Below are 288358 nucleotides of genomic sequence, written 5' to 3' on the forward strand. Positions count from 1 at the left end.
GAAACTGACCATTCAGCTCAGAAAAGTAACTGAAATGTTATCAGAATAGTCACTTCTGTTGTTCTTTCCATCTTTTAACTTAAAAAAAAACTCCAACAAGAATTAAAATCTGATGGAATGAGGCTCCACATTTCATTTTCAAGGTCAGAGAGGTTGTTTAAATTCATGTACACTTAATAGACAAATCCTATCTTTTCCTGGATGTTTGATGGGTTATCTCTGTGATGACTGTCACTTTAAGGTCTGTTCAGCTGATTAGCGATCACGTGATTTGTTCAAACAATGTGCGGCGAGTACGGGGGCATGAATTCTAGGGAAGGGATTCCTCGGAAAGGATGGCTGTATGAGGGGCTGGCTAGATTCATGCAGCCACTGAAGCTCTTGTGTAAATAAAGTTCATTTTGTTTGATGAAGAAGCCTCCCAGGGCGTGTTTCCCCATGAGCCAGTACAGCAACTTCACGCTCTTCCATGTGTATGAATGTTGCATCGCTTGCCATTGTGGCTCAGCTTCTAGAGCAGGGGTGGCCAAACTGGGACCCCTAAGCTATGCGTAGCTCTTTCACAGATAAAGTGCAGCTTTATGGACAAAGTGAGCTGGTTGTTAAGGTGGGAAGATTAATCTGAATCATTCTGAAGAATTGGGTGGCACCCTGGCTGGGTGTGCAGAGCCGCCACACCCACCGGCCCAACTCTAAACCCGACTGGCCGACTCCAAGCTCTGTGATTCGGTGATGCAGAGGCCACGCCCCCCGTTGGCTGCGGCCCTAAGGTGCAGCCTGCAGAGCACCTTCCTGCACTGGATTGTCTGCCTGATGCTGCCTCCGCAGCGGGAGTCGATGCCACTGGACTTGGGTGAGAGTGGAGCAAGGGGAGGAGGGGTGGGGGTGCAGTTGTGTGCGGAGACTGAGAATCAGGCCTGGGGTCTGGACCCTGACAGCTGCTTATCTCCATTCCAGCGCTCCTACATTCAGGCAAGGTAGAGAAATCCAGGTAGCGGGGAGGGTGATGTTGGTGGGGTGGGGGGGATGTGGGGTGGGGGGCAATGGTTGAGTGAGTGTGGCTGAATGGAGAGAGAGGGCATGAGTGAGTGAGTGGGGATAGGAGGGAGAGCATGAGTTAGTGACTGGAGACTGAGTGGGAAGTGGGAGGGGGTGCACATATGTGCGTGCAATAGTAATAAAAATGTGCCTGTAAAGGTTGTCTGTGTCTTACGGCTCTCGAATGTCTGGAGATTATCGTATGCATTTCTAAGGTTCAGAAAGTTTGGCCACCCCTGTTACAGAGGAAAGGGGCAACCTCCTGACTTCTGTGCTTAATGGTGCGCGTGTGAAGGCCATAATTTGCCATTTGATTTATTGCATTATGGCGAGTACTGAAAGCCTCAGTTATTCTTAACGCAATAATTTAAAATTCTCATCTTCAACTCACTCCATGGGTCACCTTCCCTACCTCTGCGACCTTCTCCAGCCTTATATCCACCCTCCTGTCTGTCAACAGTAAGATTCATACTTACTTTCTGTCTCTCTAGAAAGAAATTGTATTTGCATAGCGCCTTTCAAAATTCAGGATGTCCCTAAAGGGTTCACCCAATGAAGTTCTGTTGGGGTAATGTAGGGAATTTGGCAGACGTAGGTACATAGAAAACATAGAAACTAGGAGCAGGATAGGCCATTTAGCTCTTCGAGCCTGCTCCGTCATTCAATATGATCATGGCTGATCCTCTATCTGAACACCTCCATTCCCGTTTTCTCTCCATGCCCCTTGATGCCCCTAATGTCCAAAAATGTATCAATTTTTTTCTTGAATATACTCAGTGACCCGGCTTCCACAGCCTTCCATGGTAGAGAATTCCACAGGTTGGCCACGTTCTGAGTGAAGAAATTTTTCCTAATCTCAGTCCTAAATGGCGTGCCCCATATCCTGAGGTTGTGGCCCCTGGTTCTAGACTCCCCAACGGGGGAAACATCCTCCCTGCATTCAGTCTATCTAGCCCTGTTAGAATTTTATACATTTCAATCAGATCCCCTCTCATTCTACTAAACTCTAGTGATTACAGGCCCAGTCGAACCAATCTCTCCTCATATGACAGTTCTGCCATCCCTGGTATCAGCCTAGTGAACCTTCGCTCCTCTCCCCCTATGGCAAGAATATCCTTTCTTAAGTAGGGAGACCAAAACTGCATGCAATACTCCAGGTGTGGTCTTACCAAGGCCTTGTATAACTGCAGTAAGACATCCCTTACATCTGAACTCAAATCCTCTTGCAGTGAAGGCCAACATACCATTTGCCTTCCTAATTCACAGAATCACAGAATCACAGTGTAGAAGAGGCCCTTCAGCCCATCGAGTCTGCACCGACACGTGAGAAACACCTGACCTACCTACCTAATCCCATTTACCAGCACTTGGCCCATACTTGAATGTTATGTTATGATGTGCCAAGTGCTCATCCAGGTACTTTTTAAAAATTCTAAAATGATCGCATACAATGAGAACAAAGCGAGTCCATTTGGCCCATCATGCCTGTGCTGGCCCTTTGAAAGAGCTATCAAATATGTCCCAGCCTCTGTTTTTCTCCCATAGCCCAGGAAATGATCCCATTTCCTTTTGAATGTTATTCTTGAATCAGCTTACACCACTCCTTCAAGATGCACAATCCAGGATAGATCTGCTAGAGCTCATGCAGATGATCTGGAGTTAGGTAGGGTCCCTGTTACAATGGGTTCAGGCCTTTCAACAATTTCCCTGGGCAGAGAAGGCCAGAACCCACCTCAGGCTTGGCATTGAGTTGGTGGGCCACAGACTTCTGTCCCTGCCTCAAGTTTCTTGCCCTTGCCACCAATTCCAAGACCATCTGTGGCCATTGTCTCAAGCTAAATCAGACTATTTGCAACATCGGCATCCTATTTAGCCGCCTCTTTCCACTTCCGTAACCCCGCCCGCCTTAGAGGCTACATCAGCCCATTTCCTTCTGAAACCCTCATCCGCATCTTTGTTACTTTCAGATTTCCATTATCACATCCTTTAACCTTTATAATTTTCAGGTCATCCAAAGTGCTGCCTCTCTACCCCGACATCCCACATCCCAACCCCCACTGCCATCAGCTAATGGCAGGATCATCCCAGATTTGCACTAAGTGCGGTAATGGGTGGGAGAAAGGACCTTTTACCCGCCAGCTGCAATGGCAGCTTTTCTTGCCATATCGTTCCAATCCCGCTTTATTAATCATCACTGGCAGAGTGTACTCTCATTCACCCGCCCCGCCATCAAATCAGGCCTTCACTAAACCGGGCACCATATTTAAAGGGCGCCCCTGCACAGAACTAGCACTCTTCAAGGGATCGGAAGCTGCTGCAAAGTCATGGCTGGCAAAGGAAGGAAACACGCTGCCCCCAGGTTTACTGACACCTCACATGAGCGCCAAATGGACGCAGCTGTGGCCCGCCGCAATGTCCTCTACCCTTGCTCTGGGCGAAGGTCAGCAAGCAAGGTGACAAACCCAGCATGGGAGGCAGTGGCAGTGGTGGGCAACACAAAAGAGGGCAGCCACCCACTGCCGAAATAAGATGAATGATCTCCTCCGTTGCACCAGGGTAAGTCACACTTTTCATCACTCTCAACTCACGCACTCACAAACCCATCACACACCCACAAGGGATCTCACTCACTGCCAGTTCAAGGGACATCACCATTCACTCTCTCACACACACCTTCATTGTCCTCATCCCATCCATAGGACAATTTACCACCCACACATGCCAGGCATACTTATCATCTGACCTGGCAGGCATCCTGCTTACACTCTCTCTAGCTCTATTCATGCAGGACAAGCTAGCACACAACAAGAGGGAGAGGTCACAGACTCGGGGAGGAATGCCTGAAATCAAGGTCCTCACCGACTTCAAAAATAGAGCCATTCAGCTGGCTGGCGAAGATCTTGACCATTCCTGTGCTGACGGTGAGGTCGGCGGTGCTCTACCAAGTGAGGATCCAGCTGTGCAACATCCATCAGACAGCCATGCCGTGCGTGATGTGTCCTCTTTCACAGCCCACTGCCATGCACTAATTATATCTCCTTGCTTTCGCAGGAACATCTGGGAAGGAGCTGAGGGAGTCCATGGCCCAGGTCCTCGACTCAAGCCCCAAAAACACCTCAGAAGAGGAAACTGCTGTAGCCGTCATTGAAGGCTGGTCACACCCTCCCCCAATGCAGAGACACACGCCTCGGTGGGACCTAGCTTTAGAGTAGCCTCGGGGACACAATCTGGTGAGCACTGTCTGATCCACAGCAGGCAGTGACAGGGACTTCCCAGATCCCCAGCACTCGGAGGATTGCTGGAGACCAGAAATCTGCTGAGCCTGAGTCAGATGACAAGCCTCTGGACTAGGTCATACCTCGGTTGCTGGAGCAGCAAAGTAAAGCGCAGGAACATCAGGAAGGGATGTCCTCTGCACTCCTCAGATTGCATGGCACAATGGAGGAGTCTGTCAGCCTTTAGTCTGAGCTGATAGTGCTGGCTTGCCAACGCACTGAGATCAACAATGGTAGGATGGTGGCCGTCATGGAGACCTTGGACCAAGACGTCAGTCTTGTACTGCTCGCAGCCTGAATTCCAACACTAACATCATAGTTGGCCTCCAGCAGTGTCAGCGCAAGAGGGGTGCCAGGCAGCTCAATCTCACTCCAGCTTCCCTTCTCCTCAAGGAGTCAGCCAGGGGCTCTCGGGTACCAATAGGGAGGAGGATTAGCAGATGCACACCCTGGGGCCATCCACCCAGGTGACTCCGGGAGTGTCTGGCCCATCTGAATCACCTCTTCCTGTGACCCCAGTAAATCCAGATCCACAGACCAAGGAGGGTGCCACTGCCACATAACAGGACACCAAAAGCAAGCCATAGACCTCCAGGTCTCGGCCCTCCAGAGGACGCCTGTCAAGGTCATCACAGACAGGGCATAGCAGTCAGCAGGCTGCCTCCACCTCCGCTGTGAATGTCGAGGGAGCACCAAAACGTAGCGGTAAGGTTAGGAAGATTAAGAAGATGTAATTGCACGGCCTGGGCATGGGTGTTAATCACTTGTACATAATGTTCACTTTGTTAATACACTCCCAACTGGAGTGCAGCTGAGCTAATTGAGTGGAGTCTTGGAGTTTGGCAAGAGGGGGATTTCAGTGAAGGAGGTGCTCATTTCCTTCTTCTATCTTTTTCACCTTGCTCTGTTACAGGGAAAGTTTAGTGAGTATCTGGTAAGTGAGAAGTTCTATTCTAGCCCTAAGATTTAAAATAGCACATAAACTGGTGGTAAAGTTAATAAAATATATAAGAAAGCAACATAAATAAGTGATTAATAGAATTGAGTAATTATTTAAAATGCATTAAGGATGGCAGGATAGGTGATGTGTCAAGGCTACAGCATGTGGGAGCTCCTGGATAACATTGTGATCCAGGGCAAACACGTCTGCAGTAAGTGTCTGCGGCGCGAGGAACTTCAGCTCAGAGTCATTGAGCTGGAGGCTGAGCTGCAGACACTGCGATATATTGGGGGGGGCGGGGGAACAGTTACCCAGATGCTTTATACCAGGAGGCAGTCACACCGCTTAGGATAGGGTCTTTGGATTTGCTCAGTGCTCGGGGGCAAGAGCCTGAGGCTCCGAGTGAGACAGATAAGGGGACCCAGATGGTATGAGTGCAAGAGTCTGAGCCTCTGCAATTGTCCAGCTGGTTTGAGGTTCTCTCAGCTTGTTTGGATGAGAGTGGGGATGCAAAGTGGATGAGCAAAATGACCATGGCACCATGGTACAGGAAGCCATTCAAGTGGGGGGAGCAAAAAGGAACGTAGTAGTAGGGGACAGTATAGTGAGGGGGATTGACGCTATTCTCTGTAGCAAAGAGCGAGAATCCAGGCGGATGTGTTGCCTGCCCGGTGCCAGGGTTTGGGACATCTGCTCATGGCTGGAGAGGAACCTGCAGTGGGAGGGGGAGGATCCAGTTGTCGTGGTCCATGTAGGTACCAACGGCATAGGTAGAACGAGGAAAGAGGTTCTGTATAGGTAGTATGAGGAGCTGGGCACTAACCTGAAAAGCAGACTCTCAAATTGGCGTAGGTGACATAAAGTTAGAGAGATGAACATGTGACTCAAAGACTGGTGTGGGAGAAATGGGTTCCGGTTTGTGGGGCACTGGCACCAGTACTGGGGAAAGTGGGACCTGTACCATTGGGACGGTCTACACCTGAACTGTGCTGGGGCTGGTGACCTGGTGAGCCACATAACTAGGGAGGTAGAGAGGGTATTAATCTGAATAGTGGGGGCAAGGGAGCAAATATTGGAAGATGTGGTAAACCAAAGAGTAGACACAAGGCAAGAGAGAAAGGTATTAATATGGGAAATGATAAACAGACTGGGACAGGAAGGGACAAAGTATACAAATCTAAGAGTAAAGCAGCAGATAAGGCTAGACACTACAAAAATAATAAAAGGACAAAACTAAAGGCTGTGTACCTAAACACACGTATCATTCAGCAAAAAACAGATGAACTGATAGCACAAATAGAAATAATAAGTACGATCTGATAGCCATTATAGTGACATGGCTACAAGATAACATAGGTCTGGAATTTTCCTATGGCTGGGCGGGAGTGGGCGGGGGCTGGCGCGGAGCCAATCACCGCCTGCGATCAGCTCCACGCCGCCATTTTACACGGCGGGCCAATTAACGCACGGCCAGTAGCGCTCAGCGCTACCTGTGCAGGCGAGGGGAGGAGGGAGAGTCGGGGCCAGCGCTCTTTCGTGCATGCGCGGGAAAGAGCGCTTCAATCTCCCTGAGGCACGGAGCTGCCTCGGGGAGATTGAATGGATAATAAAACAGGTTAATAAGTGAGGTAAAAATTTATTTAAACATGTCCCCTATCTGACAGAGTCACACGAGCTGGGACATCTTTTATTGAGGTGGGAAATTTTTAAAATTTGTTTTATAAAAGCTTCAGGAAACCTCATCCCGCCCGTGAATGAGGTTTCCTGAAAAACGTGAAGGCCGCTTGGGCTTTTCGACTGCCCGACAACCTTAAGGTTGGACGGGCAACGTTCTTAACTTGTTTAATTACTTTCTTAATGGCCTTAATAGGCCGTTGACATTTCTGATTCTGGCGCACGCCCGCCTAATGAAATATCGCGATGGCGTGTGATGATGCAGGATGCACACCTGAAGTCATTGCATGTCACTTTGGGCGTCGGCGTGTTGGGCCCGCCCCTGAACGCCGACCAGAAGATTCAGCCCATAGATCAGAAGCTGAATATTGAAGGGCATGTTACATTTAGGAAGGACAGGAAGTTAGGAAAAGGTGGAGGATGCAGCTGTTAATTAATGATGGTATTAGCACATTGGAGAGGGATGGCCTAAGTTCAGGAAACCAGGATATAGAAGCGGTTTGGTTTGAGATGAGGAATGATAAAGGCAAGAAATTATTTGTGTGACTGGTGCACAGGCGCGTAATTACACGGTAGGACAGAGTGTAAAAGAAAAGATAATGAGAGCTTGTCAGAAAGTAGCAGCTATAATCATGGAGGATTTTAATCTATGTATAGACTGGAAAAATCAGATGGGCAAAGGTAGTGTAGGCGAGCAGTTCATAGAATGTTTTCGGGATAGTTTCTTTGAACAGCATGTTCTGGTGCCGACCAGAGAGCAGGTTATACTGACCTGGTATTGAGCAACGAGATAGGAGTAATTGATAACCTCCAGGTGAAGGCACCCCTAGGTCGCAGCGATCATAGCATGATAGAATTTTAGATTCATTTTTAGGGAGAAACAGGTGTGGCCAAGACTCGTATTTTGAACTTAAATAAGGACAATTATGAGGGCATGAAAGCGGAGCTAGCTAAAGTAAACTGGCAAATGAAGTTAAGGGATAGGTCAATAGAGGTTCAGTGGCAGACGTTTAAAGGGATATTTCAGGATACACAAAATATATACGTTCCAATGAGAAAGAAAAATTCCAAGGGGAGGGCCCACCATCTGTGATTAACTAAAAATGTTAAAGACAGTATCAAACTTAAAGAAAAAGCACATAATTACACAAAGATGGGTGGCAGGTCAGAAGATTGGAAAGAATATAAAGAACAGCAAAGAATGACAAAAAGATTAATAAGGAGGGAAAATTAAGATAATGGGAGAAAGCTAGCTAGTAACATAAAGATGGATACTAAGAGTTTCTACAGATATTTAAATAAGAAAAGAGTTAACAAAGTGAGCATTGGTCCTATAGAAAGCGTGTCTGGGGAATTGATGCTGGAAAATAGGGAGATGGCGGATGAATTAAACAGGTATTTTGCTTCAGTCTTCACTGTAGAGGACATCAGTAACATCCTGAATATATCTGTAAATCAGGAAATGGAAGGGAGTGAGGAACTCGGGAAAATTACAATCACCAGGAAAGTAGTATAGAGCAAATTGTTGGGGCTATGGGCTGAGAAGTCCCCAGATCCGGGTAGACTTTACCCTAAGGACTTGAAAGAAATGGCTATTGAGATAGTTGATGCATTGGTTTTAATTTTCCAAAATTCCCTAGATTTGGAGAAAGTTCCATTAGATTGGAAAATAGCAAATGTAACTCTTTTATTCAATAAGGGAGGGAGACAGAAAGCAGGAAACTACAGACCTGTTAGCTTAACATCTGTCTTAAGGAAAATGTTGGAAGCTATTATTAAAGATGTTATGGCAGGGCACTTAGAAAAATTCAAGGCAATTGGGCAGAATCAACATGGTCTTGTGAAAGGGAAATCATGTTTAACCAATTGATTTTGGAGTCACATATGATGTGGATAAAGGGGAACCGGTGGATGTACTGTCCTTAGATTTCCAGAAGGCATTTGACAAAGTGTCACATCAAAGGTTATTGTGGAAAATAAAAGCTCATGGTCTCAGAGGTGGAATATTGGCATGGATAGAAGATTGGCTAGCTAACAGGAAGCAAAGAGTTGGCATAGATGGGTCTTTTTCTAGTTGGCATAATGTGGTGAGTGGTGTGCCACAGAAATCAATGCTGGGGTCTCAACTTTTTACAATTTATATAAATGGCGTGGATGAAGGGACCGAAGGAATGGTTGCTAAATTTACTGATGACGCAAAGACAGGTAGGAAAGTCAGTTGTGAAGAGGACGTAAAGAGACTACAAAGTAACATAGATAGGTTAAGTGCGTGAGAAAAGACCTGGCAAATGGAGTATAGTGTGGGCAAATGTGTAATTGTCCATGTTGTCAGGGAGATTTAAAAAGAAGCTTATTATCTAAATGGTGAGAAATTATAGAGCTCTGAGATGCAGAGAGATCTGGGTGTCCCAGTGCATGAATCACTAAAGATTAGTATGCGTGTACAGCAAGTAATTAGGAAAGATAATAGAATCATTTACCATTTATTGTGAAGTGACTTGATTATAAAAGTAGGGAGGTTATACTTCAGTTGCACAGGGCACTGATGAGACCACATCTGGAGTATTGTGTACAGTGTTGGTTTCTTTATTTAAGGAAAGATGTAAATGCGTTAGAAACAGTTCAGAGAAGGTTTACTAGACTAATACCAGGAATGGGTGGGTTGCCTTTTGAGGGAAGGTTAGACAGGTTAGGCTTGAATCCTCTGGAATTTAGAAGAGTAAGAGGTGATTTGATTGAAACCTTTGAGATCCTGAGGGGCCTTGACAGGATGGATGTGGAGAGGATATTTCCTCTTGTGGGAGAAGCTAGAACTCGGGGTCACTGTTTATAAATCAGGGGCTGCTTATTTAAGTCAGAGATGAGGATAATTTTTTCCCTCAGAGGGTAGTGAGTCTTTGGAACTCTCTTCCTCCAAAAAGCGGTGATTAACAAGGGGGTGAAAGGTTATCAGGGGTAGGCAGGAATGTGGGGTTGGGGTTACAATCTGATCAACCATGATCTTATTAAATGGCGGGCAGGCTCAAGGGGCTGAGTGGCCTACTTCTGCTCCTAATTCATATGTTTGTATGTATGTCTCTTTGCCTTTGGCTTATTGTTATGATGAGCAGTGTTCGTGTCACTTATATGTGAAACCTTGTTCCCTGCACAAGATAAAGGCAGGTGTCTGAGTCCAGGGCCTCCTCCCTGTGTTTAGTGTAACCTTCCCAGCACACTGATCGTGCGCCTTCACTACCACTGGTTACATCAGTCATGCCTGCACCTTGATAGGGCTTGTCATTGCTGCCAGAATGTCCTGGGCCGGCGGCACAGAGTTCCATCATTCTCTCTGTGTGCTCTCAGCACCTTTGAGGTGTGGCTGGCCACCCCATCTCATCAGCATCTGTATCTGGTGACAGTGTGGTTCAGCTCACGAAGGATGCCATAGGATCAGGAGGAGTTAAAGTTTCCCCGCTGCATCACCATGGTATGACCCTGTTCACAGAGCACAAGTGAGTTGCCATCAGCCAGACAGGAGTCAGACATTCATGGAAGCTTTGTGAGGATCTATGGAGTGTCCCCGCTACGTGTCATCATCATCCTCCTGGGATGTAGGGACTATGGGCATCTGCTGCATCTCCATGACAGGAGTGTTATCACAGAGGGTATGTGCACTGCCATCAGCCAGACAGGTGTCAAATATTTACAGATGCAATGTGAGGATCTATGGAGTCTCCTCACTTCATGTCATCATCATCCTCCACAAATCTAGCAGCTATGAGGGCCTCCCGAGTGAGCCTGCCTCACATGCCCAAAGCGATGGCCTCATCGCCGTCATCCTTGCCTTTGAGGACTTCCTCACCCTTATCCCTGTTGATGTTATCCTCATCGGAGGAGACGTGCAGCTCCTCCATCTGCTCCTCAGCCAGCTCCTCTCCCCGTTGCAGCACCAGGTTGTGAAGGCCACAGCAGGTGACGATGATGCGTGACACTCTCTGTGGACTATATTGCAGAGCTCCACCAGACCAGTCCAGGCACCGGAACCTCATTTTCAACATTCCGATGGTTTACTCCACCAAGGTACGAATTTCAGCATGAGCTTCATTTTAGCTTCAGCTGAGATAGCTCTGAGAAATGCTGCATGGTTTGCAGAGAGCAGAGATGAAGGAGAAGAGAGTGACGGAGGTGCCTGGCCGGGCAGAGGGAGGAGCAGCACCATCAGGAAGAAGGGGTGGCTGAGGCTCCTGTACACACCACTGAGTGGCCACAGCAAACTGTTGCTGGTCGGCATCTACAGACAGCATTTGTTATTCCTGTAGATGAATGAGAATCATTGTCACCGAACACTGCGCTTGCCCGGTGAACCGGTCAGTCAAATCTGCGAAATTATTCAGGGTTTGGTGCCAGGGGGACATAGAGGGAACCCACTGCCTGTGGCCACGAAAGTGACCATGGCGCTCAATTTTTATGTCAGTGGCTCCACAGGTGACCTCTGTGAGATATCACAAGCCTTCACACACAAATACATCCATGTGGTCACGGACGCTGCCTTCGCTAAGACACACAACTTTGTGCAATTCACCCAGGATCAGGAAAACCAGGAAGCAAGAGCGCTGGGGTTTGCCCAGATCCCAGGTTTTCCAAAGTGCAGTGTGCAATCGACTGCATACACGTGGCACTCAGATCAAACAGCCAACTATGTCAACTGCAAGGGCTTCCACTTGCTGAATGTTCAGCTGGTGTGCAACCACCAGAAATGCATCCTGCAGGTCTGCGCATGGTTCCCATAGGGTGTCTATGATCCCTACATTCTCAGCAGATTTCAAATCCCTGATGTCTTCCTAAATCCACAAGAGGCTGCAGGGTTGGCTCCTCGGGGACAAGGGCTACCTACGGAGGACTTGGCTGATGATACCCGTGCTGCCTTTCTCAAATGTCTATATAAGATCTGGACCATATAAGTTAGGACTTGAGTGCTTATAAAATTTAGTACCCATTGCCTTGAAGGTCCATCATGAGAGTAAAAATGTTAATCACCTTGTTCTAAAATTAATTTACATGAATGGAGGTGTTAATGCCTTTCAAGTAAATACCATAACACTTCTGCAAAAGATAGTGCAAAGTGGAATTTCAGAAAAATGCATTGTTTTCACTGCATTGGATTTAAAAGCTACAAGCCTTTTGCTGAGTCTAGCAGACAAAAACATCAACTTATATTTATATAGTGCCTTTAGTGTAATAAAACATCCCAAAAAACTCCACAGGAACATTATAAAATTAAATATGATACTGAGTCACCTAAGGAGATATTAGGACAGATGACCAAAAGCTTTGTCAAAGGAGTGTCTTAAAGGTAGAAAGTGATGTAGAGAGGCAGAAAGCTGTAGGGAGGGTATTCCAGAGCTTGGGCTGAGGCAACTGAATGTGCAGTCATCAATGGTGGAGTGATTACAATTGGGGGTGCACAAGAGGCCAGAATTAGAGGAGTGCAGATATCTCAGAAGATTGTAGAGGTGGAGGAGATTACAGAGATAGGGAGGATTGTAGGGGCTGGAGGAAGTTACAGAGATAGGGAGCGGCAAGGCCATGGAAGGACTTGAAAACCAGGATGAGAATTTTAAAATCAAGATGCTACTTGACCAGGAGACAATGTAGGTCAGCGAGCACAGGGGTGATAAAGATACAGGACTTGGTATGAGTTAAGACAGAGCCAGCAGAGTTTTGAATAACCATTAGTTTACTAATTAGGTAGAAAGTGGGAGCCCAGCCAGGTGTTTGTTGGAATAGTTAAGTCTAGAGGTAACAAAGGCATGAATGAAGGCAAAATGAGCTGAGACAGGGCAAAGTTGTACAATCATGCAGAACTGGAAATAGGCAGTCCTTTTGATTACATGAATATGAGGTTAGAAGCTCATCTTTAGGTCAAATGTGACATCAAGGTTACAAACAAGACTGGCTTAGTTTCAGACTATTGCTAGGGAAAGAGATGGAGTGAATGACAAGGGAACACATAATACCTTATAATGGTATTCCCCCTATTTTATCACAGGTATAAACCCATCTATCTTTGGTGGAATAAAATCTCTGTTAAAACACCATGTTACACAAATATATTAAGCACAGGTTTTGAATACTTCCATGCTGAGTATACATATTGGTGAGTCAGTGTTTTATTTAAGACAAAACAATTGCTTATTTACATTTTTTTTTGCAAAACCCTGAGAGAACAATTCCCCTCTGGGTGTAATGTGTGATGAAGCTGGAAACAGTTTAATAGTGTTTACTGTTTTGCTGGGGCGAAGACGGTTAGTGCACAGAGGTTCTCTCGCCATCTCACTGTGTAGCCATGTAATTGCTCTAAGTATTCAACACATCTTGGAATACGGCTTTATCGAAATGACTCCCTTTGTCTGCAGTTTTTTGTCACAAAACATTATCTCCGCAGTGCTTTTCATGTGAATTATATTGCTTACAAACAATCCATTCAACGCTTTCAACTGTAGTCACCAGAACAGACCTGCCTTGCTTTGTACTCAGCTAGGGAATTGTTTCCTGAACAGCACCCCTTCCATTAGTAAGTTTGAAGCTCTGAATCGTTGAGGCTTTTAAGCAATGTGCATCTGAATTGTTGGTGAAAAATGTCCTCTTGTGATAACCTTAAATGTTACACCTTAACTACAGAAGCCTTCTTAAAGATCTCATTGAAGGTCAGTAACACATAAGGAGGTTTTTGTTTAGAAAGAAGTTTGCACTTTTATTGGAAATAAATGGAGTAGCATCTCTGCAAAGGGGACTTTCAGACAAACTCTTTAGGCTTCTGTATTATGTCCGAATGTTTTTTTCATGTAGTGTAGCTTTAAGGCAGAAATAGAACAGAATCGAAAATAAATGACTATGAGGTACTGGCTTCGGAGAATTTTTTTTATATAGCAATTTTCATGACACACCAAGACACTTCATAACAGACAAATTACTTTTGAAATGCAACCACTGTCGTAGTGTATGCAAATGCAATAGACAAATTGAGCATATAAGGTCTCACAAATAGCAATGATCAGTTGATCTATTTTGACGAAGTTGGTTCAGGGACAAATGTTAGTCAGGATCAACGTTCCCTCTAAGCTGTGTGCAAATGCACCAACTCAGAAGTTACCATGCAGCCCATGCTCAAGTCGTTCCCTTTAAGATACTGAGCGTGTTTGGCTGCGCAAAAGTTTTAAGATACCATGCACTTAAATGAATAACATGCACAACAAAAAAATTAGAGGGAATGTTGGTTATGATGCCCCTTCCTCTCCTTGAATAGTGTCACGGGATCTGTCATAGCCAATAGAATAGGTAGACTAGGTCTTAGTGTAACACTTTATCAAAGATTGAACATCTGTAACAATGCAGTAGCCCCTCAGCACTCAACCGAAATGTCAGCCAAATAATGTGCTCAAGAGCTGGAGTGGGTCTTGAACCCATGACTTTCAGATTCAAGAGATGAGTGTCGCTGTCGACTCTGTCTAAAGGTTAGACTATAGAATTTACATTTGTATAATTTTTTAATCCTATCCTTTGAAAAGTGAGGCATTTTGGCAGAAGTGATAGAGGCAATATAGACTTCCTGGCACAGTTCTAAAGAGTGTGCAGGAACAAAGCAACCTAGGGGTGCTTGTGCATAGATCTTTGAAGGTGTAGAACACACTGAGAAAGTAGTTAGCAATGCTTCTGGGATCTTGGGCTTCATAAATAGAGGTGTTGATAACAAAGGCCCAGATTTTCACCACGACAGAGAGGCTCTCTCTCTCTTGTGGCAAAAATCCCAGAAATGGCCGAAAATTCTAAGTCCCACCTCCGAATACGGCATATTCCATTTTTGTTGGGGCAGGAGTGGAGTCAGGCAGGGTGCACGTATGTTCAGTTTGTGGAGGCAGCTGGCCATTTAAATCACCAGCTGCCTTCACTTAAGTGGGATTTTGGTAGGCCAGGAGTGTGAAATCCAGAGTGTGTATATTAGATGAGGTAAGAGGAGGTCTGAACTTGGCGGGTTCATTTGGATAGCCAGGGCATCCCTTTGGAGAGATAGGGTACCCCTTTGGCTATGGTTCCCAAACAGCTTTGGAGAGGCAAGGCATCCTTTGGGATTGTTAAAAGTGAACATCCACTGTTTATGCACAAATTCATTGGACCTATTCAGCTTCAAAGAACTGTCCAGCTGTCAAAGAACTGTCAAAGCTGTCAAATGATACTAGGTGATTTGGCATAGAGGGGTAAGAGCACATGGGTTGGCATGAGTTGGCACTAAGTTGGCATAGGGGCTATTAGTGGCACATATGAATATACGTACATATGAACATATGAATTAGGAGCAGGAGTAGGCCACACGGCTCAGCCCTTCGAGGCTGCTCTGTCATTCAATAAGATCATGGCTGATCTGATTGTAACCTCAGCTCCACATTCCTGCCTGCCCCCGATAACCTTTCGGCCCCTTATCAAGAATCTATCTACCTTTGCCTTAAAAATGATCAAAGACTCTGCTTCCACCGCCTTTTGAGGAAGAGAGTTCCAAAGACGCCTGACCCTCTGAAAGAGAAAAGTTCTCCTCATCTCTGTCTTAAATGGGCTTCACCTTATTTTTAAACAGTGACCCTGAGTTCTAGATTCTCCCACAAGAGGAAACATCCTTTCCACATCCACCCTGTCAATGTTTCAATCAAGTCATCTCTTACTTCACCTCTTAGTATTCTAAACTCCAGTGGATACAAGCTAGTCTGTCCAGCCTTTCCTCATAAGACAACCCACCCCTCCCAGGTATTAATCTACTAATTACTAAACTTTTCTGAACTGCTTCCAACGCATTTACATCCTTCTTTACATAAGCAGACCCATACTGTACACAGCATTCCAGATGTGGCCCTGTATAACTGAAGCATAACCTCCCTACTTTTGTATTCAATTCCCCTCACAATAAACAATAAGATTCTATTAGCTATCCTAATTATTTGCTGTACCTGCTTGCCACCTTTTGAAATTCATGCACTAGACACCCAGATCCCGCTGAATCTCGGAGCTCTGCAATCTCTCACCATTGAGATAAGATGCTTCTTTTTTATTTTTCCTGCCAAAATGGGCAATATCGTATTTTCCCAAATTATGCTCCACGGGGGCCATGGAAGTGTGGGTAGAGAGCATTGGTTGGCATAGAGGGTATGAGGGGCCATGGAAAGTGGCAAAAGCAAATACTGCAGGTGCTGCGAATCTGAAACAAAAACAAAAAATGCTGGAAAATCTCAGCAGGACTGACAGCATCTGTGAAGAGAGAGAGAAAGAGCTCTGAAGAAGAGTCATACGGACTCGAAACATTAACTCTGTCTTTCTCTCCACAGATGCCGTCAGACCTGCTGAGATTTTCCAGCATTTTTTGTTTTTGTGTCATGGGGGGTGGGTGGAGTTCATGAGGCTGCATAGACTGGCATGGATGGGGCATAGGGAGTATGTGGGCATGCGGGGTGGGGTGAGGACTAGAGGGATAATTTATTTTTGTTAATTTATATCAACAGGGTGTCAAAGTGCAGGGACAAGCCTTCTGCCCTGCGCACCTCCCCACCCTGCAGCTTCCGCACTTGTTCGAGGGTGGTGGGCCCGATCCCCAATCCAGCCTGGCCCCTCCCCAGAATAAAAATCCAGCCTGCAGGCAGACTTTTGTAAAGGTTGGGTATCAAGGAGCTATCATATTTTGCCTAATATTATTGTGGGAAATTTTAAAGCAGGCTTATGCGTGTTTGTGTGCGTGTGTGTGTGCGTGTGTATGGTTCTCTGTGTGTGGCTAATTTAATTTAACTAGAGATGATTAGACTGCAAGGCTTAAATTATCAAAGAAGTGAAGTGTAAAACAGGCGTTTGAAATGGAAATGATTAAAGCTAGGGTGAAGTCTCAGCAGAGACGATGTGAATGAAATTTGCATTTTTAGATAAGTGGGAGAGGTGTTTGATTTTCAAAGGGACATGGGAAATGTTTACAACTGGGAAGATTAATAAGGCAAGGTCATTAGGTTGATTTTTCCCAAAGGTTGTGGCCATAATAATAACATGCAAGATTGTTATATTCTGGAAAAAGCAACTTCTAAAGACAAATTGAAACAATGGGATTTACCGATCAGAAATGGAGAAATATATTTAAAGAAGGCTGTGTGAGGGGTGGCCGTGTGAGATATTGAAAGGTGACTGTGTGAAACAGACCGGTGGGGGGAAGCCTCTAGCCGCCCTGCAGGGGTTTGCTGTTCCAGTGACCAAAGTTATGTCAAAAGCCTTTGGAACTCCATTGTCCAGTGGGTGCTTGTGGTAAAACTGCTGGATGACTTTATAAATTTGGAATCTATTTGCACTGTTATCTTAAAGGGGATGTGGTTCGGTAGCAATTTTAGGAACTGCTATAACTGTGTAACTGTAACCTTGGCCAGGATTTTCCCGTCGGCGATTTGGGGGCAGGGCCCACTCGCCAATGGGAAAATCATGCAGGATGACGTCGGGAGGAACCTCCGATGCCATCCCGGTCCCTTTAAATTTTCAGGAAGGCGGGCGGACAGCGAAATCAGGCCATTGACGGGCTAATTGAGATTGTTAAAGACCCTGCCCGTCCAACCTTAAGGCTGGCGGGCAGGCCAGGAGCCCCAGCGGGCTTCTGATAATACTGGCGGGATGAGGTTTCATGTCCATTTTTTAAAAGTTTCATAAAGTTAATGTGTTTCTTATTCACATATCCCATCTCGTGTGACATTGTCACATGAGGGGGACATGTTAATAATTTTAATATTTTTCTATTTTTGGTGTTTTTTTACCTGTCAGTAATCTCCCTGAGACGGCACTTCGTCTCAGAGCACTTTGACAGCTGGGGATTCCTTCCCCCGCGCACAGGAAGTGCATAGCGTTTCCTGTCGGGCAGGCCACTGGGTGGGCCTTAATTGGCCCCCCCACTCAAAATGGTGGCTGGCCCTGTTTCGGTGGCGGGGGTCTGCTGTCTGCCCGCCGCCGAGCCGCTGGGGCCCACCCGCCCACCAAGGGCAAGATTCTGCCCCTTGTGTGTGTTTAAGTCTGGTCTTCTTTTGTTAATAAATGTTTTAATTTAATCTTTAAAACCTGTAAAGGTGATAGTGGACTCATTACATCTGAACGGTTGCAGGGATGGGCGATTTTAGCAACAACATTAGTTTGGAGAAGCTGGGATTGTTCTCCTTGGAACAAAAGGAGATTGAGGAGAGATTGATAAAGGTGTGCAGGATTATGACAGGTCTGGAAAGATGGACAAGGAAAACCTGTTCCCATTAGCTGATGGTACAAGGACTAGGAGACGCAGATTTAAGGTTTTGGGGAAGAGATGTGCAGGGGCTGAGGGGTGGAAGTGAATGTGAAGAATAACTCTTTTACGCAGTGAATAGTAATGACCCAGAATTCACTGCCAATGAGGACAGTGGAAGTGCAGACGATCAATGATTTTGAAAGGAAAGGATTTTGAAAGTGGAAGGGAATGAACTTGCAGGGCTATGGGGATAGAGTGGGGGAATAGGACTGACTGGTTTGCTCTAGAGAGCCAGCATAAACTTGATGGGCCAAATGACCTTCTGCATCGTAAATGGTTCTACGATTATTCTCCTACAGTATTTTAGCGTTTGTACATTTGAAGTAAATGGCATTACAGCTCCACCAAAACAGCGTAGAGCGGACCAAGTGGTGAAAAAAGTCAAACGCTCCCATTTGTAGGCAGCGGGTAATCACAAACCGCAAGTCCGTGCTTTGTTCTGTTGAGGCAGGCAGATGGAAACTTTGCCTTGCCTCCTCATTTCATTGATTGCGGCGTGCAACCCAGCGCTGACTGTGCTGCTGACTGGACGCACGCTGAAAAAGCAGCATGCGTGACGAGCACGGGTTTTAGCTAACCTATAAGTCTTAAAGGTAGCCTGCCCCTTTTAAAGGTCATCCTCGTCATACAGAAGCTGCTGCTGTCTGTGGAGGAAGCGGCTACAAGGAGCATTCCACCAAATGGAGTAGGAGAACAGGGGAGGGGGCTCCCAGGTTTTCCAATGTGGTGCCTGAAGCATTAGTACAGGAGCTGCGAAGGAAGAGAGAAGTAATATTTCTGCAGGTGGCCAGGAGGACCTCAAGGCAAACTATGAGAAGTGAACGGGAGCACTTAGACAGGGAGGTCAATTCCTGAAGTCTGGCCTCGAGGTCCTGGCAGCAATGCCACAAAATTTCAGCGGCCTCACATGGGTAGCCAATGCCATTGAACTTATCTTCATAAGGTATCTTCTATCCACTGCTCCACCAACCTCTTGCCCTGGTTAATGCACCCACACCCCCATCACTCACCCACCAGCAAACAGGACTCAGGCCTAACATTCACTGGCCCCGGCTCACCATCACACACATGCCAATGCTGCCAGGCTCTCACTGTGTTCACATTCCTCCAGCTGTTCATCCATGGCAGGCACATCACCCAAACACATTGCAACATAATCACCGACACTTCCCTCACTCTTGCAGGTCAAGGTGGCCCATCGCAGGAGGAGCAGAACCGGAGAGGAACAGACACACCTGGGTCACCTTAGTGCTGCGGAGGACATTGTGCTTCCCATCATAGGGCCGGCTGTGCCGCAGCCTGTTGCATCCAGTGTCACTGGGAACATTCAGGATGATTGTTCCTGCCTTTTGCCCCTTCTGAAGTCTCACCTCGCTCTCATTCTGCTCCATGCCATAAAGTGAAAGCTACAAATGGCGTGATGTTGCCGGTAGTAAGGGCTGTTCACTACTGATGGCGAAGATGGCAGCATGCAACAGACCATGACACATCTTGACACCCACTCTGCTGGGTACCATAGGCATCTTCCAGAATGGTCCAGGTAGAAAAAGCATTGTTTCAGCATGCCAAATACCTGCTCTATCACATTTCATGTGGCAGCTTTCATTGTAAGCGCGAGTTTGTGTGGGTTGCATACCAGAGTCCTAAGCCATGTGGACAGCAATCAGCCCTTGTTAACTCGTCGCCATCCTTATCCTTTGGTAAGTGGTGGTGGCTCAAATGCAGCTGGCACAATGGACTATCGCAGGATGAAGGCATTCTGATGGCTGGCAGGGTAATGGGCTTTGACTTGCATGAATCTCTACATTCAGTCACACACTAACTGGACATTGAGTTATTTTCAATTGCAGAATAAAGCAGAGTTGATGTGCGGCACTCTGGAAGTTATATACCCCTGTGTAACCAAATTATGTTTAAACTTTTAATTACTCTAATATTTTGTCATGGATAAAATTATATTTGTGTTTGTTCTTTATATATTCACATAGGTAGTTAGTCTTTTGTATAGGCCCTCAGGTTCCAATGGATATTTTGTTGTGTGGAACCTGTCACGAAGAGGTATTAATGCCTATAATCATATTAGAAATTATTTTAAAATAGAGTTCTAGTGGGGTCTGTGTCTATGTGTGTGTCTGTGTGTGTCTTAATTGGATTAAATCCAGCTAGTCTGGGTGTTTGGATGTATAGTAGTTTTGAAATGTTAATTAGATAAACATGGAGAAATAGAAGGTAAAGTGTAAATTTGCATTTGTTAAAAGAAACCATTCAAGACTGCCGGTGAAATCTTACACCTAGCTAGAAGACGCCAAGCAGTGTGTTTATTTTTTTTCAATTTACTAATAAAATTGGTGGTATGAAAGGATGTTATTGTTAGAAGAGGTAAAATTAAAAGCCTAGTGATACAATGGAAAATTTACATTCAAAGAGAAAGATATGTAGAAAAGAGAAAGGAAATTGTGGGTAAGGCATTTTAAGATCCAACAAGTGTAGTAACCTCCAGCCTGTAAGCCTCAAGTCTGTCCGAAAGGACCCAGAGCTGAAAGAAACTCATTTTGAATGCAACTGTCCAGCGTGTGCTTTGCCTCAGGTCTGTTAAAACTATGGGTTTTACTGTTGCCTTAACAGGAGTTTAACTGAGAGTCAGATTGATTAGGGAATTTTTGTAGTTATTAGAGTAGTAATTTTGTAGGCATCTGTGTGTGTTTACACTCTTTTCTGTATCAATAAATGTTTAATTTAGTTTTATGAAAAGCTCTTGAGACTCGGTGGTCTTATTGCTACAAAATTCAAAGCCTGCATCTCGAAACACATAAATTGCAAAAATAGGTTATGAAAGTTGTTTCGAGTTTCCCCCTGGGGTTTGAACAACTCAGCGTTTACCACCGGCTGCATCATAACAGAACTTTAGACTGTAAGGAAGCTTGTGGTTTCTTACTATACATGTTTAAAACTGCTCCTGCCAACCAAGCAGATCAGAATGGAATAGAAGAATGTTCCTCCAAGTGATGAGACATTGAATAGGAAGTTGAACAAGGATGGATATAAGAAGAATTGCCAGAAGCAACGAGAAGGCAAGGACGGATGTGTGCTCCGTTTCCGAGATTGAAACAGGAAGTAAAGTCGGTCTAAGTTTGACAATTACTGCCTAGTTTGTTAAGTCTTATACTTTTAGTCATTTGGTCGTACAGAACTTGAGTATTGCTGAAAAAAGACACATGCCCTTGAAACTTTTCATCTTGCACTCATCAGGACAATTTGCAAGAATACCAAATGTAAAGGGAACAACAATTTATGCTTCATGAGATGAGAGTACTGATTGATTGGCAAGTGGACTCTAATTGGTAAAGGCATTGCCATGGGCAATGCACCAGTTAACTGATGACTGGCAGTTAACTGTCAGGCTTTGTTTAAATTCAAATAAGGCAGGTTGACTCTGATTGGTCAAGGCATTGCCCTGAGGAATGAACCAGAGAATGGCTGCCGGCTATTTTGTTTAATTGAAATAGGTGCATAAAGCTTTGACAACGTGTCTTTTTTCATCAATACTCTTACACTTTTATATTTAATAAATCTTTCTAACTCCTTTCAATTCAATGGCCTCACAGTTGATTCTTTTGTCAAGTCTGAACCAAATTAAAATCTTGTACCTGTGCAATGGGGATACCTGCAATTGCAACAAGGCGGAATACTTGCTGACAAGAGAGGCATAGTTGGTACTGTTTGAATGGAGAGCCTCAGTGAATTCCATTAGGCAACAATGGACTGCAGGCTGTGAGATGTTGCAGATATTGTGAGGCTCGTCTGGATGGGACCAATCACGTAAGTGTTCATTATCATGGTCAGCTTCACAGCGACTATCAATCCGATCCTTGGCCTGCTCTGAGGTTGGTGCTATGGCTGTAGCAGTTGGTTGTTTACCTCCTTAAGAGGAGAGAACTCCTGTAATGAAACACAGTCATCTCAAACCTGAATCATCACTGAGGTGTAGATAATTGCTACCCTGCACATCCCGGGTAGATAATGCTTTCTGCTGGAAGCCCTTCTCCCCATTCTCCTCCTCCCTCTTCCAGCGGTTTGTCCGGCTCCTTTGTGACCTCTGCTCATTCTCCCTGTCATGCAGTGTTCCAAGTGGAATGCCTTCTAGTGCACCATGTCTGGGAGCAACCAACTTGTGCAGAAGCCTTGAAGTCAGCAAAAACTCATTCAGCACCTGCCACAACAATCTCTGTTGATTTTTGCAACTTGAACATTTACATAAAGTGCCAAATTAGGGAGAGACAGTGACGTGGTGGTAATGTCAGTAGACTAGTAATCCAGAGGCCCAGACTAATGCTCTGGTGTCATGGGTTCAAATCCCACCATGGCAGCTGGTGGAATTTAAATTCAATTAATGAAAAAAATCTGGAATTGAAAGCTAGTCTCAGTGGCGGTGGCCATGAAACTATCATTGATTGCCATAAAAACCCATTTGATTCACTAATGCCCTTTAGGGATGCGAAATTTGCCATCCTTACCCGGTCTGGCCTATATGTGACTCCAGATCCACAGCAATGCGGTTGACTCTTAACTGCCCTCTGAGATGGCCTAGTTCAGGGGCAATTAGGGGCACCTTCCCAATGACACCCACATCCCAAAGAATAAAAAAAGTACTCGTAGAGTTGTAGCAACAGCCAGAAGAAATCATCCAGCAACTAACATGTAAGCGGTTGATGGTCCCTTTAAATAGCGTTGATGGGGGAGCCTTCCAGTTGTCCAATGTATGTTCAGCCATGCATAATTCGGAGAAGGCATCAGCTGGAACACTGAGCTTCAACATGACAGCATTAGTGTCAAATCACAGATCACAGACACGCTGATTGATGTCATGATCCGCCTATTTTGCATACTTCCAGTGAATGTTCACAGCAGGCACCCTCGCGTCTTCACCAATACCACATCCAGTGTGACTCACTCCAGAAATGTGCGTATGTGCTTCTGGCTCCATTTTGGGCCTCAACCAACAACTGTGGCGCCCAAACAACAGGCGCTACTGATCCAATTTAGCACCGACAAGAGTTCGACAGCAAGCTACGGTAAGTCTTTATAAATCACTGGTTAGGCCTCAGCATCCAATTCTGAGCACTACATCTTATCCAAGGCCTTGGAAAAGGTGCAGAGTAGATTTACCAGGGATAAAGGGCTTCAGTTATGTGAAGAGAGTGGAGAAGCTGGGATTGTTCTCCTTAGAGCATGGAAGGTTGAGTAAAAATTTGATAAAACTGTACAAAATCATAAAGGGTTTTGATGAAGCCAATTATGACAAATTGTTTCCAGTGGCAGATGAGTCAATAATCAGAACACAAGAGAACCTGGAAGGAGAGGATGAGATTTTTTTTATGCGGCAGATGTTATGATCTGGAATGTACCGCCTGAAAGGTTGATAGAAGCAGATTTAATAGTAACTTTCAAAGTGTGCACATGAAGAGAGAGAAGAGTCATGTTGGGCTGAATGGCCTCCTTCTGTGCTGTATGATTTTCTGTTTCTAACTCACAACAGAGCGCTGCTGTAAAATCACGCTTGGCTGAGTTTAATTTTTACTTTGAGGCTAGATACATTGTGCGAGTATCCCATAATAAACATATACTTCATCATAGTTGGTCTGATAGACAGCCATAACTCAATATCTTAATTGTGCCTTTTGTCGTAGTTAATGGATGGAATACTGAATTTTCTGTAGTCTCTGATGTGCTCTTTACCTAGTTTTCTAAACTTGTCACGCTAATTGGAGGCTGTCATTACCCTTTAGGGAAAAATAAGAAGAAGGCACATTTTGCAAGGCTTTTAATGCTGGCACATTTGCAGACATGTGTGTCTTTTAAATATACAAGTTATGAAAAATTAATATAATTAACTGGTGACAAAAAAGCAATGGCTATTCATAGTGTACCTCCAGTAATCATTATCTTATGCTTCTGACACATCTAATGAACCCTTTATCTTCTGTAAACTTAAACGAGCTATAGTGTGCAACAGTTTATGACAATGGCAATCAAAGATTAGTAACATTTGAGTCTTATGTGCTCTGATTAAAGTTCTAATGGATAAATGCGATGGTATATTCCCTGAGGGCAAGAGCTTCACTGGCAGAATAAACATAATATCCAGGATGCATTAGGCACAAGCGATGAGGTAGAGAAAGACTTGCATTTATATAGCACCTTTCATGATGCACGGCTGCCTTGCAGTGGGCAGCTGATTCTCATCAATGCCTGACCTGGGGAAACTTCCCCAGTACTGGGAATGCATGGGGAGACAGCCCATCGTGGCTCCTTGCATCAGTGAGGCATAAAAGCCCAAAAATGGAGGAGGGTATAGAGAGGTTGGGGGCTTGTGGGGCTAGTTGCAGTTACAGAGATAGGGAAGGGTGAGACAATGGAAGGATTTGAAAATAAGGATGAGAAGTTTAAAATCACAGTGTTGCCAGATCAGGAGCCGGGAGGTCAGCAAGGGCAAGGGTGACGTTACAATCTGTACTCATCCTATAACACGACCACAACAAAAACAGAAAATGCTGGAAAAACTCAGCAGGTCTGGCAGCATCTGTGGAGAGAGAAACAGAGTTAACATTTCGAGTCTGTGTGACCCTTCTTCAGAGCTGAAGAGAAGTGGAAATGTGGTGAAATTTATATTCTTTAAGGAGGGTGGAGGGTGGGGCAGGTGGAGCTGATCTTCCGATCAGGCACCTTACAGCCTTCTGGACTTAACATTGAGTTCAACAACTTCAGACCATGAACTCCCTCCTCCATCCTCACCCCCTTTTCGAATCCCCTTTTTCTACATTCATTTGTATTTTGTATCCGCTTATTTTTATTTTTATTAATTTATCCATGGTTTTATCACCCTTTTGATCCCCCCTTCAACCCCATTGCCTATCCTTTTTTTCCACACACCACCGCCCCCTTTCCTCACCTCATTCCCTACAGGGCCATCTGGTTACTTGTTCCATGTTGTTCTTTCATACAATGCTACCCTTGTCCTGCTATAATCACATTTTGTTTTCTTATCTTATGCCACTATCAGCACCTTTTTCAGCATGAACCACTACTATCATCAAAAACAAAAATAGCTGGAAAAACTCAGCAGGTCTGACAGCAACTGCGGAGAGGAATACAGTTAATGTTTTGAGACTGTATGATTCTTCATCAGAACTGAGGAAAAATATAAATGAGGTGAAATATAAGCTGGTTGAGGGGGGGTGGGACAGGTAGAGCTGGATAGAGGGCCAGTGATAGGTGGAGGCAAAGAAGAGATTGCCAAAGATGTCATAGACAAAAGGACAAAGGGGTGTTGATGGTGGTCACCCCCCTCAACCAGCTTATATTGCACCTCATTTCTATTTTTCCTCAGTTCTGATGAAGAGTCAAACGGACTCGAAATGTTAACTGTGTTCCTCTCCACAGTTGCTGTCAGACCTGCTGAGTTTTTCCAGCTATTTTTATTTTTGTTTCAGATTTCCAGCATCCGCAGTATTTTGCTTTTATACTACTATTAACAATCCATTTGTCCTTCAGTTCACGATATCTTTGTCAATCTCTCCTTTGTCCCCACTTATCGCTGGCCTTCTAACCAGCTCCACCTGCGCCACTCCCTTTGAACAGTATTAATTTCATCACATTTCCACTTCACTTTAGCTCTGAAGAGGGGTCATATGGATTCGAAACGTTAACTCTGTTTCTCTCTCCGCAGTTGCTGTCAGACCTGCTGAGTTTTTCCAACATTTTCTGTTTTATTTCAAGTTTCCAGCATCTGCAGTATTTTGGTTTTACCTTAGTCTCTAACATGGCCACCCTGTTCTCACCTACTTCCACTGTAATATACATATCAATAACCGCTCCTCCCACATTCTCAGGTAGAAATCTTCCTTTTCAGTTCACTTCTGGCATAACTTCAAAATGTACTCCTTGATTAAGTTGTCTGACTCCAGGCCCAATGTTATTTTAAAATGGTAAAAACACAGAGAGAGGAATTTGAGTATATTTTGAGCCCAAACAACAATATCTATTACAATAAAGCCCAGACTTCAGTGGGATGTTACATCTTCAATCATCACATTCAAAGGGCAAAAATTTGCTGTTACATTGAGCAGCCCATGTGACATCTATTTATTGTCACGCCTAGCACACGTTTCTTTCCTGTTGCAATTCTGACATACCTTAAGTGTCACTCTCATGTATTTGTATCGGAATGTATTAAATTAACAAAGGAACTGGAACTCAAAATATCAGAGCCAAACTGAAGCTTATACAGAGATGTCTTGTGCACAATACCCCTTGCGGAGCTGAACTCGGGCTCTTGCCTCACGAGTATTCTGTGCTTGGCTAGCAAAGAAACATTATGGAACCCTGGCTTTTAACCCCTGAGTGACGATCACCATGTCAGAGTCAGGCTTTTTTCTAATTTAATAATTGGCTCTAGCTGTTGCTAGGTTAATTTGATTAGTTATTTGTTACAATGGCCACCTGGCCTCAGTATCCTAGATGTGAATACAATTGTTTTGCACTCTGATCTTAAACAATTTCTGTATTCATTAGGCGAAACTCTACGACGTTATGATGTGCCTTTCCCAGGGATCAAAACGTTTCATTGTTAGAACAGTTTATCTGAAACTGCACTTTCTCAAACAAGCACAGTGACTTATAATAATTGAGATTAACAAACTTTAATTGAAAACTGAGTCTTTCCAACATGATTATTGATTAATTAATTATAACTCAATGAAGGCTCATTACTTGTACAATCATATATTTTGCCTTAAAACAGCAATTTGATACACGTGGTTAATGCAGAATTGCAAAATGGCTTCTTTAGCCATATGGCATCAAAATGGCTTCCTTGGTCTTCTTAGTCGTCACAGTGATACAATATAAAAATTGCCAAATTTAATTAAAATCAAACCACCCAGGCTGACTTACAGAACCATGAACTTGCCTGCTTCCTACCAGTACATTTAATTAAAATTAGCCCTATAGTATCTATAACCTGTCAGCTGGCCTAATGTTTACAGCAGCAACCTCTTAGCACAGGAAACCAAGAAACATAGGGACAGGAGGAAGCCATTTAGCCCCTCAAGCCTGTTTCGCCATTCAATGAAATCATGGCTAATCTGTGACCTAACAACTACACCTGCCTGATATCTCTATTATCTCTTAGGTTAATAAAAATCTATCAATCTCAGTTTTAGAATTAACAACTGATTCAAGATTAACTGCCATTTATGGAAGTGAGTTCCAATCTCTCCCATCCTTTGACTTAAATGTTTCCCAATTTCACTCCTGAAGGTGTGGCTCTAATATTTTGACTTTTTTTTATTCGTCCGTGGGATGTGGGCATCGCTGGCTAAGCGAGCAGAGGGCATTGTTAAGAGTCAACCACATTTCTGAGGGTCTGGAGTCACATGTAGGCCAGACCAGGTGAGGACAGCAGATTTCTTTCCTTAAAGGACATAAGTGAACCAGATGGGTTTTTATGACAATCGGCAATGGTTTCATGGTCATTAGACTTTTAATTCCAGATATTTATTGAATTCAAATTCCACTGCTGTGGTGGAAGTCAAACCTGGGCCCTCAGAGCATTACTGTGGGCCTCTGGATTACCAGTTCAGTGACAATACCACTACACCACCATCTCCCCTTTGACTCCTAGATCTAGACAGCCTACCTATCTGTTCCCCTTGATATCTTGGTCCAGTGATAATGCCACTACACCATCGCCTCCCTAATTGCACATTTTATGAATACAGGAAGATTTCATAGGCCCAGGTCTTCCTTTCCCAGGAGGGTCACACCCAGGAGGTTCTCCAGATGATGGGGACCCAAACCAGCCCCCCCCACCAACCCCCATGCCCCCAATTACTCTCCATCCACCCCACTAACCCCCATGCATCACGATCTCCTCAACCACCGAACTTCTCCTTGACCACCGACTCGCCCCACTCTCCCTGAACGCCCCCATCCCCATCTACTCTGCGGGACAACCGGCCAAGCCCCCCCTGACCACCTCAACGTCCCATCCACCGACCCATCCTGCCCACTTATCGTACACACTCACCTTCGCTCCTAGCTTGTCAAAGTGGCTGGGAGATTTAAACTTACTCAGAATATGGCAGCTAGTGCTGCGAAAAGGGGCTGTGGCTTCACTTGCCCTGACGACCCTACACTACACAGGACTCCAGGAGAAGCTACACTCCATGATTCTCAGCAGGCTCTGATCCGACGTCCAGGGGAGAAATGTGCAGCTTCAGACTAAGGTAGGAAAATAGGAGCGGAGTGGCAATCTGAAGGTGATCGTCACTCCATGGATTGGGCCCATAGTGTTTATTAAAAAAGGACAGGTACAAATATTTACTTGTATTATATGTATAAATATTCCATTTTGTTTTATAATTGCTGCCTTATAATGTCAATTGTTTAGTAGTCAGCAACCATCTACTGAAAATAGTGCAATTTGGGATAAGTGCCATTTAAAATAAACCTGTTTCATTGGAATTGAAACTGCATATTTGGGGCTTAAAGATATTTGATGCAAATGATGCCGGTTATAATTATAAGCTAAATATTTCTCTGTGCAGTCATGAGACTGTGAGGAAGTGTAATTAACTATTCCGCTGTGGAAGTTCTCAGTGGTACGAATCATAATCCAATCAGTAAATCCTGAGGATTTTGCAGAAACATTCTTCCTGTTGCCCCAAGTTAAGCAATTTCCCTCTAAATGATGACAGTCAAGAAAACAACTTGTTTTGAAGAAGCATTTAATTTCTGCAGGGCTCCAGGTCTCAGTCATGCATCATCCCTTAGTGTGTGAAGTTTAGAAGCAGTATGTTGAGCCATGTGGCTGTGAAAGATATGGAAAAATGACATAAATTCAAGGTTTAGGGAACAAAAATGTTCTGCACATTCTGTTTTATTGCTTTTTTGTGCAAATTAATTGTACAAGCAAATATCAGAATGGCCCCATGGGACAGTAACAGACAGGCTGCAGTATATTTGGCTGAATGAGATGATGAAAACAGCATTTTCACACCTATAACATTTAAATTCAAATATAATAATGGATGAACTGTAACACCTTATGTCTCAAAGTTCTATACATTATATATGAACTTGCATTTATATGGTATCTTCCGCGATGGCTTAATGCATTTTATGAGCACTTTTAAAGTATAGCCTCTGTTGCAAAGTAGGAACTAAAGTAGCCAAATTACGCACAATAGGCTCCAATTAACAGCAATGTGATAATGACCAGAGAACCTGTGATGTTGGTTGAGGGATAAATATTGGCCAGGAAATTGGCAGAGCTCTCCTGCTCTTCTTCGAAAAGGCACTTTGGGATCTTTTACATCCACCTGGGAGGGAATATGAAGAAGTGGAGAGATGCTGGGGTGTTGTAGGGCTAAAAGGAGGAGCCAGGTGCCTCATCTGACAGAGGAGTCAGTTTGGATGTCAGTACTAAATCTTTCACTTCTTTCCCAAGATTGTGAGCATGGTAGGGTATGCATGCTGTTGGAACTTCAAACACTATTTTTGGAATGTAAGGGATACCTTCGGCTGAGATTCAATATGGGCAATGGGAGTCTTGCCCACTGGTTGGAGGCCCCATGTCATTTTACTCCGGGAGATCCAACACTATTTAATTCCAATCAGGCACTCACCTGGGCAGTTTTGAGACTCCATTGGCTTAAGTCCCCAGTAGAGTGGAAATCGTGCCTGGAGAGATATCTAGTTCTCTAGTATCAGTAGTGCCACTTGGAGTGGTAGCCACTGCCAGTACAACAGTGGAGCCTGCAGAAGGGATTGGCAATGCAGCCCTAGACAGAGGTGAGTGTGGGCAGAATTGGGGCAGGGAGGGAGGCATTGGGAGGGGCTCACTGGTGAGAGGGGGTAGGGGACTTGAAGAATGGGCCCGGGTTGGCTTCCTGTGGGGCTCTCTTCTTGATGCCGTGTTTCTCAATTGGTCATAAAGTGCCCATGAACAAGGGACCCACCCCCCCGGGGTTTGCTGCACAGCCTCCCTGGTTGGCGAGTCCCCTGCCCGCCGCTACGTGTAAAGGAAATATCATTTTCCAATATTACTGTGGGACACTGTGAAGCAGGTTTGTGGAGGCTGTGTGCATGTGCGTGTGACAAATTTAATTTGACTGAAGACAATCAGACTGCAAGGTTTCAATCATCAAAGCTGAAAGGTGTTAAGTAGTGGGATACAAGTAAATAGGTTAGAGATAACGTTTGCATTTTTAGATCAGTTGAGACTGTTTGAATTTCAAAAGAAAATGTTTGCATCTTGCGGGAGTTCATAGGGAGACAAGTAGTGGGGATATCATTTTTTTTAATTGGCCCAAAAGCAAAGACAAGATGGAAACATGAAATATTTTATATTTGGAAAGGTTTAAGTTTCAAAGGAGTATGAGAACAATGGGTTTAAAGGTGAAAGAGGAAAAACCTATTTAAGGAAAGATTGAAAGATGTATGGGGGTAACCATGTGAGATCTTGAAGAGCGCACTATGAAGTAGCAGCTTCTAGCCACCCCAGAGAAGTGTCTGTTGGTTCCAGAAAACAAGGCTTTGTTGCAAGCCTTGGATTTCCATCGTCGAGAGAGAAGTTTGTGACATACCTTCCCTATAGCAACAGTGGATGCCTTGTGGTAATATTACTGGATGTCTTATAGTTTAAGAATCTACAGGGATGGTTGCCTTTAGAAGGGTCTTTAATTGCGGGTCTAGCTAAGTAGAAATCTTTTGGGAAATGTTATAAGACTAAAGTTCACTATGTGCCTGTAATCTTGTGTCTTTAAGTTTTCTTTTCTTTTGTTAATAAATATTTTAATTTAATATTTAAAATCTCCAAAAATGGAAGTGGAATCTTTACTTCTGAATTCAGTACACATACCTTCTCGTAATAAATGCAAATTGCAAAAGCATTGAAATTGGGATTTGGTCAGCTGGGAAAATACCACCTGCCATGTCATATGGGGGAGGTGATAATGTAGTGGTATTGTCACTGGACTAGTAATCCAGAGGCCCAGGGTAATGTTCTGGGGACCTGGGATTGAATCCCACCATGGCAGATGGTGGACCTTTAATTCAGTAAGAACCTGGAATTGAAAGTCTAATGATGACCATGAAACCATTGTCAATTGTTGTAAAAACCCATCCGGTTCACTAATGTTCCTTAGGGAAGGAAATCTGCCGTCCTCACCTGGGCTGGCCTACACGTGACTCCAGACCCACAGAAATGTGGCTGACTCTTAAATGCCCTCTGAACTAGGGGGCAACTAGGGATGGGTAATAAATGCTGGCCTGGCCACTGACGCCCACATCCCAAGAGCGAATTTTTAAAAAAATAACAAAACTGGGGGCTCTTTCGGGATTTAAAAAAGAGTGCACGTCTCCCTGAGGCTAGGTGCTGCTTCAGGGAGATCGCTGACACTTGTAAAAATATTAAAAATAGAAATAAAAATTCCTGAACATGTCCCCCTCATGTGACAATGTCACATGAGATGGGACATGTTCATAATGTACATAATAAGTTTATTAAACTTTTTTAAACCCTGTATGAAACCTCATCCTGCTGCTGGATGAGGTTTCATGTTTTATCTATTTGCCACCGGGGCTCCTGGCCGACCCGCCAACCTTAAGCTTGGACGGGCAGGTCCTTTAATTGTATAATTGATCCTGTCAATGGCCTCAATTGGCCATTGACAGGTCGGCGGACACACAGCTGATTTTGCTGCATCCCCACCTTCCTGAAAATTTAACTGGGCCGGGATGATGTCGAGGTTCCCCCCAACGTCATCCTGCATCATTTTATGCGTCGGTGAGTGGGCCACGCCCCCTGTTCGCCAACGGCAAAATTCTGCCCTATAACACAGGACTACTTGCGTGCCAAACAGCATAAGCAGCAAGTGATAGACAGGGCTAACAATCCCCATCCAGCGGATCAGATCTAAGCTCTGCAGTCCTGCCACATCCAGTCGTGAATGCTGGTGGACAATTAGACAACTCACTGAAGGAGGAGGCTCCACAAATATCCCCATCCTCAATGATGCCAACTTTCAGCCAATTCAATTCACTCCATGGGATATCAAGAAACAGCTGAAGGCACTGGATAGTGCAAATGCCATGGGCCCTGACAATATTCCGGCAATTGTACTGAAGACTTGTGATCCAGAACTTGCTGTGCCCCTAGACAAGCTGTTCCAGTATAGCTACAACACTGGCATCTACCTGGCTATTTGGAAAATTGCCCAGGTATGTCCTGTACACAAAAAGCAGGACAAATCCAACCCGGCCAATTATCACTCCATCAGTCTACTCTCCATCATCAGTAAAGTAATGGGAGGGGTCACCAACAGTGCTAACAAGTGGCACTTGCTTAGCAATAACCTGCTCACCGACGCCCAGTTTATGTTCCGCCAGGGCCTCTCAGCTCCTGACCTCATTACAGCTTTGGTTCAAACATGGACAAAAGAGCTCAACTCCTGAGGTGAGGTGAGAGTGACTGCTCTTGACATCAAGGCAGCATTTGACAGAATGTGGCATCAAGGAGCCCTAGCAAAACTGGAGTCAATAGGAATCAGGGGAAAAACTCTCCACTGGTTGGAGTCATACCTAGCACAAAGGAAGATGGTTGTGGTTGTTGGAGGTCAGTCATCTCGGCTCCTGGACAACACCGCAGGAGTTCCTCAGGGTAGTGTCCTCGGCCCAACCATCTTCAGCTGCTTCATCAATGACCTTCCTTCCATTATAAGGTCAGAAGTGGGGATGTTTGCTGATGATTGCATGATGTTCAGGACCATTCGCAACTCCTCAGATACTGAAGCAGTCCATGTCCAAATGCAGCAAGACCTGGACAATATCCAGGTTTGAACTGTCAAGTGGCAAGTAACATTCGTGGCACACAAGTGTCAGGCAATGACCATCTCCAACAAGAGAGAATCCAACCAACACCCCTTGATGTTCAATGGCATTACCATCACTGAATCCCTCACTATCAATGTTCTGGGGATTGCCATTGACCAGAAATTGAACTGGACTGGCCATATAAATACTGTGGCTACAAGAGCAGGTCAGAGGCTAGGAATCATGCAATGTGTAACCCACCTCCTGACTCCCCTAAGCCTGTCCACGATCTAAAGGCACAAGTCAGGAGTGTGATGGAATACTCCCCACTTGCCTGGAGTCCCACAACACTCAAGAAGTTTGACACCGTCCAGGACAAAGCAGTCCACTTGATTGGCACCCCCATCCACAAACATCCACTCCCTCCTCCACCGACGCACAGTGGCAGCAATGTGTAACATCTATAAGATGCACTGCAGGAACTCACCAAGGCTCCTTAGACAGCACCTTCCAAACCCATGACCACTACCGTCTAGAAGGACAAGGGAAGCAGGTAGATGGGAACACCACCAGCTGGAAGTTCCGCTCCAAGGCACTCAACATCCTAACTTGGAAATATATCGCCATTCCTTCACTGTCGCTGGGTCAAGATACTGGAACTCCCTTCTTAACAGCACTGTGGGTGTACCTACACCACATGGACTGTTGTGGTTTAAGAAGGCAGCTCACCACCACCTCCTCAAGATCAACTAGAGATGGGCAATAAATGCTGGCCCAGCCAGTGAAGCCCACATCCCATAAATGAATTAAAAAAAAACGTCCACCTTCAATCCAAAACCCAGTGGGGAGATGTTTAAATTTATGCAGGATCTTCCAAAGTTTGAGGAAAGGGACGTACAGGCTTTGTTTAGTTCATTTGCGATGATAGCTAAGCAAATGAAATGGCCACAAGAAACCTGGATATTGCTTTTACAAAGTATCTTGGTAGGTAGAACTCATGAAGTATATGCATTTCTGTCAGAAGAAGTATCTGGGGGATATGATAAAGTAAAAAAGCCCATTCTGAGGGCACATCAGGCATACAGGCAGAGATTTTGGAATGTAAGGAAACAGCCTGGACAGACTTGTATTGTGTTTGAGAGGGGAAAACAAAGTAATTTTGACCGTTAGATACTGGCATTAAAGCTAGAGACAACATATGCAGCACAGAGGGAAGTAATTCTTTAGAAATAAATTAAAGATTCATTTCCTTTGATAGTTAGAACCCATGTGGGAGAACAGAGTGTTAAAACAGCTCGACAAGCAGCAGAGATAGCTAATAATTAAGTGCTGGTCCATAGATCAAAACCTTTTTTCTGTCACCCTTTTAAATCTGAGAAGGAAAGGAAGTAGGAAGGTGAAAGGAAGGTGGGTTGTCAGGGAAGAGAAGGGACAGCTGGGAATGCTCAGGAAATTTCTCCTCAGACCAGAAAGGAAGATGCTGAGGGTAGAAGTGACACTGAAAGACTTAAATGTTTCCATTGTGATAAGGTGGGGCACACAAAGTCAGCGTGTCGAAGGTTACAGGGAAAACCTATTGCAGTCATTGGAACTCAGGAACGCTCTGGAAATAAGAGTACCATGGGTTCGGAGATCCCGAGGCAAGAAAATCCAGTGGTTTGCATACAGGTGGAGGAGGAAGAACCAGTGGTAGGTAAAGAAGTAGGAATATGTTCACAACTTACTCAAGGGAGTTCTGAAGGGCAGGTTACAGAAACGTTTAAAGATTTTATATGCAAAGGGAAAGTCTATCCATGAGTACAGTGTGGAGCAGGCAAAGGTGTCAAACCTTTAAGGGGAACAGGGGCGAGTCAGTCTTTAATGTTGTGGGATAGTGTTATTTGTTGTCCAGAGGGAGGAAAGTGTAGCAATAAGTGCAATTCATGGTGCAGAATTTTGTCCTTGGTGGGCGTGCTCAGCAGAGGGGTGGGCAAGGGCAGTCGGGAAACCAACTGCTGCCTGCGATCAGGAACGGACCGCGATTTCATGCTGGTGGGAAAATTAGGGCCCGCCCAGCGTGAAATGCGAGCGGCAGCACCGAGCGCTGCCTGTGCGGGGGTGGGGGGGAGGAGGGCGAGCGGGCCGAGCTCAAACTTCGCTCGAATGGGCACTTCATTATCTCCCTGAGGCACAAAGCTGCCTCAGGGAGGTGACGTGATGTTGAAAAAAGAAAATGAAGGAAATAAAAATGTAATAAAACATGTCCCCTCATGTGACTCTGTCACACGAGCAGGGACATGTTATTAATTCAATTTTAAAACTTTAGTTTTATCGTTATTTGCTTTTGGAAACCTCATCTTGCCCGTGGATGAGGTTTCCAAAAAAAAATGCAAAGGCCGCTTGGCCTTTTTGCCTGCCTAGGTTGGACAGGCAGTGAAATATTTACTTAATTGATTACCTACTGGCCTTAACAGCCTTTTAATTGTCAGCGGGTGCACTGTCGGTTCCGGCATGCGCCTGCCAACTGAACTATCGCACAACTGCGCGTTAACGTCAGCAGGCACATCATTTTGCGCTTGAGCGAGTCAGGCACATGCCCGCCCGACGAGCGAAAATTTCTTCCCATGGAGGCACTAAACCTATTCCATTGTGTCAGATAAATTCCAATGGTGGATTGAAAACAGGCGAAGTAATTGTTGGAGTAGTGGAAAAATTGCCCACTGCAGGGGTTCGATTTAGGAAATGATATAGCTGGGTCATACAAGGCGGTGATGCCTACTGTAGTCGAGCTGCCTGTGGTGGCGCAATCCACAGAAATGTTGCAGAAAGAGCATCCTGGATTTTATCCAGATTGTGTAGCAACAAGGCCAAGTTTTCCTTTGGGGTGTGGTCAGCCCGACACAAATACCACCTGCCATATCATAATGTGCATGAATACCAGTGGCAACTTAAGGGCCTCAACTGGCCTCCGGGTGGGAAGACTGTCTGCAAGACTTCCCGATTCAAGTTTAATCGGAGGGAAATGGAAAGGTGGCGGAATCTCCACTGCATCCTCCCGCCCGATCACATGCACCCCCCACCATCTCATTTCTGAACTTGCCTGGGTGGAGGGGCATTAAATTCCACCCATTATTTTTCAGATTTAACATGCAGAAGTGTAATATACAATTTTTCCCTTCTTCTTAAAATGCTTACTTTGTGGTGTGGCTCTTTTTACCTAAGTGGAAATAAAACCTAGATCCATCCTATAAGCGAAGGGGAGCCAGTTACACTCTCCAATATAAATTGTCGTGCACTATCCCCAAAGAAACAGAAGAGTCAATGCAATAAAAATGGCCTTCTTCTGTGTGGTAACCTTCAATGGTCCTGGGCCCGCTTAATAGTCCTCCTCTTTCTCTTGTAGATGCCTCTAAACCTGGCCTTATCCAAAACTCTGCTGCCCGTATTGCACCAAATCCTGCTCAGCCATTGTGACGTGGGAAAAAACTTTTACATAAAACGAGTGGTTGGGGTCTGGAATGCACTGCCCGGAAGTGTGGTGGAGGCAGGTATAATCGAGGCATTCAAGAAGGCATTAGATAAGTATTTTAATAGAACCAATGTGCAGGAGTAAGGGGGAAAGGCAGGGCAATGACACTAGGCCATAATGCTCATTTGGAGACCTAGTGCAGACACTGTGGGCCGAATGGCCTCCTTTCATTCCGTTAAAATTCTGTGATTCTGTGAATCTGTGGTTCATTATCCCATTGTCCCCTGGCATACATTGGCTCTGGATCCAGCAATGCTTCATCTCATTCTCATCCATTTTTTCAAACCCCTCCATGGGCTTCCTCCTCCATATCTCTGTAAGCTCCTCCAGCTCGAGGTCTCTCTCCTCATCTGCATTCCCTCTCACATGGATGTTAAAGATTCCCTGGTGCTGTTTCAAAGAAGAGAAAGTGGGTTCTCCTGGGTATCCTGTCCAATATTTATCCCTCAATCAACATTACTGAAACATCATTATCACATTGCTTGCTATCTAAGTAACCGCCCACAGCTCTACAACCCTCTAAGATCTCAGTTCCTCCAATTCTAATTTTGGATTTCAAACTAATATTGAATCAAGGAAAAGGATGCACCAAAATTAACATAAACAAAGTAACAGCAATAAAGAGAATAATATGACAAATACGCAGGACCTGTTGGTTTCTATCCCAGAGTTTTAAAAGTGAGAACGTTGCAGATGCTTTCACTATAATCTTGGACATCCCTGATTTTAATCGCTCCACCAAGCCATGTTTTCAGCTGCCAAGTCTCTAACCTTAGGAATTCCTTCTTTAACTCCCCTCACCTCCTGGCTCCCCAAAACCTGTCCACCAACTACAAGGCACAAGTCAGGAGCGTGATAGAATAGTTCCCACTTGCCTGGATGAGTGCAGCTACCACAACACTCAAGAAGATTGACACTATCCAGGAAAAGCCAGCCCACTTGATTGGCACCCCATCCACACCTTCAACATCCACTCCCTCCATTACCAATGCGCAGTGGTAGTAGTGTGTACCAGCTACAAAATGTATTGCAGAAACTCACCAAGGCTCCTTTGACAGCGCCTTCCAAACCCGCGACCTCCACTATCTAGAAGGGCAAGGGCAACGCATGCAAGGGAATACCACCACCTGCAAGTTCTGCTCCATGCCACACACCATCCTGACTTGGAACTATATCGCTGTTCCTTCACTGTCGCTGGATCAAAATCCTGGAACCCCCTTCCTAACAGCACTGTGGGTGCACCTACACCATGTGGACTGCAGGTGGTTCAAGAAGAAAGCTCACCACCACCTTCTCAAGAGCAATTAGGAATGGGCAATAAATGCTGGCCTAGCCAGCAACGTCCACATCCCATGGACAAAAATATTTTAAAAATCTCTCTTCTTCTCACTTTTTCTTGACGATGCTTCTTAAAACTACCTCTTTGATCAAATTTTTGATTAACTGTCGCAGTTCTCCTTATGTGGCTCAGTGTCATATATGTCTTTATAACATTTGTGTGAAGTGCCTTAGGAAGGTTTATTATGTTAAAGGTGTATATATATGCAAGCTGTTGTTATTATTTTTGTTGGAAATTTGTCAAGGACTTTTGTTAAAAAATCTACAATGCTCAAATAATTATCCCTGTCTGTGCTGGAGTGTCCTCCCAAGCTCGATCAGTTATTTTCACGACTATGTAAATTCCCTCAAAAGAGACCGTTGGCTGAAGTTCACCGTCGCCGTGAAAGAGTCTGGGAAGAGTGTCCTCTGCAGTCACTGTCATCGAGTGAAAAAAAAACAAGGAGTGGCATCACAAGAAAACCATAAGTTCATTGGTTGCTAAGTAACTGCTAGCTTGAACCACCTATTTTAAGTTGATTTTGGATTAAAGGTGACTACTGGGGCCCAGGATCGGAGGCCTAACGCTTCAGCTTCAACTCAGCAGAGAGAGCGAGTTCCATTTGATTTTAAAAGGTGTATTTTGAATCTCTATTCTAACTTGCTTTCTGATGCAAGGTAAATAGGAGAAATATTTTACAGACTGATAAACTAAAGACCAGTAGGAAATTTAAAACAAATTGAAAAACGAATTAAATAAAATAGAGATGCAGGGCTAGGCGATGTGTTGTAGCTGCATGATGTGGGAGCTGGTGGACCCCATTGTGGTTCCTAGTGACCACATCTGTAGCAAATGTTGGTTGCTCGAGGAACTCTGGCTCAGAGTTGATGAGCTGGAGTCTGAGCTTCGGACACTGACACAGCAGGGAGGGGGAGAGTTACCTGGACGCTGTGTTTCAGGAGACAGTCACATCCCTTAGATTAACTACCTTAAAGTCGGCCAGTGGTCAGGAACAGGAGGGTGTGACTATGACTGAGGCAGGTAGAGGAATCCAGGAAGTAGCACTGCAGGAGCCTCAGCCCTTGCCCTTGTCCAACAGGATCGAGATTCTTGCTCCCTGTGTGGACGAGAGCGGGGGCTGTAGGGAGGATGAGCAAACTGACCATGGCACCGTGGTACAGGGAGCCATTCAAGTGGGGAGAGAAAAGAGGAATGTAGTTGTAATCGGGGTTAGTATAGTTAGGGGAATAGATACTGTTCTCTGTAGCCAGCATCGAGAGTCCCGAAGGCTGTGTTGCCTACCTGGAGCCAGGGTTAAGGATATCTCACCTGGGCTGCAGAGGAACTTGGAGTGGGAGGGGAAAGATCCAGTTGTCCTGGTCCACGTAGGTACCAACAATATAGGAAGAACGAGGAAAAAGGTTCTGCTGAGGGAATACGAGCAGCTAGGGGCTAAATTAAAGAGCAGAACCAAAAAGGTAATAATCTCCGGATTACTATCTGAGCCACGAGCTAATTGGCACAGGGTCAATAAGGTTAAAGAGGTAAATGTGTGGCTCAAAGATTGGCGTGGGAGAAATGGGTTCGAATTCATGGGGCATTGGCACCAGTACTGGGGAAAGAGGGAGGTATTCCATTCAGACGGGCTCCACTTGAATCATGCTGGGACCAGTGTCCTGGTGAATCACATAACTAGGGTTGTAGATAGGGCATTAAACTAAATAGTGGAGGGGAGGGTTCAGTTGCATGGAAATATAAAAAATCAAAGTTTAAGGAGAGGGTAAGAGTGCAAGTAAGTGATGAGGCTGATTGTTACCAAAAAGTGAAAGGGAGGGACAGAGTGTGTGAACGCCATATTGCACCAAAGAATCATATAAGAGTAGGGAAAATTGACAATAGGGCAAACCTAAAGGCTTTGTATCTGAATGCGTGTAGCATTCAGAATAAAACTAATGAGTTAACAGCGCAAATAGAGATAAATAGGTATGATTTGGTGGTGATTACTGGGATGTGGTTACAGGGAGAACAAGTTTGGGAGTTGAATATCCAAGGGTACTCAGTGTTTCGGAAGGATAGGCAAGAAGGAAAAGGAGGTGGTGTAGCTTTGCTAGTAAAGGAAGAGATCAGTGCTATAGTGAGGAATGATATAGGCACTGGAGAGCAAGACGTAGAGTCAGTCTGGGTAGAAATAAGAAATAGCAAGGGAAAGAAGTCCCTGATGGGAGTAATCTATAGGTCCCCAAACAGCAGTTCAGCAGTAGGGCACAGTATAAACCAGGAAATACTGGGAGCATGTAAGAAAGGCACGGCAATAATCATGGGTGATTTTAATATGCATATAGACCGGACTAATCAAATTGTCAAGGGTAGCCTCGAGGGAGAGTTCATAGAGTCTATTAGAAATTGTTTCTTGAAGCAATCTGTTGTGGAATGAACCAGAGAGCAGGCTATTCTGGATTCGGTTTTGTATAATGGGATGGGATTAATTAATGATCTCGTAGTAAAGGACCCTCTAGGGAAGAGTGATTATAGCACGCTAGAATTTCAAGTTCAGTTTGAGAGCGAGGAACCTGAGTCCCACACTAGTGTTCTGGAGTTAAACAAAGGCATGAGGGCAGATTTTGCCCTAATGGACTGGGAAGGAAGACTACAAGGTAGGACAGTTGATGAACAGTGGCAGATGTTTAAGGAGATATTCAATTCCTCCCAAGTAAAATATATTCCAAAGGGGAAGAAAGATGATAAGAGGGGGGAAAAAGCATCCATAGCTAAGCAAGGAAGTGAAAGATAACCATAAAGGCAAAAACTAAGGCATACCAAATTGCAAAGGTCAGTGGCAGGCTGGAAGATTGGGAAACTTTTAAAAATCAACAAAGGGTTACTAAAAAAAAATAAAAGGAGCAAAGGTAAATTATGAAAGAAAACTAGTGCAAAATGTAATAACTGATAGCAAAAGTTTCTACAAGTATATAGAAGGAAAGAGAGTAGCTAAAGTGGATGTTGGTCCCTTGGAGGATGAGATTGGGGAGTTAATAGTGGGAATGCAGAAATGGCAGAGATGCTTAATCAATATTTTGCCTCAGTTTTCACAGTAATGGGTTGAAAGGTTTATGGAGAGAGGGCGGGAAATTGGAGTTGAGGCCAAAATGAGATCAGCCATGATCTTATTGAATGGCGGGGCAGGCTCGAGGGGCTGAATTGCCTATTCCTGCTCCTAGTTCTTATGTTCTTATGTTCTAAATTTGAAACCCATGGAATGGAAGTGAATTATTGACCAGATTAGGAGCCAGAGGGTATGGATAACAGACAGGTACTCTAGTTGGCGGGACATGATGAATGTGTCCCAAAAAGAGCTTTGTTGGGGCCTCAACTATTCACCACATTTATTAACGACTTAGATGGTGGGATAGGGAGCCACCTATCAAAGTTTGCCAATGGCACAAATTAGGTGACATTGTACGTAATGTAAATGGAAGCGTAAAGCCACAAAAAGGTATCGATAAATTCAGTGAACACAAAATCAACAAATGTTGCAGATGTTGGAAATCTGAAATAAAAACAGAAAATGCTGGAAACACTCAACAGGTCTGGCAGCATCTGTGGAGAGATAAACAGAGTTAACCTTTCAGGCTCAACCCTCCCTGTCTACCTAGCTTCAACAACAGCCCCCTATCTCACAGTGGTAGCCGGCTGCTGGGGCCACCCTTTATTTTAAATTTTAAAATGTTGGAGAGAGGGCACCTCCAGCTAGCAGCACTCTCTCTCACAGGCTTTTTTTCTCTATTCTTTCATGGGATGTGGGTGTCGCTGGCAAGTCCAGCATTTGTTATCCATCCCTAATTGCCCTGAACACTGAGTGACTTGCTAGACCATTTCAGACAGCAGTTAAGAGTCAACCATCTTGCTGTGGATCTGGAGTCACATGTAGGCCAGACCAGGTAAGGATGGCAGATTTCCTTCCCTAAAGGGAATTTGTGAACCAGATGGGTTTTTATGACAATCAATAATAGCTTCATGATCACCATTACTGAGGCTAGCTTTCAATTCCAGATTTATCAACAGAATTCAAATTACACCAGCTGCTGTGGTGGGATTTGAAGCCATGTCCAAAGAGCATTTGCCTGGGTGTTATGACACAGCCAATGGTAAAGGCTGAGTTGTTCAAATCCCAGAGGGAAACTTGAAACAATTGTCATAACCCATTTTTTCAATTTGTATGTTTCGAGATGCAGGCTTTGAATTCAGTAGTAATAAGACCACCAAGTCTCAAGAGGTTTTTTTTATAAAACTAAATTAAATGTGTATTAATACAAGAAAGATTGTAAGCACATACATATGTCTAAAAAAGTACGACTATAATAACTACAAAAATCCCCTAATTAATCTGACTCTTAGTTAGACCCCGGTAAGGCAACAGTAAAACACATAGGCCTGTCAGTGAGCAGGCTCGGTGGGAGCGAGCAAGGACAGTCGCGGAGCTGACCGCCGCCTGCAATTGGCTCCACGCCACTATTTTACACAGGTGGGCCAATTGAGACCCACCCAGCGTAAGATGTGAACAGTAGAGGTCAGCGCTACCTGTGCGGGCGGGAGAGAGGTGGGAGAGCACGGAGCTGCCTCAGGGAGATTGAAGCACTTTTGAAATAAATAAATGGATTAAAAATTTAATCAAACATGTCCCCTCATGTGACTGTGTCACATGAGATGGGACATGTTTTTATAAATTTAATTAATAACAGCTTTAGGAAACCTCATTCCACTCGTGGATGAGGTTTCCTAAAAAACGTAAAGGCTGCTTGACCTTTTTGCCTGCCCGCCAACCGTTAGGTTGGATGGGCAGTGTAAAGTTGATCTTGAGTACCTCCTTAATGGCCTTAATAGGCCGTTTAAATATCGGCGGACGCGCGCCGAACAAAACATCGCGAGACAGCGTGATGACGCAGGGACACATGCCCGACACCATCACTCGTCATTTTACACGCCAGCATGTTGGGCCCACCCCTGCACGCCGACTGAAAAATTCAGGCCTTGGATTTAAACAGACCCCTGGCAAAGGACATTCAAAATGAGTTTCTTTCAGCTCTGGGTCCTTGCAGACAGTCTTGAGGTTTCAAGGCTGCAGACTTTAGATTTTAGAATCCCTCCTCCTTTTACCAACAGCCTTCTCTTCCTTTATACGTATTTTCCCCTTTGAATGCAAATTCTCATTGTCGCTAGGTTTTTCTTTAACTTTAAATATTCTGACAATAAAACCCTTTCATAATACCCACTTTACTAGTAAGCTTTAATAAAAAAATAAATACATTGTTTCTGAGCTTCACCTGGTTAGGTGTAATATTTCACCTGCCCTTTTGAATGGTCTATTTCAAAAATGCAAATTTCCCCCTTTACACCTCACCTTCTATTTCCCTATGTTTATCTAGTTACACATTCAAACATACTTCTCTCCTATACATCAAAGCCTCTAGACCAGCTGGCTTTGATCCAATTAAGACATACACACACATAGACACAGACACCGCTAAACTCTATTTTTAAATAATTTCCAATAACACTAGAAACGTTATTATATCTTCTTGACACTGGGTCTCTGGATTACTAGTGCAGCAACATTGCCACTACACCACTGTCTCCTCCCCCTGCAAAGGAAGCCTGCTGCTAAGGAGAGCCTCCTATTGGTCCTCCAGCTTCTAGAGTCCAGCTGCTGTCCTTAATTGGATGGAAAACATTGCCCTCTGACCTCATTTGGGGAAAATTGCCAATGAGAATCAAGGAGCTAGTGAGCATAAGGAATTGAAAGAGATTAGTATTAGTAAGAAAGTAGTACTGGGAAATTAATGGGATTGAAAGTTGATAAATCCCCCAGGCCTGATGTTCTACATCCCAGGGTGTTGAAAGAGGTGGCTGTAGAGATAGTGGATGCATTGGTGATCATCTTTCAAAATTCTTTAGATTCTGGAATGGTTCCTAAAGATTGGCAGGTGGCAAATGTAACTCCACTGGTTAAGAAAGGAGGGGGGAGAGAAAACAGGGAACTATAGGCCTGTTGGCCTGGCGTTGGTTGTAGAAAAAATATTAGAATCTATTTCAAAGGAAGTGATAACTGGACACTTCGAAAATAATGGTGAGATTGGGCAGAGTCAACATGGATTTGTGAAAGGGAAGCCATGTTTGACAAACTTGTTGAAGTTTTTAGAGGATGTAACTAGCAGAATAGATCAGGATAACCAGTCGATGTGGTGTGTCTGGATTCTCAGAAAGCTTTCAATAGGGTCCCATGGAAGTGAGTGAGCAAAATTAGAGCTCACGGGATTGGGGGTAACATACTGGCATGGATTGAGGATTGGTTAACAAACAAAAACAGAGTAGGACTAAACGGGTCATTCTCAGGTTGGCAGGCGGTGACTAGTGGGGTACTACAAGGATCAGTGTTTGGGCCCCAGCTATTCACAATCTATATCAATAACTTGGATGTAGGGAACAAATGTAAAATTTTCAAGTTTACTGATGACACAAAACAAGGTTGGAATCTGAGTTTTGAGGAGGATGCAAAAAGGCTTCAAGATTTAGACAGACTAAGAGTGGGCAAGAACATGGTGGGTGTACAATAATGTGGAAAAATGTAAAATTACTCACTTTGGTAGGGAAAACAGAAATGGAGAGTATATCCTAAACGGTGAGGGATTGAGAAATGTTGATGTCCAAAGGGACCTGAGTCTCTGAAAGCTAATATGTAAGTGCAACAAGCAATTAGGAAGGCAAATGGTATGTTGGCCCTTATTGCCAGAGGATTTGAGTACAGTAGTAATGATGTTTTGCTGCATTTGTATAGAGCCTTGGTGAGACTGTACCTGGAGTATTGTGTACAGTATTGGTCCCCTTACCTAAGGAAGGATATACTTGCCACAGAGGGAATGCAACAAAGGTTCACCAGACTGCTTCCTGGGATGACGGGATTGCCCTTTGAGGAAAGATTGAGGGGATTGGGCCTGGATTCTTTAGAGTTCAGGAGAATGAGATGACGTCCTATTCAAACATACAAAATTATTACAGGGCTCGACAAGGTAGATGCAGGAAGGATGTTTTCCCTGGCTGGGGTGTCTAGAACCTGGAGACATAGTCTCAGAATAGGGAGTAGGCCTTTTGGGCCTGAAACAAAGAGGAATTTCTTCAGTTGGAGGGTGCGGAATCTTTGGAATTCTTTACCCAAGAGGGCCATAGAGACTCAGGGTGGAATTTTCCGACCCTGTTGGTGTCAGGTGTCATGGATCACATGAGCAGACAACATGGCAGAAAGGCCAAAAATCGGTTTCATGACGTCGCGAAACCAGTTTGTGATCGTCCGCTCCGCCCATCAATGGCGAGCTGCCTTTCCCACCACCACACGTCAGGAACATAATTTTAATATATCCACGTATCATTATACGCCCAGCTTGCCAGAATCATTCCCCCCCCACCCCACGTCAAATTTACCGCCCACATCAGCAGGAAAACACGCTGGTGCAGAATACGTCTTGACAAGTGTGACGTGCAGAAGCCGGGACTTACCCCGTCAAGGCTTTTCTCACATTGCGGATATCCGAGGGGGCAAAAGATGCTGGAGCCCAACAGCAACCGGACCCTGGAGGAACACGTGCATTGCATGCTGGGTGGATTCTGAATCCCATGGCTCTGCTGAGTAGCGGTTCACAGAGGGTGGAAGGTCACTGTTGAAGGTCTGCTTTGGGACATCGGTGTCTTGGAAATGGGCTGCTATGGATAATCGTCGAAGGGGTGGAGAGGAAGGTCTAGGTTTGACTGGGAGAGGTGTACAGGGAGGGGGTGGTAAGGTTGGGAAGGGGGGAACAATGGTGTCTGGGGGGGGCGAGGTTGGGAAGGGGGGAACAATGGTGTCGGGGAGGTTAGGTTGGGAGGGGGCGGAGGGAGTATGGGGGAGGAGGGCGTAATGGGGAGAATGCGGCAACTGAGGATGTAGGTGTAAGTCAGGAGGAAAGTGTAAGGAAAGGAGTTCGGAGGGGAAAGGAGTTTGGGGAGAGGAAGGAGGGAGAGGACAACCTCTGAGATTCCTGAGCGTATGGCCCAGGGGTGTCCAGCTGCCGCTCCTCCTCCCTTTGGGTGCCCGAGGGCCCCGGACTGACTCCTTGAGGGGAAGGAGCACCTGGAGGGACATTGAGGTGTCCCGTTTCCCTCTCGCTTGCCACTGCAGGAACTCACCCATGGCTATTGTGATGGAATGCAGGTCTGCGTGCATCTCCGTGTTCTGCTGGACCAGGGTCTCCATGGCGTCTGCCATCCTCCCCATTAACACCTCCATATGTGCACATGTGGATACCACTTCATCAGAGAGCAGGTGAACACACTCCTCCAACTCGTGTGCCACTCTGTTGAGGGCTTCCAACAGCTCTGTGTGATGTTCCCCCACCTTCTGCTGACTCTCCAGGATGAGTTGGAAGGCCAAATCCAGAGGCTCATCATCTGACTCAGACCTCACAGATGCCTCTTCCACAGCAGTCATCAAAGTCTCGTCTGACCCTACTTCCTCCTGCTGCTGTATCACGTGTCTGTGTGGTGACCACCAGATTGTGAACCTGAGCCTGCTCTAGATCTAGGTCCCACTGAAATCTGTGTCTCTGCGCTGGTGCAGGGTGTGGGTAAGCACTGTGATGGGTCTTCCAGGCTGCTTATTTCCAGCTCTTCAATGGAGGAGGTGTCCTCTTGGCTGGAGGTGAGGACCTGGATGGAGCTGAGGGACTGGCTGGCTGAGGGTATCAGTTGCTTGGCAGAGCTCCCTGTAAACCAAAGTGGAAATAAGTTGGTTCTGTTGAAGGGTCATGAGGACTCGAAACGTCAACTGTACTCTTCTCCGCCGATGCTGCCAGACCTGCTGAGTTTTTCCAGGTATTTTTTATTTTTTGTGTTAGAGATAATTAGTGCATGGCAGCAGAGTCAAAAGCAGGAGAGGGAGCACTCGCAGTTACATTGACAGAGGGATGATGTGGTGCAGGATCCTCACGAGGGTGTTCACCACTGACCTCACCGTCACCACAGGCACAGTCCACGTCCTCACCAGTCAGCGCGATGGGACACTCCTCAATGTGAGTTAGGGACCCAATGTGGGCCAGTCCACCCCGGTCTGGGACCTCTCCCTGTTGATGCGAGCAGGCTTCTCCTGCATGAAAACAGATGGAGAGAGTGTGAGCAGGACACATGGCACTGAGTGGAATGTTTGTGTGGTGAGCGGAGCCATAGGCAGGATGAGTACGTGAGCTCCAGAGGGTATGAGCCTGATGGAGATGTGAGGGTGTGTGAGAGAGTTAGTGGTGTTGTCCCTTGAGGTGTGAGATCCCTGTGGATGTGTGATGGGTGTGTGAGCGTGTGAGTTGAGAGTGATTGAATTACCCTGGTGGAATAGATGAGACCATTAATCCTTTTTCTGCACTGGGTGGCTGTCCTCTTTTGCAGGGCATTGGCGCTGACCACCGCTGTCACCACCTCCCATGCTGGATTGGTGACCTTGCTAGTTGGCCTTCGCCCAGAGCAGGGGTGGAGGACATCGCGGCGGGGTCTCCATTACATCCAGTAGGCACTCGAGGGAGGCATCGCTAAATTTGGGGGGCAGCATGTTTCCTCCCTTTGGCAGCCATCAGTTCCCAACAGCTTCCTTTTTTTTTATTCGTTCATGGGATGTGGGCGTTGCTGGCTAGGCCAGCATTTATTGCCCTTGTTCAGAAGGCAGTTAAGAGTCAACCACATTGCTGTGGGTCTGGCGTGACATGTAGGTCAGACCAGGTAAGGACAGCAGATTTCCTTCCCTAAAGGGCATTAGTGAACCAGATGGGTTTTTACAAAAATCGACAATGGGTTCATGGTCATCATCAGACTTTTAATTCCAGACTTTTACTGAATTCAAATTTTACCATCTGATGTGATGGGATTCAAAACCTAGGTTCCCAGAGGATTACCGTGGGTCTCTGGAATACCAATCCAGTCACTATACCGCTATGCCACCTCCTATCCCTTGAAGAATGCTAGCTTTTTGCAGGGGCGGCTTTTAAATACGACACCTGGTTTACTGAAGGGCTGAGGTAACAGTGGGGTGGGCGAATCAGAGGACATCCTGCCCGCGACCTGGCGTGTTTCCTGGGAATGCGTGATTAATGAGGCGGGATCGGGATGATACGGCGCAAAAACCCACCATTCCAGCCAGCGGGTAAAACGTCCTCTTCCCCGCCTGCTACCACACTAGCGCAAATCTGGGACGATTCCACCCTCAGTCATTGAATATATTCAAGACAGAAATCAACAGATTTTTAGATATTAAAGACATCGAGGGATATTGGGACTGTGGAAGAAAATGGCATTGAGACAGAAGATCAGCCATGATCTTACTGGATGGTGCAACAGGCTCGAGGAGCCAATTGGCCTACTCTTGCTCCTATTCCCTATGTTCCCATGAGTGACTGCTGCACGTGCACTGCAGGCTTTCCTACTATCGTTTCAGTTTGATGTCGGGGTCCTGAAGCCAATGGGTAATATCCTGCCTCAGTTTTTTTGTATTTATTCACTTACTGACACATTAGTCTTGTTGCTAGCTACCAATTAAAAACATTTTCTACAATGATAATTGGCATTGTTTTTCACAGGTTCGCACAATACATTCCCAGGGCTGTGTCAATATTTATAGAAATGCTTCAGAATAAATGCATTATATCATGCTTAACCTTTCATCCGAATATACTGAATTATACTTGCAATGGAAGCAGGTCAGCAAAATTTCAATTGGTCTGATTCCTGGGATGAAGCGATTGTCTTATGAAGAAAGGTTGAGAAGTTTGGGCCTGTACTCATTGGAGGATAATGAGAGGTGATCTTATTGATATAGATCAGATCCTGAAGGGGCTCGAGAGGATGGCTGCTGTCAGGATTGTTTCATTGTTGGAGGAATCTAGAACCGGGGGGCACAGTTTAAAAATAAAGGATCTCCCATTTGAGGCAGAAGAATTTCTTCTCTCAGAGGGTTGTTAGTCTTTGGAATGCTCTTCCGCAGAGAGCAGTGAAGGCTGGGTCATTGAATATATTCAAGGCCAAGTTAGGCAGAATTTTGATCTACAAGCGACTGAAGAGTTATGGGAGGGGACAGCTAAGAAAAAGGAGTTAAGGCCACAATCAGATCAGTCATAATCTTATCGAATGTTGGAGCAGGCTCGATGGGCTGAATATCCTCCTCCTGCTCCTATTTCTTATAATCTTATAATCCTAGTAAGCCTGCTTCATTGTTAATACTGTGCTCTGTGCAGTATGTCTGTAATTATCACAACAGGTTTCCTGCTGTTCTCTATTCACAGTACTTTCATTTGCATTTTCGCAATATGTTCAGCTTGGTTTACACCTACAACTGTACTGCTTGATGGGATAATACAGAGTTTAAACTAGATTGTCAATGTGTTTTTAAGAAACCAGGGCACTGTGGGCTAGTTACTGAGAATTCCAAAGACTAACAACCCTCTGAGAGAAGAAATTTTTCTGTCTCAAATGGGAGATCCTTTATTTTTAAACTAGTTACTGAATAGAGTGATTGAATCAACGCACTCCCCTGCTGACTAAGATAAAAGCGAAATACTGCAGATGCTGGAAATCTGAAACAAAAACAAAAATTTGCTGGAAAAGCTCAGCAGGTCTGACAGCATCGGTGGAGAGAAAGACAGAGTTAACCTTTCGAAACATTAACTCTGTCTTTCTCTCTCCACAGATGCTGTCAGACCTGCTGAGCTTTTCCAGCAATTTTTGTTTCTGCCCCTGCTGATTAATACTGTCATTTTCATTCCATTGTCTCAAGTTAATAACATTAATAATGGTACTGAGGACCACAAGGTATATCTTCTGTTTCAGGGATGGGCAAGACGAACGGAGAAAGATACCCTTAAGCAGCCTGCACAGTCAAATTCAGAAGTCTCATTAACCACATACTTGTAAAAACGGTAATCTAGAAAAGTACTTGAGATGTCAAGATCACTTTGGCATTTGAAAGGACTCTGTGCTTTAACAAAAGACTTGAATTTATACAGCATTTTTCATGACTTCGGGGCATTACAGTCAATGAAGTGCTCCTGCTGAGGAAAATACAGCAAGCCAATTTCTGCAATTTGTAAGGCAGAGGCAGCAGATGCTAGAAATCTGGGGGGTGAAAAGAAAGCACTAAAAGTGCAGGAAGTGCTTCAGGCAGCGGCTGCGGCGCGAGAAACAATTAACATTTCAGATCTGTGACCTTTCATCGGAACTTGGGAAAAGTCAGAGATGTAACAGGTTTTGAGCAAAGGAGTGGGCGGGACAAGGACTAAAGGGAGGTCTGTGGTAGGCTGAGAGGCGGGAGAGATTGAGTGACAGGCGAGTTAGTCACAGGGCCAAAGGGAACGTTGATGGGGCAAGCAAAGATGCAAAGAAACAGAAGATGTGCCCACATCAGGTGTGCTGCTGACTGGAAACAAAAGTAAGAGAAAAACCCATCACCATGGGTTGAGGGATAAATATTGGCCAGGACACTAAGGTGAACTCATCTGCTCATCCTCAAAATGTGTTTCCACCTGACGGGGCAAATGTGGCTTTGTCTTAATGTCCCCGCCGAAAAATGACATCTCATGCGCTCACTGGTGTACGGCTGGATAATGTGTTGTCCAGTTTTCCAATATGAGTGAAAGGTTTAGCTGCTCATCTCCGGCACTGCTCTGGCTAATCACGCCCCCAAAAAAGTGATCTAGTGATAGGTTTGGAAAGAGGCCAAGTTATGCTTGCTGAAGACTTTATCCATCTCATTCATTTGGAAAATTGCATAGCACTCCTCGGTTGCACAGTCAAATCAAAAATGGGACATTTTACTGCTTTTCAGAAAGGGTGATGATGAGCTCAACAAAAGTGGCAGATTTTGAATTTTACGGAAGAGAAATACAAAAGTTATTTTTTTGTCAGTTAGCATTTGGGTGGCGCAGCCAATGCAGTATGAGAAGGTTAGCATGTAGAACAGATAAGGGATATACGACTCATTACTGCAAGTAGCAAGATTGTCAAACAGAGTCAGCTAACTGTATGTCATGGAAGACCGGCTAAGGAAAGAAAGGGCTTTGTTTAGATAGTATTTTCCACATCCTCAGGATTTGCAGACAAAGAATAAATAGTCAAATGTAACACAACATATGCACAGCAATGTCCTGCAAACAGCCCCAACATGAATGACCTGTTTTTGGTAGGGAGATAAATACTTTCTAGCACATCAGGAAAACTGCTCTTATTTTTCTTCAGAAAAGTACCTTGGTATCTATTATACCCAATCAAGTTGGCAGACTGGAACTGTAGTAATCTGATATGTAATATACCCTTAAGACAAGTATTGTAATGTAAAGTCACATGATCTAAATACCCAATAGCTGCGTAGCGCGGGCTACCTCTCTGTAGGAGCGTCTTGAGTTAGTCACTGATGAGTGAAGACAGAGTTTTAAGTTGTGAGCACACAAGTGTAGCTGCTGAGTTCAGTTTGTAAATAAACAGCATGTGTTTATTCTAACAATGATCTCCTGATGTTCTCTGTCTCTGTTCCAACTTGGTCACCTCGATATAAACATGCAACCCGGATCCTTTAGCCCCAACAAACCTAAGCGCCCTGGATCCAACAGGAACCCAATTTAATATCTCAGCTAGAAGTTGCCACGTCCACCAACACTACGGCAAGTGGCAGCTTAGATTATTTGCTTAAATTCTGCAGTGGGTCTTGAACCGACAGCCTTTCATTACTTCGAAGCAAGATTCCCACCATCAAATTAAGCCAACAAGGCTTACGAGAGCTCAGAGTCAGCAGGAAGGCAAGGTGAAGGAGGTGAGTCATATGGTGCGAGATGACCTGAAGAAATGGTCAGTCATCTGCAAAGTGTTCCCAGAGCCACTGAGCCCACCAATGTCCTGAAACTTTATGTCGCAGGGCCCTTCCAGGGAGCCTCCCGAGATTCAACGACTTAACTTGCCTCTTCTTTGTCCCTGCACATTAAAACAAAAGGCTGCAAAAAATGAATTAATTTGATATTATGTTGCAGTGCACATATTACACATGAACATATGAATTAGGAACACGTGGCACCATATCAATTGCCTTATGGAAATTTAAATACAATACATTCCTCTTTATCCACAGCATATGTTACTTCTTCAAAGAACTCCAATGAACTGGTTAAACATAATTTCCCTTTCACAAAACCTCATTGACTCTGCCTGATTATTTTGAATTTTTTCCAAGTACCCTGCTATAACACCTTAAATAATAGGTTCTAACATTTTCGCTATGACAGGTGTCAGGCTAACTGGCCTATAGTTTTCTGCTTCCTGTCTCCTTCCCTTTTTGAATAAAGGGGTTACATTTGCTATTTTCCAATCCAATGGACCTTCCCCAAATCTAGGGCATTTTGAAAAAATTAAAACCAACGCATCAACTATTGTTCCCTAGCCACTTCTTTTAAGACCTGAGGATGAAGTCCATCAGGACCTGGGGATTTATCAGCTCCAACAACTTGCTCAGTACTACTTCCACAGTGATTGTAATTTTTTTGAGCTCCCCCCTCCCTTCCATTTCCTGATTTACAGCTATTTCTGGATATTACTTGTATCCCCTGTAGTGAACACCGATGCAAAATACATATTCAACTTATCTGTAATCTAGTTAATTTCCATTATTAATTACCCAGGCTCATTTTCTATAGGACCAATGCTCACTTTGTGAACTCTTTTCTTTTTTTAAGTATCTATAGAAACTTTTACTACGTGCCATTATATTTCTAGGTGGCTTTCTTTTGTACTCTCATATTTCCTTCCTTATCAATCTTTTAGTCATTCTTAGCTGTTTTTTCATATCCTGTCCAATCTTCTGACCTGCCATCCATCTTTGCACAGTTATATGCTTTTTCTTTAAGTTTGATACAATCCTTTTTTAGTTAACCACAGATGGTGGGTCCACCCTTTGGATTTTTTCTTTCTCGTTGGAATGTATATATTCTGTATATTCTGAAATATCCCCTTAAATCTCTGCTACTGAATCTCTATGGACCTATCCCTTAACCTAATTTGCCAGTTCCCTTTAGCTAGCTCCGCTTTCACACCCTCATAATTGCCCTTATTTAAGTTTAAAATACTAGCCTGGTTCCACTCTTCTCTCCCTCAAACTGAATGCAAACTCAATCATATTATGATCGCTACCTAGGGGTGCCTTCATTATGAGGTCATTAATTAAACCTATTCCGTTGCACAATACCAGGTCTAGTATAACCTGCTCTCTGGTTGTCACCAGAACCTGCTGTTCTAAGAAACTATCCCAAAAACATTCTATGAATTCCTCATCTTGGCTACCTTTGCCCATCTGATTTTTCCAGTCTGTACGTAGATTAAAATCCCCCATGAATATTGCCATACCTACCTGACAAACACCTATTATTTCCTATTTTATACCCTGTCCTACAATATGGTTACTGTTAGGGGGCCTGTACACCATCCCACAAGTGACTTCTTGCCTTTATTATTTTTCATCTCTACCCTGCTTCTACAGCCTGGTTTCCTGAACTTAAATCGTCCCTCTGTATTGTACTAGTGCCATCCTTAATTAAGACAGCCACCCTGCCACCTTTTCCTAAACTTATTGTCCTTCCTGTATGTCACGTACCCTTCAATATTCAGGTCCCAATCTATGTTCTCCTGCAGCCATGTCTTTATAGTGGCTATCAGATCATACTAATTTATTTCTATTAGCGCCATCAGCTCATCTGTTTTGTTTCGAATGCTATATGCATTCAGATACAGAGCCTTTAGTTTTGTACTTCTATTATTTTTGTAATCTCTAGCATCATCTGCTGATTTACTTTTCGATTTGCATTCTTTGTCCATTCCTGTCACGGTCTTTTTTATCATTTCCCATATTAATACCTTTCTCTCTTGCTTTAACACATCTTCCCAAATTTCATTCCTTGCCTTCACTATTTAGTTTAAAGCCCTTTCTACTTCCATAGTTATGTGACTCGCTAGAACACCAGTCTCAGCACGATTCAGGTGTAGACCAACCCAACGGTACAGCCCTCACTTTCCCCAGTACTGGTGCCAGTGCCCCTTGAACTTCTCTCACACCAGTCTTTGAGCCATGCATTCGTCTCTCTAATTTTAAGTACCCTATGCCAATTTGCATGCAGCTCAGGTAATAATCCAGAGATTATAACCTTTGAGGTTCTGTTTTTTAATTTAGTGCCTAGCTCCTCATACTCTCTATGCATAACCTCTTTCCTAGTTCTACCTATGTCGTTGGTACCTACATGGGCCACAACAACTGGATCCTTCCCCCTCCACTGTGAGTTTATCTCCAGCTCTGAACAGATGTCCCGGACCCTGGCACTGGGCTGCCAACACAGCCGACTCTTGCTCTTTGGCGCAGAGAGCAGTGTCAATCCTCCTCATTATACTATCCTTACTACCACTACGTTCCTTTCTGCTCTCCCCACTTGAATGGCTTCCTGTGCCACATGGTCAGTTTGCTGCATCCTGCAGCCCCCACCCTCATCCAAAGTATTTGAGAGAACCTCAAACCTATTGGACAATTGCAAAGGAGGCTACTGCACTCCTGCCTTCTGGTTCCCCTTACCTGCCACGCTCACATTCAAACCCTCCTGTCCCTGAGCACTGACCAAACCAGAAGACCCTATCCTCATGGGTGTGACTGGCTGCTGGTACAAAGCGTCCAGGTAACTTTCCCTCTCCCTGATGTGTCGCAATATCTGCAGCTCAGCCTCCAGCTCAATGTCTCTGTGCCGAAGCTCAGAGTTAGATGTTGGTATTTTGTTCCCTGTGGTGCTATGAACCTCCAATGTTTATTGTTGGACAGTTGACACCTAATAATATACCTCAAAATCATATCACGCACATATCTGTGCATGAAAAGGAAGTCAGCAGATGAAAATTAGTTATACCTGTATCCATCTTTCAGTTGGAATTGATTTATGTTTAATATTGCACTTCTTGAACACTGTAGATTTGTTTGTTCTTTGGGTCACATTCATTGTCTGCCATAATAATTTGTCTTACAGCTACCTGTCTGCACACTGGACTTAAAGTACCCATCCCACAAATCTTAATTCTGTGTTATTTTCTTCAGTAAATTGCTTTACTTTCTTTTAAAGTCTACTGTCTTATTTTGCTTCTGCTATGTGCCAGTTTACAGAAACATGTGCTAGAAGTAGAAATGAGCAGTGCTAACCTTTCTCAGCATTTTATACAAAGAAGAATGGAAATCGTTCAACAACATTTTTAATGTCACAACTGTTCTGTCAAACTTTTGCCTTGGATTTTGATATGTGCCTTTTTGAGGATGCTGGTGTGTCCTGAGGCTTTTGTGTTACTACAGCCAATCTTCGTCACAGACATCGGAAAGGTGCTTGTCAAAGCCCAGTATGGGGTAATGTGATTTATGGATACTGTCCGTATCAAAGGCAGTAAAGGCTTAATGAAGCTTAGTAGTCATAATATGAGATAGTTATTAATAAATCCGATAGGTCAGTCAGGAGGAATCTTTTTACCCAGAAAGTGCTTAGTATGTGGATCACGCCACCACAAGGAGTGGTTAAGTTGAATAGCATTGATGCATTTAAGGAGAAGCTAAACACATGGGGCAGAATTTTGAGGTCAAAGGGCGAGGTCGACGGGACCGGGAGCGGCCGGGAAACGGCCTGCCGCCCACAATCGGCCCCCGACCGTGATTTCGCGCTGGCAGGCCAATTAAGGCCCGCCCAGTGTGAAAAACGCCTCTTCACTGGCTGGGAAAGGACCAAGCGAGGGCAGGGGCCCAGTCAACCCCAGGCAGCCCCAGAGAGGCTGCCACAGAAGGATGTCTGTTCTGCGTTGTCTTGATGGAGTCGAGTGCAATTGGAGACACCAGGCAGGAGGACAGGTCATGCGGGCACTCGGTCACCGGCTTTTCGGTTGAGTGCCTCGCAGTCCTGCTGGAGAAGGTGGCTGCCAGGAGGGACACCCTTGCCCCCAGAGATGGGAGGAGGGGGCCATCGCACCTCACAAAGAGGGCATGGGAGGAGGTGGCAGCACTGGTTAGCAGCCATGACGTGGTGCGGCGCAGATGGGTGCAATGCCTGAAGCGATTCAATGGCATGCTGTGCTCAGGAAGGTTGAGTGCAGTGCTGGCATGGGTCAGTGTGCAGAAGTGTTAAGGTGTGGCCATCCCCGCCTTAGGCCTCAGGTTTTCTGGAGTCTGAGTGCCAACTGCCAATGATGCCGGAGCTGGCCAAGGGGGTGAGCCTTGCGGCTCGGGTGCCACGGCTCGGATGTGCCCTGCGAGGTGTTCCTCGGGTGGGGTTGGCCAGGCTGCAATGGCGCTGCAGGTAGAGAGTGGTCTACCTCATCAATGCTCCCCTGACCTTTCAGGAGAAGACAAGCCATAACCAAGCAGAAAAAGCACGTACAGGCGGAGGCCCGCCCAACCTCCTGCTGATCAGCAGGTTCGAGCCCTTGAGTTGGTGAGCTGGCATGCTCCACGTGCAACTGTGTGTGGAGAGGTGGGGGGTGCCAGACGAAGGTAAGAGTGCAGTGCACAGAGATGAGACTTTCGGATTGTGCAACTATTCTAGTGTAGTCTCTTCATTGATGGGAGCCTCAAACCTGGAGTCCCCATTGATCATTGAAAGATGATGGCACCATGATACAGATCTCCATTGTCTCACCAGGGTGCCTAGCATGCGCAGAGACAGCGTGGTGACTTTAACTAATGACATGTCCTTGTTCTACCTTTTAGGTTCACCAGCACACACTCATTCTCTGGACTCGGAAGGGCCACCCCTGACACCGGGCTTTACTCGTACCTGCATCACACCGAAGCAGGCACCAGCACAGATACCGGCAGCTCGGTGGGCATTAGTTTGGCAGCTAGTATCTCGGTGCACATTGGTGAGGGCACTTCACACTCACTTGAGGTTCAGGCAGAGGCAGAGAGTGCCCAGGACGCCAGCAGTCGGAGGGCTGCTGGAGACCAGGACGTTGCTCAGTCGAAGGAAGGTGATGAACCTCTGGAGTCATCATTAGGCAGCAGATGCTGGATGTCCAGTGGGATGTGCAGGAGGATCTGGTGGAGATCCAAGAGGGTCTGCATGCCTCCATTGTGGAGGAGTCCATGCAGAGTATGAGCACTGCGCTGACCCTCATGGCTGAGCACACTACCTTCTCCATTGAGAGAGTGGCGACTCTCATGGAGAGGCAGCTCCAGGGACAGAATCAGGGGTTCCTGGGGTTGCGCTCAGACCTGCAAGCCCTCACACAGGCAATGACTTCAGGTGGTCAGTGCCAGTGTGAGAGGTGGATGAGGCACCCAGTATCTCAGCTAGGTGCCTATCCATTAATGGTGAGCAGGGAGGCCCAGAGAAACCTCACATTGGCGCACGAGCTGTTTGTCTTCTCTGCAGGCTCCTCTCAGTGCGCTCTGGATGAGAACAGCTGCAAAGCCTCTGGTTCGGTCAGCCTGGCTGGCCTTGTCCATTCAGTAAAGAATAAAGGTCAGTACCCACCTGAACAGAGCTTCTGTCATCAGCTTAACACAACTGTGGACAACTGGGAGACTCCACATAGATCCCTCACTGAACCCTGGAAAGAGCTGGAGGCACAGGAGTTGAGGGCTGCTGTGACCTTCAGAGCCACTGGCATGGGTGTAAACACCCATTCCAGTGGCTCTGAAGGTCACAGCAGCCCTCACACAGGCAATGACTGAGATACTGATCTCAGGCCCAATCATCTGACAAATGGAGGTCACAGTCTCCCTTGAGAGACGTAGCCTCCTTTGGCATTGCACCTCAGACATATTGAGGTAGCTGCATCACCATCTGTAAACCCTGGCAGCAGGATAGTGGCATCTTCTGCGGCCCCTTTTGCCTTGAACTTTCTGCTGGCCCTGAACCCCTTGTGTCTGCATCTCCCCTCCCTCAGGTCCCTCCCCTGGAAGCTGCATTGGGACACCTGGCCTCCTCTCCCTTCTGCCCCTCTCCTCCTCAGAGGAGGTGCCATCAGCGGAGACCACAATCCCCATTACCCACGGTAACAGAAGGCTGTCTGAAACCTGGAAGGGTCCAAACAGTCTGAACCCTCTGGGGGCCTTGGAGACACCAAGGTGTCCTGAAAAGAAGCCTGGAAATGCTAAGAATGAAGCCCCGAACAGAGATGAAGTTGCCAAGTACCAATAAGTCACCAGTAGCAAACCATGTACCAAACTCCTAACTATTGATACTGGCAATGTTGCTGACCCATTTTATCCTGCCCTTGGGGTGAGGATTTTGAAATTATTGGCTGGCTGCCTGCCAGTTTGTACGTGCGACGCGCTCGAAATCACACAGGCAATGAAAAATCAGTGTCAATCGGCTTTTTAATGGCCTTAAGTGGCCTTAAGTAGCCTCTTAATTTAATGGCAGGCGTAGCTCCAGCACCTGCTCGTGCCCACCGCCCAATATAACGCGCGAGTGTGCGATGATATCAGGGCACTCCCCACACGTCATCGAGCACTATTTTACACTCAAGCGTGTTGAGTGCACGCCCGCACGCCAAGTGAAAAATTCTGCCCATGAGGACAGGAGGATATGGTGAGGGAGTGAGATGAAGAGGGGCGGAAGGAGGCTTATGTGGAAACTTGTCATTGACAAAATCCCCTCCATGTCAGTCAGGAATTTAGCTGGTTCCCCCAGTCTGGTCCCCATCTATTTTTCCATGATTTTATCTATATTCACTCTTTTGCCTCTACCATGCATCCACTGTAGAAAGACTGACTCTGGTGGCCATGTCTATAAAATGTAAGATGAAAATGATTCTGTCCTTGCCCCACGCCTTTAAATCCATTGCTACTGCTTCATTAAAGTCTCATGCTAATGGGAGACTTACACTAGGCTGTGACCGTGTCCTCCGATACTTCTTGCATATATCACATTTTTCACTAATATCATCGATGAGCTTTGTGTACTCATCCTCTACCACTCCTCCATCCTTTAGTACGCTTTTTAATCTGTGACAAGAGGGATTAGCAAATTGATGTATACTTCAGACAATTTGCTTTCTCCTCTCTCAAACTCCTATCACCTGATGCCATTAACACTTCTTTAATATTCTGATTAGGGATACTAGGTTTTGTTAAAGGGATGCAATAATGTCCTGATTGGGTAAATTGCAAATCTACTGACTTTCCAAAGAGAATTGCTTTATTATGTTCCATGTCCAGTTTCATTTTTGCATCTTGCATGGAAGGCTTGCTCAGCAACAAGGGTATCTCACCAGATACCACATCTGTGCTAATAAAGTGACTTACTCCAACTATTCTGCATGGAATCACAACTCTTTTGAGTGAGGTCATGGTTTAAAAATAAGGGGGCCGCCCATTTAAGACAGAATTGAGGAGAACTTTTTTTCTCTCAAAGGGTTGTGAATCTTTGGAACTCTCTTCCTCAAAAGGCGGTAGAAGCAGAATCTTTGAATATTTTTAAGGCAGAGCTAGATAGATTCTTGATTAACAAGGAGGGGTGAAAGATTATTGGGTCGGCAGGAATGTGGACTGGAGATTACAATCAGGTCAGCCAAGATTCTATTGAATGGCAGAGCAGGCTCAATGGACCAAGTGGCCTACTCCTGCTCCTAATTCATATGCTCATATGTATGTATGACCTTAATGTGTTGTCACCTCTGAACCTGAAACAAGTAGAACTTTCCATTCCCTAACATTACTTCAATCATTACTACTGAGTGAATCTAAATAACATTTTAACCAACCCATTCCACATACTGTTGATGTGTGACACCCTGTCCAACACGGCACAATTAAATGAATCCATGACTAGTGCACTCATTATCAGACCAAAGCTTCTTGTGACTAGTAATTCCTCAGACTAATCAATATCATTGCCTTCAACTTCCAAACTTTCTGTGTCATTTGTTGCTTTAAAATTCTGCTGTTTTGCTTTGGACAATTTACCACGTAATGATATTTTGAATCACATCTGAACCACCTGTTAACAGTTGCCTGGGCATTCTTGGGGTCATTCATCTATTATTATTACTCCAACCCTGTGGTCTGACAGATCTTCATCATCACTTTTTTTGTAATTCTTCTGTTGTATTGACGTCTGTTCCTCATATCTGAACTATCTCAAAAGGCCACAATCATTGAGGCCTCTATCTTCTGTGACACCACCAAATGTCCCATTTGTGCCATGAAGGCTACTAGAAATGGCTTTTTCCCCAGGGTTTTCTTTTTAAAGCACCAGACATCTGATCCAAAGGCATGTCTCACTCTGAGAATCTAACTCCAGGTAAGGGTAGGAGCCTATCAATGTGTGCCACTTTAATACAATCCAACAATTTGAAAGCGAGCACTGAACAAGGAATTTCCAAATTCAATTTCTGCATTAATTATATATGCCAGAATCTTCTGAGGATTGTCGGATTGCCACTCTGCTTGAAATTTGCCCCACCTCGACGCTGCTCTGCATTTCTAGCCGGGTCTTATGACTCTGGCTTTTCGAGAAATGCAGAGTTCTGCTTCCCTCAGAGAACTCCATCAGGTGGCAGTAAAGTTGGGGGGAAACCCTTTTTATGTTACTAATTGCCATATGGTAAGCTTAAGTGTCCAGTGTGAATGTCAATGAATGGCTGAATGAGTGAATGGGTAGGGTGTGTAGGTGGGGGAGGTAAGTGGGTAGGGTTGGTGAGGTAAGTAAATAAGTGGGCAGGTGGGTAGTGTGGGTAAGGTAGGCAGGAGGGTGAGGTGGCAGGCGGGTGATGATGCAGGTGGTAGGGTGGGTAGATAGGTGGATGGGTAGGTGGGTGGGGGGTATTCAGGTTAGGTCAAGGAGATAGTAAGGTCGAGTGCTAGCCAGGTCAGGTTAGAGGGGTAGTTGCATGGTTGGGGGCGCTGGCAGCATTGGGAGGGGTATTCGGCTCAGGTCGGGAGGATAGTCGGGGGATTGGAGGGGGTAGTCAGGTGTGCAAGTCTGGTGGTCGATGGGGGTAGTTGTGTTGGGTTGGTTCAGGGGGTAGTCTGGGAGTCAGGAGTGTCAGGGGTTGGGGGGCAGTCGGGCGGTCAGGGGGATATTCAGGGGGGTTTTAGTGTATCGGGAGTAGTCGGGGAGTCACTGTGAGTGATTGGGGCTGTCAGTTGTGTAGATACCCTAGAGTTAGACTAGGTTTTAATTTGTCTAATATTTCCTGGGTTCTTCAGTTAAGTTCTATGGAACTGTCCGAAATTTTCGACTTTAGCTCAGAGTTGGAGACATTCGTGGATGATCCAGTAGAGCGGGGAAATTTCCCATCAGAAGTTGAAATTTGCAGGAGTCTGGGAGAACACAAGCCTTCCGTGGGTCGTACATGTGGTCTCTGATGATCTGGTGACTAGAAGATCTGGGCCATAGTCTATTAAAGTCAATAATATATTCAACTATGAAATAAACTTCTGCCTTTCTAAATCTGTCAAAGTCCAACTATGACTTGAAGGCATTTAATAAAATCATCTTCCTTATAAATTTTATCCATGAAACTGAATTGAATTTTAAACTTTCATCAGAATCCAACTGACAGGCATCCAGCTCACAAAATTATGCTGATTTTGCTTTTGTTAGGGCATGACAATGCCAGGCCATATCCCATATCCACTCTATTATTCGACTGGACATAAGCAGATTTGGAGAACAGCAGTGGGTAACCATACCCTGACACTTTATACCTTCCTTCAACCATTTTTTTGCAAAAGTAACTGAGCTTAAAATCTTCTGTCTGAAAAAAAATTCCTTAGTTTCCAATATTCACCTTTAGGCAACCATTCTCTGCCACATATTAAATCAATCCCAAGCCAATTAGTGAAATATATAACCAGACACTAATACTCTTTTCCATAATAGGCTTATTTACAGAATGCAGCATTGGACATGTCTTCTTCCTACCGACTACCCCAATGTCCCATCAGTCTCTCTTTACAATTGCTCTAAGCACTTAATGCCCTTCACCTGTGTATCTTTACAATATAATCAATATGCGGATAACAACTATATCCCACCTGTGAAAATATAAATATCTGTGAACCCTACAATGACCATGTCTAATTGTATTGTCCCCCATTTCGAGGCATTTTTATTTCTTGCGCATAATTATGGATGTTTATACAAACTTTCATACTGCCACTCATTTTCCTTGGCAGTTAAGAAACTTTTGTTGAGCTGTGAAATTATGTGGTAGTGTGAAAACAACATTAACACTGGTACTGAAACAATTTGTGCACTACAATTGCCTAATTTATCATTGGTAACGGAGACCCAGTGCTTTTCAAGATGCCGAGTATTTCACTTGACAACAATTATGAATGTTAATGTATCCCAACACAAAGAGCTGGATACGCCAAGGAAATTTAAGATTACTTTAGAAAGAAATATTGATCGTCATTTCATATCTGACACTTACTAGACAAACTGCTCGTGTTGCGTAGGTAGAGTTAATATATTTCTAAAATTGAGTCTGAAAGACTGACAATATAATATTGAAATAGTATGGAATACTGCAATAAATGTGGTTTTAATAACTGATCTGATAGCTGCCAGCAAAGCCACTAGTATCTTTCACTTGATTAAACTATTAAACTGATTTATTTAAAATATTTTTCATGTTGCTTTCTGGAAAGCATTTCATTTAAAATGGCTAAATAACACCATATAATCTAACTTCCCCTAAAACTTGGGTGCTTTTCAATAAAATGGCTTAATGCAGTTCTTCAGCACTCATAACTCTGTTTCCGTCATTTTCAGTTTAATATTTATTACAAGGATATTTTTCACTCAAGTGAAGTATCTATAGTTTCTTATACATCAAGAGTATCAGCCCTTGCTTGCATGGTAGCGCTCTCACTTCTGCAATGGAAAGCTGTGGGCTCAAGTCCCGCTCCGTAGACTCGAGCCTGCAATCTAGGCTGACATGCCCAGCAACAGTACTGTGGGAGCAGTTGCATTGTTGGAGGTGCCATCTTTCAGATGAGTCGATAAACCGAGGCTCCAGCTGCCCCGGTCAGGTGAATCCCATGGCACGATTTTTAAGAGCAGGGCTGCTCTCCCCAGTTTCCCAGCCCATATTTATCCATCAACCAATATCATGAATAACAGCCCATCTGGTCATTACCACGTTGTTGCCGGTGGGACTTTGCTGTGTGCGAGCAGCCTGACATTGGCTGCACTACAGCAGTGACAAATACCTCAAAAGTACTTCACTGACTGTCAAGCACTTTGGGATGTTCTGAGACTGTGAAAGTCACAATATAATGAAAGCCTTTCTTTATACAACAGTTAGGAATTAACATATAAATAACTTGGGAAATGTCCAGGAACACGAATCTGCCATTCAACACCAGCTCCTCAATCTCAGTTTCTAATAGGAACGGGATCATCTTTTGATGTTAAGTACATACATGCAGGTAATATAAAATTAAAGAACTTTACAGGTCTCTCTTTTATTTGCTGGATTTTGAAATATTTCCGACGGCCAAAGGATACATTGTTCATAATTTTAATCATAAATTATATTCACATTTTATCTTCACAGTTCAGCACGATTTTAAGACTAGGTAATTGAGTACTCCATAGAACGGTGACTAGCCACAGCACTTCAAAGTCACTGCACATAAACGTATGTGCAGTCCTTGAGCCATTTCTGAGAAGTGATAAGGAACTATATAAATGTTAGTTATATCCTTAAGCAAGCAGCATAAACCTCTGAGCCACTGAGTTGTGTCATGTAATTCAGAAAATTGCTGAAAGTTCAGATGCTGTTAATGGAAAACTGATCCTTTCTGTAAAATTTAATAAGAGTTTCCACATCAAGAATTTAGAGTGAAATGTTATAGTTGATATGGTAGACAGTCTATTTGTATTTGGAATGAGGGCAACACTGGCAAGCTTGGAATTTACCACCAGAATAAATAACGAACATAGCATACATTGTCCAATAAAATGAAAAACCAGTAAAGCTTGGAAATGAAGGATACCAGTAAAGCTTGTCTGAACTGGTCTTGTGTGCCTTAAAATGGAACTGAGATTTGAAAACTTTTCCTTCTGGAAAGATATGTCTGACAGCCTTCCTCCCATACACTTGACTCTTTAGGTGGAATTTAATGCCCTCGCCTGTGGTAAGTTTGATGACCGGGAGGAATTTAATCAAGCAGGAGGGCGGTGGTTGAGGACCCTGCCATCTTCCTGACACTGCCCCATTAAGTCCATGGCAGGAAGGCCAATGGGCGGCTTTCCCGCCCTGCCATCAAGTGAGGCCCTTAACTGAACAATTAATGCCCACTTAAGGGCGTTAACCCAGCTGCAGGCAGAGGACTTGCCATGGGGCAATCCCAAAAAGCAAACGCTGGCATGTTTATTCGTGGACTTCCAGGGGAAGGGGTCCCTTGTTACCATGCACCCAGTGCTGATTGAGGGGCCTACCACAAAGAACGGGAGGGCCAGTTGAGAGCTACCCCCTGCACCCTTGATACCAACACCCCTCCCCCCTCCTCCGTGACTCCCCACCCCATGACACACCGGCTGCCGTCACTCACCTGTGGCGATCCCAGACCTCCAGTGGGTGTAGTACTGGCAGCATCCACCGCCTCCCCAGTGGCACTGGCAAGCAATGAAGAGCTGCTGACTTCTGATTGGCCAGGGGATCTTGGTGGGTGGGACTTCAGCCCCTGGAGTCTTGACCCCGAGGAAGTCTTGCCACTGCCCAGTTAAGTAACTGATTGGCACACAAAGCTGAAGGCCTTCCTGAAAAGAGGTGACATGGGGACTCTCACCCAGTTCACCAGGCAGTGAGCAGGACCCCCATTACCTCCACTAAATACTGTCCTTTGTCCTGTCTTCAGGCTCCCTGATCCACCTTGATCCCTCCTTCCAGCCTCCTACCCTCAATAGATCGTTGTTTTGAGAAGTCCGAACTGTGCCAGTTTCTCCACTCTGCTCACTCAGTCTAACCAATCCTCTCAACTTGCATAAAAGCAAAATACTGCGGATGCTGGAAATCTGAAACAAAAATAAAAATAGCTGGAAAAACTCAGCAGGTCTGACAGATGAAGAGTCATTCGGACTCGAAATGTTGGCTGTGTTCCTCTCCGCAGATGCTGTCAGACCTGCTGAGTTTTTCCAACTATTTTTTTTTTTTTCTCAGCTTGCAATTCTTTCATGTCCTATCTAGACATCATTATCAAACCTGCTGACAAAAATGGGAAGGATCTGATTTTTTTTTTATTCATTCATGGGATGTGGGCATCGTTGGCTGGGCCAGCATTTATTGCCCATCCCTAATTGCTCTTGAGAAGGCGATGATGAGCTGCCTTCTTGAACCTCTGCAGCCCATATGGTGTAGGTACACCCAAAGCGCTGTTTGGGACAATGAATGAATGGCAATATATTTCCAAGCCGAGATCGTGAGTGGCTTGGAGGAGAACTTCCAGGTAGTGGTGTACCCATCTATCTGCTGCCCTTGTCCTTCCAGATGGTAGTGGTCGTGGGTATGGAAGGTGCTGTCGAAGGAGCTTTGGTGAATTCCTGCAGTGCATCTTGTAGATGGTACACACTGCTGCTACTGTGCATCGGTGGTGGAGGGAGTGAATGTTTGTGGAAGGGGTGCCAATCATGCGGCTGCTTTGTCCTGGATGGTGTCGAGCTTCTTGAGTGTTGTTGAAGATGCACTCATCCAAGCAAGTGGAGATTATTCCATCACACTCCTGACTTGTGCCTTGTAGATAGTGGACAAGCTTTGGGGAGTCAGGAAGTAAGTTACTCACCACAAGATTCCTAGCCTCTGAACTGTTCTTGTAGCCACAGTATTTATATGGCTAGTTCCAGTTCAGCCTCTGGTCAATGGTACCTCCCAGGGTGGTGATAGTGAGGGATTCAGCGATGGTAATGTCAAGGAGCAATGGTTAGATTCTCTCTTGTTGGAGATGGTCATTGTCTGACACTTGTGGCACTAATGTTACTTGCCACTTGTCAGCCCAATATTGTCCAGGTCTTGCTGCATTTAGACATGGACTGCTCCAGTATCTGAGGCGTCACAAATAGTGCTGAACATTGTGCAATCATCAGCGAACATCCACACTTCCGACTGTTTGATGGAAGGAAGGCCACTAATGAAGCAGCTGAAGGTGGTTGGACCTGGGACACTACCCTGAAGAACTCCTACAGTGATGTCCTGGAATACAAGTCTTTAGTAGTATTGCCGAAATGTTGTCAGGGACTATCCAGTACCTTCAGCTGTTCCTTGACATCACGTGGAGTGAATCAAATTGGCTGAAGACTGGCATCTGTGATGCTGTGGACCCCCAGAGGAGGTTGAGATCGGTCATCCACTCGGCACTTCTGGCTAAAGATTGTTGCAAATGCTTCATCTTATCTTTTGTACTGATGTGCTGGGCTCCCCCATCACTGAGGATGGGGATATTGTGGAGCTTCTTCCTCCAGTGAGTTGTTTAATTGTCCACCACCATTCATAACTGGATGTGGCAGGTCTGCAGAGCTTAGATCTGATCTGTCGGTTGTGGGATCGCTTAACTGTGTCTATCACTTGCTGATTATGCTGTCTGGCATGCAAGTAGTCCTGTGTTGTAGCTTCATCAGCATGATACCTCATTTGTAAGAATGCCTGGTGCTGCTCCTAGGCATGCCATCCTGCACTCTTCACTGAACCAGGGTTGATCCCTGGCCTGATGGTAATGGTAGAGTGGGGTGTATGCAGGCCATAGGGTTACAGATTGTGGTTGAATACAATTCTGCTGCTGATGGCCCACTTTGCCTTATGGTTGCCCAGTCTTGAGTTGCTGGATCTGTTTGAAATCTATGCCACTTAGCACAGCGGTAGTGCCACACAACACGATGGAGGGTATCCTCAATGTGAAGATGGGATTTTGCCTCCACAAGGACTGTGCAGTGGTCATTCCTACCGATGCTGTCATGGACAGATGCATCTGTGGCAGGCAGGCTAGTGAGGTTGAGGTCAAGCATGTTTTTCCCTCTTACTGGTTCCCTCACCTCCTTCTGTAGACCCAATCTAGTAGCTGTGTCCTTTAAGAGTCAGCAAACTCGGCCAGTAATGGTGCTCCCGAGCCTCTCTTGGTGATGGACATTGAAGTCCCCACCCAGAGAACATTCTGTGCCCTTGCCACCCTCAGTGCTTCCTCCAAGTGCTGTTCAACATGGAGGAGCACTGATTCATCGGCTGAGGGGGTGCAGTACGTGGTAATCAGCAGGAGGCTTCCTTGCCCATGTTTGACCTGATGCCATGAGACTTCATGGGGTCTGGAGTTGATGTTGAGGACACCCAGGGCAACTCCCTCTCGATTGTATACCACTGTGCCACCATCTCTGCTGGGCCTGTCCTGCCGTTGGGACAGGACATACCCAGGGATGGTGATGGTGGTGTCTGGGACATTATGTGTAAGGTATGAGTGAGTATGACTATGTCAGGCTGTTGCTTGACTAGTCTGTGAGACAGCTCTCCCAATTTTGGAACTAGCCCCCAGATGTTAGCAGGGCCGACGGGGCTGAGTTTGCTGTTGTTGTTTCTGGTGCCTAGGTCGATGCTGGGTGGTCCTTCCAGTGAACATGTAAATAAGACGGTAAACTGGATGGTTAATCTGGAATGTTAATTTAAGTAGGACAAAGGATTCAAAACATAACCTTAGATAGTTCATGCGCTAGTTTTAATTTTTCAAGATTCCCTGGATTCGGGGAAGGTTCCATTAGATTGGAAAATAGCGAATTTAACTCCTTTATTCAAAAAGGGAGGGAGACAGAAAGCAGGACACTACAGGCCAGTTAGCCTAACATCTGTCACAGGGAAAATGTTAAAAGCTATTATTAAAGATGCTATAGCAGGGCACTTAGAAGAATTCAAGGCAATCAGGCAGAGTCAACATGGTTTTGTAAAAGGGAAATCATGTCAAACCAATTTATTGGTGTTCTTTGAAGGAGTTACATGTGCTGTAGATAAAGAGGAACTGGTGGATGTCCTGTACTTAGATTTCCAGAAGACATTTGATAAGGTGCCACCTCAAAGGTTATTGCAAAAAATAAAAGCTCATGGTGTAGGGGGTAATATATTGGTATGGATAGAAGATTGACTGGCTAACAGGAAGCAGAGAGTTGGCATAAATGGGTCTTTTTCTGATTGTCAGGCTGTGACGAGTGGTGTGCCACAGGGATCAGTGCTGTGCACTCAACTTTTTACAATTTATATAAATGACTTGGATGAAGGGACCAATGGAATCATGGCTAAATTTGCTGATGACCCAAAGATAGGTAGGAAAGTAAATTGTGAAGAGAATGTAAGGAGGCTACAAATTAATACAGATAGGTTAAATGAATGGGAAAAGATCTGGCAATGGGGTGTAATGTGGCTACAAGAGCAGGCCAGAAGTTGGGAATTCTGCCAAGAGTAACTTGTCTCCTGACCATCCCCCCAAAGCCTGTCCACCATCTACAAGGCACGAGTCAGGAGTTTGATGGAATGCTCTCCACTTGCCTGGATGAGTGCAGCTCCAACAACCCCTAAGAAGATCAACACCATCCAGGACAAAACAGCCTGCTTGATTGTTGCCCTATCCAGCACAATAAATATTCACTCCCTTCACCACCGATGCACAGTAGCAGCAGTGTATACCATCTACAAGATTCCCCTCCAAGTCACTCACCATCCGACTTGAAAATATATCGTCATTCCTTCACTGTTGCTGGGTCAAAGTCCTGGAACTCACTTCCTAACAGCACTGTGGGTGTACCTACATCACATGGACTGCAGGGGTTCAAGAAGGCAGCTCACCACCGCCTTCTCAAGGGCAATGAGGGATGGGCAATAAATGTTGGCCCTAGCCAGGAATATCCACATCCCATGAACGAATATAAAGATATGCATACTTTTTAAGTGTAGTCACTGCTGTAATGTAGCACAGCAAGCTCCCACAAATACAATTATGATAATGACAAGATCGCCTGTTTTTTATAATGTTGATGGAAGAATAAATATTGGCTAATACACAGGGCTAACTCCCCTGGTCTTCTTCAAAATAGTTCCATGGGATCTTTTACGTCCTCATGAGAGGGCTGACAGTGCCACACTTTAACGTGTCATTGAGACAGCACCTCCGACAGTGTAGCACTCTCTCAGAGTGACACTGGAGTGCTAGCCTAGATAGTAATGCTCAAATCTCTGATTCTGACTTGAAATGAAGATTCTGACTTCATTTTCTTCTTAGGCAGTCCCTCAGGATCGAAGATGTCTTGCTTCCACTCCAGTTTGATGGGTTCTGATATGGCTGATAAGTCCAATGCATGATCCAATACATGCAGGGCGGGTGGTGCTTGAAGAGTTGTGTAGATGGGCTATTTGGAGATTTGTGCAGTCTCTCCGATGCCTTGACTTCACCTCTACATGTTCCCAACAAAATCTCTTGATGTGTTTGGAGCCCTCCTTAATAAGACTTCTCCACTTTGGTCAGTCACAAGTCAGGGGCTCACGTAAGCAGTGGGTATGTTTGATCTCTTCAGGTGTGCTTTGAAGACACCCCTAAAGTGTTTCCGCTGTCTCCTTGGAGTCTCCTGCTGTGACTGAGTTCCAAGTAGAGCAGTTGCTTCGGGAGTTTAGTATCAGGCATACGAGCAACATGTCCCACCATACAGAGCTGGTTTTGATTGATCAGCGCCTCGATGCTGGGAATGTTGGCTTGGGAGAGGACACTGCTGTTGGACCACCCTTCATGCCATGAGATTTGGAGGATCCTGTGAAGGCACCACTGATGGTAATTCCAAAGGGAAACTTGTCTTACTAATCATAACATTTTGTTTTGTAGTTTGAAAATGAGGGGAAAAGCTTCTGAACCCAGAAGCATAGAATCCTAATTACACTTCTAGGGTTTTAAAATTAAAAGATTTACTAACAAGAAGAAAAAAAACTTAAACACACAAGATTAAAATTACACAATTGAGGCAGTCTCACAAAACATTCCCCAAAAAATCCACTTGGTCAGAACAGACAAGTAAACTACTTGGCTCCCTTAAAGATTTTTAACCATAAAAATCCAGTAATATTACCCAAAGCAAAACTGTTGTCACTTTGATAAAAGGTACACCACAGACTTTTCACTCTTTTCCTCTCTGCTGTGGAAATCAAAGAAAGTTCAGAAAACAAACTGTTTTCTGAGACAAAGACTTCTCTGGCTTGAAACTGGATGGTTGCTTCAAATTCACAACTTTTCTCAGCACAGAGCTGGTCTCAGGCCATCTCCCCCACACAGCCAACACAACTCAACTAAACATCTTTCCTTACATATCCTTTTCCCCTTTCATCCTAGATTCCATTGTCCTAAGCACCTCTTTGAACTAATTTTTTCTAAAATATAAAAATCTGTCATGTTTTCCTATTGTTTCCACTTTTGGGTAAAATTAAATTTAATAACCTTCCCTTGTTTACTTATGAAACCTTTTTAAGTTGCAAAAGTTTCTTTACACCTCTAAACTCCCTTTGAAATTTAACAGCTGAAAAGTCAAGTCCTTATCTATCACCTAATGCAAATTTTATAACCCAACCTATTTACTCATACATTCAACTTCACCATAGCCTCTCATTACAAATGCATGCATCCAGCGACTTAGCCTTTCATCTCTCTGCTCCCACAGACTAGGTGTCTTTACTAACCTTCCCCCACATTAATTACGCATAGACACACACACACACACAAACACACACACAGCCTTCTTTACAGAATAACATCATATTCCCAAAATATTTTTCAAAAGGCAACATCCATGATCACAAATGTAAACAACAGGAGGTTTCTTTGTCCATGTTTGATCTAGCAGATGTCATGAAACTTCATGGGGACAGGAGTCAATATTGAGGACTTGCAGGGCAACACCCTCCTGACTGTGTACCACAGTGCTGCCACCTCCAGTGGGTCTGACCTGTCCTGGGATGGTAACGGTGGTGTGTGGGACATTGATTATAAAATATGATTCTGTGAGTATGATTATGTCAGGTTGTTGCTTGACTAGGCTGTGGGACAGCTCTCCAAACTTTGGCACAAGCCCCCAGATGATGGTAAGGAGGACTTTACTGCGTTGACAGGGCTGGGTGTGCCATTGTTGTTTCCAGTTCTGGGTGGTCCAGCAAGTTTCATTCCTTATCAACTTTTCTGCAGCAGTTTGATACAACTCTGTGGCTGGGCCATTTCAGAGGGCGGTTAAGAGTCAACCACATTGCTGTGGGTCTGGATTAAATATCAGCTAGACCAGATAAGGACGGCAGATTTCCTTCCCTAAAGGGCATTAATGAACCAGATGGGTTTTTATGACAATCAACAATGGTTTCATGGTCACCCATTACTGTATTGTTTTAAATTCCAGATTTTTAAATTCAATTTAAACTCCAGTGGCAGCCATGGTGAGATTTGAACCCATGCCCTCAAAGCATTATCCTGGGCCTCTGGATCGCTAGCCCAGTGACAGTGTGTTCCCTTAAAAATGATGTAATCCGGAACTCTTTCCTGCTAAGTGCTGTTCAGGCTGGGAGTGTCAACTGGAAATCTCAAAACTGAGATTCATAGCTTCTTTCTCAGACCAAGGTACTGAGAGGTACAGATTCAAGGCAGGTAAATGGAGTTAAAATACAAATAGCCATGATCTAATTAAATGACAGATAAGCTTGTTGGACTGAATTGCTTCCTCCTGTTCCTATATTCATGAAGGAAGAAGTGAAAATGAGAAGATTTCCAAACTCAGCTAAAGCTTTGAAATTCACTGGAAAGTTAAAGTGTTCCCTTGCTGAAAGACAAACACACAAACATATGGGGCAGAATTTTGCCGTTGGCGAGCAGGGGGCGGGGCCCGCTCGCCGACGCGTAAAATGACGCGGGATGACATCGAGCGGAATACCCGACATCATCCCGCCCCATTTAAATTTTCAGGAAGGTTGGGGGCACAACAAAATCAGCTGCGGGCCCGCCGACCTGTCAATGGCCAATTGAGGCCATTGACAGGATCATTTAAACAATTGAAGGACCTTAAGGTTGGCGGGTCGGCCAGGAGCCCCGGCGGCAAATAGAGAAAACATGAAACCTCATCCAGCGGCAGGATGTGGTTTCATGTAGGGTTTTAAAAATTTTAATAAAGTTATTCTGTAAATTATGAACATGTCCCAACTCATGTGACATTGTCACCTGAGGGGGACATGTAAGGGATTTTTTTTCTATTATTAATATTTTTCAAAGACCAGGCGATCTCTCTGAGGCTGCACTTAGCCTCAGGGAGATGTGAGCTCTTTCGTGTGCATGTGCGAAAGAGTGCACTCTCGATTTGAGGGAATCCCCCCCGCCCGCACAGGGAGCGCAAAGCGCTTCCCGCTGAACGTCACGTTGGGTGGGCCTTAATGGGCCCGCCCACGTAAAATGGCGGTGTGGCCCACTTCGCTGGCGGGGATCGGCTCCGCGCCCGCTGGAGATTGGGTCGGGCCCACCTGCCCGACAGGCAGAAAATTCTGCCCATGAAGTAGGAGCATGAATAGACCATTCGGCCCTTCAAGTCTGCTCTGCCATTCAATAAAATCATGGTTGACTGATACGATTGTGGCCTCAACTCCACATTCCTGCCTACCCCTGAATAAAAAAAAAAATCCTTTGACTCCCTTGTTAGTCAAGAGCCAATCTACCTATGCCGTAAAAATATTCAGTGACCCTGCATCCACTGCTCTCTGGGGAAGAGAGTTCCAAAGGTTCACAACCCTCTGGGAGAAAAAAATTTCTCCTCATCTCTGTCTTTTTTAAAACTATGTCCCCCTAGTTCTAGTCTCTCCACAAGGGGAAACATCCTTTCAGCATCCACTCTGTCAAGTCCCCTCAGGATCTTATATGTTTCAACAAGATCACCTCTCAATCCTCTAAACTCCAATGGATACAGGCCCAACCTGTTCAACCTTTCCTCATAAGATAAGCTCTCCACCCCAGGTATCAGTCAAGTGAACCTGCTCTGAACTGTTTCTGATGCATTTACATCCTTTCTTAAATACGGAGGTCAAACTGTAGACAGTACTCCAGATGCAGTCTCATCAAAGCCCTGTACAACTGTAGCAAAACATCCCTACTTTTATATTCCATCCCCCTTACAATAAATCACAACATTCCATTTGCCTTCCTAATCACTTGCTGTACCTGCAAACTAACTTTATGTGATTCATGTACCAGAACACCCAGATCCCTCTATACCTAAGAGTTCTGCAATCTCTCTCCATTTACATAATATGCTGCTTTTCTATTCCTCCTGCCAAAGTAGACAAGTTCACATTTTGCAATATTATACTCCATCTGCCAAATTTCTGCCTAGTCACTTAACCTATCTACGGCCCTTTGCAGAGTCCTTATGTCCTTTTCACAACTTACTTTCCTACCTGTCTTTGTGTCATCTGCAAATTTAGCAACCACACATTTGGTCCCTTCATCCAAGCCATTGAGATAAGTTGTAAAGGCGGAAGAAGTCCTCTCTGGACTTTGATGGAAAACTCTTGAATCTCATCTCCAATTGTCACTATCTCTTGCCATAATCACACAAAGAGAAATGACACCATTCTGCAACTAAGATATAGAATGAATAGACTATAAGTCAGCCCAATACTCTACTTCATAAAACTCACAAATAGTCTATAAATCATTGTGTTTTTAATTAACCTGACAACATATTTGATCTATGGACTTCAGTACAAAATGAAAGGTCTGGGCCTTTCATTTTTATCCTATATGATAGAGATCTGCATTTTGCATCCATCGTAATTATTTGTGTACTGAAATGTCCATAATTGTGCATTTTTTTTCTTATTGCATACTTTATTTTAACCTGTGTCTATAACTATGTTATGAATCATGATCACCTATTTAATTTGTATCATCATCCCAACTTGGCACCTGCTGCGGTGGTGATTTTTCGATAAATCAATTATCTATCTATCTGACGGCCATGAAATGGAGAAAAATGGCGAGGCAGCCTGGCATCCAACCACTTCAGTCCCAGTTGAGAAACCTCAATAGTTTTAAATATTACAGCTTGTGAGGGGAAGTGGTGGGAAAATGGCATCAGCTGAAACAGGTATTGTGTGCTGCATTCTCAGAGCTGTCACCCCTTCGGAGGAGATATTGAGATAGGGTTTACGCTTTGGATGCAATCGGCGATAGCGGTGCAAATTACCCTTAATATTGCGACTGTTTTGAAACGTATTTTGTCGCTCCTGAGTTTTTTTGCTCAGACTTATTTGCACGTCTCCAAATGCAAAAACTGCCATTAGAAATAATTCCTTCACGGATTTAAGAATGGTAACTTAGTGCGGTTTGATTAACGCAAGTGAATATCGCAGAAAATAAGCATTTTAATTACAGTTAATCCATCAACACTGAGTAACCCAATTCTAAAACACTGTAAATTGCTTTTAAAAAAAATACACAAAACTATTTTGCACTTTGATATGGAATAAATCGCACTGCAAAAACCAATGCAGTGAAACAGAAATTCCAGGCTATTGTTTCAAGCTCCTTTTGCTTGTTCTGGTGATTCAGGTGGCACGGCTCAATGGGTGGAATTTAATACCCTCCTCCGAGGTGGTGGGCATTTAATCGGGCAGGGTGCTGGCAGATGGGGACCCAGCCGCCTTCCTGCCTGTGCCCTGATTAAGCCCATGGCAGGAAAGCTCCTGGGCAGCCTTCCAACCCTGCTGCTAATGACCCTGAAGTGAGCAATTAATGCCCACTTAAGGGCTTTATCCCATCGCCACTGATATCCAATCAGCAGCGGGTGGGGGAATACACCATCCAGGAAGCCTGACAAGCAAGCCCTGATTGTTTGCTTTGGGTTGCTTGTGGGCTTCCAGGGGGGTGGTTGGGTGTCCCTCGTTGTCAGGCACTTATTGAGCTGGCTTGATCGAGGGATCCAACATTGAGTAGTTGGGGGCAGGGGGAGGGGGGGGGGGAGGCAGCCGAGAGCTACCCCCTTCCCTTGTTGCTGACTCCTTCCTGCCATCGCTCGCCTGTAACCTGAGGCAGAATCTCGCCCTTGTCGGGTGGGCTCTGCGGGGGTGGGTGAGGGCGGACAGGAAGCCGACCACCACCCACGATTGGGGCCGGAAGGTGATTTCACTCTAGCGGGCCAATTTAGGCCCACCCAGCGTGAAACGCAAGCAGTGCTCAGCGCTGCCCGTGAGGGGGGTTTGGGGGGTGGAGGGTGTGCAGGGTGAGTGGGGAACTTCATGCATACGCGCACGTGCACGCTTGATAATCTCCCTGAGGCCCAGAGCTGCCTCAGAGAGATGAAGAGTTTAAAAAAAAATAAAGGAATGGAAATGTTATAAAGCACATCTCCTCATGTGACTCTGTGACACGGGCGGGGACATGTTATTAATTAAGTTTTAACATTTTAATTTTATTTTTCAACCGTAAGTTTGGACGGGCAGCGAGAAATTCTATTTAATTGGTAATTTAATTGTTGGCGGGCATGCTCCCGACTCCGGCGGTGCCCCTGCCCAACGAAATATCGCGCGACTGCCCATTGGCGTCGGGACACTCATCTGACATCGGCGCTCATCATTTTACGCTCGAGCGGATCGGGCGCACGCCCGCCCGCCGAGCCAAAAATTTTTTTACCTGGGTCCCACGGCAATGCTGGGCCTCAGGTGGGTCCATTACCAGCAGCAGCCGTCACCTCCCACCTCCGATTTGCCGGCAGCTCTCAGGGGGGGCGGTATTCCGGGCCTCTCCCTGGGGGTTTTTGACTCCTAAGGACCGTAGCTGTTCAGTGCCTGATAGTCAATTTATTTGGTGGAGCTTCCCGAAAGTAGGCAGCCCTCCCGTCACCAATTATTGTTATTTGACGAGCAGAGGACTTCTACTCATGTCTTGACCACCATTCCTCACACAATCAACACTTTTTACAAAGTAAGTATAGAAGTATAGGAACAGGAGTTTCAGCCATCTGAACCTGTTCCACCTTTCAGTTAGATTATGGCTGATCTGTTACTTAAGTCCATTTACCTGCCTTGGTTCCATATCCCTTAATACTCCGCCGACCAAAGTCTCATTTGAAATTTTCAATTGACGCAGCCTCGAGAGTTTTTCTTGGGGAGCGAGTTCCAGATTATCCAGGAATATCGCGCGACTGCACGTTGACGTCAGGACACTCGTCATTTTACTCTCGAGTGTAAAATAGAATGGAGACTTTGCCTCCACCTATCACTGGCCTTCTCTCCAGCTTCACTTGTCCCACCCACCCCCTCCCTTAAACAGTATATATTTCACCACATTTCTACTTCTCTTTAGCTCTGAAGAAGAGTCACACGGACTCGAAACGTTAACTCTGTCTTTCTCTCCACAGATGCTGTCAGACCTGCTGAGTTTTTCCAACAAGTTGTGTTTGTGCTTCAGATTTCCAGCATCCGCAGTGTTTTGCTTCCATCCAGATTTTCACCACCCTTCATGTGAAGGAGTGCTTTTTGGCATCATCCCTGCAAGATCCAGCTCTAATTTTAAGGTTATGCCCCCATTTAGAATGCATTGGCCAGTCATTCATCTCATTGGCTGTAGGACTTTACTTTGTGTAAATGCTTTCACGCATTTATCCACATGGCAGCGACTGCACTTGTAAAGGTAACTCATGAGCTGCAAATTGCTTTGTGCCATCATAGGCCACCTGATAAATTACATTATGAATGCAGTTTTCCTGATTTCTTGCTTCTCGTGCAGTTCTTGTTGAGTTTGTGCAAGTGGAATGAGTCTAAAATGTCCTCACCAGTTATGTTTGAACAACCCAGCTAGACAAGGGGCAGAGACTCGAGGGAGTAGCCATTTTGCCAGCTCTCCACCCCGTGACAGTACTTCCGGAAGTTTCCACCAAGAGTGTTATCAGGATTATAATATAGCCATCCAAATATAGGAAGACGTGTTGCGATGAATGGCAAATGGTGGCAATCTTCCCTGTCATTTACGCTGTAGCAAAGATTGGCAAATGGGACGTCTGTGTTCCCTGAAATTTGGTGTTGTGTAAGGGCATTGAGGCAGGAGGCACAGTTTAAATGTAACATGGGCATTTGGCATCAGGGAAGCAGGTATACGTAAAAATGGGTCATTTTAAAATGCTTTTGAAAACATTTGACTGGCACCAGAGAAATCCCCAGCCCTAAAACAAGACTTTGCATTTATATAGAGCCTTTCATGGCCAAAAATTCCTTCCAGCCAATAAAGTACTTTTGCTTTGAAGTGTTATCACCATTGTAGGAAATGTGGCAGCCATTTTGCACACAGCAAAGTCCCACAAACAATAATGAGAATGACTAACTAATCTGCTTTTGTGATGTTGATTGAGGGATCATTTTTGGCCAGGACACCAGAGATAATTCCTCCACTCTTCTTAATGAAGGTAAAGAACATAAAAAATAGGAGCAGCAGTAGGCTGTTCAGCCCCTTGAGCATGATCCATCATTCAATACGATGGTGGCTAGTCTGATTGTGGCTTTAACTCCACTTTCCTGCCTGCCCCCATAATTCCTTTATAGATCAAAAATCTTGCTGACTCAGCCTTGAGTATTTCAATGACCAAGCCTCCATAACTCTCCGGAGTAGAGAATTCCAAAGATTAAAGACTCTGAGAGAAGAAATTCCTCCTCATCTCCATCTTAAATAGGAGGCCCTACTTTTGAAACTGTCCCCCCAGTTCTAGATTCCCCATTGAGGGAAAAGATTTTCTCAGCATCTATGCTGTCAAGCCCCTTCAATACCTGATATGTTTCAATAAGAGCAGCTCTCTTTCCTCTAAACTCCAATAAGTACATGCCCAACCTGTTTAACCTTTCCTCATAAGACAATCCCTTCATCTCAGAACTGCCTCCAATTCAAGGGTATCCCTCCTTAAATAAGGGGACCAAAACTGTACACTGTACTCTCGGTGTGGTCTCACCAATGCTCTGTGTAGCTGTAACAAGACTTCTCTACTTTCATACTCCATCCACCTTACAATGAGGGCACTTCTCCTTCATAAATTTGCCTCATGTTGTCTAGAGCTTGTCTAACAACCAGGAGCCATGCATAACACACACGTCATTCCTGGCAGCCTCATCGGAGACATTCCCATCCTTTTGGATGAGTTTATTAATAGCCTTGGTGTGATTCTCCAATTGTTCTACCACCCTTTTCAGGTGGACAGTCATAATTTGGTCCCCTTTTAGCTCAGGGTCCAGGTTGATATTTTCTTTAATCAAAATGTCCTGAATTTTCCCCTTAAGGTTTTGCATCTCTACTTCCAGAGAGGCCAAATCCAAACTATTCACTAATGAAGTACTCGTATTAAATATTGTGGCTGCATCATTGACTAAATCCTTTTTTCCTCTTTGATTTAACTCCTTCTGCCACAGACTTCCAGCCCACTGTCCCGATCTCTGGGCCAATGGCTTGGTCCTGCACTCATCCCAGCAATCCCTCATACAGACTCCTGTAATCCTATTCCCGTCAAATTCAACATCACTGGTACCACCTCGTGGTGCACAATATGATACAATATTTTATCAGTAGATACTAACACTAAAACATTCTTTGGAATCTTCAGTTTTCATCGGGAAAGATCTTATTCCCTCATCCCTTATCTCATTATTGTTCTTGACCACTTCTTTCCTCTGGTTCATGAGTGGGATGATCAGCACAATGTTTTTACAGTTTTCCTATAGATTTCAGTTTCCTCTTCCCACAATTTGTGTTAAATTCCATTATCTATTGTAACTTGAATGTGATCTCTGAATAGTATCAACTTAAATTAATACTCCATTCAATCTGACACTCCCACCTGCAGATCACCTGCCTCAAAAATGATAAAATAACATACTGCATGGACTTAAAAAGATTCTGCAGCTCCCCCTTCATCTGTCTCCATCTTGTGAATACTTCCTACTAAGTATTCTTCATTGTTCCAATCCAATTTTTTTCCCTTTTCAATTCAGTTCCCCTCAATCAATTTCACACAAGCCACATCCTATCTCATTCATGAGCCTTGGAGAAATTTTACAATCCAATAAAATATTGTCATCATATTTTTAAAGCAGAAATCTGCACTTCCGCTTAATTCCAGGCATTAACATATTTTGCTTGTTCGTTCTTTATCTTAGATGACATCATAGTTTTTCCAAAAGTAACTTGCTAAATTACACTGTACTTAGCCATCTAAAAACTATCCTGAATTCAAATAACAGTGTTGCGGGGCTGACAAGATTTTAAATATTTAATTCATTTCTTCCTCAAAAGAAACCTTTCTTTTCTAACCGTAGAAACCACCTACATTGTCTATGTGTATATTTTTATTGTTTACCTAGAATCTCTTTCAATTCCAGACAACTTTTCCTCAAAAGGTTTTAGAATACCAACTCGTATAAATTAAAATTAATTCATCAATTTGAATTTCTTGTGCGCAGATTTGGTGGTTTTGAAAAGTTTGATACTCATTGTTAGTGCATTTATATCAGACCCTCCTTCTCGAAGTAAGAAATGGTTTGAATGAGTTAAAGCCAAATGCCTCTTTGCTTTTTCCTTCATAAAACAAAGGCTTTAGTTCATCACTGTGCTGTAACATCAAAAGTCTGCAGATAAATCCTCAGAGAAAAAACAAATTAGAATTTAAACCGGTTTAAAGTCTTAACCTTAATACTTATTAAACAACAATGAACAATACTTAAATCAGCATGCAAGACCAGGCCACAAAGGCTTAATAACCCTTCAGTGCACTGACACAAAAACAGCACTTACAAGGAACTCACATTCAGACAGGAAATGATTTATTCCTCAACGAAACACAGCAGAAACTTACTCACATACATTATTTTCCCCTTTTTTTTTAGCTTTATCATACAGCATCTTAATTATACTGTGGGTCTAACAACTTATTTTTTTTTTTTTACTTTCCCCTAACCATTTTCTTTAACCCCAAAGTTTCTCTTATATCCCAACCTTACACAAGCAGCTAGACAGTGGTCTCGCTGAAAAGGGAGCTCATCTCTTCTCATCTCAGCAGGAACCAATACCTGCTGCCTGCCCATTTTCCCTTTCAAATTCTCTTGCATGCCCTGCATCTTAAATTCTCCGACTCCTGAAAAAACCTTGCCACATTTCTCAGCACAGTGAAGTGTCCCAACTGAAAAGGCTTTAGTCTTTCATTTCTTAGCTTTTTCTTATCCGTCTGTGCTGGGGTGACTGCTACATATTTGAAAAGGTCCCCCTTCTCCAGACTCGATGCGAACAGTGCCTGAATCCGTTTAATAGACATCTTGTCTACCTCATCCCATTCCAGGGGAGCCCAAAACCACCTCTGCTTAAGAGATAATTTTCCTGCCATGTTGCACATGCTTCGTGACAATACCCAGCCGAGATGTTCTGCCATTTCTTTATCTTCAAGATGGCTACCCGGCTCGCTACTTTTAAGACCCCCCTTTTTTGGTCTAAAAGCTCTTGTCTCTACTCTTGATATTAATGGCATACAACAACTTGGGATATTGTTTCACTAAATTTGAAACACACTTATTAAATCTCTAAGCAATAGCACATACTCACAATAACACTGGTTGCTTAGGAATCCCGCCAACTGGGGTCCGTATCAGGTGGTCAGTCCTTCAACAGTTCCCCCAGCGTGGCTTCAGAATGGCTGACCAGACCATTCTACCGACTGCAGTAACAAAGTCCCTGAGGGCCGTGTCTTTATACACCTTCCTGACCTTGGCCCTTGGCATATAAGGCAATACCTTAAATCAGACCACCCGATTGGATTATTAACCCCGGCCTGGCCATCCAGGACCACCTCTACATGGTCATAGCCTGCCCTTAGTGTGGGGGGGGGCGTGGAGGGGCGGTGTCTCCAGGTGCATACCAACAATGGGTGTGATCACAGTGTCTTGGGGGCAGGAAGAAGGCCAGTCACATATTGTCCATTGTCTAGTTCAGTTTCTGTAGACAAAGTGTCTGTGGCAAACCACCACCTCAGGGACCTGCCCTGATGTGTGTGTGTGTGTGTGTATGTGTGTGTGTGTGTGTGTGTGTATGTGTGTGTGTGTGTGTATGTGTGTGTGTGCGGTATTTTTAAAAATTCAACATGACCCTCAGCGATGTCATCAGTCAAAAACTCTTCTCCGTAGCTCCATCTTCTTACCACCATGAGACAAATCATGCCCACAGGACTCTACCACAACCGGCTTACATTCATTAATAAGAAAGAAGTAAAAGCACAGTTACATGATTAAAAACAAGAAATACAATACAATTTAAATGATGCATTGGCCTGCAGCATTGCGCTGCAGTGTCAACTTAGATTGATGTGTACAAATTATTGAGTGGGCCTTGAACAGGCCTGTGGTGAGGTAAAGATCAAAATTGACAGGGTGATGGAGCAGAATGTAGGAAGTTCAAGGCCTCCATTTAATGGTTCAGTTGTTACCAGTTCTCTCTCTAAGTACAAGCTTGTATGTTGGTTGTGATGAGCTAAAGAGCAATTGCTGAGACATAGGAATGTCTGAGCAATAACTGGTTGATTGGATGAACATAACTATATGGCCAGGATTTTGTGGCCCCACGGTGGCGTGTCTCCCCTACATCATCATGGGTAAAGCTTGTCAGCAGACAGGTGCGCACCCGACCGAGCGTAAAATGATGCACAATGGCATCAGGCGAGCGTCCCGACGTCATGGCGCAATATTTCGGTTGGCGGGCATGCACCAGTGTCGGCAACGCACCCGGCAGCAATCAAAAAGCCTATTGAGGCCATTAAAAAGTTAATTAAAAGAAATTTTTCACTGCTCGTCCAACCTTACGGCTGGCGGGGCAGGCAAAAAGGCCAAGCGGCCTTTGCACTTTTTTTGGAAACCTCATCCACGGGGCGGGATGAGGTTTCCAAAAGCAAATAAAAATAAAATAAAAACTTTAATTTTTCATTAATAACATGTCCCTGCTCATGTGATAGAGTCACACGAGGGGGCATGTTTTATAAAATCTTTATTTTTAAAAAAAAATCTTCAGCGCTATGCCTCAGGGAGATTTGGAAATGACACTCACGGTGCATGCGCGAAGTTTGTACTCGTCCCGCTCGCACCCCCCTCCCCCACCCGCATAGGCAGCTCAGCGCTGCCGCTCGCAGTTCATGCTGGGATGGCCATGATTGGCCTGTCAGCGTGAAATTGGCCTCTGGCCCCGATCATGGGCAGTGGTTGGCCCAGCCTGGCTCTGCCGAGTCTGCCCGACATGGGTGAAATTCTGCCCCACGTAGGCGGTACGATTTCTCCAGGCCCACACATTGACCCTTTCAACCCTGAACACCCTAATACTGGCTATCCCTTCAAGCCTTTGTCCAAATATATTTTACATTTATATCTACATAATGCCCCAGTCTTCCCTCCAAGCCTTTGACTTCATAGGTTTAATCGGTCTTGGGGTTTCATGTCTCTCCCGGATCATGTTCTTGTCAGACTGGGGAGATCGATAGTCTCCTTTGGGACTTCTCTGCTTTGACTTGGTTGGTCTTCGGTAAGAGTTGCAGTATCTGGTGCATCATCAGTTTGACTCTCAACATCTGGTTCTTCCAAATGTATAATGAATGGTTCTCTTATCTGGATCTAGACTTGATCCTCTTCTTCCTCTCCTTGCTGTTATACCTCTCTCGATCCATTGTTACTCTCTTATGATTGGATTTTATGGGTTTATGCCTCTCTTTGCATTTCATATGTTCCCTGTCCTTGCCCTGCCCTGTTGAGTTCACCCTGGTTCCTTTTGAAGGTTTTGTTAGCCTTTCTTTACTTCTGGAGTGATGACTCCTTGTAGCTTCTTGTTTATGAAGTCTTGGGTAATCTTGGACTGCTGCCTCTGGAAATAATTGCTTCGGCAGGGCAGGAGGGTCTTTAACATTCTTTTATTTAATAAGTTGTACTGTCATTGCGGGCTTTCGGAGCCACAGTTTACCTTCTCCTCTGAGTATGGCTTTATTTTGTTTACAGGCTTCTATTTGTCTCACCAACTGAATTGCCTTCTCCAAAGTAAAGCCTTCTTTGGGTTGCAGTAGGCCAAATAGGTCATCATCAACAACACCGACTACAATGTGATCTCATATCAGCTCAGTATTAAAATCACCATAATCGCAACCTTCAGCCAGTCAATATAAGTTGTTGATAAAGGCATCTACTGGTTCACCTGGCTTCTGGATCTTTTTGTTGAACTTGGCTCTTTCTAATATCTTGTTACTCTGTAAATTCAAATAATTATCAAAGGACTTCTTTGAATTGATCTGATGGTCAGAATTTTACAGTCCCACCATGGCTGGTCTCCCTCCAGCAGATGCGGTGAGCCATTTACATTTCCATGCAGTTTGGTGGGACTGTCATATCCTGTTAGGCAGGAGTGGCTGTAAAGTCCTGGCCGATGTTTTATCAATATCTTGTCTTGCTATTATATCATCCATAATTGCTCCAGTAGACTATAGTAGTGTATTGACTTGTTCAGCCTCAGACCTATTGTCCAATCCAGAGGCAATTCTGAAGCTTAAGAATCTCTTCCTCCATAGTGCCTAATTCTGTGCTTGATTTGATCCTTCCATATGCTCAATCTGATCAGGTAATGTGAATTTGCAATCCATAGTTGCTTTAAGCTTTTAGGAGGTTTGCCTTGATTTTTTAAACTTCTGCTGCAGTAATGAAGCTTCCCTGCGCTGACCAACCTTTCATGGATACTCTCTGTGACTGCAGATTCCTTTCCCTAAGCTTTGCAGAATTTTTAAACTAATTGCTGGAAGTTACTATTAAGCTCTGTTCATTGCTTTCCTACCACTGGGGAACTGTGTTCAAGCAGCAATTTTTTTTTTGTCAATTGCTGCTTTGCAGTCACCACGGGTAATGGCACCAAACTCAGACCCAGAATGTGGGGTGTATCAAAAACCGTGCTTGCTAAAAATGGGATTTGCCCAGTGCTGCCTGTTTATTGAGTGGTTAATTTAAATATTTGGAGGCTTTTTTGAAGGTTTGCACACACTTCCTCGATCGTCGCCACGTCCTTTGACTCTGCTGCTGGTTCAGGATTTTTCATGGACCACCACGTGCTATGGTGCAGCCCTTAGTAAGCGGAACAGTTGATTTTTTTCTCCACCTCCACCTCTTCCATGAAGCACTTTTGGAGACTTTCAACTGCCTCATCGAACTCTTCAGTTTTGGCACCTTTTTTCGGGTCAGACTTGCAAACTTTTTTGAAGTGTTTTTTTATGGAAATTTCAGGGTCCCTCACAGTGTTACCATGGGAAGAATTTTCCAGTCGGCGAGTGGGGGTGGGATCCACTATTAAGACCTATTTAAAACAAATTAAAACATTTAAATAAGCTGCCCGCCCAACCTTAAGGTTGGCGGGGGGGCAGGCGAAGAGCCCAGGCAGGATTCGCATTTTTCATGAAACCTCATCCATGGGGGCGGGATGAGGTTTCATGAAGTGTTTTAACATTTAATAAAAATTATTTTAAAAATTCATTGACCTGTCCCAGCTCATGTGACACTGTCACATGAGGGGTCATGTTTTAAAAGTTTTTTTTCCCCTTTATTTAAATTTTCAAATATCAAACTGATCTCCCTGAGGCACCTCCATGCCTCCGGGGAATTTCTGTGCTCTTTCGCGCGTATGCGCAAGCCGCGACTCAGGGAATCCCAACCCCCTCCCCGCCTGCACAGGGAGTGCTCAGCGCTTCCAGGGGAGCATCACGCTGGATGGGACTTAACTGGCCCGCCCTCGTAAAATGGCGGCGTGGACCCGATTGGGAGCGCCGATCGGGTTCATGATCACTCCCGTCTGCCTCTCCCCCCAATGGGGGGAAAATTCAGCCTCATGTTGTTTGTTGGTTATGATTGGCTAAGGAATGGCTGTTGAGACATAGGAGTGTCTGAACTATTACTGGTTTGTTGGATGAACATAACTGTATACAGATACACAAGACTTATATGTGTCACTCAGTGTAAGCTCTGAGCATTCTTCTCCTTGGCTCTTGGTCATGCGCCTCTTACATCATCATGTGGGCAGTACCATTTCTCCAGTCTCACACATTAACCATTTAAAGCCTGAACACCTTAATACTACAAATACAAAATTAATTTTATGCGTTTATACATTTTTCCAAAGGGTTGTCAAAAATATCTTTAAACATTATAACCTGCTTTATAAATTGGTGTTGCACTTTTTATTTTAATTTTCCTGCCCCTCAATGGCGGAAAGCCAATTAAGGTAATTATGGAGCTAAGTAGTGAGCATTTTTGGACAGCTATGGAATTTTGCCAATAATCTACTCTCATGAGGAAAGAGAAGAGAGGGAAGTGATACTCATATGCTTTGGTTACTTTAAGGACAAAATTGGCAATCATCAGGACATCTGCAAGTAAATGCTTGTGACTGTTTCTCACCTACAGATGGATCCACTGAATGGTGTTAAGTGAGAGGAATTGACTGCCTGTCCCATCAGCACTATGGTGCCTCCATCTTGTGCCGCCCTGTCCTTCTCCATTCATCTCAGCAGCACAGAGCATTCATAGTTGTTTGGCCAGGGGAGGTGGTGGCATAGTGGTATTGTCACTGGACTGGACTAGTAGTCTAGAGACCCAGGGTAGGTTTAATTGCCCAGAGTAATGCTCTGGGGACCTGGGTTCAAATCCCACCATGGCAGATGGTGAAATTTGAGTTCAATAAAAAATCTGGAATTCAAATTTTGATGATGGCCACAAGACCATTGCTGATTGTTGGAAATCTGCCGTCCTTACCTGGTCTGGCCTACATGTAACTCCAGGCCCACAGCAATGTGGCTGATCCCTGACTGGATGGTGCTCCCAGAGGAGCTAATTGGCTGTCTCGATGAAGATCGCACCTGATGTCCCACCAGGCACATGTCCAGGATCACGATCCAAAAATTCTGATTCAGACAGGAAAGTTCAGCCCTTATTGTGTCACGTTCATAACCGACACAGCACATTAGCATATGAGAGCTAAACACTGTGGATGCTGGAAACCTGAAATAGAAAGAAAAGTGTTAGAAATACTCAGCAGCTCAGGCAACATCCGTGGTACGAAACATTTTTGCCCTGTTGAAAGGTCATCGGAAACATTGGACAGGGTGTTCCGGCCCCGCTATGGCAGGATCCTCCATGGTGGGTGCAATGAGCCATTGACTTTGGCAAGACCAGATGATCTCGCAGTGGGGGGCAGGGCTGGAAAATCCCACCCATTAGCCCTGTTTCTCTCCACAGCTGCTGCCTAATGCTCCAGCATTTTTTTTAATACCTTATATAACACATTCACATATTGTTTCATGGTACATCTCCAAATCTCAATCAAACTTTCTCAATTTTATTGCTGCAGTTAATATGGTTTCCAGCTTTGGCAAAGATGACTGCGTAATATATTTTTTAAACATCCCAAAATGCCCATGTCTGCTATATGTATTTTGTATATATTCATTACAGATTGAGTTAAAGGTTTATTTATGCTTCGGGACAGTTGCTACTTATTTAACTTTCTCAATTGCACACAGTTTATCTCCGGCTGGAGATTGGATTCAATAGAAATACACTATGTTACACGGTTTCAATTATGCAAATGATACACCTGAAGTGGGGCAAAAATAAACCATCGGTGGAAAAAAATGTGATAAAGTAGGGAATAACCTCCCTTGCCTCAGTCACCAGTAGAATAAATTATGGAATGTTTTACATTTAGTACAACTGTTGCATTATTCAAGCGGCTTAAGTAGATCATAAAAATAAATTCAATCCCTTAAAAGTTGTGTCAAACTAAGACTGCAGCACTTCACTGACCTTCTCTCCAGGAAGAAAAATGCATTTTGGTTATGATTTGACCATGAATTAGGCAGGGTAGTTAAGCCTGTGATGAAATAGGATTAGTCAAATTAATTATGTTTGGCCTCTACATAAAATACACAGACAATCGGGTACGGTATCATGTTCCTCAATTGTATCTGCCTGCCAGCACATTCAATTGTATCTTCAATTATCCCTCTAGTTTGCAGAAAATAGCAGATCTTACCTCCATGGCAGATTGAATCTGCATATTTATGTCAGACAATATGGGTGGGGGAGGGGGGATTTTCTGCAGAGGTTTTCACATATGTCTGCCAGAACTTCAACACCACAAGAAGTGATGGAAAACACATCTGTGGATATTCAGTGCCCGTGAGGGGGTAACATTGTGACTTGCGGCATGGTGATGAAGTCTTTTTGATTCTTTCTTAGAATGTTGGCATCACCGGCAAGACCAGCATTTGTTGCTATCTCTAATTGCCCTTGTAAAGGTGGTCATAAGCTTGAACTGCTTCAACACCTTGAACTGCTGCAGTCCATCTGGTGTAGCCACACCCACGGTGCTGTTAGGAAGGTTGATCACGAATAGAAACCTCCCAGTTTCCCCTATGGATAGTTTCTATTATCTGTAATGCCAGTTTTACATCTGGGCTGCAGATTGAAAATCTATCTCTGTACCTTCTAACCTAGTGTGGGCAGTGAAATGGGAGGCTGACTAGTGTTAGCAGGCAGGAACACAGGAACAGGAGTAGGCCATTCAGCCCCTCATTCCTTTTCTGTCATTGAATGAGATCAAAGCTGATTTGTATCCTATCTCCACTCGCCTTGGTCCTTTATTCATTCATGGGATGTGGCATTCTGGCTAGGCCAGCATTTATTGCCCATCCCTAATTGCTCTTGAGAAGGTGGTGGTGAGCTGCTTTCTTGAACCGCTGCATTCCATGTGGTGTAGGTACACCCACAGTGCTCTTAGGAAGGGAAGTCCAGGATTTTGACCCAGCGACAGTGAAGGAACGGTGATATATTTCCAAGTCAGGATGGTGAGTGGCTTGGAGGGGAACTTTCAGGTGGTGGCGTTCCAATATATCTGCTGCCCTTGTCCTTCTAGGTGGCAGTAGTTGTGGATTTGGAAGGTGCTGTCTAAGGAGGTTTGGTGAGTTTCTGCAGTGCATCTTGTAGATGGTACACACTGCTGCCATTGTGCATGGGTGGTGGAAGGAGCGAATTTTTGTGGCTGAGGTGCCAATTAAGCGGGCTGATTTGTCCTGGATGGTGTTGAGCTTTTGAGTGTTGTTGGAGCTGCACTCATCCAGGCAAGTGGAGAGTATTCCATCACTCTCTTAACTTGTGCCTTGTAGATGGTGGACAGGCTTTGGGGAGTCAGGAGGTGAGTTACTCGTCACATGATTCCTAGCCTCTGACCTGCTCTTGTAGCCACAGTATTTATATGGCTAGTCCAGTTCAGTTTCTGTTTCTGTATCCCTTCATGCTCTACATCAGGATCCTTTTCACAAGGTGCAATCAATCCTTTAGAATATTTTGAAATGGCCCTAACGAGAGTGGTGTAGAAGAATGTAATCGAGATTAAGTGGTATTATTTTTATTGCGGTGCAATTCTTTAAATTTTGTCCTCAATTTGCAGGGGCAGAATTTTTTGTCCCATGGGTTGGCGTGCGCCCGACCCGAAGGGGAGTGAAATAGTGCGCGATGTCGTCGGCCGAGGGTCCCGGTCAGCGGGTGCGCGAGAGAGGCGGCAGCCCACCCACCAACAATTAAGGAATTAATTACGTTGTGTTTTTCACTGCCCGCTCAACCGTTCAGTTGGCAGGCGGGCGAATAGGCCAGGCAGCCTTTGCGTTTTTCACAAAACTTCATCCATGGGCGGGACGAGGTTTACCGCCATTACCAAAAAAAAAACAATAAAAAACTTTTAACATCCTTTTTTACATGTCCCACTTCATGTAACCGAGTCACATGTGAGGACATGTTTATATCATTTGTGAAAAGTTTAATTTTGTATTTAAAACTCTTCGGCTCCCTGAGGCAGCATCCCCCGCGTGTGCGCACACTTCAGCGCTCGCGCTCCTCCCGCCCCCACCCCGGCACCCATTAATTGGCCGGCCAGCCGGCGTGAAATCGCGATTGGAGCCCGACCGCGGGCGGAGGTCAGTCTCACGGCCGTTCCCGGGCCCACCCACCGCACCCGCCCAACGAGGGGAAAATCCTGCCCCATGTCTCCTCATTGAATTTTTAGCATGGTGTCAACTTGCTTTGACTATAGACCTTCATCTGTCAGGAGCCCAGATTTGACAATTAAGGCTTCAATTCATGGGCTAGCAAAGTTTTGGCCATTAACTTTAACGGACAGACAGTATGGGCCAAATATTCAGCTGAATTTCTCCAATTCCTAGTATGAACATCTGATGCATGCATGTTTAGGGATGGAAATTTACCCCCATGTAATCAAGGCCTTGTGGAGTTAGCATAGCACAGGAAATTCTGCTGAAGTGTTAAATTGCATGTGCAAATTAGAAACTCAGCCTGTCTACAGCTAGCAAGCACAGGCCGAAAGCAACTGCTCAGGGAGGTTGATTCTGCCGCTCAATATAGTAAAGAAAGAATTATCTTTATTTTTCTAATCCTCATGCTGCTGAGTGAAAAAAAAAACCAAATAAATTGTTCAGAATGCTCGAGGTTGATACCCAGCGAGTGTCAGAGAGTAAAGCAGGCTGATTGGACCATGTCCACAGAACAACAGAAAATGCTGGAAAACCTCAGTAGGTCTGACAGCATCTGTGGAGAGAAAAACAAGAGTTGACGTTTCGAGCCCATAAGAGCCTTCTTCAGAACTCTGAAGATTCTGCCAAGAAGCAGGAAACAGCCCCTGCTAACTGGAAAATGGGGGGGGGAAAATGAGTTAGCAGTGAAAACAAGGAGTAATTTCAATTGTGGTGGAAACAAGTAGTTTAAAACAATAGAATGTTTTTATTGTCATGGAAATGGACACATAATGAGTCAGTGCAAGGAAAGAGTCAGGCAGACTTTTAAACAAAAGAAAAAACCCAGTGAGATCTACAATGTAGAAGAGCCTGAAGCAACAAATTCAGGTATTTGTTTGTTGTTTAATTTGAAGGTTGGAAAAACAGAACCGATGTATGTAACAGTGAAAGTGAGTGGTAGACCTGTTAGAGTGGAAGTGGACACAGGAGCTTCCACTGCAGTAATTGGGGAACACTCCTTCAGATCTGTGAATAATGGGCAACATCAATTAAATTTAGAAGAAACAACTGCCCAATTAAAAACATACATGGGTGAAGACATTCAAGTCAAAGGCATAAGCAGAGTAACTGTCCAGTATGGAAGCCAATCGATAAAGCTACCCTTGGTGGTGGTAGCAGGCGAGGGGCCAAGCCTCCTGGGGCAAAACTGGCTAAAGGAGATTAAGTTAGGATGGGCTGAAATTTTCCAGCTGATGGCAAGTGGGTTATGAGAGCTACTATGAAAGATCCAGGGGCTGCAGGCAAAAATTCATGTGGATCCAGAGGCAACCCCCTGGTTCATGAAGGCCAGGCCAGTACTTTATGCACTGTGAGAAAAGGTCAGCACCTAACTGGACAAACTAGAAAAACTGCGAGTTAGACAACCTGTGCAGTTCTCAGCATGGGCAGCGCCCATAGTCCCAGTCCTTAAACCCAACCAAAGCGTCCGAATTTGTGGAGACTACAAATTGACGTTTTATGAGGTGGCTAAGCTAGACAGGCACCCCATGCCAAAAATCAAAGAGCTGTATGCCAAGCTGGCAGGTGTAACCACCTACGCGAAGCTTGATATGAGTCATGCTTATTAACAACTAGAGTTAGATAATGCCTCCCAGGAATTTGTCTCAATTAATACCCACAAAGGGTTGTACCAATACACTCAGCCAAAGAACGCCTCACAGCTCAAATCATTCCTAGGAATGATCGATTACTATGGGCAGTTCTTACCCAGTTTGTCTACGGAACTGGCACCCCTACATTATCTACTCAAAAAAAAACAAACGTTGGTCTTGGGAGGCACCCCAGAAACAAGCTTTTATAAAGGTCAAACAATTGTTGCACTCGTCCAACCTATTAGTGCATTACAACCATAGAAAAGAATTGATGTTGACAAGTGATGCATCCCCTTACAGATTGGGAGCAATGCTCTCCCATTGGATGGACGATGGCACTATAGGTTACATATCAAGAATGCTCACCACAGTGGAAAAGAGATAATCGCAGATAGAAAAAGAAGGCCTATCATCATCTTTGGTGTCAAGAAATTTCACCAGTGCGTACACAGCCACCATTTTACTATCGTTTCAGACCTCAGGCCATTGCTAGGATTGTCCAGTGAGGACAGCGCTATACCACCCATAGAATACCTCAGCAAGAATACAATGATGGGCTTTAATCCTGGCAGCAAAAGAGTATACTTTCGTACATTGGCCTGGCAATCAAATCGCAAATGCCGATGCCCTTAGTCGTTTGCCTTTACAAGAAAATGACAAGGACATCCCAGTTTCACAGGAACTTGTTTTATTGTTAAATTTCTTAGATTCATCGCCGGTGTGCGCTCGACAGGTCAGAGACTGGACAAGTAAGGACAAGTACGAGAACAAGTGCTTCACGGTTGGTCACAAGAGCCTGTATCTGACGAAATGAAACCGTACTTTAACAGAAGACATGAAATAACCAGCCAGGATGGCATCTTATTGCGGGGGGCACGAGAGATAGTGCCTCCAAAGGGAAGAGAGCCATTGCTCTTTGAACTACACAGCTCATATCCAGGAATATCCCGAATGAAGACCATAACTCGCAGTTACCTATAGTGGCCTGGGATGGATGGTGAAATAGAGAGTTTAGTGAAGAATTGTGTGCAATGTCAGCAACAGCAAAAGTTACCTACAACAGCTCCATTCACCCTGGGGAATGGCCAGGAAGAGCATGGGCATGGTAACACATTGACTACGTGGGACCTTTCATGGGAACAATGTTTCTGCTCGTTGTTGATGCCCACTCAAAATGGATGAACATATATGAGGTGAAGTCACCAATGTCTTCTGCTACAATTGAGAAGCTATGTCAAAGTTTTGCCATTAATGGACTAGCAGAAGTAGTACTTTCTGATAATGGCACTGCATTTATGAATGCTGAGTTTCAACGGTTTATCAGCCTCAATGGTATCGCTCATGGAGAAACTTCACCATACCACCCTTCCTCAAATGGACTGGCCGAAAGGGTGTTTCAAACATTCAAGGCTGACATGAAGAAGTTAACTGGATATACCTTTCTTCTCCTTTATAGAACCACCCCTCACACGACAACAGGTGTCACACCTGCAGAGTTATTGCTGAAACGCCATCTCAGGACAAGATTGAGCTTAATAAAGCTAAATTTAGAGGGGAAGATGGAAAGGAGTAAGAGAAGCCAGAAAACTAGACACAACTGGCATAGTCATGAGAGGAAATTTACTGTGGGAGAGACGGTATACATGAAGAGCTTTGTAGAAGGACCAAAGTGGTTACCGGGTGAAATAAGTGCAGTGACTGGACCTCTATCTTACCACATGGAGGTGGAAGGCTGAGTCATATGGAGACATGTGGATCATCTAGAGAAAAGAGAAACAATTAACCAAGAAATGATTCCGCCACTGTTCACAACCGGGTCAGCGTTCCCTGTTGAGAGAACTCACCCCAGTTCAGACACATCTCATGTTCCTGCAAGAGATACAGAACTGCAGGTGTCCACCGAAGCACCTGATGTTCGGGCAACTCTGGAAAAGGCAGATTCCTGACAAAGCATCTGAAGTTGTAGAGCTTCACAACTATATACACGCATAAGGAAACCCCCAGAAAGACTGAATTTGTAAATTACTTATCAGTGTAAATATTTTGCTGTCTTGAGAAAATTGTACTTGTAAATGTAGAATGTATTTCTGAGTAAAGGGGGAGGGATGTGGTAATTATGGTTATATCTGATGCGTAATATACCTTTAAGAATAATGCTATTACGGAAGATCACATGATCTTGGTATCCAATAGGAGAGTAGTGTGGGCTGCCTGAGTAGCGAGTAGTTAATAGTCAGTAGTGTGGAGATAGAGTTTGAAGTGAAACCACATGTTTAGTTGCTGTTGAGTCCCTTTGTAAATAAACTAAGAGTTTTCATCTCAGAAATGTCAGTTGATCAACTCTATCAATAGTACCAATTTGGCCACCACTCACAACAAACTGGCAGCAGGGATCCACAGGATCCAACAAAGGGGTGATCTAATTGATATATAGAAGGTGATTATAGGATATAATAAGGCAAATATAGCGGAACTATTTCCTCTGGCTGGGATATCCAAAGCAATTGGGTGTGAACTTTAAATTAGTATTAGAGGAAGTGCCAGGAAGTACTTTTTCACGCAAAAAGGGTAGTGAAAATCAGGAACTCTCTCTCCCAAAATGTCGCTGAGTCTGTGGATCAACTGAAAATTTCAAAACATAGATTTTTGTTAGTAAAGGCGTTAAGGGATAAAAAACAAATGCAGATAGATGGAGTTGAAGTGCAGATCAATCATAACCTAACTGAAGGGTAGAACAGGCTCGAGAGGCTGAATGGCCTCCTCCTGTTCCTGTGGGCTGGATTTTACATTCCCCGCCAGTGGGTATGAAGGGGGGTGGTGGGTGGGGACATGTAAAATCCAACAGGTGGCCTGCCTGCCCTTGGGTCTACTGAGGCCTTTAAGTGGCCAGTTAATGGCCATTTAGAGGAGTCATCCTGCCCCCGCCACTATTTACCCATGGCAGCAGGAGGCCAGGCCATGCAGGAAGCCGCAGAAAGCTATAGCTGCGCAACTAGTGTCAAGCAAGGGAGTGTGGGATCTCCTTTGTGGATCCCCTGTGCCCATCAAAGGCACCCCGCCCCCCCCAACAAGGTTATTTACCCTCCCTATCCTTTACCCTCCCCATCTGTCCTCTCAAACCCAACCCCTCACTCCCTCATCCCCCTCACTCGTACCTGCCAGCCTCATCCGAGTGATGCCCCGGAGTTACCTTAAGTTCCGGCTCCTCCTCATCAGGGTGGGCTGTAGTCCCAGTGGTGGCACCGCTTCTGCCCGGCGCCGCTGGCACTACAGAGCAGCTGGCCATCTGATCGGCCAACAGCTCTCTAAGATGGGACTTCCTCCAGAGAAAGGAGGCAAAGTCTCACCTTAAAGCAATTGGTGCTGCTCCCTGCATTAAATTGCTGAGGGAAAGCCATCAGTATGGTCGGTGGGCTCACCATCGACTTTTTTAGCCTTGCAGTCAGGGAAAATGGTGCCTGTAAAATGTTCCTCAGCTGCAATTGCCTGATTTGCTCTATCACTCAAAGCCAATATCACTCCCGTTACCTTTACCAGATAATTCATAGGCAGCTCAAAGCATTAATTTGCACAAACGTGTTTGATTAATTTAGATATCTTTATCCCGCCAACATCTTCTGAATCTACAAACCCTGTTTGTCACCTGTACCACACTTACTTGCTTCAGATGTGGAGTTTACCTCTGACTCAGAAGGTGGTGGGTTCAAGGTTCAAGTCCCATTCCAGAACTTAAGCACATATCGCAGGCTGACACTTTGGTGCAGTACCGAGGGAATGCTGCATATTAGGAAGGGTTGCCACAGAGAGCCCAGCTGCAGCTTAAAACCCAGTGGCACAATTCAAAAGAAAAGCTGAGAGTTTACCTGGTGACCTGGCTAACATTCCTCCCTCGACCTCACATCACTAGAAAACAGACTCATTTGTTGTTTCTGGAACATTACCATGTTGTAACTCAAAAGCAATCTACAGGTTATAAAGCACTTGTCCTGACTGTTGTATTATGTTGTATGCCATTATAATATAAAGGTGCTCAGCAGAGCAAGGGTTAGCGTGGGACTGGAGAATAGCCCTACCCACAGCATGATGTATAGAGTCACATAGTAATAGATTGAGAGAACACTCTAGAAGCAGCCTGCATGGTGTTAACTGGGATCTGTACATAGCTAAAGATTAACTATAAATGGTTCATGTTTAAACAAACAAGTTTCAAGATCTCAACATTGAGACACAAATGGGCCCATAACACAACACTGACAATGTAATAAGGTGCTTTATAAATGCAAGCTCTTTTCTTCCATTTGTTTGTTCTTTTTTCATCTTCACTAAAGATGCTGGGTGGAATGTTCCATGCCCGTTGGCATTGGGCGTCATGGCGGGTATGAGCAGGCAATATGGCAGGAAGGTCAAAAATCGCTCTCACAACGTGATGAAACCAGTTTGCAATCGTCCGCTCCGCCCGTCAATGGCGGGCCATCTTTCCTGCCACTGGACGTCAGGAACTTCATTTTAATACACCGCCTTTCATTATAAGTCCTGCTTGCCAGAATCATCCCCCCATGCTGAATCATCCAGGCCACACCAACGTGTTTCACAACTAAACATAAGTGACCTGACGACCTATACTTCACTCAGGATTTGAGGTTTGGTTGCCTACCTTGCTTTAGGCAGCACTTGCGGTCATCAGCACCAGGTTATGCAGGCAGCACCACATCGCTTTTAAGGAGGGCTCACGGGCAGGTCTCTACCTACCAGATCAGCCATAAGGAGGGGGTGGCTTTTCAATGGCTGCAGGGCTTGCTCAGGGAAGGGGGAGAAGTGGCCTCGAGTAAAGGAAGAGGCTGCAGGGCTAGGGCATTACTGGGGTAGGGGGGTATCCTAGGGTGTGTGTGGGGCACATGTTGATCTGCGCAAGTGGCCTCAAGATGATGAGGGCTGAGGAGGTAGTCTCCAGAGGAGATGAGGCCAGATGGAGATGTGAGGGTGTGTGTGAGAGAGCGAGTGGTGATGTCCCTTCAGCTGGCAGGGAGTGAGATGCCAGTGAATGTGTGATGGGCTTGTGTGTGTGTGAGTTTAGAGTGATGAGATGGTGGACTTACCCTGGTGGCACCATTCATCCTCTTTCTGCACTGGATGGCGAACCTCTTCTGTGCAGCGTTGGCACTGACCACCACTGCCACCGTCTCCCAAGCCGGAGTGGTGACACTGATAGGCCCCCTGTGGCCAGAGCCACAGTGCTCCAATGGTGTCCAGAAGGCGTCCCAGGGATGTGTCACTGAATCGGCGGGGGCTGCAGTCTCCTTGCCTTTCGGGGCTATGTCTTCTGTGCAGCAGTCCTGGGCTGGAACCACTGAGAGGTGTGCACTCTACTGCACTTTAAACCTGGTGCCCGGCGTGAGGAAGCACTGAGGTGATGGGCTGATGGGCAAATCGGAGGCTGCCCACCAGTGAAACGGCGTGTTTCCTGGGAATGCATGGTTAACGAGGCGGGACTGGGACGATAGCTGCCAATGCGGCCAGCATAAAACATTCTCTATCCTGCCCGCTACTGCACTCAATGTTAACTGCAACAGAAAAAAGAAGTTAGGGTTGTATTTTCTGGAATTTAGAAGCCTAAGGGGTGATGTGATGAAGGTTTTCAAGTTATTAAGGGATAGAAAGAGAGAAACTATTTGCTAGATGGGTAGTCTCGGACCAGGGGGCACAGCCAAAAGTTAGAGCCAAGCCTTTCGGGAGTGAACTTAGAAACATTTCTGCATGCAAAGGGTGGTAGAATGTCAAACTCTTTCACAATTAGTAACTGATGCTAAATCAAATGTTAATTTTAAAACTGGGATTGACAGAATTTTGTTATCCAAAGGTATTAAGGGATATGAGGCCAAGACAATAATATGGAGTTAGATTGCCAAATCCTGTTCCACTGTACCTAGAATTTAATTACCTCCATATTGCAAATGCTTTTCAGTGCTTTTGAAAGGTAGCACCATACATTCAGGTGTAATAAATATTTATATAATGTAACAGCCACCATCTATCCAGATCTGCGCCCTGAGTTCAAAACCTTTACAAGTGTTTGCTTTCTGTATCTTGATGGGCAAAGCCAGTAATGTTCACTGGATCTGTATCACATCTGGGCACGGATGAACCTTCCAAAACAGTAACCTCTTGTCAACTAGAACCTTTCTCGTATTAATTCGCTGCATGCCAGTATTTCTTTGTTTCCTTATCGCTCAAAAATGCAACTAAATAAAATAATAGCGATCCTCACGTAGGAAATAAATGTTCGAGTGTGTGATTTGGCCATGATGAGTAATCGAACATTACTGCATCAGTAAATAGATGAAAATTGAATGCAAGTTTAATATTTATACACTGTTCAGGATAACATACTCAAGAGGACTGCCAAAGATGGTGACTCATCTTGGCGTTCAGCTAATGTAAAACAATTTGTTCCCACTGCTACTTACTCATTGCTACATCCCTGATCACCTCAGTTATCTTTTATTGCTATTTTATATATATATAACATTTCAGTCAATCTGCTGAATTATAACATGAGGAGAATGATGCCTATCGTGTGATTAATGTTAGCTGACGATTGTAGATGCATTCCAGGTTCAAGACTGTTATTTAACCTTACAAACTGCCCCCGGTGTTGCCTCTGGCAGGTGAGGAATATTTAAGCTTTTTCATGAACAAGATGGTGACTGAGTTGGGGAAGAGACTTTAGAAATTCCTTCCACAAAGCCACTCACTGCTCAGGGCCCGCAACTCCATCATGACAACTGATGGCGAATGTTGACTCAAAAACTATGGCACCAGGAAGTAAGATTTACTGACAGGAAGTATGTGGCCGATACAATAATTTCAATGCATAAATTAAATATTTTTCAAGTATATGTTTTTAATAGACTGTAAATATATATTATATATATTTATATTTTACATACATTAAATATATATTTCCAGAAATTGTTCCCTTCGATAAATTATGCAACAAAATACACCAGCTTATCTAGTGACCAGCAACATGATAGCTGCGCTCTGATTGCCACATGAGGATTCTGTCACAGGATGTGGGTGTCGCCGACTCTGCCAACATTTGTTGCCACCCCTAATTCCCCTTGAGAAGGTGGTGGAGAGCTGTCTTCAAGGTATAAAGTATAATTATCATGTTGTCAAGTGGCTTGTTTTAGGTCCCGTTTCCATCCAAAAATGGGAAAATATACACCGTAGGGAGGATTGACTCAGATTTGCACTAAGTGCGGTTGAGGGCGTGAAAAAAGCGATTATAACTTCCAGCCGCAATGGCGGGTTTTCGCGTCGCATTGTCCCATTCCCGACGCGTCCTCCCTCATTAATAATTCTTTCCCAGGAAACACGCCAGATCGCTGGCAGGGTGGCCTCTGATTCACCCACTCCGCCTCCTCCCGAGGCATCACGAGGAAACGTGATGCCTCCAAATTTAGTATTGCCTCCCTAGGGCCCCTGCTGGATGCAGTGGAGGCCCGCCGCGAAGTCCTCTACATCCAGCAGGGTCACCAATCCAACATGGGAGGCAGTGGCAGCGGTGGTCAGCGTCAATGCCCTGCACAAGAGAACAGCCACCCAGTGACAAAAGCGGATCAATAATCTCATCTATTCCACCAGGGTAAGTCACTCATCTCATCCCTCTCAACTCACACACTCACAAACCCATCACACATCCACAGGGATATCATTCACTGCTAGTTCAAGGGACATCACCATTCAGTCTCTCACACACATCTTCATCTGCCCTGTGGATCAGGTCCTCATCCCATCCAGGGCACCACCCAGCACCCACACATGCCAGGCGTCCTTCTCACCTGGCCTGGCAGGTGTCCTGCTTACACTCTCTCCATCTGTCTTCATACAGGGCAAGCTGGCACACAGCAAAAGGGAGAGGTTGCAGGCTGGTGGAGGAATGCCCGACACCAAGGTCCTCACAGACTTTGAAAATAGAGTCATCCAGCTGGTCCACGGTGATCTGGACCATTCCTGTACTGACGGTGAGGTTGGCAGTGCTTAACCAAGTGAGGAGCCAGCAGTGCCACATCCATCAGACAAGCATGCTGTGAGTGAGTTGCCGTGTCCCGCAGTCCCCTGCCATGCACTAATTATCTCTCGTAGCTTTTGCAGGCACATCTGGGAAGCAGCTGAGGTCCAGGTCCTCGACTCAAGCCCAGAAGACGCCTCAGAAGAGGAACCTGATGACACCCTAATTGAAGCACTGTCACAGCGCTCACCCACACCCTCCATCAGTGCAGAGACACACACCTCGGTGTGTCCCAGTTCTAAAGTAGCCTCGGGGTCACAATCTGGTGAGCATCTCGCACTGTCTGATCCACAGCAAGTGGAGGCAAGGACTACACAGGTTTCCGGCACTCGGAGGATTGCTGGAGACCAGAAATCTACTGAGTCTAAGTCAGATGACGAGCCTCTGGACTCGGTCTTACCTCAGTCGCTGGAGCTGCAAAGGCAAGCTCGGGAACATCAGGAAGGGATGTCTGCTGCGCTCCCCAGATTGCAAGGCACGATGGAGGAGTTTGTCCACCTTCAGCCTGAGGTGATAGCGCCACCAAGCGAACACACTGAGGTCAACACTGGGAGGATGTCAGCCGCCATGGAGACCTTGGTCCAGGACATTGGTCCTGCTCTGCTGCGCAGGCTCAACTCCATCGCTGATGCCATAGTTGGCCTCCAATAGTGTCAACATGAGAGGGGTCCGGGGCAGCTCAATCTCACTCCAGCTTCCCCTTCTCCTCAAGGAGTCAGCCAGGGGCTCTCGGGTACCCATAGGGAAGAGGATCAACAGGTGCACACCCCAGGGCCATAACCGCCCAGGTGACTCTGGGAGAGTCTGGCCTATCCGAACCCCCTCTTCTTGTGACCCCAGCGAGTCCAGCTCCACAGGCAGAGGAGTGTGCCACTTCCTCTCAGCAAGACCCCGAAAGCAGGCCATGGCCCTCCAGGTCTCGGCCCTCCAGAGGACACCCAGCAAGGTCATCACAGACAGGGTGTCGCAGTCAGTAGGCTGCCTCCACCTCTGCTGTGGATGTCGGGGGAGCACCAAGACATAGCAGCAGGGTTAGGAAGGTTAAGAAGATGTTGTTGCACAGCCTGGGCAACGGGTGTTAATCACTTGTACTTAATGTTCACTATTACAAGTAAACTCCCAGGAACACCTCCTTGCCTATGGGTCCTTGTTATGATGAGCAGTGTTCGTGTCACTCAGATGTGAAACCTTGTTTCCTGCACAAGATAAAGGCAGGTGTCTCAGTCCAGGGCCTCTTCCCTGTGCAGTGTGTAACCTTCAGACTGAAGTGGTGGTCTGGTTTCACACTCACTGGACACATTACTGATGCCTGCACCTCGATGGTGTTTGTCATTGCTGCCAGAATGTCGTGGGCAGGCGTCACAGAGTTCCGTCATTCTCTCTGTGTGCTCTCAGCACCTTTGAGGTGGGGTTGGTCCCCCATCTCTTCAGCATCTGTGACCAGTGACGCTGTGCTCCTGAAGAGGATTGTATGCTGAAGGCAGACAAAGATCAGGTGCATTTAAAGCTTCATGCCTGCATCTCCATGATATGACTCTGTGAGCTGCCCTTAGTCAGACAGGAATCAGACATTCACAGAAGCTATGTGAAGATCCAAGGAGTGTCCTCATGTAATGTCGTCATCATCCTCTTGGAATCTAGCAATTATTAGGGCCTCCGCTGTGTCTCCATGACATGAGCCTGAGCATTGAGAGTATGCACGCTGCCATCAGCCACACAGGAGTCAAATGTTCACAGATGCAATGTGAGGGTGTCAGGACTGTCCTTATGGCATCTTGTCATCAGCCTCCATGAATCTTGCTGCTATGAGGGCCTCCCGAGCGCGCCTGCCTCATCTGGCCAGTGGGATAGCCACACCGCCGGCATCCTTGCCTTTGAGGACCTCATCATTGTCATCCCCTTTGGCGTCCTCCTCATCGGATGCAGCTCCTCCATCTCCTCTTCAGCTAGGTCCTCCCACTGTCACAGCGTCAGGTTGTGGGGTGCCCAGCTAGCGACGATGATCCATGACACCCTCTGGGGTCTGTATTGCAGTGCTCCACTGGACCTGTTGATGCACCGGAACCTCATATTCAAAACGCTGATTGTTTGTACCACTAAAATCTGAGTCGCAGCATGAGGCTCATTAAACCATCACTCTGCTGCAGACTGAGGTCGCCGCATGGGCACCAGCAGCTGCGTCCTCTATGGGCAGCCCTTGTCCCCGACCCTGCCGCCTCTCTGAGCCCTGGAAGATGTCAGGGGTCTGAGACTTGCTAAGGGTGTAGGAGTTAGGGAAGATCCCTGGGAAACGTGCGCAGACCTGTAGGTGCATTTGTGGTGGTCGCACACCAGCTAAACATTCAGCAAGTGGAAGCCCTTCGGGTTGATGTGGTAAAGGGGAGTGATTTGTACCTTTAAGAGAATGTAGTTAGTTGACCATGTGACTGCATTGACAAATCGCTACATAGCACGGGACTTCTTGAGTAACCGTAAGTCTAGAACTGGGGGTGATTGAAGAAGCACACATGGTGTTTGTGCTCTGTTCTTAGTTCCACCAGTGTTTGTTGAGTTAATCGGTCTCTCTGCCTATATTGTTTTAAGCACCAACAAATGTGTTAATATCAAGGGCCCTACTGGTCCACTTTGACCCAAAGAAAGAATTGATTTTAACTTGTGACGCATCCCCTTGTGGAGTAGGGGCTTTCACATCGGATGGCAGATGGCTCACAACCCATTAGTTTTACATGTGCTGCTGAGTGATGATATTCTCAAATTGAGGAGGAGGGTTTGTCTGTTGTGTTTGGTGTTCAGAAATTCCATCAATACCTCCACGGTCACCACTTTCACTTTATGTCCGACCACAAGCCTATGCTGGGATTATTTGGAAAGGATAAGGCGACACCCCCCATCGCACCTGCTCCCATCCAGAGGTGGGCACTCATATTGGCTGCTTACGAGTACACTTTTATTCACCGATTGGGAAGCCAGATTGCACATGCTGATGCCCTGGGCCGCCTCACCCTGCCCCCTTCATGTCATCAGACTTTTGGCTCACCTGGCCATAACAATGTGAAGGTTCTAATTCCCCAGGAATTTGTCCTAGTACTATATTTTTTGGATCTCTCCCCTGTCCAGGCCAAACAAATCCATGAGTGGACAAGCCGAGATCTACTTTTATCTCATGTCCGGGAGCAGATCTTGAATGGATGGTCAGGTAAGCCAAAGTCTGATGACATGAAGCCCTATTTCAACTGCAGATCACCTGCCAGGACACCATATTGCTCTAGGGAGCAAGGGTTATTGTGCCTCCGAGAAGGCGAAGGCCATTATTAGCCGAATTACATAACACTCGCCCTGGCACTAGTAGGATGAAGATGCTCATTCGCAGCTACCTGTGGTGACCAGGAATGGACACGGACATCGAAAGCCTAGTTAAAAGTTGTCTTCAATGCCAGCAGGTACAAAAACTACCCCCCTTAGCTCCATTCCACCCCTGGGAATGGCTGGGACGGCCATGGGTGCACCTCCACGTTGACTACGTGGGGCCCTTCTTGGGCACAATGTCCCTTTTACTAATAGACGCTCACTCCAAGTGGATCGATGTCTAAAAAGTCCGGTTACCCACGTCTGCTGCCACCACAGACCATTTGTGACAGAGTTTTGCAGTGCACGGGTTACCGGAGGTGTTTGTGTCAGACAACGGAACTGCATTTACCAGTGGGGAGACACAGGTTTACAACCCTCAACGGAATAACTCATATCAAAACCTCGCCTTACCACCCCGCCTCTAATGGTTTGGCTGAGCGGGTGGTCCAAACTTTTAAGTCAGGGATGAAAAAGCTGGACAGGATTTCCGTCAGCACCAGATTGTCACGGCTCCTGCTCGCATACTGGACAACAACACACAACCACCATTATTGCCCCCGCTGAATTACTATTGAAGAGGCGTCTCCGCACCTGTCTAACTCTTTTCAGGCCGAATTTAAGGGGGAGGGTGGAGAGAAGCCAAGAGGCCCAGAAGGCTAGACATGATGGCCGTAATCATGAAAGAAATTTTGCGGTGGGAGACACAGTTCTCGCGAAGGACTTTGGAGATGGGACCAATTGGCTATTAGACAGAGTGAGTGCCGTGACAGGACCCCTCTCCTATAATGTGTCGGTAAACAGCTTAATAATTAGACGACACATGGATCACCTCCGGAGAAGAGAGACGGTCCCACAAGAAGGAATCCCATCATCATTTGCATCTGAGTCTGCACCGCATGTGGAAGAAAGGTCACACGATTTGGAAGTACCAGTGGGGCCTGTTGGACCCGAGGTGATTGAAGACACAAACTTGCCCCCTTCTACTGAGGAGCCTAGTGGACAATAGACCCCTGAGAAGGGAGTCTCAGAAAAACCAGCTGAGGCCATTGAGCTATGACGCATGACATATCTGAAGAGGTCTCCTGAGAAACTTAACTTCTAAATAGTTATTCATGTACGTAATTGGGATGTTGTGATGTTTGTTAATTGTACTTTCAAGTAAATGGGGAGGGATGTGGTAAAGAGAGGTGATATGTACCTTTAAGAGAATGTAGTTAGTTGACCATGTGACTGGACTGACCAATCGCTACACAGCATGGGGCTTCTTGGGTAACTGTAATTCTAGAGCTGGAGGTGATTGAAGAAGCACACATTGTGTTAGTGCTCTGTTCTTAGTTCCAATAAACCAGCAGTGTTTGTTCAGTTATATGGTCTCTCTGCCTGTATTGTTTCAAGCACCAACTAATGTGTTAATATCAAGGGCGCAGCGAGCATTTGCCAGACAAAGTGAACCTGATAACCAAAAACATAAAAGTTGATATAGTTGACTGCTGGTTGCCACGGTGATTTGAGCGCCACTTGAGTATTTCTTTATTCATTCACGGGATGTGGGCTTCACTGGCTTGGCCAGCATTTATTACCCATCGCTAGTTGCCCTTAAGAAGGTGATGGTGAACTGCCTTCTTGAACCGCTGCAGTCCATGTGGTGTAGGTACACCCACAGTGCTGTTAGGAAGGGAATTCCAGGATTTTGACCCAGTGACAGTGAAGGAATGACGATATATTTCCAAGTCATGATGGTGAGTGACTTGGAGGGGATCTTCCAGGTGGTGGTGTTCCCATGTGTCTGCTGCCCTTGTCCTTCTAGATGGTAGTGTCCGTGGGTTTGGAAGGTGTTGTCTAAGGAGCCTTGGTGAGTTCTTATAGTGCATCTTGTAGATGGTACACCCTGCTGCTACTGTGCATCGGTGGTGGAGGGAGTGAATGTTTGTGGATGTGGTGCCAATCAAGTGGGCTGCTTTGTCCTGGATGGTGTCGAGCTTCTTTTGTGTTGTAGGAACTGCACTCATCCAGGTATTTGCGGAATATTCCATCACATTCCTGACTTGTGCCTTGTGGATGGTGGACAGGCTTTGGGCAGTCAGGAGGTGAGTTACTCACCGCAGGATTCCTAGCCTCTGACCCACTCTTGTTGCCACGGTAGTTAATGTAATCGGTGGCACCCTGCACCGTGGAAAACCAGAGATCTGCACAAATTCCAGCGGTCTTGCTTCCTAGCTTTCCTTATCCCGGGCGAAATGCAGAAATTTGTGTGCCATCGCGAAGATGGCATCCATGCCTCCTGGATTCATTTGTGCATGGAAGCTTGCAGGATCCCTCATAGGTCACCAGTGGAGCTCTGGAAGGAGCCACTGACCTAAAAATTGAGCACCACGGTCACTTTCATGGCAGTGGATTCCCTCCATGTCCTGGTGGCACCAAATCCTGCAGCTGGTGGCAGATGTGATCAAATAGTTCCCTAGGCTTCGGCGACATTCATTCTCAGTCATCTGCAGGAATGACTGGCAGTGTCTATAGACCCTGGGTCTAGCAAGGCACCTACAAGTGATGACTCTCTGTGGATCTTCAGCTGTGTGTGCAGCAGGCCCTGCCACCCCTTCATCATGAGGGAGGTGTCCTCCCTTGGCCAAGCCAAGTGTCTCCGCTGCACTCTTCTTCTTCTTCTCTGCTCTCTGTAAGCCTGAGGCCCACTGTTAAATCACCAGGCACCATGATCCTGATGTTCTCCTCCTGCAAGATCAAAGAGAGAGATGTGTGGATTAGCATGTGTGTGCTAAGAACCTCTCTTGGTTAAGTCTGAAGGCTCCTTCACGCATGCAGTCTTATTCTCTTGCTCATTAACTAAAATCTTTTTCTCTAGCTTATAGGCACCAGCAGATTGAGGCCCACCAGGCAGCCCACCATAGGTCCAAGCCCCCAGGCCACGTCAGAAGAGGAAACTCTGGAAGAACCGTCACAGCGCTCACCCGCACGCTCCACCAGTGCAGAGACACACACCTTGGGACATGGTTCTACATTCGGCTCGGGCTCACCGACTGGAGAACATTTCACTGACATGTCCCCGCAGCAGCCGGAGGTCATTGCAGACATCAGGACGTAGCCATCAGCAGGCGGCCTCCACCTCTGCTGCAGATGGTGGGGGTGCATCCAGGTGTAGTGGTGGGGTTAGGAAAATTAAGAAGTATTAAAATCACTTTTGGGCCACGGGTGTGCTACCAGTGTGAAAACATTGCACTTTTGTAAATACATTAGATGTTCATGTGAATGGCTTGGTCAACTGAAGGCATTATGATTATGTACATTTGAATCCTCTTATCTCAAGGTTTAGCCACCTTCCCACTCAGTGATAGTGTCCCTCTATGAGATTCATATTCATGTGATGTCAACCCCACTGTAGATAGTTTCCACACCCTTGTGTGATGTCAGGGAGATATGTTTAAATCTTTATTAGAGGTGTGTGATTTATGCGCTTTTAACCCTTCTTCCTCTACAAACACCGTTATGTGAGGGCAGCTTAGCAGCCTTGAGGGATTAGCAGCAATTGTGGCTCCTGAGTGGTAGTGCCAAATGTCAAGACCTGGACAGGAGGAGGAGATCCCCAACCATGTCCTCAAATCACTGGCCGCTGTAGCTTCTCATTTTTGTGGCAACGATTGCCTCTAGCAAATTTTTGCATTGTTCTTGTTGTTGAGTGGACTCTCACTTCCCAGAGCGAGCGCATACAGAGGGCACTGCTAACCTTCTTAGAGATCATGGCCTGGTGAATCATGAGGCTAGAAGATGCAAGTGTGAATGCTGGTCTAGCTCTCAATGCGACCACTTGGACATCCCTAGGGATGAAATGGAATGGCATTGAGGGCCAGGAGAACTGTGGCCAACTCCCCTTGTCTTCACTTTACTCCTCCTGGAATCTGGCAGTGATTAAAGTGCCATGGGCACATCTCCCATGCCTTGCTTCCTCCATGGCATCGCTGCCTTCAAACTGACTCTCATCACCCTCTTGAAGTTCCTGGCCCTCCTGATCTTCATCCTCCGAAGAGTTCTCATCCTCCTCCATTTCACCCTCTGGCAACAGATCAATTCTTTGCAGTGTCAGGTTGTGAAGGGTGCAACACACAGGGATGATGCGTGAAACCCTATCGGGAGTGCCACCTGAGCAGCCCAAACATCTGAGTGCATTTTGGTCTGCTCAATCAGGGACCATGTGGAGCTGTGAGCAGCATTGTACCACTGCTTTGAAAAACTCTGAGGGTGATGCACCGGTGTCATCAGCCAGCGTTTCAGTGGGTACCCATTATCCACAAGCAGCCATCCCTGCAGACGTTCAGGCCCTTCGAAAATCCCAGGCACTTGGGAGTGACTCACGATGTATGGGTCATGGCAACTCCCAGTGTACTTGGCACAAATGTGCATTATGTGCTTCTGATGATCACACACCAGTTGTACATTAATGGAACCATAGCTTTTGAGGTTTATAAACATTAGAGGCTGCTGCCATGGAGCCCTTAAAGCCACATGGGTACAGTCGATTGCACCCTGTACTCTTGGGGAGCCTGAGATAGCTGTGAAGTCAGTGAATCTCGCAGCCTGGCTATCTCCATCCAGAGCAAACCTCACATATTGATGTGCCTTGTTATAAAGGACACCTTTGACCTCCTTTATGCATCTGTGTATTGCGGACTGCGAGATTCCGCACAAGGCCGATCCCTGGAAAGACCCGTTTGCAAAGAAATTGAGCGTGATGGTCACCTTTAACGACATTGGCAAATCTACGGGGCATCAGGTTTTCATGAAGAATGTGGCAGATGTGATCTACCAGAGATTGGGACAAGGGCAGACATGCTCGGCATTGGCTGTTGCTCATTTGTAAATAAGGGGGTCTTCTTCAGTATACCATCGGTCTGGCTAGTTGCGTCTGTTGTCTGGGTCTCTCCTCCTGACCCCCTTGTTCTTGCTCTGGCTCCCTTTGACCCTAGACCTCAGGCAGGGCCTCCTCTTGGAGCTGCGCTTGGCATCACCTCTCCCTCCTTCACCTCCTCCATTGCGTTAGGACCCTCAAAAAGGCAGCATTGAGCCCTGGATCCATTTTTGATTTTGCATTCTCTCTGAAATGAAGGATTGAAGATGGTAATGATGGTCAAGGTAGTGAAGCTCACAATCTTTTACCTATCACAAATGTAATGGGCTATAATGGTTTCTGCCCTGCTTGCATGGTTGCTGATGCAGCCTTGTCCCTGAGGCATTGTCACATACATCAAGGTGACCAAGATGCCATCCCAGGTACGTCACATCTGAATCCCTCATTGGTATGAGAAGGTCTCAATGAAATGCACTACCTACCCTAGCTCAATGCTCCAATCTCTGATCTGGCAATTAACAATAAGGTGCTCATAATTAATGACCTATTATGAATGCCAATTCTGGAGAACACATAACTGGCCTCCATTGATGGAGTGCCATAGAGTGCACCTGTGCCTCTTTAACTATTGCCTGCATTCCCAAATTTTATATTCCTATGTGTTAATATTGAGATGCAGTAACTGTGATGTTAAGTCATTGACTTCTGAGTATCCCTGATAAAGGCATTGGCTTCCAATGGCTTTCTTCACAAGGAGGTCTTCCTCCTCTCTCTCTAGTCAGACTTCAGTTTACTCTTGGCAGCTATAAGTCAGAGATCACCCCCCTTAGTCCAGCAGTGCACTCCTCCCACACAGCCTCAGACCTCTCCCATACAGGTTTGCCTCGACTTTTGGTTTATAAGTGTGCCATAGGGCAAGATGGTGGTTCTGCACTACTATTTTGAAGTGAACTTCGACACTCCCTTTCTCTCTCACTGTCCATGTCCCAGAAATCTACTTGGAAAATCACGATGTGAAGGTCGAGCTCCCTCCTGTTATTCTCCAGCCCTCCCAATAAAACTGGATCCCATAGTTCTTGTGGTTGACATTCCTACCCTCCCCTCTGAGCCCATCACTACTGATTTGCTCATGCCCCATGTGGACCTCTACCCTTCCATCTAGAGGCCGTGTGCACAGTCACCTATAGGGTGAACCCCCCCCCACAAAAAAGCTTCACATACCCACCGCCTTTATTATGTATTATGTGTTTCGCAAAAAAAGGCTGCAGATGCCTCCCATAACCATTGCCATTCTTTCTGCAGCCCAGTACAGAGGCAGACAAACCCATGGACAGTGACTGTGAGACAGCCCTGTGCACCAAGCTGTACATTATTCCTCTTGAGGACACAGCCCTTGTCCCTCCCTGGAGCTGGAGTAAACAGTGTTCCCAATGAATGCTCTTGCAGCATGTCTGCTACACCCCTTGACTGCCTAAACTCTCTGACTTTTGACTGTGAAGTCCACATAGCCCCAGGAGTGTCTCTGCTCTCTGACTCCTGACTGTAAGCCCCAGACCAAGGATTTGACCTTCACATCATTCCCATTGCCCTCATGACTGTCTCCCTTCCCAACCCCCCACAAGTCTCCGTGTGACCCACCTCTCTTGTGCCACACTAAGAGCCATCGACTCCCTTTCCTATTCCAGAGTCTGTGTGCATCCCCTCCCATACATAAATGTGGTATCCCTTTCACTCCCCTTGCCTGTCGGCGTTTCAGTTACCCCTGTCGGCCTCCAGCTTCCTACTCCTCGGTCTACCTTACCTGCAATCACTCCTCCTCCCCCTCCATCTCCTTGCAAAGCCTCCCTGCACCTCTGCCTTCCATAATTCCCCCTCCCCTCCCAACCCATTGCAAAGCCTTCCTTCCCCAATGTCCCCCATGTGTTCCTCCATCCCCATCTCCCCCAACTAACGCCACCCCAGTCAAAACGCTGGTTTCTGAATGTTCAGCCCTGTGTCAGTACCGCGTACAATGCTGTCCTTCTGGAGAACAGTGGCACCCACTGAGAGCAGACCACCCCTAGACCCCCACCCGGTTGTAATACTGTTCAGTGTCTAAAAGTTGAGCCCTGCCTGAGTACCACTGCACAATGGTGTCCTCGTGACTATGGAGACAACCACGGGGAGGAGGCTAACCCTACAGCCCCAGTAGTGTGGCACTTCACCTGCATCGCATCGAGACTGGCACAGCGCAATGGCAGGTAAGCTATGTATGTTGTGCCGACCTCGAAGTTGCGAGTGAAGTGAGGTCTGACTTGTGCACGCCACACCTTTTCAAATGGCTTGCAGACCAACGTAATTTCCCGCTGGCATGACGCAAGATTGGAAAATGGCACATGATTCCAGCAAGCTGCTGTTTTAATGAGCATTCATGAGATGATAATGAATGCAAATGGCAATCACGTCACTAGGCAACGGGATGCTGTTAGATCCAGTGCCCTTGGTTTGTTGGGGCTAAAGGATCCGGGTTACACACTTGTTTCGGGTTGACTGAGTTGGAACAGAGACAGAGAACATCAGGAGATCATTGTTAGAATAAACACATGCTGTTTATTTACAAACTAAACTCAGCAGCTACACTTGTGTGCTCACAACTTAAAACTCTGTCACTCTTCAGTGTCTAACTCAAGACTCTTTCCCACAAAGAGCGCTACTCTGCTATTGGATATTAAGATCATGTGATCTTACATTACAACACTTGTCTTAAAGGCATATTACATATCAGATTACTACAGATACCCAACCCACCATTAACCCGCCATCGGGAGAACCACAAACCACTTTTACGCCAGTGGATTTCCGATATTTTGCCTCCCGCTGGATTCTCCGCTCCTCCCTGCCACGAAACCTGCCGTGGGCTGGGAAAATTCCGCCCGTGGTTTCCCTCAGTAAATTTACCTTGCTCAGGGTTTAAAGAAAGACTTACATTTATATAATGCATTTCAGGACGTCAGGGTTTGCCAAAGTACAAGCCAATGAAATACATTTGGGGTCTGGGGTCTGTTGTAATTTAGGAAATGCAATAACCAATTTGCACATAGCAACTCGATAATAACCAGGTAACCTGTTTTTATAGGGAGAATCTTTGGCTCGGCAAGCGGGGGTGGGGCCCGCTCGCCTAGGCGTAAAATGACGCAGTGTGACGTCAGGCGTGCGTCCCGAGGTCACCACGTGTCATTTAGATTTTCAGTTCGGCTGCCTGCCCGCCCGCCCGCCAAACTGCCAAAGGCCTATTAAGGCCATTCAACTAACAATTAAAATAATTAATGGAGCTGCATGTCCAACGTTAAGGTTGGCGGGGGGGCAGGCGAAGAGCCCAGGCGGCCTTTGCATTTTTCATGGAATCTCATTCACGGGCGGGATGAGGTTTCACGAATGATTTTAAATTTTCTCAGAAATTTTTATTGAAATGAATGAACATGCCCCAGCTCATGTAACACAGGGTCATGAGGGTACATGTTTGAATAATTTTATTTTTTCTTTTTTTCCCAACTTTACAACTGCGCTTAATCTCCCTGAGGCACGGAGCTGCCTCAGGGAGATTTCTGCGCTCATTTGCACACGTGCGTGAAAGACCGCACTCCCGACTTAGGGAACCCCCGCCTGCACAGGGAGCGCTCAGCGCTTCCAGGCGCGCGTCACGCTGGGCGGGTCTTAATTGGCCCACCCATGGAAAATGGTGACACGGACCCGATTGGGGGCGCCAATTGTGTCTGCGCCCACCCACGCCCGCCCCCGCACAAACCCCACCCCCCAACGGTGGGAAAATTCTACCCCATGGATGTGGGAAGAGAGTTATTTGTTTTGCTTGGTTTGATTTGATGTTCAGTCTATTGGATGAGTCTAAGGTTTTAAAACAGGGCTATGTTTTAAACTGTTTCTTTTAACTCAAGGCAAAATGGAGTAGTAGAGAAGGACATATGATCTCCTACTAGTTCTGCTCAACAATAAGTCTATATGGCCTGGTTACCATGGGGACCAGGGGCCCAGATCAAGTCCTATCGAAACCCAAGTGCCAGATTTAACACCTGAACAATAAGCTGAAGCAGGTGGCCTGGCTTTCTGCAGACTTACTGACCCAGAGACCCTGGGCGGAGTGAGAGGGAGAGTCTCAGGGAGAGAGAGAGAGACAGGAAAACAGCAGGTTTGCAAATAGCAGGGGTAAAGCTGTTCTGTTAGCCACCAGTCAGAAGGCAGGGTGCAAGAGCACATTCTCTGATCAAAGAGATGGGACTGGTGGGAATTTAAGGACGTTGGAAGATACACCCTGACATGGCTGGGAGAAGGAATCGCTGGAGTGGGCCTTGCTGCTAGAAGTTGGTTCGGGGATTCTCAGAAAACTGAGGGCAATGACTTTCAAAAGACACCGGACATTACAACTCAGCGAAATGGGGAGAAGCAAGCCTGTCTGAAGCTGGGGGTAGCTTTGGACTGGTTCCTGTAAAGACCACAATTCTGCGGAGAGTGGGGTCTAACATATAAATGCGCTCATGTTAGAAAGTTATGTGGGGGTAACTTTCTGTAGTTTAGTATATTAGTTGCCTACTAGGTAATGTTTAGTCGATGTTACTTTTCGTGCGTTTGTTGCAGTAAAAGTCATCAAGCATGAAATCTTGTTGCGTGATTCTTTGGGCGGAATCGTCCATGCCCGCTGGCATCAGGCGTGTTTGGTGGCGTGAGCAGACAATACAGCGAGAAGGCCAAAAAATCGGTTTCACGATGTTGTGAAACCAGTTTGCAGACATTCGCTCAACCCATCGATGGCGGGTCACATCTCCCATCACGGGACGTAAGGAACCTCAATGCAATATATTTACACATTATTATAAGGCAAGCCCGCTGGACTTATCCGCCCGCCCTGGATCGTTCACCTATGTCAGCGTGATAGCACGCCAACGTGTTTCACAACAGCACATAAGCGACGTGCACCTGGGGAGATGCACCTCGCTCGGGACTTTGAGGTTTGTTTGCCTACCTTGCTTCGGGCAGCACTCACAGTCATCAGCGCTAGGCTTCGCAGACAGCACCACATCACTTTTAGGGGGGCTCATGGAGAAGTGGCCTCAGGCAAGGGAAGGGGCTGCAGGGTGAGGGCTGTACTGAGGAAGGGGGGTATCCCAGGGTTTGTGTGGGGACACAAGTTGATCTGTGCAAGTGGCTTCAAGATGGTGAGGGCTGAGGAGGCAGTCTCCAGAGGAGATGAGGCCAGATGGAGATGTGAGGGCATGTGTGAGAGAGTGAGTAGTGAAGTCCCTTGAGCTGGCAGTGAGTGAGATGCCAGTGAATGTGTGATGGGCTTGTGAGTGTGTGAGTTTAGAGTGATGAGATGGTCGCCTTACCCTGGCGGCACGGATGAGGTCATTCGTCTTCTACCTGTATTGGATGGCCAACCCCCTCTGTGCAGCATTGGCACTGATCACCACTGCCATAACCAGGGGGATGCAGTCTATTTGCCTTTCGGGGCCATCCTATCTTCTGTGCAGCAGTCCTGGGCTGGAGGCACTGAGAGGTGTGCGTGCAGCTTTACTTTAAACATGGCGCCTGGTGTGCTGAAGCGGTGAGGTGATGACGTGGTGGGCGAAAGAGAGCCCGTCTGCCGTGGAGATGGGCGTGTTTCCTGGGAATGCATAGGTTTGGGACAATATAGCATGAAAAGCTGCCATTGCCGTTGGCGGATAAAACGGCATTTTACCTGCCCGCTACCGCACATAGGTGCAAATCTGGGACAATTCCACCCGTTGAGTGGGTCACTGGGAATTCAAACCTCTTTTTAAAAGTTAACGGTCTCCAAGGGGATCGTAACATTATCTATCCTACTAGTATGGGAAAGAGTTGATGAGGAACATGGTGTTCATTGTGTGTAACAGAATGAGAAGAGGGAGTTGGAGGACAGAAGTGGATTGAATATATCCTTGGAAAGGAAATACTTGCAGAGCTATGGGAAAAGAGCAGGGCATTAGGATTAATTGAATATCTCTTTCAAAGAGCCAGCGCAGACACAATAAACTGGCTTAACTCGCTTACACTTCACTTACTGTCTCTTGATGCATTGGAGCAACATGAGGGCATGTAAAATTACTTTCCGCCTTGGTTCAGCATTTCATGACTTACAAAGGCAGCTGGTGTGTGCAAACTGTACTTGCAGATTTTATTGAACTTAAAGGAGAGATGTCAAAACATATTGTAGCTGAGATGTAATAAACGTCATGACGAAATTTGGAATTGAAAATAAAGTTGTGGCACATTGTCGGCAAATATTTTACAGGCATGGAAGAGAAAATTAGCACACCAAAGCAAAGACAAGTTTAAAAGGGAAGTTAAAAATATCCCTGGCTCACTTCATGCACAACTATGCCCGAACTGCAATCCCAGTAGATGCAGAGAAAGTTCCAATTAAGATTTTATTTTACTATAGTAAATAGGATGACCAAAAAGATTTTATAAGTATGTGGTTGTGGTTGAAGAGTATCAGAATATATTGTGATACAGTAAGGTCTGATGGTTGCCATTGTTACCTGCTTTAGAAAGTACCCTTCAACTTTATGAGTCATTGAGGTATTTCTTTTCTTGTCAGGACAAACATGCCCCATGGGCCTTCACTAAATATTTGAACTCTGTTCTTTTTTTTAATCCATGAAAAACTGTCACATTTTCCTGACATAATCAAATCACTCGAGGGAGACGATTGCTGTGCTGAAGCGTTAACCAATATGATAAACAATCTCAGAGAAGCTGCTTACAAGGCATGAAGAAGGGCATATTTTATCGAGAAGACTTTTTAGAAACTTAGGTGTTGTGACACGTCGATGCTATCTAATGTGTCAAGAGCTTTTTCCAATACAGCCAATGAAACACATAGTTGCGTGGGGAGAGCATATCGATGTTTTGAGAGATGTAAAATGTCTCCTTTTAAAGAAGGTTTCTTTAAGTTCAGAGTTTGAAGCAACAGGTTCTTATGCATTTTAAGGGGTGGTGGCTTTTGTCTATAGCCAAGTCCTATCTCATCGGAATTTTTGGAAAACTGTGAAAATTAAGAGGCTTTTTTTGCATTATTGTACATAAAGACTGTAGAAAGCTGTCTTCTATTGTGTGTGCTCTTCTCCTAGAAAAGCAGAGAAAGAGGTCACAGTGTTTGCTTGGACTCTGCAGCGGACTCTTAAATACGCATAGGAATGACTTGTTAGGCTGAGGAAAGCATGAATGTGTGGAAAACAGAGGACAAATGGGCAAAGGCGATGGTGAGGAGTGTGCAGATCATTTACAATCATACCCTGGGTGTGAAGGTATGTATGGGTGGGAGGAATCAAACGATGCTGGCTCAAAGCACAGAAAAAATGTTGCTCTTGTCTACATGTTGAGACAATTGAACTTCTTCTGGAACTGCAGGCTTGCTCTTTCTGCTGGCCTCACTCTTAGACTGCTACAGAAACTTACTATAGCCCCACTCAGCCAGCCACTGCTAGGGCTGCTCTTGCTGCAGCCTTTCGCATCTTACAGCCATGGTTAAGAGCAGGATCTCCTACCTCTGCCTGTTTTCACGTTTTCAGGATCAAAATGATGACTTGTTTCTGCTGGGAGTGCTGCCAGACTTTACAAGCTATCTCAACATTTAGAAGTTGAACAGGAAATAAACCAATAGGGAGCAATGCAGCCAAAACTGTCAAAAATGATTAAATCCAAAGCAGCAAGCAGAGTATGATAAAAGGGCAGGCCCAGTAGTTTATTGACATGGTCAACACAGTTCAAAGCCTGTAAATCCTGCATCATCAATCACTATTCCTTGTAAAATTCACTGAGCGCTGCCAAGTTTGTCATCGCATGGTGTCTTTCTTTTTGCATTGTGAAACACATGGTATTTAATGTGGACTTCTGCAGTACCTTACAAGGTGCTGTGTGGTCATGCACAGTTTAGCAGGAGCATTCACAGCCATCAAATTTCCTCTGCAGAGTGGGTCTACACCACACGGCAAGCAAACATGTCGGCCTGGTGTATGCCCACTTCATAATAATGATGTGACTGGGACTATAGTCAGACCAAACTGGGTCTGGAACTTGGTGGGAGCAGGGGTGTGTGGGAGTGGAGAGGAAATCAACTCCCTAATGTCAACTCTTTAAAATGTGAGAGTTATTTGACATTTGTAGGTTCACCTTGGGTTCTAATGGTATAATTAGCAGCTTTTTCCTGAAAGCACAGGTGTCCACATCTTCGAAATTGGCAGAACATTGGGGGATGGAATATAAAACTAGGGAAGCTTTGTTACAGTTCTGCAAAACATTGGTGAGACCACATCTAGATTACTGTGTACAGTTTTGGCCTCCTTATTTAAGAAAGGATCTAATTGCATTAGAAGCAGTTCAGAGAAGGTTCACTCGACTGATTCCTGGGATGAGGGGGTTATCTTTTGAGGAAACGTTGGACAGGTTGGGCCTGTATCCATTAGAGTTTAGAAGAATGAGAGGTGATTTTATTGAAACTTATGAGATTCTGAGGAGGCCTGACAGAGTGGATGCTGTCAGGATCCTCGTGGGAGAGACCAGAACTAGGGGACACCATTTAAATATAAGGGGTCTTCCATTTAAGGCAGAGATGAGGAGAATTTTTTTTCTCTCAGGGGGTCATGAATCTGTGAAACTCTCTTCCCCAGATAATGGTGGAGGCAAATAACTGAATATTTTTAAGGCAGAGGTTGATAGATTCTTGACTAACAAGGGAATCAAAGAGTATCGTGGGTAGGCAGGATAATAGCATTGAGGCCACAATCAGATCCATGATCTTATTGGATGACAGAGCAGGTTGGAGTGACTGAATGGCCTACTCCTGCTCCTAATTCGTATGTTTGTATGTTTATAACACCTGGATGGCCCCTCTGACTAGTCTGCATCCTTCCTTTCCTGAACCTATCACAATGTAGATTCTGATTGCAGTATTGGTTCAGATCACATTCTTCAACATAAATCTGTCACAGTGCAAGCAATTTGGGTGTTTTTTTTTATATATTCACTCATGGGATGTGAATGAATATATAAAACAGGATTTATAACAGGGTTTTGACCCAGTGACAATGAAGGAATGGCAATATATTTCCAAGTTAAAATGGTAAGTGACTTGGAGGGGAACTTCCAGGTGGTGGTGTTCCCTTCTATCTGTTGCCCTTGTCCTTCTAGAAGGTAGGGCTTGTGGGTTTGGAAGGTGCTGTCGAAGAAGCCTTGGTGAATTTTGGTAGTGCAGCTTGTAGAAGGTACACACTGCTGCTACAGTGCGTCGGTAGTGGAGGGAGTAAATGCTTGTGGATGTGGTTCCAATCAAGCGGGCTGCTTTGTCCTGTACAGCGGTAAGCTTCTTGAATGCTGAGGGAGTTGCACTCATCCAGGCATTTGGGGAGTATTCTTCCATCACACTCCTGACTTTTGCCTTGTAGATGGTGGACAGTCTTTGTGGAGTCAGGAGGTGGGTAACTCATCGCACGATTCCTAGCCTCTGACCTGCTCTTATAGCCACAGTATTTATATGGTTAGTCCAGTTCAGTTTATGGTCAATGATGACCCCCAGGATGTTGATAGTGGTGGATTCAGTGATGGTAATGCCATTAAACAACAAGGGACGATGGTTGGATTCTCTCTTGTTGGAGACGGTCATTGCCTGACACTTGTGTGGTGCGAATGTTACTTGCCACTTGTCAGCCCAAGCCTGGATATTGTCCAAGTCTTGCTGCATTTGGACATAGAATGCTTCAGTATCTGAGGAATCGCAAATGGTGCTGAACATTGTGCAATCATCGGTGAACATCCCCACTTCTGACCTCATGTTGGAAGGAAGGTCATTGATGAAGCAGCTGAAAATGGTTGGGCTGAGGACTGAGGCTGCAGTGATGTCCTGGAACTGAGATGACTGACCTCCAACAACCACAACCATCTTCCTCTGTACTAGATATGACTTCAACCAGCAGAGACTTTTCTCCCTGATTCCCATTGACTCCAGTTTTGCCAGGGCTCCTTGATGCCACATTCTGTCAAATCCTGCCTTGATGTCAAGGACAGTCATTCTCATTTCACCTCGGGTGTTCAGCTTTTTTGTCCATGTTTGAACCAAGGCTGTAATGAAGTCAGGAGCTGAGTGGCCCTGGCAGAACCCAAACTGGGCGTCAGTGAGCAGGTTATTGCTAAGCAAGTGCCGCTTGATAGCACTGTTGATGACCCTTTCCATTACTTTACTGATAATTGAGAGTAGACTGATGGGGCGGTAATTGGCCGGGTTGGATTTGTCCTGCTTTTTACGTACAGGACACACCTGGGCAATTTTCCACATAGCCGGGTAGACGCCAGTGTTGTAGCTATACTGGAACAGCTTGGCTAGGGGCGCGGCGAGTTCTGGAGCACCAGTCTTTAGTACTATTGCAGGAATATTGTCAGGGCCCATAGCCGTTGCATTATCCAATGCCTTCAGCCATTTCTTGATATCACGTGGAATGAATCCAGGGATACACATGATGGAACATAGCAAAGTAGCCAGGGTCATGAAAGCCAGTATGCCAAATTTGATGCTTCTCCTACTGAAACACGTGTGTAGATTAACCAGTATCAGCCATAACACAGTCAATGATGATGTGGATATAAAAAGCGTTATAATTTTAATGTGGGTTAACAGAAATAATGTTCATCAGCTAGTAGTGCATTAGTAAACTTCGAACAAAATGATTATTTACATAGAATTTAGAGCACGGAAATAGGCCATTAGGCCCATCTGCTCTATGCATGTATGCTGCACACAAGTATGCTCCTACCACTCTTCACCTCGCCCATTCAGCATACCCTTCTCATCCTTTCTCCCTTGTGTTTATCATACTGCCACTGAAATGCACCCATGCTATTTTCCTCAGTTACTCAATATGGTATTAATTTCCACATTCTAATTCCATGCTCTGGGAAATAATTAGAAGAAATTGTTTATTGTAAGGCAATTGAGTCAAGATTCTGGAACTCCCTCCCGAACAGCACTTGTGGGTGTACCTTCACCACATGATTCAAGAAGGCAGCTCGGCACCACCTTCTCAAGGGAAATTAGGGATGGGCAATAAATGCTGGCCCAGCCAGCGACACCCACATCCCGTCAATGAAGAAAAGAAAACACAGTTCGGAAAAAATGGTCTATGTAAATAGATCTACAGCACATTGTTATTCCCCGACATTTAGAACTAAAATTGGAAAGTATCAAATGCTTCTTTATCACGGAGGCTGTGTTGAAAAATTTAACATATTGCAATGTGACAACTAGCCGATTAGCACCACCTTCAGGACACCATCTAGGCCATGCTAAACTACAGCAAAGGTTGTAAGGGTAGGAATTAATCACAGTAATGTTATTGCATGAACAATTGATGCTCTCATAACAAAAGATTAACCCATTTTGAGTTAATGCCACTACTTAAATAGCAAAGGGGGAATCTTGGTAAAAAATGGGCTGAGCGTTTGTGTACGGACATTATCAACAGCCTTTCTTACACTTTTGACCTCATATATTAGGATGATCATATTGCCCTCCCAATAAAATTTAGATTAACTACACTGAATACTCATACTGAGTTAATGCCTAGATTTTCAGATGATTTCCAAACACTTTGAGAACAACACCTGCTTGAATGGGATCATTGGAGACCAATCATATCAACTCTTTTGCCTGAATCTTTCGCTCGTCAGGTGCGTGCGATCGGTGGACCTTGGGAGCAGACAGGAAACGGGCCCCCCAACCCCAATTGGCCCCCCCGACCGCAATTTCACACTGGCTGGCCAATTAAGGGCCAGTCAGCGTGAAACGCGCGCAGAGCTCAGCGCTGCCTCTAGGGGGGCGGGAAGAGGGTGGGCACTGACGTCACCGCGGGTGCTGGCGAGCGCTTCCGCTGAGTTCCCTGAAGGCAGACAGCTGCCTCAGCAAACTGCGGACCCCCAGAAAACAAACAGAACAACAAAAATGCTGCAACATATGTCCAAGCAGCACAATCAAGTACCTGGAAGGATAGCTCATAAAAAGACAATCCCCAGATATTTCTTTTTATTTTATTTCCCCGTGGAGATTTCATCCCGCCCTGGATTGAGGTCTGAGCTAAAATGTAAAGGCCATGAAAAATTGCTTTCAATTGCCTCCTTAATGGGCTTAATGGCCTGCCTAATTGTCGGCGGGCGCGCCTCCGACTGCCGCGCGTGCCCGTCGGGTGAGATATCGCGCCCGACATCATGTCGCGCTATTTCACAGCCGGATGGGTCGGGCATGCGCCTGCCCACGGGATGTAAAATCCTGGCCTTTGGCTCCAATAAAATGGAACTGTTATTGTGGCACCACAGATACCAAGAGGACCACAGAGCTGGAGGAGGAGGCTCAGGTCCCAATCCCTAAAGGGCAGCAGCACTTTGAAGAAAGGAAGGAAGAAAGAATAGCATTGAGGAGAAGAAAGAAAATCAGTTTATAGAGAACTTATTAACTGGTGGCGAAAAATGCTATCCTGAATCAAATAGTTGGAAGTAATTAAACATGATCACAGCAAGTGCTTGTTGGGGTAATCCAATTTAAAATACCTCTTCCAGCAACTTCTATTAGCAATAAAGTTAAAAAGATGAATCATGCAATTATCATGTTAACTGTAGTCGTGTAGTCAGTGCAGCTAAGTGGATGTTACTGGGGGAGAAAATGAGCACAGAATGAGTCTCTTACTACAGTAGTCTGCACTGCCCCTCACAGTGATCTCAGAAATAACCTCAATGCACTATGTGCTATCAGCATTTATTCCTGATTTTAAAAAATTTATTCATGGGATGTGGGCGTCGCTGGCTGGGCCAGCATTTATTGCCCATCCCTAATTGCCCCTGCTCAGAGGGCATCAACTACATCGCTGTGGATCTGGAGTCACATGTAGGCCAGACCAGGTGAGGATGGCAGATTTCCTTCTCTAAAGGGCGTTAGTGAACCAGATGGGTCTTTACAACAATTGATAATGGTTTCGTGGTCATCATTAGGCTTTTAATTCCAGATTTTTGCCAGATTGAATTCAAATTTGAACCTGGGTCCCCAGAGCATTACCCTGGGTCTCTGGATTATTAGCCCAGTGACAGTACCACTACACCACCGCCTCCCCAAATTAATTGTGTAAGAGATTTTATTTGACTTAGAAAAGTCACTGGAGAAGGGTAATGTAATTCTATGAAACAAAACATGTGACAGATTGGACAGAAAGCTGAATATCTGCTTGAAGTGTTGCAAAAAAGCGTTGCGTTTAAGATTTATTGGTATTAAATTGTTCAAAGACAATACCTACATCAAGCCTACTGTGGAATGCTTAAATATACACTAAACACTCAGTCCCTCCACCTTCCCTTCACCTCTGGTGCACCATGACTACAGTATGTACCACCTACAAGATGCACTGCAGGAATTGGAACTTTTGCCACTTGGCTGATGATACCTAAGGCACAACATCCGCTTGGAGCTAAACGTTGCTGAGTTATTTCTTGCTCCTCCGAGAGGAAGTGGCCACAGCTATCACTGCATCTGCTACCTCCTCTTGCGCTGTCCCACCAAATCTACATGCGGAACAGAGACCACTAAGGTGCGTGTATCTGTTTGGGTGGACGGTGCACAGGAAGAAAATGAAGCTGATGATGTTACATCCTGTGAGCTTTCCAGGTTGGGTACATAATCATTCATCTGTTCCTCATCTGATGCTGGACCTGCTGGTTATAAAATATTAAAGCTCGACATTTGGTTCTACCACCCCTCCCCTTGGTGAGGAACTTCCAGTGGAATTGAAGGCCATCACATGAGCCTAATGCTATACAAGGCATAGGCAATGGTGAGCACAACTGAATATTGAGGAACTCTCTATACCTGCCTTGCCCTCAGCGACAGACTGCCCTTCAGTGACCCAATCAATTTCCAAAGCCTCCTCCTCCATCGGCATCTCCACCTCTTATCCACTGGCACTCCCTGGCATTCTGAGCGCGCTTCTCCTGTAAGCAAGAACGTGGGCAAGTTCAGAGCTGCCTATATATTGCTTCATCTGAGGTAATGTGAACATTCTGTGCCACGCCCATAGTATGACATGGTGAGGTGGCCATTCTGCCATTTCAATGCAACTTTCACCCATGCCCGAACATGGGCCTTTGGTGTATTAAGACAGGATACCTCAATGCCAACATTGGTCCTTTATATTGCCCATGCATAGGACCACCACCTAGCCTCCAATTTCATGGGCACCTTTCACTTATTGCCAGCCTTCCAGATGCCAACTGTTAACACCACTCACATTTCAAGACCACAGCGGGTCATTAAAGTGCTCCCTGCACTAGACCTAGGTTCTGGGCACAACTCCTTGGATGGTCACCACTTCGACCAACCCATCCATTCCTTCCAGGTTATGACTGGTGGCCTCCTCCTTCCGTCTTGTGGGAAAAGGGCTTGCCTCCTTTCGTGGACTGCTTGTACAAGTGCCTCAAGGGAGGAGCCCTGAAGCTGGTCGGTGGGGGATGGTGCTGGTGGTGTTGGGCGAGTGAACCTTGTTTTTCTTGCCACCATCGCAGCACTGCTGTCCACCTCCTCCTTCAGTCCTGTGGGTTGCAGCTACCTCAATGCTCCACAGGCGCCTGGTTAAATTGCTGCTGCTGCCTGCAAACAGCCGGCACTAGGACCTGCCCTCCACCGTTAATTGGATGGCTTTCCCGCTGCCAGCCCATTAATTGGCTGCTCCTCGGAAAATAAGTGGGAGGCGTGGGTAGAGGGGGGGAGGGGGGTGGGGGGGCAGAATTTTTAGCTCGGTGAGCGGGTGCCGCCCAATCCGATCCGGCGTGAAATCGCAGGAGATGATGTCGGGCGAGCGTCCCAACGACATCCCACACTCGCGCGATATTTCGGTCGGCGGGCGCGTGCAAAAGTCGGGTGCGCACCCACCGACAAGTAAGAGGTCAACTAAGGTCATTAACAGTGCAATTGCCTTTAATTTTACGTTGCCTGTCCAACCTTACGGCTGGCGAACGGGCGAATCGGCCAGTCGGCCTTTAGCTTTTTCATGAAACCTCATCCAAGGGCAGAAGGAGGTTTCCGTGATGAAATGAAATTAAAAATTAAAAATCGGTGGACAGCATTTTTATCGTGTATATTTTCAGGGGCCTGACTGGGATGCTTGGACATTCCCTTCCTGCTTTTCAAAGCATTACTTGAGGATTTTCGGCTCTGCAGCTCCCTGAGGCCTCTCTGCCTTCAGCTCTCTCTCAGTGCTGTCCCGTGCCCGCGTTGATGTCAGTGCCTGCCCTCTTCCCGCCCCGACCCTGGCAGCGCTGAGCATCTCAAGACGTGTTTCACGCTGGCTGGCCGTTAATTGACCAGCCAGTGTGAACTCGCGGACGGGAGCTGATCGCGGTCGGAGGTCTGTTCCCTGGCCAATCCCGGGCCTGCCGATGGCGCCAATCTAAAAATCCTGACCCAAGTTTCCGACGTGTGTATGCTCCCAATGCTGGGATCGTGACTGAATTGGTAAAATCCTGCCCTTTAACTCTAATTTTCTTTCCACAGAGCCTGCCTGCTCTGCTGAGTATTTCCTGTATTTTTCTGTGTTTATTCTTGCCTTCCCACTCTTAATTTATACCCAATTGTATTATATTCAAAGTGATGAGGGACTTGTTGCTTCCTTGTTAAATCCCCAAACAAGTCTTTACTGACTTCTATTTGACACTGAACAGTACAAAAAATTAGTTGCAGCAAAAGTTCCTTGGTATTGAGCTTCACTTTAAATTAAAGCACTCATGGCATTGGAGATGGGGTATGAATTGAATTCTACAATCTATATCTACTGTGATGTTCACTGGAGCAAGGTCAGACAGGACCTTTGTTTTATGCACTCCCTTCTAATTAGCAATCTGAAGGAATAGATAGCAGTGTTGGAGAGTTTGACTGAAGGGCTCAGGGAGCAGAGGGAATGAAAAGAGCTCATTGATTATACCTAGCTGGTGTTGGACTCAAGTGAGACAGGTGAAGGAATGGCCCAGCATGAAATGTCTGTTAGGAAAATGACAAAGGAGGAGAAGGCAGGCAGGGGATCCATTGAGTAGGTAACAGTACGGGGCAGTAATGAGAGGTGGGATATCAGTGGAGTAAATCATGGAAATCGATTTCTGGACTGGGTAACATTGAAGGTTTACCAATGAGAGCAAGAGATGCTTTTTGAGGAAACGGCACAGTTTAGGGGAATAAGGGGAAGAAGCACTGGCGTAAGAGAGAAGAGAGCTGGTAATAGGGAGATCAAAAGTTAGGTAGTTTGAGGTGGATAAGGTAGTGCAGAAAGTGGAAAGGTATTCTGGAACGCACTGCCTGAAAGGGTGGTGGCAGCAGATTCAACAGCAACTTTAAAAAAAAAAAATTGGATAAATACTCGAAATGAAAAACTTGCAGGGCTTTTGGGAAAGAGCAGTGAAGTGGCACTAATTAGATCTCTCTCGCCTCTCTCTTCAGAGACCATGCCCTAAGAGGGCATTGGCGACCATAGACCTCCATGCTAATCTTGCCCGAGAGGCATGGATCATCTTGGTTGGTGGTACATTCATCCAGTTTGCGAAGCTCTTTGGAAAGATCATTTCTGTTTACCTTGATCTCTTTTACATCCCATCTTTCCCATCTGCATCAGACTTCCTAAGTCATGATTTCTATTACACGCCCAGGAAATTTCAACTGTCTCTTGCTGATCCTGGTCAGCAGAGTTCTTTTTGTCTTAGATTTTATTAGCACCTCTTCGTTGGCAGTGTGACTTGTCCAAGATAATCTCCGTTATTCGCCTCAAAAACCACAACCCTCTAGCCTCAATTCTTCTCTGCATTGCTTCACTGATCATCCAACTAGCTTCCATTTGTCAAAATTGGTGTGACGCATCCAAACTAATTGGATAGCCCTTTCAAAGAGCCAGCACAGGCACAACAGGCCAAATAGCCTCCTTCTGTGCCACATGATTCTAGTTAGTAATTGATCTATATTGATCAATTCTTCTAATTATTCATTTTCTCTGGGTTTTTGTTTTAAATTCCTTCTGTGTCTGAACACACTTCATTTAACATTGCAGCGTTTAATTTCATGAACTTCAGCATATCCGTACAGCTGTAAAGTTCCCAAAATGTGTCCCATTTGATGAGCAGCTAACGCTGGTTAAACATGGGTGATAGCAACAGCAAAAGTCAGAATATTCAGTATTAGAATCCACAGAGCTCGTGATATGTGTAATTAGCCAAGATTACACATTTCGATTCTAAACATGTACTTTCCTCAAAAAATGGAATGCTTTAGAGAAGTGGTACTGATAATGCTTAATGCTAGATAATTACTTGTCTTCCAGTACCTGAACATGACCAAGGTGGTGCTCATGTGACATCATTTCAATGTGAGAAAGATATTGGGGTTGAAATTCCTCTGGCCTCTGGCAAGCTGCCACTGTAACTTTGGATTCCAGTGGCTTTGAGCTTCCGACAATACCAGGAGCTCGCGTTTTGTAGAGGCAGGAACTTCATCCAGCTTTTGCAAGCAAATGCCAGGGAGCAGAAGTTCCTTGCGTTCACATGAGGTCCGTTGTGTCCATGAAGGTTGGGACTGCACTGGTCTCAAATTGGTCAGGTACAGAGCACACTAATGTCCTGGCCCGATTTAACTGAAGTTTGAGCGAACTTCTATTATGTACTACATGGTGAGTGCAGAATTGGTTAGAATTGAAAAGGACCCTGACTAAAGCACAAACAGGTGGTAAACAAAACATTAACAGGATATAAGTCATTTCAACCACTGTCATAAGATTAGGTAAATCTTGTGGGTATTAAAAAATGCCATTTACCAAGAGATTTATGGCCAAGTTGGCAGAGGGCAGCTGAAACTTACCGATTCTCTGAGAATGGTATGCCCCCTAAACAACCCCCATGACCCCCATGCCCCCATGCCAATGTTTGCCCCTCATGCCACCCATGCTAAGCTATGGCGCTTCCATGCCCATTCACCTTGACCAGACACTGTATAGTAGGATGTGTTAAAAAAAGCCATTTATTGATAATTTTCCACTTTCTGAAAAAAAGCTCTTTTTACAACAGCCTAATAAAAGTGACAATCACCCAAACCCTTTAAAGTATAAATTGCAGAACCCGCAAGCACTTTAAACTGCCATATCTTGTGTAAATAGACATTATGGGCAGAATTATCCCCCTGTCGGGGGGGAAGTTCAGGAGCGGGTGCATGCAGGCAAGCCTCCAATCAGTGCCCTCAATTGGAGGCGCGTCGCTATTTTACGTGGGCGGGCCAATTAAGGCCCACCCACCATGACATCCGCCAGGAAGCACTATGCGCTCCCTATGCAGGCTGCGGGGGGGGGATTCCCTAAGCCGGGAGTGTGCTCTTTCACGCATGCGCACGAAAGAGCGCACTCATCTCCCTGAGGCTAAGTGCTGCCTCAGAGAGTTTGCTGCTAAATTTAAAAATGTGAAATATAGAAAAATAAAATTTCCCTGACATGTCCCCTCGTATGACACTGTCGTATGAGTTGGGACATGTCCATCACTTATAATTAAAACTTATTAAATTTTTAAAACCTACATGAAACCTTATCCCGCCCGTGGATGAGGTTTCATGCTTTTTCTAAAGCCCGCCAGGGCTCCCAGCCTTCCTGCCAACTTTAAGGTTCGACAGGCAGGCACTTTAACTAGTGCAATTACTTTTTAAATGGCCTTAATTGGCCGTTGACAGGTTGGCGGGCACACAGCTGATTCAGCTGCGCCCCCGCCAACCTGAAAATTGAAATGACGCGGGGTGACGATGGGAGTTCCGCCCAACATCATCCCACGTCATTTTATACGTCGGTGTGCGGGTCCCAACCCTGCACGCTGACTGGGAAATCCTGCCCTATAAAATTGACAGCACAGATCAGAGAACCAAAGCTGTCAATCAAGCAATGTTTTCCCTGAGGCTCGGGTGTTTCAGTAGGCTAATAGATGCCTGGGTTCTTAGCCAAGCCTCATTATGTATCCTTGGCTGAGAGCCCAGACATCCATTAGAGTAGTAAAACACCTGAGCCCTGCACACTCGCAACCCCCCGCCACAATGAAAATCCTGTCCCTGCAGGAACTTTCCTGAAAAGCTGTTATGATCCTGGACCAGGCCCCCAAATGTTGGTACAAGCTGGTTGGGGAACAGTAACTTTTTGTTTAAAGTAGACAAAGTTTGAGGTACCAGGTACTTACAAAGGTAATAAAGCTACAAGATTCCACAGTTTTTCAACAAATATAATAAACTTTACTATACAAAGTCAGAAAAGTAAAGCAGTTTACAAAATCTATCTTATACTCTGACATTCAGAGTTAACATGAGGCACATGTGAATTAACCAGCAAACTGTGGTCAGACATACTACACTGCACACTACATGGCACATGCGACCAATTCAGATCTCAGCAACCCACCCAGACGTCAGTATTCACTGAGTTACACAATCTCGTTAAAACTCTGTCTCCCTCACAAGGGATTTCCAGTCTTCATCTTCCAAGATTTAACCTCTGAATTCCCTTCAAAAGTTGCGCTGACTCAGGCTGCCTCAATGACTGTCCACCTTCCAGGGTTTCAATCTTGTCCCCCAAGATTACGTTCCCCTGGATTCCCAAGTCTGCACTCCAGCACCAACTCACAACCTCAGCTCTTCAGCCGCATCGAGCAGAACACCACAGCTCCAAAGGGTTACCTTTGCCCCAGCAACCTGCAGCATGGAACCACCGGCCTACTGCTCACCACCTTTTCAGCTCTTCAAGGCTTTGCCTGAGCCATCATTACTTGAAGCACATAAACAGCAGCACTTTTACAGCTTGTAGTCTCTTTCTTTGCTCTCCTCCCCAGTGGCCTCCTCCCAGTGGTCTCCTCCCGGTGGTCTTCTCCTCCCAGTAGTCTCCTTCCGGTGGCTCCTTCTCTGGTCCTCTTTCCCTCTCTGAGAAGTCTTCCCGCTCCCGGCCCAGGACAGAAAAGTTATGGCGCCCCACTCCTGAGTTCCGTGATCAGGTTTTTGCGCCATTTTTTTCCTACACAGGCGCCCTGGGCACTTGTCTCCAAGTGAAGTTCTTGCCTCTTTCAGGGGGAGGCAGTGGTGTAGTGGTATTGTCACTGGACTAGTAATCCAGAGACCCCAGGGTAATGCTCTGGGGACCCAGGTTCAAATTCCACTACAGCAGATGGTGGAATTTGAGCTTAATAATAAAAAAAAACGTCTAATGATAACCATGGAATGATTGTTGTAAAAATCCATCTGTTTCACTGATGTCCTTTAGGGAAGGAAATCTGCTGCCCTTACCTGGTCTGGCCTACATGTGACTCCAGACCCACAGCAATATGGTTGACTCTTAAATGACCTCTGAATGAAGGCAATTCAGGATGGGCAATAAATGCTGGCTGAGCCAGCGATGCCCACATCCCATGAACAAATAAAAAAAATGCTGAACTGTGCATGGGGAGCCTACCCCCAATTTGTGAATGTGCAGAAACTTCTGGGCATGTTGGGACTTGTAGTTCCTGACCTTCACTTGGAGATTAGGTAAGTTCCTCTTTCTTGACAAAGCATATATTTGCTAAAAGGTAATAGGCATTGCTTGCAAAGTTGCTAGGAATTGGATTTTGAATTCAAACTAGATTATATCTAATCTTTTGATCTTTTGCTGCTAGTTTTATATCAAGGATGTGTAAAGCAGAAAAAAGCAAACTGTATCCCTAAAGGCTTGGCCAGAAACTGAATGTAATCCCGGAACACGGGCCTAACAACCCTGTGGGAGTAGCTTCACTTCATGAGTTTTTTTAAAAATTAATTTCTGGGATCTGGGCTTCGCTGACTGGGCCAGCATTTATTGCCCATCCCCAATTGCCCTTGAGAAGGTGGTGGTGAGCTGCCTTCTTGAACCGCTGCAGTCCATGTGGTGTAGGTACACCCGCAGTGCTGTTAGGGAGGGAGTTCCAGGATTTTGACCCAGCGACAGTGGAGGAACGGTGATATATTTCCAAGTTAGGATGGTGAGTGGCTTGGAGGGGAACTTCAGGGGAACTGCAAAGGAACATGGGAACAGGAGGAGGCCATTCAGCCCATCAAATCTGCTCCTCCATTCAATACGATTATGGCTGATCATCCACTTCAATGCCTCTTCCCACACTATCCCCATATCCCTTTATGTCATTGGAATTTAGAAATCTGTCAATCTCTGCTTTAAACACACTCAATGACTGAGATTTCACAGCCCTCTGGAATAGAGAATTCCAAAGATTCTGTGCAAAAAAAATTCTCCTCACCTAAGTGGCTTCCCCCTTATTTTGAAATTGTGCCCCCTGGTTGTAGACACTCCAACCAGGGGAAACATCTTACCTGCATCCGCTTTATCTAGCCCTTCAAGTATTTTGTAGATTTAAATGAGATCACCTCTCATTCGTCAAAACTCTAGAGAGTACAGACCCAGTTTCCCCAATCTCTCTTCATAGGACAGTCCCACCATCGCAGGAACAAGTCTCCGGAACCTTCACTGCACTCCTTCTATGGCAATAATATCCTTGGGATATTGGTAAGGGGTAAGGGGACCAAAACTGCACACAGTACTCCAGGTGCGGTCAAACCAAAGTTCTATACTATTGAAACAAGACTTTGTTACACCTATACTCAAAACCTCTTGCAATAAAGGCTGACATGCCATTAGCTTCCTAATTGTTTGTTGCACCTGCATGTCAGCCTTCAGTGACTTGTTGACAAGGACACCGAGGTCCCTTTGTACAGCTACACTTTTTAATCTCTTACCATTTAAGAAATATCCTGCACATCTATTCCTTCAGAGGTTCAAGAAGATATACTGCCTTCTCAAGAGCAGCTAGGGTGATCAATATAATGATGGACTTGTCAGCGATACCCATCTTTCCCCACTTCCCCACCCAATAATATTATGCAGCAGGGGGAGATGGTGGCATAATGGTGATATCACTGGATTAATAAACCAGAGACCCCACCTAATGTTCTGGGGACATGGGTTCAAATGACAGCTGGTGGAATTTAAATTCAATTAATAAAATCTAGTCTCAATAATGTTGACCATGAAACTATCATCAATTATTGTAAAAACCCAACTAGTACACTAATGTTTTTTTTAGGGAAGGAAATCTGCCATCCTTACCTGTTCTGGCCTACATGTAACTCCAAAGTTAACCTTAACTGCCCTCTGAAATGGCCTACACAGTTCAAGGGCATTTAGGAACGGGCAACAAATGCTGGCCTTGTCAGCATATCCCTCATTGCATGAAAGAATAAAAAAAAACATAGATTACATGAATATTGGATTCAGAATTGCTATTTATAGAGAAAACATTTATATTATTATGGACAGGAGGACTGTTTAATTTAAACAACCCCGACTTCTCCTCTCGCCGCCTGCCCATAAACAGAAAGGTGTTTTGTTTTCGATTTCCAGCTTTACCATTGGTGGCATATTTTCCCCAATCCCTCAGTTTTGGTGTGATCCAAGTTCTATTAACAACTCCACAGCAAACTTGAGATAATATAAAACAGGAGGGGTAGTTTATTTTAAACATAGTCAAAATGCAAGAAGCGGGTTTACGATGCCCCCCACCCCCCACCCTTTTTTGCCATTCATAAAGTAATAGAGGGATAAAGAAAAGAATGAGGTACTGGGGAAATACCACAGAGAAAATAAGAATTATTGTTTCATGTGAGTCCAGAGTCCAGAATCAAAAGTCCAATGGTATATTCCTTCACAGAGTCGGCAGGTTGAAGGCTGGTGCTAGATAATTCACATTTCCAGTAGAGATCACTTCCACAATGGGCTTGGCACATAGAGGTAAATTAGTCTTGTAGGCTCTGGTACAGAAGTTCAGAAGTTCCACTAGGAACAGTGTAGATGGAGACCAAGCATTCACCTGGACCGCGCCCTTATTCTGAGTTGCTGCTTGATGGAAATGGCAGTCTGAGCTGTGCAGCACCACAAAGCAATATTACAGGTACCAGAAGGTTTGGGGGGGAGGGGGGAAGTGGGAGGTAGTCATGTGACTATGACCTCTCCACTTTGGCTTGGACAAAGGATGTATATTCCTTAGTCTCGATTCTTCAGATTGGTAATGTTCCCACCATAAATAATTTCAAAAGAGCTTTCAGGATCCTTTGTCTTCACAGACTGGTCATCTCCTTTGGCTAGGCCTTGGCCTTAAAAATGTAAATGACCTTAATACAATTCCCTTGGATTTGATCTCTGCAGTCACAGGGGTCATTAGCGTCTCTTCAGACACAATGAGGTGGCAGCTGTTCTGAATGCCAGGAAGTTCCTTTTGTTTGAGTCATAGCCAACAAGGGCCTCAGTGATTTTAAACTATTTTTCTGGTTTTAAAAAAATTATAAATTAGCCCTTATGATAAAGATTATTTTTATAAAAACATACAGTGAGGTCTTAGCACGGGACAATATGTAGATTTTCAAATATTAAAACAAGGTGACCAGTGCCTCTTCAATTAATGAGTTGTTGCCACAGATTTCCACAGTATCTGGTAACAGGGAGGCACTTGCACCGTAATGGAACCAGTCATTCAGTACTGAGAACAAAAACAAAAATACTTGGTAAAACTCAGCAGGTCTGACAGCATCTGTGGAGAGGGATACAGTTGACGTTTTGAGTCCGTATGACCCTTCATCAGAACTAAGACATATAGAAATGAGATGAAATATAAGCTGGGAGAAGGGGGTGGGACAGGAGAACTTGATAGGGGGCCAGTGATAGGTGGAGGCCAAGAAGAAACTGCCAAAGATATCATAGGCAAAAGGACAAAGGGGTGTTGACGGTGGTGATATTATCTAAAGGATGTGCTAATGGGGACATTAATGGAAGCAAGCTAGTGGCAGATGGCCCTAGTGCTGGTGGGGTGGGGGGAAGGGATCAAAATGGGCTAAAAGATGGAGATGAAACAATAGATCGAAATAATTTTAAAAATAGGAGGGAAAAGAAAAAAATATAGTTGTGAAAAAATTATAAGTTATTGGAAAAAGGGGGATCAGCAAGGGGGTGGGGATGAAGGAGAGAGTTCATGATCTGAAATTGTTGAACTCAATATTAAGTCCGGAAGACTGTAAAGTGCCTAGTCGGAAGATGAGGTGCTGTTCCTCCAGTTTGCATTGAGCTTCACTGGAACATTGCAGCAGCCCAAGGACGGATATGTGGGCATTAGAGCAGGGTGGAGTGTTGAAATGGCAAGCGACAGGGAGGTCTGGGTCATGCTTGCGGACAGACCAAAGATGTTCCGCAAAGCGGTCACCCAGTCTGCGTTTGGTCTCTCCAATGTAGAGGAGACCACATTGGGAGCAGCGAATGCAGTAGACTAAATTGAGGGAAGTGCAAGTGAAATGCTGCTTCACTTGAAAGGAGTGTTTGGGCCCTTGCACGGTGAGGAGAGGGGAAGTAAAGGGGCAGGTGTTGCACCTTCTGCGGTTGCATGGGAAGGTGCCGTGGGAGGGGGTTGAGGATTAGGGGGTGATGGAAGAGTGGACCAGGATGTCCTGGAGGGAACGATCCCTGCGGAATGCCGCCGGGGGGGTGAAGGGAAGATGTGTTTGGTGGTGGCATCATGCTGGAGTTGGCAGAAATAGCGGAGGATGATCCTTTGAACGCGGAGGCTAGTGGGCTGATAAGTGAGGACAAGGGGGACCCCATCATGGTTCTGGGAGGGAGAGGAAGGTGTGAGGGTGGATGCGCGGGAGATGGGCCGGACTCGGTTGAGGGCCCTGTCAACCACCATAGGTGGAAAACCTCGGTTAAGGAAGAAGGAAGACATGTCAGAGGAACTGTTTTGGAACGTGGCATCATCAGAACAGATGCGACGGAGGTGAAGGAATTGAGAGAATGGGATGGAGTCGTTACAGGAAGCAGGGTGTGAGGAGCTGTAGTCGAGGTAGCTGTGGGAGTCGGTAGGCTTCCTTCGGTCTGTCTGCAAGCATGGCCCAGACCTCCCTGTCGCTTGCCATTTCAACACTCCACCCTGCTCTCAAGCCCACATGTCCGTCCTTGGCCTGCTGCAGTGTTCCAGTGAAGCTCAATGCAAACTGGAGGAACAGCACCTCATCTTCCGACTAGGCACTTTACAGTCTTCCGGACTTAGTATTGAGTTCAACAATTTCAGATCATGAACTCTCTCCTCCATCCCCACCCGTTTCCGATCCTCCTTTTTCCAATAATTTATGAATTTTTTACACTATATTTTTTTCTTTTCCCTCCTATTTTTAAATTTATTTTGATCTATTATTTCACCTCCACCTTTTATCCCATTTCGATCCCTTCCCCCCACCCGCACTAGGGCCATCTGCCACTAGCTTGCTTCCCTTAATGTCCCCATTAGCACATCCTTTAGATAATATCACCACCGTCAACACCCCTTTGTCTTTTTGTCTATGACATCTTTGGCAGTTTCTTCCTGGCCTCCACCTACCACTGGCCCCTTATCAAGCTCTCCTGTCCCGCGCCCTTCTACCAGCTTATATTTCATCTCATTTCTATATGTCTTAGTTCTGATGAAGAGTCATACGGACTCAAAACGTCAACTGTATCCCTCTCCGCAGATGCTGTCAGACCTGCTGAGTTTTTCCAGGTATTTTTGTTTTAGATTTCCAGCATCCGCAGTATTTAGCTTTCATTCGGTACTGAGAGTTGTTTCCCTAGATGAATGGCCTGTGATTTGTATCCAGTCCCTTTTAATGATATTTCAATAGAGTGTGGAATTTCATCAAAAGTCAGATGCAATTATCCATTCCAATCACAAAGTGCAGTGATAAATGGCTTTTTGTATCAAATTTACATCATGATTTATGTAATTTTTCATTCTTAAAGACGATGTAGCTCACACTAATGTTTTACCTGCACTGCTCATTTTGCTGCATGGATGTTGTGAATTGAAGCTTTACCTGAAGTTTTGATGATAAAATCATTAAAGGCCAAATTGATTAATTCAACCAGCATATATTAAAAACGTACAGTGAAAACGGCAGAAACAGGTTCAAATAGTTATTACTTGCAGCACCGACTTGTTCCTTCTCTCCGATTATTACAGCAGTTTATTTTCAAGGAAAAAACCCATGCTCAGCATCTTATACACCGAACCTTGTTCATGGGGAGAATTTTATCAGGTTGGCGAGTGAGGGTGGGCCCGGTACGCCGATGCGTGAAATGACAGGCGGTGATGTCGGGTGTGCATCCCGACATCACCGCGCGTCATTCAGACCTTTCATCCGGCAGGCGCGTGTTGGAGGCGCATGGGCGCCCACCGAACTGTCAATGGCCTATTAAAGCCATAAAAAAAGTAATTAATCTTGTTCTCAACGCTGCCTGTCCAACCTTAAGGTTGACGGGGGGCAGGCGAAGAGCCCAAGCGGCCTTCGCGTTTTTCAGGAAACTTCATCCACGGGCGGGATTCCCGAAGGTTTTATTAAATAAATAAATATTTTTCCCCACAATTCATAAACCTGTCCCAGCTCATGTGACAGTGTCACATGAGGGGACGTGTCTAAATAATCTTTACCTTTCTTCATTTGAAATCTTCAATTTGAACTTAATCTCCTCAAGGCAGCTCCGTGCCTCAGGGAGATTTCTGCGCTCTTTCACATGCATGTGGGAAAGAGCGTAGACCCCGACTCTCCCCTTCCCCCCCCCGCCCACACAGGTAGTGCTGAGCGCTACCAGCCATGTGTCACACTGGGCAGGCCTTAATTTGCCCGCCCGCGTAAAATGGCAGCGCACAGCTGATCACGGGCGCCCGCCCGCACCCACTCCCGAGTGGACTGCCCAACAGGCAGAAAATTCTGCCCCATGTTTCTGAAGTAAATGAACTATAGAAGTTACAATGACCCCCTTCTACTCCTTCCCTGCATCAGAATGCGCCTTTTAACTATCCAGGAAATCACAAGCCCCCAGAGCACACATCATGGCCTTCTACATTTCAATTTGAGTTTAATTGAAATTACAGACAAATCGCTTGATATTGAAAAACCAGTTGTTAATAATTAAAATGATGTTTGAAAAATAGCCCACTGAATCAATAAAACATTACTAAAAGAAGCTTTATTTTGTTCCTTTTCAAACATCGCTATTGACTTAAAGTTATTTAAAATGGCACAGCTCTTACAGATGCATTTTCCCTGGCAAAGAGAGAAGGCAGATCGCGCTTCTGCTGCTGGCACTTTACCACTGGTTGGTGGAAGCAGTACATGAGGAATGTAGGAAAACTCTCCCTCTGATGTCCCTCCTCTCTACCCTTCACTTGGCATCACCTGAGGAGAGTGTGACTGAGATCAGAATCAGTGTGTGAATGAAGCCACATCCCAAACTTCTGTACCATCCACTGGATGTAGTGTGCTAACAACTTCAAACTAGGACACAATCTGTAAAAATAGAATCTAGAAATTAATCTCGCAATTTCAAAGCAGTTATGAGTTCACTGCCGGTAGAATGACCGGTAGAAGCAGGACTCAAATGAATAACTTGTGCAAGAGTAAAATAGTATTTTGTATTCTAGTCAACTTTGCCATTAAAATCGTCATTGGAGGAACTTTACCCCTTACCAGTATTCGTGTGAGAAGTAACTCTTCATTATCAATTAAAGCATCACATGGTGGGCTGGAAATGGTGTTTCAAGCAAGGTTCTACTGACTTGAAGGACAATAAATCTGACTCATGTTGGAAGAACTCCCATAAATCATGGGAGAGTCAAAGTTCCAATCAGCAATGTTCATTAAGGAATGCTTAATGTGTATTCTATTTATACACAGACATTAACTCACCAACTTGGCTAAAATAAATGGGCATTGATTCTCTTGTGCATCCCAAATTTCCTTCAACACACAATTAGTGACCATGCCTTCAGCTGTCTTATATTTATTCTTTCATGGAATGTGGCTAGGCAAGCATTTATTGCACATCCTTAATTGCCCTTGAGAAGGTGGTGGTGAGCCACCTTCTTGAACAGCAGCAATCCATGTGGTGTAGGAAGGGACTTGCAGGATTTTGAGCCAGTGACAGTGAAGAAATGACAATATAGTTCCAAGTCAGGATGGTTCACAGCTTGGAGGGGAACTTGCAGGTGCATTGTTCCAATGCATCTGCTGCCCTTGTCCTTCTAGGTGGTAGAGGTCACAAGTTTGGAAGGTGCTGTCGAAGGAGCCTTGGTGAGTTGCTGCAGTGCATCTTGTAGATGCTGCACATTGCTGCCACTGTGCATCAGTGGTGGAGGGAGTGAATGTTGAAGATGGTGGATGGGGTGCCAATCAAGTGGGCTACTTTGTCCTGAATAGTGTCAAGCTTCTTGAATTTATTGTAGCTGCACTCATTCAGGCAAATAGAGAGTATTCTGTCACACCACTGACTTGTGCCTTGTAGATGGTGGACAGGCTTTGGGGAGGCAGGAGATCAGTTACTTGCCGCAGAATACCTAGCCCCTGACCTGTTCTTGTAGCCACATTATTTAAATGGCTGGTCCAGTTCAGTTTCTGATCAATGGTAGTGCCCAGTTTGTTCATAGTAGGTGATTCAGTGTTGGTAATGCCATTGAATGTCAATGGGAGATGGTTAGATTCTCTTTTGTTGGGGATGGTCATTGCCTGGCACTTATGTGACATGAATGCTATTTGCCACTTATCAGCCTAAGCCTGAATGTTGTCCTGATCTTGCAGCATTTGGACATGGACTGCTTCAGTGTCTAAGGAGTTGCGAATTGTGCTGAACATTGTGCAATCATCAGCGAATATCCCCACTTCTGACCTTATGATGGGAGGAAGGTCATTGATGAAGCAGCTGAAGATGGTTGGCCTAGGTCACTGCCCTGAGGAACTCCTGCAGTGATGTGGGACTGAGATGATTGACCTCCAGCAACCACAGCCATTTTTCTTTGTGTTAAGTATGACTCCAACCAGTGGAGAGCTTTCCCCCTGATTCTCACTGACTTCGGTTTTACCAGGGCTTCTTGATGCGACAGTCGGTCAAATGCGGCCTTGATGCCCTAAGCTCTGGATTTCCTCCCTTATCTCTGCCTCACTGCTTCTTTCTCCTCCACTAAGACTCTCCCTAAAACATACCACTTTGACCAAGATTTTGGTCACGCGGTACCTTCTTTGGTTCAGTGTCAAAGTTTATTGTCTGATTACGTTGCTGTGAAACAGCAGTGCTATTGGTCTAAACTTCCAACTGTTTTAAATTCACCAATCTTCTGAGTTGAAAAATGCCTCTGTTTATCCCAATGGCTTTGTTTCTGAAGTTCAGTTATAGATCCAAGCTAAACAGTAATGTTTTATACACTGTATTTTAATGGTACGCGTTGAGGTGTATCAATTATAAGGTAGCTTTTTCTAGCAAACTATGTGCTAACAGTGCAAAGGTGCATTTTTATCCTTTACCTTGCCACTGTTGAGCTTGATAATTGTTCCCTGGGGAGCTTCCTGTGAATGGCTATCGTCCAAATGCAATTATTTGAACAATGTCATTGCTGTTGCTCACATAGGACTACAGCAGCCTGTATGATTTGTGCTTCGCATGTTATGTTCAATTTTAAACCAATTCTACAATGACTACGGTTTCAAGCAGTACGGAGTAAAGCAGAACTCATATAGTCATCAATAATCCTTTCAGATATTTGAGTTAAAGATGCAGCATTGACTGTTGCTGGAAAATGTGTTTTTTTTTTAAATGATAAAATTGTTCTCTGGGCAACATGTATGGCAAAGTGCTGATATAACGGATTTTAATTTAACAATTGAAAACTAATTTCAGGCTGAGTCAGAGATAACTTAATTAGGACTTCAAAATGGTTTCAGTCAATGATTCTAAAATGCAAATCCTCGTTAACCGCATTCTTCAGCAGAAGTAAGGGTGACTTACGAACTCTTAGCTTTCAGCCCAAACATTTACAAGCAACAAAAAGCTTGGATTTAGAAGGAAATGCCTTCTCATTTTAATCCCTTTAGCGCCACCACCACTGCTCCCACCCCCACCCCCCACCCACCCCACACCCGGCCCAAATAGCAACCCGAATTCAGTTCGCTGAAAATTGAGCAAACAGCAAAATGCTGAAAATTTGAGACAGAATCAAAAAACGCTCTTGGGTAACAGCTGCGGTAAGGAGGAAGTTAGGATAAACATTTCAGGCCTATCAGCCTTTGTTAGGACTGGATCACACTACAGATCATCAGTTTAGAAGGAGAAACAGTGCAAGGGAGAAGGGGCTGCAGGGGAAAAAAAAAATGATTGCACACATACACGAGAGAAGCAACGATACAGAGGAGAACGCTGCTGCTCATAGCCACTCCTTCCAGGAGACCTGCTGCCATGGTATGCCATGTTGGTCTGTCTTGTGCCACCCTCACATCCACAGTAGCTCTTCTGAAACCGCTCTTATGACGTCTGTCATCCAACTACATCTAACCCCACTTTCTGCTGCCCTCCGCTTTGCCCTCTGGAAGGGATCTCTGTAGCTTTTCAGCTGTGATCTAATTGGCTGAAATACTGACACTTCCTTTTCTGGGTCGCGTTGCTTAGAGAGTTCCTTTTTCTCTTGCTATCTCAAGCACCTCTTATTTGCCAGATGGTCTGCGTATGGCATTTTTAGCGTCATACCATCTACATTTCAAAGACCTCTATTTTCTTCCACAAAACTATATTTATTGTCCAGGTTTCTGAGGCAGACAGGAGAGTGGATCGAGTGTAGCGTCTTATGGGTTTTCCCTTGTTACGAGCTTGAGTTTTCTTGTTGTTTACACATCCTATCATCTTCACAAAATTACTTCTGGCTTTCTCTATCCTTCTTCTAACTTCAGCATCGCATCTGCCATCTTCTGTTATCATTTGTCCAAAATAGACAAACTTATCTACTTGTCCCAGTGTGACACGTTCACCCTAGTTTCAATCTTCACTCTAGTTTCTTCTAATGTGTTCCTTCTAACTACCATTGTTTTTGTCTTTTTGGTGATTAAATACTAGAAACAATGCTAGTATAAGACAACAAGAGACACGATAAAACCCATGAGGGAGAATTTGCTCCCTGTCGGGAGGTGGGTGTTGGGCGGGAGCGGGTGTGGGCGGGTGTGCAGCCGCCATTTTACGTGGATGGGCCAATTAAGGCCCACCCAGAGTGACACACACCCGGAAGCGCAGAGCTCTCCTTGTGCGGGCGGGGGGAGTGGGCTGAGACGGGGAGTGCGCTCTTTCCCACGCATGCATGCGAAAGAGAGCAGAAATCTCCCTGAGGCACAGAGCTGCTGCCTCAGGGAGATTAGTTTGATTTTTTAAAATTTAAATAAAGAAAGGAAATTTTTTTTAAGACATGTCCCCTCATGTGACAGTGTCACATGATTTGGGACATGTCTATGAATTTTATTAAAAATTTTTATTAAACTTTAAAACAACTTCACGAAGCCTCATCCCGCCTGTCGATGAGATTTCATGATGAATGCAAAGGCCACCTGGGCCCTTCGCCTGCCCCCCCGCCAACCTTAAGGTTGGATGGGCAGCTATGTTAATTATTTAAATTGATATTTAAATGGCTTTAACAGGCCTTTGACAGTTCAGCGGGCGTGTAGCTGACTCCGGTGCGCGCCCACCGAACTGAAGATCTGAATAATGCACGGTGACGTTGGGACGCACGCCCGACATCACCACACGTCATTTTACCCAAAGATTCTGGCCATGGTGTCAGCTGTAGCTTAATATTAGATGAGAGATTGTGGGTTTAAGCCCCACTCCAGAAGATTGAGAGCATAATTTAGGCAGATACAATGGTGCAGCATTGAGGGAGTGGTGCTGTTGGAGGTGTCATCTTTTGCATGAAACGTTAATCCAAGATCCTATCTGCCTTCTCAGGTGGACATAAAAATCCAATGGTACTATTTTGAAGGAGCAAGGGGAGTTTCTCCTGGTGTCTAGACCAGTATTTATCACCTAACCAACATCACAAGAGCAGATTATCTGTGCACTAGCTCATTGCTGTTTGTGACTGCAATGCACACCATCTCTACAGTGATAGGTGTGCCTTAGCGCATTGCCACTTAACGCAGTGCACAGAATAGACCTTCAGATATCAGCTGTTGGCATCATGCCCAACATTTGCCTTTCAACCAACATCACTAAAAACAAATTATCTGGTCGTTGTCACGTTGCTGCTTGTGGGAGCTTGCTGTGTGCAAATTGGCTGCAGTGTTTCCTACATTACTACAGTGACAACAGTTCAAATGTGCATCTTTGGCTAGAGAATGGTTTGGGATGTCATGAGTTTGTGAAAGGTGGCACTGAAATGCAAGTTTTTTTTACAGTATTCTTTGCAGACACTATTGAACTAGTGGAAAAGTCAGAACTGCCAATCTGAATCTTCAATCTCCACATCTACCTTATTGTAAAGGAAATCAACTACATGTCCTGTACTAAACATCCATGGAAACTGGGTACAATCTCATTCTGCTAGATTAGTAGAAACATCATAACAAAATGAAAAGTACTTAAATATTTTAATGTTAAAAAAAGAATTAAGAAGGTTAGGGTAATATTAGCAAAAGGGTAGAAGTGATGTTACAGTTAACTAAAGCTCTGGTTAGACCCCACCTGGAGGACCATGTTCAGTACAGGACACCACACTTCAGGAAGGATACATTGGCCTAGAAGCGGGTGATTCAGATTCACCAAATTGATGGTGGGGTTTTAAAAGAGTTGTTATAAGGAACATTGCATAGACTAGGCTTGCATTCCCTTGAGTGGAGAAGATTAAGGAATGGTCTCATTGAGGTGTTCAAGATCACTAGTGGATTGGGTAATGCGGGATAGAATCATAGCACAGAAAGGATGGCATTCGGCCCATCGAGTCCGGGCCAGTTCTTCTAAGCAGCAAACCGATAATCTCACTCCAACACACTTTTCCCATATCTCTGCAAATTTTTCTCCTTCTATTTACCCAATTCCCTTTTGAAACTGTATCCACACTCTATTTGGCAGTGCATTCCGAATCCATTGCGTAAACAGGTTTTTCCTCTTGTTATTTCTGCTTCATTTGCCAATCACCTTTGAATTTGTGTGGTCTGCTTATCGGCGCTTCAGCTAATGGAAATGGTTTCTCTTTATTTACTCTGTCTAAGCGCTTCACGATTTTAAACACCTCTATCGAATCTCCTCTTAGACATCTCTGCTCCAAGTAAAACAACTTCAGCTTTTCCAGTCTATCCATGTGATTGTAATCCCTCATCCCTGGCAAATACCTAGTAAATCTTTTCTGGGCCATTTCCAAATCCTTCCCGCCCTTCCTAAAATATTGTGTCTTGAATTGGATATGATACTCCAGCTAGGGTCGAACTTATTTTTATTTACCATGTAGACTCAAGTGATGGTCAGTCTCATGTAAAAGTTGAACCTCGACTTTTGCCAAAAAATCCAAACTCTGTACTGTCAGGGGACTAAGACCTCATACTATATATTTTTATATAATATATATGGATTTCTTCATGGCTAATTTCTAAATTTTTAAAAACTGGACAAAGACTTTAATATGGTTGAACTTATGCCTGCCTGTGACTCTGAACAAAAGGGACTACCATGTCAGCATTCTAGAAACTTGCACCTTGTTATCTCTGAAGAGATGCTAACAACCCTGGTGGGCTGCAGAGACCAAATTCTAAGAGAACTATACAGAGGCCATCTACATTTCATAAGCCAGGCCTGGCCGACCCGAGCTTATTCATCTGCTAGCAGAAAGGACGCCGCAACCTTCCTTTCAAGTCTTAATGGTTGGAACATTTAACAATCACAGGGGCTCATACAAAGGGATACATACCCCTTTGTCAAAGTCAGAATGGAGAGGTGTGAGTCATGTGACATGGCCCTCTAGCTGCTGGAACCAGTTACATTGTCTTGCATTGTCTTACCAAAAGCTCAGTCTGCCATTTTACCATCGACAAGCAGCAGCACAGCAAAGGGGCTCTGCTCAGGTTGAAGGTCTGGCCCCATCTACACTGTTTCAACTGGAACTATCTGTACTATCTGTACTGTGTACCTATCTCATTGTGTGAAGTCAACACTACCTGAAAAGTGAATTGTACAGCATCCGTTTTCAGCTTGCCGAACTCTATGAAGGAATACCACATTGGACTTTGATTCTAGACTGTAGACACATGTGAAACAATAATTCTTTTCTCTGTGGCTTTTGCCCTGTAAATCTCTCTTTCCTCTATTCCTCTTTTACCGTATGAGTGCACAGGGGGGGCTATGTGGTGACCCCCTCCCTCCACCCCCCACGTTTAGTGTGTGTGCAAATAAACTAACCCTTTGAGTTCAATCTATCTTGAGATTATAATGGGGTTATTCATAGAAATTCGATCACGCCAAAACTGAAGGGTTGGAAAATACACCACCACTTATAAAGGGGGAAACAAACCAAAAACACCTTTCTGTTTATGGATGGGTAGTGAGACGAGAAATCAGGGCTGTTTAAATTAACCCCCACCTGTCCATAGCAGAACTTACCACCCGCTCGCTGCTGAAGTCATGTTCAATCTGGTGTAAGCCTACTCATTGATAGAATCACAGAGTAGCGCACCATTGAATGCGACTGTTCAGCCCGTTCTGTCTGCGCAGGTCAGCACCTGATGTCAAGGCTACCACCTAGCCAGTGGACTCTGCATTCCCGCCAATCCTGTCCCATAATGTGACAACATGGTGCCCAGAAGAAATGGCAAATACTCAGCCAAGTTCAAACTTAAAGTCGTTAAGGTTGCAGAGCAGACAAATAATTGTGCAGCAACTAGAGAATCCAAGTTATCGGAGCAAAACATTAGAGATTGGAGGAAGCTCTCTACACGTTAGGCAGCTGCATAAGAATAAATGTGCAAACAGAAGAAAGCCTACCATGTGGCCAGAGTTGGAAAATGAAGTTGCAAAATACCTCAATGAAAATTGCCAGAATGGACTCTCAGTTTCTCGTAAATATATCCAAAATCTTCACCCTGAAACGAGCAAGAAAATTAGGGGGAGAATTTTCTTCCCGTCGGTGGTGGGGGGGAGAGCTGGGCGGGAGCTGGCGAGGGAGGGCAAGCAGCTGATCGCTGCCTGTGATCGGCTGCACCCCGCCATTTTACATGGGCGGGCCAATTAAGGCCCGCCCAGCGTGACGTGCACTCGGGAGCGCTGAACGCTCCCTGTGCGGGTGGGGGGAGGAGGGACAGTTGGGGCCTGCGCGCTTTCGCGCATGAGGCACGGAGCTGCCTCAGGGAGATTAATTTCATTATGAAAACTTGACAAAAAAAATAGAAAAAATTATTCAGACATGTCCCCTCATGTGACAGTGTCACATGAGCTGGGACATGTCAATGAATTTTAATAAAAACCTGTACAAAGTAGACATGTCCCCTACAAAAATAAGAGTGGTACTGCCAAATCCAGACCTCCCTAGTTGTCTAGTGGAATACAGGGGAAGATCAAACAGAAAAAGAAAGCGTACGATAGGCACAAAGAACTTAGCACTGCAGATAGTCTAGACGAATATAGGAAGTGCAGGGACAAAGTAAAAAAGGAAATAAGGAAATCAAAGAGAGGGCATGAAAAAAGATTAGTAAGTGAAGTTAAAGATAACCCAAAGATGTTTTACCAATACATTAATGCCAAAAGGTTAGTTAAGGAAAAAGTGGGACCTATCAAAGATGAAGATGTAAACTTGAGTGGAGATGCAGAGGCTGTGTGAAGGGTTTTGAATGAATATTTTCTCTCCGTGTTTACAAAGGAAAGGGAGGATGTAGATATAGTAGTCCAGGAGGAACACTGCGAGATAATGGATGGGATAGCCAAAAAGAGAGAGGAAGTACTCAAAGGGTTGAAATCCTTGAAAGTTGATAAGTCACCAGGGCTAGATGGGTTGTTTCCGAGGCTGCTGAAGGAAGTCAGGGAGGAGATAGCAGATGCTCTGAGGATGATTTTCCAATCTTCACTAGATACAGGGGAGGTACCGGAGGACTGGAGAAATGCAAACGTAGTTCCATTGTTTAAAAAGGGATCAAAGGAAATGCCAAACAATTATAGGCCAGTTAGTTTTACATCGGTGGTGAGCAAATTAGTAGAATCAATCCTGAGAGATAGGATTAACTGTCATATGGAAAGGCATAGACTAGTCAGGGTTGGTCAGCATGGATTTGTTAAAGGAAGGCCTTGCCTCACAAATTTGATTGAGTTCTTTGAGGAAGTGACAAGAAGGGTTGATGAAGGTAATGCAGTGGATGTTGTGTACATGGATTTTAGCAAGGCATTTGACAAGGTCCCACATGGCAGATTGGTCAGGAAAGTAAAGGCCCATGGGATTCAGGGTAATATGACAAACTGGATAAAAGGTTGGCTTTGTAACAGGAAACAAAGGGTAATGATCAATGGGTGCCCTTGCGAATGGAAAGTTGTCTCAAGTGGTGTTCCACAGGGCTCGGTGTTGGGACCCTTGCTGTTTGTGTTATATGTTAACGATTTGGACGTGAATGTGGGGGGCACCATTGGGAAATTTGCAGATGACACAAAGATTGGCCGAGTAGTGGATAGTGTGGAGCATAGCCATAATCTCCAAAATGATATAGATGGGTTGGTGGAGTGGGCGGTAAAGTGGCAGATGGATTTTAACATAGAGAAGTGTGAGGTCATACATTTAGGGAGGTCAAACAGTTACAGGGATTACAAAATAAATAAAAGAGATCTTGGCGTACAAGTACACAGGTCCCTGAAGGCAGCAGTTCAAGTAGACAAGGTTGTAAAGAAGGCACATGGAATGCTCTCCTTCATTGGCAGAGGTATAGAATATAAAGATAAGGATATAATGTTGGAATTGTATAAAACACTGGTGAGACCACAACTGGAGTATTGTGTGCAGTTCTGGTTACCACATTACAGGAAGGACGTAATAGCTCTGGAGAGAGTGCAGAGGAGGTTTACAAGAATGTTGCCAGGGTTAGAAAAGTGTAGCTACGAGGAGAGATTGGATAAGTTGGGGTTATTTTCCTTAGAACAAAGAAGGCTGAGAGGTGACTTGATTGAGATGTACAAAATTATGAGAGGAATAGATAGAGTGGACAGGATAAAATTGTTTCCCTTGATGGAGAATTCTAGAACTAGGGGACATAGATTCAAGATAAGTGGCAGAAGCTTTAGGGGGGACATGAGGAAGAACTATTTTATGCAGAGGGTAGTGGGTGTCTGGAATTCGGTGCCCAAGTTGGTGGTAGGGGCAGAAACTTTAAACTCTTTTAAAAAGTACCTGGATCTGCACCTAAAGTGCTGTAAGCTGCAGGGCTATGGGCCGGGTGCAGGAAGGTAGGGTTAGAAAGGGCACCTGGGTGTCCTCAGGCTGGCATGGACAAGATAGGCAGAATGGCCTCCTTCTGTGCTGTAACTTTTCTATGGTTCTATGGTTCTATGGCTGAATGGCCTCCAGCTGTCCCTATGATACATGAATCTTCTATAATAAAAGCAAAATACTGCGGATGCTGGAAATCTGAAATAAAAACAGAAAATGCTGGGAAAACTCATCAGGTCTGTGGAGAGAGAAACAGGGTTAACATTTTGAGTCCGTATGGCTCTTCTTCAGAAGAGTCTTCTACTTGTGTTAACCCTTTCCAATCATTAGCTGTCAATGTGCAATGATCCACTTTGGCACAGGTATTCCTCGGCACCCGATAGAGAGGAAGAGTGTGTGAAGCAATGAAAAAAATCATCACATAGACAGAGATAAACCAGGATAAAGCCATTGATCCAAAACTTCTTTGTTCTCTCACATCAATACTGGTTATAAATCTAAAGACATCTGAATGCTAAGCCTGAGTGCATGGTATAAGCACAGACTTTCTGAGCTACCTTTTTTTTTTGCCTGATCAAAATGAAGTAGGACAGTAAACGGAATTATGATAGGGGAACTTTCAAACAGCAATTCTGCTTTGGGGCTTAAGATAAAGTTGCTTTAAATAACATTTCTGTTGCTGACATTAAAGCAGAAGTCTAACATGTCAGGTGGAACGGATAATGGGGGACGGAAATTAGTTTTGACGATGACTTTGATGAATGATAATTTAAAGATTGACACAGCTGATGACAGATCAATTTTTCAGTTTCAGCTTTTCTCAATATCTGACAGGTGGATTTGCCTTCCCGGTGCTGTACATTACCATTGAATACAATACCACATCATTATCCATTACAACTGCTGGGATCGTATTCATTAGAAGTGGTACTGGGGGATTTGTGCCAATTAGAATTAGGCTGCAAACAGCTTCTTATTAAAACGATTATGCTAATTAACAAGAAGTAATTTCAAAAATGATTTCCTGAGTCGAACCTAGAATTCAAAGCACAGTCAGTACACCGATATTAAACACAAGTACTTGACATGTCTAGTGATGCAAGTGAGCAAGTGCTGGCCTGTCAGCTAGATCAAGGACATCTGTCATTCGAATTCACTTCCTTACGTTTGCGAGTTTTGACCAATATTAAAAGGGTTACAACATAGCATTGAGCACGCCATGTGTTGGTTCTCACGGAAGTGAAAATTGGCATTATTCAAATTCAATTTAACGTTGGCTGGTAATCAACAGTCATTTTCAAACCCAGGGAGGAATCCCTAAGCTGGGTCTTTTAGTTTAAGGATTTCTCTCAGACACCATGCCCAGAAGGGAAAAAAGCAGTTCGGACCAGTACTCTTATTTCCCAGTTTTCACTGTTTCTTTGTTCTGCGTTTGCACTTGGAGCTGACTGGCAGCACGCTTACTTTTGAGTCAGGTGATTGCGGGTTTAAGTCCCACCCTAGAGACTTGGGCCAGCATCTTCCGGTTGGCGCGCGGGGGCCCTGCCCCCGCTCGGTGACGTGTAAAATGACGCGGGGTGACGTCGGGCATGTGTCCCGATGTCACCCCGCATCAGTTAGATTGTCAGTTCAGCAGGCGCGCATCCCAGTCAGATGTACGCCCGCCGACCTGTCAACGGCCTATTAAGGCCATTAAAAAACCAATTGAACTCACCAAAGGCCCTGACCGTCCAACCTTAAGGTTGGCGGGCAGACCGGGAGCCCAGGAGGGCTTGTGAAAAAACATGAAACCTCATCCACGGGCAGGATGAGGTTTCATGAGTGATTTTAAAAATGCAGAATATTTTACATTAAAAGTTATGGACGTGTCCCAACTCATGGGCAGAATTTAGCCCTCGATGGGCCCCACCGGCTTGGCGGCGGGCGGGCAGCCGAACTCTGCTGCCGAAATGGGCCGCACCGCTATTTTGAGTGGGTGGGCCAATTAAGGCCGGCCCAGCGGCCTGTCCGACGGGAAGCGCTATGCACCTCCTGTGCAGGGCGGGGAGGGATTCCCCAACTGTCAAAGTGCGCTCCCTGAGGCTAAGTGCTGTCTCAGGGAGATCGGTGACACTTTAAAAAAACTCAAAAATAGAAAAATAAAAAAATTATTAACATGTCCCCCCTCATGTGACAACGTCACACGAGATGGGACATGTTAATAAATATGACATAAAGTTTATTAAAGATTTTTAAAAACGAACATGAAACCTCATCCCGCCGGTGGATGAGGTTTCATGTTTTATCAGAAGCCCGCTGGGGTTCCTGGCCTACCCACCAACCTTAAGGTTGGACGGGCAGGGCCTTTAATTGGGTTAATTATCCACTCAAAGGCCTCAGTTGGCCATTGACAGGTCGGCGGGCGGACAGCTGATTGCACTGTGCCCCCACTTTCCTGAATATTTAAATGGGGCTGGATGACGTCAGGGGTTCCTCCCAACATCATCCCGCGTCGGCGAGAGGGCCCCACCCCCAACTCGCCGACGGGAAAATTCTGGCCATTGTAACAGTGTCACATGAGGGGACATGGCAGGGAAATTTTTTTCTAATCTTTATTCAAAGTTTTAAATCAGAGCCGATCTGCCTGAGGCAGCATTTTCCCGGCTGAGGGAATCCCCCCCCCCACCACCCCGCCTGCACAGGGAGCGCATAGAGCTTCCTGGAGCCCGCCCACATAAAATGGCGACACGCCCCCAACCAGGGGCACTGATCGGAAGACCGCCCACTGGCGCCTGCTCCCACACTCCCCACCCCCACCCGACAGGGGGAAAATGTTGCCCTTGAATACCTAATCCAGTGCCGCACTAAGGGAGTGCCGCACTGTCAGAGACATTAAACCAAGGATCCATCTGCTCTCACAGGCAGTAAGAGATCATGAGGCCACGATATTGAAGAAGAGTAATTAAAACTGATTATCTGGTTATTATTGCATTGCTGTTTTTCGGACTTGCTGTGTGCAAATTAACAGTCTCATTTCTTACATTAGAACAGTGACTATGCTTCAACAGAGCTTACGTGCCTTTGAGGTGCTTTGGGGTGTCCTAAAGTTGTGAAAAGTGCGACAGAAATGTAAGTTCATTCTTTCTCTTCATGGTATATGCCATGATAAGCAACCTGTAAAAGCAGAATAGACTATTATGACTGAAAAGATAGAAAAGCTATTAGCTTCACCTAACACCTTTAAGGGGAAAGTCTTGTAGAAAGAATCAGCGATGGGAAGACTTAACATGGCTACCAGCTGAGATGTGCTGCTAACATGCATGAAAATTGGGCTGATCCTGATAGGTGAGCCCAACCTGGCAGCTTGAGGGGGCACTGTAACTGGGTTCAGTGGCCCTAGTCGAGGGATGGAAGTAAAAATAACTTGAGATTCCTGTTTTGGATTGCTATCTGGTGAACATGGGAGTATAGGAAATAGGAGCAGGAGTAGGCCCTTTGAGCCTGCACTGCCATTCAATTAGATCATGGCTGATCTTCCACCTCAATGCCATTTTCTCGCACTATCCCCATATCCCTTGATGTCTTTACTATCTAGGAATCTACCGATCTCTGTCTTGAACAGATTCAGTGACTTAGCCTTCACAGCCCTCAGTGGCAGAGAATTCCAATGATTTACCACCCTCTGAGTGAAGAAATTCCTTCTCATTTCAGCGTTAAATGGCCTATCCCTTATTCTGAGACTGTGTCCCCTGGGTCTAGACCCTCCCCCCCACCCCGCCCCCAGGCAGGGAAAACATCCTTCCTGCATCTACCTTGATGAGCCCTGTAACAATTTTGTATGTATCAATGATATCGCCTCTCATTCTTCTAAACTCTGGAGAATACAGACCCAGCTTCCTCAATCTCTCTTCATAGGACAAACCTGCCATCCCAAGAATCAGTCTGCTGAACCTTCATTGCATGCCGTCTATGGCAAGTATATCCTTCCTTAGGTAAGGAGACCAAATTGTACATAATACACCAGGTGTGGCCTCATCAAGGGCTTATACCACTGCAATACCAATGTAATGTGCACTATGGCCAAGGACAGGATTGCATTGATTGCAATATCTTCTATAGTCGAATATCTCAGCAATGCTTGCTATTTTGGAAATGACTATGACCACTAATGTATATGACATTCCTCTGAGCAGTTTTTTTTTTGATACAAATACAAAGTTTGTAAGATTGTTATGCTTTGGAACTATTTCTTTAATTTAGGGTAAAATGAAGGAATAAAGTGGGTCATGTGACCTGTTCTGAATTCTGCCCTAGAAGCTTGGGTGGCCTGGTGTTGAAGATTAAAAGGGGGCCAGATTGATTTACTGGGAAGAAGTTGGAATATATCTACACCTGTAGAAAATGGAAAGAATATATCTGTTGTGGATAGACTGTAAGTCTCCACATCCTACAGGGAAGCGTTAGGAATGTCAGGTTTTATAAACGGTTATACTTTAAACTGTCTATTTAATTCCAAGCTAGAATGGAGTTGCGGGTCTAGAGGAAATCAAATTAGCATTTCTACCTGAAACAAGGCCCATGTGATTCATGTTGCTATGGGGACAGGCTTTTGAGAGGGAAAGAGTCCATAGCAAGCCATTGTAGTATCCGGTTACAGGGCTTTTCTATTATTTTCCTGAAACTCAAAGAGAAAGAGAGCAGAGGGATAGAGGTAGCTATTCCTGCATCTCTAGCAGAGAAAATGCTGTCTTTATTATTCACCACACGGAAAGTGGATAGGAGCTCATGCTCAGGTTGAAGAGGCCAAATTTATGAGAATTCAAAGAATAAGATCCACCTAGCTTCAGGTAGAGGGATTAATCTCCAGGGTAACCCCCACAGTGAAAGCTTGTTCAGGGATTAGAAGTTACCCAGTTGGTAAAGGGGAAAAGGAAACAGGCTGTGGGAGTTGAGAACAGCTTTGGACTGGTTCCAGGAGAATAAAGTTGCGGGTCTAGAGGAAATCTAATTAGTATTTCTACATGAAACAAGGTCCATGTTGTGAGTAAACTGTTAGTGTCCAAATCTTACAGGGAGGGGTTAGGAATGTCAGGGACTGACCCCCTAACAGCACTGTGGGTGTACCTGCAGCGGTTCAAGAAGGCAATTCACCGCCACCTTCTCAAGGGCAATTAGGGATGGGCAATAAATGTTGGCTTAGCCAACGACACCCACATACAACAAAGTGTCCACTTTAGGCACAGAGTAAAGTATAACCGTAGTGTGGCACTGTGGGTTGCATTAAAAGTTACATGGCCTTTTCTGTAGTTTAAAACATAAGTTGCCTACAAAAATAGTGTAGTCAATTTTGCTTTCAGCTTGCTTATTACAGTGAAAGTCTTAAAACTGTAAATCCTGTTGTGTGATCTTTTCAGTCGGTCACTGGAATTCAAATATCTGTTTTAAGTTACCAGTCTGTAAGGAGATTGTAACATTTTGAAGAGGTTGCAAGCTACATGGCACATCAGGACTTACTAGAACTACCATTTTAAACTGAAACAGTTACAAGTCATTTTAATAGAGGCACTCATAGGCATGTACTAGGCGTTCATCTATTAATATTGGAAACAGTAATTTCTAGATTACTACACAGGCTCTTACACAGACTTGGGAGTCCTTCAGAACACGCTGGGCCTTTTCCAGGATTTTAACATTAGTGCCCTGGGCAGTGTTGCAAGAGACCTGGGAGAAAATTCATAGGAGTATTAAAAATAAAATAATGAGTTGCATAGAATTTCAGAAACAGACCATTCCGCCCAACTAGTATAGTGTTTATGCGCCACACAAGCCTTCTCCCACCCTACTTCAGCTAACACTATCAGCATAATTTTCTACTCCTTTCTCCTTCATGCACACATCTAGCTTCCCCTTAAATGCATCTAACTCATTCACCTCAACAATGTTATAATGCAGCAGATGATGTGTGCCAGGCAGATCAAATCCACAAAGAAAATTTGATCACGTGGTCACAACTGTTCTGCAATCTTTATTTTACTTTGAGGAGCATGCCTTGAATTCAATAGTAATAAGTCCACCAAGACTTAGAGGTTTTTTTTTAAACAAAACTAAATTAAACATTTATTAATAAAAGAAAAGGTTTTAAACACATACATAGGTCTACAAATTACTACTATAATAACTCCTAACTCTCCTAATTAATCTGGCTCCCAGTTACACCTCTGATAAGGCAACAGTAAAAAACAAACAGATTTAAATGGACCCAGGCGAAGCAACACAATAACCTGGACAGTCGCACTCAAAATGCGTTTTCTCAGCTTCGGTTCCTGTAGACAGCAACTTGATACACAGAGGCTGGGGGCTTTTCACACTTATTAGATCTTAGAATACCTTCTCCCTTACACATAACCTCATCCCCTTTATGCATGTTTCTCCCTTTTAATGCAAATTCCATTATTCCCACATGTTTTTGCAACTTGACTTTTCTCATAATATAAATCTTTTCATTGCACTAATTTTATCAGTAACCTTTGGGAAAAATAAACACACTGTTTGGCTTAGCTTCTCCTGGCTAAGTGTAACATCCCACTATCTCTTTGAAATTCAAACTACTCTGGTTTATCTAAAAATACAAATGTTCCTCACGCCTCACATTCTAAAGCTTCAGCCATGTTTATGTATTTAGCATTTCAAACCTAGCTTCCCTTTTGATAACTCAAAGCCTCTAGATCGGCTGTCTCCAATTCAATTCAATCACACACACACTCCAAACCCCACTATTAACCTACCTTTACAATAAATCACAACAATATTATGAAAATTATTCTATTTTTCAACTTCAGGTGGTAGTGAGTTCCACAGTCTAACCACTCTCTAAGTAAAGCTGTTTCTCCTGAATTCCCTATTAGATTTATTTGTGACTATATTTATGACACTCTAGTTTCGAACACAACTCGAGTAGAATCATCTTCTCTACATCCACCCTATCAAATACCTTCATCATTTTAAAGAACTCCATTAGGTCACCCCTCAGCTAATGATAAGCAATCAGCTACTGAGGGGGAAAATCATTCACATGGGGCCATTTCCAGCGACGTAATGTAGACTATGTTGATTCCCCAGAGGTAGGTAGCCGCCATCGCCTGCATGGCTTGTGTGGTGCTGCCTGGCCCCAGGGCTACGCAAAGGAATTTCTCCTCCCTCCACCATTACCGCACACTCCCACTCCCCCCAACTGCATACCCCCTGCCCCAAGTACTTTATTGGGAATCACATTGGAAAGGAAAATTGGGTTTGTTGTGTGACAATTTCTTTGATTTATTTGTTATTAAATTATTTGAGATAGGGACAACGGTTGTTTGGCTGGGTAGGTCAGCTGGAGATGGGAGATCACGAACATACGAACAAGGGGCAGGAGTAGGCCATTCGGCCCCTCGAGCTTGCTCCACCATTTAATAAGATCATGGCTTATCTGATTGTAACTTCAAATCTGCATCCCACCTACCCCTGATGACCTATCACCCCCTTGCTTACCAAGAATCTATCCCACCTCTGTCTTAAAAATATTCAAAGGCTCTACTTCCACCGCCTTTTAAGGAAGTGAGTTCCAAAGACTCATGACCCTCTGACAGAAAATATTTTGCCTCATCCCCATTTTAAATGTGGAACCCCTTATTTTTAAACTGTGACCTCTATTTCCCACAAGAGAAAACATCCTCTCCACATCCACCCTGTCAAGACCCCTCAGGATCTTATATGTTTCAATCAAGTTGCCCCTAACTCTACTAAGCTCCAGCAGATAGAAGCCTAGTCTGTCCAACCTTTCCTCATTAGGTATCAGTCTGGTAAACCTGGTGGAACCTCCAGGAATACTGGTGTCGACATCCCCAACCCTACATAAAAGCTCAGTCGCTTGAACAAGGCACTATAGGCACTTCCCATGGAGCTATGTCCAGCAGAAGTTGCAAGGTTCACAAGAAGAGGTGAGAAAGGGGGAGAAAATGAAAAGTAAAATTAGAAGCAGAAGATTGGAAGCAAATTAGAAGCAATCTGATTGCCTTTACATGGTATTCACAGGTTTCTAGAAAGTTTTTGTTAAAAAGCTATGTGTTACTTGATATTTTATTAGAAGAAGAATATTAAATCAAGGCAAATAGGCTGCTACATGGCACATTTACAGTTAGGGGCCAAGTGCAAATATTACTGAAAATAGCAATACTCATAATATGGAATTCCACTTTCCAAATATAAACTAGCATCAAGTAAATTTCTTTCTCTCTGGGTGTCTGAATATGGTTGGACCTTCCTGCAATGGTACTGAACACACTGAACAAAGTAAAAGTAAGTCAAAGTGATAAGGAATGGTTTACATATGAGTAGATTTGTGAACAGATGACCTAGCACACGATGAATACGAAAAGAAATGATCAAAGACAATGATAAAATGAATACTGCTGACAGGTTATAATCATTAATGATGAGGACAATTTTTGAGAATACGCTAAGAAAATAAACATTCTGCAGAAAGTGAATTGAAGATGAAGGGGGCTGAATGTGGAAATGAAATATGATATAAGGAGAATGTGCTCACTTACTGATAAATCACTGTGTGATTTGTTATGATAACCCATTGTGCACAGAATACTGAAGAAGGAATCTCAAACTTTCTCTGCAAAGTCAAGAGAGAGCACCAAATTTCTACCTGCATGTCTATTGACCGTTTCGACTTCGGTAGACATTGGTCAGTCTACTGTGGTAATACTCAAGGGAGCTCCAGGTGTGGGAATAGAGTTGTGTTGGCAAGAGATGGAGAAAATTCAGGGTGCTAAGAGTAAGAGAGTGGGTGAAGGAGAAGGCATTGTATCTGTCGCAGAGTGGGCCTGTCCTCATATTCCCATCCTGGACAGGGTAGAGTGTAATTTTTCTAATTCCAGAGCAGGAGCATGGTAGGTTAGAAAAGGAGGGGAGCACAATGGAGAGGGCTGGGTGGGAAAAGTTCCAGGATAGAGAGTAGACAATGAGACAAGCAGAGGGTCATGGAGTCAACTGAGACAGTGATGGGGAGGTTGTAAAGCACCACAGGTGGTGGGAGGCCTGCAACTACACCGTGACAGACAAGTGCCTTGGAATTGGATACAATTATAAATATTGACAAAAAACATATCAGCAAAAATTGTGACAGTGGGCTGAATTTTACTGGCCGCCCGCGGATAGGAAAGCAGGTGGATGGACCTGTAAATTAGGGCACTGTGCCAGGTCCACCCACCCCACCTACCACAATTTTACGAGCGGTGGGGAGGCATTGGGTGGGTCACCCGCCTGTGGTCCAATTGAGGCCATTAAGTGGGTAATTAATGCACAGTTAAAAGCCTCATCCCGCTGCCACTCTGATTTAATGGGCAAGACAAGAGGCCGATGCTCAACGGCAGGTTTAACCCTGGCCGCTGGCCTGTTAAAGCAGGGCTGCCTCCTTCCCAGGCTTCCAGTGCCAATTGAAGTTTCCTCCCCACAGTTTTGCCTCCCCACATCCACCCTTCCCCCCCACGCCCTGTCCAACATGCCACCCCACCCCCCACCGCCTTGTAGGGAACTGACAGCCTGGACCCGGCGAGATTTCAGACATACCTAAATGTCAAGGTCAAGGCATGATATTATTGAATGGCAGAGCAGGCTCAAGGGGCCGAGTGGCTTACGCCTGCTCTTAATTCATATGTTCGTATGTACGTGCTTGGCCTACCTGCAGTACCAGCAGTGACCACTGCTCCTGGTGGCTCTGCTAGTGTGCAGAGCTGTTGACCTTCAATTGGCTGACAGCTCAATGAGGTGCGACTTCAGTTCATAGCACCCTCGCCTTTGAATCAGAGGGTTGTGGGTTCATGTCCCACTCCCGGAAAACCAAGAACTGTGATTGTACTCGAAAGAGTTGCAATCTGTGACTGTTGATAACTCGAAAAGAGTTTCATCCTGGAGATGGACGGAAGTCCCACCTCATGCTAATTAAAGGGCCGTCACTTGAAAAACTGAAGTGGGGCGAGCTGGCTAAGTGGAGGTGGGTTAACCGAGAACATTTATGCTGGGGTGAGGGGACCCTGCCTTCAGCATATAATCAGCCCAATAGGTCCACATGTATGGAAGGTTTTTAATAACATACAGATATGTGGCAGACAAGGAAAAATTACAAGGAAATTAGGGTTCCTGTTCGTGATAAATATCCAGTTAATCCTGCAGTAAAGTGCAATCTGGATGTTAGTTGAGGACAGGATAGTGCTTAGCTCTAATGGGTCTTGTGGCCGAATAGACTGAAACCACTCACTGCTCAAGCTTGCTGATGACGAATCTGAAATGAAGTGAGATACTGCGAACTGTTTGTGGTCTCATGCAGAACCAGAAGAGAGGGAAACATCCAAAGGCACTTAACAAGAGTATTATTAATAAACATTTTGACACTGAGCCACAGGAGATAGCAGGACAGGTTTTTGGTTCATTGGTTTTAAGGGACATCTTAAAGGAGAGGAAAGAGCTAGAGTAGTGGAGACATTAGGACTTCCCTGGGCTCATTCAATATAGCGAATCCAGTAATTTACTGCCTCTCCCCCATGTAAGACTTGCATTTATTTTATCTAGGATCTTTGGCGACCGTCGAACATCCCAATGCAATTGGCACTGAAATTCATACAAGTCATTGCTTAATATGAATTTCAATGCCAAATAATATTACTGACATCACACTCTGTTGAATTATTAGGGACTTATGTGGGGATTTTATAAATGCGAAAGATCAAAAATCTGATAGCATTTTTATTTATAATTCCATTTCAGATCTTAGAGAGCAGTGATCCAGAGCAAGTAAAACAAAGTGTGGGATGGATTGTCAGGATAGAAAAGTACCACCAAAATTGGGTGAGCTGAAGCATAAGAACGACTTGAAAATAAAAAATCTCACATGCCCATCAACTCTCTCTACACACATAGTTCCACTACCATCCAGCAAACGCATTTTTTTTATTTTCAAGTCGTTCTTACGCTTCAGCTCACCCAATTTTGGTGGTAATTTTCTATCCTGACAATCCATCCCACACTTTTGTTTTACTTGCTCTAGATCACTGCTCTCTAAGATCTGAAATGGAATTATAAATAAAAATGCGATCAGATTTTTAACCTTTCGCATTTATAAAATCCCCACATAAGTCCCTAATAATTCAACAGAATACGATGTCAGTAATATTATTTGGCATTGAAATTCATATTAAGCAATGACTTGTATGAATTTCAGTGCCAATTGCATTGGGATGTTCCACGGTGGCCAAAGATCCTAGATAAAATAAATGCAAGTCTTTCGTTGTATAGACTGGTCTGGCTAAGCACATAGGAACATAGGGAATAGGAGCAGTAGGCCATTCGGCCCCTTGACTCTGCTTCCCCCATTCAACTGGAATAGATCATGGCTGATCCACCTCAACATATTTACTTCCCCAAAGAACATTAGATGGGGTTTTTAATGACAATCCGGTAGTTTCATGATGGCCATTGATATTGGTAGCTTTTGTATTCCAGATTTATCGAAATATTTAATTGAGTTTAAAATTCCCCCAGATGCTGCGGTGGGAATTGAACCCAGGCCTCCAGGGGAACTTCCCAGTGAGCGACAACCTGCAGCCCGGGGGCAGGAAGTGACGACACCCGCCGCAGTCAGCTGACTCCGGGGAGGCGGAAGTGCGTCAGCAGGAAGATGGAGCGTTTGGACAAGGCGGTGTTGAACGCGGCTCCGGTCGCCGACTTCAGGGGGTGAGCGCGGCAGCGGCGAGAGAGCGCGGGTCCTGGGCCTTTGTGGCGGAAGCCGCCTTTCGATGGAAAATATATTTTTTATATATATATATAAAAACCAAATCAGTTTGTGCCGTGCGTCAACATCGCCGCCCCCCCCACCATGGAGGCAGATGCAAGGTCTCCGTTAATTTGGTCCGTGCTGCCGCCAGGCCAGTCACAAAGGTTCCGGGTCATTCACTCTGACCTTGTGTCTCCCTCCTCACCCCATTTGCCATTTCTGATGTGTAACTTGTGAGACAAGGTTTTAGCTGCACCTGTGTCCGGAGGAAACATTGCAATAAAAATAGTTAGTTTTATTTTATTTTTGTTTCAGATTTCCAGCATCCTCAGTATTTTGATTTTACCTGAGGATACATTGCAATGTTGCTCTTATTTTTTTGTGGAGGGGGGTTGCAGATATAGATCGAATTGTTCTAGGAAAAGGGAACACGCTTTGCCTTCCAAATCGAGTGAGTGTGTGTGAGCCTCTCACTGGGCGGAAATGAAACTTAAGGGAATTAGTGGAGCTCTTTTTTTTCTCCATGACACGTGACTGAGTTGCTTTTAGTTTCAAGCAACTTTGGGAGTGATTTGACCAAATTGCTCCTTTTCTTTCCTTCAATTGTCACTATAATTCGTAGGAATTCTGAGTAACAAAACCTGGCCAAAACGAGCATTTATTTTGTCCTCTGAAATTGAGGACTCCGTGTGGACTAAGGTAAACACTAAATGGCCTGAGCTTTCAAATTGAGAATCTTCTCTGACAAATTCAAATGGCAAAAACACAAAAGTAGACTTGCAAAATGTTGCATTATAAAAACAGCCGATTTGCACCATTAATCCTACACTGATTGTCTCTGCTGTTTAGTCTAATCCCACACTTCTTGCTTCCAATATCATTTTAATTTTTTTTTAACCTTCACTTTAATTTTTTTGTGATCATCTTCAGCTTGTGCTGTCTGGTGACTGTTTCCATAGATCAGTTATAGTCCATTGTAATCTTGAAGATTTCTAACCACCTCTGAAACAAAGACAAAAAAATGCTGGCAAAGCTCAGCAGGTCTGACAGCATCTGTGGAGAGAGAGACAGAGATAACATTTCGAGTCTGTATGAGTTCTTCAGATCTAAAAGGAGGTAGAGATGTGGTGAAATATACTGATTAAGGGAGGGGTGGAACCAGTGAAGCTGGATAGAAGGCCAGCGATAGGTGGAGGCAAGGGAGAGATGGCAAAAGATGTCATAAATAGAAGGTCAAAGAGTTGTTAATGGTGATGGTTCTAGCTGAATGAGGTGCTAATGGTGACATTAAGAAAGCAAAATGTGATAATGGCCAGACCAGGGTAAGCGTTCTGGAAAGTGACAGGTGGCCCTAGTGGGGGTGGGAGGGGACAGTGGTGGGAAGAAAGATCGAAAATAGGCTAAAAGCTGGGGATAAAACAATGAATGAAAAGGAAATAAATTTTTTAAATAATAATGAAAATAAGGGGGAAAAAAATTAACAAAAATTAAAATGAATGTGGAAAAAAGGGGGTTGGAAAGGGGGTGGGGATGGAGGAGAGAGTTCATGGTCTGAATTTGTTGAACTCAGCGTTAAGTCCGGAAGGCTGTAAAGTGCCTAGTTGGAAGATGAGGTGCCGTTCCTCCAGTTTACATTGAGCTTCACTGGAACATTGCAGCAGGCCAAGGACGGACATGAGGGCAGGGTGGGGACGTTGAAATGGCAGGCGACAGGGAGGTCTGGGTCATGCTTGCGGACACCCAGTCAGCGTTTGGTCTCTCCAATGTAGAGGAGACCGCATTGGGAGCAGCGAATGCAGTAGACTAAATTGAGGAAAGTGCAAGTGAAGCACTGCTTCACTTGAAAGGAGTGTTTAGGCCTTTGGGGGGAAGTAAAGGCGCAGGTGATGCACCTTCTGCGGTTGCATGGGAAGGTGCCGTGGGAGGGTGTTGAGGTGTTGGGGGTGACGGAGGAGTGGACCAGGGTGTCCCGGAGGGAAGGATCCCTGCGGAATGCTGATGGGGGGTGAAGGGAAGATGTATTTGGTGGTGGCATCATGCTGGAGTTGGTGGAAATGGCGGAGGACGATCCTTTGAATGCGGAGGCTGGTGGGGTGAAAAGTGAGGACAAGGGGGACCATATCATGGTTCTGGGAGGGAGAGGAAGGTGTGAGGGCAGAGGTGCGGGAGATGGGTCAGACATGGTTGAGGGCCCTGTCAACCACTGTGAGTGGGAAACCTCGGTTAAGGAAGAAAGAAGATGTGAGAAGCATTGTTTTGGAAAGTGGCATCATCAGAACAGATGCGATGGAGGCGAAGGAACTGAGAGAATGGGATGGAGTCCTTACAGGAGTCAGGATGTGAGGAGCTGTAGTCGAAGTAGCTGTGGGAATCGGTGGGTTTGTAATGAATATTGGTGGATAGTCTATCCCCAGAAATTGAGACAGAGGGTTCAAGGAAGGGAAGTGTCGGAGATGGACCATGTGAAAGTGATGGAGGGGTGGAAATTGGAAGCAAAATGGATAAATTTTTCCAGGTCCAGGCAAGGGAATGAAGCAGCACCGAAACAGTCATCGATGTACCGAGAGAAGAATTGTGGGAGGGGGCCTGAGCAGGACTGGAACAAGGAATGTTCCACTTACCCCATAAAAAGACAGGCATGCGGTACCCATAGCCACACCTTTTATTTGGAGGAAGTGAGACAAGTTTAAGGAGAAATTGTTCAATGAGAGGACAAGTTCAGCCAGGAGGAAAGTGAGTTTCTGCCTCTCACCCTTTAAGGCAGAGAGTTCCAGACCCCCACAATGCTCTGCCTGAATAAAAATTTCCTCATCTCCCCTTTAATCTTTCCACCAATCACTTTAAATCTATACCCCCTAATCACAGACCTCTCTCCTAAAGTAAATAGGTCCTTCCCATCTACTCTATACAGGCCCCTCACAATGTTGTACATCACAATTAAATTTCCCCTCAGCTTCCCTTCTTCCAGGGAGAACAACCCCACCCTATTCAATCTTTCCTCATTGCTGCAATTTTCTAGTACTGACAACATTCTTGTAAATCTCCAGTTTACCTTCTCTAATACAGTAGTCCCAGTATTTTTTTTTTTATTCATTCATGGGATGTGGGCTTCACTGGCTGGGCCAGCATTTATTGCCAATCCCTAGTTGCCCTTGAGAAGGTGGTGGTGAGCTGCCTTGAACCGCTGCAGTCCATGTGGCATAGGTACACCCACAGTGCTGTTAGGAAGGAGTTCAAGGGTTTTGACCCAGCGACAGTGAAGGAACGGCAATATAATTCCAAGTCAGGATGGTGACTGACTTGGAGAGGAACTTCAGGGGTGTTCCCATCTATCTGTTGCCCTTGTCCTTCTAGATGTTAGTGGTTGTGGGTTTGGAAGGTGCTAAGTATGTCGAGTTTAACCTCATAAATTGTTTTCTCTCCTGTTATACTGCAATTTTTTATTGTGTACCCTTAGTTTTTTTGTGTGGCTCTATGGCAACTTACTTTTAAGGGTGTTTCTATTCCTACACTTCAGCCTTTTCTCCCCTCAAACCGCATTATCTAATACAATATATTAAATAGCTCTTGCCAGCCAGTTTCCGATCCTGCTAACCTGCCTCTCTTGCTGCCAATTGCCTCGTCTGACCATTGTTTCCATTTCTCACCCTGGCAACTGGCAGGGCTGAGCCAGACCATTCATAACCTTGGTGTTTGATCCCAGCAATGAGCTTCCAACCACATACCTGTTCAATCACCAAGACTGCCTAATTTCACCACTGTAACTACACCCAACTTAGACCTTAGAGATCATTTGTATCTCTCTTGCTCACTAATTTGATCTTGAATTACAAGTTCTTAATCTTATTCATACATATTGGACAAACTGCGCTTTGGTTACTGGGCTTTCACTTTCTAACTTATTGAATAGTGGGCCCCTTCAGTCCCCCCCCCCAACACTCTCCCACCAGCATAATTTTTATTTTTGAGGCGGATTAAAAGATTGTGCTGGAAGACTTCCTTTAGTCCAGTATGTATGCCATTATGACCTGGTGACTTATCCAGGTTGAGTTCCAACTTCTTGTAAAAGCCAATTCACGTTCTACATTTATCTCTGACTAGCACAGCGCTACATCTTCATCTAGTACACCGAGCTTCTCACTCACCTGTTAAAACAATCTTTTAATGTCTCTCATATCCCCGTCCTCCACAAGTTAGATTGCGCCTTCGTTTAACAAAAAGAAACTCATGAATTTATATGTTGCTTTTTCACAACCATTGAACATCTGAATTACTAGTTGAAGTGTGGTCACTGCTGTAATGTAAGAAATGTACTGAGAAATTGCCTGGCTCATAACCAGGAATGTGATCTTTTATGAAGATGAAAACCTCTTTTTGCTTGCATTGGTACCTTTTCAGTCATGTCCTAGGCCTTTCCAGTTAAGTCTGGTTAAAACTAGTTGAAATATTGCTGAAATATGGCTTGTTGTAAATAGACTTGTTTACACTAACCACTGTATGGACCTGTTAACATTGTTTTTGATCATTTTCAGCAACGATGGCTCATTGTTAGCAGTGCTGAAGACTCTTCTGTTTTTCACATTCCTGATGATCACTCTACCAATTGGGTTGTATTTTGGGACAAAGTCTTATGTGTTTGAAGGTAACTGCATCTTAATGTATTATTTTTGGTGTAAAGATTTGTTCCTTTCAACTGATTTGGAGGCGATTGTTTCACAAGATAATGCAATCCAAAAACTTCCATAAAAGCTGCAGATTACACCCCGGTCTCTATCCCTGAACCACTGGTTATTGGTATAAGTTTATGGTACAGGGACTTTATGCTGCTTTCATCTATTGCTGCCAACGCAAATAGAAACTGCCAGACTGTCACCGAAGAGATTCTATAAACCAGAGTCAGCATGCAGCATGTTTATTTGTGTCACTAACTATGAATTTGCACATACATCGGTAGCTTACAAATGTTCAAAAGTGTATCGCAGGTTATTGGTTATAATTTACGCTAAATGTGCTTATAAATGGAATTTTTATTGGGGTGGCTGTAGGGTAGAGATGCTTTTATATAACAGCACTTTAACCTGATTCATGTCACCAGTGTGAAAATATGTTTGGGAAGTAAAAGGAAAATTCAGCCTCCTAAACCCTAAACTTTTGAATTCTTTCCCTAAACCTCCCCACACCCCTCTCCCCCTGTAAGGCACTCCTTAAAATTGCTCACTCTGTAAAGATCATCTTAGAATGCAAAGGTAAACCCCCACTTTCTCTTCTCTAACACAAATTGTCACCTTAAACCACCCTCCCATTCTTCCTCCACCTTTACAAGTGCAGGGAGCTAATTTTGTCACAGACCATCCGTTCAGCTGCTTCCCTCCCTTCCCCTAGCCCACCAGGCCATATTCCCTCTACTGATCTCCACTGCTATACCCTTGAACTTGCATCTTTTTCTATATTCTATCCCATCTCCAGCCGTGCTCTCTTTGAACTAATCTGGTCCATGATACCCTGTTCCATCGACCCTATTCTCACCAAACTGTTGACCACCAAACTTGCCTTCCTGATCCCCGTATTAACTGATGGTGGTTCTCTCTCCTAAAGTGCTATCCTCTTCCCCTTCATATCTGCCTTTATCATCTCTCTCAAAAGACCCAACCGTTATTCCCCTGTCCTAGCAAACTACTGTGTCATCTCCAATCTTATTTTCCTCTCAAAGTCCGTGAAAGTGTTGTTGCCTTCCATATCTGTGTCCATATTACCTGCAATGTCATTACTGAATTCTTCCAATTAGGTTTCCACTCCTGTCGCAGTACTGAAATGGCCCTTATCAAAGCTACACTTCTCTGTAACAGTGGCCTTGGCAATCCCTCCGTATCCTCCTTGATCTATCTGCAGCTTTCGACACAGTTGACCGCACTGTCCTCATCCATTGCCTCTCCTTCATTCTCCAGCTGGATTTCTCCATCTCCATTCTCCACCTGTTTCCATTCTTACTTATTGAATCATAGTCAAAGTGTCACTGTCATGGCTTCTCTTTCCACCTGTTGAATATTTGTCTCTGGAGTCTCCAAGGATCTATCTTTGCCCTCCTTCAATTTCTCATCTGTGTGCCGCCCTTCAGCAACATCATACAAAAACACTACATCAAGTTCCACACGTATGCTCACGGCACCCAGCTCTGTCTCACCACCACTTCTCTTAACCCCTCCATTGTCTCTGATTTGTCAGACTGCTTGTCTGACATCTTATATTGGGTAATTAGAAATTTCCTCCAGCTAAATATTGTGAAGACTGAAGCTTTTGTCTTTGGTCCTTGCTGCCAATTGCCTCATCTGACCATTGTTTCCATTCCTCACCCTGGCAACTGGCAGGGCTGAGCCAGACCATTCATAACCTTGGTGTTTGACCCCAGGAATGACCTTCCAACCACATACCTGTTCAATCACCAAGACTGCCTAATTTCACCACTCTAACTACACCCAACTTGGACCTTGCCTAACTCAAGCCTTTGTTACCTATAGAATTGACTTTTCTAATCATCTCTGAGCTGGCCTTTCACCTTCCATGCTACATAAAGTTGTGCTCATTCAAAACTCTGCTGTCTGTATCTTGACTCACACCAAGTCCTATTCACTCATCACCCCTTTGCTAACTGATCTAAACTGGCTCCTGGTCTATTTTAAAATCCCCATTCTTGTTTCCACATCACTCCATGCCCTTGACCCACCCTATCTCTTGAACCTCCCTAATTGCTACAAGCCTTCGAGATCTCTGTGCTCCTCCAATTTTGGCATCTTGCATATCCAAAATTTTAATCAAACCACAATTGGTGATCATCCTCTCAGCTACCTTGGCCCGAAGCTCTGGAATTCCCTTCGCAGTTCTCTCCACTTCTCTGTCCATTTTAAGATGTTCCTTTAAAACCTACCTCTTTGACCAAACTTTTGATCATCTGCCCTATTACGTCCTCCTGTGACTGAGCGTCAACATTTTATTGATAATGCTCATGCTCAATGCCTTGGGATGTTTGGCTATATCAAAGGTGCTATATAAATGCAAGTCGTTAAAACCATTTTGATTCAAATATCACCAGATGGGCTGCAGTGGTTCAAGAAGGTGGCTCACCACCCCCTTCTCGAGAGCAATTAAGGATAGGGATGGGCAACAAATGCTGGCCTAGCCAGCGACGCCCACATCCCATGAATGAATAAATAAAGTTCTTAGTTGGTTTGGTGAAAATCCTGTGAAGTGCCTTGAAATGTTTTACTGTGTTAAAGACACTGTATAAACAAAAGTAGTTGCAGTGGATTGAACATTTTCATATGCCTAAAGACCATTTTTATTGCACTAATTCCTTAAGACCATTCTAGTCTGCTAAATTAAAACCGTTCTTAAATATTGAGCTTAATTTCTTTCTACTGTATCAACAATTGAAATTAAATTAGTTCGTATATATTTGTAAAGGTCTCCTTATGCTGTCAGCTCCCTGAGCTCATAGATTTCGTAGATTTTCAGCTGATCTTCTACAATATGTAAAGTGAATCTAATATTACTCATGTTAGCTTTATTACTGCAATAATTCTAAGGTCTCCAAATACATGAACAAGTTTTAAATATTTAAAGACCTATTCCCACCCTGTTGCCATTTCTTTTCTTTTCTTTCTTTGCCCTTATTTTTTTTTTCCTTTTTAATGCGCCCTAGTGTACTGTGTTTAGCTTTAACTTGCTATTTTTGAGTTTAAATTCGCCTCTGTCCCTGGGTGATGAAAGGTAAAATCCTCCTGTATGGCTGCAGCTGATGACAGTGCTCGTCTTGAGTAATGCCAGAATTAGGTTTGGCTATGATGCCCTGAGGTCAAATAGTCTGCTGACTGGCCATGCCCGATGATTAACTGTCCGAAATTCTGGAAGCTGCCTAGTGCCTTTAGGAGCTATTTGAACAAAAATCAATGCCCCTTGAAGGGAGAAGAAAATGTACAAGGAATCTCTACAATCTGCCATTTTGTTTCTACATTTGCTTTGTTGGGAGAAGGAAAGATCACTCCCCTATTCGTTCTGACTTTATTAGTGGTGGCCACTCTCGGTGAGCCGAATGGAGTGTGTTGCGCACAGTGATTTACCACCCATTTGGCTTAGCGTTCATGGGAATCTGAAACTAAGTTCCTCCGTGACAGGCAAAGTGTAGTTAGAAAAATCAATATTGCCTGACAAACGGGAAATTGCTTATTTAATAGTGTTACAGATGGTGTAGTTTGCAAGCGTTTTTCAGATGCAATAAAGTGCTATTAATGGACTGAGATTGCTACAAACCGGTTATTTTTTATACTCGGCAAACTTGCTGATCTGTAAGATTGTGACTGGAGGAGCCCGAGAAGGGGCGCCAGCACTCGGGCCTGATCTCCATGTTATTGTAAAGGAACGAGCAGCTACATTTGCATCCACATCTCATTCTTCATAATGAGTTCCAATCATTCAGCATCAGTACAAAGGGTTTGCATAATAGCAAAACTACACGCAGTGCTGTTTCTGCCTGTGGACTATTTTGCCACCTGGAGCTCTATATTTCCTAAATAGTTAATTCTGGACTTATCACTTGCATCCCTTCATTAACTCTGGTTCCTAACACCCCCTGCTATTTCTACACTTTCACTACCTCAGTACAAGCAGATGAAACAACTCTTGTGTTACAGCTGTTCTAGTGGTGCCTTATGGCAACTAAGACACAAAAGCTTAGATCTTGCTTTCTGTGTAACTATGTAGCTAATTCTCATTCTGCAACATATTTCAAGGGGCTGAAGTGCCAAACTGTGACCTGGAAGCTCTTAACAGTTCATCAGTAAATTTGAATCCTAAGATTTGTCAACTGTTTTAACATGTATTCTATGTTTTTTTTATAACTTGTATGCACAATTGCAAGTGCTTTGTACTTTGACAGCAACTCTTCAGACTGTCGGCTCTCTTGATTTAATACTACATGATTTGGTGAGCAGTAAAGATAGAAATTTATATAGCATTTTGGGATGAAAAGCATTAAACAACCAGTGAAGTACTTTTGAAGTAGTCACTTGTAGGCAAACACAAAAGCTAAATTTCACATTTCAAGGTCTCGTAAACTGTACCAATGTAAATGACCAGCTACTCTAGTGATGTTGGATGAGATTTGAACATTGACCACGACATTTTTCTCAAAATGATGCCCTGGCAACTTTTACATCCATCAGAGAAGGCAGACACAGCCTCTGCTTAACTTCTGACCTGAAAGATAGCACCTTTGACAGTGCAACATTTCCTCAGTACTGCATTGCAGTGTCCACCTAAATTACATATTCAAGACTCTGGAGTTGGCCTTGAACCCATGACTTTGACTTGGGCAAGAGGACTACCTGCTGAGCCATGGCTGACATCTGTATAATATTGGAAAAATGTATTGAATGGTTGACAGAATCCACTCCCATTGCAAGACAATTTTCAAGCATTTTGGGAAATGTTCCCGGGTTGACCGAGTCTAAAATTTAAAAAAAACTGTTCACTTGGGCCGCTGTTGTTTTCCATATCAAGTAACCGGATTTTATCAAACAAATATAAAAATCAGGCCAGAATTTTTTCTTTTAACCCCCCACCCTCTGCTTTTTGATATGGGCCCATCATTATTTTCATGTAGGCTTTTTCTCCACTGGCCCCACGCAATTAAAAGAAAAACTATTTGGATTGAACCATAGCACTATAGTATTGATTCTGTATAAGTCCTTTAATTTTATCTTTTTCCTTCTCAGGCACACTTGGAATGTCAAACAGAGACAGCTACTTCTATGCTGCCATTGTCGCCGTGGTGGCTGTTCATATTGTGCTGGCCCTGTTCGTATACGTGGCGTGGAATGAAGGCTCAAGGCAGTGGCGCGATGGCAAGCAGGATTAAATGCAGCTTTGGTTTGAGTGGGATCAGGCTGCTGCCATTCAAACTTCAATCCTGGGGTTGGAGCTGAAACGACGAGACAGAAGATTGGCTGAAAGGCAGATCATGAAACCCATAAGAGGTTCTTTTGGGATCGGAGAAATTGGAGCAAAGTGAAGAAAAACGAAAATGACAGTATGGTTGAGGCTAAAATCAACTTTCAAAGACAAGTGTCTGTCTTATTCCTCCAGCTTACCATTAGTTCAACAGTTGTGAATGAAAGACTTTACCCATGCACTTTAAATGTACACTATTTACATTTACTAACAATATGACACTCGTGGCTTGAAATACGGCTCGTTAAACTTTAGAATATAAATGCTACTATAACAGGTGGTAACCTGTTTAAAGTAGCAGGATGGAGTTCTTAGAATTCTTGTGTTTGAAGAGCCTAGGTTCAGAAAATTAATCCTCCTGCATTATATATGAAAGTGTTTATTTGTACTATAATCTGTGCAGGTGCCTACTTGTGTCTAGATCTATCATTGCGGTGTAAGTTAACGTTCTTAATTATGGATTCTGGTGAAGTAATCAATATTGTTACCTGTAATCTAGCAGATTACGCTTTCCTCTTGCACATTTTTAAAAAGGATTATATGTGTTAAGGTTGCTGTGAAAGACTGCTCAATGTTCAGTAATCTTACTTGCATACAAAATTGTTTTGGAATTGTAGGGCTCTTATTCCAACTTTGCTGTCTAATCTGAGGTGCCTGGTAGAATGTCAAATGCTTTAGAAGAATCTGCATTTTGAAATGAACTCCTTCCCTAAGGAATCTAATGTATCATGTTTGTTTTTTCTGGTTCTTCAAATCTGTATGGCCTTTCAGAAAGGTTCAACGAAGACAGCATTGCATATAGTTAAGGATATGTAATATGGTACTGGAATTCCATTTTTTGGTCATGTCTCCAAATTTTTCAAAGTTTGTAAGGCTAGAAATTGCTCTTGGCTAAATGCTAGCACCAAAATCTAGAACCTTTGAAGCTTTTTAAAGCCAGTAACCAAAATGTTGCTGGGCTGTACGGCAAGTAATGTTTTTCTCCAAATTCTCCCAGTGCCATTGGCCATATTTTTCTCCTTTTAAAAGATTGCGCTCCCTTTAAAATGAATGAATTGAAGAATTCATGCTGAGCATTTTAATGTTTGTTCTAATGTGAAATATTCAGTCTAAATGAGCAAAACTTGAGACATTGTGAAGCATGTCTTTCAACATAGTACTGAAGATGTAAAGCTGAAATGGACAATGCTTTGAACCAGACCTCTTAAGGAATGATCCATACTGTAATTTTAAAATCGTCCCTTTTGATTTTGTAAGAGCATATCAGTAAAATTCAGGATCAAGATTAAGAACTATACAGGGAATATTGAAATTCTGAGCTGGTATAGTAAGAGGTAGCCCATATTATGCTTTTTGACAAGTGCAAAGTGCTCTCACTGAGCTGTCCACCCCAAGAGAGGTAGATTGTTAAATCATCGTGTAACTGATGTAATTGGAGAATTATGGTAATTTGGGAAATATTGGTCCGATGATGCCAGCAAAAATTACCTTACAGACTGAAAATTGTGGAATCTCCTTAAGATTGAACTTTTGAGTCAAGCCTTGAAAAATGCATTGTAAGCTGCCTTTGTTCAATGTAAGTTATGTTACAAATTGTCTAATTGTAATGTGGTGAAATTAATTTGAATTTGTACTGTCCTTATTTCTGAAATTCCAGCAGATACTTTGATATTGTAGAATTAGATCAAGACTCTGCTGATTTGTTTAAACATGATTTCTTATCGGCTGACTAAAATTTCCAAACTGTAAAGAAAAGCTAACTTAATGCTTTATCACAATTAACTGACTTTTTTGGAGTGTAATTTCTGTTTAATAAGTAAATGTAGCAACACTTACACACAAGTTTCCGCAGACAGCCAATTAGATAAATGATCAGTTGAATACTTTTCGATGATTGCTTTGAGAGAAGAATGTTGACCAGGACACTTGGAGAACTTTGCTTGCTCCATAGAGCCATGGGATCCTGTATGTTCACTAGAATAGGCAGACGAGGTTTTGGTTTGTTGTCTCTGAAAGTTGACAATAACTGATGACATTACCAGACTGCCCACTGTGGCAAAATTTAGAACTGTATCATTAACTTTTTCAATGACTGGGACTGTTAATCTAGAGATGACTAGAGGTAATATTAATGGGCAAATATTTAAACACGTTTGACATCTCTTCTAATCCCACAGCAAAACACCTCCCCCCTACCTTACTGCCGCCCAAGCCAATTAAGATCCATGATGCTGGAAAATGTGGCCCATTTTCCATATCTTGGGAGCCTCTTCTCAACAAAGGCAGATATAGATGACACTTGATTATCACCTCCAATGTACCAGCTCAGCCTTCAGCCAACCGAGGAAAAGAGTATTTGACGAGCAGGATCTCAGACCTGAGAGTGAGGTCATGGTTTACTGGGCAGCAGTGATCCCTGCGCACCTATGTGCTTCGAAGACTTGGATGACCTGCTTCAAGTGCCTGAGAACATTGGAGAAGTACAAGCTCCAAATCTTGTGACAAGATAGTTGGCCCAACTGCAGTGTCCTCTCCCAAGCCAACATGCCCCGCGTAGAGATGCTGATCCCTCAAAAACAGCTCTGCTGGGCAGGACATATTGTTTGCACGCCTGACACCAGACTCCCGAAACAACTGTTATACTCTGAACTCAGTCGCAGTAGGAGACTTCCAGGAGGACAATGGCAACGCTTTAGGGATGTCCTCAAAGCATCCCTGAAGAGATCAAACATAACTACTGACTCATGAGGGACCCTGGCTTGTGACTGAACTAAATGGAGAAGGCTCATTCGGGAAGGCACTGAATACAGCGAGAAGCTTTGGTAATGTGCAGAGGTGAAGTTGAGGCATCAGTGAGTGCACAAACCTCCAAGCAATCTATCCAACCCTTCCAAGCACCCACCTGTCCCACACATGACAGTCTGCAGATCTCAAACTGGACTTGGCCATCTCAGAACCTGTCAAACCAGAGTGGAAGCAAAGTCATCCTTGATCCTGAGGGCCTGCCTAAGAGAGACTGACTTAACATAAGCACTGTCTGCATTTTAAAAACTTAAAAAAAAAACCAGAGCACCATTTGAACATCCTAAACTTTCACTAATATCACAGCATTTTAGAATAATGATTACATCATTCTTGTGCTGTTTTTAATGAATAACAACGAATTCAATGGAGCAGCTACATGAGGCTTTTAATTGGAAGTGTTTCTTCCCCATCGTATGACCATGGTTGAGCCTAGGTTTACAGCTTTCCTGTGGAGAATATTTTTTCTTAATTATATTTTTTAAATGAGCAATTTGGGTGGATGGAAGAAGAGAAGGAGCTGCAAAAGCCTTACACTAGTATACAACTAGGCCCGAACCATTATTACAAAAGCAAAATACTGTGAATGCTGGAAGCACTCGGGTTAGGCAGCAACTGAGGGGAAATAACAATTAAAATCTGAAGGAATGAGACTCCACACTTGAAAGTGCCAGAGAGAATGGTAGTAATTAAGATTTATGATAGCACTATAAATTGACTTGGGTGGAATGGACAAGTACTAACTTCTGGTTAATTTAGTGAGCACCATGTAAGTGCCACTTCCATGTGTTTCCAGCCCAAGTCTTTCAGTAAGACGCTGGTACATCAAAGCTTCAGGACGAGCAGGGCAACACAAACGGCGGCTTTCTGATTTCTGCGTTTGTGTGTGCACACGGTCATCGAGAGTTGCTGTCTGATTTGAACAGCTTAATAACAGCCTCTTATTTCTACCTCAATCTAGGCCATTGATGATGGTTTTAAAAATTTCTCAAAAGAGGGATAACAAATTATATTTTGCTAAATCTGAAAAACATCATCAATGACTTATTAAAGCACATTGGCTGAGGGATAGGAAACAGAGCAACGGTTAATGCATGCTTTTGGGGCTGGAAGAAAGGTTTGTAAATGACCCAGATTTTGGTGTGCAAGGGACAATTTCAAAGTTTGTGGACAACACAAAACTTGGAAGAATTATAAACTGAGGAGGACAGTGTAGAACTTCAAAAGGACATCGGTGGAGTGGGCAGGTAAGTGGCAGATGAAGTTCAATGCAGAGAAGTGTGAGGTGATACCCTTTGGTTCAAAAAACATGGAGAGACTATAAAATAAAGGTTATTCTAAAGGGTGTGCAGGAGCAGAGATCTGGATATATGTGTACAGAAGTCATTAAAGGTAGCAGGACAGAGAGCTGTTTCTAAAGCATACAGTATTCTAGGCTTCGTTAATAGGGGCATCAAGTACAAGAGCAGAGAAGTTACGGTGAAATTATACAAGACAATGGTTAGACCTCAGCTAAAGCCTTCTATACAGTTCTGGGTGCCACACTATAAGAAGGATGTGGGCGCATTGCAGAGTGCAGAAGAGGTTTACGAGAATGGTTCCAGGGATGAGATGCTTCAGTTATGAGGAAAGATTGGAGAAGTTGGGACTGTTTTCCTTGGAGAGGAAACTTGATAGAAGTTTTTAAAATCATGAGGAATTGAGGGGTCTGGACAGTAGATAGAAACTTACTGCTCATAAATAGATTGAAAACCAGAGGGCAGTTTAAAAAAGTGTTTTGCAAAAGAAGCAAATGCGAGGTGAAAGAAAACTTTTTCACACAGCGAGTAGTTAGGGTTTGGAATGCACTGCCTGGAAGTGTGGTGGAGGTAGGTTTAACTAAGGCATTCAAGAAGGCATTGGATGATTGTTTTTGTTTAAATAATGTGCAGGGTTACGGGGAAAAGGCAGGAAATTGGCACTAAGTTGAAATGTTCAGAGCCGGTACAGCCACGATGGGCCAAATGGCCTCCTTCTACACTAACAATTCTGGAAATTTACTGCAATATGGGTGAACATTTCAAACGCAGTGAAGTTCCACAATGATGATTGAGATGAATGACTAGATGAATTGTTATTAGTGTTGGTGGTTAAGAGCAAAATATGGAACAGGACAGCAGTCGAACTCGGTAGGCTTCAGTCGTGCCATTAAACTTAGTGAAAAAAAAACAATTTAGCTTGGCGGATGAGGGAGATATAGTTAAGATGTGGAGTTTATTTACTTCAAATCTTTCAATGATAGATCACAGTAATGATTTTAAGTCTCCAACTGAGCGGGTTAGTGTTTAAGAAAACTGAATAAATGACAGTGACACAGCTGCAGTATGATCTTTTGTACTACAGGGAAATGAAAGTGCTATATTTGGATGAGCTGGATCAGTGGCTCAAACAATTAAGCATTAGTATCCCAAATTAGAGAATTCATATTTGACATCATCCTGCCAATCAAGTTTTCATTTGGTAATACGGAACTTGGGTAATGCTGAAAAAAAGCGACATGTCTTAGCTCTTCATCTTACACTCATCAGGACATTTCACAAGAATACCAATATATGCCGCAAACAATTTATACTGTATGTGAAGAGAGTGCTGACTGGTTGGCAAGCGGACTCTGATTGGCAGAGGCATTGCCATGGAAAATGCACCAGTGATGGTGACTGATAGTTAACTACCAAGCATTGTTTGAAATTTAAACCAGGCAGCTTGACTCTGATTGGTCAAGGCATTGCCCTGAAGAATAAGTCAGTGAATAACTGTCACTTATGTTGTTTCGCTGAAACAGGCATAAGTGCGTGTTTTTTCTGTCTGCAATGAACAGGGCCCTGTGTACTAATGTATGTAGCTTCCAGTACATGCAAATGTGCCACATGCTATAAGATTGGTCTTATCAGCAACCTTGTAAATAGGGCCCAAGCCGTTCACTCACCATGCAAGCTTGATGCTGAAATAAGGCACATCCAAGGCATGCTGTGGGATAATGGCTACCCTGATCAGATCATTTCACACTGTATATCGCGCAAACTCATGAACAGGCTGAAGACCATCATTTTCAGCCCTCAGATTGCCCTGGAAGGGCAAGGTATCTCAAAACTTTGAGCAACAGGTGAAACTAGCTGTTTCACTCTGCTACCATGCATTAGCAACATATGTGGTATTCGCCACTAACAGGATGCTGCCATCAAGCCAAAGAGATGTTCTGCCTATCACACAAATGAGTGATGTATATGAATTTCAGTACCAGTGTGATCCTAGGTATATAGGCCATATGTCCCAAAGACTGGTGGATCATTTCAAACAGCATGTCCCAGCTGCTGTTCACAACGGTCAAGGTACACACCGTACTCAACCAGCCTGTGCTTGCAAAACTCAAAACACAGTGTCCAACTTTAGATCTGATTCAGCAGTTGGACAACATTTGCTAAATAATCCTCAATGTGCTAAGAATTACACTGATAACCAATTTAAGGTTGTCAGTTGGGCTCGCAGTGTGGCACATTTGCGTGTACTGGAAGCTACATATATTAATATTCAGGGCCCAGTTCTTTGCAGACAGAAAGATCATGTACATTGTGCCTGTTTCAGCTAAAAAAAAAAAGTGAGTCATTCGCTGACTCATTCCTCAGGGCAATGTCTTGACCAATCAGGGTCAAGCTGCTTGGTTTAAATTTCAAACAATGCCTGACAGTTAACCATCAGTCACCATCAACTGGTGCATTCTCCATGGAAATGCCTCTGCCAATCGGAGTCCACCTGCCAACCAATCAGCACTCTCTTCATGTAACTGTTGTTTTCCCCTTGTATTGGTATTTCTGTGAAGTGTCCTGATGAGTGCAAGACAAAAAGCTTGGGCAGGTCTCTTTCTTTTTAGCAGTACTCAATCAAGTTTGCTGGTCTGAATGAGCTTTATGAGACTTGAGTGCCACTAGATGGAGCACTAGGCAGTTAAAAGGTGTTCATGATGTTCGATTATGCAGTTCATATTTTGTCAAAGCCACTATATTGACAACTGGTTTTACAGGAAAGACTTGTCTCCCCTAGCTGAGGGGCCAATTACCAAGGGGCATAGATTTAAGGTGATTGGTAGAATTTTGGAGGGGACATAAGGAAAAAACCTTTTCACCCAGAGGGTGGCGGGCGTCTGGAATTCACTGCCTAAGTTTGTGACTGAGGCTGAAACCCTCAACTCATTTAAAAAGTAAAAGCAAAATACTGCGGATGCTGGAAATCTGAAACAAAAACAAAAATTGCCGGAAAAACTCAGCAAGTCTGACAGCATTTGCGGAGAGGAACACAGTTAACGTTTCGGGTCCGTGTGACTCTTGATCAGAACAAAGGAAAAATAGAAATGAGATGAAATATAAGCTGGTTGAGGGGGGTGGGACAGGTAGAGCTGGATAGAGGGCCAGTGATAGGTGGAGGCCGAGAAGAGACTGCCAAAGATGTCATAGACAAAAGGACAAAGGGGTGTTGATGGTGGTGATATTAGCTAAGGAATGTGCTAATGGTGGCATTAAGGGTAGAAAGCAGGACGAGCAAGTGACAGATAGCCCTAGTGGGGGTGGGGTGGGGGAAGGGATCGAAATAGGCTAAAAGGTGGAGATAAAACAATGGATGGAAATACATTTAAAAATAATAGGAATAGGTGGGAAAAGAAAAATATATATATTAAAAAATATATATATATATAGAAAAATATTAATTATTGGAAAAAGGGGAATCGGAAAGGGAGTGGGGATAGAGGAGAGAGTTCATGATCTAAAGTTGTTGAACCCAATATTCAGTCCGGAAGGCTGCAAAGTGCCTAGTCGGAAGATGAGGTGCTGTTCCTCCAGTTTGCGTTGAGCTTCACTGGATCAATGCAGCAGGCCAAGGACGGGCATGTGGGCATGAGAGCAGGGTGGAGTGTTGAAATGGCAAGCGACAGGGAGGTCTGGGCCATGCTTGCGGATAGACCGAAGGTGTTCTGCAAAACGGTCACCCAGTCTGCGTTTGGTCTCTCCAATGTAGAGGAGACCGCATTGGGAGCAACGAATGCAGTCGACTAAATTGAGGGAAGTGCAAGTGAAGTTCTGCATCACTTGAAAGGAGTGTTTGGGCCCTTGGACGGTGAGGAGGGAGGTAGTAAAGGGGCAGGTTTTGCACCTTCTGCGATTGCATGGGAAGGTGCCGTGGGAGGGGGTTGAGGTGTAGGGGGTGATGGAGGAGTGGACCAGGATGTCCCGGAGGGAACGATCCCTACGGAATGCCGCCAGGGGGGGTGAAGGGAAGATGTGTTTGGTGGTGGCATCATGCTGGAGTTGGCAGAAATGGCGGAGGATGATCCTTTGAATGCGGAGGCTGGAGGGGTGATAAGTGAGGACAAGGGGGACACTATCATGATTCTGTGAGGGAGAGGAAGGTGTGAGGGTGGATGCGTGGGAGATGGGCTGGACACGGTTGAGGGCCCTGTCAACCACAGTGGGTGGAAAACCTTGGTTAAGGAAGAAGGAAAACATGTCAGAGGAACTGTTTTTGAAAGTGGCATCATCAGAACAGATGCGATGGAGGTGAAGGAACTGAGAGAATGGGATGGAGTCCTTACAGGAAGCGGGGTGTGAGGAGCTGTAGTCGAGGTAGCTGTGGGAGTCGGTAGGCTTGTAATGAATCTATCATCAGAAATTGAGACAGAGAGGTCAAGGAAGGGAAGGGAAGTGTCAGTGATGGACGATGTGAAAATGATGGAGGGGTGGAAATTGGAAGCAAAATTAATAAATTTTCCAGGTCCAGACGAGAGCATGAAGCAGCACCAAAGTAATCATCGATGTACCGGAGAAAGAGTTGTGGGAGGGGGCCGGAGTAGGATTAGAACAAGGAATGTTCCACATACCCCATAAAAAGACAGGCATAACTGGGGCCCCTGCGGGTACCCATAGCCACACCTTTTATTTGGAGGAAGTGAGAGGAGTTTAAGGAGAAATTGTTCAGTGTGAGAACAAGTTCAGCCAGACGGAGGAGAGCAGTGGTGGATGGGGATTGTTCGGGCCTTTGTTCGAGGAAGAAGCAGAGAGCCCTCAGACCATCCCGGTGGGGGATGGAGGCGTAGAGAGATTGGACGTCCATGGTGAAGAGGAAGCGGTTGGGGCCAGGGAACTGGAAATTGTTGATATGATGTAGGGTGTGAGAGGAATCGCGGATGTAGGTGGGAAGAGACTGGACAAGGGGAGAGAGAATTGAGTCAAGATAACGAGAAATGAGTTCCGTGGGGCAGGAACATGATCGGTCTGCCGGAACAGTCCTGTTTGTGGGTTTTGGGTAGGAGGTAGAAGCGGGCCGTCCGAGGTTGGGAGACCATGAGGTTGGAAGCTGTGGGAGGAAGATCTCCAGATGGGATGAGGTCAGTGACAGTCCTGGAAACAATGGCTTGATGTTCAGTGGTGGGATCATGGTCCAGGGGGAGGTAGGAGGAAGTGTCTGCGAGTTGACGCTCAGCCTCTGCGAGGTAGAGGTCAGTGCACCAGACAACAACAGCACCACCCTTGTCAGCGGGTTTGATGACAAAGTCAGGGTTAGACCTGAGAGAACAGAGTGCAGTAAGTTCAGAGAGAGACAGGTTAGAATGGGTGAGAGGAGCAGAGAAATTGAGACGACCAATGTCACGCCGACAGTTCTCAATGAAAAGATCAAGAGAAGATAAGAATCCAGAGGGAGGGGTCCATGTGGAGGGAGAATATTGGAGGTGGGTAAAAGGATCCGTTGAATGGGTAGAGGACTCCTGCCCAAAGAAGTGAGCACGGAGACGAAGGCGGCGGAAGAAGAGTTCAGCATCGTGCCGAGCCCGAAATTCATTGAGGTGAGGGCGTAAGGGTATGAAACTGAGTCCTTTGCTGAGCACTGAACGTTCAGCATCGGAGATGGGAAGGTCAGGGGGTATAGTGAATACATGGCCGGGGCTGGGATTGGAAGACGGGATGGGCACAGAGGGACAGGAAGGGGTGGAGGGTCCTGGGTGGGCATTGGTGTCGATGAGTTGCTGGAGCTTGCGTTCCTTTGCACCTGAAAGAAAGAGACAAAGTTTCTTTTTGAGGCGTTGGATAAGACGAAGAATAAAATGAAACTGGGGGCAAGGACAGCTTAGAGATAGGGTGCGGCGGTGCTGCTGGAGGGAGAGGTCGAGTGTGTTCATATGGCGGCGCATGGCACTGAGTGTGGATCTCAGAATGTGACGAGAACAGCAGTCCGAGGAGCATTGTATGTCCCGGAGATACCTGTAATCCTGGGTGGGTTCGAAACATGAGGGATAGAGCTTCAGTTGGAATCCACGTGGGGTAAGTCGGAGATGGAGACAGTCACTGAGAAAGGAAATATAGCTGTGAAAGCGAGTTTTAGTAAACACCTTGTCAAACACCAGGAGAGAAATGGAAAGCAATGAAGGTGAACAGGGCAAAAGAGATAAGCGGAAATCCTGTTGGAGAGAAGAGCAATGCTTCTTCAAGGTAGGCATTCCTGGAAGAGAAGTGGCAGTCAATTAAACTCTAAGATAAAAGCAAAATACTGCGTATGCAGTACTTCACTTGCACTTCCCTCAATTTAGTCTACTGCATTCGCTGCTCCCTATGCGGTCTCCTCTACATTGGAGAGACCAAACGCAGACTGGGTGACCGCTTTGCGGAACACCTTCGGTCTGTCTGCAAGCATGACGACTGAGGGGCGAAAGTCTCGCTTCCAGCCAATTAACACTGACTGGAGCGTGAAATGACTGCAGAGTAGCCAATATGGATTAGGCTGCATTTGCTGCCGACTCCTCAGATAGCGGGAAGGGAAACCCTGCCATCCAAGATATCCGGGTTGTAGGTTTGAACACCACATTGGGCCTCATTATTTACCTTTATTACAAGAGGGTTTGAGTGCAAGACTTAAGAAGCTTTGCAGCAGTTGTATAGAGCCTTGGTGAGACCACACCTGGAGTATCGTATGCAGTTTTGGTCTCCTTACCTAAGGAAGGATGTGCAGGCCGTAGAGGGAGTGCGGATGACGGGACTGTCCTTCAAGGAAAGATTGAGGAGACTGGGCCTGTATTCTCTAGAGTTTAGACAAATGAGGGGTGATCTTATTTCAGTCTACAAAATGCTTACAGGGCTCAACAGGGTAGATGCAGGAAGAATGTTTCCCCTGGGTGGAGGGCTCTGGAACCAGGGGACACAGTCTCAGAGTAAGAGGTAAGCCCTTTAGAACCGAGATGAAGAGGAATTTCTTCAGTCAGAGAGTGGTACAGCTTTGAAATTCTCTATCCAAGAGGACTGTGGAGGCTCAGTCATTGAGTATGTTCAAAGCAGAGGTCAATAGATTTCTAGATACCAATGATATTAAGGGATATGGGGATAGTGCGAGAAGACAGCGTTGAGGTAGAAGATTGGCCAAGATCTAGTCAAATGGCCGAGCAGGCTCAAGGGGCCGAATAGCCTACTTCCTATGTCCCAGTGCTCCTAAATTTAGATTAGCCTGTGGAATTACCTGCCTCAGAAAACAGTAGAGGGTGGGTCATTAAATTTATTCAATGTTGAGTTAGATTTTTGATTGACGAGGGGATCAGGGTTATGGGGGGCAGACAGGAAAGTGGAGTTGAAGCTACAGTTAGGTCAGCCATGATCTTATCAAATGGTAGAGCAGGCTCATAGGGCCTGATTGACCTACTCCTGCTCCTAAGTCCTATTCTCCTCTAAATTTGCCTACAGCAAGCTCCCACAAACAACAATGTGGTAATGGCCAGGTAATCTGTTTTAGTGGACATTAATAGATATAGGGATAGTGCAGGAAGATGGCATGGAGGTAGAAAATCAGCCATGATATAGTTCAAGGGCTCGATGGGCCGAATGGTCTACTCCTGCTCCTATTTTCCTATGATGTTACTTGAGGCATAAATATTGGCCAAGATACCTGGGAGAATGCCTTTGCTCTCCTTTAAAATAGCGCCATGGGATCTTTTAGTTGAAAGAATAGGCTCAGGTTTTTGGTACCTCTGATAGTGCAGCACTCCCTCAATGCTGCACTGGAGTGTCAGCATAAATTATGTACTCAAGTCACTGTTGTGCCACTTGAGCTTCTGAGTTAGATGTGAGAATACTACCAAACGAGGCATGGCATTATCACAGGAAGCAGCAGAATATGATTAAAAGTCAAAAAATACTTACCATTGTGATTTAGGAGATTTTCTGACAGGTTTAAAGCTGGTTTAATTACATTTTAAAAACCTTTAAAATGCCTTATTTGTTCCGGTCAGCAATCAATTCTTGTATCCTTAAAAGCAGAATTGCAGGTAATTATGTTGCTTACCTAAAACTGAGTTTAATCGGGATTGCACCAAGATATTTCATGTACTGCACTGGTCTTCTTAATCGTATCTTTGTTAATTGACTAGAAGGTAATTATCAATATATTAAAACACATCACAGAATCACAGAATCTTAATGGCACAGAAGGAGGCCATTCGGCCCATCGTGTCTGCACCGGCTCTCCAAATGAGCGTTATGACCTAGTGCCATTGTCTTTTTCCTCATACCCTTGCACATTGTTTCTATTCAAATGATCAACTAATGCCCTCCTCAATGCCTCAATTGAACCTGCCTCCACCACACTTCCAGGCAGTGCGTTCCAGGCCGTGTGAAAAATTCGTGTGAAAAAGCTTTTCATCTTTGGAAACATGTTACGAAACCTTCAAAAATAACGATAAAATGGACCAGAGGCTTTGTTTGTAACTCAGAAAGTACCTGTGCAAAGGTACTGTATGTACTGCCTTTTAATTTACTCCTGTTTCAGCCCGGGTTTATGAGTATGTTATTTGTTTAAGGATTTTTGTGGCAGTCATAACTGGTGTAATTTTGGATCAGAGGGCATCACTTGTGAAAGTATTAACATTGTGGAAGAGACTATACTGAGTGTCTTAGCAATGTGGAGAAAGACAAACTGAGTGTCTTAGGACTCTTTGGCAAGATAAAACCTGTGTTCTCCATGGTCCTAACACACGTTCCTGCAATTAGATTGAGTGCCACGAAAAGACTGGGGCAATTTCTGGCAAAAAGTATTTAATATACATAAGTCACACTAATGTCAGACACTGACACTCCCCTTGACATTCAATGATATTGCCATTGCTCAATAAAAATCTGGAATTAAAAGTCATGATGCTGACCATGAAACCATTGTTGATTGTTGTAAAAGCCCATCTTGTTCACTAATGTCCTTTAGGGAAGGAAATCTGCCATCCTTACCTGGCCTGGCCTACATGAGACTCCAGACACACAGCACTGTGGTTGACTCTTAAAATGTCTTCTGAACAAGGGTAATTAGGGATGCGCAATAAATGCTGGCCTAGCCAGCGACACCCACATCCCATGCATGAATAAATGAAAAACATCCTGGGGGTTTCCAACGATAAGAAACTTAATATAAACACTGTGACCACAAGATCAGGTCAGAGGCTGAGAATTCTGCAGTGAGTAACTCACCTCCTGACTCCTCAAAGCCTGTCCACCATCTGCAAGGCGCAAGTCAGGGGTGTGATGGAATACTCTCCACTTGCCTGGATGAGTGCAGCTCCAACAACACTCAAGAAGCTTGACATCATCCCAGACAAAGCAGCCTGCTTGATCAGCACCACCTTAAATACTTACTGCCTCCACAATCAGCGCATAATGGAACAGTATGTGTCATATACAAGATGCACTGCAATAACTCATTAAGCCTCCTCCAACAGCGCCTTCAAAACCCGCAACCTCTACCACCTAGAAGGACAAGGGCAGCAGATAACATGGGAATACCACCATCTACAAGTTGGCCCTTGGAGCCAATCACCATCCTGATTTGGAACTATCTTGTCGTTCTCTCGTTGCCTCTGGGTCGAAAACCTGAATGCCCTTCCCTAACAGCACTGTGGATGTACCTACACCATATGAACTGCAGCAGATCACAAAGGCGGTTCACCTTCTTAAGGGTAAGTAGGGACGAGGAACAAAAGCTGGCCCTGCCTGCGGCACTCCAATCCCGTGAAAGAATTTTAAAAGTCACTTGAATCGATTGAACCTGAATAGCATCTTGTTGTTATTGTTTATCAAGGTTCCTGACCAATGCTGGGAAGCCATAACCAAGGCAGATAAGAACTAGAGTGTATGAACAGGACTACTCAATATAAAACAACAAACACAATTTTTTCCTTGTACAAGGATGTTGCCTCCGTCCGTGCGGCACTCCCTCAGTACCGCCCTGGAATGTCAGCCTATGTTATAGGATTATAAGGATATGACCTTAAATTCCTATTAGGTTATCAGCCCAAGTCTCTGGATGCGACTTCAGGCCACAGTCTTCTGACTCAAAGGTAAGAGTGCTACCCAGTACAGAAATATCACATCATGTTATTTTTTTTCATATTTCTTTTTTATGTGCGACCAGTATCAGTTTAAATGAGAGTAATTAGAAATCGTCACTTGTGCAATTTCACTTGTGATATCATCTGCATTGATTAGTTAAATTTCCCGCCAAAACTAAGGGGAGAATTTTCTTTCCGTTGCGGGGGGGGGAGGGTTCGGTGGGAGCAGGCGCGGAGCCGATTGTCGCCCGTAATTGGCTGGGCGCCGCCATTTTACGTGGGCGGGCCAGTTAAGTCCCACCCAGCGTGACGCGCACCCGGAAGTGCTGAGCGCCCCCTGTGCGGGCGGGCGGGGGGAGTGGGCTGAGCCGGGGCCTGCACTCTTTCGCGAATGCGCGTGAAAGAACGCAGAAATCTCCCTGAGGCAGATCAGTTTGAGTTTCCAAAATTTTAATAAAGAAAAAAGAATTTGGGACATGACCCCTCATGTGAAAGTGTCGCATGAGCTGGGCCATGTCTATGGATTTTAATGAAAACCTTTATTTCGCTTGTAAATCATTCATAAAACATCATCCCGCCCGTGGATGAGGTTCCATGATAAATGTGAAAGCAGCCTGGGCTCTTCGCCTGCCCCCCGCCAACCTGAAGGTTGGGTGGTCAGCTATATTAAGCGGTTTAATTAGTATTTAAATGGCCTTAATGGGCCTTTGACAGTTCAGTGGGTGTGTGGCTGACTCCGGTGCGTGCCCACCGAACTGAAAATCAGAATGACGCGAGGTGACGTTAGGATGCACGCTCGACATCTGCGTGTGTCATTTTACATGTTGGCGAGTGGGCCCTGCCCCCACTCGCCGACCCAAAGATTCTGCCCGAAGAGTTAGCTCCTGCCCTGATTCCAGAGAAATGTAGATTTACATTAGCTCTTCAAAGGAGCCTGGTGTCATTGTGTTCTGCAGTCAAGTGAGAAATATTTTTTTTAAAAATCATTCTTGGGCTTTGGTGTCTCTGGCAAAGCCAGCATTTTATTGCCTATCCTTAGTTGCTGTTCTATTCCTGAGTTGGCGAAGGATAGAACAGGATCCAATCTTTACACACTTTTGCATTTAAAGAGTTACACATTACAAGTATACACCTCCTAACACAAGAACCACAGTTTTATTCAGTGTCCATCTGTAGAGCTCAAGTGAACGCCCAATAAATAGGAACATAGGATTTAGGAGCAAGAGTACGCCATACAGCTGTTCAAGCCTACTCCGCCATTCAATAAGATCATGGCTGATCTGGTTGTGGTCTGAACTCCGCTTTCCTGTCCTGCCCACACCCGCACCCCACCCAACCCCACCCCCCCCACCCCCTGCCCGGCGCCTCCCCCATTACCGATGATTCCCTTGTTGATCAAAAATCTGTCTAACTCATCCTTGAATAAATTCAATGACCCAGTCTCCAATGCTCCCTGGGGAAAAGAGTTCTACATACTAATGACCCTCTGAGAAAAAGAAGTTCTCCTCATCTCAGTCTTAAAAGGGAGACCTCTTGGCCTTAAGCTGTGTCCCCTAGCTCTAGTCTCCCCGACAAGTGGAAATATCCTCCTGGTATCTACACTGTCAAATCCCTTCAGGTTCTTAAATGTTTTAAAAAGGTCACCTCTCACTCTTCGAATCTCCAACGGATATGGGGCCAACCTGCTCAACCTTTCTTCATAGGATAAGCCCTTTATCCCAGGCCTGAGTTGAGTGAACCTTCTCTGAACTGTTTCTAACGCAATTATATCCTTTTTTAAATAGGGTGACCAAAGCTTTACACTCTATTCCAGATGCGGGGTGGAATTTTCCGTGCCCGCTGGCATTGGGCGTGTTTGGTGGTCTAAGGGGTAAGGCTGGAGGAAAAAGTAAGGCTGAAGGAAGGAGTTGGGAGGGGGGAACGACTAAGGGTGGTGGAAAAAGTAAGGGATTCTGAAGAACTGAGGAAGGGGGAAGGACTAAGTGGTGGCGGGGGGGGGGTGGAATCCGTGGAGGAAGGACCAAGCGGGGGAGATGAGTGGGGGGCTGGTGTGCGTGGAAGGAGTTCCACGGGGTAAGTAGTTCCAGTGGGGGAAGGGATTCTGGGATGGGGAAGGAGTTCCGGGAGGGAAGGAGTTCCAAGAGCGGAAGGGGTCCGGAGTAGGGGGATGTCCAGGTGAGTGTGCAAAGGAGGGCTCTGATGAGTCCATGTCTGCCCCCTGGGGAGTAAACTGAGGGTGGGCGTGATACGAGGGAATGGTGAGAATGACCGAGGGCAGAGTGAGGTGGTAGGGTGGGAGGGTGAGTGCTTGACAGTATCAGTAGAAGGGATGGCGAGGGTGGTTGGTGGGGGCCCGGAGGCAGATGCAGAACCTGGGGGTGTGAAGGAGGAGGTCAGGGAGGTTGATGAAGATGGGGGTGGGATTTTAGGGAAGGAAGGGAACGTGCACCTTCACCTGGACATCGCTGAAGGAAAAGGGTTGTGGCTGGTAGGTCATGGAGGGGAGGTGGAAGGTGATGTCAGGGGGTCACCAGTGATGGGGGAGAGGAAATGGGTGACTGGAGAAGGGGAAAGGATGGGGGAGCAAATGAAATACTGTATCACGAGGCGTGGTGATCGGGATCAGGTGCTGCGTGGGAGTGAGATCATTGGGTGGGCAGGGATGCAGCTCAGCTCAGATGGCCAATTAAAAGTGAACCCCAGCAGGCAGCATTCAAAATGTTCAGGACATTGAGGTGAGTGTGATACGAGAAGGATCCGCGTGCGTGGGAGAGAGTTTGCACAGGGCTCCCAGAGGCCCTGCCACACACACATTTCTCCCTCCAGGATCACTCGTTGGCCAGCTGCTCCCTCTGCGGTGACATAGGACGAGGTTGAGGGGTTTATGGGCAAAGAGGACTTGGAGGGAGTGGACAGCCTCTGAGAATACTGAACGGATGACCCAGGGGTGTCCAGCTGTTGCTCTCCCTCTCTCCCGGTGCCTGGGGTCCCCAGCCTGACTGCTTGAGGGGAAGGAGCACCTGGAGGAACATCCAAGTGTCCCGTTTCCCTCTTGCGTTGTCTCTGCAGGAACTCACCCATGGCTCCCGTGATGGAGTACAGATCTGCACACATCTCCACGTTCTGCTAGACCAGGGTCTCCATGGCATCCACCATCCTTCCCATGGAGGCCTCTATACGCACACTTGTGGGCACCACTTCATCAGAGAGCAGGCAGACGCACTCTTCCAATTCGCGAGCCACTCAGCTGAGGGTTTTGAACAGCTCTGCGGGATGTTCCCCCCGCCTCCTGCTGACTCTCCAGGATGAGTTAGAAGGCGGAATCCACAAGTTCGGCTCCTGACTCAGACCTCACAGATGCCTCTTCCCCAGCAGTCCACCGAGTGCCAGGGAGCTCTGCCACACCTGCCTCCTCCTGCTGGGGACTCATGTCCATGCCCACCAGATTGTGAACCTGAGCCTGCTCTAGATCTAGGCCCCACTGAGGTGTGTGTCTCTGCGATGGTGCAGGGTGTGGGTAAGCGCTGTGACGGGTCTTCCAGGCTGTTTATTTCCAGCTCTTCAATGGAGGAGGTGTCCTCTTGGCTGGAGGTGAGGACCTGGGTGGAACTGAGGGACTGGCTGGCTGAGGGTGTCAGTCGCTTGGCAGAGCTCCCTGTGAACCAAAGTAGAGATAATTAGTGCATGGCAGCAGAGTCAAAAGCTGAGAGAGAGAGAGCACTCACAGTTGCATTGAGAGAGGGATGATGTGGTGCAGGATCCTCACGTGGGTGTTCACCGCCGACCTCACCATTGCCACAGGCAGGGGCCATATCCTCACCAGTCAGCACAATGGCACACCCCTCAAAGTGAGTGAGGGGCCTAATGTGGGCCATTCCACCCCCGGTCTGGGACCTCTTCCTGCTGATGTGAGCAGGCTTCTCCTGCATGAAAACAGATGGAGAAAGTTTATTTTTTATTCATTCACAGGATGTGGGCTTCGCTGGCTGGGCCAGCGTTTATTGCCTGTCCCTGGCTGCCTTCTTGAGCCTCTGCAACCCATGTTGTGTTGGTACACCCACAGTGCTGTTAGGAAGGGAGTTCCAGGATATTGACCCAGCGGCAGTGAAGGAACGGTGATTAATTTCCAAGTCAGGATGGTGAGTGGCTTGGAGGGGAACTCCAGGTGGTGGTGTTCCCATGTATCTGCTGCCCTTGTCCTTCTAGGTAATGGTCATGGGTTTGGAAGATGCTGTCAAAGGAGCCTTGGTGTGAGCAGGTCACATGGTGCTGCATGGCATGTTTGTGTGGTGAGCGGAGCCATGGACAGGTCGAGAAGATGAGCTCAAGACAATATGAATGAGCCTGATGAAGATGTGAGGGTGTGTGTGAGAGTTAGTGGTGTTGCCCCTTGAGCTATGACGTCCAGTGGATGTGTGATGGGTTTGTGAGTGTGTGAGTTGGGAGTGATGAGAACAGTGACTTACCCTGGCGGAACAGATGAGACCATTCATCCTGTAGCGGCACTGGGTGGCTGTCCTCTTTTGCAGGGCGTTGGTGCTGAACACTGCTGCCACCGCCTCCTGTGCTGGATGATGGTAATGCAGCTGCCCCATCCTGCGGCCAGAATGGGGGTAGAGGACATCGTGGCGAGCCTCCACAGTGTCCAAAAGATGCTTGAGGGACAAGTCACTAAACCGGGGGCTGCAGTCTTTTTGCCTTTCGGGGCCATCCTGTCTTGCGTGCTGCAGTCCTGGGCTGTAAACACTGAGAGGTGTGCGCGCGGCTGCACTTTAAATATGGCCCCCGGTGTGATGAAGTGGCGAGGTGATGGTATGGCGGGCAAATGAGAGCCCGCTTGCCATCGAAACGGCATGCTTCCCCGGAATGCATATTGAATGCGGTGTGCTTGGGATGATATGGCGTGAGAAACTCCCAATCCGGCCGACGGCTAAAACCCCATTTTACCCACCCCCACTATCACACTTAGTGGAAATCTAGGACAAGTCTGCCCGTTGTCTCACCTGCTGCAGCTGCAGTAAAACTTCCCGACTTTTACATTCCATTTCCCTTGCACTTCCTAATCACTTGCTAGACCCGCGTACTAACTTTTTATGACACATGTACCAGGACACCCAGGTCCCTCTGTACCACTGAGTTCTGCAACCTCTCTCCATTTAAATAGTTTACTGCTTTGTATTCTTCCTGCCAAAATGGACAAGTTCGCATTTTCCCATATTACACTCCATCTGCCAAACCTTTGCCCACTCACTTAACCTGCAGACTCTCTATATCCTCTTGACAGCTTACTTTCCTACCTATATAAAAGCAAAGCAAATTTACTTTCCTGCCTACCTTGGTGTCAAATGCACACCACCTGCATACAATTAAGCACAATTAATATACAATTAACAGTTGACATTGAGAAGGTGGTGAACCTTCTTGAACTGCTACAGTCCATGTGGTGAAGTTAGTTAGGGAGTTCCCATTTGACCTAGCAATGATGAAGGATCGGCAATATATGTCCAAGTCAGGATGCTTTCACAGGATGTGGGTGGCTCTGGCTGGGCCAGTATTTGCCGCCCATCCCTAATTGCCCTTGAGAAGGTGGTGGTGAGCTGCCTTCCTGAACTGCTGCAGTCCATGTGGTGTAGGCACACCCGCAGTGCTGTTAGGGAGGGAGTTCCAGGATTTTGACCCAGTGACAGTGAAGGAACGGGTGCTTTAGTTCCAAGTCAGGATAGTGAGCGACTTGAAGGGAAACTTCCAGGTGCTGGTGTTCCCATGTGTCTGCTGCCCTTGTCCTTCTAGATGGTAGAAATCACGGGTTTGGAAGGTGTTGCGGAAGGAGACTTGTGACTTGCTGCAGTGCATCTTGTAGATGGCACACACACAGCTGCCACCGTGCGCCAGTGTTGGAGGGAGTCGATGTTTAAAGAGGTGAGTGGGGTGCCAATCAAACGAGATCTTGTGTAACTTGGAGGGAAACTTGGAAATTCTAAAGATTAATATTACAACTGTAGCATAAATCCTATTATAAAGAGTTAAAATCCAACTGAACATTTCTTGCCAAAGTGAAAATAATTATGGAATTACAGGTTATTTCTCTAGCTATGGGGGTCTCATTTGGCTAGCGAGCAGATTTGACATGACCAGCAGTGAGACTTCACTTATTGACTCCTGATTGTCTTGTATGCCTCCCTTTTGAGTAAGATGTGCTATTTAGCAATGCTTACCCAATAAGAATTCAATGCACAAAGCTGGAGTATTTATGAAACTAAGCCTTTGTATATAATTCTTGTGATTCTAATTGTTACTCTCTTTGTTAACATTTGTTACTCTTACAACAGTAATAGATGAATCTCTGGAATGTCACTACAAAGTATGCAAAACGCACTCTAGAAACTGTTCGAGCTTTGTTTTCAGCCAAAAAAGAGGTTAACGTACAGAATGTATCATTATTAGAACTCATAGCAATCATGATTAAATGGGTGCCCCATTTCCCAGGCTCAGTAGATGTTCTTTGTGCATGGGAAGATGTTTGAAACGTGCACTCTGAACTAAAGAGCATTCTGTTTCCATGACAACTCTCCCTTGCCAGCATTCACCATTAGATTCAGGTGGTACAGGGGGAAAAAAAATAAAATATTTTTGACAGAATTGTCTTTTTTCCCCATTGGCGATCTCTTCAGGTATTAGTGGTGGATTTATAAAAATATTGTTCAGTGACAATTAATGACAATCATGTTACGGTGGTCGGTAGTCGTTTTGCAGTTGTAGGGAATGGGAGGAGGTCTCAGCACAAGGCTTTCCATTTGGAGGTGAGTATCTGTTTACAGCCTCAAAATATTGTAATTAGATGAATAATAATCGGATGAACAGCGAAGTACTTTGGGCAAAATGGTTGCTTCCTTTTCATTGATAACCACAGCAATCTGTAATGTTCATGATGGAATCAGCACTTATGGACCCTGAGATGGGTTTGATAGGTGATGTTCATACGCAGCCTCATTCTCTGCTTTCTTATCCTAGGCTTGGCAATGGGCTTGTGTTTTCCTTTTTGGCCATCATTCCCTGAGATCATATAGAATGCTGTCTACATGGCAAATGTGTCACTTTGTTCAGTTTTATGTGGAGGATAGCTTTAGGCAGCCTGTCACTGACCACCCTGACCACAGTCTGTTGTAGCCGAGCTTTCAAGATCATGATTTCTAGTCTGGCTACGTTGGCTCTCAGTAAGACATCACCATTGATTGTTCTGCGCTGCTGGAGAATTCAGAGGATCTCATGGATACCCCTGCATAACTTGGTTCATCTCACAACTGTACAGAAATGAATTAGTAGCGACTGCATGACCTTCGTCTTGAGCTAAAGATTGTGTTGATTTTGTACTTGTTTCCTTAGTGTTTTATGAAGAGATTTTCCCGGTTGATTAATTGAGGTATGGTACACCAATATACTACTTAGTTAACAAGTTCTGTGATAAACAAAGATGCAGCAGTTATACAACATGTTAAGTAATAGAGTAATAAAAACAGAAAGTGCTGGAGAAACTCAGCAGGTATGGCAGCATCTGTGGAGAGGGAAAAAGGGTTAACATTTCGAGTCCGTTTGACTCTTCTTCATTCAAAACGTTAACTCTGTTTCTCTCTCTCCATATGCTGCCAGACCTTCTGAGTTTGTGCAGCATTTTCTGATCTTATTTCAGATTTCCAGCATCTGCAGTATTTTGCTTTTAGATAAGGAATAAAGTAATGTTTGTTGACCCAATCTGCTCTGAATCTGTGCTCATTGTTGTGTAATCTAATATTTAGTAATCATGCTAATGCAGTTATGTTGGTGTCTACTAGACTAATATATCAGCTACTTTGATTTCTTTAAGCCTGAGGGTAAGTTAGCTTAGGGTGAGCATTTCTTCTTTCTGTGCTTTATAAATAGTATATTAAAACTGAAAGTGATGGAAGTCATACTCTACTATTCTTTTCCTGCTATAGAAGCAGGAACAGCGAGTATCACTCATTACTTTATCGCACCATTATATGCAGAGGTGGGACCGTGCCAGTATGGTCAATACAGTGATGACGATGTATATCATCTTTAGAATGTATGCTCTTGCACACATCAGTACCACAACTTCAAGGGTCATCCAACAAACATTGTTTTCTATTTTATTTATTTATGCACTCAGATTAGGCTCCTCATCCATCAAGGGAAAACAGTGGGACATGCTGTCCTTCCAGCTATCTTCAGCTGCACCATCCTCCTCCCAGGAATACAGGGTAAAATTTCTAACTTGCCAAGGATATCAAAGTTGGAGGTGCGGCTGGCAGTGAGGATGATACCAATCAACTCCAACAGGACCTAGCTAGGATAGAAGAATGGGCAGACAAGTGGCAGATGGAGTTTAATGCAGAGAGTACGAGGTGCTGCATTTTGGCAGAAGGGATAGGCAGAGGTAGTACAGACATTAATGGCACAGTTCAAAGAGGAGACAGGAACAGAGAGACCTGAGGTTCATGTGCTTAGATCTTCAAAGATGGCAGGACATTTTGAGAGTGTGGTTAGCAAAGCATATGGAACCCTGTGCTTCATAAGTATAGGTATTTAGTACAAAAGCATGGAAATTATGCTGAGCCTTTAGTAGTGGCCCTAACTAGAGCTTTATAGAGTATTGCTTTATGGAGTGTTGCGTCCATTTCTGGTCACCAGCCTTTAGGAAGGGTGTGGGGGTCTCTGAACAAAGGTGAGGTGAGATTTGATACCAGTGTACAAGTTTATGACAGCTTTAGATGAGTTAGACAAAGAAAAGTTGTTCCCAACTGATGATTCAAGACCAGAGCTCACATTTAAAGTTTTGGGTAAGAGATGAAGGTGGAATATTAGGAGGGGCTTTTAATGCTGCGAACAATAATAACCTGGAAGTTGCTGCCAATGAGTGTGATGGAAGTGGAGGTGATAAATGAAAGAAGATTGGATGGGCTCTTGAGGGTAATAAACCTACAGGGCCATGGGTGCTCAGGGGGCTGAATGACTGCACCCTGTGCCATAATGATTCCATGGCTGAATTTTCTGGCCCAATGGTGATGGGCTGGGATGGGGTGAGGGCTGGCAAAATTGCAGGGGGAGGCATCAGGAGCCGAGCCTGACGCCATATTTCTAGCATATGGAGGCTCGACCATACTATGGCAGCCAAATGAGCAACTTAAATGACCAATTAGAGCTGCTTCCTGCCTTTGCAGCTATTATTCCCGCGTCAGGATGGCCCACTGCTGTTTTGGGACACTGCCAGGAAAACCCGGGAGCCTTCCACAGGATTCAGGGTGGGGGGTTGGTGGGTGTCTCATTTATGGACACTCTATAGCCCACAGAGGCAACCCTCCCGGTGGCAATTACTGCCCCCACAGCAATGATGCACCAGTGGTCCAAAAAACGCCTTCCTCATGTGCCCCATTCCCCCCAACCAATCTTGTCTCTCTTTGAGGGTGCCCCACCATTGTGGTGTCCTCTCCCTGGTCATGCAACCTCAGCAATGGCCACCGCTAGCCTCTTGGTTGGCCACTGCCAGCATTATGCTGTTGTCCAGGACCCAATGCCAAACAGAGCCTGTTTTCAGCCCTGGTGTCGGGACTTAACAGTCTTCGACGAAATTCAACCTGTAACGCTATACAAGAACTCTGCCCAAGAGCCACTATCAGTCTTTCTGCCACCATCAGCAGGAATATTGAGCTGTGGCTTTCACTATTGGAGAAGGTCTTAAACAATTCTTCTACTTGCAATCAGCAAACAACCTATTCAGTTTCAGTTCTTATTTAGTTTGCTCGAGGAGGTTTGCCATCAACACAGATGCGTCTTTATTGAAACTTTCTGAGCTAGAGAACAATTCACTGAACCCATGAGGACATTGTAGTTAGTAGTAAATGTATTCAATTCATTCTGCAAATCTTTCTAAAGCGTCTTTATGTTCATCATCCAATTATCAGCTAGCCTTCAAAGTACAGTATAACCTCATCACACTGAATCCTACTAGTGGTGAACCTTCAGTTTTAATTAACCTAATGGCAAGACATGATAGTTTATCAATAGAAATCAGCCCAGTACAATGCACACATAAGTAGACCAACCTAGATAAAATGTTTAATTCAAGTTGGGGCTAATTAATAGATAACCTATTGTAATGCAAATCCCACATGAGGTAAGCAGCCATTGCCTCATAAACATTGCACTCAAACCCCGTAGCCAGACAAATATGAGACCACTGCAACCTGACAACAAGCATGAAGATTGTTAATAATGCAATGTCTTTGTCTTGGAAAATAAAACTTCTAATTATTGATAATCTGGACCATAGAGGAAAAGCCGGATACAAAAAGTTCCTAATAAGAAATTACTTGCCATTCATATGCAGTGCTCATTTTTAAAAAAGGAAAATGTTCAAGCATTGAGCCTTTTTTGAATTGCCAGGGAGCTTAGGGAGCCTATAGTTTCTCCCTGGCAACACCTTGGCCAATCAGAGTCGACTTGCCAACCAATCAGCACCCTTTTCTCCTGCGGTATAAATTGTTGTGATTGTTTGAAATTCGGCATTCTTGCATTTGTCCTGATGAGTGCAAGATGAAGAGGTTTGCCAACATGCCTCTCTTTTCAGCAAGATTCAAGTTCCAAGCAACAGGTGGCAGAGTCCATGGAAGGTGGTAAAAGATAATTCTGATGGGGCATTTTGTTAACCATGCACTTCACACGCAAAGCAAAGGGGCAGCGTCAGAAACGTGCTTTGTGAACCGCTTTGAACATGCTGGATGGTTTACAGGAAACGGTGGTCAAAAGCAGCAGATGTAATCTGTTAGTCAGGAATGCAACACACTGCGAATTTGGAAATAAAGCAACAGGTATGACTAAAAGCAACAGAGTATGACTAAAATTAAGCCTCTAGATGAGCAACTGTGAACCATGAGGAAATTATTGAATCATTGAAATTGAATCTGGGAGGGGGGGTGAGGGATGACGAAACTTCGGGTGATGAGGATGTGGAAGACACAGACCAGCTATCCCTCCACTGCATGACTTCAGAAAGGCAATCAGAACTGTGTAAAGCTTCACATGGTCCAGTGACTGAGAATCTTTGTAACTGGTTCACAAGTTAGATAAAGCAGGCATAGAGAAAAAAGAACAAATGATATGATGCAAACTATACTGTGTAATTTTTAATTACGGAATAAAATGATGTCCATCCAAAATAGTTATTTCTTCCAACTATAGTGAATACTCTAATATTACAATATTTTTGCTGGTCTCAGGAAGGTTTGTTATAGTGACATTTGACTTTATTTAACTTGATGTGATATTTCAAAGATAGAAAAAAGCAGGGCTCAGCTGGTTTGGATCCATGTCCATAATGATTATCATAGTAGAATCCCAAGAATCAATGACTGGAGCTGGAATTTGTAATTTTTCACATCAGCCAAAACAATTCTTTAGGTGGCCATCACAGGCAGGCCCAAAGCTACTTGTGAGTGCAACATAGATATAAATATTCTGTAGTCTATTGTAAAGGTGGGTAGTAACCTCTTCCGTGTTGGTGATATTTTGGAATTATGCAATTAAATCGAGGAGCAATTTATATCAACTGAAACCTCTCAATGAAATTGACTTATCTCAAACAATGCGTTACTGTTTCAAAGTCACACAGTTACTGTTTTTTAACCACAAGGTACTGTAATTTAATTAATTTGGCGGTGAGGGTGAGTGTTCCAAGGTTAAGTGTATTTACATACTGTTATTAAAGTAAATGTGAACTGCATAAACAGCTTAAACACATTAATTCTGAGTGGAACATACTCACCGACCTTAGTGGCTTGCTTTGTTTTTAACACTAGGATATCTTCAGTGGTGCTACTTATTGAGCTGAAAATGTGTTGCTTTATAGCAGTAGGGATGTTATCCGCAAAGTGCAAGAGGGAAAGTGTGACAGGAAGTGAATGCGATCTATAGGAAGTGCACGCGCTCACAATTGCGCACAGCGACTGTTGATGAATATACACCTGCAACTCTATTACAATAGCTTTCTTTCCCCTATACATTCTTGGACTATGGCATCGCTGGCAAGACTGGCATTTTCTCTCATTGCCCTCTGACCCCCTATAAGCCTTCTCTTTGAACCACTAATAAAGGTTTTTTTGATGTAACTCAGTGGCTTGCTAGGCCACCTCAAAGGGCAGTTCAGAGCCAATCACTTAGGTATGAAATTGCATGGGAAATGTTGATTGTAATGGTAAATATTGACAGGAAATTTTAACCAGAAGCAAGGTTTGTGAAGAGGAAATGCAATCTAAACAGGAGTTTTAATATTACGTAGATGATGGTGTAAAGTCAGTGCACAGACTGCAGGATACTTGGGGTGAAATTTTATCGGCCGTGGTATGACAGGCTGGAATTAAAGCTAGTGTCAGTGATGGTGACCATGAAACTATCATCGATTGTTGTAAAAACTCATTTGGTTTACTAATGCCCTGTGGAGAATCCTGGTTCAATGAAGAATGCAGGAGGGCATGCCAGGAGCAGTACCAGGCATGCCTAAAAATGAGGTGTCAACCTGGTGAAGCTACAACCCAGGACTACTTGCGTGCCAAACAGCGAAAGCAGTTTGCGATAGGCAGAGCAAAGCGATCACGCTCTTTGGTCTGCCCGAAACTTTTTGGTCTTCCAGTGCAAAGAGTTGTACCCAACCGAGTGTTGCAGACTGCACATTCCAAGGTCCAGGACTATGTGTTGAGGGACGCACTAAAGCTTGGGGCAGCTGCCGCAAAGGCGCAATGGGGAAAGGTCGCTGTCTAAGACCTTTCTACCACAGTGCACCGAGGGGCTGGGAACTGTATAGACCCTTCAGGCTGTATGACTCAGAAGGAATGTATGCAGTGAAAACTACATGTGTCACAATTGTATTGAAGCACCTCAGAGTGCAACATGATCTATGTAGATAACTTGAATACCATTGCACTGTCTGATTGACTGTAATGACCATGTTGAAATGTCCGTAATTTTCCTTGATTGTATTGAAGCACCTCATGATCCATGTGGAAAAGTTCAATATGATTGCACGTTTTGTGATGGCCATTTTGAAATGTTTTGTAATGTTTTATGAATAAAATATATCTTTTAAAAAAAAAAGCAGTTCCACAACCAACGGATTAGATCTAAGCTCTACAGTCCTGCCACATCCAGTCGTGAATGGTGGTGGACAATTAAACAACACACTGGAGGAGGAGGCTCCACAAATTTCTCCATCCTCAATGATGGGGGAGCCCAGCACATCAGTACAAAAGATAAGGCTGAAGCATTTGTGACAATCTTCAGCTAGAAGTGCCGAGTGGATGATCCATCTTGGCCTCCTCCTGAGGTCCCCATAATCACAGATGCCAGTCTTCAGCCAATTCGACTCACTCCACATGATATCAAGAAGTGGCTGAAGGCACTGGATACTGCAAAGGCAGTGGGCCCTGACAATATTCCGGCAACAGTACTGAAGACTTGTGCTCCAGAACTAGCTGTGCCCCTACCCAAGGAGTTCCAGCTACAACAATGTCATCTACCCAGCATTGTGGAAAATTGACCAAGTATATTCTGTCCACAAAAAGAACAGCAAATCCAACCCGGCTAACTACTGCCCCATCAGTCTATTCTCGATTGTCAGAAAGTGATGGAAGGTATCATCGACAGTGCTATTAAGCGGCATTTACTCAGCAATAACCTGCTCAATGACACTCGGTTCAGGTTCTGCCAGGGCCACTTAGTTCCTGACCTCATTACAGCCTTGGTTCAAACATGGACAAAAGAGCTGAACTCAAGAGGTGAATTGAGAGTGACTGCCCTTGAAATCAAGGCAGCATTTGAGTGTGACCTTAAGGAGCCCTCAGGGTAGTGTCCTAGGCCCAACCATCTTCAGCTGCTTCATCAATGACCTTCCTTTCATCAAAAGGTCAGAAGTGGGGATGTTCGCTGATGATTGCACAACATTCAGCATCATTTGCAACTCCTCCAATACTGAAGCAACTTGTGCAGCAAGACCTGGACAACATTCGGTTTGGGCTGGTCAGTGGCAAATAAGATTTGTGCCACACAGTGCCAAGCAATGACCATCTCTAACATGAGAGAACTTAACCACCCCTCTTGATATTCAAAGGCATTACCATCACTGAATCCTCCACTATCAACATCCTGGTGCTACCATTAACCAGAAACTGAACTAGACCAGTCATATAAATACAGTGCTTCAAAGAGCAAGTCAGAGGCTGGGAGTTCTGTGGCAAGTAACTCAGAATGTAGAAGAGAAAGGCCATTTGGCCTTTCTTTGTTTGTCTTAGATAGGTAAACTATGTTTGCTCTGCACCTCCACCTCCCATTGCCCTACGCCGGGGCATCTCCCCCACTCTGCGCCCCAGCCTAGATAATCTTTGAAGAAACATACCAGGGGGTTCTGTGAACCACTAAAACTGTAACCCAGTGTGAGATTAAAGCATGTGAAAAAGGAAAAGAGAAATATCCTTAAAAAATACGCATATTGTATTGTTTATGGGCAAGGACCCAACCTGACCCTTACAAATTTATAAAGACCAATACCCATGGAAACCTTGGCTAGACTACTCCTTGATTATGTGGATAGGCATAAAACTTAGAGATTTTCCTAAAGAATGACTTGGAATGGCTACAGCCAGTGATTGAAAAGGACATTAAGGGCTGATAGCCCTTAATAACCTCTTCCGTTCACAGCTTAACCCCAACTGCCAAAGATTAAATGAACCAAGTTTGAAGACCTGGCACAGGGGTGCAACATGTCACATTTGAAATCACTGTGTGCTACATGGAACAGAACTGAAACATTGCATTAAATCTACAATCATTCCAAATGACTGTATGTCTCTAGGTTCATTATTGTTAAGGAAATTTTTTTATCAGATGGCTATTTTCCATCCAGGAAAGCAGCAGCTACTTTGCCATTGTAAACTTGTGACCCTTTCTCTGATTGATCAATGCTGGTTTTATATGGTTTATATTGCCTTGCTTTAATTTAGATTCTGGGACTCTGGCATCAGTGTGTCAGCTCACCACACACCTATTTTTAAATTCAGCTTAGACAAGTCACCTTGGATCAACTGGTAGCATGTTTATTGAGTCAGAAGGTTATGAGTGCAAGTCCCACTACAGACTTGAGCACAAGGCCGACACTTTGGTGCCAATCTTAGGAGGGCTCTGCATTGTCTGTGGTGCCATCTTTTGGGTCAGATATCAAACGGAGGCGATTGTGTAGTGGTGTTGTTGCTGGACTAGTCATCCAGAGACCCAGGGTAATGCTCTGGGAACCTGGGTTCAAACCCTGACATGGTGGAATGTGAATTCAATTAAAACCTGGAATTAAAAGTCTAATGATGTTGATTGCTATAAAAACCCACCTAGTCTGGCCTACATGTGACTCTGGACTTGACTCTTAAGTGCCCTCTGAGGCAATTAGGGGTGGCAGCAATAAATGCTGGCCTAGCCATGTCCACACCCATGAATGAATAAATTTGTCCTGTTGAACATTAACAACCCCATAGCACCATTTGAAGAAGCAGAGTTCTCCTGATTTCCTCCCTCAACCACAAAAATTCAAAATATCTGATAATCAGCAATTGTGGGATCTTTCTATGCACAAATTATTTGCTGCATTTGCCTCTGTAGCAACAGTGGTTGTTTTTCAAAAGTAGCCCATTGGCTGTAAAATGAATTGGGTTAATTGTCCTCAGAATGTGACGGGGCATTATATAAAGTGTATGGGGCATTATATAATTATTAATTATGTAACGGGACATTATATATAGTGTCCAGGGTTACGGGGAGAAGGCGGGGGAATTGCTCATTCAGAGAGCTGATGCAGACATGACGGGCCAAATGGCCTCCTTCTGTGCTGTAACAGTTCTCTGTTAATTACTTCACAGCCTCTGCTATCAGAGTCTCTATTTTTGGTTAGCTTGCCTAAGCTAATTTTACCTGCTCCTTCGAGGAACATTGCCTGGTCCAAGCAAGCAAGGTCTCCCACAGACAACGGGGACTCCGATGAAAACTTGGCGATTTGGCAAGTATGGGCACTGGGAAGACCTAGTAAGGAAATGACCTTCCAAATGAACAGTCTTACAGCAAATGCAGCAGGTTTTGGGGTTAGCACCAGGTGTAGTAGACCAGGGCTGGGTGTATCAATAACCCACCACACAATGCAGAGGAAGAGTTCAATGGTGCAGGCAACCCTCTGAGACCAGTGCAAAAGTAGCTTCAGTTTCATTGCCTTAACATTGGGTGGACAGCCCTGCAGACACCCGTTTGCCGGATCACGGTGCTGCATTTTCAAACATATCGATAGCACCTTTCGTATTGAACGTGTTTGGGCCTTGGTTCAGTTAGTGGCAACCCTGAGTCAGAAGGCTGTGTGCCCCAGTCCAACTCCAGACCCTTGATAATCATCTAGGCTGACAGTCCCAGTGCAAGTCTGAGGGAGTGCCTTAACCATCAGAGGAGCAATCTTTCGGAGGAGATGTTAAAACAAGGCCCTACCTGCCCTCTCAGGATGCATAAGACTCCACGGCACTACAGGAAGAAGAGCAGAGGAAGTTCCTCCCGGTGACCTGGCCAAAATTTACCTCTCAAGTAACATCTAAAACAGATTGTCTGTAGAGTTATTCCACTGCTGTTTGTGGGAGCTTGGTATGTGCAGATTGGGTATCACATTCCCTACATTACAACAGTGACTTCCCTTCAAAAGTACCTCATTGGCTGTTAAGCACTTTGGGACGTCCTTGGATCATGAGAAGTGCTATAGAAATGCAAGCGGATCAATTTGGAAATGTTTACATTTAACATTTGACCATTAAACTCTCAATCTAGCAAGAAAATGGATTAGCACAGTTTTATAGCTTGTTTTATAATGGTGATTTCCCTGCAAACATTGTGGTACAAATTCAACCAATACATAATGGTGACTGGTTAACAAATCGTCCAAATGAGCAGAACTATTCCTTCTTGAGGAATCCTGAAAATATTGTCATCACTAATTGCCTCCTGCCTGTTCAAACAATATCCAGAGTGAAACAGAAACGAAGAAACTCAACAGCAGCAAGGTCCAAGGAGGTTCTACAACAACAACTTGCATTTATATAGCATCTTGAATGAAGTAAGACATCTAAAAGGTGCTTCATGGGAATATTATCAGACCAATTTTGCAACTGAACTCCATAAGAAATATTAGGACAGGTGACCTTAGTCAAAGAGGTAGGATTGAGGGAGCATCTTAATGGAGGACAGTGAGATAGAGAGGCGGAGAGGTTGAGGGAAGCTGGGGGCCTTGGCAGCTGGAAGCATGGTGCCAATTAAAATCGGGTGTGCGCAAAAGGCCAGAATTGGAGTGGCTCAGAGATTTCAGAGGGTTGTGGGCTGGAGGAGTTGACAGACATGGGGGTGGTGAGACATTGAATGGATTTGAAAACAAGGAAGAGAATTTTTAATGGAAACAGAAAATGCTGGAAAAACTCAGCAGACTTGGCAGCATCTGTGGAGGGAGAAACAGAGTTAAGGTTTGCAGTCTGTATGACCCTTCTCTAGAGCTCTGAAAGAGGATCATACGGACTCAAAACGTTAACTCTGTTTCTCTCTCCACTGATTCTGCCAGAACTGCTGAGTTTTTCCAGCATTTTCTGTTTTTATTTCAGATTTCCAGCATCCGCAGTATTTTGCTTTTATATAAGAGAATTTTTAAACTCGAGAAGTTGTCAGGCTGGGAGCCAACATAGGTCAGTGAACACGGGGTGATGGGTGAATGAGGCTTGATGTGAGCTAGGATAGTGTTAGATTAACTCATGTTCTACTGCCTCCACTGAAGACAAAGTGCTATGAAATCTTTAACCTTAGCTCCTATTTAGCACATACAGACCAGCACTGGAGATCTCACATTGGGGAAAGTCCATGAACATTTAATTGCATTAAGAATTACTTGTTTTGCATGAGACTCTATATTCTAGGTAGCATAATGTGTGTTTGTCAAGTTTCAATCATGTTTCCAGAAATAAAAGGTCTGAGTTTTAACCTAGTGAACCCTGTAATAGTGAGTAAGCCAGTTTTCTGATATTCTGTTTAAACTTTGCTGCACTCTTAAATCTTCAAAGCTGTTGATTCTTGTGTTCATAAGCTCTTCACAATCAGGTTCACTGGCTTTCAGAATAGATAATAAATAAAAAATTGTACAACTGAATAAAACATACAAATGCTTTTTGCTCAGTGAATTCCATATAGTGCCTTGAGAGAACAAGTTAAAGTGGTAGAGCAACTTTAAGTGATAATAATAAAATAGTGTTGTAAAGACACCATAAAAGTGTTTTATTATGTTAATAAAAATTTTACTGCTATAGAGAACAGCGACCCACTTCTGTTAAAAAGCTTTCAAGTTCAAAGGAAAATAAAGGGCTATGTTCAGTTGATTATAGAGGCCTGTTCTGCCTACTTTCTAAACTGGGCTACTCAGATTTAGCTAAGCTTTGCCAATCATGCATTAAGACTAAGATGAGGCTCATACAAAGCAAAATACTGGAAATCTGAAAGAAAAAGAGAGAACCCTGGAAATACTCAGCAGCTCAGGCAGCATCTGTGGAGGATGAAACAGGGTGAACATTTCAGGTCAATTAAGGACTACACTGCAAAAGCGCTTAATTGTCTGTAAAGTGTTTCGGGATCCCCTAAGGCCTTGGAAGGTGCTGCATAAATGCAAGTCTCTCCTTTTTTAATGTAGGAAATGCAACAGCTACTTTGCACAAGTGAAGTCCCAGGAGTAGCAATGTGACAGCGGCCAGATAATTTGCATTTAATGATTTTGGTTGAGGGATAAATATTGGGCAGCAAACTAGAGATTCCTGCTCTTCTTCGGAAGGCATACGAGACAGCCTTGGTTTTAATGGGCTGGGTTTTCCCATGTGCCCCCCCCACCCCCACCCCGCAGTGGGCTTAATGGTGCGTGGGGGCGGGGAAGGGGTGGAGAATGCGACGGGCAGTCCAAAAATCAGCTTCCCGCTGGCGTGAAATGACGACAGGAACATGCGCTTCCTGCCCATGTCCTGCGGGTCACAATTCCCACCAGAGGCCGGCATGAAGCTGATTTGCATCCCACTAACGGGATGCAGATGGAGGCCCAACTGGGATCACCCTTTCCTTGCCCGACCGCCTGCAATGCCAGCAAGAAATCACGTTGGCCCAGATCATGTCTGGATGAACGCGGTGTTTAAAATTCCGGAGTTACCTTAGGAAAGCCTTGGGCAGCTGACGGGGATCCGAAGACTAATCTTCTGGGATCCATCTTCTGGAACACCACGTGCAGCACGTGGTGGATGGAGCATCAGTCACGTTGATCTTCTCCTCAGCAGCACTCAGGAGGCGGCTGTTCTCGGCACAGCGACTTCACCCAGGGGTCCGACCGTCATCCAGGGACTTGGACCAGGGGTCCGATCATCATCCAGGGACTTGGACTAGGGGTCCAATCATCATCCAGGGACTTGGACCAGGGGTCCGACCTTCATCCAGGGACTTGGACCAGGGGTCCGACCATCATCCAGGGACTTGGACCAGGGGTCCGACCTTCATCCAGGGACTTGGACCAGGGGTCTGACCATCATCCAGAGACTTGGACCAGGGGTCCGACCATCATCCAGGGACTTGGACCAGGGGTCCGACCATCATCCAGGGACTTGGACCAGGGGTCCGACCATCATCCAGGGACTTGGACCAGGGGTCCGACCATCATCCAGGGACTTGGACCAGGGATCGGACCTTTGTCCAGGGTCTTCGACCAGGGGTCAGACCCTCCAGCTGCAGGTGGAAGGCTTCAGGACGTACTATTGGGCAGTGGAAATCTGTTTGCCAGGAGGGGAGGGGGCAGGCAGGGTGGGGTGCACAAAGAAGGGCAGGAGAGGAATGAAGAGGTGGTGTGAGTAGCGGGCATCAGAGGGGGTCTCTCAATGTCAGTTGGAATGGAGTGGGAGGGTGGTAAGGGCCAGGGTGGGTTGCACTAGGGGTGGAAGTGCTTGTGCAGGTCTGAAGGGTTATGGGGGGGTGGCGGATTGCAGAGACCTGAAGGGGGTGGGTGCAGAGGTACGAAGGGGTTCACAAGGAGGGGTTGGTGAAGTCAATGGTGGATTCCTGGGGTGCAAACTGAGAGCAACCATGGTAGGAGGGTATGATGAAGATTAAAGAGCGCAGAGGGAGCCGGTAGGGTGGGAGGGTGAGGGTGTGACAGTGTCACGTGAAAGGGCACTGAGGGTTGTTGGTGGGGATGTGGAGATGGACACAGATTCGAGGAGTGGACAGGATGAGGGCGGGCAAGTCAACGGTAACAGGGGGGTGGAATTGTTGGGGAGGAAGGGGACCTCAACATTAACCTGGACATTTCCGAAGGTGATGGGTGAGGATTGCAGGGTGACACTGGGGAGGTCGAAAGTTATACCGGGGGTGGGGTGGGTGTCAATAGTTATGGGCAATAGGATGTGGGTAACTGGGGGAGGGGAGAAGGTGTTGGATTAAAGGTGAAACCACCTTTGAAGGTGAAACCTACCACCATTGCTGGGCTGGTCACAACTAAGCAGGGCCTTGTGGTGGAGATCTCGAGACACTACATTTGAGGTGGGTCATTGGGGGTGGAGGTGCAAGTCATCTCAACTGGACAACTGAAAGGAAACCCCAGCATGTAGTCATGGCAATGCTAGGGCCTTGGGACACATGAGAGTTTGAAGGCCTAAGGCTCATTGTGCTTGCGTTTGGGCCTTTTACTATACCTTTCCCTCCCTGCAGATGCCTCATTCCAGGGGATGGGGTCTCCCCAGGAAGATGAATGGGGGATGGTTGGGGGAGTGCTAAGTCTTTAGGACTACAGATAAAACAACATATTAGACCTTATTAAAGTGAAAGTGAATATATTTACAAAAGTTTGATCTTGTGACATTCAATAGTGCACCGTGCAACCAATTATGATTTCAATATTCTTTAACTCGCCTTTCCCTACCACTTCCTCTCGGTGCAGCCCTGACTTCCGCAGCAGGGGTGGAGGCAGCCCGCTGACCAATTGGCCCTGTTGCCTTGGATGACCTTGGCGGCTGTCCTCTGGAGGCCAGAGGCCTGGTGGACCCCGGCTTACGTTGGCTAGGACAGCCAAAGCAAGCTGTGGGGCAGTTCCTCCCTCTGTGGTGATAGAGGACGAGGTTGAAGGAGTCACAGGTAAAGGGGGTCTAGAAGGGCCAGGCAACCTCCGAGAGGTTGAGTGTATGTCCCAGGGGTATCCAACTGCCGCTCCTCCTCCCTTTTGGTGCCCGAGGGCCCCTGCCTGATGTCTTGAGGGGAAGGGGCACGTGTAGGGAAGTCAAGGCGTTCTGCCCCCATCTCGCGTAACCACTGCAGAAGTTCATCCATGACTATCATGGTGGAGTGCAGGTCTGCGCACATCTCCAGCAGAATCTGCTGGACTAGGAACTCGATGGAGACTGCCATCATCCCCATGGAGATCTTGGTGTGTGCACATGTCAGTACTACATTAGCCACCAGGTGGATGGACTCCTCAGCCTTGCATGCCACCCTATTGAGGGTCTCCAAAACCACTGAGTGATGTTCCCCTCCTCTTGCTGCCTCTCCACCATTAGGTGGAAGTCTGATTCCAGAGGCTTATCATCCGACTCGGACATGGCAGATACCTCTTCCCAAGCACTCTTCCAAGTGCCGGTGAGCTCGGCTGACCCTGCCTCCTCCTGCTTCGGGCACATGTCCATGCAGAGACCACCAAAGTGTGAGACCCTTCCTGCACTAGAGCTACGTCCTACCAAGATGTGTGTCTCCAGCCTGGTGGAGGGTGCAGATGATCGCTATGACAGTTCTACAGCTGAACTTTGCTCTTGCGTTATTCACCTCTCCTGGCTTGGGATTGTGTTGGAGATGGATAGGGCTTCTCGTTGCTCAGCCCTTTCCTGGTTGCACCTGTAAGTGAGAGAGGAGAGAGTGAGTAACAGCATGAGCTGCGTCCAACATGGAGGCACCCTTGGCCCTGAGGTTTCATGACATGCATGGATCCTTAGGGTTGGAGGCCGCACGCCAGCCTATCCATCTGCAGTGGCCCAGCCCCACTTCAGGGTCATGAGGACTCGAAACGTCAACTTTGCTCTTCTCCGCCGATGCTACCAGACCTGCTGAGTTTTTCCAGGTATTTCTGTTTCTGTTTTTGTTTCCCACTTCACCCCTGCCAGCTGGGCTGCCTGCTTCTCGAACTCTGTCACTTCCTTCAGATGTGGCCGACCCCCTCCCGTCTTCTGCCTCCTTCATCGGCTATGGCTTAACTTCTCCTGCTCAAAGGGAACAGAGAAGATTGGGTTGCCAGGGATGGTAATGGGGGCACCGATTTTTACATTGCAATTTCACGTTTCTCTCACACTTCCGGCCTTAGAGATAATCCATTGGATTGGGTGACATGTCATTGACGCATCGCAGGTCATCCAGAAGGGTTCAGGGCCACCACCCTCCAGAGAGGTGTGTCCAGCCAGATATAGGGATACGATTCAGAGACGCATGCCCTTTGTGGAGCTTGTTTGTACCCTCACCACCTGAGCCCCTTCCCCCACCCCCATCCCCTACCACTCTTCCTTCCAGACAGCATGTGAGCTCTCGCTCTGTGGAAGGGTGAGGGAATCACAGTGGCCTCTCCACCTGCACAGTGGATGGACGGATGGACTGCACTGGGGCTATGAGGCTTGACCTTATTGCCTTATTGTACTGTCCAAATGCAGCAAGACCTGGACAATATCCAGGCTTGGGCTGACAAGTGGCAAGTAACATTCACACCACACAAGTGCCAGGCAATGACCATCTCCACCAAGAGAGAATCTAACCTTCACCCCTTGATGTTCAACGGCATCACAGCCACCGAATCCTCCACTATCAACATCCTAGAGGTTACCATTGATCAGAAACTCTACTGGACTAGCTATAGAAATACTGTGGCTACAAGAGCAGGTCCGAGGCTGGGAATCCTGCAGTGAGTTCTTCACTTCCTGACTCCCCAAAGCCTGTCCACCATCTACAAGGCACAAGTCAGGAGTATGATGGAACACTCTCTAGTTGTCTGGATGAGTGCAGCTCCAACAACACTTGAGAAGCTTGACACCTTCCAGGACAAAGCAGCCCGCTTGATTGGCACCACATCCACAGACATTCACTCCCTCCATCACTGACATGCAGTGGCGGCAGTGTGTACCATCTACAAGATGCACTGCAGGAATTCACCAAGGCTCCTTAGACAACACCTCCCAAACCCAAGACCGCTACCATCTAGAAGGACAAGGGCAACAGACACAAGGGAACACCACTACCTGGAAGTTCCACTCCAAGCTACACACTATCCTCACTTAGAAATATATCGCCTTTCCTTCACTGTCACTGGGTCAAAATCCTGGAATTCCCTCCCTAACAGCACTGTAGCTACACCACATGGGCTGCAGTGGTTCAAGAAGGCAGCTCACCACCACCTTCTCAAAGGCAATTAGGGATGGGAAATAAATGCTGGCCTAGCCAACGACGCCCACATCCCATGAACAAATTAAAAACAACATATACCTGAATTTCAGAGAAGCCCTCTATGTACAAACCTTGGTGTTCAAAATAATCAAAACAGCAACTTAATTGCTTTTGATCTTTTGTAACCTAATTGGCAAAGCTTTTAAGCTAAGGCTGCTTACAAACCAAATCATCTGCTACAGGATAATATAAAGGATGCTTTTTAATATAATCAAATTGCACTTTGAGTGTTTAATCTCTTGTTGTCAAAATGTATATATTTTGTTTCGTAGACTGAAAACACCAACCCATCACTTGTGGGCTCTTCTTTTCTTATACAACGTTAATAAATACCAGAATGTCATCCATCAGAATGTGTACTGTGGTCAGACATGGCAGGGTTACTAGCACTCTTCCCTCTGGGTCAGGAGCTTTTGGTTTCAAATCCCACTCCAGGGACTCTAGCACAATAATCTAGGGTGACATTCTGTAGTATAAGGGTCTGGCACATACAGGGTTAACGTGGGACTGAGTACAGCACCATCCACACAGTGATGCAAGAGAACACATGACCTGCACCTAGGGGTTAGTGTAGTGTTGGACAGAGCCATGTGTAGAAGCAAGCATGGAGTACAGCTCCTAGCTTGGCCCTTTGCTGTATCTATATATATGGTTTCTAGTAGTTAATAAATACTTACTGTTGAACTATATAAGACTACGAATATCTTAATAAGACCTACCGAACCACGGCCAACACCTTACAACATGGTGGCAGTGAAACCTTGCAGAGACTGCAGGAGAAAATTAAAACCCAGAAAAACTGAGGAAAAAAAAAATCAAAGAAGCATCCTGACCTGAAGAAAAGCTCAAGAAGCAAAGGGACATAAGGAAATCGCCAGAGAAAAGCTCCAAAGACAGGCTGGGAAACTGAAGGCAGAAATTAAATTCCTCACTGCAGCAGAAGACTTCAGTCCATCTTCAATGCCCAGAGTGAGCAGAGTCAGCAGACCTAGCAGAGCTGAGCTAAAAATGTAAAAATTCCTGGACAACACCTGGTAAATGCTGCAGTGGTCAGAAATTGCTGTTTAAATCACAGTGTTAGCAACCCGATTCCCGAATCTGCGCTTGAACACACGGCAGCCAAGCTCACTCTGAACGAGGAAAAATATTATAATTAGTTAAAAATTCATTGTGACTGAGCATGTGGCTTTAAAACCCAGCAGAAGCTGGGATTCGATGTTTTAAAGACACAAGAACATTGCGTTGCAACAGGGAAAAAAAACCCTCTAACCAGTCAATCCAAGCAGCCATTGTTGAAAAAAATTCAAATGCTGAGATTGCAAACGCCATTCCTGCGGGAGCCTGCCAAAACCGGAAAGTGCGGGAAAGCCCTTTGTGCTGAAGTGTTATGGCAGCGCCACCTTGGACTTTTGGAAAAGCTTAAAACTAAACCGGCACTTTAAAAATTTTAACCATGGGTCGGAAATCCACTCTTCCATATTCAATTTGGACTTATCCAAGGCCCAGATCAATCACAAAATTGGGGAATGTGGAGAAAAGGATTCCATTGATTCATCATTGCTTCAGATCTAGATAAAAAAGACAGAAACTGAACAAGTTAACACACAGCTTTATTCAGTAGCCTGATAGCTGACGGTATAATGCTAGCTAGACAAGGAATCAATGCATCATCCGCAGAATTTGATGAAATTTTAAAATCATTCAAAACTCAGAAATCAATTAACCTCAGAAGTAACTGAATGCTCAAGAGGGCTGAGTTCAATAAACGCATCCAGCGGAATAGTTGTAGGAGAGGCAGACGGCGCACTCTCAGACATGTTTCAAGCCAAGGAGCATCTAACCCTGGAGAAACCCATCCAGATTGTCAGGCAATCGGAAATCCATTTGCAGCACTGATCCATATTAAACAAACTGTGGTATAAAGGAAATCCCACTATCCAGCTAGCTAAACAGCTCAGGAACAAGGACACTCCAGGCCAAGGGAAGCAATACCCTAACTGAGCAGTACAGCGACCATGCCAACGCTTTGGAACAAAGCGCCCCCACATGCATGATCAATATCTGGCAATTTCAGCCCAATGCTTTGAATGTAACTGAATAGGACACTTTGGGAAGCTGTGCAAAGTCAAAACACCAAAATGCACAGAAGATCCCAGGAGGATTCATGAGGTCAAGACAGTACACCAAGGGTACACACAAGCATGCTTCTTGAGTGAGGACAAAGGTCCTAGATTTTTGTTCTTCGAACAAGGGCAATTAGGGACGAGCAATAAATGCTGGCCTAGCCAGTGACGCCCACACCCCATGAACAAATAATTAAAAACAAATGTGGATATCTCGGTCAATGGCCACCTCAAAAACTTTAGGTTAGACACGGGAGCCAATGTTACCAGACAAAGAGCCATGGCTGAGAGACCTCTGTCTACGAACAACAGACACAACACTTTATGGGTCAGGAGGAATCCAACTTCTGGTCATAAGCATGATTCTAGGACTATTAAAGTATGATGACAAGCAAACCTTCAAGCTGATGTATGTCATCTAGAACCAGCCTTTTTCCCTCTTGAGCAGAGATGCCTGTGTTTTTTTTAAATCCATTCATGGGATATGGACGTTGCTGGCTAGGCAAACATTTATTGTCCATCCCTAAATGCCCTTGAGAAGGCGGTGGTGAACTGCATCTCCTTCATGCTACACTCAGTCAAATGCTTTGATATCAAGGTCAGTCACTCTCTCCATACCTCTGGAATTCCGCTCTTTTGTCCATGTTTGAACCAAGGCTGTAATGGAGCTGAGTGGCCCTGGTGGAACCCAAACTGAGCGTCAGTGAGCAGGTTATTGCTAAGCAAGTGCCGCTTCACAGCACCGTTGATGACCCCTTCCATCACTTTACTGATGATCAAGACTGATGGGGCAGTATTTAGCCAGGTTGGATTTGTCCTGCTTTTTGTGTACGGGGTTTACCTGGGCAATTTTCCACATAGCCGGATAGATGCCAGTGTTGTAGCTGTACTGGAACAGCTTGGCTAGGGGCAGGGCAAGTTCTGGAGCACAAGCCTTCAGTACTATTGCTGGAATATTGTCAGGGCCCACAGCCTTTGCAGTGTCCAGTGCCTTCAGCTGTTTCTTGATATCACGTGGAGGAAATTGAATTGGCTGAAGACTGGCATCTGTAAGCTGGGGACCTCGGGCACTTCTGGCTGAAGATTGTAGCAAATGCTTCAGCCTTATCTTTTGCACTGATGTACTGGGCTCCCTCATCATTGAGTATGGGGATATTTGTGGAGCCTCCTCCTCCAGTGAGTTGTTTAATTGTCCACCACCATTCACAACTGGATGTGGTAGAATGAAGAGCTTGGATCTGATCCATGGGTTGTGGAATCGCTTAGCTCTGTCTATCCCTCGCTGCTTATGATGTTTGGCACGCAAGTAGTCCTGTGTTGTAGCTTCACCTCATCTTTAGGTTTGCCTGGTGCTGCTCCTGGCATGCCCTCCTGCACTCTTCATTGAACCAGGGTTGTTGCCCTGGCTTGCTGGTAATGGTAGAGTGGGGGGATATGCAGGGCCATAAGGTTACAGATTGTGTTCGAGTACAATTCTGCAGCTGCTGATGGCCCACAGTGCCTCATGTTTGCCCAGTCTTGAGGTGCTATATCTGTTTGAAATCTATCCCATTTAGCATGGTGTTAGTACCACACAACACGGTGGAGGGTATCCTCAATGTGAAGACAGGACTTTGTCTGCACAATGACTGTGCGGTGGTCACTCCTACTGATACTGTCATGGACAGATACATCTGTGGCAGGCACGTTGATGAGGATGAGGTCAAGTATGCTTTTCCCTCACCACCTGCCGCAGACCCAATCGAGCAGCTATGTCCTTTAGGACTCAGCCAACTTGGCCTGTTGTGGTGCTACCGAGCCACTCTTGGTGATGGACATTGAAGTCCCCCAACCAGAGTACATTCTGTGCCCTAGCCACTGTCAGCTCTTCCTCTAAATGGTGTTATATAATATTCCCAAAATAAATTGCATTGAATTTATACTTTCTTTTTGGTTTATATTTCTATAATTTCACTTTCAAATATTCAGCATTTCAAATTTGAAGATTTCTGTGACTTGATGAGTCGGTTGTTTAACCAAGTTCATTTCGGTGCGACAGTTCTGTGACTTCACAATTTGGCCACCAGATGGAGCACAACGCAACAGATCCATTATATCAAGAGGTGTAAAATGGCCATTTGGCCAAAACTATGTTTTCAGCAAAGCCTGATAAAAGAAAAAAGCCCAACTGATTCACTAATGTCCTTTAGAGAACCAAACCTTCCATCCTCACCTGATCTGGTTTATATATGAGTCCGATCAGGAGTGTAATGGAAGGCCTTCCACTGGTCTGGTTGTGTCTGGTCTGCAAATGCAACAACTTTCAAGCAATTGGACATCATCCAGAGCAAAGAACAGCATTTTATCTAGTCCCTTGTGCCTGCAGTGCCTACCATCAACAAGATACACTGCAGTGACCTGCCAAGGCTTCCTCAGCAGCATCTCCCAAACCTAGTGATCTCCACCACCTAAAAGGACAAGAGCAACAGGTGCATAGACCCCCTGCCATAAAGCCCCCCTATGTTTCGACAGTGACTACACTTCCAAGGTCTTGCAATGCAAGTTTGTTGTTTTCTTTTTTGGTTTTCATTTTCTAAATCACACACTATCTCGACTTGGACATATTATCAACCTTTTCATCATCATCGCTGGGTCAAAATCCTGGAACTCCCCACCTAATTGCAGCACTTGTGGGTTAGCTTCACCACAGGGAATGCCCTGGTTTAATAAGATTGGTGACTTGGTCAAGCTCCCCCAACACCAGATTCATTTTTCGTAAAGCCACTGCTGTCTTTCAATGGGCAGAAAATGCTGGCCTGGTCACATCCCAGGAATGAATGAGTTAAATAAATACAGATTCATTTGTACACTTTTTGGTTGTCAAACAATGAAACAAAGACTATACGTTTTTTTTTTCGTGGGGCGTGGGCTTCACTGGCAAGGCCAGCATTTGTTCCCCATCCCTAATTGCCCTTGAACTGAGTGGCTTGCTGGGGCATTTCAGAGGGCAATTAAGAGTCAACCACATTGCAGCGGGTCTGGAGTCACGTGTAGGCTAGACTTCCGACAGAAAATGCTGGAAAAAGCTCAGCCGCTCTGGCAGCGTCTGCGCAGAGAGAAACAGAGTCAACATCTCGGGTCCAATACGACTCTTCTTCAGAGCCATTTTGCCTTTAAAGACAGGTAAATTGACATCGGGTCTCTACGCTGATCTACTATGAAGTAATGTGAATACATCAGCGTCTGACGTTTGCAGACGGCTGGAGTTAATTTACAATTTCAAAGCAGCAACAGGTCGCCTGGCTTCTCAAAGAAGCAGCATTACTTATTCACAAACTCGTAGCAAACCCTTACTCATGAGAGGAAAGCTAAAATGTTTAAGCGCAGCAGAGAAGGCTGTCAACTTTCCTCCTGCATGTTAGGTCTTCCCTCTTTCGGCAGCTAATTCCATTCAGGGAGCATTTTATCCAGGAATCCTCCACACTTATCGGCAGCACTAACAAATTGCTGATCAGATAGCAGCAAAGAGCATGTGGAATCTTTTGTTTGCATGAGCGGTCACTCAGTCACGGTGTAGTAGAGTATAATCTAGGCCAAGCTGGTCTCAGCAGACTAGGTATGCCACCTCAATCAAGCGTACACCACTTACTCACAGTGACATTATCTTCCTTCAGTTCTCTGGGACCTTTGAACTCTTTCTCCCTCTCTCCCTGACAGTTTGTCTAAATCTCATTAACGTTTTTTTTTTTCAAGAAAGAGAGAAGATTGTCCAGACAACAGTGCCACTGCAGCCGTGGTGTGATTCTCCGTGAGATGGGAAATGAAATTATCCAAAGTGGAAACCACTTGGCATGTTCATTGCCCACGCTAGTACTGAAATGGTGTCAGTTATATAACTACCTTCATGAGTAATAAGCAAACTTACTCTGAACGCCTCTGTGTGAAACTCTCGAACATAAACAACTCCTCACAGCTATCTGGGTGAGTGACCTCTCTAATCTAACATTCATTTATATATACATGTGTGTGTATGTCTGTGTTTGTGTCTATATAAATGAATACATAATTAGTTCTCTAAATGAACATTGAATTATTTCCAGTAAATCTATGCTTTATATGTCTGTGTGTGTGTGTGTGTGCCTATAATATAAAATTAGTTCACTAATTGATCAGTGAATTATTCCAGTGAACCTATGCTTTTAGTGCCACGTTCTTTAGAATGATTGTTCCAATGACTGTCACTGGTTGGTTCTGACTGTTCCTTTATTGAGTGTTTAAGGCTGGTGGTGAACACCTGTTCTGACAAAACAAAGGGTTGTTTTCCCCTGTGTAACAGCGCATTGCTCGCAGCGCAATCCTTTTTTTAGGCTTGCAGTGTCTTCTCAATGCATAAATCTGACTGGGTTTTAAAGGCATTGTCACACAATGACTCTGCTGAGTGTCAATGGGTGAATTTACGCTGTACTCCTTAAAGCTGTGTTGGAGAAAGCTGAACTGTAATATTCATTTTAATCCACATCTTTATAAGACGTTGCCTACTTTTTTTTGCAGTTCAAATGTAATATCGACTTTACTGAAACACTTAGCTTGACTAAGGGACCGCTCGCTATGTTTTCATAAGTTCAAATGACTGTAATCAAAAACCGTAAAATTTATTCCCCTAAAGAGTACGATTTCTTGGAGAAAATCAACAGATTGTAAGACATTTATCAGTCCCAGGGCTGCCAACCCTCCAGCATTGTCCTGAATTCTCCAGGAATTAAAGATTAATCTCCAGGAGACTGCTGTGGGCAACCTAAAGAGGCAAATCATCAGGCATTAAAAGAATATTGTTTCTTCGTTTTCTTTGAACAGTGCTGTCTGTTAATTATAAAAATATTGGAGAAGGATAACAGGCTGTTTGATTGAGAGTCAAACACTTTCTAATTGGCTAAGGAAGAGTCTTTTCCCCTTTCAGAGTGGTTGGCACTAAAATTGGCGCTATGGGAATGGGCTTGTTGGATCATCATTGATCAACCTTTACATCCTACTCTCCAGAGAACTGTAGTCTTTACAGGAACCAGTCCAAAGTTACTCCCAGCTTACTTCTCCCCATTTTGCTGAGTCATAACGTACAGCATCTGTCGAAAGCTGTTTGCCGTCAGTCTTCTGAGAATCCCCGAACTGACCTCCAGCGGCAAGACCCCATCCAGTAACTCCTTCTCCCAGACACGCCAAGGCAAATGTTCCAGTTTCCTTAAATTTCCACCAGTTGCCTCTCTTTGATCAGAGAGTGAACTCCCACCAGCATTCTGCTTGGTAGCTAACAGAGTACAGCCTTTTCCCCTGCAGTTCACATCAGCTGCTTTTCCCTGTCTCTTTCTCCAGGACTTTCTCTCTCTCTCTCTCTCTCTCTGTCTGTCTCTCTCTCTCTCCCATACATGCTCTGTCCAGGGTCTCTTAGTCAATAAGTGTTATGGCACAGTGGATAGTAATTGCTGAGTTGCTCAAATCCCAGTGGAAAACTTGAAACAGCTGCCACAGCTGTTTTGCGATTTGTATTTTTATTTCGAAATGCGTGCCTTGAATTCAGTAGTAATAAGTTCACCGAGTCTTTAAAGGTTTTCTGCAAAACTAAATTAAACATTTACTAATAAAATAAATGATTTTGAGCAAATACATAGGTCTACAAATGACTACTATGATAACTCCTAAATCCCCCAATTAATCTAGCTCCCAGTTACACCTCCGTTAAGGCAACAGTAAAACATCATAGATTTTAGCAGACCCAGGCAAAGTACACAATACCCTGGACAGTGATATTTAAAATGAATTCTCTTAGCTTTGGTTTCTGGAGACAGCAGCTTGGTACATAGAGGCTGGAGGTTTGTTACACTTGTTGGATCTTAGAATACCTCCTTCTTATACATAACCTCATCTCCCTTACAGAGGTTTCTCCCTTTTTAATGTAAATCCCATTGTCCCAATATGTGATTGCAACTTTACTTTTTCCATAATATAAATCTTTCATAGCACTCATATTATCAGTAATCTTCGGGAAAAATAAACACACTGTTTGGCTTAGCCTCTGTTGGCTAGGTGTAACACCTTACCATCTCTTTGAAATTCACTACTCGAGTTTATCTAAAAATGCAAATGTGCTTCACACCTCCCATTTAAAACTTCAGCCATGTTTACGTATTTAACGTTTCAAACTAATTTCCCTTCTGATACATCAAAGCACCCAGACTAATTGTCTGCAATTCGATTAAAACCCATACACACACACACATACCTATACACAGAAACTAATCCAAACCCTACCATTCAATTACCTTTACAATAAATTATAATAATACCATGAAAATTATTTTCATAATATTATATTATGTTTTATAATGTTATATTATATTTTCATGAACGTAAGCCTGGACAAAGCAAAATATAAGATCATATAATTATTATGATTATAATTATTATATATGATCGTATAATTGTAAATCAAAGCCAACTGTTGTTCAACCTGTCTCCATGGCAAGCAGGTCACATAGGCTTATTGTCGGGCAGCACCAGTAGCAGCTCACGTGCCCCTATTCATTACTCCATTTTACCTTGAACTAAAGGAGACATTTTAAAACATAACCATCTTATAAAAGCTCACATTCATAACAAGACAAATAGATATTTAAACATTTGACTGTTTAGTGAGGGAACAAATGAAGCAACATGAAGAATATATTTCACCCGATATCACTGTCTTCATACATGCACGCTCCACAAACCCTAAATCTGAGTTTACGGAGAATTCCAGAGGCCAAGGCATATCTGCTTTGCAAAATCAGCTACCCAGTGCAGAATTAACTGCTGGCAAGATGAGGGGCTAAAGATTTACTGCAACGTGATTTCATTCTTCTGTCCGTGATTGAAAAATAGGTGGGCGCTGCCCTTTATGGTTTTTAGAATTTAATAGAAGTTAATCTTCTAAGGTTAAGCTGAGCCCTGTTGATTTGAAAAAAAAAGGCCTAATTCTCAATAGGCTCGTGACACTGGCAATGCCATATTCGCTGCCCGTCTCCAGTTGTACTCTCAGTTCCCACCACATGTAGTGACAGGCATGTTGGTGTTAATGCGATTGGGCATTGGATGAACAGTGACTGGACTTCAGAAAGTACTTGATCCGTTATAAAGCACTTTGATGCATTCTGAGGCTGGTGAACGTGCTCTAAAACGAAGGTATTCCTTTGGAGAGGATGCAGAAGAGATTAATGAGAAGAAATTTAATTTAATTAATTAAAGAGAATAACGTGGAGAAGCTGGATTCGTTCTTAAAGAGAAGGTTAATGGGAGATTTAATTAAGGTGTGGAAAATTACAAAGAACTTTGATGGAGTGGGTAGGGAGAAAATGTTTGCACTGATGGAAGTGTCAGTAACCAGAAGGCACAGATTTAAGAAAGTTGACAAAAGGAGAGCTAAAGAGATTTTTATTTTTTTTGCGAAGCGAGGTATTCTGATCTGGAATACACTACCTGAAATCCTAGTGGAAAACAATTCAATAATACCTTTCAAAAGGAAATTGTATATATACTTTGAAAAGATAAATTTGCAGGGCTGTGGATAAAGAAATGGGGAAGTGGGACCAATATCAAAAAAACTAGCATAGGCACACAACGCGATGAATGGCCTTCTTCTATTGTTGTAAAATTCAACGAAACGATGGACTGTAAAACTGAGAAGATCTGAATAAAGACTGTGCCAGTCACATTCTAATCCCTGGTGCAGATTTGCATCATTTTCCAGCCTTACCATTTCTCTGTCAATGATGCAGACAGACGAGGGTCAGGACAAGGAAACTCCAACCCCAGCAAATACACACTTGTGACCCTGCCACTCTGCTCCCAGTCGTGAGAGTGCCTGACGACACTGAGGCACTCAGCTCCTACGTACAGGATGAATCATCGGAAGCCAAAGATGAAAGACATTTAATTAACCGTTCAAATTGCCTGAAATCAGCACGAGCTTTTAAAAACACTAAATAGAGAGCTTTAAGTTATTAAAACCATCACACTTTAACAAGGCACAAAACACTGATTAAATTGTCTAAAATAGTCAACATTCTTAATTAACTGTGATTAGTTTCGACAGTGGTGGAAAATATTTATGGTAAATTGCCTAATATAGACAGTGACCTGTCATAGCATAGGTGTTACAAGTGTAGAGGTCTACAATAACCAGTAGCATTGGGTTGGCACAACACTGTACTGAGAGTGTAATGTTAACTCCCAGCGAGAATTTCCTAAATGTATATATTCGGCGTAGCAGATTTTCCCGTTAATCAACCTTTTTTACTTCACGGATTAGTGGGAATATACCGCAGAACCTGATGCTCCAGAAACTTAAGAAAATGTCTTAAGTATTTAATAGAGATGGAAAATGTGGCCATATTTCATAGGATTACGTACGCTTGAATCAAGGGGCAAAATATAATGTAAACCGTTTGACAACAGCAGCATTTGTACATCAGATTTATAAGTAACAAGGTTACATTACCTTTTACTTTAATTTAAATATTACTATATTTGACGCACATTTCTCTTTTGTGGCTATGAAATACAGAACTTTTTAATATGAGATCTCTATGAATTTTCTGGAACTGAATGCAAATGATGTTTCTGTAGACAAGAATGTCATTGCAGCACAAAAAGGTTCCATGAATATCATTTAACAAATGATCAAAACAAGCCACAAAACTAGTAAAGAATTGAACACTAAAATTCCACACACTGACGAATTAATAAACTTCACGCGTTGAGTGCAGCTTGCTACCTACCCTCAGAATGTCGATGACATTTAACTGCTCTTATTTCACACACATACTTCACGATGGCATTTACATCTTATGACCAGATTAGGGTATGGATTCAGTCCCAGATCTTCAGTCTTCATTTTTTGGAATATTATGATACAGAGATAATCATTTTTTAACAAAAGAAAACGCAAAGGTTGAACATAGAAAAAAAAGGCACAGAATTGACTGCATCATGTTGCCATTGAGTACAATTTTTGACTTTTTAATGGAAGAGTGTGCCTTAAGTTGAATTTCCATTCTTTATGTTGAAGGCATTATACATTCACTTGCAGTTATTCTGTAGTATATTTTAAATGAAAGCCCTAATACCATATATGTCGAAAATATTTAGCAGGTCAGGCAGCCTCTTTCGACAGGAAAGCAGGGTTAATATTTGAAGTTGGTGACCTTTCGTCAGAACTGGTAAAAATTGGATCTTAATGGTTCTTAAGCAAGTACAGAGGCTGAGAAAGGGGTGTTGGTCGGGGGTGGGTGGGGGAAGAACACAAGGGAACGTCTACAATAGTCTGGCTGGTAGAAATGATGGTGCAATATCCATGTGTTTAATTATACCTGGTTGTAAGATGGAACTGTTTAATTGGTGTATTACTTTCAAATTGATTTTTCTTAGTAACTGTAGCCCCTATATTCCTGCTGTTGTTACTACAGAACAAACATTTAAGTTGTCTGTCTGATGCTGCTTTGCCTGCTATATTAGTATAGGTGTTATTTATTTAAATGATAGGGGTTAACAGCTAGACAGGTTGGAGCCCTTGGATGCAATTTCATGCTCCTCTCAGAAGTGTGTTGGGAGGTGGGGCCATATAATCGGGCGGGAAGATATGGGGCGGAGAAACCATCAGTTTTCTGGCTTACCCTGGGTAAGGCCAAGGCAGGCAGGCTTGGGGGACAACCTTCCCACTCGGAGGCTAATTGAGGCTCTTAAGTGCCTACAGGTATGCCTGCACCACACTGTGGGGGTCCCTCCGTCTTGGGCAGCTCATGCCCAAGGGAGAAAGGGTGGCAAGGGCTGCCCATGTGGGAAGACCCCCATTTTCCCTTTAAACTGACACGCCTCCCCAACCCCCACCCCCACCCACTGCTCCAACCACTGAGGCCTCCCTGACTGGCTCTGGCGACCCTCCCTCACCTACCTCTCCTCCATGGCTCCAACGATGATCCTCAGCCAGGGCCTACTGCAGTACCAGCAGTGGCCACTGCATTCGGTGGCGCTGGCGGTACTGGAGATCTGCCAGCCTCTGGTCGGGACATCCACTTTGAAGGTGCCAAGGACACCATCGCCAGCCAGAAAAGTGCCTGACTGACTTTAAATCGGCTCAGGGGGCCATGAGGGATTTCCACGAGCTCACCAGCCAGTGGACGGGCCCATCTCCACAGCAACTTAATCCTACCTCATGTATCTAGTAAAAGGGAGGCTGAGGGAAGACCAAATAGACATCTTTAAAAGTTTGATGTCGTGGACATAGAGATGTTTTTACTTATGGATAACACCAATACCAAAAGTCATAATTATAGGGAAGTCCCACTAAGGAAATCAGGAGAATCTTCGGGCTGAATTTTATTGGCCACCCCCCAACCCTCAGCCAAGTAGAAAAGTCAGTCGTGAGCTGACAGACTTTAAAAAAGGCTGCACTGCAGCAATAATATGCTGGGGGTGGCCTTAATGAGGTGATAATGGGACTTCTGAGCCCTCAGGGAAAGTAAGCCCTGCCCTCAGGAGCTGCTGGATAATCTGATTGGCCAGCGGCTGAGAAGCCCCAGCAGCGCCAGCACTCAGTAGTGGCCACCACTGGAACCACAAGCAGTCCTGAGCAGGGGATCCATGGGGACCGGACTTAGGGAGGTGAGTCTGGCGTTCTTGGTTGGGGAGGGATTGGGGTCCCTAGGGAGGGGCTTGAGTGTTTGAGTATTGGAGGCCAGGGCGGGGAGTCACAAAGGGGTGGTAACGTCTTGGGGAGGGGTGCTCTCAATGGACACAGGGGTACCCCCTTCCTCCCTGCCTTTTTGCCCGAGATGGGGAAGTAAGAGGCTGTCCTCCTTCATTCTGCCTTCTCCAGCTGCACAGATTGTTGCCGGCAAATACGCTGGCTGGGGTAGGGGAGCGGCATAAAACTCCCCCCCTTCTTCATTAGGAGGATGGTTAGAATGTGGAACTTGCTACCGCGTAGCGTAGTTGAAGAGAATGGATGCAATTAAGGGGAAACTAGATAAGCACATGAGGGAGAAAGGAACACAAGGAGGAGATGTTGCCGGGATGAGGGGAAGAAGTGTTTGCATCCAGCTGCACAATGCCAGCCCTTACTGCCTCCACACAACTTTGACAGATCTTAAGTGACGGATTTTAAAGTGATCTTAAATGGACAGAAGTGACCCAGCAATTTTTCTTTATTTTTATTCTTTCATGGATGTAGGTGTTGCTGGCAAAGCCAGCATTTGTTTTTTTTTTTTTTTTTTTTTGTAAAAATATACTTTATTCATAAAAATCTTCAATCACATTCAAAACCATTTCAAAAACAACATTACAAGGGTACAATCCAGGTTAAACTTTTACAAAATGTATCACCAGGTGCATCAGTACAAACAATATTACAGTCATTTACAGCCTTTCATTTTGATCTGTACAGCCCGAGGGGCTCTAAACAGTTCCCAGTCTCTCGGTGCGCTGTGGTAGAAAGGTCTTAGACAGCGACCCTTCCCCATTGCGCCTTTGCGGCAGCTGCCCCAAGCTTTAGTGCGTCCCTCAGCACGTAGTCCTGGACTTTGGATTGTGCCAGTCCGCAACAATCGGTCGGGGACAACTCTTTGTGCTGGAAGACCAACAAGTTTCGGGCAGACCAAAGCGCGTCTTTCACCGAGTTGATGATCCTCCAGCTGCAGTTGATGTTTGTCTCGGTGTGTGTCCCTGGGAACAGCCCGTAGAGCACAGAGTCCTGTGTCACAGAACTGCTCGGGATGAACCTCGACAGCAACCACTGCATCTCTCTCCAGACTTTCTTTGCAAAGGCACAATCCACAAGGAGGTGAACAACGGTCTCTTCCCCACCACAGCCACCTCGAGGGCATCGTGCAGAGGGGGTGAGACTCCTGGCGTGTAGGAAGGATCTGACGGGGAGGGCCTTTCTCACCACCAGCCAAGCTACGTCTTGGTGCTTGTTGGAAAGTTCTGGCGATGAGGCATTCTGCCAAATGACTTTGACAGTCTGCTCGGGGAACCATCCCACAGGGTCCACCCTCTCCTTATCCCTCAGGGCCTCTAGGACGTTACGTGCTGACCACTGCCTGATGGACTTGTGGTCAAAGGTGTTTTTCTGCATAAATTTTTCCACCAGGGACAGGTGGTACGGCACGGTCCAACTACTTGGAGCGTTCCGCGGCAGCGTGGCCAGACCCATCCTTCGCAACACCGGGGACAGGTAGAACCTCAGCACGTAGTGACACTTGGTGTTTGCGTACTGAGGGTCTACGCACCGCTTGATGCAGCCGCACACAAAGGTGGCCATCAGTATGAGGGCGATGTTGGGCACGTTTTTTCCCCCTTTATCTAGAGGCTTGTACATCGCGTCCCTGCAGACACGATCCATTTTCGACCTCCAGATAAAGCGGAAGATGGCTCGAGTGATCGCCATCGCGCAGGAGTGTGGAATGGGCCAGACCTGCGCCACGTACAGCAACAGCGAGAGTACCTCACACCTGATGACCAGGTTCTTACCCGCAATGGAGAGGGAGCGTCGCTCCCACATGCCCAGTTTCCTTTTCACCATAGCCACTCGCTCCTTCCAGTTTCTAACGCATGCCCCGGTCCCTCCGAACCATATCCCCAGCACCTTCAGGCCGTCAGCCCTGACAGTGAAGGGGACAAAGGATCGGTCAGCCCACTTCCCAAAGAACATGGCCTCGCTCTTCCCACGATTTACCTTGGCTCCCGAGGCCAGTTCGAACTGGTCGCAGACGTGCATCAGTCTGCGCACCGACAGCGGATCCGAGCAGAAGACGACGACGTCGTCCATGTACAGGGAGGCTTTTACCTGAGTGCCTCCACTGCCTGGGATCGTCACTCCTCTTATGCCCGGATCCTTCCTGATGGACTCGGCAAAGGGTTCTATGCAGCACACAAAAAGGACAGGCGAGAGAGGGCAGCCCTGCCTGACTCCAGATTTAATCGGAAAGCTATCTGTTTCCCACCCATTGATTGAGACTGCGCTACTGATGTTAGTGTAGAGCAGTTGGATCCAATTTCGAATTCCCTCCCCAAAGCCCATTTTGGAGAGCACATCCCCCATGTAGGTGTGCGATATTCTGTCAAAGGCCTTCTCCTGATCCAAGCTGATGAGGCAGGTATCCACACCCCTGTCCTGTACATAGGCAATCGTATCCCTGAGCAGCGCCAGGCTGTCAGAGATCTTCCTGCCTGGCACAGAGCAGGTCTGGTCAGGGTGAATCACCAATTCCAGAGCGGATTTGACCCGGTTGGCGATGACCTTGGACAGAATCTTATAGTCCATATTCAACAGTGAAATGGGTCGCCAATTTCTAATTTCCTCCCTTTCCCCCTTGTGCTTGTAGATGAGGGTGATGATGCCTTTCCTCATGGATTCTGACATGCTGCCGGCCAGGAGCATACTCTCGTACACTTCTAGCAGGTCTGGGCCGATCAAGTCCCACAGAGCCGAATACAACTCCGCCGGCAGGCCGTCGCTTCCGGGGGTTTTACTCTTCTCGAAGGACTCGAGGGCCTTAGTCAGTTCGTCAGGGGTTAGCGGTTTGTCTAGGCTCTCCCGAGTACTGTGGTCTAGGACCTCCGTGATAGAGGACAGGAAGGACTGGGAGGCCGTGCTGTCCGTGGGCTTCACGTCATACAGTCCGGCATAAAAGGATTTGCTGATCCTCAGAATGTCGGACCGTGATGACTTTACTGAGCCGTCTTCTTCCTTCAGGCTGCTGATCACAGAGCGCTCTCTGTGTACCTTTTGGAAGAAGAAACGTGAGCACGTCTCATCCTGCTCCACGGAGCGGACTCTGGAACGGAAGATGATCTTGGAGGCCTCCGAGGCAAAGTGCGAGGCTTGCTGGCCCTTCACCTCTTGGAGCTCCTCCTTGACATCGACCCCCATCGACCGCAGCCGGAGCAGATTCTGCATCTTTTCCTGGAGTCGGGACATTTCCCTCTGTTCCTTTCTAGCTTTCTGGGTGCCTTTGAGGATGAAAAACCTCTTGATGCTTCCCTTGATCACTTCCCACCAGTGTGTCAGGGACTCAAAGAGGGGTTTCACGGTTCTCCAACCTTTGTAATCCCTCTTGAGCTCCTCAATGTTCTCTGGGGTCAGCAGTTGCACATTTAGCTTCCATGCCCCCCTGCCCACCCTCAGGTCTTCCTCCAAGTGGCAGTCCGCCAGTAGGAGGCAGTGGTCAGAGAAGAACACCGGCTTGACCTCGGTGGATCTGACTGTGAATGCACGGGACACAAACAGGAAGTCTATCCTGGAACGAATGGACCCGTCTGGCCGCGACCAGGTGTATCTACGCTGCGCTCCGTCTGCAGGGTTGCTGAAGACGTCGTGCAGCTTGGCATCCTTAACTGTTTCCATCAGGGATCTGGACGTAGCGTCCAATCTGCTTCCGGCCCTGCCGGATCGTCCAGCCGCATCGATGATGCAGTTGAAGTCCCCGCCCAGAATGACCGGCCTGGAGGTCGCCAGCAGCAGTGGGAGCTGCTGAGCCAGCATTTGTTGCCCATCCCTAATTGCCCTTGAACTGAGTGACTGGCTAGGCCCTTGCAGAAGGCAGTTTGCTGCCTGGGCCTATTGGATTACTAGTTCAGTGATATTACCACTACACCACCACTTCCCCAGTTGTCCAACAGAAATTAAGAGGAATGTAGAAAATTATGACATTAAAAAGGAGACCCAGTTGAATTAAGGATGGCACAGAATGACATCAGTGGAAAATATCTGGTTTGGCTAGAACTATGTGCCCTAGAAACCAACTTGTAAAAATGCAAATAGGAGGCCTTCAAATACTTAGCAAAGAGGAAACTGGACCAACCAGCTCTTCAGTTTCTGGTAGGTTAATTCATATATGTGTATTGCATGTCATTCAGTTCATACCCATGCATAATATCTATCTCTTAACTTGATATGGATAAATGTATCACTTTATAATCCATTCGTATTATTCATTATCTCCTTGCAGTTCATAAATTTGAATGGATAGTACAATTCATCTGAACTCTTTAAAAAGTGTACTGAGATGATGGCCTTATCATGGTAATAAATCATTCTTTCAGCATTCACATTTATATAGGTTATTCAACCTAAATTACAAGATACTGATGCACCTGGTGATACATGTTGTAAAAGTTGAACCTGATTGTACCTTTGTAATGGTGTTTTTGAAATGGTTTGAAATGTGGTTGAAGATATTTTATGAATAAAGTATATTTTTGCAAAAAAAAAATAAAGGATGCTGTTATCAATTGTGGAAAAGGAGGGAGTCATCAGGAAGAAAATCTGCTATTTCAACCAGAGGAAAAGACCAAAAGTTCACCCAATCCACTAGCTCTTGTGCAGCCAGCAGCCCAGAAGACAAATGGGTTAGATGATACTTTCTAAGAGAATCCTTGCAGAGACAGCTCTGCTCAGTGACTGCTCATGAGCCCGGTTACCTGGAATAAAGAAGGAAATAGTCCAGGGCACAGCAGTCAGGAGATGCCCCCACCCTCCTCATTGTCCCACCACAGAAGTGGGAACCACACATCACAAGAGCTTTTAGGAAACAGGTATCTATTGCTGAGAAAAAGAGACACGTCTAAGCTTTTCATCTTGCACTCACCAGGGCACTCGCAAGAATACCAATATAAAGGGGAAAACAACAATTTACACTGTATGTGAAGAGAGTGCTGATTAGTTGGCAAGTGGCATTGCCATGGAGAATGCACCAGTGATGGTGACTGACAGTTAACTGCCAAGCATTGTTTGAAAATTAAACTTAACCCTGATTGGCCAAGGCATTGCACTGAGGAATGAGTCAGCGAATGGCTGTTACTTATTTTGCTTACCTGAAACAGGCGCAATGTGTCTACATGTTCTTTCCATCTGTAAAGAGCAGGGCCCTGTGTATTAATATATGTAGCTTCCAGTACACACAAATGCACCACACTGCGAGCACGACTGACAATCTTACATCGGTTGTCGGTGTAATTCTTAGCGCAGTGAAGATTATTTAGCAAATGTTGTCCAATCATGCAATCACATCTAATGTTGGACACTGTACTTTGAGGTTTGCAAGCACAGGCTGGTTGGGTACGGTCTGTACCTTGCCCATTGTGAAAAGCAGCTGGGACATCATGTTTGCTATGATCCGCCAGTCTTTGAGATGTACGGCCTCATAGTAAGCATCACACTGGCACTGAAATTCACACACCACGTTACTCATTTGTGTGATAGGTAGGACATCATTTTGGCTTGACGGCAGCATCCTGTTAGTGACGAATACCACTCCTGTTGCTACTGCTTAGTAGCAGCATGAAACAGCTAGCTTCACCTGTTGCTCAAATTTTTGAGATACCTTGCCCTCCCAGGGTAATCTGAGGTAGACAAGGCACTTTTCAGGGCCGAAAGTGATGGCCTTAGGCCTGCTCATGAGTTTGCATGATATACAATGTGAAATGATCTGATCAGGGTAGCCATTATCTTGCAGGATGACTTTGATGTGCCCTATTTCAGCATCAAGCTTGCATGGTGAGAAAATGGCTCAGGCCCTATTTACAAGGTTGCCGATAAGGCCAATCTTATAGCGTGTGGAACTGTAAGAATCTCAATGCGTATATTGACCAGCGAAGTTAGGCTTGCCATAGACCATGATAGAGGACCCCCTGGCAGATTTCTCAACTGGTACGTCAAGTCATTTGACTGTTCCATTTCAAAGGTGAATTTGAGCGCAGGATGGAGTCCATTAAGACATGTAAGGAAATTGTTACATGTAGCTGCGGACCTAAATATAGCGAATATATTATCCACATATTGGAAATATGCGAAGGGTAGGAGGTTGGGCCCCATTCATGTTTCTCATGGGACCCAACAAAGATGTTTGCGAGAGCTGGGCCTAGAGGGGATCCCATGGCAACATCATCTATTTGGGCATAAATGATGTCATTAAAACTGAATTCAACTGCACGAGCTGCTGAGATAATAAGTTCAATGAATACTGATTCACGCAATGGTGGCCAGTCTAGATCACCATGATATAGTGCTGCAGTGCAAATATCTATGGCCTCCTTCAGTGGAACATTGGTGAATAGGCTAGCAATGTCAAATTAGCACATGGACACAGCATTGCTATTGATATGCAACTCCTGTATGGCCTTTGCAAATGTAAAGGAGTCATTCACAGTGTATATGGAAAACCTGGTCAAAACTGGTTGTAACAATTCACCCAACCATTTGGCCAATTCATGTAGAGCAGAACAGAACTGGTCATGGATAAGATGGGGTTTAAAGGCATAAACCTTTGTGTATCTTGGGAAACCCATACATACGCAAACAGAGTAAAACGTGAGTTTGAACCCTGTCTTACAATTCATGTGGCAGCTCATTGCTCTTACACAAGTCCAGCAAGCGTTTTTGAGCTTACTTTCGGGTAAGGTTGTCCAAATACTCTCTTAACATAGAGTATAAATTGTTGTTTTCCCATTATATTGGTATTCTTGCGAAGTGTCCTGATGAGTGCAAGACGAAAGGCTTAGACATGTTTCTTTTTTTAGCAATACCCAAGTTTTGTACTATCAAAGGACTACAGGTATCCATTGTGAAGGCTGTGGTGAACCTGCTTTGTAATTGCTTTGCATTGTCAGTACATTACGCAACAAGGCTGGTCAGGTTAGCTGAGCTGGGTTGCTCGATGCCCGGTCTGGGTTAATACATTGGCATGGAACTCATGTACTGTGCGTGGAGCAGGAAATTCAGCAGTCATGGATTCATGTAGCCACATGATGCCTGACTTCGATGGGATTGTGGGTTTCTCAGTTTATCACGGGTTCTGATTTTCCAAGCAGGGTCAGGAGCCCGGCACCCAGATAATTTTTCAGGTCCCAGCCCCGTGCCGCAACTGCGTCATTCACACTGTGATATTTTGAAATGTAAATGCCCTAATTGGGCTGGAGGTGAACTCAGCACGCAATTAGTGGCAGAGCGCTGAGCGTTACCAGGAGCGAGAGCTGCCTGCAGAGTGTGAGTGGCAAAGGCAGATGGCAGCCATGATGGGGCCTGCCATGACCTGTTGAAGAGAGCAGGCAGCACCTCGAAGGGCCAGCAACCTAACCGCACACAAAAGTGGCCGTGCGACCAAACGAGAGGTAATGCGCATGATCCAGTGCAAGATGCCCCATGTCCCTGGACTTTTCATCACTTAAAAACAAACTTTCACATCCATCCCTATTGAACACAACAGCTGCATGTGCTCCTGACTGTTCGGCTCTGTCTAATTGGCAATTGAAAATTACTTCCTGGTCCTCGCTGGCATGTTAACAAGCTTCTCCAAGTATTATTCGCAGCAGCAAATATATTACAAGTAGGAACCCACCACAGGGGGTGGCATGTGGCCTGACCCGTCACTGCCACACTCCCAATTTAATTTTTCATTCTTAACCAGCCTTGCATAATTTCGAGTGTTCGTTCCCTCGTTTGATTAACTCACCCTGCCCGCCCCGTTCCCCACTCTCAGGCTGGGATTTCCCCACCCCGTCAGGCGGCGCCCCAGCCGGAAGTCCATTGACCGGACAATCCCGGTGGCGGGCAGGTGCGGAAAATCCCACCCTCAGAGTCTTCATCAAAATCCCTCCGCTGACTCTGTTTGCAGCAGCACGCGGTTAGGAAAAGCCCGTGTACTTAGAACAACAAGATTTTATCCTTAGCTCCTTAAACAACCTTCTCTGCAGGAGTTAAGGGCTGAGCCATCGCGTTGCTTCCGGCATCTACTCTACACTCATCGGGCTGCGGGGGAGGGGAGTTGGCGGTGGTGGGGGGGGTAGTCGAATTGAAATTTGTTTGCTCAGCACACTGAATGCGCCTGAAGTGGCTGCACTGTCACTGACTGACAAGTTGTAATGCCGCTGGGCTCTTGCGTTCTGTTCTCATTCTGTGTCTGGTGAGAAGTGTGCCTTTAAGATGGTCAGAACGTGAGGCAGCATGGGTGGCATTGTGGGGGGGGTGGGGGGCAAGATTCAGGGTTAACTCTGCAATCTATTGGGCTGCCAATCTTGGCTGCCGCATGGGAAGGTGATGGCCAGCAGAGGAGACAGTTCATTTTGTGCGGAGGTGGAGAGAGGATGTTGAGAGGGGAGGAAAGGTAGAATGGGGTGTCTCTAATATCTTGGGTAGCTTTTGGTGGCTGATGGGGCAGCAAAAGATATGGGGACCAAGCAGGAAAGTGGAGTTGAAGTCCAAGATCAGCCATGGTCATTTTGAATAGTGGAGCAGGCTCAACGGGCTGAATAGTCTACTTCTGCTCTGATCTCTTGTGTTCCTGTGTTTAATGGCTGCCTGTGATACTTATATCAACTCCGGAGTTACTTGTGAGGATCATATCATGAGAAACGCCTCATGCCTACACACAGATATTGTATCATAAACAAGTGTATTCATAAATTTGATCCGTATAAGATATTTGATCAATAATCCAAAATATTATTTCAATTAAAGAATGATTGCTAAACAAATCGGTGAAAGGGAAGTTCAGGACTGATATCACATGAACAGGAACAAGCAATTCAGCTTCTCAAACCTGCTCTGCCATTCAACTGCATCATATAATTACATATAATTATATTAAATTATCTCTCAAAGGGTGCTTAATATGTGGAACAGTCCCCTGCGGAGGGAAGCTTAAGCTAAAACTCAGGCATTGTTTACGAGGGAGTTAGTTGCTGTGAAGGGCCAAGCGTAGAAGGAACTGAATGACTTCCCTCATCTGGCCTTAAGGGCAGGATCCTTCGGATGGTTCGAGTTTCCCGCCTCGCCACTTGAAGAATCGATGGGGAATGGATCTCAGATGATCCCAGCTGTGCCGCAGCCATTTAACCCTCCATGGGGTACTAACTGCCTAAGGTTGAGACCTCCACCCCCACCTGCGGAAGAAGTCCCACTTTAGGGAGCTGCCAGCAACTCTGATTGGCCAGGAGCTCTGTAGTCCCAGCAGCACCAATGTTCGAGTGGTGGCCTCCACTGGGATGACAGGCAGTCCCCAAAGGGGAGAAGCTAATGGAGGCCAGACAGAAGGTAAGTCCAGGATGTCGCGAGGCCTGGCTGGGAGGCTCCAAGGGGAGAGGTGAAGGGGGTGACAGGAGTGGGGTGCCAGGTTTGAGAGGTCAGGGAGGGAGAGTTAAAGATGAGGGCAGGTATGACCTTGTGGGTGCAGGTGCCTCTGACGGGCACAGGGGATCCTCAAAAGAGGTCCCCACCCTCTTGCCTGACACCAAGCCACCCAGTAAAAGCTTCCCAGCTGCCTGCTTGGCCTGAGCCTCCCCCCGCCATGGATAAAGGAGCAGCAGAAGTGGGGTGAGGCACTTAAGTGGATATTAATTGGCCACTTTAAGGGCCTCAGTAGGCCTAAGGGTGGGTGGGTCACCCAACACAGCCACGGCATCCCATGAAATGGGAGACAGGTCAGGGCGGGAGGATAGGCCACAGGCTGCATTCTACAAGTGGTGGAATATAAAGTTTTGCCCTATATATCTGGAGTGATACCTTGTTGGCCTCTGATTTTAAAGATTTACTGGGTGGATCTTGACTTTGTGCAACAGTGTAATTTGGCGAGTGGGTGGCCCATTTTACACCTCTCTGGATTTTGCTTTCCATTGACTTCAATGTTTCTTGCAGTTAATTTAATCTAAAATTGCATTCAGAATACACTGAGTTGATATATTCCAATAAGAAAGAAAACTTCCAAGGGGTGACCCACCATCCGTGGTTCGCTAAAAAAGTGAAAGACAGCATCAAACTGAAAGAAAAAGTATATAATTACGCAAGGATGGGTGGCAGGTCAGAAGATTGGACAGAATATAAAGAACAGCAAAGAATGGCAAAAAGATTACTAAGGAAGGAAAAATTAGATTATGAGAGGAAGTTGGTTAGGAATATGAAGACGGATAGTGAGTTTCTATAGATATTTAAATTTAAAAAGAGTTTAAAAAGTGAGCATTGGTCCTATAGACAGTGAGTTTGGGGAATTAATAATGGAAAATTAGGAGATGGCAGATGAATTGAACCAATATTTTTCATCAGTCTTTGTTATAGGGGATACAAGTAATATTCCAGAAATAGTTGTAAATCAGGAAATGGAAGAGAGGGAGGAACTCAGGAAAGTTACAATCACCAGATAAGTGGTACTTGGCAAATTGTTGGAGCTGCGGGCTGACAAATCCCCAGGTCCTGATGGACTTTGTCCTAGGGTCTTGGAAGAAATGGCCGGGGAGATAGTTGATGAGCTGGTTTTAACTTTCCAAAACCCAAATTCAGGGAAGGTTCCATTAGATTGGAAAATAGCAAATGTAACTCCTTTATTCAAAAAGGGAGGGAGACAGAAAACAGGAAACTATAAGCCAGTTGGCTTAACATCTGTCATAGGGAAAATGTTAGAAACTTTTATTAAAGATCTTGCAGCAGGGGACTTAGAAAAATTCAAAGTAATCAGGCAGGGCAAATATGATTTTGTGAAAGGGAAATCATGTTTGACCAATTTATTGGAGTTCTTTGAAGGAGTCACATATGCTGTGGATAAAGAGGAACCAGTGGATGTACTGTAATTATAAAGGGACCGGAGGAATGGTTGCTAAATTTGCTGATGACACAAAGATAGGTAGGAAAGTAAGTTGTGAAGAGGATGTAAAGAGGCTAAGAGCGACATAGATAGGTTAAGTGAAAGGGCAAAGATCTGGCAAATGGAGTATAATGTGGGCAAATGTGAAATTGTTCGTTTTGGCAGGAAGAATAATAAAGAAGCTTATTACCTAAATGGTGAGAGATTGCAGAGCTCTGAAATGCAGAGGGATCTGGGTAACCAAGTGCATGAATCACAAAAGGCTAGTATGCAGGTACAGCAAGTAATTAGGAAAGCTAATAGAATGTTATTGTTTATTGTGAGGGGAATTATTACAAAGGAAGGGAGATTATGCTTCAGTTGTACAGGGCACTGATGAAACCACATCTGGAGTATTGTGTACAGTATTGGTCTCCTTATTTAAGGAAAGATGTAAATGCGTTAGAAACAGTTCAGAGAAGGTTTACTAGACTAATGCCAGGAATGGGCAGGTTGTCTTATGAGGAAAGGCTGGACAGGTTAGGCTTGTATCCACTGGAGTTTAGAAGAGTAAGAGGCGACTTAATTGTAACCTTTAAGACCCTGAGGGATCTTGACAGGGTGGAAGTGGAGACAATGTTTCCCCTTGTGGGAGAATCTAGAACTGGGGGTCACTGTTTAAAAATAAGGGGTCGCTTATTTAAGACAGAGATGAGGAGAAATTCTTCCACTCAGAGGGTCGTGAGTCTTTGGAACTCTCTTCCTCAAAAGGCAGTGGAAGCAGAGTCTTGAATATTTTTAAGGCAGAGCTGGATAGATTCTTGATTAACAAGGGGGTGAAAGGTTATCGGGGGCAGGCAGGAATGTGGAGTGGAGGTTACAATCAGATCAGCCATGATCTTATTGAATGGCAGAGCAGGCTCGAGGGGCCAAGTGGCCTACTGCTGCTCCTAACGCGTATGTTTGTGCGTCTGTGTATGTTATAACAGGCTATGTTATCACATAGCAAGATAACATGTTACAATTTTTAATTGACAGAAAGTATTTTCTTTCTCTAAAGTCAGACATGACGGCATCTAGCTTTAAAAAATGACATTTAATTATAAATAAGATAAATGGATCAGACAAAAGCACCCTATTCATGCTGCTAAATTTAGATAAGGAATAAGTGATGTCAATACAGGCTTAGTGATTAGCGCACATCAGTGACATAGGGCAAAAGGAAGAAAAAGGACATCCATTGTTTGAGAATACCTAGTGTGAAAAATACCACAAGTGTTTACAGCATTAATTCATTAAATATCTGAAAACAGGTGAGTAATGTGTCAGCGTTCTTGCACCCAATTATTTGTAAAATTTAAGAGCTTTTAATGTAATGAGCGACAACCCACGCAGTGCCATGCAGCAGGTGCTCTAGTCCCACTGAAGGGAAGAAAGTAGTGTCAGCCATCTTATCGTGCAACCTCTTGATTACCTCGATCCCAATCCCACTTTTGTAAGGCGCATCAACCCTTTAATTTAAAATGAATCAATATCTCTTTTAAAAGTGGAATTTGGCCCAAGGCTGCTTACGGTTCAGGCGATGACCCCAGAAATCACCACACAGGTTTCTGTCTGTTCACGTCTTTGTAAAGCGGTGGAGGAGAGCATGAAGAATGATTGGTGGATTGGCATCTGTACAGGGAATTTAGGTAAAGAGATCTTATCCTATGTATTTTTTGCTACTTATAACATGAGTTGAATTTAGTTCATCTATATAGGAGTGTAGTGGCTGTGTTACTGGACTAGCAATCTATAGGCCTGGATAATAATTCAGATGTATATTCAGCCTGGAAATAATAAGCAGGTGTCATTAAAATTGGTCAGGAAGCTGTTGAATTGTCAAAACCCAACTTGCTCATGAATATCCCTTAACAAAGAGAACCTGCTTCCGTTACCTGGTCTGGCCTACATATAGCTCCATTTCCACATCTGTGTGGTTGACTCTTAATTGCCCTGTAAAACTATCTAGCAAACCATCCAGTTATATTAGACTTTCTCAGGGTCGTGAGGAATGAGCAACACAACCTGGGAATGAATGAAAAATAGTTAAACTGAATGAAATGAGAGAAACAGATGTGAATCACACTCCACAATAAGTTGGTTGCGTGGTAGAACTGACTGGACTCTCTCCCGATGTACAGGATTCTCTCTGCCCAATGATATGTTGTACATTGCAATATTCTGGGCTGTCTCATGCTAAATGATCCCCAAAATTGTGATTTCACATAGCCCTCCCTGTCGTGCTGTTCTATTGAAGTTGCTTCTTTTGAACCGTGTGCTTTGAAACAGGAAGAATTGTAGAATGTCCCAGTGACAAAAACAATACCATAATACTTTTAAAATAACACTCTAATGAAGATGGGTCATTGTACAACATGAGCATATGGAAAAAAAAACTGTTTCGGAAACAATTGTAATGATAGCAAATGTCAGTAAAAGAAACAGATGAGGATCTGCTGTGTTTCAGACACAAGATTAGGTCAGAGCCTAACACATATATATCTGTAAGATAGGGCAGATTAAGCTAAATCTAGAAGTTTAGAATATGGATTGAATATGAACATCAAAAAGACAAAAACAATGGTAGTCAGAAGGAATACAACTGAAGAATAGTGAAGGTTGAAGTGGATGGTGTCACACTGGAACAAGTGTCTATTTTGGACAAATGATAACAGGAGATGTCAGATGCGATGCTGAAGTTAGAAGAAGGATAGAGAAAGCCAGAAGTAATTTTGTGAAGATGATAGGATGTGTTAACAACAAGAAAACTCAAGCTCGTAACAAGGGAAAACCCATAAGACGCTACACTCGATCCACTTTCCTGTCTGCCTCAGAAACCTGGACAATAAATATAGTTTTGTGGAAGAAAATAGAGGTCTTTGAAATGTAGATGCTGAGATGTATGAAAAATCCCATATACAGGCTACAAGAGAAATGAAGAGGTACTTGAAATAGCAAGAGCAAAAAGAACCCTAAAAATACAAAAAAAGTCAGCACTTTGGCCATTAGATCAGAACTGAAAAACTACAGAGATCTCTTCTAGGGGTTAAAGTGGAGGGCAGCACCAAGAGGGGTTGACCTAGGTGTAGTTGGATGATGGATGTCACAGGGCGGTTGCAGGCGAGCTACTGTAGATGTGTGAGGATGGCAGAAGACAGACGAGCTTGGCATACATAGCATGACAGCAGATCTTATGGCAGGAGTAGCTACAAGCAGCAGCAGATAATGTTATTGTCAAGGGAGCTGTAATGACAAATGGAGTGTGCCATCCTAGGTAGCATTGTTGCACCAGAATGTGTGTAATGGTTCGGGTGAGAAACATTATGGAGTTTGATTCTTTCAAGTAGTGCACTATTGACATGCCTGTGTAAATCCCTTTGCACTGTCTTAATGCTATTACTAACTTGCTTATTTTCAATGGCTACCTCTTAATGTCATTAGACAATAATGTTTTTAAAAATGATGCATGATTACATTCAGGAGGAAAAGAACAGTAAGGAATATTTATAAGATATAAAAACATAAGGCATGCTGCAAAAAAGCAAAAAGGATCATAAAATTACCTAGACATGTGTGAGAAATGTAAAAAGCTAGACAAATATACCCTATGTCATGACTCAAATGTAAGCTTTCATCTCGGGTCAGGTAGTCATGGATACAAGCTCCAGTCCCGAAAATTGACTAAAAAAATCCAGATTGACACTCTTGTGATGTTCTGAGGAAATGTTGCACTGTTGGAGATGAATGAGCCATTAAACCCAAGCCTCGTCTGCCCACTCAGATGGATGTAACAGATCCCATGGCACTATTTAAAGGAGAGTTAGGCAGTTCTCCCTGGTGGCCTGACTAACATTTATCCCTCAACTAAGATTACTAGTACAGATCATCTTAGTCATTGTCCCATTTGCTGTTTGTGGCATCTTGCCATGCCCTTTCTCCTGTCACGTTTTCCTAACATTTCAAAAGTGACCAAACTGCAAAAGAACTTCATTGGCTGTCAAGCACTTTGCGAGGTCATGAAAGATGCTGCAAAAATGTAAACTTTTCTCTAACGTCACTACTAAAAAAAAATAACACAACAGCTTGCATTCTCAAGCTACCTTTTATTATATGAGCACAGGTATATCACCAAATTCCAACAGAATTAAAATATTTGAAGTGTTCTTCACGTAAAATCATACGACACTTGCTCTAAAGTCTGGAGGAGTCCGGGTTTATCAAGGTGTGAGAGCATTTGTAGCACGCTGCTGTGAACAGAAATCAGACTGAGGATTAAATTGAAATCCATTATCCTCTAGCTCCTGTGTGTGTTTTTACATTGTTTTGAGAATTTTCAATGTCAATTGAGAAAAGAATTAACAGATTGTGATAGTATTCTGACTAGATACTGTACACAAGTCAATCTCGACTATAATAATATAATGCACAGTGAACCATTTCTGCAGTCTGTTAGGCAAATCACCGACACGGTTTTTCCCTGACAAATGAACATTTGATTTTAACTGTATGAGGGAAAGAAATTGTATGTTTGGCTATAGCGGTTTAATAATTTGAATATGATGAAACTGTCAGCAACTTTGCAGTTCGCTAGATGAAATAAAGTATTGCCATAAATAAGGCTGTGAACAGACTACAGCTGTACTGTGGAAGTGAAGTGGTTTCTGGCCTCTTGTCATTCTTGATTTTAATCAGCCCATGAGTTGTGGCTGTGCCTTCAGCTGCCTAGGCTCTGGAATTCCCTCCTTAAACCTCTTTCCCTCTCTACCTCTCTTTCCTCCTTTTAGATGCTCCTTAAAAGCTAACTTGTTGATCAAGCTTTTGGACATATGCCTTTATATCACCTCATGTCATGTGTCAGCCATGGTTCAGTTGGTAGCACTCGTGCCTCTGGCTCAGAAGATTGCTCGAGCTCCACTTCAGGACTTGAGCACAACAACCTAGACTGACACGCCTGTGCAGAGACTGAGGGAGTGCTGCACTGCCAGAGGTGCTGTCCTTCAGATGAGGTGTTATTCCAATGCTCTGTCTCTTGGGTTGATGTAAAACATCCCCTGGTACTATTTAAAGGGGAGCAGGGGAGTTATCTCTGATGCCCTGGGGAATATTTATTCCATGATCAACATCACAAAAACAAATTATCTAGTCGTTGCTTTATTGTCGTTTGTCGGAGTTTGCTGCGTGCGGATTGGCTGCTGTGCTTCCTAACTTGCATCATTGGCTACACTTCAAAAGTACTTCATTATTTGTAAAGCACTCCTGGATACATGGTGACCATGAAAGGTATGATATGAATGCAAGTCTTTCTTTTCATGTAACTGGTTGTCAGATGTTTGCTTTATAATGCTCCTGTCAAGTGCCTTAGGATGTTTTATTACATTAATAGTGCAATATAAATGCAAGCTGTTGTTGTTTAACTTGGCAGGATGTTGCAGATACAGGGCTGAATTTTACATACCCCTGGCGAGCTTGTTTCCCGTAGGGAGGGTGGGTGGGCCACGTAAAATGGGGTTGGCGCCCATCCCACCAACTTCCCACCCGCTCCTGAGCTCACCCCCATTATACAGGCGGGGGGGGTGGATTTGGGCTGCCGATTTTGGCACTCGCCAGCCAGATGTAAATGATCAATTAATGGTCAAACCGGCTTGTTGTCAAGCCTAGTGACCCTTGAGAATATGCTGCCCACGCCGTAATACATTTGGTGTGGGCAGCTGAGCGGGAGCGGGAAGCCCGATTTTAAACGTGTAATGGTTAAAGGGTGAGAAAAAGGCGGAGGGGTGGTTGCTCTTCGGGGGATTCCCATTGCCTATCGCAGGGCGTCCTCCCCTCCCCCACCTAGACTGAACACCCTCTTCCTGCCTACCCGCTCCATCCCTTAAATCCATCCCCTCCCCCTAACTGCCCCTCTTCGTAACCTCCCCTAACGCTCCCAGGCCAATGCCCCGGACTTAACCTCCCGGACTAAGACCCCGGACTTACCCTCCCGGACCAAGACCCCGGACTTACCCTCCCGGACCAAGGCCCCGGACTTACCCTCCCGGACCAAGACCCCAGACTTACCCTGCAAGACCCTGGACTTACCCTCCAAGACCCCAGACTTACCCTCCTGGACCAAAGCCTCGGACTTACCCTCCTGGACCAAAGCCTTGGACTTACCCTCCCGGACCAAGGCCCCAGACTTACCCTCACGGACCAAGACCCCGGACTTACCCACCAAGACCCCGGACTTACCCTCCCGGACCAAGATCCCAGACTTACCTTCTCCGGGGCCCCTAGGCCTTGGGCTCCATTCCCCACCTGCAGTCCCAGCAGCTGCCACTGATACTTTCTGGCCGGCAGCTCCAGAGGGCGAGACTTGCACCCAATGAGGGGTGGAAGTGCCACTCAGCCCTCATTAATGAGCCCCACAGCACTTTGTTGCCATGGAGCCTGTTGGCTTCATGACAACATGGTTTGCCTATTCCACCCATCACCCAAAGTTTGAGTGAAGTCTTAATCTGGCAACACCTGAAAGAAGTGGGGGGGGGTGAGATATCCTGGAGAGGGCAGAGTGGCTGGAGTCTCAGTACTTCCCTGTGGAGTCAGATTAGACTTTCATACCAGATTTTTACTCTACCTGTTCAGCATCAATGTACAGTTGCAATGGTTCTGACACTAAACTTAAACGATGGCCCCAAAATTTCATTGGGGGAAAGAGTTTGCGGGGGCTGTCAATCTCCTCAGCGGCCGCTCTATACCAACCGCAGTTGAATATCTTTCTTTGAAGACTAGCCTACTTTGTAATGTCATGAGGGCGGAATTATCAGGCGCCACCCCCTCTCCCCCCCCCACCACCCCCACAACACCCGAGGTCAGGACAGAGATGGGAGGAGGTGGGGACCAGGACACCATTCACGACATCAACAGCCTTGGCCAACACGGGTTCAGAGCCCAAGAATGTTGCCAGCCCTCGTGAGGCGGGCAGGCAATTAGGCCCATTAGGAGCTTTGCTAAAGGTAAGTTAAAGAGGTAGACTGGGGTTTTTCCAGCTGGCACCCAGTTTCCCAACATGATGGGGGGACAGTTCAACTGCCTGGAGGTGGACACCCAGCAGCAGGTTTGGGTGCCGATGCCCCAGGCAGGCCTACAGAGCCTGGGTGTGGGTAGAACCAAAGTCCGTCTTGTACAGGGGCTTTTCCTCCAACCCCAACAGACCCCACAGTGGCAACTGGCTGCTTTTTCTGTTTAAAGTTTTTAAAAAGTAGCTGAGAGGTCACCTGCTTGTGGAGGCACCCTCTCAGGTTATTTACCTTGTGCTGCCACCTGGTGCTTCTCTGAAGCTGAAATGCCCCTGATTGGCCCTCCAGCTTTCCCAGTTTTACAGCGGAGGAGAAGCCCGGACCCTGAAAACATCCACGGCTCCTGTCCTCCCCCTCCGCGGTAAAATTTCAGCCCAAGCTGCTGCGAGACAGAGAGCATGTACTTTATTTTACTCAACAAACCCTAGCTCAACTGCTGAGGCTGTCATTGGCAGCAGCTCTCCTTGTTCCAGTTTGCTTGCTGCCAGCAGTTGATGGGCGCAAATGGAAAGTCCTGTTCAAACCACAGTGGGTTACACAATTGCATCATTCAACCGCTGTGGTTTGCCCTCATGGGCCTATCACTGAGCTAGATCAGACAGAATAGTAACTGTTCTGATTTATTTCGTGACAGAGGTGATATTTCTTCTGAATCACAGTTCATCGTTTGACAGTCTTTGGAAATCAATGTACTAAGCCGTGCTAGAAGTTGTCAACTCAACTTAAGGTGACGCAGTGGTATTGTTGCTGGTATTGCCGCTGGACTAGCAATCCAGAGACCCAGGGTAAAGCTCTGGGAATCTGGGTTCAAATCCCACCACAGCAGGTGGTGAAATTTGAATTCAATAAAAATCTGGAATTAAAAAACTTAGAAGCCCATTGTTGATTGTCGTAAAAACCCATCTGGTTCATTAATGTCCTTTAGAGAAGGAAATTTGCGGTCCTTACCTGGTCTGGCCTACGTGTGACTCCAGACCCACAGCAATGTGGTTGACTCTTAAACGCCCTCTGAAATAGCCTAGCAAGCCACTCAGTTATATCAAACCGCTTAAAAAGCCTCAAAGGAATGAAACCGGACGGACCACCCGACATCGACCCAGGAACCATGAACGACAACGGCAAACTCAGCCCCATCGACCCTGCAAAGTCCTCGTTACTACCATCTGGTGGCTTGTGCCAAAATTTGGAGAGCTGCCTCACGGGCTTGTCAAGCATCAGCATGTCATAGTCATACTCACAGAATCACAACTTACATACAATGTCACAGACACCACCATAACCGTCCCCGGGTATGTCCTGTCCCACTGGCAGGATAGACCCAGCAGAGGTGATATACAGTTGGAGGGAGTTGCCCTGGGAGTCTTCAACACCGAATCTGGACTCCATGAAGTCTCATGGCATCAGGTCAAACATGGGCAAGGAAACCTCCTGCTGATTACCATGCACTGCCCCATTTCAGCTGATGAATCAGTGCTCCTCCATGTTGAACACCACTTGGAGGAAACACTGAGGGTGACAAGAGCACATAATGTATTCTGGGTGGAGGCTTCAATGTCCATCACCAAGAGTGGCTCAGTAGCACCACTACTGACCGAGCTGCCGAGTTCTAAAGGATATAACTGCAACACTGGGTCTGCAGCAGGTGCTGAGGGAACAAACAAGAGGGAAAATATTCTTGACCTCACCCTCACTAACCTGCCTGCCGCAGATGCATCTGTCCATGTCAGTATTGATAGGAGTGACCAACGCACAGTCCTTGTGGAGACGAAGTCCCGTCTTCACATTGAGGAGACCCTCTATCATGTTGTGTGGCACTCCCACCATGCTAAGTGGGATAGATTTCAAACAGATCTAGCAAATCATGACTGGGCATCCATGAGGCGCTGTGGGCCATCAGCAGCAGCAGAATTGTAGTCAACCACAATCTGTAATCTTATGGCCTGGCATATACCTAACTCTGCCATTACCGTCAAGCAAGGGATCAAAAATAGCTGGAAAAACTCAGCAGGTCTGACAGCATCTGCGGAGAGGAATACAGTTAACATTTTGAGTCCGTATGACTCTTCATCAGAAGTCATACAGACGCGAAACGTTAACTGTGCTCCTCTCCGCAGATGCTGTCAGACCTGCTGAGTCTTTCCAGCTATTTTTGTTTTTGTTTCAGACTTCCAGCATCCGCAGTATTTTGCTTTTATTTAAGCAAGGGATCAACCCTGGTTCAATGAAGTGTGCAGGAGGGCATTCCAGCAGCAGCACAAGGCATACTTACAAATGAGCTGTCAACCTGGTGAAGCTACAACACAGGACTACGTGCATGCCAAACAGCATAACAGAAAGTGATAGACAGAGCTAAGCGATTCCACAACCAACGGATCAAATCTAAGCTCTGCAGTCCTGCCACATCCAGTCATGAATGGTGGTGGACAATAAAACAACTCACTGGAGGAGGAGGCTCCACAAATATTCCCATCCTCAATGATGAAGGAACCCAGCACATCAGTGTAAAAGATAAAGTTGAAGCATTTGCTACAGTCTTCAGCCAGAAATGCTGAGTGGATGATCCATCTTGGCCTCCTCCAGAGGTCCCCAGCATCACACTTGCCAGTCTTCAGCCAATTCAATTCACTCTATGTGATTTCAAGAGATGGCTGAAGGCACTGGATACTGCAAAGGCTATGAGCCCTGACAATACTCTGGCGATAGTACTTGAAGAACTTGCCATGCCCTAGCCAAGCTGTTCCAGTACAGCTACAACACTGGCATCTACTCAGCTATGTGGAAAATTGCCCAGGTGTGTCCTGTACACAACAAGCAGGACAAATCCAACCTGACCAATTACTGCCCCATCAGTCTACTCTCAATCATCAGAAAGTGATGGAAGGAGTCATCAACAGTGCTATCAAGCAGCACTTGCTTAGTAATAATATGCTCACTGATGCTTAGTTTGGGTCCTGCCAGGTCCACTCAGCTCCTGACTTCATTACAGCCTTGGTTCAAACATGGACAAAAGAGCTGAACTCCAGAGGTGAGGTGAGAGTTTCTGCCCTTGACATCAAGGCCGCATTTGACCGAATGTGGCATTAAGGAGCCCTAGCAAAACTAGAGTCAATGGGAATCAAGGGGAAAACTCTGCTGGTTGGAGTCATACCTAGCACAAAGGAAGATGGTTGTGGTTGCTGGAGGTCAATCATTTCAGTTCCAGAGCATCACTGCAGGGTTTCCTCAGTGGTAGTGTCTAGGCTCAACCACCTTCAGCTGCTTCATCAATGACCTCCCTTTCATTATAAGGTCAGAAGTGGGGATGTTCACTGATAATTGCACAATGTTCAGCACCATTCATGACTCCTCAGATATTGAAGCAGTCCATGACCAAATGCAGCAAGACCTGGACAATATCCAGGCTTGGGATGACAAGTGGCAAATAACATTCGTGCCACACAAGTGCCAGGCAATGACCATCTCCACCAAGAGAGAATCTGACCATCGCCGCTTGACATTCAATGGCATTGCCACCGCTGAATCACCCACTATCAACATCCTGGGCATTATCATTGACCGGAAACGGAACTGGACTAGCCATACAAATATTGTGGCTACAAGAGCAGGTCAGAGGCTAGGATTCCTGCGGCAAGTAACTCACCTCATGACTCCCCAAAGCCTGTCCACCGAGCACAAGTCAGGAGTGTGATGGAATACTTTCCCCTTGCCTGGATGGCTGCAGCTCCAACAACACTTGAGAAACTTGACACCATCCAGGACAAAGCAGCTCACATGATTGGCATCACATCCACAAACATTCACTCCCTCCGCCACCGGTGCACAGTAGCAGCAGTGTGTACTATCTACAAGATGCATTGCAGAACTTCACCAAGGCTCCTTAGGCAGCACCTTCCAAACCCACAACCACTACCATCTAGAAGAACAGGGGCAGCAGATACATGGGAACACCACCACCTGGAAGTTTCCCTCCAAGCCACTCACCATCCTGACTTGGAAATATATTGCCATTCCTTCACTGTCGCTGGGTCAAAATCCTGGAACTCCCTCCCTAACAGCACTGTGGGTGTACTTACACCACATGGACTGCAGCTGTTCAAGAAGGCAGCTCACCATCACCTTCTCAAGGGCAATTAGGGATGGGCAATAAAAGCTCGCAAAGCCCACATCCTTTTAATGAAAAATTTTAAAAATCTACAGAGGGGTGAAGTATCTGCATGGAAAGTGAATTCTAATTCAACCCATGTGCCTCAAGTGTTGCACTTAATTTGTAGCTAAACATGAATCACAATTAGACATTCAGAAAAAGAATGTTGGAGAAATAAACAGCTAATACTCTACATCTGAGTAGGCAGCCAATTCCCTCATTGTCACTGTTTCTGAACAAGTTCAACTAACCTGCATTGAAAATGCAAACGTCTTTTGATGGAAACGTTGGTTCTATACACAAATGATTCATTGCTTTCTATTTTGCCTTTGCGAGACTGCACTCAAACCAGGACTCAAGGGAACAGTTCCTCAATCCACTCCTCATCACCACGGGAGCTGTTATGCTGGCATGCCCCTCTTCGTCAAGGGGACGGTTACCCTCACCACATCCCTCATCACCATGGAAACAGTTCCAGTCGCCACACTCCTCCCCACTGTGAATGGCTAAGTGATGTCCATTCAGAGCTTACACACGTTGGTTGACATTGATGCACCAGTCCTTATAAGACGAATCTTTTGATCTCTCTCCACTTCCAAAGTCCCAGCAGGCCTTGTGATCTAATTTGAATGACTTTTAAGACTCCTTCATGATCATATTGATTAAATAGCGCCATAACCTTGAATGAATTCCCCTCCTCCTGTCAATTAAGAAGAAATATATTTTTTATATCATTCATGGAGTGTGGGCATCGCTGGCAAGGGTAGCATTTATTGCCCATCTCTAATTACCCTATAGAAGGTGCCGCATTCTTGAACCGCTGCAGTTCATCTGGTGTAGGTACACCCACAGTGCTGTTAGGAAGGGAGTTCCAGGATTTTGACCCAGTGAAAGTTATTCTTGTTCTTTAGTCTCTCAAGGGATGTGAGTGTTGTTGACTAAGCCAGCATTTATTGTCTATCCCTAATTGCCCTTGCAAAGATGGCGGTGAGGGAAGGAACTGTGGTATAGTTCCAAATTTGGTTGGTGACTTGGAGGGAGCTTTCAGGTGCGACAGCTGCCCTCATCCTTCTAGGTGGTAGAGGTCACAGGTTTGAAAGGTGCTGTCGAAGGAGCCTTGATGAGTTGCTGCAGTGCATCTCATAGATGCCACGTACTGCTGTCACTGTGTGCCAGCAGTGCAGAGTGTGAATGATTAGGGTGGCTGATGGGGTGCTGATCAAGTGAATACCTTTATCCACAGATATCTGCAGTTTCTCTCCATTTAAATATCATTTTGCTATACAATTCTTCCCACCAAAGTGGAAAATCTCACATTTTCCTGCATTATACGCCACCTGCCAAATGTTTGCTGACTTAGTTAATCTATCTATACCTTCACAACTTGCTTTCCTACCTAACTTTGTATCATCAGCAAATTTGGCCGCAATATACTCTGTTCCTTCATCCAAGTCATTAATATGGATTTCAAATGGTTGAGGCCCCAGCACTGATCCCTGTGGCACCCCACCGGTAACAGTTTGCTAACCTAAGCCAAAGTTCCTTGATCTGCAGATACTTACTCTAGATGTGGTTGCTGGGGTCAACATTCCCCACATGCTACAGCTGCAACACATCATCTACTCTGCCATCTTTATTGGATTTTGTTTAACTAATTAAGTTTTCAAGTTTAGAAATATCACTCAATGAGAAGTTATATTCACATGAAGTAGTTTAACTAGTTGAGCTATAACTTTAATACAGTGCTTATCTCCCCAGTGTTAATCTAAACTATTGCTCCAGTTTAGAGAAAAAAACCCATAAAACTCACCAGCCAATCACCAATTAATGCCTCTGGACTTCAGGTCTCTCGCTGTGTCCCACTCCCTCTCTCAGACCATTCATAGTTATATAAAAGACCAGCGCAGCAGTTCTCCACCGACTCACCTCACTCACCAACTTCCTGAGTTATGTAGTCCTTTGAACTGGCCTTTGTGCTGCCTACTCCCCTGTGTGAGCAAAAACTTGCTTTATTTACAGTAGTTGGAATATGAACAGACAACTTATTTTTTCTGTCTTTCTGATAAGAAGTTAAGTGGAAGCCCTGTGTGCCCTCTCGAGTGTCAGTCCCTGCGGCTAGGGAACCAGTCGCAGCCACCTAATTAACTAACTGAAGTGGCAGCTTTTTCGCTACTGGCTAAGTAAGGCTGAAAGAAACTGTAAGTTTCTTGTAAAGTCAAGTCAAATGCTAAATGCGACATTTGACTAGATTTTAGGAGGAGGTCAATCCTTTAAGCCCTTAGAATTCCCTTACTCACTGAATTCCTGAGCTTGGTATACTGTCAAAGCTGTACTCTGGAACGCAAGTCTTCAGGACTACAGCCAGGATGTCATTATAGCCTTTGCTCTATCAGTATACAGAGTTGTTACTTGATATCACATGGAGTGAATCGTTTTGCCTGTACACTGGCGTCCCTCATATGGGGACCTCAGAAGGAGGCCGAGATGGATGGTCCACTCGACGCTTCTGGCTGAAAATGGTTGCAAATGCTTCAGTCTTATATTTTACAATCATGTGCTATACCCTGCCGTCACTGAGGATGGGGACATAGATAATGCTTCTCCTCCAGTGAGTTGTTTAATTGTCCACCACCATTCACGGCTGGATATAGCAAGACTGCAGAGCTTAGCTCTGACCCGTTAGCTGTGAAATCACTTAGCTCTGTCTACCACATTCCGCCTCCACTGTTTAGCATTTTCTTTAGGCCTGTGTTGTAACTTCAGCATGTTGGCCTGAGGAGGCTCCTGGCAGGCTTTCCTGCAGTCCCCATTGACTTACATTTATAGACCACCTTTCACAACCTCGGGACATCCCAAAGTGCTTTACAGCCAATAAAGTACTTTAGAAATATTGGGCAGAATCATCCCAGATTTGCACTAAATGTGGTAACAGGCAGGTGAAACGTCGTTTTATCCACCGGTCATAATGGCGGCTTCTCACGCCACATCGTCCCAAACCCGCCGCATTAGTTATGCACTCCCAGGAAACACACTGTTTCCATGGCTCTCATTCACCCGCCACACCATTACCTCGTCGCTTCATCACGCCGGGCGTCACATTTAAAGTCTGGCCGCTCGCACACCTCTCAGTGCTTCCAGCCCAGGATTGCTGCATGGAAGACATGGCCCCGAAAGGCAAAAAGACTGCAGCCCCCAGGTTCAATAATGTGTCCCTCGAGCGCCTTTTAAATGCAGTGGAGGCTCACCGTGATGTCCTCTAGCTCCTCCAATGAGCAGCAACAGCACCAATCCGACTTGGGAGGAGGTGGCAGCGGTGGTCAGTGTCAACGAAAATGGACAGCCACCCAGTGCAAGAGGATGAATGATCTCCTTCGTTCTGCCAGGGCAGGTCACTCTTCTCATCACTCTCAACTCACACACTCACAAGCCCATCACACATCCACAGGGCCCTTACTCACTGCCAGTTCAAGGGACCTCACCATTCACTCTCTCACACATGCCTTCATTGTCCTCATCCCGTCCATGGGACCACTCACCACCCATACATGCCAGGCATACTTATCACCTGGCCTGGCAGGCATCCTGCTTATACTCTGTCCAACGCTATTCATGCAGGACAAGCTGACACACAAGAAGACAGAGAGGTCGCAGACCGGTGGAGGAATGCCTGAAATCAAGGTCCTCACGGACTTTGAAAACATAGCCATCCAGCTGGCTGGCGAGGATCTGGACCGGTCCTGTGCTGATGGTGAGGTCGGCGCTGCTCTAACCAGCAGTGCAACATCCACCAGACAACCATGCTGTTACTGATGTGTCCTGTTTCACAGGCCACTGTCATGCACTAATTATCTCTCCTTGCTTTTGCAGGCACATCTGCCAAACAGCTGACACAGTCCATGACCCAGGGCCTGAAATCAAGCCCCGATGAAACCTCTGAAGAAGAATCACCCTCTTTGAAGTCCCATCACAGCGCTCACCCACACCCTCCACCAGCGCAGAGACACACACCTCAGTGGGACCTAGCTCTAGAGTAGCCTCGGGATCACAATCTGGTGAGCACATCCCACTGTCTGATCTACTGCGGGTGGCGGCAAGGATTTCCCAGCTCCCCGGCACTCAGAGGACTGCTGAAGGCCAGAAATCTGCTGAGTCTGAGTCAGATGATGAGCCTCTGGACTCGGTCATATCACAGTTGCTGGAGTTGCAAAGGCAAGCTCAGGAACATCAGGAAGGGATGTCCGCTGCACTCCTCAGATTGCAAGGCATGCTGGAGGAGTCCGTCTGTCTTCAGGCTGAGGTTATAGCACCAACATACCAATGCACTAAGGTCAACACTGGTAGGATGGCAGCCGCCATAGAGACCTTGGTCCAGGATGTCTCTCCTGCACTGCTGCATGGACTGAACACCATCACCTATGCCATAGTTGACCTTCAACAGTGTGCACGCGAGACAGGGCAGCCCAATCTCACTCGAGCTACCCCTTCTCCTCAAGGAGTAAGATAGCGGCTGTCAGAGGCCCATAGTGAGAAGGATCAGCAGGCGTATGCCCCCGGGTCATCCACCCATGTGACTCGTTGAGCGTCTGACCCATCCGAAGGGGAGGTGGTGGCATAGTGGTGTTGCCACTGGACTCGTATTCCAGAGACCCAGGGTGAGGCACTGGGGACCCGTCTTTGAATCCCAGCACGGCAGATGGTGAAATTTGAATTCAATCCAAATCTGGAATTCGGTCCCCACAGTGAGGATCGTGGAGTGGCCGTGAGGAGGGAGGAGGGGTGGGGGGTGGGGCCAGGCCGGGATGGGAGGGTCTGGGGAAGGGAAGGTGCTGAAGATGCCGCCTCCCCCACCCACCCTGCAGGAGTCACCAGTATGGCTTCGGGCGACCTGCTCGGAGGCCCCTCCCGAGCCAGGGGGGTGAGGAGGTGTTGAGGAGCCCGCCCAAGGTGCGGCAGGCGGGGGGAGTGCCCGCTGTGGCCAGGCCACATCCTGGAGGCTGTGGCGTCTTCCCGGGAGCGCCGCGGCCTCTCGCTGGCCGGCGTCAAGAAGGCGCTGTCGGCCGCGGATCAACTCGCGGGTGAACCAGGCGGTCCAGAGCCTGGTCACCGAGGGCTCGCTGCTGCAGACCTCGGGCTCCTTCAAGATCAACCGGCAGCACCTGGAGGGCCAGAGCCGCCGCCCTGAAGCCCAAATCCCACAGGCGGCAGCGGAGAGCGGCTGTCGGCCGCAAGGGGAAGATGAAGAGGAGCCCGGCCCAGGGTGAAGAAGAAGAAGAAGAAGCCGGGCGGCTGGAGGAAGGTCAGAACCGGCTGGAGGAAAGCCGCCAAGGGAAGCGGTGTCCGGAGGCTGGGCGGGCGACCCTGGAAAGTGGCCAAGGAGCCGGCGCCAGGCGCTGATCCTGCCGCCAGGCAGGAAGGTGATCCAGAGGCGGGAGTTGAGACCATCCCCGAGGGAACCAGGCAAGGAGCAAAATGGCGACTGAGGAAAGAAAAACATTCGGAAAAATATGTCTAATGATGACCATGAAACCATTGCCGATTGTTGTAAAAACCCATCTGGTTCACTAATACCCTTTAGGGAAGGAAATCTGCCGTCCTTACCTTGTCTGACCTACACGTGACTCCAGGCCCTCAGCAACGTAGTGTTCTCTTAAATGCCCCCTGAACAAGGGCAGTTAAGGGATGGGCAATAAATGCTAGCCTAACCAGTGATGCCCACATCCCATGAACAAATATAACGAATATAAGGATCTGAATCCCCTCTTCCATTGACCTCAGCAGCTCCAGCTCCACAGGCTGAGGAGGGTGTCACTCCCACTCAGCAGGTCCCTGAAAACAGTCTGGGGCCCTCCAGAGGATGCCTGTCAAGGTCATCATAGACAGGGTGTAGCAGTCAGCAGGCTGCCTCCAACTGCACTGTGGATGGCCAGGGAGCACCAAGACACAGCGGCAGGGTTAGGAAAGATAAGAAAATGTAGCTGCACATCCTGGGCATGGCTGTTAATCATTTGTACATAATGTCCACCATTATAAACAAACTCCCAAGAATGTCTCCCTGCCAATGGCTCCTTGTTCTGGTGAGTGGTGTCCGTGTCACTCGAGGGGAGGTGGTGGGGTAATGGCATTGTCGCTGGACTAGTAATCCAGAGGCCCAGAATAATGCTCTGGGGACGCAGGTTCGAATCCCACCACCTCAGATGGTGGAATTTGAATCCAATAAAAAAAAATCTGGAATTAAAAGTCTAATGATGACCATGAAACCATTATCAATTGTTGTAAACACCCATCTGGTTCACTAATGCCCTTTAGGGAATGAAATCTGCCGTCCTTACCTGGTCTGGCCTACATGTGACTCCAGACCCACAACAACGTAGTTGACTCTTGAATGCCCTCTGAACAAGGGCAATTAGGGATGGGCAATAAATGTTGGCCTAGCCAGCGATGCCCATATCCCATGAATGAATAGAAAAAAAACTCAGATGTGAAACCTTTCTGCACAAGATAAAGGCAGGTGTCTCAGTCCAGGGCCTCTTCCCTGTGCTTTGTGCAGCCTTCAGACCAAAGTGATGGTCCAGCCTCACACTCACTGGACACATTAGTGATGCCTGCACCTCATCGGTGCTTGTCATTGCTGCCAGAATGTTGTGGGCAGGTGTCACAGAGTTCCATCATTCTCTCTGTGTGCTCTCAGCATCTTTAATATGGGGCTGGTCCCCATCTCTTCAGCATCTGTGACGCTGGTGCTCCTGAAGGGCTCAGGTGTGGAAGGCAGACAAAGGATCAGGTGCTTTTAAAGTTTCATGGCTGCATCTCCGTGATATGATCCTGATCACAGAGCTCAAGCAGGCTGCCCTCGGCCAGATAGGAGTCAGACATTCTCAGAGGCTATGTAAAGATCTATGGTGTCTCCTCGCTGCATGTCGTCATCATTCTCCACAAATCTAACAGCTATGAAGGCCTCACAAGCACGTCTGCCTCGTCTGGCCAGTGTGAGGGTCTCATCGCCATCATCGTCACCTACGAGGACCTCTTCACCCTCATCACCATTGATGTCCTCCTCATCGGAGGGGACCTCCAGCTCCTGCATCTCCTCCTCAGCCAGCTCCTCTCCCCGTTGCAGTGCCAGGTTGTAAAGGGCTCAGCAGGTGACAAGATGCATGACACCCTATGTGGACTATATTGCAGGGCACCATCAGACCGGTCCAGACACCAGAGCCTTATTTTCAGCATCCCGATGGTTTGCTCCACCAAGTTCCAGCATGAGTCTCATTATACCTTCACTCTGCTGCAGTCTGAGGTCGCTGCACTGGTGACATCAGCCACAGCCTCTGCGGGTAGCCCTTGTCCCTGAGGAGCCATCCCTGCAGCCTCTGTGGACCCTGGAAGACTTCAGGAGAAGAAATGTAGGACTGAGGATGTAGGAGTCGTGGACACTCCCTGGAAACCATGCGCAGACCTGTAGGATGCATTTGTGGTCATACACCAGCTGCACATTCAGCAAATGGAAGCCCTAGTGGTTGACATAGTTGACTGCTTGTTGCAATGCAGATCTGAGCACCACATGAGTGCAGTCGATGGCACCCTGCACCCGTGGGAAACCCAAGATCTGGGAGAATCCAATCGCTCTTGCATCCTGTCCCTCCTGGTCCCGGGCAAAATGCACAAAGTTGTGTACATCTGTGGGTGGAGACATGTGATATCCCACAGAGGTCACCTGTGGAGCCCTGAAAGGAGCCACTGGTGTAAAAATTGAGGGCTGCGGTCACTTTCACGGCCACTGGCAGTTGGTGCCCTCGATGTCGCTGGGGTGTCAAAGCCTGCAGTAGTTGGCAGATGTGACCGACCAGTTCCCGAGACATGTGCAGTCTTCGGCGACACTAGTTCTCAGTCATCTGCTGGAATGAAAGGCGGTGTCTATGGACTCTGGGTCTAGTTATTCACCAACCAGCGACGGGTTGCTGTGGCTCTTCTGCGACATGTCCGGGAACCCCAGCTGCCCCTTCTTCCTGAAGTTGTTGCTCCTCCCTCTGCGCAGCCAGGCACCTCTGTCACTCTCTTCTCCTTCGTCTCCGCTCTCTGTACGCCATGAGGCAACAGCTAGTTCACCAGGCTCCATGCTCCTGATGTACTCCTCCTGCAGGATGAAAGAGAGAGACACGTGAGTTAGCATGGGTATACTAAGAATCTCTCTTGGTTAAGTCTGAAGCCCCTTAACACAACGCGGGAGACTGTTGGCCATCACTTGGATGGCCAGAGTTTAGTGCGCTGCATGGCTGCCCAAAACCCCAACATCCTCTGCCCCACTCCACCTGACCGATTGGCGGCAGCCTTGCCCATTGGACTGCATGCTGCATTCTCAGCTCAGGTGCAGGCATTCTCCTAACCCGCACTGCAAGGCTGTACTGTTAGCTTGAACCATGTGGGAGACTGGTCCAAATCGGGATACTGACATTGCAAGGGGCTGTGAGCCCCTCCACCAGTGACTGCTACACAGCCAGCTTTAGCAAGGAGATTGTACAACGTGCCCAGTCATCCAACTGTTCTGCAGTCCACTAAAATGTTCATTAGTTTGCAGTCTGTGCCCGAGGGGTGAAAAGCTCTGGAGCATTTCGTGGCACTTTCATGCCTCTGGGTTGCTTGAGTGGGCAGGTAAGCTAGAGGCCCGACTCCACACATGTCAATGTGACTACATCTGAACTGTGTCAGCTGCAGAGGAATGGTCACTTTATGCAAGGTTTCCCTAATGCTTGGCTGTTTCCCTCTCCCCCCATCCCGCATGTGCTTGTGCACTACCTTCAACCGAAGGGCAGCCCTTACACCCACCCCAAGTTGCCTCAACCACAGGACAGCCCTTGCCCCGACTCCCAAGTTGCCTCAACTGCAGGGCAGTCCTAGCGGCCCCCCACTGCCCCCAACGCACCTCAACCTTGAAGTCCAACAGGCGATGCGGGCGAGCGCTGTGCAACGTTACTGTGCACTGGCCCCCAAGTACCCCTCAAAGTGCAGCTCGCCAAGTGTACACCATATATATGCTCTTGTGAAACACGTACACGTGCAATTACTCCGATGTGGGTGGACGATCCAGCATGGTGGGATGATTCTGGTGGCTTGCCTTATAATGATATGCAGATGCATTACAATGAGGTTCCTGACGTCTGATGGCAGGAAACGTGGCCTGCCATCGATGGGCTGAGTGGACGATCGCAAACTGGTTTCACGTCATCGTGAAACCAATTTCTGACCTTCTCGCCATCTTGTCTGCTCACGCCACTAAGCATGCCCAACGCCAGCGGGCACGGAAAATTCCGCACATAGTCACTGTTATAATGTAGGCAACATAGCAGCCAACTTATGCACAGCAAGCTCCCACAAACAGCAATGTGATGAGGACCAGGTAATTTGTTTTTCAGTGACAATGACAGTGGGATAAATTGACCAGTATGCAAGGGATAACTCCCCTCTCTTCAAAATAGTGTCACGGGATCTCTTACGTCCATTTGTGAGGGCACATAGATCTTCTATTTAACATCTTACCTGCATGAAGAACAGCATATTCCAAGCTACATGCTGTTGTATAGTACTGTACATTATTTTTCTAATTTTACTCTACAACGCTGCATTTGGGTATCTCTCCCATTTGTCAAAAAAACTGTCTCTTTTTTCTTAAAATGCAGCAAAAGTGGTTTCCAGCTGACAAGATGTCAGTTCCATGTGCATGTCTTTGACTGCATGAACGCACTTGAATGTTTCATTGCATCTGTCACACTGCCTCTTGTTCTCTGTGTGCACTGAGTATTGATGGTCAAAATTAGAGGGTGCTGCAGTAATATGTTGCGGTTCATCCTGACCATGGACTGGCTGTCACTAAAGGAACAATCCAGCCGTGGACATTGAGAAGAAGATGAACATTCAAGAAACATCAGACAGCTGGTCCATCTAGCCTGTCACATACAGTTGTTGGTGCCTGATGCATCTCGCCAAGAAGGTACTTACCCCCTCCATGCCACGCAGACTGTTGTAACAGAGGAACCACAGCATCCAAATTGCAAGCAGAAAAGTCTCACAACCAGCAATGCAGTTTATGACCGGATCATTTGTTTTGAGCGCTGGCTGAGGGATGGATATTGGCCAGAGGGAACTCCTCTACTATTCTTCGAAAGAGTGGCCATGGGACTTTTTTTTACCCTCATCTGATCCGAAAGAGAGAGCACGTCCAAGACTTGGTCACTTCCTCCACTGCCAAGGCAACTTTTCAACAACTTTTCAAGTGTAAGTTCTTACACTTTGTCACAACCTTATCCTGCTGGTTTAGACCAGCCATTCTGCCATAAGCAAGAAGCAGGTTGGTTTACTTAGACAGTTTGTATGAATATTAGCACCAAGTTAGGGACAGCACAGGGAGCGAGACTGCTTCTAGTCTTACAACCTCTCAAGGTTACCTTTCCGAATTGCCTTCCTCCAATCAGGGTGAGCTCACTGCATGTGGCCCATTTGGCCTTGTTTGTAGGTAAACAGCTGGATTGAAATTTTCTGGGCTCTGGGAAGCTGACCAAGTAATTACCATGACTCCCTGGAGTGCAGGAAATTTGAGCTCATGCATTGATTTTAATGTCTGCTCCCCACTACTCAGAATTCCTTGACTAAAGTCCCACGCCTCTTCTTGGTTGTAAGTGAGGTTGCTTCAGTGTGTTTTCAATTGGTTATATTTGAGGCCTGTAAATCTGCTGTGAATAAAACTCATCCCACAGGGCACAGGAGGATGCACATAGACTTAGGAAGCATCTGATCAATGGTGTTATTTGATTCCTGTTTGTATCTGAATGCTTGCTGTGCTTGATCCTATTACTGCAATCTGAAACCTGGTGCTGTTGACATCAAGGGTATGAGGAGGAACACAGAGACAGAAATGGGGACAAAATGAGATATGGGAGACATCACCAGAACAAAAGGTAGAGAGAACAAGCAGGAGGAGAAAATTAGATGACCAAACCATAGTGTGCAGGGTTTGTGCAAATCAAACTGTCAGGTCAGGTCTGAATGCACCAGTGCCCAATCCTTTAGTGTTCTTGTACAAATCAGTGTCTGAACTGATATAGTGTAAGGATTAGCTTATGAAGCCAGCTCTGCCATTTCCTGAGCTATGGTGGTTCTGTGCCACCCTCCTGCAATCACTACCTTTTCCTATAGGTCAGAAAATGCAGGAATCAGCAGGATAAGGTCAGAGTCATGAAAGCAATGGAACTAATGTCACCAATGTAGCCAGAAAATGCTGGAAGCACGCAGCAGGTCAGACACCATCTGTGAAGCGGGAGAGAAAAACAATGTTAATGTTTCAGCTCATGGACCATCAGAGTCAGAAGATGTCAGAAATGAATAGTCTTTAAACACATACAGAGCCAGGGGAGAAAGCTGAGTTACGGGGGAGGGTGTGAAAGATGTATGGAAGCAAAGGATGTGTCCAGAGGAGATGTAAATAGTTACAACAGAATAATTAATATCCTTCTCAGCTGAGGAATTATACAAATTTTTATTCATTCTTGGGATATGTGTGTCACTAGCAAGGCCAGCATTTATTGCCCATCCCGAGTTGCCCTTGAGAAGGTGGTGGTGAGCTGCCATCTTGAACCGCTACAGTCCCTGTGGTGTAGGTACACCCACAGTGCTGTTAGGGAGGGAGTTCCAGGATTTTGACCCAGTGACAATGAAGGAATGGTGATATATTTCCAAGTCAGGATGATGAGTGGCTTGGATGGGAACTTCCAGGTGGGGATGTTCCCATGTATCTGCTGCCCCATGTGCAGTACAGTACATTATACAATATATAGAAATGAAGAAGCACTTTTTCACACAAAATTTAAACCTGGAACTTTCCCCCAAAGGGTGTGGATGCTGGAAACATCTGGAGCTTTCTATAACACGATCGATAGATTTTTGTTAGGTCAGGGTATCAAGGGATATGGAGCAAAGGCAGGTCAATGGAGTTAATGTACAAATCAGCAACGATCCAATTGAGCAGGATTGAGGGGCTGAATGGCCTCCGCCTGTTCCTATGTTCCTAGATTTGTTGTGGTTATTCCTTTAATTCTGTTAAATGAGGTTGGCATTTTGACAAGGCTTACCAATTATTTTCAGATTATTTAATCAGCAATCATTTGAATGATACTTACACTTTTCGTGCTCCTGCACTAACAGTGATCAGAACACAACGTTACTTATAAAGCTGTAGGACCTGAACTTACTTTGAAAATATTAGGGTCTGTAATTAAAAATGAAAACCCCTTAAACTAAAATAAATGACGCTTGAGAGATAGTTACGAGTCTAAAAAAAAACCCCTATCACGTGCAAACTTTCCTGCCAAATGCACATTCCTTTAAAATAATGACCTCTGCTCTCAGATACTGATTAGGGTTGACAAGTTAATATGGTGACCTTGCTAACTTGAGGCATTCTCTGATCTCCCATTTACTTCCCGGCATGTTTAAATCTCAGTTATATGGGTGGCAGCCAACGAAATCCCACTGACATTTCACCTGATGTATGATTTCTGGCGAAAAAGTGAATAAAAGATGACACAGCGATTTAATATCAGTTAAAAACAAATGTTCTTGTACCTGAAACCATGACGTCTGAAAGTAGGTTACTGGGTCATGTGCATCAGGCTTTGACTGCAAGCCAGAGTATTCCTTTTCTAAGTCTGCTCGGTGTGACCTGCCAAGCCAAAAATACAAGCTGTTAATGTTGGCAATCCTTGCCTGTCTCTTTGTGAAGAATTGGTCTAACGTAATTCATTTTCTATGTGCCTCAATTTCCAGTTTCACTTGTATGCATTTGTGTATCAGGCGGCACATTGCAATAGGGGCTTGTGAACATGACAGTGCCATAAGGTGGCTTTTGTGTTATGCCAGTGTACTTTTTACGGTATAACTTTGAAGGCTTAAAAATGAGCCAAATACACACAAGTTTACATCTTCTAGATCTAATTCTTGATGTAGGATAAGACAATCTCCTACAGTGGAGCTAATGGTGACCTACAAGATCGCCTGTTTTATTAAGACGGGAGAATCACATCATGAAATATTATGTTTAGCTGAAGAGGTGCTGTCAATCTATCCCTTGGGGCAATAAGCTCTAATAGCTGTAAATTGGCACATCCTGAGGTCAGTGAACATAAGAGCATAAGAAATAGGAGCAGGAGTAGGCCATTCGGCCCCTCGAGCCTGCTCCGCCATTCAATAAGATCATGGCTGATCTGCTTGTGTTTCGAATTCCACATTCCCATCTATCCCCGATAACCTTTGAGTCCCTTCCCTAACAAGAATCTATCTACCTCCGCCTTAAAAATATTCAGTGACCCGGCCTCCACCGCCTCCTGAGGCAGAGTGTTCCAAAGTCGCACAACCCTCTGAGAGAAAAAAATTCTCCTCATCTCTGTCCTAAATGGGCGTCAGCGGGACAGCGCGCCGACATGTTTCACAGCAGCACACAGGCGATGTGCAGTTGGCGGCCTTCACTTTGAGGGAACTGAAGTGAGTGAACAGCAGCGTTCTTCACAGCTCACCCGTTGTTTGTAGGACTCAGGGGGGCACCGAGGGAGGGAGGGGGTAGTGTGGTGTCGGGGGATGGGGGTAGCTGATGCCTGGCCCCGGAGGCTAATGCAGAGGAGGGGAGGGGGATGGTGTCCGAGGGCAAGTGCTGGCCAGCCTCAGAGGCGACTGCTGAAGGTGGGGAGGGGTCAGGTGCTGCCCTGGCGTTGCACTCCGCGCACAGGCAAGGAAAGTGGGGGGCAGTGGCCATGCATTAGGGACACCTGTATAAAGTGACCATCCCTCTGCAACTGATCAACTGAGACAGATCAGGCACAGCCACAGTGATATGATTGGGGTCATCCATCAATCAACAACTTCAATGCAGATTAACTGGCCATTCATCCCAGTGTTGCTTGTGTGACCTTGTTACATTTCAGTTTTAGAATTTGCACTCATGCTTCCAAATCCCTCCATGGCCTCATCCCTCCCTATCTCCATGCTCCATTCCAGCCTTACAACCCTCCAAGATCTCTGCACTCATCCAATTGTGTCCTCTTGCATACCCTCAATTTTTATTGCCCCAGTATTGGTGGCCATGCCTTCAGATACCAAGGCCCTAAGCTCATGAATTCCCTCCCTAATTCCCTCCGCCTCTCTATCCCTCTTTCCTCCCAAGTCGTTGCTCAAAACCTGCCTTTCCGTCACTCGTCCCAGTATCTCCTTATGTGGCTCAGTGTCAAATTTGGTCTGAAAATGGTTGCTGTGAAGCACCTTGGGATGTCAAAGGTGCTATATAAATACAAGTTTTTGTCGCTGTTTATAAATTGGGATGTTTGCCTAATAAACAACATTGACTACACTTCAAAAAAATGTTCACTAGCCGCGAAACGCATGCTCTGAGAATGAGAAAAACATGAAAGAAATGCAAGTATTTCCCTTTAGCGCAATACAGATGGAAACCCGGAGTAGTTTTAGGTTTCAGTTTTGGATTGGCCATTTGAGGAAGTATTCTTCATTAATTTCAGTACTGTAAGATGTTATTTATGGCACTCGGGCCATCTGATGCGATACAAGTTGAGAACATTGAGACTGGCCCATACATGGGGGAACAAAATAAAGGTTGTTTTTAAAATTATGACTGATTGATTGATTTCTGTACCTGCTTTTTCAGAGCCTTAAATATGAAGGCATTAAAATTAATTAAATGGCAACTGTTGCTGGATTGAGATGGTTTTTAAATTAAGACAAATCTTCATCTTCAGATTTTCTTCCGTCTGCAGGTGGAACTGTTCCCTTTACGTTCGAAACATGATAGAATAGTACAGCGCAGGAGGAGGCCATTTGGCCCAGCAAATCCGTGCCAGCTCCTTCGTAGAGCAATCCAGTTAGTCTCATTCCCCCCCACCCCCCCACTTTTTCCCCACATCCATGCAAATTTTTCTCCCTCAAGTATTTACCCAATTCCTTTTTGAGGGCTCTATTGAATCACACTGTCAGGCATCACTAACCACTCGTTTTGCGAAAATGTACTTGCTCATGCCTCCCCTCATTCCTTAGGCAATCATCTTAAATCTGTGACCTCTGGTTATCAACCCTTCAGCTATTGGAAAAGGTCTCTCTTTATTTACTCTATCTAAACGCTTCATGGTTTCACACCCCTCTATTAAATCTCCACTTAACCTTCTCTGCTCCAGGAGAACAAGTTACCAAGAACTTGGCTTCTCCTCCACTCAGCCTCGGCTCAGTAGTGAATTTGCTTGTGAACAACTGTCACAGTTGGGACAAAACTATTTTAAAAACTTCTCTTGTCACAGGCCTGCAGCACCTTGCAGTCGGATATCGGAATTTACATATCACCTGTCACACTTTTTTTTTTCTCCATGTAGGGCAGAGAGCGTGGGCAAGAAATAAATTCAAGGGTTCTTCAAAAGAACTGCACAACGCCAAAGGTCAAAGCCTTTTAAAGGTATGCTGTTGCCTTTCAATTTTATATTATTTGATAGCTGATGCTGCCTTGCTGAACATTAGCTCTTAAGGGCATGTTATATGCAGAAGTATTTTGGTTAAAAATATAATTGCAAAAATACTCAGTTGTTCTGAAAATGCTGCAGCATTACAAAAAAAGGGTAGACCTTCTCCGTCACAACATTTTCAATATGGTCAAACAGGATACAACAAAATCCTAACAGTGCTTAAAATTTGACTTGATGGGTTATATAAGATTTGTTCTAGAAACCTACATAACACAATATATCCTGCAGTGCCTTTAGCTGTGAGATGCTAATGAGACTGGGCAATGCCGTGGGAAGGAATAGAATGTGGATCTAGAACTTAAGTGTATCTAGAAGAGAATTGATTAGTAAAACAAAGCCATCAGTCTGCTTTGTTAGGTTCGCATGTGGATGAACTCATTTTTTTTTTGTAAAAGGCAAAATGGAAACTTGGGAGTGAAGCTTTGTTCGATTTAGTGTTGAATTTGAAGAGCGGTTTGGCTACGAGTCAGTGTGACATTGTTGGTTCACCTTGGGTGGTAACAGGTTATTCATGCAAATACACCTGACAACCTAGGTTATACTGATCATGGTCATGAGTAGCATAGCTCTGGAAAAGCTCTGCTGCGATGAGACATTCAGTGTGCGTAGTATTTGTTGCTCATGAAACCATTGCATCATGTGATTTGCACATCCAGCTGGATGCTACAGGAATGGTTCTCCACACTGCTCTGACCTGTGCAGGTAATTGGATTTAAATCTAACAGTTGTAGGGGGTGGTGGTGTGTGTCAGTTTCACCTCTGACTTCCGAGCAGTTCGAATCGCTCCCACTCCCTGGGTTCTAGACCTTGGACTTATTTGTGGGTTGTGACAAAATGCATCAGACAGCTGGTTTTGGTGCAAGAAAATTTATTAAAGTCCCAAATGAACTTATAACGTTAGGATTACACTGAGATTATACAGACTTACAAAGTACACCTAGTTAAGAATGGGGAACACACGGCATAACGAGGGAAAATCACGCTACTAATCCCCTTACCCTTGTCCCACCCCCAAAACTTAACTAAATTGAACTAGGAGAGGTCAGGGATCATGTTCACCAATTCAGGGTTCCTTGACAGTCCGAAATCCAGCCAGGTGAGCCGGTTGCAGTTTTGGGGTACGCTCTTTGTGCCCTCTGGGGCCTGCCATCCCCATGTGGTCCTGGTCTGTGGAATCTGCAAAGGTTCTTCAGTTGGGCGGAGGGCGCGGTTGTGGGTGGTCGATCTTCGTGGAGGGCTGCGGTTGCGGCCTTGTTGTCTTCGGTTGAGCCTGCCACCCCGTGCCCCTCGCCGTGATGTTGCCTGCGGGCCTGCAAACCTCCAGATCTCCTTGCTTAAACTCTGTTTCAAACGTTTCAAAACTGCCCACTCTCCTGCTAGCTGGTTTCTCTCTCCCTCCTTCGTAACTGACTGGGCCAGCTATACTGTCTTTCGAATTTCTTATCGGAATCCAAATCAAGGTTAGTTCTTTGTTTGACTTTGGTGGGCTTCCCCCAGTGAATGTTGTCTCATTGGCTCGCATGATGTTTATCATTGTCTTCCTGCCCCCGTAACTAGTTTTGAAGTGAAAGCCATTGTATGTGTGGAGTGTTGATGGGTTCGCATAATTGCATTGATTGTGCCTTCCTGCCTTAGTAGTTAGTAGCGATTATTTATGCAAGATTTTGATGGGCTTTAGTTTCATATAACATGAAGCCTTTCTCTGGTTTGATTGTTTTAAAGGGAAGAATGTGTATTCTGTCTCCTCTCCTTGTCTGGTTTCAGGCAAAAAAAACACACTGCACTCTACAAGCCCGGGCATGTCCAGTTCCAGGCCTTCATGGGCCTAGCCTCCTGTCTGCAGGATTTTACACTTAACTCAGCAGTTTAAAAGTCCAAAAGTCATACCCTTGTTGATGATATGAAAAATGTGGGAATTTTGAGAACCCTTCAAGTACTAACAGGTCTCTTCAGGGTAGAAATTAGTATGCGGTTGTTACAGACAGGAGGAGGGGTTTAATTTAAACAGCACGTTTCTCCTCTCACCACCTGTTTAAAAATAAAAATAAGGGGTTGCCCGTTTAAAACAGAAATAAGGTGAAATTCTTTCTCTCAGAGGGTGGCGAGTCTTTGGAACTTTCTTCCTGAAAAGGCGTTGGAAGCAGAGTCTTTGAATATTTTTAAGGCAGAGGTGGATAGATTCTTGGTAAGCAAGGGGGCGATAGGTTATCGGGGGTAGGCGGGATGCAGATTTGAGGCAATGGTCAGATCAGCCATGATCTTATTAAATGGCGGAGCAGGCTCGAGGGGCCAAATGGCCTACTCCTGCTCCATGTTCATATGTTCGTATGTCTGTAAACAGAAAGGTGTTTTGATTTTTTTCCCCCTTTATAAGTGGTGGCATATTTCCCAACCCCTCGGTTTTGGTGCAATCCAATTTTCTATTAATAACCCCACAGCAAACTCAAGATAGGATGGACTCAAAGGGTTAGTTTATTTGCGGGCACTCAAAACACAGGAAGAGGGTCACAATGTCACCTCCTTTGCATTCATACAGTAAAAGAAGGTTAGAGAAAAGAAAGATTTACAGTGCAGAGACCCCAGAAGAAAGAATTATTGTTTCACGTGGGTTCCAGAGTCTAGAATCAAAGTCCAATGAGGTATTTCTGCACGGAGGCCAGCTGGTCTGAAAATTGATGATGGATTTCCGGAGGGTTTGACTTTACACAATGAGATAGGCATGCCAGAGATGGCATGGCAGAGATAGGCATCAGTACAGGATTTCCAGTAGAAGCAGTGTAGATGGGACCAGGTATCAAAATCGGCAGAGCTCCTTTCCTGTGAGGCTGCTTAAAGGATGGTAAAAAGCAGACTCCCACCTCTTCACACTGTGTTTAACAAGGGGTGCTTATCCTTCATCTGGGTCCCCGAGATTGTTAAATGCCTCAACCATTAAGAATTGAAAGGAAGGCTTTGGGGCCCTTTGTCTTAGCGGACGAGCAGACTCCTATTGGCCAGCCAGGGTTATGAAATACAGATGGCCTTTCAATTTGTCCTGTGCAGCCCTCAATGTGTCATTAGTGGCTCTTCAGAGATAACGATGTGGAAGGTTTCCTGGTACTGCCAGGTAGCTCCTTTTCTTTGGGGTCACAGGCAGACATAGATTCAGTCATTTTAGGTCTTTGTCCAGTTTGAAAGTTTTTAAGGTGGTTATGAGCATATCTCTATATATATTTTATTTTTAAAAAATTATACAGGGTGAGGTCTGAGTCCCTGACAGCCCTTGTATCCTTGGAGAAAAATTAATTCTATTTCAATTAATTTATATATGTAGTCTTATGATGGAAGAATAGGAAGTAAAGGGGTGTGCATTCATTCTCTCATTCACACTGGCACATCAGGCACACAGCTAGCAGTGGCAATGGCAGTTTCCTGCTGCATTTTCCTTTTTGAGGTTTACATCTGGAATAGTGCTGTCTTGTGATGTGGAATGTTTATGTGACCTGGGAAGGTTCAAATCTGTTCCTATAGGGAAGTCCATTCAGGTTTAGAGTTCTGAATTTCCTCTGGTGGGGATCAGGCATAAGCAAAGCCATTGGTTTCAGAACTCTGCCTGTCCAACTCATGATTAAGCATCCTCGAAAGGGTCTGGGGGCTTTTGCAGGGTGGTTAGCACTCAGGGGGCGAGGGATGGTCAAGCTGCTTTGGGTTACCTGCAGGGGAATGCTGGGCACCTCACCCTGTGAGTGCCAGGCCCTTTGGTCATTGGGCTGAGTGGCCTTTGTCCACTCCCTTAACTCCTCCCTGTCCACTTTGGTAACCTGTGGGTTCAGCCATTCAAACCCAGGGTCTGTGTTAGGCTGATTCTCAGGAGACGCGTGTGTTTTAATGGGACTTCAGCCTCTTTAGGGGACTCCGGTTCAGTGTCTGGCTCGAGTCCTAGCACAACTGGGGTGTTCTAGCTTCTGTTGCTAGGTGCTTTAGGCTGGCATGGCGACAGGCGGGCAATCTACTCCTGAATTTGGGTCACCTTTTCAGGGCCTGGATGAAAGGAAGACTGCCTTCTGGAAGGTACAGTGCTGCAGCCTGGGGGTGCTGTTATGGATCGTTTTAAATGCAGTGGGCAACCCCGTCAGGCTGCCTTGCGACTCTGCATTAAGGTGGGTGAAGACGAGATCCATTCTGGTTGGGATCCCTCCGCTGGTCAGTTGGGTAGCAGGCTCTGGGTCTACTGGAACAATACTGCCCTCTGGTGGATAGTCAACTTCCATTATACCTCCTGGTGGCTTTTCAGCTAAGTGAGGCATCACCCTCACTCTTTCTGGGCCAATGTGGGAACTTTCCTGGCCTCCATTTAAACTTGCCATAAAGCTGCTGGCCAGACCAATCAATGGCTCCTTAGCCGGGCGCCATTGGATTTGGGGGGGATGCTCTCCCAACTTGTCCCATCTACTGGGGGAGGCATCTCACTCCCTATCTGCTCATCTTTGTCCCTATTTAATATTGGAAAGAAGGTATCTGCCGACCATCCTTCCAGCAATTCCTTAACGTTTGTCTTTCCTGGTTTAATAGCTCACCTTCCTTCAGGCTCTTTAACTACGTGGGGAATCTCCCTCACTATCGCTTTCCCTGCTCTAGGATTTCTCTGGTCTCTGTTTAATTCAGGGGTATTCTGTGAGGCTGTTTCCTCTTTTAACTTTACCGGCCGGGGTTCGGCCTTGCCACACCCGAGCAGCCCTCGCTCAATGTTTATGGGTGTTATTTCACCCTTTGGGGCCTCTGGACCTTCCCCAGCTTTCTGCTCTCCTGCAGATTTTGGCTGGTTGGCATTGACCTCTTTCCTTTCACTGGCCAACACCTCGCTGCCAGCCAGATTGTTTCCCGGGAGGAAATTGATTCCTGCGCCCGGTAGTTCAGAGACATCGCCTACCGTCACCGGGGGGCTGAAACCAGGTCACGCTCTAGGTGGACCCTATGGAGGGGGGAAAACGCAGATCCCCCTCCCACTCCACTGATTGGATCTTTGGCCTTCAGGGAGGACTCGGGGCTTGGGTTTAGGTTTCCCACCAACATCAAGGACTGAGAGGCCCCCCCATGTGTCCCGGAGCAGGAGAATGGAGTTGCTCACACCCTGGGTAGAATCTTCGGCTCGGTGAGCGGGGGCGGGGGTGGGGTCCGCTCGCTGAGGCGTAAGATGATGCGTGGTGATATCGGGCGTGCCTCCCGACGTCACCCCGCGTCATTTAGGTTTTTAGTCCAGCGGGCGCACAGCCGAATCGAAGGCCTATTAAGGCCATTTAAAAAGCCAATAAAGAAATTAGCTGAGCTGCCCGTCCAACTTTAAGGTTGGCGGGGGGGGGGGGGTGGGGTGGTGAAGAGCCCAGGTGGCCTTCGCATTTTTCATGGAACCTCATCCATGGGCAGGATGAGGTCTCATCAACGTTTTTTAGGTGTCTGAAAAATTTTTAATAAAATTAATGGACATGTCCCAGCTCATGTGACAGTTTCACACGAGGGTACAAGCCCTTAAAAAATTTTTTTTTTACCTTTATTCAATGTTTTATAAGTGAAAGCAATCTCCCTGAGGCACCTCTGCGCCGCAGGGAGATTTCTGTGCTCTGTTGCGCGCATGCGTGAAAGAGCGTACTCCCGGACTCAGGCAACCCCACCCACACAGGGAGTGCTCAGCGCTTCCGGGCGCATGTCAGGCTGGGCGGTGGGTTGGACCTTAATTGGCCCGCCCACCTAAAATGGCGGCACCCAACTGATCAGGGGCGCCGATCGGCTGCACGCCTGCCCGCGCCCACCCCCACACAATCCCCCCCCGACAGGGAGAAAATTCTACCCCCCCGAAGGTATGGAGACAGTGTAGCTGGAAGGACAAAACTCTGGAAGCACTCTGGGAGTTTGTCCAGCTCGGACACGCACAGTGCCAGGCCCTCCAAAAGGTAGGTCGCAGTAGGGAGAGTCTCTGCCTGCTCTGCTGCATGACCCATTGGGGCTATCTTTGGGGGACGATTCATACGAAGCCCCTATCAGACCAACGGGCTTCCCTCTCAATCTCCAGCAATCAGGCCTGGAATGGCCGATTTTATTGCAATGGGAACACACCGATCTCTGGGGCTTCTCCTTTGGGCTGCATGAGCCCTTCCCACATCCTCCTTTGTGTTTTCCCTTCTCTATATATATTTTTATTTAAAAATTATACCAGCACGCGGTCTTAGCCCCTCACAGCATTGTATCCATTTTTTTGCACGTAAAATGGACACAAGACATACCAATTTAGCAGAGGGACAGCCTGTGCAGACATTGGTCTCACACCCCAATTTGTGGGGCCCATTTTTAACCATAATGCCTAAAATGGGCATTAGGTCCCCTTGGATACATAAATAAAGGGGGCCTAATGCCTGCCAAAATACTTGTTTCAGTAATTAATCATGAAAGGACTCATCTGGGGACTTCTGCCGGCCGGGTTGAGCTGCCTGTGGAGGGAATCAGCGCCGAGTGCTTGGCCCACACTTTGGACAAGGCCTGAGGCCTAACCTTGGCCCGTCCTCAGGATCTGCCTGTTTGGGTGCATGCCGCTTGCACAAGCGCCCAGTCTGAACCCCAAAAATGGGGCCACAGCAATATCTGTTCCCTCCACTTTAAAAAAACCTCCATTAATTTTAAGAAAATTTATACCCTAAACGTTAGACAGGATACAGAGGACAGAAACAAACTGTTCAGCCCAACGAGTTCATACTCCACATGAGTTGAGTTTGTGGATTGAACATGTTCGTTTCATGCTTGCTCCATCTTTCTCCCAATAGGGCCAATAGCAAAGACAAGATGGGCCAAATGGCCTCCTTTAGTGCCACAAATTTCTATGATTTCTCTGATGTCTATCACAACTATCTATAAAGTCTGTCGGGTAAATGTGAGAGCACTTAACCTTCTGATCAAGGCAATAAACTCCAAAATTGCCATGTTTTTCTGGTTCCTATTATTTGGTTCAATAATACTCAAAGGGCCACATTTTTCACTTACATAACTAAAGGTTTTAGTAACATAATTAAACATTTTTAATTAAATAATCGTGGACATGTTTGTAAAAATAAAGAATACTTCCGTTTAATTAGCAACATACAGTGAAACATTCCAGAGCTTGTCACATAATGAATTTTATTGTAATTTATGATCTGACCTCCTTTTTGCATTATTTGTACATTAGTTATTTCTATGACGCCAAGGATGTATGACCTCATACTGGATGTAGTGATTGTACCTAGCAGTCTTTCTCAGTCAGAAATATAACCACTTTATGAAAGCTAGGTAACGAAAATGATTAAATTAGGGTTCACAGTTCGAAGATGTATTATACTCGGAGAATTGGGAAACCCGGACTTTCTGCCCAAATAGAAAATTTGGCTTCTCTTGTGCTGTTGGATACACGTAATAACGTCCTGTGCAAGGCTGTGGGATTATCTCACGGACGAGAGCAGCAAACTGAGCAAAATCACCAGGGCCACCGTTTGCGATTTTCACACACACACACACACAAAAAACATTGGGAGGAAAATGCCTCATTATAAAACTGGCACTTCACTGCTACGGTCACTACAACCCAGTGAGCATCACTTGAAAAGGCAAGTCGTGGAATACAGCGCCCGTAAACACTGGGAGTAAAAACCCTGCATCCCAAGAGTCCGGTTTGGTCCGCCACTAAAAATTCTAACAAAGGCACACCCAGTAGCCTCCCCCTCCAACCCCCCCAACCCGACCCACTCCCTTCAACGTTAAACAAATGCTAACATTTACTTACAGTTACGGGTGCAGAAACGAGACTTCAGCATCTGCCTGGAGCAGGCTGAATGCAAATATTCAACTGTGGTTCAAATATTTCTCCAACTTTTTGTTTTGAACCCTTAAAAGCCTTTCTGAGTACGAATGGCGTGATTACATCTGATCACTGCTGATTGACTTTACATTAGATCTGTTCTGAGTCATGTATAAGTTCTTTGGAACCGTCCTAAGATCACAAAACTACGTAAGGAAACCACCATCCCAACCCTATCCATAGAATTAATGGAAGTATATAGGGAGCAAAACAACTTATTCTTTGGTGGGGGGAGGCGTGGGAGGAAGAGTTTGCATTTCAAATTTTTTAATTAGATGGCATAGGGGATGGTAATACATCAGGCTGGATTTTGCCCTGTGGGCTCCTGAACACCATGTTAAAGCTGAAATGTGGGTTAGAAGCTCACGCAGGATGGATACAGGCGATGGAGGATTCAGCAGCCAGTCAGAGGGCTGGCGAGACCCCTGTGTCGCCTCTTTCTGAAAATGCCCACCACATCTTTGTCACGCAGGCACTTCAGAGGCCAGCAGCAGGCCTCAGTTTAACACATCATCCAAAAGGATGCAGTCCCTAGCCAAGCCGTGGTCTGGCATCCACAAAACTGGCATCTACTTGGCAATGTTGAAAATTGCCCAGGTATGTTCTGTACATGAAAAGCAGGATAAATCCAATGTGGCCAATTACCACCCATCAGTCTACTCTCCATCGTCAGCAAAGTGATGGGAGGGGTTGTCGACAACGCTGTCAAGCAGCACTTACTCATCAATAACCTGCTCGTTGATACTTAGTTTGGGTTCCACCAGGGCCACTCAGCTCCTGACCTCATTACAGCCTTGGTCCAAATATGGATGAAAGAGCTGAACTCAAGAGGTGAAGTGAGGGCAGACGCCACGCAGGGCAGGCCTTAATTGGCCCGCCCACATAAAATGGCGGTGCATCCCCGAACGGGGGCGCCGATCGGAGGCGCGCCTGTCCGCATCCGCTCCTGCATTCCCCCCCCACAACGGGGGGGAAAATTCTTCCCCATGTTTTACTTCCGTCCTCTCTTCAATACCGGCCTCCCACACCCCTCGCCGGAGCCTGCCAATATGAGCCCAGTGCAATCCGAGGCCTATCAGCAAGGCCCGGCTCCTGGCGTTGCTTCTTCAGGAGCTTGCCTGCAGTCCCAGAAGTGGCCACCATTCCTGATGGCGCTAATGGGACAAACAAACTGACAGCCATTTTGATTGGCCAGCAGCTCGCAGAGACGGGCCACCCTCACCAATGAGGGTGGAACGCCTGCCCCAGGCCAAGGTACAACCCAACAGGCATTAAATGGTTGCAGGTTGAGCCGGTAATGTGGAGGCGGGCTCACCCCCAACCTTTCTGTTGGGGGTGAGGTCACTCCCCACCCCATGTAAAATTCACCCCAATATGGTTACATCTTAGCGTCCTTTGGGTACGAGAGTAGGGCAATTATTATCACCTCACCCTATTACTAGATCAAAACTTAAAAAATGGACAAAACTTGAGAAATGCTATAAAATTAGCGAACAAACCTGAAAACTATTTCCAAATGATTATCCTCTGCAAGATTAACAGATTGCAAGATGGATGGTTGGCAAAATGATTTGCATTTTCTTTCATCCTGAAGACAAATGAGAAATTGTGTACAGTTTTCGCCAAATAATTTAATTTCCTGCATCATAAAATTCCTTTACAGATATTCCAAATCAATTTCGGAGGCACCAAAAAAAAATCTCCAAATAGATTTGACTCCTTGATGATTTTCTAACATCAACTGCATGAAATCTGACTCTCAATATTGAAATCCTTTTGCAATGTTCAAACGGGGAATGATGTTTAAATTGGATTCCGAATTGAATTGAATTAAGGCAGTTCCCCTCTAACTAGCATGAAACTGCAAATGCTGGCATTCTAACACAAAGTGAAGCTTTCTGAAATTTCGGCTGATCAGCACTTGAGAGAAATATTGCTTCACACTGCACACCTCACCAGCACTATGCAAGTTTGGGGTGATGATACCACTTATGTGGGATTACCAAGGACAAGTGCAGTCATGCTCTTCAAGAGGATTCAGGGGACAGAGGAGAGCAGTACAAAGTCTTCAAATCTACTAACTGCCTCTTCAAAGAAGGGAGTTGGAAAAGTCAAATTTAGAGCTAAAGGGTGCATGGAGAGTGAGAACAAGATAGGGGAGCAAGTGGACAATTCTACCATAGTAGAAGCAAATGGGAGGTTGTCTTCTATACTCTGCTGTGGAAGTATATGGTGGCTTAGTACCAGCTTCAACTTGCAATTCAATTGCCTGTTTTTGTGATATTCCATATATAGTCTTGTTGGATGCTGATCCTTCACACAAGCCGTTGATCAGTTTTAGTACAGACCGCAGTGACTCACCCATCTTGTAGATACAACACATCGATTTCAATGACTCATGCACCCATTTGTTTTCATGCAGTATCCTTCATATGGTCTGTTGAGGTTTGATTCTGAAAGCGAAATACAGCAGAGCCTTGATGTGGTACAAGCGGATATTTTGCCACCACTGACTCTTGTCCTTCACTTCCTCCATACTCTGCACCTTACCCTTCGACTCACTGTTGTCCGCTGGAGCTCAGTGCTTTTTTTTCAAGTAATAATTATTGACATTGATAAGATTAAGAGTGTTTTCTTGTGGTGGTCTCACACATTTCTGTGAAGTGACTGTGCCATTCCAGTAAGCACCGGGCCTGTGGCTGGGATGCCGCTTTCTCCTGTAAGAACCTGAACTATGGTTTTAATAAGCAGCAGTGACAGTTCCACGGCATATCACTGATGTACGGTTCCACATGCATCAGCATTTTTTATCATTCATTCATGGGATGTGGGCGTCGCTGGCTAAGCCAACATTTATTGCCCATCCCTAAATGCCCTTGAGAAGGTGGTGGTGAGTTGCCTTCTTGAACGGCTGCAGTCCATGTGGTGTAGGTACACCCATAGTGCTGTTAGGGAGGGAGTGCCAGGATTTTGACCCAGCGACAGTGGAGGAACAGTGATATATTTCCAAGTCAGGATGGGGTAATTTGCAGGTAGTGGTATTCCCATGTTTCTGCTGCCCTTGTGTTTTTAGGTAGTAGGTGGGGAAGATACAGACAGCCCCAGCGAGAGGGGGTATCTTGGTTAGGATGATGAAACACTTATAGGCCTCATGGTCCAAATTGTGGAAATGCCGTGGATGCCCTTGACACTGTCTTCGGCCTAATTATGGGATAAATGATTGCATGGCCGAGATTTTACCAGCACGCCCTGGGTCCTGCCATCGGGACCAAATGGCTTTGTTGGTGAATGGGGCTGTGGAGGGGATTTTACTGGCCAATTAAGAAACCACCATCAGACCGCCATCCCATTCAGAGCACGGGCAACATGGCAGCCTCGGCATCCTAGCAGGCAGGCCCCGGCAATGGGAGGAGTGAACACTCCAGCGGTGGGTTCAGAGCCACTGGGGCAACCATTGCAGCCAGGGACCAGGCATAAAATAGCCATTAATAGGCCAACTAGTTACCTTATTTGGCCACCTGCCTCCAGCTGGCAGGAGGCCAAGCCAATGCCATTCCCAACTTTCGCAACACGCTTCCCTTGCAATGCTTTCTGTCACCATTTTACCAGCCCTCGTGTCTCCCACATCTGGTAAAATCCTATCTCTTGTTCCACACTCACTCTGTAAGGACACAATTCATCATGGCCTGCATTCTCATCAAAAAACGTTCACAAGAACGATACCAGACCTGGGAGGTTACACACACCAGGACGTGTGGATAGAAAAGAAAGGGTGGAAGTGTGATCTATCGGACGTTGTTAAAATTACGAAGTGGTTTTCGAGAGGAAGAGGTGCAGAAAATACTTTGTCTTGTGAGGAAGACCATCATGAAGGGTCATAAATATAATATAGTCACTAACGAATCCAGTCAGAAATTCAGGAGAAATTTCAGGGAGCTTGCATGAGGAACTCACCACCACAAAGAGTAGTTGAGGTGAATGGCAGAGATGCATTTAAGGGAAAACTAGATAAGTACATGAGAGGGAAAAGAATAAAAAGATATGTCGATAACACTGGATGAAGAGGGCACTGGCTTGGGGCCAAATGGTCTGTTTCTGTGCTGTAAATTCTATGTCCACAGATTGACCAGGGGTGGAGCTTCAGTTTTAATATTCAACCTGTGAAGGAGTATTAACACTGTGGATGCACATTCCTGGGAGTTAAGGGACTGTCTGGAGTTTTCTTTAGGACATGTTTTGAACCTCAATCAGAAGGAGAGGAGTTTTGTTCCACGCGAGCGTCAAATCCAGGTGCCAGTAGTGACAGTACGGTTGTAACAGTAAATGTGTTAGGAAACTGTAAACTTGTAATGAAAGAATGAGTGGAAATAAAAGACTTGGTTTGAAGAATCATATACGGCCATATCCGCCTAAAGATGCAGAGTCATTTCCAATGCTAATTGGGTTTTTTTCAGTTCAAATATTTGAACTAACGAGCTCTTGCTAGCTGACATCACAACTAAGTCCTTAGATAATATCAAACATCTGTACAAGGCAGATGAGTTGTTGCAGAATGGAGAACTTTGAACAGACCCATTGCAGAATGAGAGAGAATCATGTAAACAAACTGAAATCAGATGGATATAAGCTACAGCTATTTATCTTAAAGGCCTTGTGATTTTAATTTTAAAAATACTCTGTGGCTGGAAAGATTAAGAATAGACAACATCAGATAAAAAGAAATGCTCGCACAATGTATTTTCCCATAGATGCTGCACAACCTGGGCACCTCAGGTCAGTATTCCTGTGAACCCCATTTTTTTATTTTTTAACCACTGCCTTTCGCGATTGCCCGAGAATGGATCATTTTAGACACTAGAGTTCCATCAGGCAGAATGCGGAGCAGCAGGTGCTGCAAGGTTTCAAAGCCAGATCAAGCTGTTTGAGGTCTGAAAGGGCTCGTGTACTCCTACAGAGGCAGGACATTCCTTAAGGTTGCTTTTACTGAAACGGACTGGCGTAGTGCTAAATATTGCAGAGGAAAAGGAAGATTAACCTTTAATTAGGAGACTCTGGAGGCACATCGCTCTTGATTTAGAAAGGCTAAGCTTGTATTTTTGCTGCCTTTTTAACTGCACTGAACCACTTAGTGTTGCAGGCAGTTTTTACAGCCTTTAATTGTGCTCTTGGTTTAAAATGATAACAGCAGGAATGAAAGAGCAAACCCTTGATGTGATGTCACTACTCCTGCGGTCACAATCCTAGCGGCATACTCTGGCAATGATGCGTAGCAGGTTACATGTCCAGAATGCATTAGATCAGTCCCACCTCTCTGTGCGTCAGCATTCACATCAGAGCTTCAATTTTAAAATGAAGTACAAAATGTAGATTCAATTGGACACAGTGTACTCGTGGGATTAAGTTAAGCATTCAAGTACCAGCAGTAATTCACCTCGTGATATCAGCACTGGTGTTTTGAAGTGGGGCCCATCCTTGACATTGCACACCTCACATCACGGAATGTTCTCCACGGGGAAAACCAGGAAAGAACAAAAGGTGATAGGGTAGAAAGCAGGAAAGATTTAGGGCCGAATTTAATACCCACCCCCAAGGCGAGTTTGGAGTAGGGTTGTTAACCCTCCAGGATTGGCCTGGAGTCTCCAGGAATTGAAGGTCAATCTCCAGGAGACTGCTGTGTGCGACCCGAGAGAAAAGTCATAGAGATATTTCAAAATTTCTTTTTGTAATTTTCTTTGAACATTTCTCTTTACCAGGTAGAAAACTATTGCAAACTGGGGCGGGGAAAAAGGGCTATTTGACAGTCAAGCAGCATCCAATTGGGTAATGAGTCTTTTTGCTTTCCAACTGGCTTAGTAAGGCAGTATGTCACAAGGTTGGGTGCGTTGGCTAAATAATAGCTGGAGCATGGGGACGAGTCATGTGATGAAATTTCCAGGGATACATTTAATCAAGTTGGCAACCCTAGTTTGCAGGCAGGGGGTTCATTTACCATGGTGGGAGAGTGCCAGTTGGGGATCCTGCCACCCGCACATCTCTGCCCTGATTAGGTCCGGGGCGGGAAGGCTGATGGCAATGTCAAGGATGGGCTCCACTTCCTGCCCCGCCACCTATTAATGCCCACTTTTTAAAAATTCATTTACGGGATGTGGGCGTCGCTGGCTGGGCCAGCATTAATTGCCCATCCCTAGTTGCCCTTGAGAAGGTGGTGGTGAGCTGCCTTCTTGAACCTCATACCGCTACTGCTGGTATTCAACCATGCAGGTTGCCTGAAAAGAAAACTCTGAAGCATTTGCTCCAGTATCTCATTGAGAGACCTGGCGTTGTGAAATGGGGGTGGGGTGGGGGGTGAGGGTGAGCAGGGGGCAATGAGAGCAATGTCCCCGCCCTTGCTGCTGACGTGTCTCCCCCATCTTCCATGACCTCCCGCCCCCAACCTTGCAACCCTCATCCCGCCCTCACTCACCTGTTCCCGGGAATGCCCGCCATTGGCCACGCAAGTGGCTGATTGGCATTTAATTCCGACGGGGCTTCCCCAAAGGAGGCAACCTAGAGCACTCCTGGCTGTCCAGCTGGTGGGCTAGATCCCTGTCGTCTGGATTAAATACCCGCCTTAAATGACAAAAGGGATGCTGGCGCAAGACAAAAGGAGATGGTAATAGGTCAAGTACAAGATGCACAGCAGCAACTCACCAAGGCTCCTTCGACAGCACCTTCCAAACCCGCGACCTCTACCACCTAGAAGGGCAAGGACAGCTGATGCGTAGGGACGCCACCACTTGCAAGTTCCATTCCAAGCCACATACAGCCTGATTTGGAGAAATATCACTGTTCCTCCACTGTTGCTGCATCAAAATCCTGGAATTCCCTTCCTCAAAGCACTGTGGGTGTACCTAAAGCAGACGGACTGCAGTGGATCAAGAATGCGGTTCATCAGCACCTTCTCAAGGCCAATTGGGAGGGGTAACAAATGCTGGCCTTGGCAGCAATGCTCACAAACCATGAAAGAATTTTTTTAAAAAGTAAAGGAACAAAAGATATGTCTACCAGAAGTGTAAAGGAATTAGCACAATCATCATCCACCAAAATAAGGGGGTGGGAAGAGTTTATGATCTAAAATGACTGAACTCGGTGTTCAGTCTGGAATGTTGTAGCGTGCCTAATCACAAGATGAGCTGCTGTTCCTCAAGCTTCCACTGAACTTCATTGGAACATTGCAAGAGGACATGGACAGAGAGATCAGACTGGCAGTAGAGCAGGAAATTAAAATGACAGGTAACCTGAAATTTGGGGTCATATTTGTAGACTGAATGGTGGCTTTCCTCAAAATGGTCACCAATCTGCTTTTGACCTCCCCAGCATAGAGGAGACCTAACATGAGCAGCAAATACAATATACTAAACTGGAAAAATCGCTGCTTCCCCTGGAAGGAGTGTTTAGACCCTTGGGTAGTGAGGAGAGAGGAGGTGAAAGGGCAGGTCCACCATCACCTGCGCTTGCAGGAGAAGTTGCCCTGGGAAGGGGACAGGGTATTGGGAACGGGAGTAGGAGTAGGTGGTTGAGAAGGAGGAGACCAGGGTGTCCTGGATGGAGCAGTCCCTTCAGAATGCTGAATGGGGAGGAGGGAGGAAGAAGTATTGCACTGGAGGTGGCAGAAATGATAGAGGATGATCTATTGAATGTGGAGTCTGGTGGGGTTGAAGAATGAGGGCAAAGGGAATCCTATTGTGGTTCTGGGAGGAAGGGCAGGCAAGGGGTGAAAGTAGAAGTGTGGGAAATGGGACAGATATGGCCAAAGGCTCTGTCAACCATGATAGGGTGATGTAGCGGCCCTAAATTTTATTGTCTCCAATTGAACTAGCAAATAGAATTAAACTGCATTTGCTTTTCAACTGCTCACTTGTAATAATAGTTAACTTAATGGATCATTGTGTTGAATCCAAGGTTTTATTATGCTTCCAGGAGCTTTTTCCGGTTTAAGCGAGTGTGGAATAATTCTCATTCATAGCTCCCAGACTATCCTCACGGACTAGACTCATAGCTCCTAGACTATCCAACAAACTGAAGGATTAAGCTCAGAGCAATAGTGATTTGATGCAGAAGAGCTATGGTGACAGCCTCTGTATGCTGTACAGTTGTGACTTAATGCATAACAACATAAAGGGAATAGGTCCATAACAACTTTTCTTTCTCAAACATGAGTACAGTTATTTGAAGAGATGCCCAAGCAGAATCAACATCCTTTTGTAGAAAAAGTTGAGGATAATTACAGAAAGCCACACAGGATGTTTTCCTGGTGCATGGTTGCAGAGGGGCATTTGCAAAAGCCTGTAAGTAGTACTCTCCCTCCCAACATGTTACGCATGAATTTAAGAAACAGGGTTAGGAGTAGTCCATTCAGCCTCTTGAGCCTGCTCCACCATTCAATAAGCTCATGGCTGATCCGAATCTGGCCTTAATTCCATTCTCCTGCCTGACCCCATTACCTTTGACTCTCTTGTAGATCAAGAATCGAACTCAGTCCTGAATATATTCAATGGTCCAGCCTCCACTGCTCTCTGGGGTAGGGAATTCTGAAGACTAACAACTTTCTAAGAGAAGATATTTCTCCTCATCTCTGTCTTAATTTTTAAACTGTGTCCCCTAGTTCTAGATTCCCTCAGAAGGGGAAGCATCCTCTCAGCATCTACACTGACAAGCCCCCTCAGAATCTTAAACAAAAACAACAATTGCTGGAAAAACTCAGCAGATATGACAGCACCTGTGGTCAGAATCTTATATGTTTCAATAAGATCATCTCTCATTTTTCTAAACTCCAATGAACATAAGCCCAGCCTGCTCATTATAAGACCTTTCCCAGGAATCAACTTAGTGAACCTGATCCAAACTGCTTCCAATGCAAGTAAATCTCTGTCTTAAATAAGGAGACCAAAATGTTACACAGTACATGAGGTGTGGTCTCATCAATGCCAGTACAGCTGTAGCAAGACTTCCTTACTTTTATACTCCATCCCCCTTGCAATAATGTTTTTACTTTATTGTTGCATGTGATGTGAGCATTGCTGGCATTGCCCTTGAACTGAGTGGCATGTTCGACCGTTTCAGAGGGCAGTCAGTCACATTGCTGCAGTTACATTAGGTCAGACCAGGTAATGATGGCAGATTTCCTTCCCTAAAGGGTATTAGTGAACCGGATGGGTTATTACAACAATCAATGATAGCTTCATGATCACCATTACTGAGACTAGCTTTATATTCCAGATTTTTATTACCTGAATTCAAATTCCACCATCTACCCTGATGGTATTTGAACCAGTGGCCCCAGAGCATTAACACTAATCCATGTGGTGTAGGTACACCCACAGCATTGGTAGGGAGAGAGTTCACTGGATTTTAGTCCAGTGCCAACAAAAGCCTTCAATTACTATCTTTTAACATCATGATTCCTTTTGATTCGGCCTGATTATTTCAGGAGTCATCAAAGCACTCAGAAGCATTCAAAAGCAATCAAAGCTTTGATAAATTTGTGGAAGCAATCACTAGCATTCAGAAGTGATCATTAGCATTCAGGAGCGATCATTGGCATTCAGAAGTGATTATTACCATTCAGAAGCGATCATTGGCATTCAGAAGTGACCGTTGGCATTCAGAAGTGATCGTTGGCATTCAGGAGTGATCATTTGCTTTCAGAAGTGATCATTAGCATTCAGAAGCGATCATTAGCGATCAAAAACATTCATTAGCCATCAAAGGTGAGTATCAGGCATTAGGAGCTATAAATAGGCATCAGGTTCTCAACTTTCTGTTGCAGATTTGAGATCTTCTGATGTTTCTATTGAGGGTGGGCTCAGGCACCTGCTGCAACACATTTCTTCCACCTGCTTCTGGGACCGGGAGTCACAGCCATTAGATGCTTTCATTTTAGCTCTAAGACAATTTGCAAACGAGAATCAAGATATCTAGAGAACATGTATCCTGCTGTATTTGTGTCCTCCAGTGTCCTCTTTACTCTCATCAGTTCTGTGCAGGGGACATTGTCACCACTGCTGTCTGCCCCGACAACGGGGTAGATAACCTTCGGCAGCCTGACTTCCAGCCTCTGCGCAAATGGCTCTTGATCTCCTGATGGATCCCTATGGCAGAGAGTGAGAACAAAACATAAGAATATCAGTTTAAATTCAGTTTTACAGAATGCATTTTAGATTAAGGCGTCCAAATCGCTCAGAGCTTTTCCATCCAAATATGGAACATGATTTCAATGTAAGAACAAATGCTGAGATTTCAAAATCTGCCCAGCATTTCCAGAGAAGAATCTATCCTCTCATCTTTGAGATTTATCTGCAATTATAAGAATCTAAGCTTTGTAGTACTCATTGCTCTTTGATCTGTTGAATTCCTTCCCTGAGGACTGGTGGTGCGTTGATTCACTCATTGAGACCTACTACGCCGCATACACTTTGCTAGCTTTACATTGAGGTATTAAAGTTCTTGATGCCCCTCATAATGTGAACAATTTGGAGGACCCTATCCATGAGGAATCATATGCAGCCGACCTTGGTCAGCCATGAATTAGCAAAGTAAAATACCAATATAAATATCAGAGACATTCTAAAGGCAAAGAAAATTATAGATCAATGAACTTGTACAGCAACAAGCAAAAAAGTCAATATTCTAATAAGATACAATCTTAAAACAGCAAAGAGCGTAATATGCCTCATTTACTTACAAATTTATTAACTCTGTCTGATGGGGAGATGGTGGATTAGTGGTAATGCCACCAGACTAGTAACCCAGAGAAAAACAGAATTACCTGGAAAAACTCAGCAAGTCTGGCAGCATCGGCGGAGAAGAAATCAGTTAATGTTTCGAGCCTTCACGGCCCTTCGGCAGAACTGGAGCATAGTTAGAAGAAGGGAGAAATATAAATTGGTTTAAGGTGGGTGGGGGGGGGGGGGTGGTGGGGGGGGGTGGTGGGGAGGGGGGAGAGAGACACATTGAGGGTGTGGTGTGGTGATTGTGGAGATGAGCAGATAATCAAAAGATGTCACAGACAAAAGGGTCAAAGAGGTGTTGAAGGTGGTGGTATTTGTCTGAGAAAAGTGCTAATTAAGAATGGAAGACAGGATATTCAAAGTACAGCTCTAGTGGGGGTGGAGTGAAAAGACTAAAGGTTTTAGTTTTAGATTTAAAAATAATGGAAATAGGTGGGGAAAGAAGAATCTATATAAATTATTGGAAAAAAAGCGGGGGGGGGGAAAGAAACGGGGTGGGGATGGGGGGAGGGGGAGTTTAAGATCTAAAGTTGTTGAATTCAATATTCAGCCCGGAGGGCTGTAAAGTGCCTAGTCGGAAGATGAGGTGCTGTTCCTCCAGTTTGCGTTGGGCTTCACTGGAACAATGCAGCAAGCCAAGGACAGACATGTTGGCAAGAGAACAGGGTGGAGTGTTAAAATGGCAAGCGACAGGGTGGAGTGTTAAAATGGCAAGCGACAGGGAGGGAACGATCCCTACGGCATTCCGTAGGGATCGTTCCCTCCGGGACACCCTGGTCCACTCCTCCATCACCCCCTACTCCTCAACCCCCACTTATGGCACCTCCCCATGCCCACGCAGAAGATGCAACACCTGCCCCTTCACTTCCTCTCTCCTCACCGTCCAAGGGCCCAAACACTCCTTTCAAGTGAAGCAGCATTTCACTTGCATTTCCCCTAACTTAGTCTACTGCATTCGTTGCTCCCAATGCGGTCTCCTCTACATTGGAGAGACCAAACGCAAACTGGGCGACCGTTTTGCGGAACACCTGCGGTCTGTCCGCAAGAAAGACCCAAACCTCCCTGTCGCTTGCCATTTTAACACTCCACCCTGTTCTCTTGCCAACATGTCTGTCCTTGGCTTGCTGCATTGTTCCAGTGAAGCCCAACGCAAACTGGAGGAACAGCACCTCATCTTCCGACTAGGCACTTTACAGCCCTCCGGGCTGAATATTGAATTCAACAACTTTAGATCTTAAACTCCCCCTCCCCCCATCCCCACCCCGTTTCTTTCCCCCCCCCCCCGCTTTTTTTTCAATAATTTATATAGATTCTTCTTTCCCCACCTATTTCCATTATTTTTAAATCTAAAACTAAAACCTTTAGTCTTTCCACCCCACCCCCACTAGAGCTGTACTTTGAATATCCTGTCTTCCATTCTTAATTAGCACTTTTCTCAGACAAATACCACCACCTTCAACACCTCTTTGACCCTTTTGTCTGTGACATCTTTTGATTATCTGCTCATCTCCACAATCACCACACCACACCCTCAATGTGTCTCTCTCCCCACCCCCCCCACCACCCCCCCCCCACCCACCTTAAACCAATTTATATTTCTCCCTTCTTCTAACTATGCTCCAGTTCTGCCGAAGGGCCATGAAGGCTCGAAACATTAACTGATTTCTTCTCCGCCGATGCTGCCAGACTTGCTGAGTTTTTCCAGGTAATTCTGTTTTTGTTTTGGATTTCCAGCATCCGCAGTAGCTTTAGCTTTTTGTAGTAACCCAGAGACCCAGCCAAATGCCCTCGGAATGTGAGTTCAAATCCCACCATGGCAGTTAATAGATCTGGAATATATAAAGCTAGTCTCAGTAATAGTGACCGTGAAATTATCACTGGTTGTTATAAAAACCCATCTGGTTCACTAATGCCCTTTAGGGAAGGAAATCTGCCATCCTTACCTGGTCTGACCTTCATGTGACCCCAGACCCACAGCAATGTGGTTGACTCTTAACTGCCCTCTGAAATGGCCTAGCAAGCCACTCAGTTTGAGGGCAATACAGGCAATGAATGTTGGCCTTGCCAGTGACGCCCATGTCCATGAAAGAATAAAGTAAAAACAAATCAGATACTGACTGTAGCTATAAGTTTCAGACTTAAAAGATGCAAAAAAGGAAGCAATTAAATGAAGCATTACATAATCAGATGAAGTTTATTTACATATCTAATAACTATTCCACATGTAAATTACAACTTAACAAATTGTACATAATTTCTGCAGACTTCAACTTGAGGAATCTTTGCTTTCAAACAATGGGAGGGAGAGAGACCAGGGTGGGGGTAAAGAGAACCTGGGGGAGAGATGAAAAATATACATTCATAAAAAAAAGGTTTTATACCTGTAAAAATCAAGGTGATCACCCATCCCGGGTTTTCCAGGATTGTCCCAGAATTTGGCTTGATGTCCTGCATCCCAGGCATGTGCTCCCTGGGACACCATTTTTCCTGGATTTCGCCAGGCGGTGAGGGGGGAAACTGTTCAGTTATCCTCTCGCTATTCCCAATCCTCATTGGTGTCTGCCCCAGTGCACTGTGCGGCTGATGCACATGTGCATCTGAGAGCCGGCATGGTGCTCATGTGTGGATATTCAGCCACAAAGGAGCCAGAACAGCATTAGTGGCTGGCAACACTCTTCTCCCGGCTTCGACAGGGTGTATGTTTGGGGTTGTGGTTGGGAGAGTCTGGGAAGGGGGGAGTTCTGGTAGCATCCGGGAGGGGCTGACGACAGGGTCACTCAAACCTGGCATGGGGCAGGGAAAGGTGCTTCGATGTCAGGTCCAGCAGCAGCGGTAACAGCGGACCTCTTGGGCCCAGGTCCAGTGGTTTGGGTCCAGCAAGCTCGCCGATGGGGTGAGGTCTGGGCAGACCTGAAGGAGAGGGGAGGGGTCCTGGAAGGCCTGAGGGGGCTGGAAGGTATTCAGTGATGTCTGAGGGTGTGGGGGCTGGGGAGAGGAATGAAGTGGTCTGGGGGGATTATGGAGGAGTTCCAAGGGAGCAGAGGTGGGGATCTGAGGAGGCCTGGGGGAGTCCAGAGGAGAGTCTAGGGAGGCCTTGGCGGGGGGTGGTTCAGAGAGGTGAAGGGTGGGGTCTGAGGATGGGAAGGGCGGCGGGCTCTGGGTAGGGCTGAGGGAATTGGTCTGGGGAGGCCTGGGGGTGGATGGTCCGTGGAGGGGAAAGTGGTGGGTTTTGGGAACGCCTAAGTGGTGTGGGGATAATCTGAGCACCTTTGCTTTCCTCCCAGCAGCCTGACTTGCCCCCCACTCCCTGCCCTCCTCCCCCGCCTGCTCTTACAAGCTTGGCAGCATTAACCCTAACCTCACCGACCACCCCCCTCAAAAGCCGACCTCCACCTTTACAGGTTTGCCATTTTTCCCTCAAGTACATCCTACTGTACTTGCAAATTAACCTTGTGCATTACTATTTTATTTCCAGTGCATTTTTCTCTGTGTGGTGTGGGATGAGGTATTATAAGCTATATGTACCTGTATGGTCACTCATATACAGGAATTGGAAAATGACTTTATACAATATGCCACATTTTTATTTTTTAAAATTTGAGGTATTGACCGGCTCCATATCCACCCCACCATGATAATTTTGAGAATAAAATGCCAATGTTGAATGTGTCTCCCCTCCATACACATTAATTATGCCTATAAAGCTTATTACTACATGTATGCTGGACTCAATAGAAAAAGTAGGATTCTGGAAAGGAATGATGTGAACTGGTTTTGCCAAGAGTTTATTGGGTTACTGCCTTGGAAACATGATTGATCAAGGTATCATAGTGGATGTGGAGGCGTCTGGTTGGCATGGACACATTGAAACAAAACTTTTTCATTGGAAAGGAAAGGAGTTTCTTAATATCATGGATGTAGGGGAAAAGGGAGGCATGTTTGTACCCTCACTAGTGAATTGTACACTGACCCTATGTTAAACAATCTACACAATGCATGCATAACATGTTGCATCAGCTGGGGCTTAGAAAAATCCATGGCATGATATTGTTGATGTCAACTGATGTCTGAAACTTAGTTAAATTTTGACCTGATCACTAGATCCTCACAAACAAATTCTACGATCGCTTTTGATATCAGTTGAATGCTTCTGAGCACTTTGAAGGCAATTAAATGATGCTAAATGATCGCAAGTGATGTAAATTGATCACCAATTATGTCAGTTGATTGCTATTTAATTACTTGGGATGTCAAGTGACGGCTCAATGATCATTTTTGAATGTAGATAATCACAAATGAGTGATATGAAAACTTTGAACACAAACATTCTGTCAAAATTTTCTGGTAGGGCTGTAGCTCAGAGAGAAAATAGGTAAGTGAAAAATTAACTGTTGGAAAGTAACATTGATAGCCAAAGAACTAGAGGCAACATGGGGAAAAATGTTTTTAAGCAACGAGTGATTAGGATCTGGAATGTACTGCCAAATAGGATAGTTGATATAGATTCAATAGTTGCCTTCAAAAAGGAATTGGATAAATATTTGGCGGAGAAAAAATGCTGGGATCTGGGAAACAAATTGGAAAGTGAGGGAGAGAACCAGGGCAGATCCAATGGGCTGAATGGCCTCCTCCTGTGCTGTACGATAGAGGCTATAGTAGTGAGTTGATGCTTTTACTGTACATAACATATGCATAGGTCTGCTGAAGTGCACTAGTTGGGTGTTACTATATTTCATAAAGGTCAGGAATTAGTCTTTTTCAACTTTTGGATGGATTGCTGTATTATGAAAACTCTTATTGAATGGTGGTGCTAACAAGAGGAGAATCATAGTAGACACAGAATTGCTACTACATGTTAAAATGTTTCTGAGTGCATAATCTAGGCTGACACTTCAGCACTGTACTGAGGGAGTCATACATATATATGAAATGAATTTAGTTTAAAAATAAGGGGTGTCCCATTTAAAATGGAGATGAGGAGAAGTTTTGCTCTCAGAGGGTCGTGAATCTGTAGAACACTTCCCCAGAGAGCAGCAGAGGCAGAGGTAGGGAGATTTTAGACTAACAAGGGAGGCAAAGGCTATTGGGCTGAGCAAGGAGAATGGCACTAAGGCCACAACCAGATCAGCCATGATTTTATTGAATGGCAGAGCAGGCTCGAGGGGCTGAATGATCTACTCCTGCTCCTAATTTGTATATGCTGTCAGAGGTTCTGCCTTTTGGATGAGCCTCTGCCTGATCTCTCAGGCAGCTGTAAAAAGATGCCATGATAATGGGCAGGATTTTCCCGTCGGCGAGCGGGGGGGGCGGGGCCCAATCGCCGACATGTAAATTTTCAGGTAGGCGGAGGCTCAGCAAAATCAGCTGTGCGCCCGCCGACCTGTTAATGGCCAATTGAGGCCATTGACAGAGTCATTAAAGTAATTAATAGACCTGCCCGAGCAACCTTAAGGTTGGCGGGCAGGCCGGGAGCCCTGGTGGGCTTCAGAGAAAGCACGAAACCTCATCCAGGGGCGGGATGAGGTTTCATGTAGGTTTTAAAAAATTTAAATAAAGTTTTTTAAAAAGTTATGGACATGTCCCAAATCATGTGATAGTGTCACATGAAAGGACCTGTCAGGGATTTTTTTTCCTATTTTTAATAATTTATACAATAGAGCCGATCTCCCTGAGGCAGCACTTAGCCTCAGGGAGATGAGTGCCCTCTTTCATGCGCATGCGCGAGAGAGCGCACTCTCGGGTTTAGAGATACCCCCTACCCCCCGCCCGCACAGGGAGCGCACAGCACTTCCGTGTGGACATCACGCTGGGCAGGCCTTAATTGGCCCGCCCCACGTAAAATGGCGGCGCACCCCCGATCGGAGGCACGTCTCCATGCGCCCGCATTTCAACTTCCCCCCTGATGGGGGGAAAGTCCTGCCCAATATTTCTAAGAGAGGGGGAGAATTATCCCCAGTGGCCTAATTTGATCCCTCAACCAGCTTCAATGGAACAGATTACCTGCTCATTATCACATTGCAGTTTGTGGGAGCTTGCTGTGTGTAAACTGGCTGCCGTGTTGCCTACATTACAACATTGACTACACTTCAAAAGTACTTCATTGGCTTTAAAATGCTTTGGGATGTCTTCATTGAATCATAGAAAGTTCATGGCACAGAAAGAGGCCACTTAGCCCATCATGTCTGCACTGGCCGTAAAACGAGCCACCCAGCCTCATCCCACTTTCCAGCATTTGGCCCGTAGCCCTGCAGATTGCGGCACTTGAGACACCAGACACCTTTCAAATGAGCTGAGGGTTTTTGCCTCTGCTACTTTTAAGTGTGTCTTAAGGATGTAAAGGCAAGCTTCTTTTTCTTTCTTAAAATGGCTTAGCTTGTGATACAAAAGACTCAGGTGAGGAAAACCTTGTTTCTTCAGGTGAAGAAACCTTTTGGATTGGATAGCAGTCAGTGAGTGAAATCTCCTGCACGCTAACCCATGTGGGATTGGGGCAGGTCATGATCCCCGACTCTTGAATTTTTTCAGAGATGCGCCCATGCAGGATTCATCCAGGAGGCGGCCAATTAAGAGGCTGTCCTCCTGTTCGCTGTCCAATTAAGGACGGAGGCGGGAGGCCCAATCAGAGTGTCTGAAGCTGTGGATGGCTACCAGCCCCAGCGGAAGAGGCAGGCGCTGCTGGAACAGGTAGGAGACCGCGAGGGAGCCTTAACATGGAGCCGGTCTCTGCACAGATCAGCAAAGTTAAAAAAAAAGAACGGTCATGGCTATCAGACCATCACTGTGGAGGGGGAGTCCTTCCACAGGATTACTTGTGACCATGGCTGTGGCCTTCTAATCACTATGGCTCTGGGATCAGGGGTTCAAGAGGAGGCATCAATAGGCCCTGGCCACCTCTTAGTACCATCCAGGCTTCAGTCTCAGCAGGAGGCCCATCAAGCACTGAAAAGATCTTGGTGGTGGCAGCATCTTGCTCCTAATTAGTCCTCACATGGCCCTACTTGGCGACCACCACTGTCAGGAGTGTTAGCCGAAGCTGTGTTGGATTGACATCTGCCAAGATTGTCCATGACCCCGAGGCACTATCTTAAGATTTTAGTCCCACTTCCAAACCTGTCTCTGGGTGAAGCTGTAGATTGTTGTATTGCAGCACTTCACAGCTACACCTTTACAAATGTTCCACAGATTAGGCAGCTCTTGTGTTGCTTCCCAATTAAGTGCTGTGGGCTGGATATTACAGGGGGACAGACACCAGCCCATCCCGCAGCCATAATGTGCTGCAGGTGGGCCAAATAGGCAGCCAGTGGGACTTGAACCCCTCACTGGGGAGGAAGTCCCGCCCTGGGGGCTGCCGACCAATCGGATTGGCCAGCAGCTCCGGCATCGCCAAGAGCGCAGTAGTGGGCACTGCCGCGATTGCAAGCAGGCCCAAGAAGAAGGCCCATGGATCCTGGAGCAAGGCACGTCTAGGGTCTTGGGCGGGGTGGGTGGAGAGTTTTGGTACGGGGGCAGGGGGTGGGGGTAGTCTGTTTTATAGAGCAGGCAGGTAGGAAGAAAGTGGGGGTATTATCTTAGTGGGGCTGCCCCCACTAAGGGCGCAAAGGGCACTCCCCAAAGGGAGTACTCCCTTTCCTTCCCACCCTTTAAAAAAGTATTTTTAAAAAGACGGCCAGCTTGCTCCTGCCCGAATGCCCACACCTGCCATTTTATGGCATGTGCATCGTGTTACTAGGGTCCATTGGCTTATTAACAAGCTCAATTGACCCTTGATTATTTATTTAAATATGGTGGGTGGACTGCTGATTTCAACACCTGCCCACCCCACATATTATGGGGGTGACCTTGGGGGTGGGCGCTAAGGTGGTTGGGTTGGCAGCCCCCCTACTTCCTGTGCCGCCCCAACGAAAACATGCCCGGCGGGGGCATGTAAAATCCAGCCCTGGGTCTCTATTGCAGGCGCTTCAGGATCGATTGATATTTATCTAATTGTTGTTTGTGAGTTTGTGTTACCCAATGTCACTGCACATTAATTCGTAGACGTGTGTGGGTCATTATGCCTCAGGCTTACAGCCATTACAGAGATACTTTAGAAATTGCCAAAGTCTTTCATCAGCATCAGAAGTTAAACAAAGAGCGTGAGGTGCTGAGGAATCCTGCCTCCAGTCGCAAACTCACGTTTCAGCTTCATCGTTTTCACGACGCTATTTTTATATGCCAATGGACCAATTGGCCAGGAGAGACAAGTTCAGAACCCATCGTGGCACCAAGCACCTCTGGGGTTGGTAGCTGCCTGTCTGGTGCTAGCAGAAAGAGCAGGTGGCAGCCATGATGGGGGCTGCCACTGCGTAGTCGATTAGAGCGGGCAGCTCATCAGACGACTAGGAGTTCGAACGCAGCAGAAAGCGACCGTGGATGGCAAGGTTAGGAGCAGCGTTCATGCTGGCGCTAGTTAGCCCCACACACTTGAATAAGTATCAGCTACAAAGGAAATAACTTGGGACCCTCATAACCACAACAGCTGTGAATGACTGTACTCAAGATTGTTCAGGCTCACTGGGAAAAACATTGAAAATTGCAGTACCGATAGGACAGGCCCTTTAACAAGCTCCTTAAGGAGCTTAAGCGGCCATTAATTGGCAGTGGCTGCATTTCCCTCTCCTGACTCCCACTGGCCCTTTGGAAATTCAAAACTGTCCCAAATGTTTCGGGATCCCAAGACAACCATCAGGACTACGATTTTGAATTCCCATCTCCACCAGATTCTGACCCCATGGTCCTTTGAAAGTCCAGGCCTATCTGTCCCCTAGATTTGATTAAAATACAGCTTTCCTCTGATATTCAATCTGGTAGCTGTAAAATATTTTCTTTTACAGGTCATGTAGATTAATTGTCAAGGGACTGAATCACTCTATGTCCCTTTAGCCTTGCAGCAATAAGTAAAGACAAGCTCCATTCACGTGCCCTATTCTGGGAACCATTCATTGCCTCTGTCCAAATGCCCATCATTGAATTAAATTATTTTCTACAATAGGAATGAATTTCATTCAAAAATACTGTGTGCAATCTTGGTCTCCTTACTTAAGGAAGGATGTAAATGCATTAGAGGCTATTTATTAGATTGATACCTGGGATGTGCGGGTTGTCTTATGAGGAAAGACTTGACTTGTTTCCACTAGAATTTAGAAGAATGAGGGGTAACTTGATTGAAGTATTCAAGATCCTGAACGGTCTTGACAAGTTGGACCTGGAAAGGATGTTTCCTCTTATGGGCGAATCTAGAACTAGGGGACCTTGTTTTAACATTAGGGGTCGCCCTTTTAAGACAGAGATGAGGAGAATTTTTTTCTCTCAGAAGGCTGTGTGACTTTGGAACTCACTGCCTCAGAAGACGTTGGAGGCGGGGTCATTGAATATTTTTAATGCAGGGATTGATAGATTCTTGTTAGCCAAGGGAATCAAAGGTTACCAGTGGTAGATGGGAACGTGGAATTCGAAACACAAACAGATCAGCCATGATCTTATTGAATGGCGGAGCAGGCTGGAGGGGCCGAATGGCCTACTTCTGCTCCTATTTCATATGTTCATATGTTCGTAAAATGCACTGGTCATATGCCACCTGAAATTATTATCATAATGCTTCAGTAATTTCAAAGACACACTCCATACTCCTTTCTTATTTCATGGTCTCCCTTATTGGCATCATTTGAAAGAGGAACACCAACTATTGGGTGATTTGTTCCTTTCCACAAACTGCCAATGTGACTTGACCAATCCTAGCCATTGCCCACTTTTGAATGTCCCTCACCTTAGAGATTTGAGTTCACGCTGTCCCTAAGAAAGATAACCTCTTTTACTCTTCAATTGCCATTCTGTAGTCCTTACCTACCAAAGACTCAGGCAAAGGGACTGAGAGTAATGTATCTAAATTTGCTGATGAAACTAAGCTAGGTGTGAATGTAAACTGTGAGGAAGACACCAAGATGCTGCAAAGGGATTTGGCAGGTTGAGTGGGCAAAAAGATAACAGAGCAAATATATAGCTAGAAAGATAATGCGAGGAAGTGCGAGGTTAATCACTTTGGTGCTAAGAAAAGCAGAAATAAAAAGAAAAAGAAAGTGCTGGAAATACTCAGCAGGTCAGGGAGCATCTGTGAAGAGAAACAGGGTTAACCTCATCTGAACAATTCTGATTAAAAGTCACCTCGACCTGAAATGTTAACTCTGTTTCTCTCCACAGATGCTCCCTTACCTGCTGAGTATTTCCAGCACTTTCTTTTTCTTTTTATTTCAGATTTCCAGCATTAAAAAGGTGTGAAACCTCTAAAATTAATGTTCAGAGGGACCTGGCTATACTTGTACAAGGAGCACTGAAATTTGGCACTCAGGTATGGGAAACAGTTAGGAAGGCAGATTACATTGCAAGGGGATTGGAATACAAGAGGAAATCTTGTTACGATTGTACAGGGCTCTGGTGAGACCACATCTGGAGTACTGTGCACAGCTTTGGACTCTATATCTAAGGAGGATAGACTGACATATTGGAGGGGATACAACATAGGGTCACTAGGTTGGTTCTTGGGATGAAAGTGTTGTCCTATAATGGGAGGCTGAATAAGTTGGGCCTATACGCCCTGAAGTTTAAAAGATTGAAAGGTGAGCTCATTGAAACAAACAAGATTCGGAAGGGGCTTGACAGGGTAGATACTGAGAGGCTGTTTCTCCTGGTTGGGGAATCTAGAACATGGGGGCACAGTTTCTCTGTAAGGGGTTGACCATTTAGGACTGAGATGAGGAGAAATTTCTTGATTAAGAGCGGTGTGAATCTATGGAATTCTCTACTTCAGAGGATTGTGGATACTCTATCATTTAATTTATTTAAGGCTGAGATAGACAAATATTTGGTCTCTTGGAGCATTAAAGTATATGGGGAGTGGGTGGAAAAATGGAGTTCAGGCAGAAGATCAGCTGTGATCATATTGAATGGCGGACTAGGCTTGAGGGACCAAATTACCTACTCCTGCTCCTACTTCTTATGTTCTTAAGTTATGGTAGTTATTGTCAACTTACAAATCATCCATTTCATTGAAAGGTCCACCCCAACCTCCAATCACTAGGAGACCAACTGTGTTCATATCACACATATTGATGATTCATTTGTCATTTTTCAGCCTCCACCACCTATTATCCATCCCTATCAACCCTTTTGATGCTCAGTTCAACTTAACTTTCATAATTTTTCCGATTATTATCCCCAGCGCACAAAATCAATATTTCCATTGCAGTGCAGTAGTTGAGCACATGGTAGATCTTTATGTGATTGCTTCCATTGGGCATTTTGCTGCCACTTTCATGTGGGTGCATAATGTGCTAGTTCTGGAGCTCAGGTCCTCAGCTCACAACATCAATTAAAGTATTTACTAACACCCTGCACATCGGCACGTTAAATCCCTTAGATGACTAAAAACAGAATTCTTAATCCAGTCACAGACTTACTTAATAGCATTGTTATTCATAAGAGGCTAATATTAGTTAACCACAGAGTGAATTAGGCCTTCTTCATGTCTATATCAAGAACGAAATCTGACTTGATCCTTACAGGCTTGACATTTACCTAGCTCTGAACCTAGCACCTTTACTATATTTAGCTGCTGGAGACAGAGTCTCTGAAGAAATTATACATCAAGTTCTCAAAGCCTTTGACAAACTGATAACTACATGTTAAATGAAAAAAGGAGCTGCTCAAGATCCTTAAGTATGTCTTTTTGAAGGCAGGGAAGAGAGTGTTGAACATGATATTTTCACCCTGGTGTCTAATTAGACAGCTACACAATAAATGATTCACATCTCTACTTGAAGCAGCTAACAGAAAACTTATGAGAATTAAAGCTGTGGATGTTGTCTCTATTGTTCTGAGCACTGAGACTAATCTAATTCATTTAAGAGCTTACAGCCCATGCTAAACCTTAAAGCTATTTTTAAAAACACATCTTTTAAAGTGGTAAAATACAAAGAAGGGCAATATTCTTGCTAATATAAATTACTTCTTCCATATTGTCATGCCCAATATAGGCTTGACGATATTACAATTTTTAAAACTGTATTTTAAAATGGACACAACAGCTTTTAAGATGGCTGGCAACATATCATGTGATGTTGACAATATCAGCTCCAGACAGACCTGAAACTCAAGCAAGTACCTAATTAGTATATGGACAACCACAGCCACTTGTGAAATTCACAAGTCCCTTTGCTAAGTGGAACTGTCAACAGAACAAGGCTGTAACATATCAGCTGACTTTCTACTTCACCCTGGACCTTAGAAACATCAAAACTCCACGGGTAGTAGACAACTATGAAATGGATCCCATCAACCACTCATTGTATTGTGATGGCTCCACATCCACAACATAAAGCACTTAGATGCCCCAAAACTCTCAAAGTTTGAAAGGCTACACCACAGGATGGGTACCAGTCCAACCCACCATCTTTTTTGGAAGAAGGACTTTGGACTTGTCACAGGTAACATGGTTAAGCCAGCCACGTTTTTAGCTGTTCTTTTAAAAAAAACAACAGAAGCTATTCTGCACAGAAATACCATGATAGATATCATCTAAAACACCATCTGAAAAGCCATTGAATCAGCTGTAAAGAAAGCACACACCCAAGGTTAAACACCTGAAAATGGGAGAAGGTTTCTTCCCCGACCAGTTCCATCTTCAAGTTCACCTGAGAGCCAACCTCCTGACAATTCAACTACAAGAAGCCTCACAGCTTTCCGAGAATCATCTGCTTTACAAGACCTCCACTATAGCCAAAGCATTAATTCACCTAAGAAACTACAGGCCTGCCAGTAAATGAGACTGAAATAATTACTACTAGTAATCATATTGCTTTTTTTCTTCACGTGTATCTAATCTTTGAATGTATGGTAGTGTGTGTGAAATATTGCATTTAAACCTCTGAAACAAGTGTGTGATAATAAATAATTTTCTGTATTTTTAAATTCACAAAAGCTTGCTATTGGAAATGATTTGACTTGAGAAAAAACAGCCCGAGGGTAAGAAAACATACTAACCTCACATATGAAAATACTTTGATCATGGACAATAAGAAAACACATAAACTCTGTCCGTGATAATATGTTGACTTATCAGAAACCATTAACATTGCAAAAACCACTTGTGATATGGTCATTTTCACTTCAGGAAATCCACCTATATTGGCATATGTGAATGGCCCTGCATACTGTACGAAGATAACAACTTGTATTCTAACATAGTAAAATGCCACATGGTGCTTCACAGGAGCGATTATTAAACAAAGTTATTGATAATTATGTAATTATATTGTATATAATGAGTAAACAATAAGTGGATGGATTTAGCATTGAAAGACATTTGTAAAGCAGAGGGTTAAATGGACTCTGTAAATGGGTGTTTGTTAATATTGGAATTTATGAAGTACTATATAAATTTAATTCTATATACTTCTATATAAATTTAATTCTAGAGCTTTAATCAATCACAGACATGAATGAAAGTGATTTATTTGTTAAATCAATTGCTTCTAAATTATCATCTGGCAAGAATTACTATGGTTATGATCTATCTAAAAATCTGTGTTTAATCCATATCTTATTGAGATAACTATATGGAAATGGAAGGGTTTATCATCCATAATATTTTGCTGCTTCCCTTGAAATTCAAAGCGTAGTTCACCAAAACAGCCACACTAAATTCTGCAGCTTGATAAGTTGTTTTCTATGTAAATTGTACATTTTGGTGGAAGCACACAAGATAACCATGTATCAATAGGAAACAAATTATGTATGCTGGCCCTTAATAAATCAATCTAAAATCAGTAAAATTACAGTGAACACAAATCAATAGCAGTATTACTGAAGTTACTGATTGCTCTGAGGACTGAATCTAGGTCAGGGCTTCAATTGCATTTGATAATAGGACCGTGACCTAGATCAGTCTCCCTTCTGATAGGCATGGATTTATCAGTTACTGTTTCCTTTGTGCTTGACACGTGGTGTGAGCAGGTCAAATGACATCCACTTAATCCAGTCCTCAACACAGTTTGTGTGCAGTAAAGGCCAAATGTGAGCCACGAACTTACAAGTAAGGCGATACAAATCAATTTAACTGCACGGTAAAAGATTTTCAGTTGCAACTCAGTGTCATAGTGGTATAGTGGTTAGTCTAGAGCCCTAGGCTAATAATCTTTTTAGCTTGTCGAGGGATTCCATCTAATTTATATCCAAGTCTTTATTTTGTGATGAATGTCTAGTTCAAGGCACATGTTAGTATTTTAGAGGTAATGTTTAGTTTTGGGAAGTTTAAAGTTTAACTGTACAAAATGGGATAAATGCAACTAAAGCAGCTTGGAGTCTATTACACTTAATATGATCAGGGCCACATTAACCTAAGGGGTTAACAGTTAGAAAGGTAAGATCCTAAAACAACAGGTTGCCTTACTTAACCGGAGAGCTGGAGACGTGATGCCTACACTGTTTGCAAAGAAGTGCAGTCCAGAGAGATGTTTTGTTTTGGGAGTTAGAGCTAAATTAGTTTAAAAGCATTCAGTGAACCCTGAAAGGCTATGTCATCATGAAGATGGGTGGAGCTTAAGAACATGCTCTGATTTCAATTTAGCTGAGTGTTCTGCAGCAGGTGAAGAGGCTTGATACCAAAAAGATGCTGCTGTCAACAGGCTCCAGGCAGTTAGGGCTCATAGAAGCCCTGGGAGCCATTCACCGCAGCTGTTGGTTGCAATTTAGATCTTTAGTCATTTGCAGCTCACAGAGAAGCCCTGGTAGCTGTTAGCAGGCTGCAGGCAGTTAGGACTAGGATTCCTGGGGATCTGAGAAGATGATGGAAGGTCACTGGTTCTGTGCCAGGAATTTAGGGATCAGAGGAGCCATGGGAGCCATTTATAGCTCGGTGCAGCTGGGAGACTGAAGTTTGGGGAAACCCAGGGGAAATGCCAGCTTAGAGAAGCTAGTAATCTGTGAAAGAGTTGGAAATGTGCTGGAGGCCGGAGTGTAGCTTTATGAATACCATGGAATGCTGTCTCAGGGGAAGAGATTGAACCATCGGGAGGTGAGCAGTTGTTGAGGCAGTCTGAGTCAGTGTGGCTTTTGAGGGAATTCAGAGGCTAAATCTTCAAAAGTGAAGAGTTGAAATCTCTCATGAGGAAGAC

General features: G+C 45.2%; 1 protein-coding gene across 1 annotated transcript; it reads left to right on the forward strand.

The window, feature by feature from the left end:
* The first annotated feature begins 156091 nt into the window (after nt 1-156091).
* Nucleotides 156092-168004, forward strand: vma21 (vacuolar ATPase assembly factor VMA21). The gene is made up of 3 exons (XM_078547661.1): nt 156092-156180; nt 160753-160862; nt 165988-168004. The coding sequence occupies exons 1-3, from the start codon at nt 156125-156127 to the stop codon at nt 166128-166130; spliced, it is 309 nt and encodes a 102-aa protein (XP_078403787.1). The 5' UTR covers nt 156092-156124; the 3' UTR covers nt 166131-168004.
* The last annotated feature ends 120354 nt before the right edge of the window (nt 168005-288358 follow it).

The sequence above is a fragment of the Cetorhinus maximus genome, chromosome 8, assembly GCF_964194155.1.
Source record: "Cetorhinus maximus chromosome 8, sCetMax3.hap1.1, whole genome shotgun sequence".
Taxonomy (NCBI): Eukaryota; Metazoa; Chordata; class Chondrichthyes; order Lamniformes; family Cetorhinidae; genus Cetorhinus; species Cetorhinus maximus.

Excerpts from the sequence above, each read along its gene's own strand:
- vma21 (XM_078547661.1), top strand. The coding sequence starts at position 156,125 with ATGGAGCGTTTGGACAAGGCGGTGTTGAACGCGGCTCCGGTCGCCGAC. Across the intron at positions 156,181-160,752 it reads CCGGTCGCCGACTTCAGGGG|CAACGATGGCTCATTGTTAG; the intron begins GTGAGCGCGGCA and ends GATCATTTTCAG. Across the intron at positions 160,863-165,987 it reads AAAGTCTTATGTGTTTGAAG|GCACACTTGGAATGTCAAAC; the intron begins GTAACTGCATCT and ends TTTCCTTCTCAG.